We start from the raw sequence: 288358 nt of genomic DNA, 5'->3' as shown, positions 1-288358 counted from the left end.
GGGTAGAAACAAGGTTGTCCCACATGGGACTCACCGTCTTAATCCCCATTTTACACACGAGTTACCTGAGGCACAGAGAACTTAAGTGACTTACCCAAAGTCACACAGCTGATAAGCGGTGGAGCCGAGATTAAAACCCAAGACCTCTGACTACCAAAACCATGCTCTTTCCACTGAGCCACGCTGCTTCCCGATATCTACCCCAGCTCTTAGAACAGTGATTGACACATAGTCAGCACTTAACAAATACCATTATTATTATTAAAATTATTATAAACAATTAACAAATACCATTACTAGTATTATCCTGGTGATGGTGATGATGATTTTGTCTGTGCCGCCTGTTAAATTGTAAATTTCAGAGCAGGGAATGAGTATCTTACTACCGTGTGTCTTAGAACAGAGCCTAGCTCTCAGTAGGCATTTAATCAAAGTCATGTGTGGACCGACTGATGAGTCAAAGACATAGTCTGCTACCAGTAGGAAGAGCTAAACACCTCTGGAAATTTCTAGGCAGGACACTGATCATTAGATTACTGAAGATGCAGCAATATGGTCAGGGGTATATTGCTCACAACAAATGGGAAAGAGGAATAGAAAACGAGTCCTTAAAAATAGCAACTGACATTAAGGGTAACAAAACACAGTGCTCTAAAGAACTCTCTTTCTATGTGGGCAGGGAAAGTGTCCCTGACTCTGTACTTTTCCAAGCACTTAGAACTCTGTATAAAATAAGTGCTCAATAAATACCACTGATGAAGAAGATGATGTGTACAGAATGGAAGACACTCCAACTCAGCTTGGTCTGCTCAGACATCCCTATTCGCGTGGATAAAATCTTGCCTTTGATAATTGGCAGGCTCAAACCCAAGAGACAACCTGTTTCCACTGTCTCAAAGGCTGAGTGGTTTCTGCACTCTGATAAATCCCTTGTTCAAATGAGGTTGAACAAGCCTGACCTCCAGAGGAGAGAATGGGAGGACAGAGGGAGATGGCATTTATCAGTTAGGGGCCTGGTGTGGGGGCGGTTTCTAAGTGGAAGCAATTACGAGGCTTGGTTAGGGACAACCAAGAAATCTCTCAGCCTCCATAGGGGGTTCCCTGGTCCCCACCCCCCAGCCCTGGAGTGCGTGCAGCTTGGATCAGACCCCACCCCGACACACTGCTCTAACCCCAAAGGACTCCAAGTGCCCAAGGCTGGGAGAACCAGGCAGTTCTACTCCTAGCAGGACAGCAAGGTTGCTACAGAGTTGGTCTCTGGAACCTGAGCAAGGCCCCTGGTATGGTAGACATAGCCTCAGTGGGGACTCAAAGAAGGAAGAAAGGAGAGCCAGCTTATCCCTGGGGTCCCCTGGGAGAAATGCCACCTGCTCCTCATCTTCCTCCTTTTCCTCTTCCTCCTCCTTCCTCTTCCTCCTCCTCCTCTTCCTTCACCTCTTCCTCCTCCTCCTCTTTCTCCTATTCCTTCTCATCCTTCTCCTCCTTTTTCTCCTCTACGCCTCCTCCTCTTTCTACTCCTTTTTCTCCTACTCCTCCTCCTTCTCCTTATCTTCTTCCTCCTCGCCTTCCTCCTCCTTTTCTTCTTTCTGCTCCTCTTTCTCCTCCTTCTCCTCTTCCTCCTCCTCCTCCTTCTCCACTTCTCCTCCTCCTCATCTTCTTCTTCCTTCTCTCCCTCCTCCTCCTTTTCCACTCCCTCCTCCTTTTTCTCCTTCTCCTCTTCCTCCTCCTTCTTCTCTTCCTCCTTTTTCTCCTTCTCCTTCTCCTACTCCTCTTCTTTCTCCTTCTCCTCTTCTTCCTCCTCTCCCTGCTCCTTTTCCTCTTCCTCCTCTTTCTCCTCCTCTTCCTCCTCCTCCTCCTTCGCCTCCTCATCTTCTTCCTCCTCTCCCTCCTCCTCTTTTCTCCTCCTCCTCCTCTTCCTCCTCCTTCTCCACCTCCTCCTCCTTCTTGTCCTCTTCATCTTCTTCCTCCTCACCCTCCTCCTTTTTTTCTTTCTGCATCTTTCTCCTCTTCCTCTTCTTTCTGCTCCTCTTTCTCTTTCTGCTCCTCTTTCTCCTCCCCCTCCTCTTTCCCCTCCTCCTTCTTCTCCTCCTCATCTTCTTCTTTCTTCTTCCCCTCCTCCTCTTCCTCTTCCTCCTCCTTTTTCTCCTCCTCCTCCTCTTCCTCCTCCTTCTTCTCTTCCTCCTTTTTCTCCTTTCTCCTACTCCTCTTCTTTCTTCTCCTCTTCCTCATCTTCCTCCTTCTCTCCACCCTCCTCTTTTTCCTCCTCCTCCTCCTCCCCCTCCTCCTCATTCTCCTCTTCCATGTACCGTGGACCACAGCTGACAGGTCAGATATTCCCTCCCTCCACCCCACCTTGTGGGGTCCCTCTACCTTTCCCACCCCGCTTCCCAAATGATTCACTCTGAGCTGAGCTCCTGGGCCACTGCATGACCAGGAGAGGAGTTATATGCTTCCCTCTGCAGATCCTTTCCATCCTTCTCCCTTCTTTGCCCCCTCTTCTTTCCTTATGCCCTTCCTCTTTTCCTGCCTTCCTCTTCCCTATTTCAACCCCCCCTTCTCCCTCTTTTCCCTCCTCTTTCCCTCTCTCCTTCCTGAGTCTGTCCTTCTCTCCCTCCTTTTCCCACTCCTTCCCTCTCTTCCTAACCCTCCTACCTCTTCAACCCTACACCCTGCACCCCTCCTCTCCTCTCGACTTTAGCACTTTTTCCTCATGTCCTAGTCAGTTTGGCCAAGGCTGGGGTGGGCAGGGTGCTGAGGCGGTAATGCTTCCCCTAATGGTTCTCCCTCCTCCAGTGCCTGGGGTTTGCACCCCTGTTTGCTGGACACTTGGTATTTTCTATCTGTGCACCACATATATGGCACAATAGTTGCCTGCTTTACTCTCTTAAATTTTACCAAGTCAGGTCAGAAGGAAATTTGGAAGTCAATCATTTTCATCCATCATTCTCAGTAGTTGGCAACCCTGCCAGTGCCCACACAACTAGGAGAGGCCAAGCTATAGCACCCCTTTTTGGACTACCATCCTTGCCCAGTGAACAGCCAGGAGGTGAGAGGCCACCCAGGAGTCTTGGCCATACAGTGCTCTCTCCTGTCTCCTCGGGGCACTGCCTAGGCTCAGCATCAGCAGATGAGGAACTCCTCACCAAATCAGGACTGCTTTTTGTATTTGTCCAGTGGGTCTTGAGTGTGAGTCTTTGTGTTTTCCCCCTATCCTGCCCTGGGTCTTTGACCACAGGTCCATGAACCTGGCCCTATGTGTGTGTTTGTGTGTATGTGTTTGTGGATCTGTGTGTGTCTGTGTTTGCACATATTCATCTCTCTGGCCCTGGGTGACTTATGTCTCTCATTTTCCCCTAGTTGTTCTCCAGGTACCACAAATTTGCACCCACACTCCAAATGGAAAATATGCAAAAGGCTAACCAGTCAGTCAATTGTATTTATTGAGAGCTTAGTGTGCACAGAACACTGTACTAACCACTTGGGAGAGTGCAACACAACAATAAACAGACATGTTCCTGTTCCACAATGAGCTCACAGTGTAGAGGAGGAGACGCACATTAATATAAATAAACAAATTACAGATACGTACAGAAGTGCTGTTGGGCTGGAAAGGGGGTTGAATAAAGGAAGAAAATCAGGGTGATGCAAAAGGGAGTGGGAGAAGAAAGGAGAGGTTAGGGAAGGTCTCTTGGAGGAAGTGTGCCTTCAATAAGGTTTTGAAGGGAGGGAGAGGAATTGTTTGTCTGATTTGAAGTGGGATGATGGACATGGAAGATAGAACTCTGGAGGGAACTGGAAATCTGGTTTAATATAATTATATAACCAGATTGATTTATTCAACCCTAGCTTAAAATTCCACTGGAAGAAGTAGCCTAGGGCACTGGTCACTTGGTTACTGGCACAGCAGCAGCACCATTCAGTGGTACCCAGGTGTTTATGACCCAAGAACACATAAAATTTAGTGTAAGCTGCTTCACTAAATCTGCCAGGCCTTAGGTTTAGATGTAGGTGTGGACAATAAGTCAATACCAGAGAAGCATACTTTCAGTCAGAATTTATATTGGGCATCCAGAACTAAAAGCTATCACTGAATTATGTTATGGAAAATAATAAAAATAGCAATTATGGTATTTGTTAAGTGCTTACTATATGCCAAGCACTGTAATAATAATAAATAATGATAGTGACAGCAATTCTTAAGGACTTACTATGTGCCAAGCACCGTTCTAAGCGCTGGATTGTACTGAGAGCTGCGCTAGATACAAGATAATCAGGTCTCACATGGGACTCACAGTCTAAATAGAAGGGAAAACAAGACTTCCACCTTCAGTTCAATGAATAGTTATGGATGATTTCAATGACAGAGGTGGCTGTCATCAGTCCACAGAGAAGTGGCAAACTCAACAGCAACAGCTTTCTTTTGTTCAGCTGAAGGCGCCAAACACCCCCTCACAGTGGAAAACACTTCGACGTGCCTGCCAAACTGGAAAATAAAAAAAATAAAAAACACCGAGATGCATCTCCAGTCCGGTGACATTTTATTAATTACATCACAGTGAGGCAGAGAGACCGTAAAGATGCTCAGACCACATCTGACTTACAAGTAGCAGAATGTTAGATGGTCACTGTCTCAACCACTCCCAACTCGTACTCTTCTTAGAACCACTGCATTAAAAACTGGACTCCAAAACATCAAAACATCACTTAGATTTTGAGTCCATCAGGGGCCGAGTCCAGTTTGATTTTCTTCTATCTACTGCCATTTTGGGCCACAGTAAGTGCTTAAAAACACCACATTATTATTATTGTTACTATGTTTTAAATTGTGAGCCCTGAGGGCCAGGGATCGTGACTAATTCCCATCTGGGTATTCTTTCCCAGAGCTTAGCACAGGCTCTACACACAATAAGCACTTAATAAATATTATAACTACTGCTATCAAAGCATATAACTATAAAGCTCCAGCAGAATGAAGATACCTCCAAGGAATGATGCAGCAAAAGCCTGGCAGCCCTGTTGAAAAAAAAAGAAAATCATACTGTAGTTACCTCCATGGACAGTGACTGAGCATTTCTTTGGAATGCTTTATTCCAGGTAGCTGCCAATATGTCGGATTCAGATAAGAAAAGACTCCAGGATGGGTTTGAACTAATTGACTCGGAAATAAAAGACAACGTGCCACAAAACAATACACGAGCTACGTCTTGCGACAACTGAGAAACGTGAGCCCCTACTTGAAAATCAAATTAAGGAACATGTGCAGCAGGTGATGGGATGCCAGAGCAGATGAGATCTAGGGCTAGGTAGACCCCAAAAAAACCCAAATCCTCTACTCTTCCCTAAAGATATTATATAGCCCTGTATCATATAACTCTAGCTCAGAAGAATGAAAATGCCTCCAGTCTCGTCACAGACAAGGAGGAGGTGGGCAGGGAATGTGTCTGTTCATAGTTGTATTGCTCTCTCCCTAGTGTTTAGTACAGTGTTCTGCACACAGTAAGTGCTCAATAAATACAATTTGATAGAATGAATGGCTCCTAGAAAGATGGCAAGAACACTTCCACAGCTTTCTCAACACAGCTTCCTCTATTGAAAATAAGACTCTGCAGCTGTGCTCGAGCTGTAGAACGCTGCTGGTAGAAATCCGGACACCACACTGACCCCATCCATCCCAACTTCATCCTTACCTGCTTTAACTCTGCCCTCTCCTCTTCCTGGCAACATTTCTTCTCCATCCTCATTGACTCCCATGCCTGTTATTCACAGTAGCTGTTTAAGATATTTGATTCCCTTCTCAAACCTCTTGTCCCCAGTCCCGTTACCTCTGCCCCTTGTCAGCTGTGTGACTGTAGGCAAGTCACTTCACTTCTCTGTGCCTCAATTCCCTCATCTGTAAAATGGGGGTGAAGACTGTGAGCCTCACGTGGGACAACCTCATTCCCCTGTATCCACCCCAGCTCTTAGAACAGTGCTCTGCACGTAGTAAGCACTTAACAAATACCAACATTAATGGCCTGGCCACATCCCTTGTTGGAAAAATTGAAAGCATCAGGCATGATCTCCCTAAAATCTCCCCTGTTCCTCTGTGGTTCCTCCATCCTCCTCTTCAACTCTCCCCCTTTTCCCAGTAGTATCTCAAGACCCTATTGCCCACCTCCCCTCCTCCTGATCATCCAACCCAATCCCTTCTTCCCTCACTGACAGCCATCTTCAACGATTCGTTTTCAAATGGTTCCTTCCCCACTGTTTTTAAACATGCTCATGTATTCTCTGTTCCATGTATTCTTGATCCCATGACTCTCTCTAGTTTTCACCCCATCTCCCTCCTACCAATCCTTTCCAAATTCCTTGAGTGAGTTATCTACACTGTTACCACTTCTGCGGTGGTCTGCCGTCTTCCAACAGTCCACTGCTGGTTCCCAGGGTTTGAAAGCCATCATTTGAACCTGGTGGTAGCAGGGACCCCTTGATTTCCATCCAGCATTATCCCTTTCCCCTTCGCATGGATTACTCCAGGCTCTGAAATTTGGCAGTGGCAGAAAGAGTTCCACAAGAGGGCAGCAACCACTTAGACGTCGAAATCCCAGAGCCCAGCAGGAAAAACCGCGACTTAAAAGAAATGAGTGAGTCAGGGAAGGTCTTGAAGGGAGCGATCTGTTTACATGTCTCCTGAATTTTAAGAGAAGTCTGTACTGGTTTCACATTTAACCCCCGAACTGAGACCCAAATACGTGGGAAGAGCTGAAAACCTGGAGCCAGAGGCCGTGGCCAGAATTCTTTCTCAGCATCCAGAGAGAAGGGAGATGAGTTGTTTGTGAAAATCCAGGATTGACAGCATCGTGTCTCTTGGACTTCTTAGATGCATTTGACTTGGCTCCCAATTGTATTTACTGACAGACCTCATTCAAGTAAGACTTGAAAGGGAAGAAGAAATCAGAAACAATCTCTCGGCTATGTGCTTCGGTGACTAGGAGGGTATTGGTGTTGATTGGAAGGGAGGGAGGGAGGATGTTGTTGTCATTTGGATTTGAGAGGAAAGACAAGTAGTAGCTTAGGGTGAGGTATGCTGAACAGATCCAGAGAGAGGTGGCAGGGAGTATCCCCCCATGACAGTGGCAGGCAGATCTCCCCAGGTGATGAGAGTACCTGCTTCCACCCTTGCCCCAATCCCAGTCCTGGGGGGAGGTGGAGCCCTCCCAAGTCTGTGAGCAGCGGGGAAGTCAGGCCCCGCCTGGAGCAGCGTGGCCTAACTGATAAAGTACAGGCCTGGGAGTCAGAAGGACCTAGGTTCTAATCCCAGATCTGCCTCTCGTCCACTTATATGACCTTGAGCAAGTCACTTCACTTCTCTGAGCCTCAGTTACCTCATCTGTAAAATGAGGATTAAGACTGTGAACACCATGTGCGACAGGGACTGTGTCCAAACTGACATCTGTATTAGTATGGTGCCTGGCACATAGTAAGCACTTAACAAATACCACAATACCCACCCCTGCCCCACTCCACCTCTGCACCACGGGAGCTCCACTGCTTGGGATCCTGAGCTCTGCCTGGCAGTGTGGCCATCTTGACTCTGGGGAAGGGTCATAGGGCATCCTCACCATCATGCTGGGGGTCACCCCAGAAGAAACAATCTGACTCCCACTGGGACCTGGAGAGCAATGAAAGAGGAGGTAGGCAGAGAGCATATATGACTTGTATGGCAGAGACCACTTGGTAGTAATAGTGTCTGTTAAGCACTTGCTGTGAACTGGGAGAAAAAACCCAGATGGGAATTAAACACTGTCTCTATCCCTTATGGGGCTCCCATTCTAAAGTTTAAGGAGGAAGAAGGAATTGGAGACAGACACGGCAGGAGTGATGAAGTATTAAACACAACACAAATAAATAGACAAAATAGACTCTAAATCTCGGCGGCGATGGAGGAGTCTGGGAGTCAGTCAGTTGTATTTACTGAGGGCTTGCTCTGTGCAGAGCACTGCACTAAACGCCTGGGAGTGTACAATATAACAATATAACAGACATATTCCCTGCCCCCAATGTGCTCACAGTATAGAGGACTTACTAGAGGCTTACTCCCAAGAGCAAGTGGGAGCTGGCCTTGGTGGCAAGAGTAAAGTCGACAGTTTGGCGGGGCTTTTTTGGTGGTGAAGGAAGAGTCCAAGGGCATGTGGGCGCAGCTTTTATCCAGAAGGGAAGGTTCAACGTGTCCTAAACAGAACTCCTCTTCTTCCTATCCAAACCCTGTCCTCCCCATTACTTTCCCATCACTGTAGATGGCACCACTGTCCTTCCTGTCTTCCAAGCCCATAATCTTGGCATTATCCTTGACTCCTCTCTTTCATTCAACCCACTTATTCAATCCATCCCTATATCCTGTCGGTTCCACCTTCACAGCATCACAAAAATACACCCTTTCCTCGCCATCCAAACCGCTATCAGGTTAATACAATCACTTATCGCATCCAGACTCAATTATTGTATCAGCCTCCTTGCTGACCTTCCTGACTCCTGTCTCTCCCAACTCCAGTCCATATATCACTCTGCTGCCTGGATCATTTTTTCTACAAAAACATTCAGGACATATTGCCCTACTCCTCAAGAAACTCCATCAGTCACCCATTCACTTCTACATCAAACGAAAATTCCTCACCATTGGCTTCAAGGCACTCAATTAGCTTGCCCCCTCCTACCTCACCTTGCTATTGTCTTATTACAAACCAGCCCGCACACTTCACTCCTCCACTGCTAGCCTTCTCATTCTTCCTCCATCCCGCCTATCTTGCCACCAAACATTTGCCCACATCCTGTCTCTGGCCTGGAACGTCCTCCCTCCTCAAATCCAATAATTATTCTTCCCAACTTCAAAGGCTTATTACATCGCCTCCAAGAGACCTTCCCTGACTAAGCCCTCACTTCCTCTTTTCCCACTCCCTTCTGTGTCACCCTGATTTGTGCCTTCTGTGCATCCCCCAGCTCAGCCCCACAGTACATACCCATAATTTATTTATTTATATTAATATCTGTCTACCCCTCTAGACTGTAAACTCGTGTGGGCGGGGAATATGTCTACCAACTCTGTCATATTGTACTCTTTCCAGCACTTAATCCCATGCTCTGCACGGAGTAAGGGCTTAATAAATACAACTGGTTGATTGATTGATTGACTGATCACTGACTTGTGGCCAAAAGAATGAGATATGAGCTGGCACCATCGTGGCATGTACAGTGTAAGCCATCTGCCAGGGAACTCATTGTGTGAGACCCGTCTCTGGCTCCCAAGCACTGTGTGTGTTAGCCAACAGAATGCATCAGCTCTTGACTCATTCACAGATTTCAACAGCACAGCTCTTGAGACAGAATTTCAAGGACACCTATGCAACACGTTGGCAGACATTTGGGGCTTTCCCCAAAGAATCCACTACTACTGAGTCAACAGAAATAACAGCGAGACACTGCTGGAGACCATGAATAGTCACCACTGAGTATACACCAAAAAGAGGAAAGTCTGCTGAAAAAGAATGGGCTTCAAGCAGAATCAGGCAGTTGGCAAGAGTCAACTTCTCCAGATAGTACTAGCTATAATAGTTGTATGTTTTGAGCACCCACTTGATGCAGGCCACTGTACTAAGCACTTGGGAAGTACAGAATAACAAAGTGACACATTCCCTGACCACAAGGAACTTACACTCTTAGGGGGGGACAAACAAAAATATTTATAACTCAAATGGTCAAAAAAAAAATTGAGCAGATTGCGAAGCCATGTGGCCCAGTGAATAGGGCAAGGGCCTGGGCATCAGAAGGACATGAGTTCTAAACCCAGCTCTGCCACTTGTCAGCTGTGTGACCTTGGGCAAGTCATTTCACTTCTCTGGGCCTCAGTTCACTCATCTGTAAAATGGAAATTAATGCTGTGAGCCCCATGTGGGACATGGACTGTGTCCAACCTGATTAGCTTTTATCTACCCTAGCGCTTAGAACCATGCCTGGCACCTAGTAAGTGCTTAACAAATACCATCATTATCACATGAACACGAGTGAGGTTAGAGGTTGTAAATAAGTTCATAGGTGCTAAAGATGACTGAAAGAATGATAGGGTTCAGGGTCCTGGGAACCCACTGGGAAAAGCTTGTTGGAAGAGGTGTGATTTACGGAAGGCTTTGAAAATGCAGACAGAGCTGTAGTATGTCTGATATGAGAAGGGAAGGAGGGTGGAATTCCAAGGAGGAAGAACAGCACAAGAGAGGGAACACAGAAAGGAGAGTTGAGAGTAAGGTGTAGCTAAGAGGTTGGTTTGGGAGGAATAAAAAAAGCAAGTTGAAGAAAAACGTGGCCTAGTGGATAGAGCACCCACATGGGAGTCAGAAAGACCTGGGTTCTGATTCTGGCCCCGCCACTTTTCTGCAGTGTGAACTTGAGCAAGTCACTTCACTTCTCTGTGCCTCAGTTACCTTGTCTGTAAAAGGGGGATTAAGACATGGGACATGGACTGTGTCCAACCTGATTAGCTTGTCTCTACCCCAGCACTTTCCCCTCTCAGGGTCACACCTGGAGAGTTTCCAGTGCTCTACCAGTATCGGCTTTGGGCGGGAGAGTCAGGCAGAGGCCTACCCTTTCCATTCCTAGCTTGGCCAGTGGCTAGTGAGTGGAAGGCAATCTGCTACAAGTCGAGATTCACCCACGTTGGGCAGCAATGGCACAGGAGAGAGTCGAAGGCGGAGACTCGAGTTTGCTGCATGGAAGGAGGCAATGGTAAACCACTTCCATATTTTTACCAAGAAAACTCTATTGTTCGATTGCCGATGGAGAGCCGGGTATTCTGGGAGAGATGTGTCCGTGGTATCGCTATGGGTCGAAAACGACTCGACAACATAAGACATGACAAGACCTCAATGCTCAGTACAGTGCCTGACACATAGTAAGTACTTAACAAATACCATAAAAAGGGAGGATAAAAGGAGCAAAAAGTAAGGAGAAGTCAGATGGGGAGAGCCGTGAATTTTGATTCTGATTCATTTTTGTTGTATGTAAAAAGACACAGGGAGCCAGGTATGGGGGCAGGGACGGAGGGAGGATGGCTAAGGAGAGATTTGTGATGCTTCAGGAAAATGATCTGTGCCTAGATTGAAAGAGGGAGGAGGGGTGAGGGTGAAGAAGCTGGAGTGTGGAACACTAATGCAATAGTCTAGCTACGGCAAAACCAGACCTTATATCATTGTCATAGCAGTTTGGATGGAGGTAGATCTGGGAAACACTGTGCCAAAAAAGTCAGAAGAATTTGACAGCAGCAGTGAGAGTTGAAAAACAGCGAAGGGCCGAGGGTGACACAGATTGAGGGCCTCTGTGACAGGGAGGAGGGAGGGATTGTCAAATGAACTGGAAAGTCAGGAGGAGAAGTGGGTTTGGGAGGGCAGATGAGGAGTTCCATTTTGGACACGTTGAATTTGAAATGCCAGTAAGACATCCAAGTGGAGATATCCTGGAAGCAAGGTGGTTCATCACAGTCGTATCCTCAGGAGCCCAGCTGAGAGAATTCCGACCAGGGTCTTGCTGGCAGTGGAAAGCAAGAAGTTAGTCCAGTAGTATCTAGTCAGAGAGGGTGACCCTGGTGACAACTTTCTGAGTCTTGAGCTACTTTTCAATATTTCATCTGGTGGGGTAGAGCTCATGTTGACGTCTTAGGTTCCCTCCCTTCTTGTAACACTGAAGGAATCCTATCAGATCTAGGTGCTCAATGATTTTTCATGGAGTTGACTGCAGAAACCACTTCCACTAAAGTTGAACCAACGCTATCCCTTCACATTACACCCAGTAAGATTCAAAGGACCTCCTTCTCAATTTTGGAGACTTGTTCCGAAGATCACCGCAAGATGCTTGCCAACTGTATAAAATTGTCTCTGATTCTCTGATGAAGAGAGTTCCCATTAGTTCTCTTCAGCAGTATCGTGGTAGCACGTTAGGGGCCTCAAAGCTTCTTTAGTGATGGATCAAGTCTCAGTTTTGTGGCTCTCAAACTATCCCTCCATCTCTCCAGCTTTGGCATCCTTTGAAGTATCATGTAGGTTCTTCACTTTGTATGGCGTGCTCTGTTGCAACTTGTTGTAGTCCTCTTTTGGGGGGTTGTTTGATTTTTTTAAGTTCAGGAGATGATCAAGAGATGTTGTTGATGGATTTCTATTTTTGCCGCAAGGAGGTTTTTAATCTCCAGTTCAACCATTTATCACACACAACCCATCACCTACTACGTCTTCACCTCTTAAGTTGCCTCTCCAGATTTCTCAAGAAAAAATAGCAGATTTATCAAGAAAAAATAAATTCACTTTCACATTTGAAGAAGAGCTTTTAAGGAGGATGGTTCATTCAATAAATTCAACATACACACTGTGTCGTGGTTTTATGAGATGCAGCTGCTAACTCAGAGTAGTTCACCAATGAATCTATCATATATGATATAATTGTTCCCCATAGGCCTTAAAGTGCTAGCAACCCAGTCATTTTCAACTTTAAGCAAATCAAAATTGCTTCCAAGTATTTAAAACTCTACTTGCCTACTTGAATTTAATTATTTTTCAAGTCACATTTTTCTCCCGAGTTATTTTGAAGATGGTAGGATTTCAACTGGAAATAGAATTTTTCTCACACGCGAGAGTTGTTTCACAGGAAGTGAAATACGTTATATATATGAAAGCTAATCCAGTTTCTCCATTTGAGTGTTGAAAGCCCAAATATGTTCACAGGCACTGTTATTAACATTCTTACCAGTCTGCCAGGCAACTGGTATTATCATAACTATGGTCTTTTCACAAATACCATGCATGCAGTGGGTGGGTATAATGGAAAGAACACGGCAATCCTGTTTCTGAAAGTAAGAGTCTCTTGGTTGGGCTTTGCTCTCAGCAGAGATGATCTCTTTTGTTCTGAACTCTTCCAGTTGCTTAGTAAGTTTTCTGCATACAGTAGCCCTCAACAAATATGATTGATTGATTGATGGATTGATTGATTGAAAAACCACTTAGGAGTCTCCACAGATTCAGCAGACCCAGAAGGAATCCCAAAAAATACTTGGCTAACGTGGGTGGTGAAGAGAGCAGAGGCTACCAAGGCAACAGCTTTGCCGGATCAGGGTGCTAAGATACAGAGGTGGCAATGATTAGACTGTAAGCCCGTCAAACAGCAGGGACTGTCTCTATCTGTTGCCGACTTGTTCATTCCAAGCGCTTAGTACAGTGCTCTGCACGTAGTAAGCGCTCAATAAATACTATTGAATGAATGAATGACTTGGGCTGTGAAAGGGTTCTGCATGGAAAAAAAACAAAACACTTTGGGTGGATTTATTTCATAACTCTGCCACATCCCTATCCACCCATTTGCTTGTCACACTCCCTGCCCCAGCAGTGACACAATTCTCAGGGGTGAGCCCCCACTAAGAGCAATGTACTGTACTAAGTGATTAATACAGTGTTTGGTATATAGGAAGTGCTTAACAAATATCATCATCATTATTATTATTAAGCACGTGGGAAGTACAACGAAAGCACAAGACACTTTCCCTTCCCAAGAGAACCATCTACTCTAACGAGGGAGACAGAGTTAACTGATTAAACAGGTATTCTCTTGATACTGTTGTTAAACTGATTCAGTTGTATCCACCCAGCACTTAGAAAAATACCATCATTAGGTACAGATTTGTAATTTATTTATAGTAATGTCACCTTCTCTAGACTGCAAGCTCCTTTTGGACAGAAAATGTGTCTACTGATTCTGTCCTACTGTACTCTCCCAGTCATTTACTACAGTACTCTGCACACAGTAAGCGCTCAATATAGTTGAGGGAGTGATTTGAGCTCAAGCGGATGGAGCAATAGGGGAGGGTGTGCTTAAAGGGAGACTGTAGGTTAGGACTTGTAGGAGTTGTGAGAGGATGGTGGACGTGGAAGAAAATGGGACTTGTAGAAAAAGGTAATAAGAAAAGAGAAGGTTCTAATTGGTGGGTCTGGGTTCCTTAATAGCCACAGCAGTGGTGAGACCAGAGCCTGCAGGTTTTGGGTCTGGCACTGGGGCTATGGGATCAATGGTTATAAAAACACCTGTGCAATTCTATTGCATACCATCATGTTAGAAGATGTGATGAGGTCCACCCTGGGAGCTGATTTCACTTCTGTTCGAACGAGCAACTCTTCAGACTTTGAACATGATCAGGAAAATCCAAGGAGATACTTCTTCAACAAAGGTAGGGGAAGTTATACCGAACTACTAGTAGACCCAAGAGGAGTTTGAAGAAACGTATGCAGATTCATAATGGGTCATAAGAGGGAAAGGCCCTGGTGCTGGGATGGATTTTAAGTAGGTCAGCCATCACAGTATTCCATCAAACTTTCTGACACTGTCAAAGACAGACTACCAGACTGTGGAGACTAGTCAGATCCCTTGGCGGTAGTTTTTTACGCTCTTATCTTCTTCTGGACATCTCTGAAGCGGTCTCGCCCAAAGTGCTGGAAGATAATGACCATTCTCTGGAAAGCCTTGCATAAGAACACCTGCAGTTGACTATGAACCACTGGACAGATTCAGTCCAATGTTGCACACTGACAATAGGCCTAAAGAAAACTGAGTTGAAGTTCCCACCCGGAAATTTGCATACCTAACACAGATTTTCACTGATAACACAAAACATGCTTTTTTATTCTTATCACTATTATTATTCTTATCAATCAATTGTATTTATAAGCACTTACTATGTGCAGAGCACTATACTAAACACTTGGGAGAATACAATACAAAGGAATCAATAGACATGTTCCTTTATTATATTTGTGAATTGTTTACTATATGTCAACCACTGTTCTAAGCTCTGTAACTTAATATTACTTCCAGTGATGCATGGATAGTAAAAGTAAAAAAACTGAATCACGACTTTCATGTACTGGGGGAACCTGGCAAACTTAGGTTAGCGACAGTGAGGCATCACGCTTCATATTAAACTCAAGGCTGGAGGTCAGCTCATCAGCACTGAGGTGTAGAAAATAAAGGAATTTATCAAGTGTCCACTGGGTGCAATACACTGTACTGAGTGTTTAGGAAAGTATAACAGAAGCATGAGAAGCTCAGAGAAGCAGAGTGGCTCAGTGGAAAGAGCCCGGGCTTGGGAGTCAGAGGTCATGAGTTCAAATCCCAGCTCTGTCACTTGCCAGCTGTGTGACTGTGGGCAAGTCACTTAACTTCTCTGTGCCTCAGTTACCTCATCTGGAAAATGGGGATTAACTGTGAGCCTCATGTGGGACAACCTGATTACCCTGAATCTACCCCAGCGCTGAGAACAGTGCTCTGCACATAGTAATCGCTTAACAAATACCAACATTATTATTATTATTACTCTCTAACAGGGGAGAAACAGCAAATATTTACCAATAAGGAAATTGGAATAAATGAATTGACTATAAAATCATAAAAGCTGAAGTGCTGAGGAAGTGTATAAAATAAATATGTAGGTGCTAGAGGTGGCCACTGATAAGACTCTGGAATTGATAAGACTCTGGAAAGAGCATGGGAAGCAGCATAGCAAAGTGGATACTGCATGGGCCTTGGAATCCCAAGGTCACAGGTTCTAATCTCTGCTCTGCCACTTGTCTGCCGTGTGGCCTTGTCCAAGTCACTTTGCTTCTCTGTGCCTCAGTTACCTCATCTGCAAAATGGGGATTGAGACCGTCAGCCCCACGTGGGACAGGGACTGTGTCCAACCCAATTTGCGTGTATCCACCCAGTGCTTAGTACAGTGCCTGGCACATAGTAAGTGCTCAACAAATACCACAATTATTGTCGGAGTTAACTGGGGAAGGTTTGTAGGAGAAAGTGGGATTTTAGCTTTGAATATGAGGAGGGTTGTGATTTGTCAAATTATCAATCCATCAGATAATCGATGGTATTTATTTAGCACTTGCTGTGTAAAGAGCATTGAGAGGGAATTCAATACAATAAAATTGGTAGACAAGATCCCTGCCTACAAGGAGCTTACAGACTAGGGAGGGAGACAGAATTAAAATAAATTACAGATAGGTAAAATAGTAATAATAATCATCATGGTACTTGAAATAATAATAATAATGTTGGTATTTGTTAAGCGCTTACTATGTGCAGAGCACTGTTCTAAGCAGTGGGGTAGATACAGGGTAATCAGGTTGTTCCAAGTGAGGCTCACAGTCTTAATCCCCATTTTACAGATGAGGGAACTGAGGCACAGAGAAGTTAAGTGACTTGCCCACAGTCACACAGCTGACAAGTGGCAGAGCTGAGATTCGAACCCATGACCTCTGACTCCCAAGCCCAGGCTCTTTCCACTGAGCTACGCTGAAAGCACTTACTAGGTGCCCAGCACTGTTCTAAGTGCTGGCGTAGATACAAGATAATCAGGTTGGACCTAATCCCTGCCCCACATGGGGCTCACAGTCTAAGTAGGAGGAGAAGGATTTAATCCTGACTTTTTAGATGGAGTAACTAAGGCACAGAGAAGTTAAGTAACTAGCCATAGGTCACACAGCAGACAGCAGAGTTGTGGAAGAGCCTTGAAGCCAACTGGGAAAAGGTTTTGTTTGACCCAGATGGAAACAGGTAGGCTTTGAAGTGAAGAGAGATGGGAGATGCATTTTAATGCTTCAGTACTTCAAGATGATGATCCCTGCAGCAGCATGTAGTGTAGATTGGAGGGTGAAGAGAAGTGGGGAAGTGGCATGGAGCCCATTGAAGAAGCTGATAAATAGTCGAGCCATGATATGATAAAAACCCAAACCAAGATGGTAGCAGTCTAGGTGACAAGACAAGGGCAAATGCAAGAAATGCATAGGAGGAAACTGCAGGATTTAGCAGCAGCTTGAATTAGAGTTGAAAGACGTTGAAGAGTTGAGTTTGACGTCATGGATGGACTTTGGAGAATGGGAGGATATTGGTGTCAGTGACAGAGGTGGGAAGATTGGAGGAGGAATGGGTTTATAGGAGGGAAGATGACAAGTTCTGTTTTAGACGTGTTGAGTTTAAGGTGTCAGTGGGACATCCAAGTGGAGGTGTCCTGGAGGTCAGAGGAGATGCAGGATGGCGCCGGAGTCCATACTTGGGACCAGCGCCAGGCTCTTCTGGAAGGAATAATAATAATAATAACAGTATTTGTAAAGTGCTCACTACGTGCCAGGCGCTAAACTAAGTGCTGGGGTGCATCCAAGTAAATCAGGTTGGACATAGTCCCTGTCTCCCATTCTAGATTATAAATTCCTATAGGGCAAGGGATCATGCCTACTGATTCCATTGACTTTCCTAAAAATTTAGTACAGTATGCTGTACAGAGTAGGAAATTAATATATACTATTGACTGATTGGCCAGGAGCAGGGCTTGAACTCAGAGACATCCCGAGGGTGGTGGTAGCCCCTAAGCCCCAGGGCAGTATCTACCTGCATCGCCAAGCCCTCCATAGCAGTGACTGAAGGCTTATTGTTTTACTGTCCCAATCAATGGACAAGTTTGGAAGGGGAAAATGGTGGTTGAGGAGAATCTGGAGCCTAGAGCAGCACTTCACAGAGATAAAAACTGAGGTATTTATTAAACTTTTGCCAAGTACTGAACTAAATGTTGGAGTTGGTAGAAAATAATTAGACCAGACATAGTCTCTATCCCACATGGAGCATCCTAAGTCTAAGCACTTAGAACAGTGCCTGGCACATAGTAAGGGCTTAACAAATATGAACGTTATTAAGGTGGAGGGAGAACAGGTATGGAATCCCCATGCTACAGGTGAAGAAACTGAGGTAGAGAGAAGTTAGGTGACTTGTTCAAGGCTGCCCAGCAGGCGAGTGGAAAAGCCAGGATGAGAACTCAGGTCTTCCGACCCCCAGGCCCACGCAATTTCCACTAGGTCATGCTGCTTCCGCACCAGTTTCAAGCAGAGGCCTACCCATTTCATTCCTAGCTTGGGCAGTGGCTAGAGAATGGAAGGAAATCTGCTAAAAGTCAAAACTCACCCGTGCTGGGCAGCAGTGGCATGGAAGAGGGTAGAGGGAGGAGACTTGAGTTTAGTGCGCAGAAGATGGCAGTGGTAAACCACTTTCGTATTTTTACCAAGAAAACTCTATGGTTACACTACCAGAATGATTGCAGAAGGAGAGCAGGGCATACCGGAAGAGATGTGTCCGTGGTGTTGCTATGGCTGGGAAATTACTTGACAGCATAAGACAAAGGATAGTACTTATTTTGTGCTTTCTGGGTGCAGGGCACTGTACTGAGCACTGAAAAAGAATACATCGATGGGAGTTAGATCATGGAAACGCCGAGGTTATTCCTAACCTCCAACCTACCAGTTGGCCTGGGGCCTGACTAGTCTTGGGCATAGCATCTCTCAGCCCCCTCTTTCTCTAGTTCCAGTTGGCCTTATGGCCTTTCTAAATTTCAAAAGTATCATATTACACATAGGAGAAATTTATAAAGACCGTAAGACTACATTATAGTGAGTTAATTACTCCACATCTCATTTCAGTGGATTGATTTCTCTCTTTAGATTCTAGTTTCCAGAAATTCAAAGATTTTGAAGATGGCAAGATGGTTTATTGTTATTCACATCTCACTAATTATCATAACTCGGCTGGTGCTAATTAGGAACCCTCGCCATAATTTTCCATTTGAAGTAAAAGTAAAGTCGATTTGACTAATTTTATAAAAACTATTTAGAACACAGCAACTTCTAACATTTATTAGCAATTTCAGAATATTCTTGGAAAAGTGCATTAAAAAGAGAAAAATGAATTTGCACACAAATGAGACAGTAGAAAGTGAGAGATTATCTTTAGGGAGTCAATCACAGTTATCATTAGTTTTATTGTTTTGGAAACCAAGGCACTATTTCTTGCCATGGATATAAAATTTCAGAGATAGCCCCGGGCCTTCAGAGAGCTCGGAGTCTTAAAAGTTGGGGAATCTTAAAAATGGGAACTTTAGATAGATGCAATGAAAAAGACACAATAAATCACCCAATAACCATAGAAACAGCATCCATCACTGATGGGGGAAACAGTTCTCGATCCTCCACCCCTGCCTGGCTAAGACCATCCTCGGTCCAGGATTTGCAACCTTCCCAATGTTCTAACAATTTTTACAAGCTTTTCTTGTAAACACCCCTCTCTACAGGGACTGGTCTTCTACCTCAGTAGGGTTGGACAGAGAAGGTGGTATTAATAATGATGTTATTTCTTAAGCGCTTACTGTGTCCAAGCACTGTTCAGAGCTCTGGGGTAGATATAAAGTGATCAGGTTGTCCCACGTGGTGCTCAGTCTTAATCCCCATTTTACAGATGAGGTAACTGAGGTAACTTGCTCAAGGTCACACAGCAGACAAGTGGCAGGAGCCGGAATTAGAATCCACATCCTCTGACTCCCAAGCCTGTGCACTTTCCACAGAGCCACACTGCTTCTCTTTACCCCAATGTTCCCCTTGACGCTGTTTAGTACCATTGTTCTTGTCTGTCCGTCTCCCCCGATTAGACTGTAAGCCCGTCAAACGGCAGGGACTGTCTCTATCTGTTGCCGACTTGTTCATCCCAAGCGCTTAGTACAGTGCTCTGCACATAGTAAGCGCTCAATAAATACTATTGAATGAATGAATGAATGAATGAATACCCCAAAGAGTCCAAAGCCTCCATGGACGGGGAACTCTTAGCCCCAAGGCTGAATCCCAACTCAAAGTGTTAACCGGCTGCCTCAAGTCTCATGTTCAGGAAGTGCTGCTTTACGATAGATTCAAAGAGCACCTGTCTTTGAACTTTCCCTGGGGACAAGCAACCAATCATTCGCTAGCTTTCATAGAATAAGAGTTTAGTCCAGTGCTCGGCACATAGTAAGAGGTCAATAAAAATCCTTGATTGGCTGAATACCTACCTGGTGCTGAGCACCTGAATTAAGTGCTTGAGAGCCTTCTCTCTGACCTCCCTTCCTCCTCTCTCGCCCCGCTCCGGTCTATTCTTCACTCCGCTGCCCGGCTCATCTTCCTGCAGAAACGATCTGGGCATGTCACTCCCCTTCTTAAACAACTCCAGTGGTTGCCTATCTACCTCCGCTCCAAACAAAAACTCCTCACTCTAGGCTTCAAGGCTCTCCATCACCTTGCCCCTTCCTACCTCTCCTCCCTTCTCTCTTTCTACCGCCCACCCCGCACGCTCCGCTCCTCTGCCACCCACCTCCTCGCCGTCCCTCGGTCTCGCCTATCCCGCCGTCGACCCCTGGGTCACGTCCTCCCGCGGTCCTGGAACGCCCTCCCTCCTCACCTCCGCCAAACTGATTCTCTTTCCCTCTTCAAAACCTTACTTAAAAATCACCTCCTCCAAGAGGCCTTCCCAGACTGAGCTCCTCTTCCCCCTCTACTCCCTCTGCCATCCCCCCTTTACCTCTCCGCAGCTAAAGCCTCATTTTCCCCTTTTCCCTCTGCTCCTCCACCTCTCCCTTCCCATCCCCACAGCACTGTACCCGTCCACTCAACTATATATATTTTCGTTACCCTATTTATTTTGTTAATGAATTGTACATCGCCTTGATTCTATTTAGTTGCCATTGTTTTTACGAGATGTTCTTCCCCTTGACGCTGTTTAGTGCCATTGTTCTTGTCTGTCCGTCTCCCCCGATTAGACTGTAAGCCCGTCAAACGGCAGGGACTGTCTCTATCTGTTGCCGACTTGTTCATCCCAAGCGCTTAGTACAGTGCTCTGCACATAGTAAGCGCTCAATAAATACTATTGAATGAATGAATGAATGAGAGGGTACAATAGAGTTAATAGACAGGGCCCTTGCTCTCAGAGCATTTAGAATCCAGATGGGGAGAACAGCTGTAAAATAAACAACTGATGAGTTTGTTGTCAAGTCATAGAATACGCCAGAGAGATATTTGAATTTACATCTCTCTCCTTTCCTGAAATTTCTTATTTCCTCCTGCCATCAGGACAACTCTACCTGGTTGCCCCGCTGACTCTTCAAACCCAACATATCCAAACCGGAATGCCTTATCTTCCCACCCAAACCCTGTCCTCCCCCATCTTTCCTATAAATGTAGTCAATACCACTATCCCTACCCAACAAGCCCATACCTTTGGCATTGTCCTTGCCTCATCTCTCTTATTCCACCCACATATTCAATCTGTCACCAAATCCTGTCAGTTCTAACTTCGCAAAATTGCTAAAATCTGCCCTTTCCTCTCTATCCAAACTGCTACGATGCTGATCCAAGCACTTATCCTATTCCACCTGGACTACTGCAACTGTCTCCTCTCTGACCTTCCGGCCTCCTGTCTCTCCCCACTCCAATCCATATTTTACTCTGCTGTATGGATCATTTTTCAACAAAAACATCAGTACAGGGCTCCTTACTCCTCAAAAATCTCCAATGGATGCCCATCCACCTTTGCATCAAACAGAAACTCTTTGCCTTCAGCTTTAAAGCATGCAATCAGCTCTTTCTCTCCTATCTCACCTCACTGACCTCCTACTACAACCAGGCTGCACCCTCCGCTCCTCACTGTGCACCAAACTTGTCTATCTTTCTTTTCCCATATCCACCCCCTAGCCTGGAGCACCCTCTCCCTCCACATTTGCCAGGCCACCATTCTCCTCGCCTTCAAAACATTATTACACATTTCCTCCAAGAGGCCTTTCCCTATAAAGCCCTCTTTTCCCCGGCTCGCTCTCTCTGCTGCATTGTCTATGCTCTTGGATCTGTGACCTTTGGCCATTTGATAGTCGCCCTGCCCCCTACCCCACAATACTTATGTACATATCTTTAAATTATATATGAAAAATTACTTATTTATTTATAGGAGTGTCTCTCCCCCTCTAGACTGTAAACTCGTTATGGGCAGGGAATGTGACTGCTAACTCAATTATATTGTACTCTCCCAAGCACTTAGTTCATGCTCTGCACATGGTAATAAATTCAATAAATCCCTTTGATTGATTGATGATTGAAGTGCTGTAAGAAGTTTGAGTACTTAAGTGAATACGCAGTGCCGAGTCCCCAGGAGAATGAATGTAGAGTGAAAAGAGAAGGGTACTCAACCCAGAGCTTGTGGGACCCCCACAGTTAAGGGGTAAGGGGAGAATGGAAACTGGCAAAGGAGACTGAGAGGTATGAAGGGAACCAGGAGCTGGATGGCAAACTCGTAGGGAGATGGGAATGTGTCTCTACTCTACTGTATTCTCCTAAGTGCTTAATACCGTACCTTGCACACAAAAAGTGCTCGGTAGAGTATACCATTGCAAACAGTATAACAACAACAACAAGAGTTGAAAACTACTTGTTTTTAAGTAATACCTTTTCAAGAAATACCCTCGTCATCATGATTATTATCATGACCATCATGACGGTTATTCTTTATTTTTGACTCCATCTGTCCCCCATCTAGGTTTGGGGCTTGGATCCTACTTCTCTCCAGGGTTTCCTCGGCAACAATGGAAGACAGAGCCGGTCCGGGGAGTGGGCCTCAATCCGTAGGACCCCTTTCCCCTTTCTAATCTCCCCACCCCGGCCCCAGAGACGCGGCCAGAAAGGAGTCACCTTCCATTTCAAGATAGAGCATAATAGATCACAGATTCAAAAGCAGACTCGAGTGCTTATTCATTTTTCCACTCCCATCCAATCCTACCCCGGTCGAACTTGAACCCAGAATGTGTCCAAAGATTTGCTTCAATTCTCCCAACTGCTCCTTCTTACTGGCCCCAACCTGATTATCCTAGGACAAATTCCATCCATCCATTCATTCATTCAATCATATTTATTGAGTGCTTACTGTGCACGAAGCACTTGGGAGAGTAAAATATAACAACAAAAAGACATATTCCCTGGCCACAAGGACCTCCTCCGCCTCTGGCTCTTTGTCCAATGGGAATTCGTTCTTTTTCCAATGGGAATTGTTGCCGGAAGCCCTTTGGCCCACCTTTCTGTATGCTGGTTCTATAAGGGAGCTGTTTTTCAGACCCTGAACAGAAGTATGGAGGTGGGGCAATAGCTGGAGGATGCTGGTGCTCTAGTTTTCAATTCTAGCTGTTGTTATTAATATTTGCTAAGCACTTACAAGGTAATCAGGTTGGAAACGGTCCATGTCCCTTATGGGGTTCATAGTCTTAATCCCCATCATGAGACACAGAGATGTTAAGTGACTTGCCCAAGGTCACACAGCTGGTAAGTGGCAGAGCTAGAATTAGAACCTAGGTCCTCCGACTCCCAGGCCCATGCTTTTTCCACTAGGCCATGTGCCCTACAACTGTTTTTAGCATGGGAGCAATACGAGTGTGTTTGAGGCTGAGACAAACAAGTCAGTGGGTCTCAGAGAATGTCGGGAATTTCCAGTTGTCAACCCAGGGCATACATTAATGGAGATTTGTTTTATAAGCCCTATGGGAGATGGCCTGGCCAGTTCAGCCCCCATGAGATCAGACTACCCAAATGGGCAAGGACTCTCCAGAACGTCAGTGACCAGGGCGAGTCTTTCCAGGGAGAAGCAGAGTCCCAGAGTCCCTTGGGGGAGGTTGTTCCCTGAGCCCCCATCAAAGCCTACTTTTATCCAATTGTTCATCCTCATTACATCTCACCCCATCACAGGTCATCCATCCTTCAGTCCCATCTGTTTCCCCTGTGCCCCTCCTCTCTGGAAGGGGGGACCCTCCACCCTCTTTAGGCATGGAGGTATCAGCTCCTACGGCTCTTAGGGAAGGGTTTGGCTTGGTCCTGTGACCCCCTCTTCTTTCTGATTTGGTTGTTCTGTTTCTGATCTCAGTGCTGCTGGTTCTCACTGATCCATATTAGCCCCCCGAGCTGTGAGCCACTTCTCCAGTATCCTCCATTTTGCATGGCACCTTCTCTTACATTAATGATGTCACACGGCCCTCTGGAAAGTTGAGGAGGCCAACACAGCCTAAAGTGTTTCCCTGGAAGATCTTCTGACACCCACCGCCACCCCCTCATACTCATACATATATACACGCACTCCTCACACACGTGCACCCACACACTTGATCTTCCTACCCAGATCTCTCTAAACCCACACACAGAGTGGCACTCACACACCCTGTCCCTCAGAGGACCACGGCAACTTGAGCTGGCGAAGGGTCCGACTCCCCGTATTGTAAATTCCTTTCCTGAAGGGCAAACCAAGTTAAAAAGTTTAATGTACACCTGGAGCAACATCGACTAAAGTAAGGAATCCCTTAAGCCTCAAGTCCTCGTGTTAAAAAGTATTTAGAAGTAAATTTAGTACTGATACTTCTTACACTGGGATTTCAAACTATCACTGGCGTGACTGACATTAAGGTTGGGGGATATGACCTGTTATATCTACCTATAGGTAGATAGACAGATCAATAGATAGATAGATACAAAGTTCGGGGAACTAAAATGTATGTGTGCTGTGGGGGGATAGCAGAAGGAACAGCAGGACAGGGTGGGGCAGATACCAGCACGATGCAGGAGTGAAAGAAGCACAGAGACAGGTGAGAAAGTTATCGAGGAAGTCACCTCAGCAGCCAAAGCCAAGAAAAATAGCAAAGCAACTGGACCAAATGGCATACCCACTTAGAACAATAATCTAATTCCGGTTCTGCCTGCTATGTGACCTTGAACAGGTCACTTAACTTCTCTGTGCTTCGGTTACCTCATTTTAAAAATGGGAATTAAGACTATGAGCCATAGGTGGGACAGCAACTGTGTCCAAACCAATTACCTTTTATCTACCCCAGTATTTAGTACAGTGTCTGGCACATAATAATACTAATAATGGTGGTATTTGTTAAGTACTTACTATGTGCAGAGCACTGTTCTAAGCACGGATAGATACAGGATAATCAGGTTGTTCCACGTGAGGCACACAGTTAATCCCCATTTTACAGATGAGGTAACTGAGGCACAGAGAAGTTAAGTGACTTGCCCGCGGTCACACAGCTGACAAGTGGCAGAGACAGGACTCGAACCCATGATTTCTGACTCCCAAGCCCGGGCTCTTTCCACTGAGCCACACTGCTTCTCTAGTAAGAGCTTTACGATTACCATGGGAAAAAAATAACTACAAGCATAAAAGGGTCACCCTGCTAAAACACTTACTGAAGTCTTTCCTCAACATGTGGAATTTTGAGGAATCAGTATAAAATTTCAAGATGCTACAGTCATCAAAAATAAAAGTTCAAATTGAGGCGATGACCACAATAATAAGAATAATTGTAACTGTGGTATTTGTGGTATTTTTTAAGTGCTTATTATGTACCAATCACCGTAGTAAGTGTTGGGGAAGATACTTGATAGTAGGGTCAGGCACAGTCCCTGGCCCACGCAGAATTCACAATTTAAGTAGAAGGGAGAACTGACAGGTTTTGAATCCCCATTTTACAGATGAGGAAACTGAGGCACAGATAAGTTAGGCAACTTGCCCAAAGTCACCCAGCAGTAAGTTACAGATCCGGGGTTAGGACCTGCATCCTCTGACTTGCAGACCTGGGTTCTTCCCACTCGGATCAACCTTCTTGTTAGGCGCCAGTGCCAACCGGATCTCCGCCAGAATGCTCCAGGATCAGCTATTGAAGAGTGCTCTTAGACTAACAGTGTGGTTTCATGTTGCAGCCTGGCACAGTAAAACTGCACCAAGACATATTTATGGCTTTCATCCATCTGAGGAAAGCACTTGACACCCACTGCAGATCCGAATTCTGGAAAATGCTTAGGAGATTTGCCTTCCCTGAAAAGTTCATGAGACTACTGGTTGGCCGGGGCGGGAGCGGGGGGCTGTCTAATCCATTCCCCATTAAACAGTGGGGTTCACAGAAATGTACAGAGTGAACAGCCCTGTTCCCTTTGGACTATGCAGCCATGCTGGAAAATAAAACAGGAGACTATGCAGATGTACGACTACACTTCTGCACCTCAAGGAAACTCTCCTAACTCAACAGACTTCAAAAATCCTAGAGGTGTTCCTTCCAGAACAGCTGGACTCACATGACAGACAGACAGACAGACAGACAACCAGACATGTAAATGATTATAAACCGCTTTGCCAAATCAGACAGAGGTTAAGGACTGATGATTAGTCTAAAGAAAATCAAGGCAATGGATTAATCTGAACCAGAAAGCCATTAAGTACAGCTAGAAATCCAAAGTGACAACTTGGGGCTAAATGCTGTTACAGAATGATTTTATCTGCCATGCCAGGAAGTAGAAAATTGAATCAAGATCAGCATATCCTTTGGGAGACTTTCAGAGCACAGCAGAAGCATGAAACTAAGGCTCCAGACTAAACCGAAGGTCTACAAAGCTGTGGTTGCTATCCAAACTTTTTTCCTTCTTCTTTAGTGATCTTAAAATCCTTAGGTTGGTCGTGATCAGCAATCAAATAATCAATATCTCTAGATCTCTTCAGTTTTGGTGTTTGGCCACCAGTCTCATTTGTCTTATAACTTGATATATGGTGCTTAAGTGCTTAGAACAGTGTTTTGCACACAGTAAGCACTCCATAAATACAAATGAATGAGTATATATACCCCGTAATAGGTTCGCTGAGCCTTTGTCTTGATATTATCATGAGGGCTGTAAGGGGATGTTGACACATTTCCTGTTTGGTGCACGTTTTTCCATCCCCATAGTCTTGAAGGTAAACTCTGGGAAATTCCCACTCGATATTCACCTCATCACACGTTGCTGGGATTTCTCATTCCAAAGCAAGTGCTTGCAGGCCTCCTTATCTCCTGAGAGCTTGATATTTAGCTTCTTGTTGGTCTGGTTGTCCTTCTTTTGCATTGGTTGTAGAGATATCACAAGTATAGAGCACGTGAGCTAATGACATGCGCATTTAGGGCGGCGCTAAACACAGTGACGGTGGATGTAGAAGCAGTGTGGCTTAGTGGATAGAGCACTGCCCAGGGAGTCAGAAGGACCTGGGTTCTAAATCCAGCTTTGCCGCTTGTCTGTAGCCTGACCTTGGGCAAATCACTTAATTTCTCGGCGCCTCAGTTACCTCAGCTGTAAAATGGGGATTAAGATAGTGAGCCCCGTTGTGGGACCTGGACTGTGTCCAACCCGATTAGCTTAAATATTAGCAAATACCACAATTATTGATTTTTTGATTTTTTTGATTTCGAGGCAGGTATAGGGTCATAATAATAATGGTGGAATTTGTTAAGCTCCTACTTTGAACCAAGCACTGTGCTAGATACAAGATAATCCACTTGAACTAAGTCTCTGTGCCACATGGATCTCAGAGACTAAGAGGGAGGGAGAACAGTATTCTCTGAGGCACAGAGAAGCTAAGCAACTTGCCTATTGTCACACAGCAGACAAAAGACGGAGCCAGGATTAGAACCCTAGGAAGTTCTGTGTCCTTTCCTCTAGGTCACCTGAGGATGGTCTGGCTCTGAAGAGGAGAGGACCTGTGGAATTTCAGTTTGGACACACTGAATTTGAGGGAGCAGCAGGACAACCAAGTAGAGATGTTCTGGAGGCAACAGATATAGGATTACAGGTCAGAGAAGTCAGAAGGCAGGGGGGACAGACTTGGGAGTCATCCACGTAGAGGTGGTAGATGAAACCATGTGATAGAATAAGCTAACCAAGAGAGCAAGTTAGAAGGAGTGAAGAGGATCTAGATCAGAGCCCAAGTAAGTGGTTGAGAGGCAGAGGGAGAAGTCAGCGCATAAAACTGAGGAGCAGTCCGAGAGGTAGGAGGAAAACCAGATTATTACCGGACCAGCAGAATCATGTCCTGATTGTGTTTCAGGGAGGAGAGAGTGGTCCACACTGGCAGAAGAAGCAGAGAAATGGAAGAGTATTGTCCTAAGGGCAATAAGGAGGTCACTGGGGATGTTGACAAGTGCAGTCTCAGTGAAAAGAAAGGGTGCATAGCCAGTCAGTAGAGGGCCAAGAAAAAAATTGGTGGAGTTGGGAGTTGGGGTGTCTGACTAGGATAGAAATAGAAGTAAGGAGTATGGAGCTGGGGTGACAGCTAGAGAGGACCATAGGACTGAGTGAGGGTGTTTTAAAACAAGGAAGATAAGAATTATAATGGTAGAGAAGCAGCGTGGTTCAGTGGAAAGAGCCCGGATTTGGGAGTCACAGGTCATGCGTTTGAATCCCATCTCTGCCACTTGTCAGCTGTGTGACTGTGGGCAAGTCACTTCACTTCTCTGTGCCTCAGTGACCTCATCTGTAAAATGGGGACAACCCGATCACCTTGTATCTCCCCCAGCACTTAGAACAGTGCTATGCACATAGTAAGCACTTAACAAATACCAACATTATTATTACTTAACTACTTACTATGTGTCAAGCACTGTTTTAAGCTCTGGGGTAGGTACAAGTAATCAGGTTGTCCCACTTGGGGCTCATTGTCTTAATCCCCATTTTAGAGATGAGATAACTGAGGCACGGAGAAGTGAAGTAACTTGCCCAAGGTCATATAGCAAAGTGGCAGAGCCGGGATTAGAACCCATAACTTTCTGACTCCCAGGCCCGTGTTCTATCCACTATGCCAAGCTGCTTCTCCTTGAGTGCTTAATGTTCACAAGGCACTGTAGTAAGTGTTTGAGGTAGAACAATACAATAAGGTCGGCAGACACTGCCCACCAGGAGCTTACCATTTGCTGCTTAGCTGTAAAGCATTTCTGGATAAATTAGTTTAAATATGATCCAATTATTTTTAGCGTGTCACCTGCATACCTGAGTTGAACACAAATTAAAAAACCAACCCTAATCCTAATGTTAGCCCTTAATCTGACCCTTACCGCAACTCAAACTCAAGCTAAAGCTTTAACCCTAACCCTAACCTAGGCACTATGACAAAAGCCTGACCCCAAAGTGAACCCTAGCCCTAACCATTGCAATACTCCATAATCCTAACCCTACCCCTGAAAGGACCCTCGATGATGGTACTCCTAATATCAAACAATCAATCACAGTCAATCTATAGTATTTATAATAATAATGAGGATGGTGTTTGTTAAGCACTGTATATGGCTGGGGTAGATACAAGCAAATTCAGTTGGATAGAGTTCTTCTCCATGTGGGGCTCACAGTCTCAATCCCCATTTTTACAGATGAGGTAACTGAGGCACAGAGAAGTGAGGTGAAGCCAGAGTGGCAGCGGGCTGGAGGGAAGTGGGGCAGGGCGACTCAGTAGCCACGGGGGAAGGGTAGTCCTCAGGGAAAGCAGGAGTCGGGAGGGTACATAACCTTCTCTATGGCTTGATCTTCTGAAAGTAAAAGTGGCTTCACAGTAGGGAGATGAGGGATGGGGGGAGAGGGGTGATGTGGAGTCCTCTTCCTTCCCCTCAGTACTAGTGATGCCCCCGCAGGAGAATGGCCCCGATGAGTAAATACACATATGGGGAATACACAAGGGCCACCTCTGCTCCGGGGAGACTTCTGACCCTCCGCCTAATCCCTGAATGACCTCAACAATTTCCCCTCCCAAGTCACTATCTGCTAAATGGCTTCCCTCAACCCAATGACACCACATGATCCCTCCAGTGGATATCAGCTCTCCTACCCCTCTTCACTCATTTTCCACTGTAGCCCAGCCCACAACAGTTTGCTCCCGACCCCGCAAGTGGGCTAAGTGGAAGGGGGGGGAAAGGACTGAGGCCAAGAAGTTTTTAAAGGAACAGTCCCTACTCCCACCTGGGGTGAACTCTGGGCCACATAGGTTCCTGTCTTGTGCTGCCTATTCTCTTCAATGTAAAGGGCAGCATTCCCTTTATGAGAATACACCAGAAAAGCCTACTTTACGGTGGCCATTTTGAGAAGGAATTCACCATGATATCCCAAACACCAGGTATGTTGGTAAAGTCAAGGAGTCGCGATTTAGGGAGTCGGTTGAGCTCCTCATAATCCTGAGATTCTTGGCTTAAACTCGGTTAGCCCCTGCATTAGTCTGACTATGAACCCTTAGGCCCAATCCACACTCTATCATAATGCTAGCCACTAACCATTAAAGCCCTTACTCATCCCCACGGCATTAGCCCAAATGCTAACCTTAACCTTACCTCTAACCCCTACTTTAGACCTAACCCAAAATTTAACTCCTACCTTAGACTTAATCCTAATCCTATCCCCTTACTTTCCTTTAAGAGCCTTGTCTTGTCTTATGCTGTCGAATTGTTTCCGAGCCATAGCGACACCACGGACACAGCTCTCCCAGAACACCCCACCTCCATCTGCAAGCATTCTGGTAGCGTATCCATGAGTTTTCTTGGTAAAAATACCAAAGTGGTTTACTATTGCCTCCTCCTATGCAGTAAACTTGAGTCTCCGCCCTCGACTCTCTCCCATGCCGCTGCTGCCCAACATGAGTGAGTTTTAACTCGTAGCAGAATGTCTTCCACTCACTAGCCACTGGCCAAGTTAGGAATGGAATGGATATGTCTCTGCTTGACTCTCTCTCCCATGTGAAACCGTTATTGGGCAGGGATTGTCTCTATCTGTTGCCGAATTGTACATTCCAAGCACTTAGTGCAGTGCTCTGCACATAGTTCGCATTCAATAAATACTATTGAATGAAGAGCCGAGACTGATGGAGTACGGGAAACTCTCCAGGTGCGATCCTGAGAGGGGACCTTTAAGAATATCTGACTCTTATAAAGAGTGCTGCCCTTTATATTGCAGAGAATGCACAGTACAAGAGAGAAGACTTAATCCTTGCCCCTCATCTAACCCTAATCCTAATTTTAAATGTAACTTTAAACTTCATCCTACCCTTAGTGCTAACCTTAGTTTAATTCTTAACACAAGCCTTGAGCCTATCTCCAACCCACCCAACCCTAACCCCAGCCCCAGTCAAAATCCTAACCATGCCCCAGTCAAAATCCTAACCATACCCCAAACCAAACCCTAACCCTAACCCTTACCCTAATCCATAAAACTAATCCTCTCACTTACCCTCATTATTATTATCAAGTGCCGTCGAGTCGTTTCCGATTCATAGTGATTCATAGCTACTCTATGGGTATATTTTCTCCAGAATGTCCCGTTTTCCGCCCTTCTGAAAGTCTCCTTAATAAATGCTATTAGTATTATACCTGTTATTACTACTATTACTAAACAATAATAATAATGATGGTGTTTGTTAAGCACTTACTATGTGCCAAGCACTCTTCTAAGCGCTGGGGTAGGTACAAGAAGATCATGTTGCCCCATGGAGTCTTCATCCCCATTTGACAGATGCGGTAACTGAGGCCCAGAGAAGTTAAGTGGCTTAGCCAAAGTCACCCAGTGGACAAGTGGCGGAGCCGGGATTAGAACTCACGTCCTCTGACTCCCAAGGCTGGGCTTGTTCCCCTAAGCCACGCTGTTTCTTCTAGTAATAGCAGCTGCTATTACTTAATCCTAAACTTAACCCTATTACGAATCCGAAATTGAATACCATCCCGCATCCTAATCTTACCCCGACACCAAAACTAACCCATACTTGGCGTTCAGTAAAAGTAATACCAGTCCTTTAGTGATCCTGGGGGTTCTTTAGACTTTTGGAAGGCAAAAACTGTAGGAGGAAACTCAACGTCATATGTAAGTGAGATATCACAATCTGCCACTGGTGGGCAGAAGAAGATAATGTTTTGAAACCAAAAAAGCGGCTCAGAGGGAGTGAATTTGAAAGTCAAAGAGAAAATGTTTAATTAATTAATCAGTCAATCAATCAATGGTACTTATTGAGTGCTGCTTCTGTGCAGAGCACTGTAGTAAGCTCTTAAGAGAGTATAACCCAACACAGTTGGTAGACACGGTCCCTGCCCACAAGGACCTGTGCAATTGTTTGCCTGTTTACTTGTTTTGATGTCTCTCCCCCCTTCTAGACTGTGAGCCTGTTGTGGGCAGGGATTGTCTCTATTTGTTGCTGAATTGTAATTCTCAAACACTTAGTACAGTTCTCTGCACATAGTAAGCGCTCAGTAAATATGAATGAATGAATGAATGAATGAATGAATGAAGGAGCTTACCATCCAGTGGGGGGGACAGATATTAAAATTAATTGAGGATAAGTGCTGTGGGGCTGAAGGTGAGGTGAGTATCAATAATTTTAAAAGTACAGATCCAAGTAGATCACAGAAGGGAGATGAGAAGGGGAAGGCCTCTCGGAGATGTGATTTTAATAAGGCTTTAAAGGAGGGAAGAGTAGTGGTCTGTCATAAACTAAGGGGATGGGGCAGGAGTCCCAGGTCAGAGTGAGGATGTTGGCAGGAGATAAGTAGCAGGACAGATAATAATAATGTTGGTATTTGTTAAGCGCTTACTATGTGCAGAGCACTGTTCTAAGCACTGAGGTAGATGCAGGGTAATCAGGTTGTCCCACGTGAGGCTCACAGTTAATCCCTATTTTACAGATGAGGGAACTGAGGCACAGAGAAGTTAAGTGACTTGCCCACAGTCACACAGCTGACAAGTGGCAGAGCCGGGAGTCAAACTCATGACCTCTGACTCCGAAGCCCAGGCTCTTTCCACTGAGCCACGATCGAGGTACAGTGAATAGAAGAGGGAATTATTAGAAGAGTGAAGTGTGTGGGCTCGGTTGTAGTAGGGAATCAGCAGACTAGGATAAGAGGGGGAGAGGTAATTGAGTGCTTTAAAGCACTCAGTCAAGAGGGGGAGACAGACATTTAAAGAAATTTTAAACAGGTGCATAAGTGCTATGGGGCCGAGGGCGGGTTGGATATTGAGTGCCTAAATGATCAAATGAAAGTGCCTAGGTGACTGAGAAGAGGCAGGGAGTTTGGGTCAGTGGAGCAATTCGGACCCATCCTTGTTGAATTGTACTACCCAAGCGTTTAGTACAGTGCACTACACACAGTAAGCGCTCAATAAATATGAATGAATGAATGAAGTGTCCATATGCTTCTGAGTTCTGCTTTGTTAGTTAGGGCAGTCATGAGATAACAATAATAATAATAATAATAATGCTATTTATTAAGTGCTTACTATGTGCCAAGGACTGTACTAAGCGCTGGGGTGCATACAAGCAAATCGGGTTGGACACAGTCCCTGTTCCTCGTAGGGCTCACAGTCTCAATCCCCATTTTATAGATGAGGTAACTGAGGCACAGAGAAGTGAAGTGACTTGCCCAAGGTTACCCAGTAGACAAGTGGCAGAGCTGTGATTAGAACCCATGACATTCTGACTCCCAGGCCCAGGCTCTATACTCCTCGCCCAGCTAATAGCATTCAACCTTGAGATGGAGGTGCCCCAGTTCACCTTGATATACAGCATGGCACCCCAGAGAAGACTATGATGACCCGGAGGCAGGAGGAAATGCATGATTTCAAATGGAGAAGGGGTCCTTGCTAGTGAGGTAGATTTGAGGGTAATAGTTGGAGCCATGGGAGCTAATGGGCTTCCCAAGGGAGGGAGTGTAAAGTGAGAAGAGAAGGGAACCCTAAAAAGAGCCATAGGGAAGATACAAGGTTAGGGGGTGGGAGGCAGAGAAAGACCTGTGAAGAAGACTATGAAAGATTGACTAGAGAAGTAAAAGGGGAACCAGGAGAAACTGTGCCGATAAAATCCAAAGTTAGATCAAATCTCCAGGAGGTGGGAGTGGACCACAGTGTTGAGGGCAGACAAGGAGTAGAGGAGCATTAGGGCGGCAGAGGGTCCGTTAGATTTAGAATAAAAGAAGGTCACTGGTGACTTGGGTGAGACTGGTCTCAGGGGAACTGAAAAGGAAACTGGACTCTAGGCGTGAAGAAGATTGCTGGAAAACAGGAAGGGAAGGCAGCGGGGGTATACAACCTGATTGAAGAGTTTGGACTAAACTAAAACTCTAATTAGACTAAGTGTACAGTATATCTGCTCCACTGCTTAATGCAAAGCTTGGCACAGATGATACCAAACTGATATTTGATTACCAAACTGATATTAGTAATAATCACTCATTGTTATTATTATTATTATTACTATTATCATTATTATCTATGGGGCAAGGCCACCCTGGGGAAATAGCTCTTCTTCCAGAGGATCAGCAATGGTGAACCGGTCCTTTCCTTGAAGAAGGGGCCTTCAAGCTTCCTCCAGAAACAGGGAAGAGTAGGTGCCCAAGACAGGAGGGAGGGTCCTTGGAGAACCATACCCAACACTACATCTAACCAACATTGAAATCCAGATTGATCTAGACCAAGACAGATTGGGCAGTAGCCAGGGAATACCAGACTACAAATGCCAGACCTGATAGATGCAAGATCTTGAGAGCACGGCATCACAAAAAAGATTAGGAACTTGGGGCTCTTATGGGATCACATTAATTTTCTTGCCAGAAATGTGGATTTTTTTTTTTACTATTACATCTTGGTTAGGAGAAATGTCTGGGGACATTTCACCATTGGGTCGATGTGTCGGGATCAGGTTGGTATAATAGAAGCAAGAGAATGCTTATTTAGGGATCAGGATCTAGTGTCCTTGAGTTTGAACCCTGCAGAGAGCATGATTGTGGACAAACCATTCTTCACTTGGAAAAAAAAAGGAGGGGAAGTTTGACCATCCATTTAAGCCAGGCCAGAGTTGGAGTCAGTCAGCCATTCGGGGTGAGTGAAAATGCATCTATAGAAGGGGCCAATCACTTATATAGTGACAAGACCTGGATCAAAGCCAATCAAAGGGAGAATCAGAGAAAAGGAGGAGTGGAATCACTAAACCGCAGAATCCATGAGTCTTCAGTCCATCTTTTTTCCATTGCCCCTGGCTACTTTGTCTATTAAAAAACTCTCCATACAAAGATTCCCTTCCTTTACTCCTTGGTCAATCCTGGATTGCCCCCATTCCCTTAATCTTTGGGAGACTGCTCTGCCCTCCCACTGCTCTGTCTTCACAGGACAGAGCTCTCCCACCTTTTCCCCACCTGCGGAAGGTGTCCTTGCAAACTTCTAAGCCGACTCTGCCTCTCTTTCTGCCTTCTCCATTTTAAAATGCATGAAAATTAATCCATAAAACTCATCTGAGTTTCACATGCCATCATCCCCATCTTCCACTTAGGGACTTGTAATTTCTCCTTTAATAATGTCTACCCCATAGCCCACAGGATGTGGGAAAAGGTCTTAAACAGTTGCACTGAAAGAGTTCTGGATATGAACAAGTCATGACTCAGATATAAAAGCATCGCGACTAAAAGCTGCCCAATTAATTTCACTCTGTTGTGCATCCTTGACTTCCACATTTCCCACGGCTTCTTCTCTTCCAGCTTTCCTCTCGAGATCTCTTTGGCATGATAATCGAACAGGAGTATTTACTAAGCACTCAGTGTGCAGAGCGCTACGCTAAGCACTTGGGTGAGTACAAAGCAGTCAGTAATGGTGGTCTCTGCCTTCATGGACCCCACACTTTAGTGGGGGAGAAAGAGATAAGCACCAGAGTACAGCAACGCGTACATAAGTGGTCTGTGAGGGGGGTGATTATCGAAGTGCTAGGGGGGTACGAACACGACTGCATAGCAAATACAGAGGAAGAATAGAGTGAGATTAGTCAGGAAAGGCTTTTTGGAGGAGATGTGATTTTACTAAGGCTTTGATGGGAGAGAGAGTGATGGTTTGTCAGATATGAAAGGGGAAGGAGTTCCAGGCAAGAGGGAGGATGTTAGCAAATAATCAGCTGAGAGAGATGAGATAGAGTTGCTCAGGTAATAGATTGGTGTAAGAAGAGCCAAGTGTGTAGATTGGGCTGTAGCGGAAGGATAGGTAAGACATCCTTGTAATGGAAAGATTGGTAAAAGAGGGAAAGCTTCAGCTTTAAAATCTTAGCTCACTTTAGTTTTTACTGTAGAAGGAGCATGGTGTAGTGGATTAGAGCCCGGGCCTGGGAGTTGGAAGGTCATGGGCTCTAATCCCAACTCCACCACTTGTCTGCTGTGTGACCTTCACTTCTCTGGGCCTCAGTTACCTCATCTGCAAAATGGGAATTAAGACTGCACAACCCATGTGGGACAAGGATTGTGTCCAACCCTAATTGCATGTATCTGCCCCCGCGCTTAGTAAAATGCCTGCACATAGTAATCACTTAACAAATGCCATCATATCATATATATATATGTATATGTATATACCCCTTTGAACTCTTTCATGGTGACTGCCCAGCTCAACCTTGGGCTTTGCAAGTCTCTCCCTTCAGTCCTGCCCCTTAAATTCTCACATCTTCTTCAGTGTCTGAAAGTGATGCCCTCCTGTTCCTCCACTAGCAACATTTCATTCATTCATTCAATCGATTTACTGAGCGCTTACTGTGTGCAGAGCCCTATACTAAGTGCTTGGAAAGTACAATATGGCAATAAAGAGAGACAATCCCTGCCCACGATGGGCTCACAGCTGGGGCGGGGGTGGGGGGAAAGGTAGATATAAGAGGGACAACTTTCCAAAATGATGCTCCGGCAACTCCCCTTGCAGAAGAGGCACTTGGTTCAGGCCTCAAGCACAGATCTCTCTAGCCACCCACCAGGGTTAATAATAATTATGGTATGTATTAAGCACTTACTATGTGCCAGGCACTGTACTCAGCATTGGGGTGGTTACAAGCAAATCAGGTTGGACACAGTCCTTGTCCCACACGGGGCTCACAGTCTCATCCCTCATTTTAATGATGATGAAACTGAGGCACAGAGAAGAGAAGTGACTTGCTCAAGGTCACACAGCAGACCAGTGGCAGGGCAGGATTAGAACTCATGACCCTTTGATTCCAGGCCCTTGGTCTATCCACTACATCATGCTGATCTACTCCGGTTAGGTCCGCCACATGCAGCTCAACTCTAACTACCCTGCCTTTGACAAATCCGTTCGAGCATTTCACTTCCCCTTCTCCTCCACACCTTATCTCACCTTGGCTTCACGGACTCCGTCCTCTCCCGGTTCTCCTCTTATCTTTCTGGCAATTCATTCTCGGTCTCCTTCGCAGGCTCCTCCTCCCCCTCCCATCCTCTAACAGGGGGTTCCTCAAGGGTCAGTTCTTGGCCCTCTTCTGTTCTCCATCTAAACCCACTCCCTTGGTGAACTCATTCGCTCTCACGGCTTCAACTATCATCTCTATGCTGATGACACACAGATCTACATCTCTCACCCTGTCCTCTCCCCCTCCCTTCAGGCTCGTATCTCCTTCTGCCCCCAGGACGTCTCTACCTGGATGTCTGCCCGCCACCTATAACTCAACATGTCCAAAACTGAGCTCCTTATCTTCCCTCCCAAGCCCTGTCCCCTTCCTGACTTCCCTATCACTGTGGATGGTACGACCATCCTTCCCGTCTCTCAGGCCCACAACATCCGTCACAAAGACCTGCCGGTCTCACCTTTATAATATCGCCAAGATCCTCCCTTTCCTCTCCACCCAAACAGCTATCTTACCGGTACAGGCTGGATTATTGTGTCAGCCTTCTCTCTGATCTCCCTTCCTCTTGTCTCTCCCCACTCCAGTCTATTCTTCATTCCGCTGCCCGGCTCATCTTCCTGCAGAAACGTTCCGGGCATGTCACTACCCTTCTTAAAAACCTTCAGTGGTTGCCTACCAACCTCCGCATGAAACAAAAACTTCTCACTCTAGGCCACACGGCTCTCCATCACCTTGCCCCCTCCTACCTCTCCTCCCTTCTCTCTTTCTACTGCCCACTCCACATGCTCTGCTCCTCTGCCACCCACCTCCTCACCGTCCCCCGTTCTCGCCTATCCCACCATCGACCCCTGGGCCACATCCTCCCACTGTCCTGGAATGCCCTCCCTCCTCACCTCCGCCAAATTCTCTTCCCCTCTTCAAAGCCCTACTTAGGGCTCACCTCCTCCAAGAGGTCTTTTCAGACTGAGCTCCCCTTTTCCCTCTGCTCCCTCTGCTGCCCCTCTAACCCCCCTTCACCTCCCCTCAGCTAAACCCCCTTTTCCCCCCTTTCCCTCTGCTCCTCCCCCCTCCTTTTCCCTCCCCTCAGCACTGTGCCCGTCCGCTCATTTGTATATATTTTTTATTTCCTTATTTATTTTGCTGAGATGTACATCACCTTGATTCTATTTATTGCTATTTTTTTAATAAGATGTACATCCCCTTGATTCTATTAATTGCTATTGTTTTTGTCTGTCTGTCTCCACCGATTAGACTGTAAGACTGTCATTGGGCAGGGACTGTATCTGTTGCCGATTTGTACATTCCAAGCGCTTGGTACAGTGCTCTGCACATAGTAAGCACTCAATAAATACTATTGAATGAATGAACTTCTGAAAGCGATCTGTGGGTGCAAACAGACAGTTTTCCATCTTGCCGAAGTGGAACGGCAAATTCTCAGCATCCCATTGAAGAGAAGTAAGTGCAGTCAAACTTTCCAAACTGGTGTTATTGCATCTTCTTTTGCAGAGCAGGCAGAATGTTCAGGCACGGAGGTAAACATCTTTGGGCACCAAGGCTGTGCAGGGAATAGCTTATCCAGGTGCAGCTACTCACTTGAATGTGCAGTGTAGTAAATCCTAACTAGAATTGGAATAACCCTCTCAGGATCACACTTTCCCTCCCACAGCTGAGACTGGTAGAGTATTGGAAACCCTCTCAGGATCACACCTGGAGGATTTCCAATACTCTACCAGTCTCAGCTGTGGGAGAAAAAGTCAAGCAGAAATATATCCATTCAATTCCTAGCTTGGACATTGGCTAAAGAGTGGAAGGCCATCTGCTACAAGACCAAACTCAGCTGTGCTGGGCGGCAGCAGTAGCGCGGGAGAGAATCGAGGACAGAGACTCAAGTTGACTGCACAGAAGAAAGCAATGGTAAACCACTTCCATGTTTTTACTAAGAAAACTCTATGGATACACTACCAGAACGATTGCAGTTGGAGGTGGGGTGTTCAGGGAAAGATGTGTCCATGGACTCACTGTGGGTCGGAAATGACTCGACAGCATAGGCCAAGACAAGAATTGGAAGAGTTTTCAAATCGGTTCCCTTATCTCACTTCTGAACATGATTTATAGGTGGGAAAAAGAGAAAGTTTCCAATACTATAGATGGGGACAGAGAACAAGAACACTGAACGCCTCATCTCCCTTCTAAATATTCTCTTATTTTTCATTTCCTTATTTTTCTATCATTGTAGACAACACCACCATTCTCCCAATCTCTGAATCCATGGTGTTATTCTTGACCCCTCCCTTCCTTTTCACTGAGAAGCAGCATGGCATAGTGGATAGAGTGTAGACCTGGGTGTCAGAAGGTCATGGGTTGCAATCCTGGCTCTGCCACTTGTCTGCTCTGTGGCCTTGAGCGAGTCACTTCACTTTCTCCGTGCCTCAGTTACCTCATCTGTAAAATAGGGATTGATACTGTTAGCCCCACTTGGGACAGGGACTGAAGCCAACCCGATTTGCTTGTAACCAAAGCAGTGCCTGGTACAGTTCCTAGCACATTATAAACACTTAACAAATTCCAAAGTTGCCATTATCATTATTACTATTATTTCAGTAATAATGATGGTATTTGTTAAGCGCTTATTATGTGCCAACCACTGTTATTTCAATGCCCCCTACACAGTCTAACATCAAATCCTGTCAGTTCTTCCTCCACAACCTTTTCAGAATCCTGGCCTTCTTCTCCATGCAAACAGCTATCATGCTGGTCCATTCACTCATTCATTCATTCAACAGTATTTATTGAGCACTTACTGTGTGCAGAGCACTGTACTAAGCGCTTAGCACTGGTCCAGACACTAGTTGTACCCTGCCTTGACTACTGCATCAGCCTCCTCACTGATCTTTCCGACTCCCATCTCTCCTCTTTCCAGTCCATACTTCACTCCACCGCCCAGATTATTTTTCTAAAAAATAGTTTGGCACCTGTCTTCCCACTCCTCAAATAGTCCAACCCATTTCTCTGTACATCAAGAAGAAATTACTGTCTATTGGCTTTAAGACACTCAGTTAGCTCTCTTCCATCTACCTAGTCAGTTTCTTTTCCGACTACACCCCAGATCGTAATCATCGTTCCTCTCGAGCTAACCTACTCTCTGTGCTGCAATCTTCTCTTAATTTCCTCCAACCCCTTGCTCATGTCCTCTCCTCGACCGAATCTCCCTTCTCCCTTCATATCCACCAGACCACTGCTCTCCCCATCTTCTAAGCCTTATAAAATCATATCTCCTCCAGAAGGCTTTGTACAATTAATTTCTAAGCTCCCCACTTTATATTTCCCACATATTACTTCACCCCTTCTGCTGCCTAAGTACTTGAGTAACCACAACTCCTGTAGTATTTATATACTTAAATGTAAGTATATAATGAATTATATCCCTGATCTACAGTTGAAGTGTCTGTCTCCTCTCCCACCCCACTGGCCCCAAACTAAAAGCTCCTTGAGGACAGAGATTGTGTCTCATAACTCTTCTGTACTCTCCTAAGGGTTCAATACAGTGATCTGCATACAATAGTAACTCAATAAATGATAGAAATAGTAATAATGGTTTTTAAATGCTTACCACATGCAGAGAATTAGAAGCGGTCCCTGGCCACCAAGTGGAGGGTGCTCATCACTGGAGAATAAGAGGGGGAGAGGAGACTGGTAACAAACATACAAAGAGAGATGAGACAATGGAAACATGAAACAACATAAAAGATAAGCCAAATTCAGAAAATGAAAACAGAGCAGAAAGGGAGCAGGTTCTGCACAGCCTAGAATCCCAAAGTCACAGCCGCAAGCAAACGACTCTAGCTACAGCTCAGAAGCCGCCACGGTCTTCCATAGGAAGGCCGTGGAGGCCTCGGGTTGACCTGTTGGAGCTCTTCCCGCCACAGCATTGATTGATTGATTGATTGGGTCCCAAGAGAAACGGTTAAGCGTCTCACAGGCAACTTTCCAAAATGCTGCTCTCGCATCTCCTATTTCTGAAAAGGCAGAATGTTCAAGCCCCAGAGACAAACTTCTCTCGTAAGCACTGAGGAACCACTCTTAAATAAATGCAGCTAGAGCTTGAATGCAGTGTTTTAACTACCTTATTGAAATAACACCATCTGCCAAATAGGTTCCCATCTTTCACTTCTGAAAGTGATCTGGGCACGCAAATTAAATGGTTTCCTATAGTGTGAAAGTGGGACAGAGAAATCCCCTAGTGCGGTCCACACAAAACAGAGTTAAATGCAGAATATACAACTTTCCAAAATGCCACTCTCAGAGCTCCCTTTCCGAAAGGAAAGCTGTTGCCTCTTCAGTTCCTCTGAGAAGGTATTAAAAATAACTTCCGCTACCGGAGAAAAATCATTTTCTACTACTCCAGAAACAAAGAGGTCAAGGGCATTCCCCTCTTTTTGTGGAGAGAGTCGGGCGAGGGGAGCAATTCCAACTATTAAATAGAGATAGATCCTTGATGAGTTCCAAAGCTGGAGTGATTTCCGGAATATGATTGGGTTTAGATCCAGAGTCTCCCCTGTTGTTTCTCTCGGCGAGGTCTTAATGAGGGGAGTTAGTTAGTGGCTTGTCCTGGGAATTTACAATCATGTCCCTTCTTTTGTCCGACCGACCTGGTATATTCTCAAGTTCTCTGCTCATGATGTTGATTGTGCTGCTGACTGAAGATGGTTTCCTCTTCATTTTTATCAAAAAGTCTGTGGGAAAGTGAGAGATTTTTGGAAGTGGAGCCAAAACACCTGGCTTTTCTTTACACCCAAAGGTGGTAATACCACATTAGGCCCCACTATGATTTCCTCGTGTTTTATCCACTTCTAACGCAGCTTTTAATATGTTTTAGAACAACCAGTCAGATGTTTGAACAGCAGAGTTCCAGTTGGACATTCCTGATTAGACCTTTGTTAGCAACTCATCTCACCGCAACAGAAGCATAAGACCAAACTGGCAAGTTAGGAATGTTTAATTCATTTTCTTCATGGCAACCTCCCTCACTTTTCACTAACTTTTCTGGGGTCTTGAATTCGGATAGCCTGCCTGACAGCTTGCTGCCAGAATTGGATTGACTTTTCTAACTAAGGTACTCACCGAGCTCATCAGGCCTACTCAAACTAGGGGCATTGTTAGGGAAGATGGGATTTATCATCATTGTCAGCACCATCACCATCATCAATGGATTTATTGACCTTTTACTATATGCAGAGCACTGTACTACGCACTTGGGAGAGTATGATACAACAAGAGTTGGCATATACATTTTCTGTCCACAAGGATTTGTTTCTCTGTGATAGACATACTTTTCTTGGTGACAACATAGATAAGCCACCAAAGTCATCTTTATACAATTTTCCAGATATTTCTTCAAATGGTGCATCTTTTTTGCCCTGAAAAGGTGATGGGCCTGTTCTGTGGCTTCTTCTACCCAAGAGGACTCTTCTAAACTGTTGATGCTTTGATCCCTGTGTATATCATATTTGTTCACACCACAGTCTTTCAGAATTTCTTTTCTTCTGAAGATTTTATATGGATACATTAAGGCAATTCTTTGAGCATTTTGAGTATTTTCAATGTCCAAATCAATAATCGATGATAAGACGTAGGTCGGCTTAAAAAAAAATTACTCTGGCACCCAACATTCAAACATCTTTTCTGTCTCCATTTCTCTAGATAACCCATTCCTTAACGACAACTTTCTTGCAAAGCAAAAATAAAGACTCAATTCACAGCATTGTGAAGAACAATAAAAACAAATTCTAAGGCATTTTGCAATATAAAAATTCAAAATGTAACGACAGTGACAGAAAAACCTCTATCCATTGTTTCTGGCTAAGTTTCCCTTATTAAGCCTGAGTCTAATTGACATAGTAGAAAACAGTAATCATAAGTATGATATTTGTTAAGCATTATCTGCCAAGCACTGATCAAGTACTGGGGTAAATACCACCTAATCAGATCCGATGCAGCGCTTTTCCCACTTGGGGCTCATGGTCTCGGTGTGGAGGAGTAAGGTATTTCATTTCCATTTTACAGATAAGGAAAGGAAGGCACAAGGGAAGTTAAGTGGCAAGCAAGTGATAGTAAGCGCTCAATAAATACCATTGAATATTATTATTGTTATTATTTTTCCATTTCCACACCAACATGGAAGTTGTTCATTTTTAACCCCAGAAATCAAAAGGAGTCTAATCATACAGCCTTAGAAACCAAGCCAAAATACTTTAAAACTTTCACTTTTTCTAGATCCTATATACATCAAAGAAAATCCAAACAGATAAACAGCCAGCCCTACTATGGGTTCACCTTTTATCATGCATGTTAAAATAATATTCTACAAGGCAGAAGATACTGGCCTGCTTATTTTTGCGGCTTGTTTGTGTCTTCTAGAGATTCAGTAAATATTTTTCTCTGAGAGCTGGACAAATAAGAACTTTCTGAGCTTAAAAACGTATCAAAGCATTGTGTAATCTAGTTCCCTACATAAGGAAAGTCTACATCTAAACCATTCAGGGAAGATGAGGTATATTTCTTTTTAAGATCTCCACAACTGAAGTTTTCAATACTTCTAATCACCTTTGTAGTCAGGAAATTCTTTGAGGTGCCTAATTAAAATCTCTTTTACAAATTTAGCCGGAGAAGCAGCGTGGCTCAGTGGAAAGAGCATGGGCTTTGGAGTCAGGGCTCATGAGTTCGAATCCCAGCTCTGCCACTTGTCGGCTGTGTGACTGTGGGCAAGTCACTTAACTTCTCTGTGCCTCAGTTCCCTCATCTGTAAAATGGGGATTAAGACTGTGAGCCCCACGAGGGACAACCTGATTCCCCTATGTCTACCCCAGCGCTTAGAACAGTGCTCGGCACATAGTAAGCGCTTAACAAATACCAACATTATTATTATTATTATTATTACTCAGTATTCTACAGAATGATGGAAAACCCTTGAACATCCTTACAGGTTGTTATTGGCCACCCACCGCTTCACTTTTTCAGGATAAACCACCCCAATTAATTTCATATTTCTTTTCACAAGAGCTATTATCCAATCTCTAGAAGCATTTTGCTTGCTCTTCTATGGATTCTCTCCTGCTTCACTATTTCCCTCTTTAAATGGGAGATTAAAAGCTGAGCACAAATTCTAAGGACCTGATCAATCCCAAATTATTCCTGATTGTAAATCCCAATGTCATTTTAGCCTTTTTAATAATGTTACATTGTACATTATACTGAATAATATTGCATAACAATTATTCATTCATTCATTCAATAGTATTTATTGAGCGCTTACTATGTGCAGAGCACTGTACTAAGCGCTTGGGATGAACAAGTCGGCAACAGATAGAGATAGTCCCTGCCGTTTGACAGGCTTACAGTCTAATCGGGGGAGACGGACAGACAAGAACAATGGCAATAAACAGCGTCAATTATATTCCCTTAGAGTAGACGTAATGTAAAATATCACATCCTACTGTATTGCGTAATACAATATATACATTATAGAATATATAATGTTGCCTTATCCATTATAAAGAGAAAGCTTTTGACCCTCTTCAGGAACTAGGTCGCTTTCTGCCATCCAGGCCTTTATTTACCTAATTACTTTCCTAACTTGTTTGGGGTAGTTGATTTTATATTCCTAACGAACTTCATCCTGGTTTTCATATATTATTTCCATCATTTGTTCATTTCCCTTTGAATTTTATTCCTATCATTACTAAATCTGATCAATTTATCATCTACAAATTCATTGAGCAATCTTGATGGATTATCCCACTCTGGTCACTGCTAAACTATTAAATAATTTAAACTCCAGGACATGCCTCCCTTCACCCCCCTCCCCGCCCCCCAACCACCCAACTCTCCTGGGACTGCAATAGACAAATAGTAATGATTATAATAATAATAATACTTAAGTGCTTACTATGGGCCATCACTGTTCTAAGAGCTGGAGTAGATATAAGGTAATTGGCTTGGACACATTCCCTGTCCCACATGGGGCTCACACTCTTAATCTTACAAGCAGCATAGCTCAGTGGAAAGGGCCCGGGGTTTGGGAGTCAGAGGTCGTGGGTTCTAATCCCAGCTCTGCCACTTATCAGCTGTATGACCTTGGGCAAGTCACTTAACTTCTCTGTGCCTCAGTTACCTCATCTGGAAAATGGGGATTAAGACTGTGAGCCCCATGTGGAACAAGCTGATTACCTTTTATCTCCCCAGTGCTTAGAACAGTGCTTGGCACATAGTAAGCGCTTAACAAATACCAAAATTAATATTAATCCCATTTTACAGATGAGCTGCCCGAGGTCCAGAGAAGTGAAGTGACTTGCCCAAGGTCATGCAGCAGACATGTGGCAGAGCCGAGATTAAAACCCCTGGATCAAACTGCAGGCATAGATAGTACAACTAAGAAACAGGTGCCTCAACTGAACCTTTTCGACCTGACACCAACTTCCCGGGGTAGAGAATCTGTACCTGCACAGAATGACAGCAACTGCATCATTTTGCAGAAGCGGGTCTCCCAGCCACTGCCAGATAGACCCCGTCCTGCCGGCGGCCATCCATCAGGTCGGCCCAGACCGCCGGCTGGGGTCAGGGAGTGGGAGCAACGGGGCACGAACAGGGCCCCTCCCGCTCCTGTCCCGTCCGGCGTCAACTCGACCCCAAATCGGCCCAAACCACCAGCACCAGTAGAGTCCCCTCAGAACAAAGCTACCCATAACATGCAACCCCTATCCAGCTGAGGCCTCCAAGGATATATTTGAGTCAGATGGGCTCCTCTTGCTCCCACCCAATCCAAGCAGGCCCTGTGCCTCTGTGGGCAATGATTTCTTCCGCTATTTCATCTTCGTGAGGTAGTTAAGAATGAAATTCAGATAAAAAAAGAAAATATTGGAGGGATTTGTTAAATACTTATTATGTGTCAAATACTATACCAAGTGCCTGCTTTGATAAAAGAAAATCAGGTTGGACACAGTCCCTGCCCCACATGGGGCTCACAATTTAAGTAGGAAGGAGAGCAGGTATAGCATCTCCATTTTACGGATGAGGAAACTGAGGTACAAAGAAGTTCAGCGACCTGCCCCAGGTCACACAGCAGGCGAGTGGCAGAAGTAGGATTAAAACCCAGGTCCTCTAACTCCCTGGCCCATGCTTTTTCCACTAGGCCACACTGCTTAATGATTGTGGCATTTGTTAAGCATTTATTATTCCACCTTCGCAACACCACTAAAATCCGCCCTTCCCTCTTTGTCCAAACTGTTACCCCATTAATACATTCAATCATCCTATCCCGCCTGGATTACCGCATCAGCTTCCTCGCTGACCTCCCAGCCTCCTGTCTCTCCCCATTCAAGTCCATACTTCTCTCTGCTGTCCAGATCATTTTTCTACAAAAAAGTTCAGAAAACATCACCCCACTCCTCAAAAGACTCCAGTGGTCGCCATCCATCCTCCTCCGCATCAAACAAAAACTCCTCACCATTGGTTCTAAAGCACTAATTGCTGGGAATAAATACTAGATTGAAAATCAGACATGGCTTCTGATCCCCAAGGGGTTCATTATCTAAGAATAAGTGAAGGGTGTGCAGAGAGGGGACTTGTGACAAGATAAAACAGAACAAAACAAAAAAGAACAATAAATACAAAAGAGTAATAGGGCACTTCGGCTTCTGGAGCAGAGCTTTTGAATTTCTGGAGAGATGGCATTAATACAACTTCTCTCGTACCTGAAAAGTCTGAGGCTGAAGCTTCTTCAGAAAGCAGTGTCATATGTGAGAATCCGTTTCTCACCTGGAAGTGGCTGTTTGGGTTTTTTTTTTTTGAAGAGGCCAGGGAAGAGATGGAATCCCACCTGTGGATTTAGACTCCTGCAGGCTGAAGAACAAAATAAAACAGAAAAACACAGCATCACGCACACAGACACACACAGACACACACATTCACGCATAGACACCCACCTTGAGCTCTGTATTTCAAGGAGAAAGGAGGAACCCGGTGTATGAATGCAACCAGCTGAAAACACCAATATACCAGTTTGCTGTAGGAAAACGCCAACAATATGCAGTCGTTCAGTGATTCGTTCACTGTGTATTCTAATTCTGGACTATAACTTACTTTCCTCTGAGGTTTCCTGACTTTAAAATATGGTTCTATCCCATATTTTTGCTATAATTTGCAACCTCTCAAATGAATCCTTGAGATTTACACGCGGCCATGTTTCTACCAGCTCTGAGCACGGGCCTGAGAGTCAGAAGGACCTGGGTCCCAATTCCTGCTCAACCACATGTCTGCTGTGTGACCTTGGACAAGTCACTTAACTCTCTGGGCCTCGGTTACCTCATCTGTAAAATGGGTATTAAGAGTGTGAGCCCCATACGGGACAGGGACTGTGTCCAACCTGATTAACTTGTATCTACCCCAGTGCTTAAAACAGTGCTTGGCACATAGTAAGCACTTAACAAGTACCATTATTATTATTACTGTTTTTAAGTACACAGTACAGTGTTCTGCACATGGGAAGCACTCAATAAATACCATTGATTGACTGCTTAATTTTATGAGACTCCGATTAGAAGTCGAAGTCTTTTCATACGTTCCCCAACCATTTTTTTGCTTAGAGCCAAGAGAAATTTGAACACAATTTCTGTACTGGAGAAAGCACAAACACTGTCACAAATGGGTGCCAGGAGTCCTCTGTCGCCCCAGCAGCTCATTTTGGACCAATACTTCTACTAATACTGAGAATAATAATAGCATTTGTTAAGCACTTACTATACGTCAGGCACTGTACTAGGTGCTGGGGGGGATACAAGCAAATCAGGTTAGACACAGTCCCTGTCCCACAGTGGCCACCCATCAGGGGCTCACATGGGGCTCATGGTCTTTATCCCCATTTTACGGTTTAGGGAACTGAGGTACAGTGAAGTTAAATGACTTGCCCAAGGTCACAGAACAGACATGTGGCAGAGCTGGGATTAGAACGCTGGTCCTTCTGACTACCAGGCCCATGCTCTATCCACTCGCCCATGCTGCTGCTGTTTATCACTGCTTCCCTGTCTGTATCCCTATCAGAACCTGCCTTGTATTCCCAAATCCCTACATCCCTATCCCTACCACCATCCCCCATCTCAATCCAAGATGCCTCCTCGCAGGTGAGGGGGTGATCAGGGATCCCCTCCGCCTTCTGCCCCCTCCCCCTTCCCCCCTTCACCTCCCCTCAGCTAAGCCCCCTTTCCCTCTGCTCCTCCCCCTCTCTCTTCCCCTCCCCTCAGCACTGTGCTCATTTGTATATATTTGTATATATTTTTATTACTCTATTTTGTTAATGAGGTGTACATTTACCGTGATTGTGTTGTCTTATTTTTGTCCGTCCGTCTCCCCCGATTAGACTGTGAGCCCGTCATTGGGCAGGGATTGTCTCTATCTGTTACCGAATTGTCCATTCTAAGTGCTAGTACAGTGCTCTGCACATAGTAAGCACTCAATAAAATACGAATGAATGAATGAATGAATGAATGAATGAATGAATGGCTCAGGGATTTGCCTATCACGGTCCTGGTGCTGCCTACAGAAAGCTCACAGAGAAAGTCCTTACAACCCACTTCCAGTGGCTTTCTAGGTCCAAACATCTCCTTGGCACCTGGAGGTTCTCCAGCCCCACCGCCGGCAGACATTGAGATCGGAGGTCTCAGCAACCTTTGATGGTATTCTTGCAGGTATTCTCACTCAGGTAACAGAATTCTGATTTTTGTATTTTGTTTTTAATGGCATTAGTTAAAGTGCTTACTATGTGTCAAATACTGTTCTAAACAATGGGAAAGGGACAAGTTAATCAAGTTAGACACAGTCCCTGTCCCACTCATAGTCTAGGTAGGAGAGGAAACAGGGATTTAATCCCCATTTCACAACTGAGAAAACTGAGGCACAAAGAAGTGAAGTGACTTGCTCAAGATCGTACAGCAAGCATTTGGCAGAGCCGGGATTAGAACTCAGGTCCTCTGACTCCCAGGCCTGTGTTCATTCCACTAGGCCATGTTGCATCTTAAATTGCCTTTCCTTCAATCTAATGCTTTTCAGCCCAGGACCCTGAGACTGGGCTCATGTTCCACAGGTCCTTTCTCCCCTGCAGGGGCAGGAGACTTGCTCCTGTGGAGTCCTAACTTCTGGACTCTGCCCCTTCAGGATAGCAGCATGGCGGAGTGGGTAGAGCACGGGCCTGGGAGTCAGAAGGTCATGGGTTCTAATCTCAGCTCTGCCACTTGTCCGCTGTGTGACTTGGGCAAATCATTTAACTTCCTTGTGCCTCAGTTTCCTCATCTGTTAAATGGGGACTGAGATTACGAGCTCCACATGGGACATTGACTGTGTCCAACCCGATTTGCTTGTATCTACCCTAGTGCTTGGCACATAGTAAGCGCTTAAATACAATTGTTATTATTATTATTATTATTAATCCTCATCCAGAATCACCTCCCATCTCCTTGTGACCTTTTCAGGGTCACGGCTCTGAGGCTTTCCTTGGTCCCATTCTCCCAGGAACTCCACTCCCAACTGCTCACCTCAAAATGACCAAGGGTCTTTTTCTCCAACCGCCGGCTCCCCAGATCCTTCCCACCCCTTCCCTTTGACCGGCTCAGTTAAAAGTACTTTCACACAAGGCAAAATTTAATTTCCCTCAGGAAGGACAGCCCGGAGTGAATGCCCTAGGTTCCACTTTCCCCTCCTATGCAAGCTAGTTATTCTGACTGCCACGGTGTATAAATCTCCACCTACCTGCCTGGCCCCTGGTTTCAAAGATGAGGGTCCGGACTGTGAAAGTTTATCAGTACATGCAGGTGTGGATGATAAGACCGGTGCCTGACTTCTTTCCACAGAGCAGGAGTGTGAAAATCACCCCTCGTAGAAGCGGTTACCCCATTTCTAAGCACTGTTCACCTGTTGAACTCTCGTCTCTGACGGTCTCCTAATGGCCCTCCTCTACGACTGTGTCCTGGGAGAGAGGCTGTCAGGCAGCTTCTATCGTTATCACAGCCGTGGCAAACTGGAGGGTGGAGGAGGCAGGTTTGAAGGCTGGAAGGTATTAAAGAAGTGTTCTTCCAGAACTAATCCTTCTGATGATGGAGGTGAGGGGCTCAAGCTCCAGCTGGCCCCAGCAAAAATTTCATAATTTACGATCTACTCAGAGTGAAAGCGTAAACTTCTGTGGTTCGTTCCTGACTCTGAGCTCGTCTCTGGACTGTAAACCCTGCAAACTGCCACCACGTCAGTACAGTCTCTCATCCTATCCCGACTCGATTACTGCATCAGCCTCCTTTCTGATCTCCCAACCTCTTGCCTCTCCCAGCTCCGGTCCATCCTTCACTCCACTGCCTGGATTATCTTTCTACAGAAATGTTCAGGCCATAACACCCCCCTCCTCAAAAATCTCCAGGCGTTGCCTATCAACTTCTGAACCAATCAAAAACTCCTCAATGTTGGCTTTAAAAGCCTACATCACCTTGCCCCTTCTTACTTCACCACCCTTCCCGCCTTCTACATCCCAGCCCGCACTCTTGGCTCCTCTGGCCCTAACCTTCTCACCGTGCCTCCATCTCGCCTGTCTCACCGCTGTCCCCCGGTCCACATCCTACCTCTGGCCTGGAACACCTTCCTTCCTCAAATCCGCCAAATAATCACTCTTCCCCCTTCAAAGCCCTGCTGAAGGCACACCTCCTCTGAGAGGCCTTCCCAAACTAAGCCCCCTTTCCCTCAACTCCCCCTCCCTACTGCGTCACCTCGACTCGCTCCTTTTGCTCTTTCCCTCCTCTCCCTGCCCCACAGCACTTATGCATATACGTATATATCTATACCGCTACCTATTTATATTGATGCCTGTTTACTTGTTTGGACGTTTGTCTCCCCACCGCACCACCACCATCGGACTGTAAACCTGTTGTGGGCTGGGATTGTCTCTCTTTATTGCTGTACTGTACATTCCAAGCGCTTAGTACAGTGCTCTGCACACAGTAAGTGCTCAATAAATACGACTGAATGAATGAATAGAACACGTCTACCAACTCTGTTTTACTGTACTCTCCCAAGCACTTACGTCAGTACTCTGGACACATTAAATGCTCAGTAAATACCACTGGTAGGTTAATTAATGAGGCTTAATTTTCACTTTACTTGTAATGTAAAAAAAAGCCCTGCTTTATCATTCTTATTTCCCTCTTTTCTTTCTCCCAAGCACTTCATACAGTGGTCTGCACACAGCTAGTGCTCAATAAAGGCTATGCATTGATTAAAAGGCAAGTATGTATCTGGAGACGGCTTCAGAAACTGCGGGAGATAGAAAGGGCTTCAGGAAGCAGTGGGACAAAGAAGAGGGTGTGACACCTTCACCAAGATGAGAAAGGCAAAAGCTACATGTCCCTCTGCCAATCCAAATTAAGATTTGTTTCTTGTTTATTACATTTAAATTAATTTTTTTTCCAAACCTTCAGGGAACCACAACCCAAATGACAGCCTTGTGCAAAAATACCTTCCAGATGGCTAATTTCCATTAGCAAATCTTACTCTCTTCTCCTTAGACTCTGTTTCCCATGGGGGATAGGGTCTCTATCCAAACTGACTATCTTGTATCTCCTCCAGATCTTAGGATAGTGCTTTTTGCATAGCAGAGCTTAATAAATACCATAATTAAAAATGTTGGCATTTGTTAAGTGCTTACAATGTACCACGCACTGTTCTAAGCTCTGGGGTAGATACAAGGTAATCAAGCTGTCCCAAGTAGGGCTTGCAGTCTTCATCCTCATTTTACAGATGAGGGAACTGAGGCACAGAGAAGCTAAGTGACTTGCACAAGGTCACACAGCTGACAAGTGGTGGAGCCGGGATTAGAACCCATGACCTCTGACTTCCAAGCCCGGCTCCACGCTTGCTAGACACCTGAAGATGAATCTGAAGATAAAATTTTTAGACCTTGCCATTTCATTAATTACATCATTACTTCTAGAAATGGAAAAATGACTACTTCTACTCTACTTATTTAGTCTATTTATATTCAAATTCAATCGATTAATCTATGGCATTTATTGAGTGCTTGCTGGGTGCAGAGCACTTTGGAAAATACAACAGAATTGGTAGACACCTTTCCCGCTCACAAGAAGTTTACTTTTCAGAGGGGAATACAGGCATCAGTTTAAATAAAGAAACATATTAATAGAAATAAATAAATGCAATTTAAGGAATTCCACTGATTAATTGAATAGTTAGTTTTATATATTTTACACAGTGGCAACTCAGTACATGCTACTAGTATACTAAGCCCCCCTTTTCCTCTAGCTCCCCCTCCCCTCCCCATCACTCCCACTCGCTCCCTCTGTTCTACCCCCCTCCCCACCCCACAGCACTTGTGTGTATATATGTACATATTTATAATTCTATTTATTTTATTAATGATGTATATAATGTGCATCTCTAATTCTATTTATTTATATTGATGCTATTGATACCCCTTCACTGGTTCTGATGTCTATCTTCCCCCTCCTAGTCTGTGAACCCGTTCTGGGCAGGGATTGTCTCTATTTATTGCTGCATTGTACTGTCTAAGCACTTAGTACAGTGCTCTGCACAGAGTAAGCACTCAATAAATAAGATTGAATGAATAATTTAACAGTAATTTACATTCACCCTCTTGGAAAACTCATCCACTCCCAAGGCTTCAACTACTACTGAATTGTATATTCCAAGCGCTTAAGTACAGTGCTCTGCACATAGTAAGCGCTCAATAAATGCTATTGACTACCTCTCCGGCACCGACCTCTTCCCTTCTTTGCAGTTTCACATTTCCCCCTTCCTTAAGGACATCTCTACTTGGGTGTCCCACTGACACCTCTAACTTAACGTGTCCAAAACAGAACTCATCTTCCCACCTAAACCCTATCCTCCCCATGCCTTTCCCACCAATACCAAACAATCACTCCATCAGCTAATGTTATTACTGAGCACTTGATGTGGAGGGGCTGAGGGTGGGATGAATCTCAAGTGCTTAAAGGGTACAAATCCCAATGTAAGGGCAGAGGGAGAGGGAGCAGAGGAAATGGGGGCTTAGTTGGGGAAGGCTACTTGGAGGAGATGTGATTTTAATAAGGCTAGGAAGATGGGGAGAGTGGTGGTCGGTCAGATTTGAAGGGGGAGGGAGTTCCCGGTCACAGGGAGAATGTAGGCAAAGGGTTGGCAGCGAGACAGAAAAGATCAAGATACAGTGAATAGGTTGGAGCTGAAGGAACAAAGTAAATGGGCTGGGTTGAAGTAGGAAATCAGTGAGATAAGATAAGGAGGGGCAAACTGATTGAGTGATTTGAAGCCTATGGTATGGAGTTTCTGTTTGACGTGAAGGCAGATGGACAACCACTGGAGGCTTTTGAGGGGTGGGAAAACATGGACTGAACTTTTTCTAGATAAATGACCAGGGCAACAGAATAAACTAAGGACTGCAGTGGGGAGAGACAGGAGCCAGGGAGGTCAGCGAGGAGGCCGACGGAGTAGTCAAGGTGGGATATAAGGACGCGCAACTTTGTAGCACCTGTTGGAATGGAAAGAAAAGGGTGGATTTTACCGATGTGAACGTAGAAGCATAGGATTTGGCAAAGGACTGAATAGGTGAGTTGAATGAGAGAGAGGAGTCGAGGATAATGCCGAAGTTCCGGGCTCGTGAGGCAGGGAGGACGGGGGCTCTCTCTAGTGACACAGTGAAAGGACAGGATTTAGGTGGGAAGATGCGGAGTTCTGTTTTGGACGTGTTCAGTTTGAGGCGGGAAATCCAAGTAGAAATGTCCCGAAGGCAAGAGGTAATGCTAGACTGCAGAGGAGGAGAGAAGTTAGGGCTGGAGAGGTAGATCTGTTAATCATCCATGTAGAGATGGTAAATGAAACTGGTGGAGCCAATATGGTTGTAGATGGAGAACAGACGGGGACCCAGAACTGAGCCTTGAGAGATTCCCACAATTAGAGGGTGAGAGGCAAAGGAGGGAGGAGACTGTCAAAGAGAGTAAAAAAGAGTGGCCAGAGAGATAAAAGGAGAACCAGGAGAGGACGGTGTAAGTAACCACCCCCATCCTTCCTTTCTCACAAGCCCAATCAATCTATCAATTGTATATATTGAGCACTTACTGTGTGCAGAGCACTTTACTAAGTATTTGCAACTCATCTCATCTCCCTCATTCAACCCACAGAGTCATTCAATCAAATTTATTGAGTGCTTACTGTGTGCAGAACATTGTACTAAGCACTCGGGAAAGTACGACAATAAACAGACACATTCCCTGCCCGCAATGAGCTTACAGTCGAGACTCTTACGGTCTATTCAGTCTGTCACCAAATCCTTTTGGTTCAGCCTTCACAACCTTGCTAAAATCCACCTTTTCCTTTCCATCCAAACCACTACCATGTTGATCCAAGCACTTACCATATCCTGCCTTGTACTGCATCAGCCTTCTCGCTGACCTCCATACTTCCTGCTTCTCCCCACTCCAGTCCTTTCTTCACTCTGCTTCCCAGATCATTCTTCTAAAAAGTCACTCAGTATATAATAATAATTATGATGGTATTGGTTAAGCGTTAACATGTCCAACACTGAGCAACATGTCCAAAACTGAGCTCCTTATCTTCCCTCCCAAACCCTGTCTTCTTCCTGACTTCCCTGTCACTGTGGACGGCATGACCATCCTTCCCGTCTCACAGGCTCGCAACCTTGGTGTCATCCTTGACTCAGCTCTCTCATTCACCCCACACAACCAATCCGTCACCAACGCCTGCCTGTCTCATCTTTACAATATTGCCCAGATCCACCCTTTCCTCTCCATCCAAACTGCTATCATGCTGGTACAAGCTCTCATAATATCCCAGCTGGATTATTGTGTCAGCCTCCTCTCTGATCTCCCCTCCTCCTGTCTCTCCCTGCTCCAGTCTATTCTTCATTCCGCTGCCGGGATCATCTTCCTACAGAAACGCTCTGGGTGTGTGACTCCCCTCCTTAAAAACCTCCAGTGGTTGCCTATCAACCTCCACACTAAATAAAAACTTCTCACTCTTGGCTTCAAAGCTCTCAGTCACCGTGCCCCCTCCTTCCTCACCTCCCTTCTCTCTTTCTACTGCCCACCCCGTACACTCCGCTCCTCTGCCGCTCACCTGCTAACTGTCCCCCATTCACACCTGTCCCGCCATCGGCCCCGGCCCACATCCTACCGTTGTTCTGGAATGCCCTCCCTCCTCACCTCCGCCAAACTAACTCTCTTTCCCTCTTCAAAGCTCTACTGAGAGCTCACCTCCTCCAAGAGGCCTTCCCGGACTGAACTACCTCTTTTTCCCTCTGCTCCCCCTACACCCTCTGCTCCTCCCCCATCCCCCTTCACCTCCCGTCAGCTGAGTCCCCTTTCCCTCTGCTCCTCCCCCTCTCCATTCCCCTTCCCCTGCACTGTGCTCATTTATATATATATTATTTATTACCCTATTTATTTTGTTAATGAGGTGTACATTCCCTTGATTCTATTTATCGTGATAACGTTGTCTTGTTTTTGTTTCGTTCTTTTTTGCTCTGCCGTCTGTCTCCCCTGATTAGACTGTGAGCTCGTCATTGGGCAGGGATGGTCTCCATCTGTGTCAAATTGTACATTCCAAGCGCTTAGTACAGTGCTCTGCACATAATAAGTGCTCAATAAATACTATTGATGAATGAATGAATGCTTACTATGTGCTAGGCATTGTACTAAGCGCTGGGGTGGATACAAACAAATTGGGTGGGACACAGTCCCTGTCCCAATGTTTCCCCACTCCTCAAGAACCTCTGGTGGTTGCCCATCCACCCATGCATTGAATCAGTACTCTTTAAGCACTTGATATTCACCCCACCCTCAGTCTCTCAGCATTTATGTACATATCCGTTATTCATTTTAATGCCTTTCTCCCCCTTAAACTGTAATCTCCGTGTGGGCAGGGATCACATCTACCAACTCTGTTGTACTGTACTCACTCAAGCATTTAATGCAGCGCTTTGAACATAGTAAGCACTTGATAACTGTCGATTGATTAATTAAGTGCTCAGTACAGTGTTCTGCCCACAGTAGACAGTCAATAAATACTCTTGATTGATTGATCTACTGTTGAATATCCTTTCTGGATGACTGCCGGTTTCTTTCCATTTTGTTCATGCAGGCACTTCTTGGATTTATGCCGGTTGTTTCCTGAAAAGTGTATTGTAGTGGAAACATAAATTGGAATTTTTTTCATTGGAACAGCATTATAAATTGGCCTCTTGTACTTGTGTATTTATTTATTTACATCCAACCTCAGCATTTGGTGTATATACGTGTATTTGATATTTCCATGCCTGTTCACCCAGCTGTGATGGAAGCCAGGAACCGGTTTTAGGCTTCTTGATCTATCTCCGAAGCACTTAGCCCAGTGTATTGCACTCTGCAGGAGCTCAATCGTTACCGTTATCAACATTAGTTCCTGAATATGAATCGGGGGCCTTATTTGTCCAAAATTACCCCAAGCTGAACAATTGACTAATTATAGATGAGTAATAAAGCTATCCCCTCTCAGGATTACAACTGGAGAGTTTCCAGTGCTCTACCAGGCTCAGCTACGGGAGGGAGAGTCAAGGAGAGGCCTACCCGTTCCATCCCTAGCTTGGGCAGTGGCCAGAGAGTGGAGGGCAATCTGCTACAATTCAAAACTCACCAGCAGCGGCACGGGAGAGAGTCGAGGGTGGAGACTCAAGTTTACTGCACGGAAAGAGGCGACGGTAAACCACGGCTGTATTGTTACCAAGAAAACTCTGTGGATCCACTACCAGAATGATTGCAGGTGGAGATGGGGCATTCTGGGAGAGATGTTCAGGGAGTCACTATGGATCAGGGACAACTCAACAGCGTAAGATAAAAAAATACAGGTATATTAATACTTTCACATTGAGTTAAAATATACTTGGACTGTGAGCCCCCTGTGAGACAGGGATTGTGTCTGACCTGATTAACTTTTATCTACATCAGCCCTCAGAACCGTGCTTGACATCCTTTAACAAATGCCAACACTAATTATTTCAGAGTTCCACAGGAGACTAACCAACTCTCCCTTCACTGGAAGTAAAATGGGCCAGTTGACCCTCCCTCATGATTTGCACCTGGTGGTCAGGTAACTACTCAACTTTCACCCGTTCTTTAAACTTACCCCATATGCCCCCTCACTCAATCACTCAATCAAGCAACGGCATTTATCGAGCACTTACTGTATGCGGACCACTGTACTAAGTTCTTGGGAGGGTGCAATATAGCAGAGTCGAAGGACATGTTAGTACAGTGCTTGGCATAGAATAAGTGCTTAACAAACACCACAATTATTATTCCCTGTCCACAGCAAGTTTACCGTCTAGAGGGGGAGATAGACTAATAAAATCTGTGGGGCCGAGAGAGAGAGAGGGCTATCAACAAAGGATGAAAATCCAAGGGCCGAGTCTGTTTCTTCATTCCCTGAGATTCCCACATCTTCCCTCCCACTACCAGCACTCAGAGCTAGTATCATAAAGGAGGTTAGTGTTCCAAAGTCAATACCAACATGTCGCAGTGTCATTTGTCTTAACTCGAAACATCTCTGATCGAGGACTGACTATGCAGCGTTCCTCCTGTCCAACTTGGAATGACTTGTGTGAAAAACGTGTACACCCGTGAGGGTCTGACAAGGTATTGCCCTCAGCCTGTTACGGGCCCTAAGGACAGAGTTCAAAATACCGTCCCCAGTTTGACAAGTGGCACCTGCAGAGCACAGTGAGATGACTTCCTGCGTTGGGCGTTTGGTGTTGTTATCCAACGGCTGTGCCAGGGCCAGCCCCGCCAAATTCTACCCCCTGGCCTGGGTTACCAGAATCTCCTACAGCCCTGGGGACCCCGAGCCATGGCTCGGGTGTCCCGGGAGCTTGGATGAGCAGGGCTTGCTGCCTCAGGCCGCAGGGCAAGCAGCATTCACTGCTCTGGGCCCCAGAGCAAGTAAGCAGATCTCACCACCTCAGGCTCCGAAGTCGAGGACTCAAGTGGTGCTTGCTGATCTAGGCTCCAAAGCAAGGGGCTTCCACTGCCCCGGGCTTCAGGGCAACAGCTCCTGGGACCCCAGGAAGTAGAAGGGGATGGGGAGACCGAAAGAGGAATCAGTTATCTCATAATTCGCTGATGTTTAGAGAAACAAAGGGGTTTTTTTCGGGTTCTTTTATGCTGTCTGTTATGGCCTTAGTATGTGCTAAGCGCTGGGGGAGATACAAGATTGGACACAGTCCATGCCCCACGTGGGGCTCCCAGCTTTAAATCCCATTTTACAGATGAGGTAACTGAGGCCCAGAGAAGTGAAGCGGCTTGCCCAAGGTCACAGAGCAGACAAGGGGCGGAACGGGGATTAGAACCCAGGTCCCCTGACTCTCGGACCCGTGCTCTTTGCGGTAGGCCCCGCTGCTTCTCACAGGCAGATTGGCTGAAGCATCTTTTGAGGTTTGTATTTGCAGGAGACAGCGGGAGGGGCTGCTCTAGGGGAGGGTGGGAAAGTAGAAATTACTGTGGAAATGAAACCTTGAAAAGATTCATTCATTATTCAATAGTATTTATTGAGCGCTTACTATGTTTCAGACCACTGTACTAAGCACTTGGAATGGACAATTCAGTAACAGACAGAGACCATCCCTGCCCAATGAGGGGCTCACAGTCTAATCGGGGGAAACAGACTGACAAAAACCAGACAAAGTACTCACGATAAATAGAATCAAGGGGATGCAAACCTCATTAACCAAATAAAAGTTGTGTTAAGTGAAGGGACCATCTTTGCAAGATTTCACTTTTCAGCAATCATCTGCTTCTCCACCTTTCCCTGTCATCACCACCTGCTCCTCCCCAAAATGGGCACCTCAGAGGAGGTTTCTGATCTAATTTATTTACATATTCATAGATTTAGGCACCAGGGAGCTGCACCATCATGGATGTCTCCCAGACTTCCCTATCACCGTGGATGGTACGACCATCCTTCCTGTCTCTCAGGCCCGCAACCTCGGTGTCATCTTTGACTCGGCTCTCTCGTTCACCCCACACATCCGATCCGTTACTAAGACCTACCAGTCTCACCTTTATAAAACAGCCAAGATCCGCCCTTTTCTCTCCACCCAAATGGCTACCTTACTGCTACGGGCTCTTGTTATATCCCTGCTAGACTACTGTGTCGGCCTTCTCTCTGATCTCCCTTCCTCCTCTCTCGCCCCTCTCCAGTCTATTCTTCACTCTGCTGCCCGGCTCATCTTCCTGCAGAAACGTTCTGGGCATGTCACTCCCCTTATTAAACACCTCCAGTGGTTGCCTATCAACCTCCGCTCAAAACAAAAACTCCTCACTCTAGGTTTCAAGGCTCTCCATCACCTTGCCCCTTCCTACCTCTCCCCCCTTCTCTCTTTCTACCGCCCACCCCGCACGCTCCGCTCCTCTGCCGCCCACCTCCTCACCCTCCCTCGGTCTCGCCTATCCTGCCATCGACCCCTGGGCCACGTCCTCCTGCGGTCCTGGAATGCCCTCCCTCCTCACCTCCAACAATCTCATTCTCTTCCCCTCTTCAAATCCCTACTTAAAGCTCACCTCCTCCAAGAGGTCTTCCCAGACTGAGCTCCCCCCTTTTTCCCTCTGCTCCCTCTACCCCCCCTTCACCTCTCCGCAGCTAAACCCTCTTCTCCCCCCTTTCCCTCTCCTCCCCCTCTCCCGTCCCACCCCCTCAGCATTGTACTCATCCACTCAACTGTATATATCTTCATCACCCTATTTATTTTGTTTATTTTGATGAGATGTACATCATCCTGATTCTATTTATTTGCCATTGTTTTTATGAGATGTTCTTCCCCTTGACTCTATTTATTGCCATTGTTCTTGTCTGCCTGTCTCCCCTAATTAGACTGTAAACCCATCAAAGGGCAGGGACTGTTTCTATCTGTTGCCGACTTGTATATTCCAAGCGCTTAGTACAGTGGTCTGCACATAGTAAGCGCTCAATAAATACTATTGAATGTCCCCCTCCTCTCCCCTCTTCCCCCATTTTTCCCCCACCCCCGGAACCTGCAAATTCTACTCCTTGAGATCATGGGAGCCTCCGCCATGAAGTCTAAGGCTGCAGATCCAGAGCACGTGAGCCACTAGTCTGGGACTGCTTGAGTCCCAGGTTAGAGGTTAGGGTTATCGGGGCTGACTGGAAAACGTTCATTCATTCATTCATTCATTCATTCATTCAATCATTTACTGGGAGCTTACTGTGTGCAAAGCACTTTAATAAGCACTTGGGAGAATACAATGTAACAATAAACAGACACATTCCCTGCCCACCACGAGCTTACATACTAGAGGGGGAGGCAGACATTAATATAAATAAATACATAAATACCATATATGATAAATTACCGATATTACAGACCCAATATTATAAATATTACCGAGCAAATCTGCCTAAAATAGCCATTTAACAACATCACTCTGTCTATGGCCTTCGAGCTTTTCGTCAGTCTTCTTGGATCTCTGATCTCTGGCCTTTTGATATTCTCCCCGCTCTCAATCCCACGGCACTTATGTACATATCTATAAATTATATATTGTAAATCATTTATTTATAGCGATGTCTGTTTCCTCCTCCAGACCGCAAACTTGTCGTGGGCAGGGAACATCTACCAACTCTGTTGAATGGTACTCTCCCAAGGGAGGCAGGGATTGTCTCTATCTGTTACCGAATTGTCCATTCCAAGCGCTTAATACAGTGCTTTGCACATAGTAAGCGCTCACTAAATACTATTGAATGAATGAATGAATGAATCTTTTCAAGTTTTCATTTCTACAGTAATTTTCTACTTTCCCACCCTCCCCTAAAAAACTCCTGTTCATATGCGAAAGGCAAAGATAAAAATATTTACGGATAGAGTAATCAGAATAAATAACTGAATACACAATGGAATGTTCATGTACACGTAAAGTCCTGAGGAGGAGTATAGGTCGGTACCTAAGTACTATCGATAACTGTTGGGTTTATACCACTTGGGGTTCTGGAAGTTAATAATAGTAATGTAAGACCAATAATAATGTTCTGCACAGAGTAAGCGCTCGGTCAATACCACGGACCGATCGATTGATCGATAGATGCCATACCAAGACCTCATCACGCCACATTTGCATACATCATGATGGGCTGCATCGTGGGTTTCGTGGGGATGGTACTTGGAATTGTCACAGACTGACTGAAGCTGGCCTTGACCAGCCTTTGCCTTAAAGAGCCCCCGAGCAGAGCAGATTTCAAAGTAAATTCACTGTGTAATCAATTTTACAATTACTTACAATTGTGTCATTGTAAAGGCTGGCTTTTCATCCCACTTCTGCTGCTTACCCTGGGTAGGTCACATAAATTCTCTGTCCCTCAATTTTCCCATTTGTAAAATGGGGATTTAATACCTGTTCTCCCTCCTACTTAGACTGAGGGGGATTATGATCTTGTATCCTAGGGCTTAGTAGAGCGCTTGGACAGAGTAGATGCTTAACAGATGTTTCTGTTATTATTCTTAATTTCCTAAAATGAAGGGATGGGAAGGAGCTTAGTGACTGAGAGGCAAAAATGACCAGTTCAAGTCCCCCTTGTGGGCAGAGATCGTCTCTTTTTGTTGCTGGATTGTACTTCCTGACTGCTTAGCACAGTGCTCTGCACCCAGTAAGCGCTCAATAAATACACCCGAATGAATGACTATTAGTAGTAAGAGCAGCATTTACTGAACCCCCACTGCAAGAAAAGAAGAAATAAGTGACTCATTCCTTGCTCACAAAAAAACCCACGTTCATATGCGGAAGGCAAAGATAAAAATATTTACGAATAGGGTAATCAAAACAAATAACTGAATGCACAATGGAATGTTCACGTACACGTAAAGTACTGAGGAGGAGTATAGATCAGTACCTAAGTACTATCGATAACTGTTGGGTTTATATCACTTGGGGTTCTGGAAGTTAATAATAGTAACATAAGACCAATAATAATTGGGGTCTTTTTTTAGTATTTACTTTGGGCCAAGCGCTGTGCTAAGGGAAATACAGTTTAATCGGATTAGATCGTTCCTTGTCCTCACTGGGGCTCCCAGCCCACAGGGAGGAAGGGTTGTGGATAAAGGTGGAACTTCAGGATGGTTTTGGACCTGGGGAGGGTTGGCGTCTGTTGGATTTGGGGACAAATCTGTCAAGGGGAAAAGGGAGACTCTGGGGAGTGGGTTAGGAATGGGAGCTGGCACTCCTGGAAATTCCCGGGAGCCAGTCCGGGATGCTTTAAACTGGCCTGCCAGGGCGGGCCTGGAGGTTAGCCCTGACCTTCCGGGTGAACACATGGACTGTCGCTTCAACTGCCAACGAATGACCCCTCCGTTTAGCCAGAGGACGTCAAGTAAGCATCATTCCTTCCTAGCCTTCCCCTGCACCCCCATCCTACTCCCCTGGTCTCCATCGCAACTCATATATTAATGTCTGTCTCCCCCCCTAGACTGTAAGCTCGTTGTGGGCAGGGAAGGTGTCTGTTATATTGTTGTGTTGTATTCTCCCAAGCGCTTAAAACAGTGCCCTGCACACAGTAAGCACTCAATAAATACCATGGATTGATTGATTGATCTAGTCGCATCCCATCCTGTTCCCGGGTTTCTCTCGTCCTCCTTCCCTGTTCCTGATGGTCCCACCTTCCCTCCCTCCCCGTCACCAAGTCCCCACAGTCCACTGACCTGTGTTGTCCTCCTCCTCCTCCCCCAGCTTTCCCTCCACCACACATCCTTTCCTTGACTTGTTCCTCTCCCGAGTCCTTTCATTCAATAGTATTCTCTGAGCGCCTACTATGCGCAGAGCACTGTACTAAGCCCTGACCCCCCAAACACACACATACACACTCACTGCTCCTTCTATCCCAGCTCACACTACCCACCCACTCTCACTGCCCTGTAACCTCATGGGGGCCAAGATGCCCGAAACAGAGCTGGTCCAGAACAGACATGAGGGTCCAGGCCAGGTGTGAGGGGGTAGGGCAGGTGAGAGAGAGAGCAGGACAAGCATGAGGGTCAGGTCAGAGGTAATGGGAAGAGGCAGATTTATTCATCCAATCGTTTTTATTGAACACTTTCTCTGTGCAGAGCATTGGAAAGTACAATTCAGCAACAAAGAGAGACGATCCCTGTCCACAGCGGGCTCACAGTCTAGGAGGGGGGAGACAGACATCAAAGCAAGTAAGCAGGCATCAATAACATCGATATAAATAAATAGAATTACAGATATATACACATCATTAAGGAAATAAATAGAATAATAAATATGTACATATATACGCAAGTGCTGTGGGGCAAGGAGTGGGGTAGAGCAGAGAGAGGGAGTAGGGGTGATGGGGAGGGAAGGGGGAGCAGAGGAAAAGGGGGGCGGGAGCAGAGGAAAAGGGGGGCTTAGTCCAGGAATGCCTCCTGGTGGAGGTGAGCTTTCAGTAGGATGTGAGGGGATGGGGTAGATGGGAGAGGATAGGGAACATCCGAGAGCCTGGAGCGGGTGTGAGAGAGCCAGGAAAGGCATGAGGGTGATGGAAGGCGAAAAGGTTGGAGCAAATGTGAGGGTTGGGACAGGTGTGAGGGGTCGGGGCAGGCATGAATTTCCAGGGCGGGGATGAGGACCGAGGCAGGAGTAAGGGCCAGGCCAGGTCTTTGGTCCCAGAGCAGGTGTGAGGAGCTGGGGCAGGCAGAGTCCAGGGGCTGGAGAAAGTGGAAAGAGCCAAGGTAGAACTGATATGAGGGTTTGGAGCATGCTTAGGGGCCAGAGACAGGTATGAGGGGATAGGACAGGTGTGAGGGGATGGGACAAGTGTAAGGCAGCAGGGCAGAGGTAAGAGGATGGATGGTGTGAGGGGTTGGGGCAGGTGTGAGGGCAGGTAGGGACAGAGACATGGGACAGGTGGGAGGTGGCAGGGCAGAAGTGAGAGGATGGATGGTGTGAGGGATTGGGACAGGTATGAGGGTTGGGGCAGGTGTCAGGGGATGGAACAGGTGTGAGGGGACGGGACAGGTGTGAGGGGTCAGGGCAGGTGTGAGGGGATGAGGTAGGTGTGAGGGGACAGGGCAGGTGCAAGGGGACTGGACAGGTGTGAGGGGATGGGGCAGGTGTGAGGGGACGGGACAGGTGTGAGGGAACGGGCAGGTGTGGGGGAATGGGGCAGGTGTGAGGAGATGGGACACATATGAGGTGATGGGACACGTGTGAGGGGACGGGCAGTTGTGAGGGGATGAGAAGGTGTGTGAGGACGCGGCAGGTGCGAGGAGGTCGGGGGCTGCCACATTCATTCATTAGTACTTATTGGGCGCTTACTACGTGCAGAGCACTGGACTAAGCGCTTGGAGTGGACAATTCGGCAACAGCCCGCCCACCCCGCCGAGAAGCAGCGTGGCTCGGGGTCAAGAGCCCGGGCTGCGGAGTTCGAGGTCGTGGGTTCTAATCCCGCTCCCCCCGTTGTCAGCCGGGAGACCACGAGGCCAGTCCCTCGACTCCTCGGAGCCTCAGTTCCCCCGTCTGGAAAGGGGGACGAAGTCGGAGAGCCCCAGGCGGGGCACCCTGATCCCCCGTTAACCCCTCAGCGTCGGGAACCCAGAGGAAGCGCTTAACAAATGGCATCGTCGCCGGGCCGGGCCGGGCCGGGCCGGGTCGGGGCCGGGGAGGGGCAGGGGGAGGCCCGGGCGAGGCCGCCGCCCCGTCAGGCCCCGTCAGCCCGGCGTGGGACGTTGGGGATGATTGACGGGCCGCGCCCAGGCCACGCCCCCCGCCCGCGCGCCCCCCACCCCGCCCGCGCGCCCCCCCCCGCCGCCCGCGCGCCCGCCCGCCGGCGCTGGCAGGCAGCGAAGGAAGGAGGCGGAACGTGAGGGCCCCCGGCGGGCGGGGGGGAGGGGGAGGGGGAGGGAGGACGGTCCCTCCGATTGGCTGGGCCCGGTCAGCTGACGGCGGGCGGCGCTCTGATTGGAGGGCAGTCCGGGCCCCGCCGCTCGGGCCGTTTCATCCGGGAGAGCGAGCGACGGAGGAGAGGAGAGGAAAGGAGAGGGAGCGTGAGGGAAAGGAGAGGGAGAGGGGAGCCGCTGCCCCGCCGCCCGCCCTCACCGCCCGCCCTCACCGCCCTTTAAATGAGCCCGGCCCCGGGCGGGCCGCCGTCGGTCGGAGCCCGGTTGTGGGCTGCGGGGCGGGGATGTGCCTCGGGGCCCGGGCCTAGCCCCCGGCCCTGCCCCCGGGGCGGCCGTCAGCTCCCGCTCCCGCTCCCGCTCCCGGCGCCGCTGCCGCCATGGGGAACACGGTGACCTGTTGCGTGTCCCCGGCCGCCAGCCCCAAGCTGAGCCGGGGCCCGGGGGCGGCGGGAGCGGCGGGAGCGGCGGCGGCGGCGGCGGCGGCGGGGGTCCCCGGGGCCCGGGCCGCCGGGAGGACGGGCGCGCGGAGGCCGGCCTGGAGGCGGAGGCCGGCGGCGGCGGCGGCGGCGGCGACCGGCCGGGGCCCCACCTGCAGCACATCAGCGACCGCGAGTTCCCGGACGGTAAGGCCGCCTCCCCCCTCGGGAGCCCCTTCTCTCATCCATTCAATCTCCTGAGCCCTTTCGCTGCACTGAGCGCTTGGGATGGACAAATCGGCAACGGATAGAGCCGGTCCCTGCCCACTGACGGGCTCACAGCCGAATCGGCGGAGACGGACGGACAAAAACAAGACTCACAGTATTGACACGTGTGGAGCTGCTGCTGCTGCTGCTGATGATGATGAGAGTGGTAGCGGCTGATCGATCTCTCCCCGCTGAGCGCTGTGCTAAGCGCTGGGCGCCCCCTCCTCCCCCCGTGCGGATGAGGTCACTGAGGCCCGGGGAGGGGACTCGGCGCCCGGTGACGCGGCGGGGTCGGCACGGGCGGAATCGTAACCAGGGCCTCCGTTAAGCGATGTGCCAAGCGCTGCTCTGAGCGCTGGGGAGGAGGCAAGGTGATGGGGTGGTCCTCACTGGGGCGCCCAGCCGTCATCCCCCTCTCCCCTCGACCCAGAGGAGCGAAGCGACTGGCCCAGGCTCACTCGGCAGACCGGCGGGATTGGAACCCAGGACCTTCCGACCGGGCTGCGCCGCCTGGCCGAACACCCCCGGGGGTGGGGGAGGAAGAGGAAGGGGGTCCCCAACCCCCCCAAGCCTTGGGAAGCCCCGTGGAGGGAGGGGAAACGCAACCTTGCCATGGAAAACCACCTCCTTGCCAAGCGGCGGGGCCTAGTAGAAGGAGCCCAGCCCCGGGAATCGCGTGGATCTGGGTTCTAATCCTGACTCTGTGACCCTGGGCGAGTCACTTCACTCCCCTGAGCCTCTCTTAACCACATCTGGAACATAGACATTAAGACCAGGAGCCCCATGTGGGGCATGGACTCTGTCCAAACCCATTAGCTTGTGTCCTCCCCCAGCGCCCGGCCTACGGAAGGTGCTCAACAAGTGCCGTCAGAAACAAAAATCCCCTTTCGGGGGCTGTGTTCCTTTGTATTTATTTTGATCACCCTATTTATTTTGTTAATGAGGTGTACATCCCCTTGATTCTATTTATCGTGATTGTGTTGTTTTTGTCCGTCCGTCTCCCCCGACGAGACTGTGAGCCCGTCATTGGGCAGGGATGGGCTCTATCTGTTGCCGAATTGTCCATTCCAGGCGCTTAGTGCTCTGCGCAGAGTAAGCGCTCCATAAAGATGATTGAGTAAATGAATGATTGAAATGCTGGGCAGAAAGGCCAATGCGTGGGTAGAAACGGGGTAGGGCGTCCGTGCGACCAAGGGCAGGCTTAAGAGACCTGAGGAAAACGAATCCAAGTTTCAACCAGATAAAGGCCTCTAAAACTCTCACAACTCAGGAGACAGAGAGCAGGAGTCCCGTTGACTGTGTTCTTTTAAAAGTCCCCTCTCAGTGTTGAATAGGCTACCAAAAGGTGACTTACTTCTTTGCCACCGGAGAAAACACCGATTCACCCAAATCTGAAACGTTGGGTTCGGTTCTTGTTAGCGCACACCGTTGGAAGAGTGTCATCAGGTAGAGAGAAAAGTCGCCTGAAAACGATAGGACTCCTGCAGCCTGAGAAAGGAACATGTCATCCTGAAGGCTGGGGACAGGGTGTTTTTCACCTAATTTCGTATTTGGTCTTGTAATGCCAGACTGAGGGGACAAGCAGAAATGAAGTCGGTAGGTTTAAAACCAACCAAAGAAAGCCCTCCTTCCTGCAGCAGTTAGGAAGTAGAATTCGTTACAGCAAGAAGTCGGGCAGGCCCCCAAAAAAGTAGTCTCGAAGAGTTTGGCGGCATTCTGGAATAGGAGGTCAAAGTGGGTTACTAGAGGGAAAATTGGGGATGCGGAGAGGGAAAAATTAGGGATGTGGGGGTGGTACAACCGTAAATATTAGTTGCCTGTCAAGAAAGACCCACCGGCTAGTGTTCTCGTGCCTCAGTCAGAGACGGGATTCAGATCCGAGTGGGCCACGGCTCCAGTTCAGCTGAGGTGGTCCTCAGTGATGCACTACCCAGTTACGTTCTTACAGACCTCCAGGTTATCAAGAGTCATGCTCTCCCTCGCTGATTCTGAGGAGAAAAGGGGTTAAGGGGAAGACGGTTCACAAACTACTGAAATAATCCTGAGCTTCTGTTGCATCTGGTGAAATCCAAGAAGATGGTAGAAAATGAAAAAGCTGATTTCAAGCAGTTTATATCGTCTGGGGATCTAACCTTTTATTTGTACCTATTAACACCACCTAGGTAACCAATTTAACAGTCTTTTGACAGCTTAAAATTCACCCATCACTCTTTCCGGTGAACATTGGAGTGAGTTTGAAAACAGTTGCAGATTTTTTTGTAAACCGAGAATAGGGTGTGTCCCTTCTGGTGCGATCTGCGAGTCACTCAGTGCAGGCCCTAAACTCAGTAGTTTCTCGATAAATACCTTTCGATTGTCCATCCTGTATTCATGACCTATTTGGTTCAAATTTTGTGATGCAGTTCGGTGATTCCGATAGAAGTAGTCTATAAATAGCATTCCTGCACAGAGCCACATGATGCCATAATCAATTCCGTGGCTAGAGAGTGGTTACTTTGTCCAATCAATAGTATATAAGGCTCTTCTGAGTTCAGAGTACTGTACTAAGTTCTTGGGAGAGCATAATACAGAAGGCATGATCTATGACCATGTAAAAAGGAGTTTACAATCTAGCATGAGACAGGCATAAAATAATTTACAGACAGGAAGTTCTCAAATAGAGTATGAAGAATGATGGATACGAAAGTGTAATGGGGTCCAAAATGCCATCTATGATGGTGCAGAAAGGCAGTGACAGCGCAAAGGACGTAACCTAGGAACTAGATAAATTGATCCGAGAAATCCTTTTCTAGATGGGATTTTGAAGTTAGGGAAATCTGGCACCTGGCAGGTTTGAGGGGAAGAAAGTTCCAAACGAGGGAAAGGATGTGAGCACTTTGAGGGGAGTGTCAGGGAGGAGGCCCCGTGAGATTGTGAGAAACAGTGTGAATGGACTGCCTGGAAGCTAATGGTCAGTTTGTCTTTGATGTAGAGATGAGTGGGTAGCCTTTGGAAGTTTTTGGCAAGTGGAGATGTATCAATTTTATTTATTGAATGCTCACCATGTGCAGAACACCATACTAAGTGCTCGGGAGAGTACAGTAACACAGAGTCAGTAGACACGTTCCCCGCCCATGAGGAGTTTAAGACTCTAGAGGGGAAGTCGGAGGTTAAAATATACGGATGTGTCCACGAGTACTGTGGGGTCGAGGGTGGGGCGAATATCAAATGCTTAAAGGGTCCAGAACCAAGGGCAGAGTGAATCGGTAATAATAATGACTGTGGCATTTGTTAGTAGGTGCTAGGCACTGTACTAAGCGTTGGGGTGGAGACAGCAAATGGGAATGGACACTGTCCCTGTCCCACGTGGGGCTCGCAGACTCAATCCCCGTTTTAGAGATGAGGTTACTGAGACCCAAAGAAGTGAAGAGACTTGCCCAAAGGCACATAGCAGGCACATGGTAGAGCCGAAACTGGAACTCGTGACCTTCCGACTCCCAGGCCCGAGCTCTATCCACTAGGCCACCCTGCTCCTCTTGCCGGCCTAGAAATGTGATCCGAGTGGCAGAACCAAGGCGTAGGCTGGAGAGGGGAGAGGCTGGAGGCGGGGAGACCGGTGAGGAGGCCGACACGGTCAGGCTGGGATTTGACAAATGTCTGGAACAAGGTGGTGGCTGTCTGGAGGGGAAAGGAGGTTCCGGAAGTGTAGAGGGAAAAGCCAACAGGATTTAGCAGCAGATTGGATTTGAGATTGAGGATTCAAGAAGAATACCAAGGTCGCGGGCTTCGTTCGGAAAGGGAGGGGATGGTGGTATTGGGGCGCGGGAGACTTAGTTGAAGCAGAGGATTTAAGGTGCTGAGTTGAGTTCAGCCCTCTGTTACGTTGCAGTCTATCTCAATGGCATCCGTGTCCTACCGGGAATGCCTATTTTGGCAATTCTTAGGGGTGCACAGCCCAGTTCCAGGCACTTAGAGGAAACACCATGAAGTATAAAACATAGTTCGTGCCTTTGAGGGATTTATAATGGGAAAGAGATGACATAGAGACAGTCGTTTATAAGGCGAGCAGCTATTAAATATGTGAATTTAAGAATCTGTAACAGTTAAATGCCTGGGTGTTCTGAGGTGGCTGATGGGATGGCATAATTTGGGGGAGTGAATCCTAGAATGCCTCCTGAAGGAAAGCCTTGGAGGAGGGTAATGAGGGGGTAGAGTGTGAGGAAGCTAAAGTGGGGGGCTGTTTTTCGGGTAGTTGGGGGAAGGGGCCCTGGGGGAGGGAGCCTTTTCTGCAAGGAGCTCCTCCTCCCCACTCTTCCCCCACCCTCTGGGCCTACCCTTTCCTTCCTCCTACCCTGTCAGTCTTTCCTTTCTTCTCCACGTGGAGAGTCCCGGGATAGTTCCCTCTCCCTCTCTTCTCCTCCCCTCTTCCCCCCACCCTTGGGATGCAGGAATTTTGCCCTTTCTAGGATTCCCCACCCCCAACTCCCCCATAGAGTTTGAGCCTTGTGCCCTTCAGGAGAGAACCACGGCTTTGCCAAGAATCCGGGACTTCTCCGTAGTCCCACCAGGCGTAGAGCGGTAGTGACCGCCCAGAGGAACTCTTCAGTTCTCCGAGAGGTTTGTCTCGAAAATGTTGATTTCGAGCTGTCGCAATACAGCAGGACCGAGGAGTCAAATAAGATGTCTGGACTCCAACGGTGAAGTCATGATTTACTCCATAATAGGTTCCATTGATCAAAGCTAGGTCTTTCTAATCTCTGCTAACACTGAAGGAAGGAAGGAAGGAAAAGGTGGGGTGTCGCAGAACGAAACGATTGTACGAATTGAATCGAGCCAACCCATCGCTGGGCCAAAGCAATTTACAGTAAAGGAAACTTGCAGAGGAAATTCATCACACTTGAAATTCCCACTTTCATAGTGTTCTATCCCTGTCGCTTCCTGTTCAGTAGTCCTTCATTAGATCACGGTCACAAAACGTTTCCTTTTAACCATAGGAATTCAGAACTTCTAGGACTGTATAATTACTTCGGCAAGATCTGCTTCCACTGGTCTCTTGTGAAATCTGCTCAGAACCTGTCTACTTTTGTTGTTGTTACAGGTGTGGAGGGTGGATCTCACTTAAGTTTAAACCTTGGTAACTGCGAGAAATTTTAAAACTCTTTCTCCCTCCTCCCCTATAGCAGTATTTCCTGCACTGCAATCTTTAGGCTTAAAAATGCTGAAACAATATAAACGTCAGTTATTCCTTTTGCTTTTGGAAAGGGTGATTTATTTATACACTACATCGTTTTCATTTGCAGAGAAGTAAAAGTAATTAAGACTGTCACCCTACTCTTGAATAAATCTGTCTAGCTTCTCAAATTCCTATGGACAGCAGCATTTCAATAAGGAAAATTCTAACCAACGCTTCAAGCTTCGAAATAGGGTAGGCAACTTCTGGGTTACAGTGCTTTCTAAATGACTTTTTGAGACTCGGCCCCTCTAGAATCGTAAAACCTTATCTCTCTAAGCTTCTCGGTTGAGTCTCACTTCACCTTCGCTAAAGGCTAATTACTAAACTTAGTTTTAAAAATATTGAGTAGTAGAATTCACCCAAATGTTAGAACTGGTTTACGGGTCCTAGTCGTAACCGCGTTACGCACTTAATGTGTGCAGAGCACTGTGCCTGGGACAGGGAAAATTACTCTGGTAAGCGTCAGATACAGGTTCCTTGTCCTTCGTGGGGAAGTGGCGACAGACCAGATAGAAGAGATTGAATAATAGAAATACGAGACAGCATACAAGTCCGGTGATTAAAGGGGACCTGGAGACACTTTCCTCTACTTAAACCCCCCAAAATCCCATTTGCTCAAGGCAGCCCGGGAGCAGAGGACCCGGATTTTTCAATAAGGAGACAGGGTTCCTTGGGTGGGGTGGAGGAAGAGGGGGGCCAGCTGGTGGAGAGAGAGACTTACGGTCTGTTCTGTGTGTTTTCATTGCGCTAAAACCTGTTGAATGAGAGACGATGCCTGTCTCGACAGAGTGCAGTGTGTTGTTGGAAGAAACAGGTGTGTGGCTGAGGTGTCGGGCAAGATATGTGACACACGATTTTTCCTTTACGGGAGGAGGGACTTTGGGAGTACAGCTCCCGCATCGGAGAACTGACTGTCATTTCTGGGGGATAGAATAAAAATAGTAAAAGGATAAATGACCGGCGCCTTCTGGACTCGTGTCATAAATGGTGCCCAGAAACTACATCTAGAGTCAGAATCATTTTCTCATAGGAACACCATTATCCCTGGTTCTGGGATCAAGGCATACCTTGTTTTTTACCAAAATTACTCAGGAATGTGCACTCAATCTATGACATTAATGTATCGTCTTGATATAAGTCACATAGTAAGAAAGACGTAAGCTGTTGTGGGAAGCGAACGTGTCTTCACTCTCCCCAGTGCTTAATACAGTGTAGTTACCTCTCAATAAATACCATTGATGATTATAATAAAGTATGGTACAATGTCTGTTATCCCTGCGTATAAATGATCTCTGATTTTTAAAGCAAAAAATATGTTCATGGGTGAGATTTCCTCTCCTTCCTTTATATTGTTTCACTGCCAGTCTGACCCCTTCCCCAGTCATAGCATCTCGGGTGGGGAAGGGGGTTGTCACGTTCTCTCTTTTCCCCCTCAGCCGCCCCCCCCCCCCCAGTCCCCTACTTGCAGCGCCCGGAACCACCATCTATCCGGGGACCCGGTCATAGAGAGGACGATGGCACTAGCAGTTTCTTTCCAGGCCTCTTTCCTCTCCTGCCTCAGTATTCCCAGCGGTGGAGTCTCAGGACTGCAAGCGGGGATGCGAAGAGGGGGACTCCTGCTTGGGACAGTGGAGAAGGGGTCAGCTTGACTGGGTGCAAAAAAGAACTGGGCACCAGCTGAGTTTAGTGGGTGGGCGGGGGGGGACAGTGGTGACGGGAGTGGATTTGGAGGGGATACACAAAAGCCAGTGATTGAGGAAACACTTTTCGGGTAGAAGGGGAACGAGAGATCCTATTGCTAGGTGAAGACACCAGGAAGCGTCGACACCTCCGTCTTCCCTCTGGTGAAAGGCCATAGTCAGATAAGTGGATTTGGTGCCCTAAGAGGCAGCGTGGCTCGGTGGAAAGAGCCCGGGCTCGGGAGTTAGAGGTCACGGGTTCTAATCCCGGCTCCGCCGCTTGTCAGTTTATGACTTTGGGCAAGTCACTTCACTTCTCTGGGCCTCAGTGACTTCAGTTGGAAAATGGGGATGAAGACTTTGAGCCCCACGTGGGACAGCCTGATCACCCTGTATGCCCCCCAGCGCTTAGAACAGTGCTTTGCACGCAGCAAAGCTAACAAATACACCATTATTATTACTAGTTCTGTACACTTGGTCCCGATGGATAAAGCTCAAACGCTCACTTTAGAAACGTCGGCAGTAACACTCATCTGAACTCGAAAACTCTTAAGTCGAGGACTGCCTGTTGAGTAGTGAGGACTGGTATATGATTGTAGGCATCCCAAAGAAAGAGTTTATTATAAAAAGATAGTTTCTTGGTCTGTTTGAAGTCTTCGGGAACTTAAAAATGATCACCTTTGCATCCTATCCTGATGTTAGATGCCCGCTTGATCCCAGCAGGTGAGGACTGTGAAATCAGAGGAGAGAGGATGCCGGGGAGTGCTTATTATGTCTTGTGGGGGAGTGTTGAATCTTGGCTGAAATACTGAAATAAAGTTAGCGGTTTGGGTCCTGAAGAGACTGAGCCTCACTCAGTTGCAAAGTATTTGCTGAGCCCCGTGGAGGGGCAAAGCACTGAACTAGATATCTGCCCCACCCTCGACCCCTTAGCACCTAGGTATTATAAATGACTTATTTATATTAATATCTGTCTCTTCTTTCAGAGTGTAAACTCGTTGTGGGGAGGGATTGTGTCTCCTAACTGTTGCATTGTACTCTCCCAAGCTCTTAACACCTTGCTCTAAATGTTCAATACATGCTAAAAAAAACTAGATGTTTGAGCTATATATTAAACAGTTAGCATTCCTTCTCCTGTGGGACAGGGACTGTGTCAGATCTGATTATCTTGTATCTACCTGGGGATTTACCAAAGTATTCATAACAAAGTAACTTTCCCAGATTGCCCCATTGTATTGGGCTTGGAGGCAGATAAGGTGGTGGTGCCGTCTGTGGAAGTGGAGCTCTAGGGTGGTTAAGAAAGTTAGACTTCATCATTTTGAGCTCCAGGGGATGGTGGAAGTAGCCGTAATAGCAGAATCAGCCTGGCCTAGTGGAAAGAGCACAGGCCTGGGAAGAAAAAGACCTGGGTTCTAATCCCATCTTTGCCGTTTGCTTGCAGAGTGAGCTGGGGCAAGTTATTTCACTTCTCTGGGCCTCAGTTTCCTGATTGGTAAAATGGGGATTCAGTCCCTGCTCTCCTCTAACTTTGGCTGGGAGCCCCATGTGGGACAGGGTCTGTGATCCAATTATCCGGTGTCAACCCCACCGTTTAATACAGTTCTTGGCACGTCATAAGTGCCTTAACATGGGTATTTATTACGTGTCCACGTGGTGCCGTACACTGTATTAAGCCCTTGGGAGATACAGAATGAAGAAGTGGCCCACGTTTCGTGTGCTTTCAAGGAGCTTACAGTTCATTCCATCATTTTGGGTGCTCATCGGGTGTGGAGCACTGTACCAAGCACTTGGGAGTGCTTTCCCCTCCCCTCCCCATCCCGCCCAGCCCCTGTGGGCCGGGGAGGATGATGGTGGTGGTGTCTACTAAAGTGCGAAAGTTAGCGGCAAGTGTGGATTTATGGGGAAAAGAGTGACTTTTTTTATGGTACTTATTTTTAATGGTATTTATTAAGCCCTTCCTTGTGCCAGGTAGTAAGCACTGGGATAGATACAAGCTAATCGGGTTAGACACAGTTCAGGTCCCACATGGGGCCCACAATCTTAATCCCCATTTACAGATGACGGCACTGAGGCACAGAGAAGTTAAGTTGACTTATGCAAGGTCACACAGCACCCAGATCCTTCCGACTCCCAGACCCGTGCTGTATCTACTAGGCCACGCTGCCGTCCTAGACGTTGTCTACTGAAGTGGGAAAGTTAGTTGGAATAATGAGTTTATGACAAAAGAAGAGGAGTTTGAGATGTTGGCAGGACATCCAAGTGGAAATGTTCTGGAGCCAAGAGGAGATGTGAGATTGCTGGTCAGATGACAGATCAGGGCTGGAGAGAGATTTAGAAGCCAGCTGCAGAGAGATGGTAGTTTAAGGCGTGTGAGCGGATGAATTCCACAAATATAAAGTAGAAGGGTTGGGAGCAGAGCCTTGTAGGGTGCCACAGTAAGAGGATGAGAGACAGAAGAACTGTCTAAACTGAGGAGCAAATAAGAGGAAGAAAGAGAAGAGTGGCATAGTTTGACAGCAAAACTGAAGCTCCTCCTACTTATGTACTTATCTATTAATTCTGTATTATTAAATCATTCTTTATAATAATGCCTGTCTACCTCTCTAGGCCTGTAAGCTCATTGTGGTCAGGGAGCATGTTTAATCAGCTCTGGTACTGTACTCCCTCAAGAGCTTAGTTCAGTGTTCTGGCAAACAGTAAGCTCTCAGTAAATACCATTGATTGGCTGATGGGATTTCAAGGAGGAGGGAGCGGCCCACAGTGCTGAAGCCAACCAAGGGATCAGAGAGGATCAGGATGGAGAATAACCCTTTGGACTGTAGGCACTAATGAGAACCCCCAACCAAAAAAATTTCCTGAAGTCATACTGGCCTAGGGAATTCATCTTTCCAATCATCTCCTGAATATGTCAGAAGTAGTCGAGCGGTTGGAAACAGAATTTTTTGCTAATAGTTTCACCTGGCAGTCACCTTTGAAGACGTGGGACGAGTCTGAGGCCAGTCACGGAGACTCTGGGACCGAGACCTTGAGAGAAGGAATGGATTTTAAATGCGAGAGATTTGCGCAGCACTAGTTGCTAAGTTATGGTTACTTAGTAACCATACTAAGTACCATAACCTAGTGCCTGATAGGCTCGAACACGCTAGGGCATTAAGAAGTTGCACGGGGAGCCACCTTGGTGGCCACTGTGGTTTCATTGCCCACATCGCGCCGGTTGTTTTCAAGGATTCCCGTGAAGCTCGTCCATTGTGGGAGCCGCCTTTTGGTCAGGCTCAGTCGATCACCAGTGTCCGCTGAGCACTGTCCTTTTGCAGAGCATTGTACCAAGCACGTAGAGTAAAGAGGCAGAAGACGTGAGCCCTGTCAGGGTTTCACAGTCTGACTGGGACGACCAATTCAAGATAATGGACAGATGGAGGGAGAAGAGGTTGGGAGCCCTGTGTGGGATATGGACCGTGTTTGACATGGTTCTCTTCTACAAAGTCTGGGACTTCTGCACATAGGGAACCCTTAACAAATATTATTATTATTTTGTGACTAAGTGAATATTTGAATAGAGAGGAATAGTGGGTTTACAGTTGATACTTTGCAGTGTGGAGACTTTAGGCCAAAGCCTTTTTACAGTCTCTCAATGTGTCCAAAACAGAACTGATAATCATATTTATTAAGCGCTTAATGGTAAGCAGAGCCCTGTACTAAGTGCTTGGGAGAATACACTCTAACAGTTGGTAGACACATTCCCTGCCCACAGGGAGCGCAGTCTAGAGGGGAAGATGGTCATTAAAGTAAATAAATTATGGCTTTGTACATAAGTGGTGTGGGGCTGAGGGAGGGGTGAATAAAGTGCAAATCCTGGTGCAAGTCCTCATCTTCCCACCAAAATGCTCCCCATCTTTCCCATCACCGTAGACAGCGTAAATGTCTTCCCTGTCACACAAGTCCATAAGTTTGGCGTTATCCTCGACTCTTCTAATTTAATCTACGTATTGAATCTGTCACTAAATCCTGTCAGTTACACTTTTGCAACATCGCCAAAATTCGTTTCTTTCTCCATCCAAACTACTGCCGCGCCAACCCAAGCATTTAGCGTTTCCATCTCGACTCAGCCGCCTCTCTGACCTCCCTGCCTCTGTCTCTCTCCACTTGGTTCCTCGCTTCGCTCACGTGCTCAGATCATTTCTCTCAAAAAAAAGTTCAGTTCACATCTCTCCACTGCTCACAAGCCTCCAGTGACTGCCCATCCACTTCCACGAGAAACAGAAATTCCTTTTTGTTGGCTTTAAAAGTACTCAAACAAGCTGATTTCCTACTACCACCAACAGCCCACTTGCTTCCCTCTCCAAAGCCAACCTGCTCACTGTACCTCAATCTCAACCTGTCTCACTGCTGACCCTTTCCCCATATCATTCCTTCTGGCCTAGAACTCCCTCCCCCTTTAAATATGTCTGATCACCCCTCTCCCTGCCTTCAAATACTTATTAAAAGCACATCTCCAAGAGGCCTTCCTCACCTAAGCACTCATTTTCCCCTTCTCCCTCTCCCCTCTGTGTAGCCTCTGTGCTTGGATCTGTACCCTTTATACACTGGATATTCTCCCCACGCCCAGCACTTATGTAATGTCCGTCTTCCCCTCTAGATTGAATGATCCCTGTGGGCAGGGAACATATTTACCAACCCGGTGACCCCTCTGCCACCCACCTTCTATCACTCCTCAACTCCACAGACCGTCTGCTCCACCCCACCCCCCCCACACCCACCAACTTGGACACACACTCGATCTCATCATCTCAAACCACTGCACAATCTCTATCCTCACCAACGCTGAAATCCCTCTCTCTGACCACAACCCACTCACTCGCCTCCTCTCCCACACTCCTCCTCATAAATCTGTACTTTTCCCCCACAGAGGCCTCCAATCTCTCGACCCTCATCCTTCTCTCTCAGCACATCACTCCCCACCTAGCCTCCATACAATGTCTGTCCACTCATGATGACCAAATAGATGCTGTCAGCACCACCCTCTCTGCTCAATTCAACTCACTCGCTCCCCTATCCCTACATTGCTCTCGCGCCCGGATCACCTGCACTGTCCTCCTCCTTCGCTGTTACACTCGAGCCGCTGAACGCTGCTGGACAGAAATCTAAACATCAGGCCTTCCTTGTCCATTTCACGTTTGTCCTTTTTGGCCTTCAGATTCGGTTCTTGGTCCCCTTCTATTCTCCATCCACCCTCACTCCCTTGGAGAGCTTGTTTGCTCCCTCGGCTTCAACTACCCTGTCTTTGTGGATGATACCCAAATCCACATCTCCTCCCCTGTTCGTTCTCTCTCTCTCCCTTTCTCTCTCTCTCCCTCTCTCCCTTCCTCCCTCTCTCCCTCTCTGTCTCTCTCTGACTCTCTCTCTCTCTCTCTCTCTCCTCGCATCTCCTCCTGCTTTTAGGACATCTCTAGTTGGATGTCCTCCCACCACTTCAAATTCAACATGTCCAAAACAGAGCTCTCTATCTCCCCTCCTTAACCCTGTCCTCTCCTGACCTCTCCCGACACTGTAGACGGCACAACCAGCCTTCCCATTTTACAAGCCTGTAATCCTGGAGTCATCCTAGACTCCAGTCTCATTCAGCCCACATATCCAATCCATCACCAAATCCTGTCACTCTCACCTTCACAACATCGCCAAGATCCTCCCTTTCCTCTCCATCCAAACCGCTACCACGTTAGTGCAGTCACTCATCCTATCCCGCCTAAATTACTGCATCAGGCTCCTTTCTGACCTGCCAACCCCGTGCCTCTCCCCACTTCAGTCCAAAACTCACTCCGTTGCCCGGGTTATCTTTCTACAGAAACATTCAGGGCATGAAACCCCGTGCCTCAAAAATCTCCAGTGGTTGCCTTTCCACCTCCATATCGAACAAAAACTCCTCAGTATTGGCTTTAAAGCTGTCTATCACCTCGCCCCCTCCTACCTCACCTCCCTTCTCTCCTTCTACATTCCCAGCCCGCACACTTGGCTCCTCTGGTGCTAGCCTTCTCACCGTGCCTCGATCTCATCTGTCCCGCCACCGACGCCTGGCCCACGTCCTGCCTCTGGCCTGGACGCCCTCCCTCCTCAAATCCGCCAGATAATTGCTCATCTCCCTCCCCTCCCCCCAAGCCCTCCTGAAGGCACACCTCCTCCAAGAGGCCTTCCCAGACTAAGCCCCGCTTTTCCTCTTCTCCCACTCCCTTCCACATCACCCTGACTCGTTCCCTTTGCTTTTCCCCCCCCTCCCTGCCCTACAGCACTTAAGTGTATATCTATAGATCTATAATTCTATTTATATTTATATGCCTGTTTATTTGTATTGCTGTCTATCTTCCCCCCTCTAGATTGTGAGCCAGTTGTGGGAGGGGATTGTCTCTCTTTATTGCTGTATTATACTTTCCAAGCGATTAGTATAGTGTACTGCACACAGTAAGCGCTCAATAAATGCTATTGAATGAATGAGTGAACTCTGCTTAGTACAGATGTTCAGTACAGTCCATGCAGTAAGTGCTCAATAATACCTGTTCTCCCTCCTACTTAGACTGCGAGCCCCACATGGGACTTAATTTTGTCGTATCTACCCCAGTGCTTAGTATAGTGTTTGGCTCAATGATAAGAGCTGAAAAAATATTACTCCTATAATTAGTATTAGGATTACTCTTATAATTCAATTAGTATTACTCTTATAATTCATATGTCAATTCTGTGGGCCCTGCTGATGGTTCAGTATGAAGAGCACTGCTCTGAGAATCAAAAGACCTGCTTTTTAAAATTGGTATTTATTGAGGACTCACTCTGTGCAGAGCACTACTAAACTCCAGGGAGAGTACAGTTCAACAGAGTTGATGGACACATTTCCTGCCCACAAGTAACTTGCAGTCCAAATGGGGAGACCGGCACTGATATAAATAAATTATTCATTCAATAGTATTTATTCATTCAATAGTATTTATTGAGCACTTACTTCCACTTCACTCTGCACTTACAGTGCAGAGCACTGTATTAGCACTTGGAATGAACAAGTCGGTAACAGATAGAGACAGTCCCTGCCGTTTGATGGGCTTACAGTCTAATCGGAGGAGACAGACAGACAAGAACAATGGCAATAAAAGAACAATGGCAATAAAATTACAGATATGTACAGAAATACCGAGTGATGGGGTGACTATCAAATGCACATAGGCGACGCAGGAGGGAGAGAGAGAGAGAGTCGGAGAGATGGGGGCTTCTTTGTCCGGGTCTGCTTGTGAACGTGGACAGAAACCACCTGCTCCTTTTGCACCCTTTCCTCTTCGCAGGTTCTTGGTCCCAAAGTCTCGGGACGAGGTCCACCCATCATTCCCGGCGGGAGATTCCGTCTATTACTAAAGCCATTTCATTCCTAATTCTAGATGAACCAGATTCAATATCAGTCATTGTGGTATTGAAATGCTTTCTACCCACGGCACATTAGTAAGTGCTAAGGCGGGTCAGGCCTAGCCCTGTCGCCCGTGGGAAATTGGAAGGAAAACAGGTACTGAATCGCCATTTTACATACTAGGGAACTGGGGCGTGGAGAAGTGATTGCCCAAGGTCACACAGCAAGTAAGTGCCGGAGCTGGAATTAGAACCCAGGTCTTCTGACTCCCAGGCCAATGTTCTTCACACTAGGCCACGCTGCTTCTCAGTTCTATTTTACTTTTATTGACCGTCCCGTTTTAGTAGGGGAGTTTGTATCCCTGTACTTGAGCCTTTGCTATAAAACATGTGCAGAGTGAAAGAGATTGTCTAATTCTGGGAGTTTTCCCCATGCTGTCAAAGAGCAAATAATATTCAAGTGGTCGGACCGTATTGGGGCGGGAATGCTTGTGTGACAAGAAGGGGACCCAAGAGCACATCCCATCTTTCCCTTCCTCCCCTACTTCATCCCGATGACCGTGGCCTCCGCTCTGGTCATTGCTGAGATGGAAGTTCAAACCAAGGAAGGAAGTGCTGGTCAACAGGGGCATTTGGTGGTAGGGGAACGAGAAGACGGAGGCGGTGGGGAAGGGACAAGTTTGGGAGCGGGAAAGCAGCTAGGGTCAAGAACAAGAAAAAGGGATGAGGCCTTTACGGTGGAAGCTGTACCTGTAGGGTTCGGCTTTAAATATTGGAGCTGGCACCTAATTAATTGCCTGTGAGTCTGAGAAAATGTAACCCACGGTACGGCCATTCCCGCTTCAGCCACTCTGTCAAGGTCTTGAAGGTATAAGAGAAGCAGCACAGCTCAGTGGAAAGAGCCCAGGCTTGGGAGTCAGAGGTCGTGGGTTCTAATCCCGGCTCCACCACTTGTCAGCTGCGTGACTTGGGGCAAGGCGCTTGACTTCTCTGTGCCTCATTTACCTCGTCTGTAAAATGGGTATGAAGACGGTGAGCTCCACGTGGGACCACCTGATCATCTTGTATCTCCCCCAGCGCTTAGAACAGTGCTTGGCACATAGTAAGCGTTTAACAGATACCATCATTATTATTATTATTATTACGTGGCTCTATCAAGTAAGGAGTAGCTCTTTTTTTTAGACCAGCTTAGCGGGGATCATGAGACAGAGGCAAAAGGGACAACTGCCCGGCATCCCAAGCAACCAAAGTGGCAGCACAACGTGGCCCGTGCGTCTGCTTGCACAGGCAAGTTCTCTCAATCTACCAATTAGTCATATCAAACTACCCCAATATTGGAACAGCTGCTAGAGTTCTGCTGTCCCTGTGCCATCTACGTGTGCTCGCTTCCACCAGGTCGGTCTTCCCCCCGGCCGGTGGCTGGTATGGGGGTGTGGGCGGCCTCCCTCTGCTCCACCCGCGGCTGCGGTGGAGGGGGGAGGAGGCCACGAGGCTGGAAGTCCGTCCGGGGATCACGGGCAGGGAACAGTCAGTTGGCACAAAGTCATGGCATCTACCACCGTTTTCACTAAGGTCTCCAGCTTCAGTTCCTCATTTCTAAGCAGTAAATGACAAATTTATCCTACAGATGAAAACTTAGCATAGGAGAAGTCTAATTGCATTCCAGAAGCCTCCGGACAGGTCGGCCAAGAGCAGGGCTGGCTGAAATGCAGCTCCTCTTCTCTCGCCTTGAGCTCATCCATTATATGCAGAGCACCATTCTGAGCGCTTGAATCAGTGGCGTGTATTGAGCACTTACCATGCGCAGAGCACTCTACTAAGTGCTTGAGAGAGTACAATACCAAAGTTAGACCAATACCAAAGTTAGACCCGTTCCCTGCTCACAACGAGCTTAAGCAACCCCTATAGACCTTACACTCCAGAGTGGGAGGAGAAACAAAATAATTTACATGTAGGAGATAGAAATACTGAAATCATAAGAGTCTGTAAAATGTGTACCATTCTACATGTCGTTCCTCTGTAGAGTGAGAGTCCTGTGTGGGACAGGGACCGTGGCCAACTTGATTGTCTTGTTTCTACCCTAACCTTTAGTATAATGTTTGGCACATAATAATAATGATAGTGTTTAAGTGATTATTATTGTTACCACCGAAGGGCAATGAGAAGTAGCAAGTTGAAAAGTGCTGAGATGATAGTAGGGAAGATGGAACTAGGAGAGAAATATTTTATGTGGGAAAGTCTCTTGGAAGAGGTGGGCTTCCTGAAAGGCTTTTTTCCAGTGAATTTTGAAGAGAAAGGGAGTTCCGGGCAGGAGGAAGGACGTGAGCCAGGGGTCAAAGGTGGGAGGTGTAGAATAGGGCCTGGTGAGAAGGTGATTCTGGTAGGAACGGAGCATGCAAGCAGGAATATACTAGGAGAAGAGAGGGTAGAAAGGTGATGAGAGAGCCCCTGGAGCGCCATGAAGCCAATGGTCGGTAGTTTTAGTTTGCACGCGTATCCTCTGGAGGTTTTAGTGAAGAGGAGAGACCTGTGCAGAATGTTCTGAAAAGATGACCCGAGCAGCAGACTGAAATGTGACCAGGAGAGGGTGGAGTCCGGGAGCCCAGGGTGGAGGCTGATAGAGTAATTAAACCAGGATATGATGGTGGCCTAGATTAGGGTGGTGGCTTTTGGAGGGAGAGGAATGGGTGGGTCTGGGAAATGTGGTGGTGGAAAAAGTGACAGGATCTAACAGACTGGCTGTGAGAAGTGAAAGAGAATGAAGAGTCCGAGTTGTGAGCTTTAGAAACAGGGAGGATGGTGGTGTCATCCTTGGGCATGTCTCTTAACTTCTCTGGGCCTCAGTTTGCTCATCTGGAAAGCGGGAATTCAATGCCTCTTCTCTTTCACACTTAGACATAGAGCCCCATGTTGGGGAGAGACGTTATTTGACTTGATTATCTTGTGCTTGACTCATAGTAAGGGCTTAAGGAATACTACTATTATTATTTTATTATTACTATTATTAGATTTAAGTGTTGTTCAACCGGGATGGGCCAGCTAGGTGGCGGGGAGCATTTAGAAGGGAAGATACGGTGTTTGGTTTGACATCCAGAGAAACACAGGATTATGAAAGTTATTTCCAGGAGGGGCGGCTAAATACTTATAGTAAACACTACCAAAAAATGGATTGTCAAAATGCATTGTGTTAAGATGAGTTTTTTTAAAAAAGCAAATGCCTCTATATTTAGTAGTTAAGTGGGAAAAAACCTTCTAATCATATACCATGAGGTAATATAGTCATTGCTTCCACACAATGAGGTGTTTTGCAACTCCAGTTTGACTTTTTGGGAAAAACTAGGTTGAAGGTGGGGTTAGCATTCTCTCACACACACTCACTCACACTCTCTCTCATTTTTTGAAAAAAAAGTACATTTAAAAATCAGGACTAAATTCTAACGTGGTTTGGCACTCAAATTCTTTAATCAAAAGCTGCCCGTTCTCCTCAAATCAAAATACTATTAACTCAGATTTACAGGGCAAGTTTCATGCAGATTTACCATCCAGTTTACTTGTCAAACTTTAGTCATCACCTCTCCCTATGTGGCCTTCTCTGAGAGAAATTTCAGTTACTGTCAGCAAATGGACAAGGGTCTCAGGAGGGAAGTAAAGAACCTTCTCCCCTTTCAGACCAGATTTTAAAGTTTTAAAGTGTGCGTGGCAGTCATCAAGTTGACCTCAGCTCTCAAGCTGTGTCCTAAAGAAAAAATGAAACCTTGAAGGAAAGAATGGACCTAAACCCCTGCCGACTTTGGCTAGTGGGGCGATTCCTTCACAAAATAGGGTCTGTATGTTCTTGAGGACGAGTGCTTGGGTGGGGGGGAAGTTGGGAATTTCCAGATAGTTCTCTAGCCTCTTGGTTACCCCTCCAGAAGACTGTTTTCTCCATCGAGGTGTTTCCTGGCTGGCTCTTGACGCTCTCCTGAGCATATAGGACCTAATAATAATGAAATTATTAGAATGTGTCTGTTTGCCGCTCCTCTCTCCCACTTTTCATTCTTAGATTGTGAGTCCCATGGGGGACAGAGCTGTGTCTGATCCCCCGTGTGTCTTCTTTCCCAGTGCTTAGAACAGGGCTCTGCGCACAGTTTGTGTTAGAAGTACAATAATTATTAATCTCAACACTCCCGTTTTTCACGGCCCCCTCTGGGGAAATAGCTGAGGTTTGAAAAATGGCATGGCTACCCACTTTCTCTCCCCACCCTCTAGAGTTGCCCTGAAAAGAGTTTTACCCTGCCCCCCAAAAATCCTGGACCGACAGATCTGAGGGCTACTGCTCTAACTCCCAGAAGCCGGGAAGTGAGGTTGGGAAATGGGACCTCTGCGTTTCCCAGGCGGCTCCGCATTCAGACCGTTCCAGGAACAACACTCCAGGATCCAGATAAGAGTCCGGATAAGAGGAAGGAAAGGAGCCAGGAAGAGAGTAGGGGCAGGGGCAGAAAGTCAAACAGTCAGCAAGAGGAGGCATCCAACGTCTCCTCTTCACCGACTGTTCAAGTACTCTCCAGGTCACCGAGCTGGAGATCTCTTCTTATTTGCTATGGTTCCCTCTCAATGTTTTATTAAAGTGGGTGACTCCTGATAATGCATGTGGGGAAAATAGAATTAATAATGTCGCCCCTAGTCTCTCAAGACAAATTTCAACTTTAAAATTTGAAAGCTCGTTTAGCAATACTCTTTTTTTTTAATCCTTCCCAATTCTGGCATATTGATTCCTATGGAGTAAGGGGTAACCCAGGGGGATTTTAAAGCCCGGGTTTAGGCCAGTATGGCCATCAGTTTGGAGACAGGAGGGGGAGGGGTGCTGCGGGACTGTGGGTTTTTTTTTTCAATTAATTTTTTTTTTTTGGTGTTATCCGTTCCCACCGATGTGCTTCAGGTAGGCTGGGGACAGTGAGAAGATTTTGAAGGAGGGCCTGGTCACTGTGGAGAAAGGAGGAACCTTGAGATTCCAGGGATACAGCTTAAAAAATTGAAACCCCCAATTTGAAGGAATTACATCCTGGGGAATGTGACTGGCAGGGCATAAAAATGTAGCCTGTTGCAGAGGAGCTAGCAATTTAATTCTAGCAGCTCTTTAAATCAATTCTTTGTAGCTTTAGCTGCTTCCAGCCCATTCTTTCTCACAAATGAATGAAGAAATGAAGGCAGCGTACCCAATGATCACTCTGTTGACTCATCTGGGAAAAAAATAGATGCAAAGGTTGACTTTTATGACTGAATGATGTAAATATCCCCCTCTCTACTGATAGTGAGAATATATGCCATGGCGCAGCTGACGGTACCCTAGGAGACAATAGAAATACTTTTTTATAGACGCGAAGGAAATCATGTTTTAACTCTTGCCTGTGAGAAAATGCACTTGTTGAAGTGGTCAGTTTGTTATGGCAGATTGCGGTCGAGAGGAAGTTGACTCTCTCCTCCAGCCCATATACAGTTTTAAATTTTAGAAGTGGCCAAAGGCCTCCTCAAACAGTGAGGAGGAACTCCCTGGCGGAGGGGAACCTGGCCGAATGGCTCCATCGCCCCTACTCATCCCGCTCCGATCAATGTTCGTTCTCCCCGACCTTGGGGCCCTGAAAAGTACCTGGCCCTTGAAACGTCCCATGCCCAAACAACAGCATTTCTCAGGACCACGCGCTAGTCTTGCTGCTGAATTAACGTAGGGGGCCGACGAGATCAGAGAGAAACCCAGAGGCCTGCAAAGTTTCCCACTGATAATAGTCACTGCTCTTCACTTGTCCTTTGGGTAGTTGTCTGTTCAAGGGCCATTTGCAAGTCGAGGTCTTGGGGGAAGTTGAAGTGTCTTTTACCTGTAATATTCGTCCACTGAGGTCTTTCGTTGAAGGTAGAGACCATGACTCTACGTGACGGATTTTCCTAATGACCTGGTTGAAAGCTCCGCACCCAGAAAATGCCCGATAAATGACAGTAAATTTCTAGCATAATTTACCAAGCGCTCTTCACACAGTACTGTGTTCTCTGCATGCCGTAAGCGCTTAATAAATGCGATCGAATGAGTACAGCGTCCTGCACATAGTAAGCTCTCCGTAGCACTTCAGTGACTGACACTTGTTCTCTTTGTTTCTGGACCCCCTTTCTTTTACACTTCTGAAAAATGCTTGCTCCCCTCCTCTTCCCCTCTCTTACTGCTTGCTATCTTTAATCACGTATTCTTCTCTGGCTCCTTCCTCTCTGCTGCAGACATACCCCAAAACCATTACTGGAGCCCATCACACCCTCTTTATCTCAGCTCCTGCCCTTCAGGAATTTCCAGCTTTTCCTCCTTTTGTTTGTTCTCTTAAGGGCCTGACTTGGCGCTCTGAGCCCAGGTGCTCAGTTAATAGCGAGAAGCAGCAGCAGAAGGAGCCCAGGCTTGGGAGTCAGAGGACATGAGTTCTAATCCCGGCTCCACAACTAGTCTGCCGTGTGCTTGGGAGTCAGAGGTCATGGATTCAAATCCCGGCTCCGCCGCTTGTCAGCTGCGTGACTTTGGGCAAGTCACTTCACTTCTCTGGGCCTCAGTTACCTCATCTGCAAAATGGGGATGAAGACCATGAGCCCCACGTGAGACAACCTGATCACCTTGTATCCTCCCCAGCGCTTAGACCAGTGCTTTGCACATAGTAAGCGCTAAACAAATGCCATCATCATCATCATCTTGAGCAAGCCACTTCAACTCTCTGTCCTTCAGTTACCACATCTGTAAAATGGGGATTAAGACTATGAACCCCACGTGGGACAACCTGATTACCCCAGCACTTTAGAACAGTGCTTGGCACGTAGTAAGCGCTTAACAAATACCATCGTTATTATTATTACTGCATTGATACATACCGTACCCTTATTCAGTCTCGAGATAGCCGCACTGAGGTAACACTGGCATTTCAAAAGGAAATGATAAAGGATTTCCCTTAACCAACATTAATCTCAGAAGTTCCCTAATGAACCTTCTTAAATCTGGTGCATTTTTAGGTGGATTTGGGAGGCTAATTTTTTATTTCTCTATCCCTCCAAAAGTTGTACATCCATTTGGCTCTGTTTTCTTCTGATGGGTAGTCGCTAAGCTTTATCTTGGCAGATGGCTACTGCCCAAAAAAAATAAGGTCAGTCTCAAAATGTAATATTAGTCCTTTGCGACTCTCCTTTTGTTATTCTCACTTGATGCTGTGGGTGGAAGAAAATTCCATCCTTATAATTATTGTGGAAGGAGTGGATATGCATATTTTCTATTTTAAGCAATATTTGCACATTCTTCTTTAGTAGCCAGACAGAACAAAAATGTTCTGTAGCTGCTTTGAAATACCAAACCGTTTTGCACAGTGCTCTGCGCACAGTCACCACTCAGAAAACAGCAGATTGTTATAGGTCCTAGATTAATATACTATATTTAAGATGGTTTGGTTTTTCCTTCAGAATATCAATTTCCTAAAACTCATGGATGAACACCCCACAACGAGTCACGAGAGGAAAAGTTAAAAGTTGAAAAGGATACTAGTTGGCCCGTTTCAGTCATGGACGCCGGGCAGCCTGGTGGACGACCATCCCTGCTGACAGGGTCTTGGTCTGGGTGGACTAGGCTTTTGGCCTAACCTACTCATGACACTTGAAGCAGTCTGGGCAAGTGGAAAGAGCATGGGCTCGGGAGTCAGAGGACCTGGGTTCTAATCCTGGCTCTGCCACGTGCCTGCTATGTGACCTTAGGCAAGTCATTTCCACCTCTCTCCCTCTTTCCTCATCTGTAAAATAGGGATTTCCCTCTCAGGGTCGCACCCGGTGAGTTTCCAGTCCTCTACCAGTCTCGGCTAAGGGAGGGAGAGTCAAGCGGAGGCCTGTCCATTCCATTTCTAGCTCGGGCAGTGGCTAGCGAGTGGAAGGCCATCTGCTACAAGTCAAAACTCAGTCACGCTGGGCAGCAGCGGCACGGGGGAGAGTCGAGGGAGGAGTTCTCTGGATCCACTCTCCAAGAAAACTCTCTGGATCCACTATCAGAATGATTGCAGGTGGAGAGCGGGGCGTTTTGGGAGAGATGTGTCTGTGATGTCGCTGCGGGTCGGAAATGACTCGGCGGCATAAGGCAAGACAAAATAGGTATTAAATCCTGCTTCCTCCTACTTATACTGAGAGCCCCAGATAGGACAGGGACTGTGCCCAAATCAGTTATGCCCTTAGTAAAGTGCTTGGCGTTATTATGCGTTTGTTTTGGTTGGATAGTACTTTTGGCTTTGGAAGAGCAGGGGTTGATTTAGTGATGAAAAAGTGCTCAGACCTTGTCGGTGGTCCCTTTAGCTGGCCAGTGGAGAGGTGAGCCTTCTAAAAGGCTGTGTGACCTTGGGTAAGTCATTTCAATAATAATAATAATAATGTTGGTATTTGTTAAGCGCTTACTATGTGCCGAGCACCGTTCTAAGCGCTGGGGTAGACATAGGGGAATCAGGTTGTCCCACGTGGGGCTCACAGTCTTCATCCCCATTTTACAGATGAGGGAACTGAGGCCCAGAGAAGTTAAGTGACTCGCCCACAGTCACACAGCCGACAAGTGGCATAGCCGGGATTCGAACTCATGAGCCCTGACTCCAAAGCCCATGCTCTTTCCACTGAGCCACGCTGCTTCTCCGGGCCTCAGTAACCTCATCTGTAAAATGGCGGTTGAGACTGTGAGCTCCATGTGGGACAACCTAATTGCACTGTATCTACCCCAGCACTTAGAGCAATGCTCGGCACATAGTAGGCGCTTAACAAATACCATCATCATCATTATTATTATTATTATTAAGGTTGGAATATGACAAGCGAGGAATCACCTGGCTGCCCCATCTACATTTGCTGCTGTTAATATTTTGTGGGGCTTCTCCAAAGTAAAATAAAAATAAAATGACTGGGGGTTCGGGGAAGAGTGGCCCTCTGAAAGATCTCTTGGAGAGATATCCTTTGGGCCTTGTGGCTTCAATGTCCAGGAGTCCAACCAGGTTGTATAATAATTGTGGTGTTTAAGGGTTTATTATGTGCCAGGCACTGTACTAAGCACTGAGGTAGCTACAAGATGATGGAGTTGGACACAGCCCCTGCTCCATGTGGGGCTCACAGTCTTAATCCCCATTTTACAGATAAGGAATCTGAGGCAGGAGTAGCTAAGTGATATACCCAAGGTCACACAGCAGATAAGTGATGGTCAGGGTTAGAACTCAGGTCCTCTGACTCCCAGGCCCCTGCTCTTTGCACTAGGGCACACTGCCTCCAGGTACTTAATTTCTTCATCGTGGGCCTCTTGTCAAAGAGTGACCAGGCAATATAGATCCAGGTGGTTTTAAAATGCAGTCACCAGTAGTCACCTACCTGCTACGAGAAAGCCATCCCCGCCCCTGAGCTAGTAGTGGGACTGCAGCAGGCGATTCATGAAGGGAGCAGTGAAGTGTAGGCTGGCCTCAATTTAGTAAGAAGCACAGACCTGGGAGTCAGGAGATCTGGGTTCTGTTCCCAACTCTGCCACTCGTCTGCTGTATGGCCCGGGGTAAGTCACCTCACTTCTCTGTGCCGAAATTAGCTCGTCCGTAAAATGGGGATTAAAACCGTGACCCCGCTTGGGATGTGGACTGTGTCCAACCTGATTAGCAAGTATCCATCCCAGTGCTAAGTTCACTGTCTGAGTCACAATGCTCATTTAACAAATACCATAGAAATAAAATGACGTTTGGCGTTGAGTCAGACAGCATTTAAAATATTTGTCGATTTACTCGCTGTTTCAAGTTTGCAGCTGTTTCAAGTTGTCAGCTTCAACTTTTGCAGCATAGCCTCCTTACGGCTCTAGTTCACTGGCAGCAGGAGCGAGGTGGGCAGTTTAGTAACAGGGAGGAGCTGGGAGGGGAACGGGGAGTGCTGGAAAGGTAAGGGGTGGGGTACCCGAGTGCCGGGGAGAGTTACTGGGGGTGATCAGTGCGTCCTCTTTATTTCCATGAAAGTACAAGTTGGCTTTTCTATTGTAGAACCTTTCTGACACCACAGTGTAGATACATTACATCTAGAGTTGAGTGAGCTATTCTGGGTAACTTTGGTAAGATTAGGATATGTGACCTTGATTCAGGAACCAATTCCCTGTGTGTAGCCTCATTCTTAGGAGAAAATCCATTCTGACTTGCAGCACTTTGGACCCCCCGAGCAAGTGAGCGTTTAGGAAAAGCGTATGGGAACACCGAAGGTCTCCTAAGGCAACAACTGTTAAGGGGATGAGAGATAGATGAAGAGGTGGCGAATGAGACGTCAGTGACTGAGCATGTGACGTGGGAGCCATATGGGACGGCGGTTATTGCGTCTAGCCCAGAGCGTCGTAGATCCCGTGGGTACCCAGGGGCTCCCTGCATAGACAGTAACGTGGGTGGGGTCCCAGAAGCAGCCCCCCAGTCGAGGCCTCGCCCTCATAAGCCCAACTCCTGTCCCTCTCCTGACGCTCTTTCTTTTATTATTGTGGGGTGTTTTTTATGGTATTTAAGCTCTGGGGTTGGTATGAACTATCAAGTCAGACACCGTCCCTCTCCCATATGCGGTCACAGTCTAAATCCCCATTTTACAGATGAGGGAACGGAGCCACGGGGAAGTTAAACGACTTGCCCAAGGTCACACAGAAGGCAAGGGGCAGAGCTGGGATGTTTTCCTCAGATGATTTATGGTCTCAAATTGAAGGTTCTCAGGGCGTGACTTCATGAACGTTGAGCCTATAAATATGCCATTCAAAACTCCAAATGAGTTTTGGGCCCTCTGAGTCCCAGACCGTGCTTTATCTACTAGGCCACATTGCTTCCTGCCCCGTGAGATGCTGTAATTATAGTTTCAGTTCTGCCATAATGCCTGTTTTCATTCAGTCAGTCATATTTATTGAGCACTTAGCGCAGAGCACTGTATTAAGCGCTTGGGAGGGTACAGTCTAACAATGGACAGATCCAGTCCTATTTTCCTTACACAGTCTGGAAGTAGGACATGTTCTTCCCACAGCACGAGTGTGTTCTGGGTCTGCAACACGATCCACCAAGCTGGAGTAAAGCGGGAAGTACGAGAGTCTCCGGCAAACGTAGCCCAGCTGGGAAATAACAGGAGAATGCTAGATAAGATGGGTATACATTCAAAGATGATTTATGTTCTTAAATTGAAGGTTCTCAGGGCATGACTTCATGAATGTTGAGCCTATAAATATGCTATTCAGAACTCCAGATGAAGGCAGAAAATGCTGCCGAGAGCATTCGTTCCGGTTCCCCCCTAACTTGAGCGGTAGGTAAGCTGTTAGGGCGCTTTCCTGACCTGGGCTTCAGTTCCAGGGTAAGGAAGGGAGTCGCGGCTGGCTAGGCCCTGCTTCAAGCAGTGTGGCTTAGCGGAAAGAGCCAGGGCTTGGGAGCCCGAGGACATGGGTTCTAATCCCGGCTCCTCCGCTTGTCTGCTGTGTGACCTTGGGCAAGGCACTCAACTTCTCTGGGCCTCAGTTACCTCATTTACAGAATGGGGATTAAGGCCACGAGCCCCACGTGGGACAACCTTACTACCTTGTGTCTACTCCAGCGCTTAGAACAGTGCTTGGCACATAGTAAGCTCTTAACAACTGCCATTATTATCACTATTATTCAAGTGGGGGAACCGGCTCTGGATGGCAGTAGTTTCCTTTTGGACTTCAGAGAGCCCTCTGTAGTTAGGCTGGGGTGGTGGAGTGGGCAGGTTAGGTCACCTTCCCTTCCAAAGGGATGTCTGGAGAACACGAGAGTGATCTAAGGTAATCATCTTCCCCGTCCAGTCCGGTCCGTTTCATCAGTGCAGGCGCTAGACGATTGGCTTCGCCCTCTGACCGGCAGCCGATCGGTCATCTATCGGGGGCAGGAGAGCAGGGGCTGGGGTTTGGTTCCCCGAAGCCACCTTTGTACTCCCCCCAGCCTCACAACGCTATGTAAATATTCTTCAACTTTCTGATTTCTCTTTTCCTGAAGCGCTTAGTCCAGTTTATTGATTCACCGCCCACTCCCCATAAGTAAGGGTTGGCTCAAGACCGCCACTGGGGCGTGGAGCAAGCCTTGGATGAGCTCACTGGGGCGAGGAAAAGGGCGGGGGTCACGGGAATCCTCTGGCAGATGGCAGAAAAAGCCAATGGCAATGGAGACTAGCCCAGCGATGTCTCATGGTTAGTGGTATGAGCTGCCCGTCACTTGAAGGTGCCTAAAACTGGCTAGCAAGCAGGAATTACAGGAACGCCTGGGAATAATGGGGTCATCGGGACAGTCTGGTGATAAAGCCCTAAAGCCCGTGGGGGAAGGCTGGCTTGCATTTGCTCTGTTGCTTTTTGCAGCTGCAGTGGAGAATTGGAATATGGTGACTGTTTCCACTGTTGTTGCTTAGTAAGTGGGACTCATTTATATCATTTGCTTTTGGTCATTTGATACTAACACAGATTGTGAGCAAGTAGATTCAGTGTAGGAAGAATTGGTTTTGCATAACATTGGGTAGGATATGTTGCAGCTGTGTCCCCTTTGACTCTACGTCTCCCTCCATTTATCGCCCCAACTCCCTCCTGCCATTCCTCTCCAAACTCGGTGAGCGGCTTGTGTGTGCCCAGTCTCCACTTCCTCTCTTCCAATTCCCTCTCTGAACCCCTCCGATCTGGCTTCCACCCCATCCACCCCAAAGAAACCGGCCTGTCACCAGTGACCACCTCCTCTGGCCACATCCAGTGACTATTACTCTGTCGCAGTCCTCCTTGACGTTTCTGTTGCCGTGGACGCTGTGTACCACCCCCTCCTGGAAACACGATCCAACCTTGGCTTCACTGACACCATCTTCTCCTGGTTCTCCTGTCTCCCTGGCAGCTCCTTCTCCATCCCTTCCTCTGCCTCCCACCCACTAAATGTGGCGGGGGGGGGGGAAGGGGGTGTTCCTCGAGGCTCAGTTCTGGATCTCCTCCTATTCTCTGTCTACACCCACTCCCTTGAAGAACTCATTTGCTCCCTTGGCTTCAGCTACCATCTCTCTGTGATGATTCCCATATCTACATCTCCAGCCCTTAGCTCTCTTTCTCTGCAGTCCTGCATCTCCTCCTGACTTCAGGACGTCTCTACTTGGATGTCCCGCTGATATCTCGAACTAAACAAGTCCAGAACAGAGCTCCTTATCTTCCCACCTGAACCCTGTCTTCCCATGGACTTTCCCATCCATGTAGGCACCCCTGCCATCCTCCCTGTCTCCCAAGCCCATAATTTCGGTATTATTTTCAGCTCATCTCTCATTCAACCCAAACACTGTCACCAAATCCTGTCCGTTCAGCCTTCACGGCATCGCTAAAATCCACCCTCTTCTCTCCATCTAAAGTACTACTCTGATAATGCAGGCACTTATTCTGTCCCACCATGATTACTGCATCAGCTTCCTTGCCTGCCTCCCGTCTCTCCCCACTCCAGTCCATTTGTCATTCTGCGGCCCCTGTCGTTTTTTTGCAAAACAGTTCGGGTTTCCCTATCCCTTGAGAACCTCCAGTGGTTGCCCATCCACCTCCGCATCCAAAAGCAAACTCCTTACCTCGTGCTTTCTGAATACAACCCAGCCCTGTTATGACTTCTCTCCTCTAATACCAGCCTATTCACCGTACCTCTGTCTCGCCTATCTCACCACCGACCACTTTCCCACATCCTGCCTGTGGCCTGGAATGCCTTCCCTTTTCATATCCAACAGTCACTCTCCCCAACTTCGTATCCTTATTCAAAGCACATCTTCGAGGGACCTTCCCCACCTAAGGCCTGATCTCCTCTTCTTCCATTCCCATCTACATCTCCCTTGGGCTTGATTTTGCACCCTTTATCCACCCTCCTCTCTGCCCCGCAGCACTTATATACATATCCTTAATATCCTTAATTCGATTTATATTAATGTCTGTCTTCTCCTCTGAATGATAAGCTTCTTATTAGAGAAGCAGCGTGGCTCAGTGGAAAGAGCCCGGGCTTTGGAGTCAGAGGTCATGAGTTCAAATCCCGGCTCTGCCACTTGCCAGCTGTGTGACTGTGGGCAAGTCGCTTCACTTCTCTGTGCCTCAGTTACCTCATCTGTAAAATGGGGATGAAGTCTGTGAGCCCTACGTGGGACAACCTGATTCCCCTGTGTCTACCCCAGCGCTTAGAACAGTGCTCTGCACATAGTAAGCGCTTAACAAGTACAAGTACCATCATTATTATTTTGGACAGGAAAAGTGTCTACCAGCTCTGCTCTATTGCACTCTCCTGAGTGCTTCATATAATGCTCTGCACACAGTAAGCGCTCAATAAATGCAATTGATCGATACGCTTCCAAACCTCTGCCCAGCCTAATTTCTGCACTTCAAAGTTCTTGGTGCTCTTGTAGTTTGATATAATTTAAAATAGTGAGAGAAAAATGAGTGTCCAGGATGTAAAACACCTGCTAGTAGTGACATAAGCAACGATTCGGAAGTCTTCTGGAGAAGCAGCGTGGCCTAGTGGATAGTCAGAAGGACCTGATTTCTAATCCCAACTCACCCCTTGTGTGCCGTGTGACCTTGGACGAGTCGCTTCACTTCTCTGATCCCTCAGTTACCTCATTGGTAAAAGGGGGATGAAAACTGAGCCCTGTGTGGGACATGGACTGTGTCCAACCTATCTTGTATCTACCCCAGTGCTCAGTACAGGGCCTGGTACACTTAACAAGGCCATTAAAAAAAAAAAAAGTGTCAGTCATGGTAAAATCTTCAGACCATCTCTCCTCTGATCCATTGAATTAGTGATATACTATAACGTGATTTTTTCCATAACCCAGAGTTTACCGACTTATGACTCACCAGCCACGTATGAGCCAGTCCGCATACATGCACACCCACGTACTTGACACCAAGATGACAAAGCTGTTATTCATTCTGTTGTAATTTTGGAGCACTTACTGTGTGCAGAGCACTGTATTAAGCGCTTGGGAGAGTACAATACAACAATAAACATACATTCTCTGCCCACAACGAAGTCACAGTCTAGGCAGGAGGGGACAGACATAAATTACGGATATGTACGTAAATGCTGTGGGGCTGGAAGGGCGGGATGAACAACAGGAGCAAGTCATGGTGATGCAGAAGGGAGTGGGGCAAGAGGAAAGGGGGGCCGTAGTCAGGAAAGGCCTCTTGGAGGAGATGTGCCTTCAATAAGGCTTTGAATGGGAGGGGAAGGTAATTGTCGGTTTTGAGGAGGGAGGGCGTTTCAGGCCAGAGGCAGGATATGGGCAAAGGGTCGACGTCAAGATAAGCGAGACTGTGGCACAGTGAGAAGGTTGGCATTAGAGGAGTGAAGTGAGAGGCCTGGGTTGTAGTAGGAGAATAGTAAGGTGAGGTAGGAGAGGGCAAAGTGATTGCTTTAAAGTCAATGGTGAGGAGTTTTTGTTTGATGTGAAGATGGATGGGCAACCACTAGAATTTTTTGAGAAGAGAAGAAGCATGTCCCGATTGTTTCTGTAGAAAAATGATCCGGGCAACAGAGTGGAAGTATGGGCTGGAGTTGGGAGAGACAGCAGTCTGGGTGGTCAGCAAGAAGGCTGGTGCAGTAATCCAAGCGGGATAGAATGAGTGGTTTTATTAATGTGATAACAGTTTTGGATGGAGAGGAAAGGGTAGATTTTAGCAGTTCATTCAGTAGTATTTATTGAGCGCTTACTTTGTGCAGAGCCCAGCATGGCTTAGTGGAAAGGGCCCGGGCTTGGGAGTCAGAGGTCCTGGGTTCTACTCCCGGCTCTGCCGCTTGTCAGCTGGGTGACTATGGGCAAGTCACTTCACTTCTCTGGGCCTCAGTTATCTCATCTGTAAAATGGGGATGAAGACTGTGAGCCCTACTTGGGATAACCTGATTACCTTGTATCTATCCCAGTGCTTAGAACAGTACTTGGCACGTAGTAAGCGCTTAAATACTAACATTATTATTATTACTAAGCACTTGGAATGTACAATTTGGCAGCAGATAGAGACAATCCCTGCCCAATAATGGGCTCTCAGTCTAAATGGGGGAGACGGACAGCAAAGCAAAACAGATCAAAACAAAAGGAAACCACATCATCAAGATAAATAGAATTGTGGTGATATACACCTCATTAACAAAATAAATAGAGTAATAAATAATATATACAAATATGCACAGTGCTGAGGGGAGGGGAAGGGGGAAGATCAGAGGATGCGGGGGAGGGGAGGAGGAGCAGAGGGAAAGGGAGGGCTCAGTCTATGTTATATAATTCTATTTATATTGAAGCCTCTTTACTTGTATTGATGTGTCTCCCCACCACTAGACTGAACACGTTGTGGGCAGGGATTGTCCCTCTCTCTATTGCTGTATGGACTTTCCAATCGCGTAGCACAGTGCTCTGCACACAGCGAGCGTTCAATAAATATGAATAAATGAATAATTTTATTCATGCAATATCTCCTCTTCTAGACTGTAAGTTTGTTGCGGGCAGGAAATGTCTGTTTATTGTTTTATTGTACTCTACCAAGTGCTTAGTACAGCGTGCTGCACACAGTAAGCGCTCAATAAATACGGTTGATTGATTCCTGTCCTCAAGGAGCTTATGGTTTAGCAGAGGAGGCAGGCATTAAAATCAGTACCCAACCTTAACTTTGTACCATGCCCCAAACACAGTAAGTGCCCACTAGTGCTCAGATAGGTCATGCATGAACTTGATGGCAGAATTTCAGAATATTCGTCCAATAACATGAGCCAGTCTGGATGCAGAGCAACATCGTGTCAGAAGAAACAGTTCTGCACAGGGACTCCGTGTCAGGTGAAATGAATATTAAAACCCAGGTTTTCCTAATTGAGCGTTCTTTAAGGACTCTAATTTCACTTTATAGGAATATTGTGTACGTTGCTGATGTGAATGCCAAAAGAGGTGGAAAGGCTTGGTTTTCTGTTCTGCTGTCACCCCTATCCTTTTCCTAACTACGGAAGATCCAAAGTTCCATTGTTGGTTCCCAAAGATTGGTATTCCTTCAGTGGTCTGTGAATCTAGCACCCGTAAACCAGTGCATTATTTCTGATTTCTTCTGTCCATTTCTGGTGGAGTTTCTGTGGAAGGGGTATTGGGAGGACACTAGATTCCTGGTCCAGTCCTAGTTTACAGTGCTGCAGGTTTTCTCCTGGTTCCCATTGAATGAAATGAAATGGCGAAGCAGTAGAAATGAAACTAAAACAGAATTCCCAGTAACTTTTGGGTTGCTCCAAGATTTTTCGATCCCAGCCCAGCTTGAGAACGTTGGATATTTCCTCTCATCTCTTAGACCAGAGTTCCTGCACTCTGAGCTTCTCCATCTCTGCCACCCACCTCCCCCTCAGGTGGTAACTTGCAGTCACACAAACGTCCCTTGAGGGTGTTAGAGTTAGGTTGGAAGTGTTCCCTGTCTCCCACGGAGCTCAGCGGGACGGGACGCTTAATGCTCATCAGCTTTGGGGTTCCCAGCTAGAATCTAACAGTCTGAAGCTGTGTTAGTTATCCTGTTGGCTGACTGGATTCTTCCACATAGAAATTCCTTTCCAACCAAACAAAATGGTAATGGGAAAGAAAGAACAGACTGGCTCTTCTTTCCTTTTTCTAGGTGGGGCCTTGGGAAAGGGGCAGGGAGATGTCTGGGCTCAGAGGGAGTTTTCGGATCTAGAAAATAGCTTAAAAATCAAATGATTTTTGTTCCACTCTCCGTTCAGCTCATTGTTGAGGATCACTGTTTATGCTTTTTAAAAGATTTGTTTTCCTCAAAGAAGCTGCGTTTTTTAAGAAAAATGTCCCGCAACTTTGCTTGATCCACTGAACTATGAAACTCTTGTTTGACTTTTTATTTTCTATTTTTTTGCCTCAGATTTAACTGTGGAGTCGAATCCATCTGACCACCCCAGAGCAAGCACAATTTTCTTGAGCAAGTCCCAGACTGATGGTAAGCCTCCACACTTCCATTTCAAAGATCAGAACATCAGAAACTTGTAAGTGGGTACCTATACGCCCTCAATTACCCAGTGAGAGTTCACTTAAAAATCTTTTGAGACGATCTTTGACCAATGCCATGGTAACACTCGGGATGATATTGGGAAGTTCCCTACCTATTTCTGTTTTCATTTGCATTATTGCCTCTCAGGGCAAACTTCTGATGTGGCAAAGCTCCGCTTTTCACTTAAACAAGTATTCTGTGGTCAGTATCTGTTCAGTAAATTGATGGTGAAGATGGAATGGGGGAGGACACAGTTTGGTGTTTGGGGCGATAAGCAAGGTATGGAGTTTAGTGGGAATCCTTTTGCCTCCTACTCCCTGGAACTTTTCCCCAGAAGGTGACTGTGCTCTGCTTTTCAACGTTTTGTTTTTGTTTGTTTTGCAAAAAAAGAACTCTCCATGAGCCATGGTTTTCTGAGGCAAGGACCATCATAGGCATCCTCAGGAGTAGTATTCATTAAGCACTTACTGCATGTAAAACCCTGTACTAAGCCATGGGGAAGAATTAGGCCCTGTCCCTGGCCCTCAAGGGACTCGGTGAGCTAAGAACATGAGGGGACTGATGGCAAAGAATTGTATGAGATGCATTGTCAGACTTGGTGCAGAGCACCAGGAGAACCCTTTAGATCCGATTTTAGCACCATTTAGATGATGATATCAATAAAATAACTGTAGTATTAAGTGCTTACTGTGTGCCAGACACTGTACGGAGCACTGGGTTGAATCCAAGCAAATCGGGATGGACACAGCCCCCGTCCACATGGGCCTCACAATTCCCATTTTACAGATGAGGTAAGTGAGGCACAGAAAAGTGAAGGGACTTGCCCAAGATCACACGGCAGATGGAAGAAAAATAGGTTCTTTTACTTCCAAAAAGGGAATGTCTGTCAAGACTGTTTTATTGTACTTTCCCAAGCATTTAGTACAGTGCTCTGCGGTTAGGGCTCAGTAAATATTGATCCATTTAAAACAGGTTGGGTGCCTTTCAACCTCCGGGTAAATTGTTTAACTTCACTGTATTGTGCCCCAAACTACTGAAAGATTTGGGGTTGGCTGTTGTCATATCCCCCTCAGAGTCGCTGACAGAAGGCTCGGTCTTCTCATGTGGGACGAGAGTGGAAGAAGAAATCAAAGGAGAAGTGTCGTTTCTTGCATCATCCATTTTGGCATGATAGTAATATTTGATAAGTGCTTCCTGTATGCTAAACGCTGGGATAAAGGAAAATGAGATTGGATACAGTCCCTACTCCAAAGGAAGCTCATAATCTAATGGGGAATAATTACGGCCTATAAACTATGTGCTAAGCACAGGGGAAGGTGCCAGGTTAGAAGATTGGACCCGCTTCCTCTTGGTCCTGGGAAACACGATTTTTCTCATCCCCATTATCGGATCGGGAAGCTGGTTGCCAAGGAAGGCAAGGTTACATCCAGGGTCACCCAATAGGCCAGTGGCAGAGCTAGGAGCCGAAACCAGGTGTCCGTGACTCCCAGCCCCAGGATCTTTCTACTAGTCAATGGTGCCTCCCAAGCTTCTGTGAATGGGAGCAGATGACATGGAAGGCACTTTCGCCTGAGAACAGCACGTGTTTCAGAATTACTGGGCTTACTGTTTTCCTTTTGGGTAAAGTGGAGTCTCTTCAGTCCTAACGCATTGATGTAATTTTTAATAAATGACTTGGAAGCTGTTGTAAAACAGTCGGTCTGGCTAGAAATTGGTTGTTGGACCCAGGAAGAAGGTCTGCTTAGGAATGGGGGACATGGCAGAATAATGAATTGGGAAAAGTTTAAAAATTAAAGAAAAAAAAGCTTACCTCATTCTGCTGATCGCCCTTCTGCCCTTTGCCCCTCACCAGTAGTTTCTGCTGATTGCCCATCTGTGGAGGGGCTTTTTTTAAAAAAAAAAAACCAAAAACAAGTTTTTATAGGTTTCACTTCACTTTCTAGTCCCTTTCTGCAAGTGGAAAATATTATCCTCCGTGGTAATTTTAAAATTATTGATGTTTTGGAAACTACAAAATGTAAAGGCTCCTCTTTCTTTTATGAATTACTTGTTTATCTTGAGTCTGTCAAAAGTGAATGGTTAAGGTTACTTTTTATGACACTACTTGTCAAAATTATTCACAACTTTGTTTTTCATTCTAGTGAGAGAGAAGAGGAAGAGCAACCATATAAATCATGTAAGTAAAAATTAAGCTAAAAAATAGAATTATTTTGAAAGACAAAACGTACTCAAAAGCAGCTAGCCTGTTTGTATGGGAGTATTAACTAATAGACATGATTTTATGGCAGTTTTTTTTAGCATAAGGAAAAAACCAAAAAATAATTCTCACAGAATAGCCAACAAATTCATTTGAAAATCATTTTTGACCCTATCTGTAATAACTTTTTAGGAAGTGAAATTCGTTAACATCTAAGAGTAAAATCTAGGTTGACTGGCTAACCGCCTCACAACATTTCCACAGTTACGATGAAAAATAATTGGTTTGTGACTTCTTTTAGGCGAAAAGCATTTTGTATTTATCTACTAAAACCTCAGGTGAAGTTTCTTCTTTTCCGCTACAAGATGTGTAGCCTGTTCTGTAATCTATTTGCTACATATTCAGCAGTTGTAAGGAGACCAGAGATGTTGGCCCCTGTTTTGCCCCCTACCAGAGCCTTGCAGAATCTTTCTTTCTAGAAGCCCATCCCAGGGCAAACAGCAGTGACAGAGAAATGCCACCTGCATTATCTAGAAATCTGGTCAAGGTTTGTAGGTGGCCTGTGGGTTTTTCAGAAATTGCCAGAACAATCAAAATTTTGAATTGTTAATGAATTCATTCACCTAAATGTTCTGTGCCTTTGTTTTCCCCATCTGTAAAGTAGCGATAACGAAGCCTATCTTGCAAGGATGTTGAAGCAGAAATGAGTAAAAATGTGGAGTCATACTTAAGATATAGCCAGTTCATAAGTGATCTCAAAAGCCAATTCTCTTTTCCATCTAAAACAGAATTATGTAATTCACTTTCATTCTTGCTTAATATTCCTGGGCTAGTTAGCAAAATTTGACTGTATCGTAATAAAGAGTGTGACAACTGAAATGAAGTATGCATGTAACAGAATGGCTTTAGCCGTCTTCATTAGTCACACAGAACTGAGCTGTGGTGATGTTCGTTTTTTTGTTTGGGTTTTATTAGTCTTTTTTGGCACCCAAGTGAAGTAATAATTGACTGATTCCTTAAATCCAAACAAATAATTGTCTCTCACTTTTCAGTCTTTCCGTCAACTGCGTACTGTCATACATACCTAGTCTTACCGGTTAGTGGTAACCCATCCCGTCCTTAAGTGAAGTTAGTGAAGCGCAATAACTTACCTTTGGTTCAGGGACTAAGGGAACAGAAAATCCCTCTTTAAGCTAAATTTGTTTTTCTTTCTCCACTTCTCCCTTTCTCCCCAACCCATTTTCAGATTTCTCCAGGGCAGCTTACTAAAAAATATAGCTCGTGCTCCACAATTTTTATAGATGACAGTACGGTCAGCCAGCCCAATCTTAGAAGCACAATAAAATGGTAAGTACATCTAGCTTGCCACAGGGCAGGCTGGGCAGCGTCAGACACTTCTCTTGATGGTGGCAGAAGATAGAAAGAAAAACCTTGTATATGTACGCCCTACAATGTTTAGTACAGTAATCTGTACGTGCTCAGTAAATACCACTGACTGATAGATGTCAGTTAATAAAACACCCTTTTAAAATTTACTGTGAAAAGTTGACCGCCCGTACTTCACAGTAATATTACTAATTTTATCAGAGGCTGAAGCATGTATTTCATATGTGATCCCACCGGCCTCTACACTAGAGGAGTACCTCCATACAAATCGATGTTTTCCATACCAATTACCCCCAAATAATTTGGATTCATTAAGCAGATGTTTTTACTTGCTAAGTAGTTACAGAAGGAGGTAGGGAAAGGATAGCTATTTTCAGGATTTACCGTGGAATCTTCAAACAAAAAGAGATCGACTAAAACAGAAAAAAATTAAGTTGCAAAGGAAGACGTTATGTTAAAAACCTAATGAGTAATTAAGAGCTGTTAATTGATAGAAAATAAAGTATCATTTCTGTCTTAGATAATAGAAACCTATTATCTCTACAGTACTCTTGAAATTTTTATCATACTGAAATTCATAAAGGAGGAAAATGCTGTAGTTAAGAAAGCTAATGAAATGTATTCTAAGATATAAAATAATATGTCTTTCCCTCCACAGTGTGACATTAGCAATATACTACCACATAAAGAACAGGTGAGCATTTTAAAGCTATAGTTGTTCCAACTTTCTAGTACATTGCATGTATTTAGTTTTAGACTAATGTTTGAGGAAAGCCCAAAAGTTAGTTGTCCAGTGAGGGTTTAAATTTCTACAGAGTCATCTTGTTGCAGAATTGAAAAATGTCTCATTCCTCTGCTTTTGGTGGTAGATTCTTATATGAAAAGTTAACAGTGTTGGTTCTGTTACAGTAAGCACAGTGTCTTGACTTTTCTATGACTTGCTTTTTATTCCCTGCCAGGAATACGCATATGCGGAATAAAAGCAGTGCTCTAAATTTACCACAAAAGTCGTATAATTTAGTATTTCAACACTAGCTTTGAGGTTAGGTAAGTTAGCCGTTGTTCATGAATATTATAAGTTCAAAGTTTCGAGGAGCCCATTATTTTGGAGCCCGAGATTGGAAAAACCTTTGAATGTCAAGGTTCTGCTTTTAAAAACAAATTGCTTTCTGTCTTGGAAAGCTATTTGGTTTTTCCTGAATTGTGTTGAGAGATAGGAGGATCAGGTATAACTGGAACACAGGGGAACAGAACATTCCTTGATCACTCACTAGCGGCATTCCATCGACAATAATCTCTGTGCTGTAAAAGTTTATGCAAATCATCGACCACTACAGTATCACTAAACCGGCTGGTAGCAAAATAGCTGTGTAAACCCATATTTGGCTATTCCCTATCAAGGTGCACGTAAAGATTTTTGGCAGAGTTTGAGACTACACTGGCTTTCCAGAAAGAGTTCTTGTATATAAATGTTGTTTGTTGAGAACATGGGTAGATGAAGTCACTGCTTCCTCTTGAAAAGGGCTAATGCCCAGGCTGAGGTAGCCAATCTCTTGGTACATCAGCTTTAATCTGAACAGAGGTGTTGTGTTCCCCAAGCCACAAGAACTATGATGCCAGAAACCAAAAAAATTAATTTTGAAGATTTGTCTGTATTATCCCTTATTAAAGGTTGACCCTTTTTTTTCCAGTGGCAAATATTTTACTCAGGTGTAAATATCTTAAATTAGTAAAATTTTATACTTTTGTTTTATAGAGATTCAGATAGATCCTTGGATATCTTTGATGAGAGATCACATCCACTCACAGTAAGTGTCTTTGTTTTCTTAAGAGGTTTTTTTTGTGTGTGTGTGTCTATAATCTTCTTTTGTGTCTTCTGAGTTTACGTAAATTCAATAGAAAGGACACCGCTTTAGTAAAGTGAATCCTCTCCCTCCACATCAGACTTCTTAGTAATGAACCTACAAGAAGATGAGGTGTGTGAAAGGAAGAATTGAGGATAGAGCTTCAGGTAACCTAGAACCAAAGCCAAATACTTAATGCCCCAAATCAAAAATGCCAGTACAGCGTTAATCATGTTTTTAGATGCGTTCATAGAGTTGATTCTAATATTTAGGGCAGTAGAATAAAGTCTCTTTAAGGATGAGAAGCAGCATGGCCTAGGGGAAAGAGCAAAGGCCTGGGAGTCAAAAGGACCTGGGTTCTAATCCCAGCTCTGCCACTTGTCTGCTGTGGGACCTTGGGCAAGTCACTTCACATCGCCCCAGTTCCCTCATCTGTAAAATGGAGATTGAGACTATTAGCCCCATGTGGGGCAAGGACTGTCTCCAACCCAATATGCTCGTATCCACCCTAGTGCTTAGTACAGTGTCTGGCACAGAGTAAGCACTTAACACATACCACTTTTATTATTGATTGCCCAGTTCTACAGCAAATCAAGGGAACTTGCAAATGAGGCTTCATTTCAGGGGGTTTAGATTTCAAAGAAAAATATATAAAGGATCTGTAAAAATAGAAATCTTTAAATGCATGACTTTTCATAAAAAGGACAGCCCAATAGGGAAGCAGCCTGGCCTCGTGGATAATAAGGCACAGGCCTGGGAATCAGAAGAACCTAGGTTATAATCCTGGCTCTGCCACTTGTCTGCTGCTGCAGTGTGCAAGTCACTTCACTTCTCTGTGCCTCAGTTACCTCATCTGTGCAATGGGATTAAGACTGTGAGCCCCATGTGGGCCAATCTGATTGGTTTAGGACAGTGCTCAATACATAGTAAGCATTTAAGAAATACCATCACTGTTAATAGAAAATTGTATCTCTTTTATGGTATTGGTTTACGTTTACAGGAACTGAACTGAGCACAGGATAGATATAAGGTAATTGGGTTTGACACAGTCCCTGTCCCATATGGGGCTCACAATCTAAGGATCATTGAAATATCACTGAGTTTACATTGCAATTAAGTAGTTCAGAACATTGAGCAGTTTATTTAACGTCATGTGGCTGATCCAGGATCAAACATAAATGAGAAGAATTTGCCTATTTTCCCTACTTGCCATTTCATGAACGTGAATAAATAATCCATCTTGAATTGAAGATTTATCTGAGGTAAATATAATAGTGGAAATCAAAACTAAGAGAAATCGTTTCTGGTGGATATTTGTCTTTGATTAGACTGAAAACACTGGTTTTGTGAGTATCATCAGAGGCTTATGGATTGTGCAGTTTAGATTTTTGGAATACATCCCAATCCAAAATATAAGTAGAGGCGAAATTAATCGTAGCATTAAGGAAAAGGAGAGAGATAGTTGTTCTTCAGAGACCGTGATAAAGGGAAGCGTCCATTAATAGTAATAGGATTTATCAAGCACCCACTGGATGCCCTGCACCCTATTAAGTGCTTCTGATAGAACACTGCAAAGAGGAAGTATCCTCCCAGCCCATAAGAAGCTTTCCCTTTGGCGGGGAAGACAGGCATAAAAATATTGACAGGATGTAGAGTAATCAAAATAAATAATCAAGGCTTCAGTGGCATAAACTTAGGTACCCCAGGGCTGACAGTGGCCAGAGCGTCAAAGGCAGCCAAAAGGTCGAGGAGGATTAGGATGGAATAGAGTCGGTTGGATTTGGCAAGATGACTGGTGACCTTTGCTAGGGTGGTTTCTGTGGAGTGAAGAGGGCAAAAACCTGATTGGAGGGGGGTCATGGAGAGAATCGAAGGAGAGGAACTGGAGGCAATGGGTAGAGAAATCCCACGCTGTGGATTTTAGGCAGTAAGGACAGGAGTCAGCCATTCTAGGCACGTGGACCAGACATCAGCTGGTACTGGCTATCTGGAGTAGGAGTCCACGGGTTTAGAATCATTGAGGTAGGTTCTTTTCGCAAAATCTGCTTAAATGAGTCTAGACTGTAAGCCCTTTGCAGGTAAGGAACGTGTCTACCAACTTTGTATTATGCAGCTGGGAGAGTATAATATACTGTTCTGCTCACAGTAAGTGCTCAATAAATACCCTTGATTGATCGATTGATTGATTGATTGAGTCCCCTTGAAGAGTATATAAGGGCTATTGGATTGACCTGCCATTGTTCCTGCCCACAATCCCCTCCACCCCTCCTTCCCTCGGTTCCTTCCTGTTCAGGCCCAGGGGCACCACCCCTCCACCCAGGGAGGGGGAGCGTCTGAGGGGGTGGGGACGCCCCAGTCCGCAGGCCGCCAGGTGGTTGTGGGAACGGCCTGGCCCCGGCCCCCTGGATAGACTTCCAGTTGCCTACTCCCTGGCCCACAGGCAACACAGAGACAGACGGACAACCCTGGTAGTGGGCCATCCCTCAGCCCGTGACCCCCGGGGACGGTTTGAAACACCCCCTTCCAACAACCCGCCGCGGCTGGAGAACGACACTGGGTTCCGGAATGGCAGGCGGCGGATCCCTGCAGTAGGACGGGACACGGGTTTTCTGTGCCCAGCACTGGACTGGGTCCCATATCATCAGAACAGTCGAAGGCCCTGTGCCGTACGGGCCTCACGGTCTAAGGGGTCAGGAGGGCGGGCATTCGGGTGGCCTTGTGGAAAGAGCGTGGGCCGGGGAGTCAGAGGACCTAATCAATCGAGCGCTTACCATGTGCCGAGCACCGGGCTAAGGGCTTAGGAGAGTACTGCACATCAGAGTTGGTAGACACATTCCCTGCCCACAACAAGCCTATACACTTAAGGGACCTGGGTTCTAATCCCAGCTCTGACACTTGTCTGCTGTGTGACCTTGGCAAGTCATTTAACTTCTCTGGGCCTCAGTTTTCTCATCGGTAAAAGTAGGTATTCGGCACTTGTTTACCATTCCCCCTTAGACAGTGAGCCCTAGGTGAAACAGGGACCGTGTCCAACCCGATCATCTCCTATCTCCCCCACTGCCTAGGACAGGGCCAGGCCCATAGGAAGGACATATCAAGTACCACAGAAATCAAAAACTATCCTTCCAACAGGACTGCACCTGGATTTCTCTGCTCCCACCTATCTTCTCCTTTCCCATTCAGCGAGTATTTCTGAGGGAAGTTTGGATCTAGAAAAGCCTCCAGAAGCACAGTGAAATGTGTGGCCAATAAGCCTTGGGTTTCCACGTGTTTCAGCTGTACTTGGACTGAAGCTGTTGTAATGTGAATTACTAAGGCTTTATCTGGCTAAGTGGGCCTGCTGTCAATTTAATAGCTGAAAACTGCTTTATCGTCCCATGTAGCCTACTGTTGTTTTCCAAGTTTCAAAAATGGTTACAAATTGAAGATTTGATAAGAAATGCCACCTTCACTCCTGTCCACCTGAGTTTTACATTGTGGATATTAGCATAATTTTAAGTCAGATTAATAGAGGATATTTTGCATTTTCTTTCTTGGGGATTACTGGTTTTTCCTTCAATTCAGACCCAATAAACAGTATCTGGTAAAGATTAGAGGGAATAAAACTAGCAAATGCGTGCCCTCAAAAACATCAAGTCTGCAGTTTCTTGGTGGTAAAAACCTAGTCAATGTGAACAGGCTGGCTGCCTGCCTGCCTGCCTTAATGCTGGCTTAGCTTTATGCAGGCTCTGTCAACGATCTTGGTAATGGTATTTATCGAGCGCCCTGCTGGGTACAATCACTCTACTAAGTACTTGGAGAGAGTACAACAGAAGCCCAAATAGGATCATTAGAATAAATTACTGATGGTACATCTGATTCTACTCATGGGCAGAAATTCAAGGGGAAGGTTTGTCGGTTCTGGTTGACTCAGGGTGTTGGCAGTTGATTGGGGAATGCCTTGTGGAGACGGTGGGACCTTAGGACTTGACAGTGGGGAGAGCCGTGGACCGTTGCGTTAGGGTGGAGGTCGGGCGGGGGAATGGCACAAGCAAAGGGCTAGAGGTGAGAGCGAGATTCAGCTAGAAGGTTAGCCGATGGCAGTGAAGAGAGCAAGCCGCTGTATAGCCGGGGAAAGACAGCGGAGATGCCCAGACCAGTCCCGAGGAGTTCTGCCTCTGCTGTGGCCAGGGAGAGGCAGAGGGGAGCCGGACTGTTAGTAATGCCTGGAAAAAGTGATCTGCGTAGCCATCTATAGTAGCAAGGGGAGAGGGTGGAGACAGGGAGACCAAAGAAAAGGCTGATAGAATGTTTGTTTGGTACTGGCCAAGTGCTTACTGTGTGTCAAACACTGTTCTAACCACTGGGGTGGGCATAAGTCAATTAGGTCGGACAAAGTCCTTGTCCCACCTGGGGCTCACAGACTTCAGGAGGAAGAACAGGTATTGAATCCCCGCTTTACAAGTGAGGAAACTGAGGCACAGAGCAGCGAAGTGACTTGCCCAAGGGCTCACAGCAGTTGGCAGAGCCAGGAATAGAACCCAGCTCCCCCGACTCCTAGTCCCATGCTCTTTCCACTTGGCTACGCTGCTTCCCCATGGTTAATTCGCAATCCGACAAGAGCTTGGACCAAGGTGGAGGCGGTCTGGACGGATGAGGGAAATGCCAGGTAATGAGATCTGGCAGAACTCAGCAGTAGGGCGAATGTACGCACTTGAAGTTCAGTGGTCTGCGCACAGTAAGTGCTCAGTAAGGACGACTGAATGAAAGTGAACGATAGCAAAACCGGGCTAAAACTGAAACCGCCTGGGAAGCTGGGGAGAGGTGGCGTCCCATACCTCCTTCACCAGGTCAGTAAATGGGGACAGTGGTGTCTGGGCTGGGGCCATCCCCCCTCCCACCCAGAGATTGGGGCTGCGAGGAACTACGGTGGCTTTGGACCCATTTTGGGTATCGAGGAAGGGCCAAGCCATGCTCTCACTGGAAATGGGACCCGGGTGTTATCACGGCCGTCTGTGTGACATGGGAGTGCAGAGCTTGGGGGCTTGCTTAAGTTTGTCTCGCACCTAATGAGCGAGCTGGAAGTGGCCCAGGATATGCCTGGGTCCTGAAAGGTCCAAGGGGTGGGATTGGCGAGAGCAAAGGGAGAAAAAAAAATGTAGCAGGCAGGGAAAGAGACACAGCCAGAGTGCAGAAGGCCAAGAGCAGAGAGGAATGATGGACAAAAGGAAGGAAGAGGTGTTCAGATAAAACATTGGTTGACAAAGGAGGAAGAAATTGAGGAGGAGATTACCAGAAGAAAAATCTACCTTATTATAGGGCTAAAGAAGAGAGAGTTTTCTATGAATGATTATATAAACTGATAAAGCGCAGAGCTTTTCTGGGTGTTTTTATTTTGTGATGAGAGATCATCATCCAAAGCATTTATTATTATGTGCAGAACATTGTGCCCGGGAACATAGAACAGAAATAGCACCCTGTCTCCAAATCCTGCAGCCATGGTAATATCCCTTTTTATTTTCTGTTTCGGGGTTTATTTTGTTATTATTGTTGTATGTAAAGCCTTACTATGCTTCAAGCACTGTTCTAAATGCTGGATTTGAGCGCTTATTATGTGTCAGTCACTGTTCTGTGTGTCAGAATAAATACAAATCAATCGGGGCAGACCCTTTCCCACATGGGGCTCACAGTCTAAGTGGGAGAGAGAACAGGAATTGAATCCCAGTTTCACAGTTGAGGAAACTGAGGCACGGTGAAGTTGTGACTTGCCCGAGGCCACACAGCAGGCAAGTGGCAGAACCGGGATTGGAACCCAGGTCCTCTGACTTCCAGGCCCATGCTGCATTTTGGCTTTTTCATTTTGTTTTTTGTTCAGGGGGAGTGGTTCTTGTTTTTTAAGATGGTATTTAAACGCTTATTATGTGCCAGGCACTGTACTAAGCATCGGGGTAGATGCAAGCGAATCATGTTGGACACAGTCCATGTCCCACCAGGGGCTTCACAGTCTTAATCCCCGTTTTTACAGATGGGATAGCTGAGGCTAAAGAAGTTGTGACTTACCCAAAAGTGACCCGGCAAGCCAGTAGCGAAGCTGGGATTACAACCCAGGTCCTTCAGATTCCCGGGCCTTTGCTCTTTCCATTAGGCCTTGTTGCTTCTCCTTGACTGCTTGATCCTCTAGACTCTGAGCTTGTTGTGGGCAGGGAACATGTCTGATGTTACCTTGTACTCTTCTGAGGGTTTAGTACAGGGCTTTGCTCATAGCAAGTGCTCAATAAATACGATTAATAATAATGATAATCTCTTGTAACTTTCACTTTGATGCTAAAACCTGGCCACCTTTCTCCCCCGTCATCCCCTGATTCACCCCTTTACTCATCATATGCTAGGTAGGCTACCGTATCAGCCTCCTCATCGATGACCCTGCTTCCAGTGTCTCCCCTCTCCAGTCCCTACCTTCCCGACGCAGGGAGGAACGGGGAGTCGTTGAAGACTTTTCCGAGAGCAGCAGCACGATGTTTTAGAAAAACGACCTGGGCGGCCCTCAGAAACTCCTGACCATTGGCTTTAAGGCTGCCTCCCTCTTACCTCCGTGGTTGGTCCAGGGGCAAGAGCTTTCTCAGAAAATCAGAAGGCCTGAGTTGTAAAGCCGGTCCTTAGTACTGTCGCTGGTTACCGTGGCCGAAAATCGCATGTGCACTCTGCAAGGGACTGCTCTGCCTACTCGCTCACTAGTGGGAACAGAATTGACAGGGGCTGAAAGAGCACAATGCACGAGCTGTGAACACTGTCATCAGGGGGTTCTCGGGCCCGAAGCCTCAGAATAATAATAAAAATAATAACGGTGTGATCTGTTAGCACTTACTACGTGCCGAGTGCTGTACTAAGTTGGCTTGGTCCCTGTTCCACGCGGGGCTCGCCGTCTTAATTCCCACTTTATAGACGAGGTCACTGAGGCACAGAAGTGAGGTGACTTGCCCAGGGTCACGCAGCAGACAGATGGCAGAGCTGGGCTTAGAACCCAGGTCCTGCTGCCTCCCAGGCCCATGGTCTTGCCATTTGCCGCTTCTCAGAACCAAGCCTTATGCATTGTTCCTCATAGGAAAAGTCCATTTAGCCATCTGACCTATTCACTCTCTTCTCCCACGCCCCGCTCAGTCTCCGTTCCCCCCCAAGCCCACCTCTCTAAGCCTGGTTCTCCACTCCCCCCTCTGACCCCGACTCCTTCCCCCTTCATATTCACCAGAACGTAGCTTTACCCATCTTTAGAACCCTTGTGAAATCCATCCCCCTTCCAGGAATCTTTTCCCAATTCATTTTTTTCTCAGGTTAGATCTTCCCAACTTTCCTGTAGGCAATTTTGCACTCAACCTTAGAGCGGTTCTTAGGACTGAGCTGAATATCACATTTATCCCCTTCCGTAGTCCTTTTTCTACACAGCAGTTTACAGTTTACGAGATGTTCTTCCCCTTGACGCTGTTTAGTGCCATTGTTCTTGTCTGTCCGTCTCCCCCGATTAGACTGTAAGCCCGTCAAACGGCAGGGACTGTCTCTATCTGTTGCCGACTTGTTCATCCCAAGCGCTTAGTACAGTGCTCTGCACATAGTAAGCGCTCAATAAATACTATTGAATGAATGAATGAATGAATAATAACAATGAGCCTGTTGTGGGGTAGGGATTGTCTCTATTAGTGGCTGAACTGTACTTTCCAAGCACCCAGTACAGTGTTCTGCACAGAGTAAGTGTTCAATAAATAGGATTGGATGAATGAATGGTACTTGGTAAGCACTCACTATGTGCCCAGCACCGTTCTAAGCACTGGGGTAGAGAGAAAGTAGTCAGGTTGGACCCAGTCGGAATTATTATTCATCCCCCTTCCGTGGCACTTTTCGACTTCTCAGTTGACATCTTGTTATTGATCACTTCTTCCTCCTATATGTAAATTAGCATATGTGTCTCTTCCCTGTGGGATTGTGAGCGCCTTGAAAACGGGACTTGCATTTCCTACGTCTAGTGGACTCCCCTCAGTACGGCGCTGTACCCACAGGCACTCCAAGAATCCCGCCAGTGGATCGTGGAGGTCGGTGTGGTTTCTGGGTTGGCGCACAAGGGCAGCGATCCAGGGCTGGGAAGTGGCTGGGTGAAAACAATGGAGGGCCCAGGGTGTGCATGGCGCTCAGCAGGCCCTCAGCAAAACCGTTACAACTACCAACGGAGAGAGCACAGCTTGCGGGAGTACGGGACAGGCAGAAAAGGTTGGGCTTGGTCAGGGGGTGCAGAGCCTGGAGGTCTGAGGCGCAGAGGACACTTGGGTTAGAAAGCTGGCAGAAACTGCTGATCCACACTAGAACCCTGCAGTTTACCCACCCTGCAAAGTTGTGGGTCCGATTGTTAGTATTAGGAGGTGGGAGTAGGACGGGCGGGGAGAGGGTCCCCTGACAGCTAATGCCGTCAGAGATCCCAGAGATCTGCAGCCCTCCCAGAGGGCACGGACCCCCTCACTCTGCGGGGAAGTAAATATGAAGTTCTAAGGTTGCCCACAGAATCAATTGCCTCTGTCTCCTGGCCTCCTCCAGACGGGATTTGGTAAACCGGGTCCCAGCTCACCCAGTTTGGATAAAAAGGAAGGATGCATTATTGTTGTTATAATTAATATTATTAATAATAATAGTGGTATTTTGCAAGCTCTGTCTTTCCTAGATGTTTCGTTTGACTTAGAATTGCAGTCCAGTGATCCCGTCCCTTGTTGTAAGATCTAAACATGTCTCGTCTTCGCCAACATTGAACCTAAAGTCTCTCCACCTTTCAGCGGGAAGATCTACCAGATGATTACTTCAAGCATGACCCCGATCACAAACATATTTACCGTTTTGTCCGGACGCTCTTTAGCGCTGCGCAGTTAACGGCAGAATGTGCAATAGTGACTCTGGTAAGGCATCCAAGGGAGTTTGTGGGGTGTTTTTCTGTTGATGTTCTTGTTTTTGCTTTTCTACTGAATTACCACCTAACGTGTATGTTCCATTTCCTTTGATTTATAGTTCTTTTTTTGGAAGTCTTCAGTTATCTGGTCGTGTTGATTACATGCATATTACATGATTTTAAAAAAAAAACTACCAACATGCAGAAATTGCAGGTGTGCTCAGGTTTCCAGCAGGGGATCTGCAAAAAGAAAGCAGGTGGTCCCAGTCCCTATCGAGCCCGGGCTTGGGAGTCAGAGTTCATGGGTTCGAATCCCGGCTCCACCGCTTGCCAGCTGTATGACTTTGGGCAAGTCACTCAACTTCTCTGTGCCTCAGTTACCTCATCTGTAAAATGGGGATTAAAACTGTGAGCCCCACGTGGGACAACCTGATCACCTTGTATCTCCCAGCGCTTAGAACAGTGCTCGGCACATAGTAAGCGCTTAACAAATACCAACATTATTATTATTTTATCACCCAGTCCGACTGGCTATCGGAACCATCAGCAGATGGTTCCTTTCCCCACCCCTACGTAGGTTGAATGCACATTGGAAATTAGCTGTCCTGATCTGTATGGGAGGATCTTAATTATTATTGTCATCTTTTTTTTTTTTAAGGGAATTCACATCCCTGGTATCAGGCTGGCACAACTTTTTTTTCCAATATAATGAAGTGACATTGGAGAGCTAGAGACGTGAGCCCGTTGTTGGGCAGGGAGTGTCTTATCTGTTGCCGAACTTAGTACAGGGCTCTGCACACAGCAGGCGCTCCGTAAATGCCATCGAATGAATAATTTCCCGATTCCCAGGGATTGTTGGCGACGACAAGGGTGCAGCATAATTTTGGTCCGGTCTTTGGTCTGGGGGAAGGGATAAGGAAATCGTAGTGAGAAAGAGATCCGCTGAGCAACTCCCAAGTAGAGGAGGTGTTATAATTGAGCAGAAAGGCTTGGGATTCGGTTTATTTGCTGAACATTCATTCGGACGGTGCTTTCCTCCTTAAATATACACCTCCAATCCCGCCACAGAGTACTCGGGGTTTTGATGGTCTACTGCAGTGTCGCCACGAGGGGGCGCCATTGGCCACCAGTTTTCACACCCAGACCTCGAGCCAAATCCCAAACCTGAGGCCCAGTTTTCATCCCCGAGGTGGAGACGGATGAAGTTTCCCCTCCCTTTCGACCTATTTTCCCCCCGATTTAAAAGCCCAGTTCAACAGAACCAAATCAAATCCGGCCACCAAAGGCTCACGGTCTTAATCCCCGTTTTACAGGTAGGGAACTGAGGCCCAGAGAAGCGATGTGATTTGCCCCAGGTCACACAGCAGACAAGCTTGCCCAGCGTCCCACAAGTGGCAGAGCTGGGATTGCAACCCAGGTCCTTCTGACTTCCAGGCCCGGGCTCTTTCCGCTAGGCCGGCCACCCTGGTTTTCTGAGTTCTTCTGATCCCCTCGAGCTTCAAAGAGAAACAGGAGACTCTCCCAGTGTCACGTCGCAGCCTTTTTTCCAACTCTGGCCGACTGTGAGCCTGTCATTGAGCAGGGATCGTCTCTATCTGTTGCCAAATTGTACACTCCAAGCGCTTAGCACAGTGCTCTGCACACAGTAAACGCTCAATACATACAATTGATTGGAAAGTAGCTCTGATTCAAACTTGGATACCTGATGTAAATTTGGAGGAATGCTCGTGGGTGGCTAGTAAGACTTGGGCCTAGATGTATCGTAATCCACAAAACAGATTTGATGTTTGAACATGCCATGGCATTTCACTGGCATGAGAACTAACTGATCTCTGTTTTTTTCAGGTGTACTTAGAAAGACTTTTAACTTACGCTGAGATTGACATCTGCCCCAGTAACTGGAAAAGAATTGTTTTGGGAGCTATTCTTCTGGCTTCTAAGGTTTGGGATGATCAGGCTGTGTGGAATGTGGATTACTGCCAGATCCTGAAAGATATCACAGTTGAGGACATGTAAGTGTACAAGGTTCGGGTGGACTTTCTGCCCTTTTTTTTCCAGAAACGTAATAACCATAAAAGATGTATTTTGCCTAGGCCATAGAACGCTGAGCCACAGGGCAGAGAGCTGAGGAACTCGTAACTGGACCGACCCCCTGCCTTTCCCAGTTTGGAACAACTGCTGGTATTTAATCAGTGACTGATATTGAGTGACCCAAACCCTCAACTTTTTTTTTTTAATTGCTTTTGCTAAGCGCTTGCTACGTGTCAATCACTGTACTCAACACTGGGGTAGATCCAGGCTAATCAGGTAGGACACAGCCCCTGTCCCACTTGGGGATCGCAGTCTCAATCCCCATTTTACAAATGCGGTAACTGAGGCACCCAAAAGTTAAGTGACTAGCCCAGGGCCGCAGAGCAGACAAGCGGCTGAGCCGGGATTAGAACCCAGGTCCTTCTGACTCCCAGGCCCATGCTCTATCCTCTAGGAACCGCTGCTTCATCACCGTCTGCCTCCACCTCAGAGGTAGTGACTCAATAAAAGCTGCCCCCAAATACCACATTTTACAAACTTACTACCCTGGCTACACAGTCTTTTTCCTTAAAATGCTTCTCAACCTACCAAGTGGCAGTCACTCTCTCCCTCATTTCAGAGTGTTAACAGTGGGATGTCATTCTGCTCTGGCCTGGTTGGAGCCTGCGTCAAGCACCTCTGGGGGGATTGGGTGGGCAAAAGAGCCAGATTTGCACGTGAGCACCCCTCTAGACCACACCTGGCTGCTCTAGGCTAGATGGGTTGTGGGAAGAGCCGGGAGTTGACTCCTATTTGAGATTTCCACTCCCCTCTCCCCATTAGATCATCACCTTGAAAGGCAAAGATTATGTCAATTATCATACCGTCCCACGTCCCCAATGGAGTGTTCTATACATAGGAAGTTTTACGAATCGGGCCCGGAAACACCTGTATTTCTTTCACAGGACTCCCGGGCAGCTGTGTATTTGCCATTAGTGAACCTTTCTTCATCTAAGTGTATCTGTTCACATGTCACAACAGTTTCTGCACCTGGCATTTATGGAAGAGAACCGGGGTGGACAATAGATAAATCAGTTGCATGTTCCTTTGGGCACTGGTGATGGCCAAACGTCTTATAACACTGTTATAATAATAGCATGTGAGCATCAGCCGAGCGTGTGGACTCTGCTAAGCGCTTGGAAATCATCTGATGGTATTTGTTGAGTGCTTAGTTTATGCAGAGCCCAATACTAAGCATTTGGGAGAATTGTTAGACCTATTCCCTACTCACGCCAAGTTTACAGTCTAGAGGGCAGCTTACAGTCTACGGGGGAGCGCACAGACCCGCGACGCAGTCTCTGCCCAAAGGCACTTACTCGAATCAAAGTAATTGAACGTACTCTAAAAATGCCGAGGTTGGTGCGGATAAGTACCCGAGTGCTAAAGGTGGTTAGGGGGTTTGTAAGACATGGGGTAGGGGAAACGTAAGTAGGAAAGCTTGCTGGAGGAGACTGGCTTTCAGTGCTGGGAGAGCGCACGACAACAGTCTGTAGCAAGCTAGTCAAGATAACTACTCCCAGTGCCCAACCCAGCTTTTTTCGAGAGATCCAGAATTTTTTTAACTGTTGAATTAAAGACAGTGAAATGAAAAACCCCCCCAGCCCAGCTCTCCCCCCAAAATTAGTAACTTCACTGTTAGAACCATTGAAAGTCCTCGCATAGTTCTGCGAGTACTTGGTGTTTTAGCAGCCGAGTGAAGGGAGGGGAAGCTTTACTACTTGAGGGGGTGGTCGGAGGAAGAGTTCTGCCGCTCTGCATTGACCTCTTCGAATTGGACAACAATTTCATGGACAGTAATAATATCCTGCTTAGCAGCATACTACCCAGGCTAAGCATTTGGTCCGATAAGAGATTTTATCCCTTTTTCTTGGTCGTCGTTGCTTTGTCGGGCCTTTGGGGCCTTGACTGGGAAGCAGCAGGCCTAGCGGGTAGAGCACAGGCCTGGGAGTCAGAAGGTCATGGGTTCTGATCCCCCTCCGTCTCTTGTCTGTTGTGTGATGGTGGGCAAGTCACTTAACTTCTCTGGGCCTCAATTCCCTCATCTGTAAAATTGGGGTTAAGACTGGGAGCCCTGTGTAGGTCTGTGTCCAACCTAACTCCCTTGTATCTGCCCCAGCACTTAGAGTGCCTGGCACATAATAAATGCTTAATAAACACCATTATTATTATTATCGGTTTAAACTATTTCCTATTTTGAAGTCTACACTTTAACCTGAGTCCTAATCATTAGTTTTGAGTTAGACTCCTGAGCGTGCCCTTCGCTTTTTACTAGACCTCCATTAGAAATTCTTTCTATTTTTATTAGAATAAATCACCCCAACCCTTTGTGACCTTGGGCAAGTCGCTTCACTTTTCTGGGCCTCAGTTCCCTCGTCTGTAAAATGGGGATGAAGACTGTGAGCCCCACGTGGGACAACCCGATTCCCTTGTGTCTACCCCAGCACTTAGAACAGTGCTCGGCACATAGTAAGCACTTAAGAAATACCAGCATTATTATTCTGAGCCACTGCTGATCAAGAATGTTTTCCCATGTGGGTGAGGGCCCAGCAGCGTCGGCTCTTCTGTTCCCTGACCGCAGACACCGTCCTCCCTACCAGCCAGCTCAATCGATCGATCAGTAAGTCAGTGGTATTTGAGGGCTCACTGTGTGCAGAGAACCATACTAAGCGCTTGGGAGAATACATTGCGACAGTTGGGAGACACGTTCCCTGCCCACAACGAGCTGCCAGTCTAGAGTGGGGAGACCGTTCTGGGCAAACTGTCATCATGACTTCAAAATCATTCATTCATTCAATAGTATTTATTGAGCGCTTACTATGTGCAGAGCACTGTACTAAGCGCTTGGAATATACAAATCAGTAACGGATAGAGACAGTCCCTGCCCTTTGAATGGCTTCCAGTCTAATCGGGGGAGACGGACAGACAAGAAAATTAGCAATAAATAGAATCAAGGGGATGAACATCTCATTAAAACAATAGCAAATAAATGAAATCAAGGCGATGTACATTTCATTAACAAAATAAATAGGGTAATGAAGATATATACAGTTGAGCGGACGAGTACAGTGCTGAGGGGATGGGAAGGGAGGGGGGAGGAGCAGAGGGAAGTGGGGGGAAAAGAGGGTTGGGGAAAAGAGGGTTAAGCTGCGGAGAGGTGAAGAGGGGGTGGTAGAGGGAGTAGAGGGAAAAGGGGAGCTCAGTCTGGGAAGGCCTCTTGGAGGAGATGAGCTTTAAGTAGGGTTTTGAAGAGGGGAAGAGAATTAGTTTGGTGGAGGTGAGGGAGGGCGTTCCAGGACCGCGGGAGGACGTGGCCCAGGGGTCGACGGCGGGATAGGCGAGAACGGGGGATGGTGAGGAGGTGGGCGGCAGAGGAGCGGAGCGTGCGGGGTGGGCAGTGGAAAGAGAGAAGGGAGGAGAGGTAGGAGGAGGCAAGGTGATGGAGAGCCTCGAAGCCTAGAGTGAGAAGTTTTTGTTTCGTGTGGAGGTTGATAGGCAACCACTGGAGGTTTTTAAGAAGGGGAGCAACATGCCCAGTACGTTTCTGCAGGAAGATGAGCCGGGCAGTGGAGTGAAAAATAGACTGGAGCGGGGAGAGAGAGGAGGAAGGGAGATCAGAGAGCAGGCTGACACAGTAATCTAGCCGGGATATTACGAGAGCCCGTAACAGTAAGATAGCCGTTTGGGTGGAGAGGAAAGGGTGGATCTTGGCTGTATTATAAAGGTGAGACCAGCAGGTTTCGGTGACAGATCGGATGTGTGGGGTGAACGAGAGAGCCGGGTCAAAGATGACACCAAGGTTGTGGGCCTGAGAGATGGGAAGGATGGTCATACCATCCATAGTGATAGGGAAGTCAGGGAGAGGACAGGGCTTGGGAGGGAAGATGAGGAGCTCAGTTTTGGTCATGTTGAGTTTTAGGTGGCGTGCAGACATCCAGGTAGAGACGTCCCGGAGGCTGGAGGAGATACGAGCCTGAAGGGAGGGGGAGAGGACAGGGGCAGAGATGTAGATCTGTGTGTAATCTGCATAGAGATGATAGTTGAAGCCGTGAGAGCGAATGAGTGCACCGAGGGAGTGAGTGTAGATGGAGAACAGAAGAGGGCCAAGAATTGACCCTTGGGGAACCCCAACAGTTAGAGGATGGGAGGGGGAGGAGGAGCCTGCGAAGGAGACCAAGAATGACCGGCCAGAGAGAGAAGAGGAGAATCGGGAGAGGAAGGAATCTGTGAAGCCCAGGTGAGATAAGGTGTGGAGGAGAAGGGGATGGTCAACAGTGTCAAAGGCAGCTGAGAGGTCAAGGAGGATTAGAATAGAGTAGGAGCCATTGGATTTGGCAAGAAGGAGGTCTTGGGTGACTTTAGAGCAGTCTCGGTAGAGTGGAGGGGGCGGAAGCCAGATTGGAGGGGGTCCAGGAGAGAATGGGAGTTAAGGAATTCTAAGCAGCAGGTGTAGACGACTCGTTCTAGGATCTTGGAAAGGAAGGGTAGTAGGGAGATAGGGCGGTAACCGGTGATACGTGTCCTGCTGATTGTAACTCACTTCTTTTCCCCTCTTAACCGTGAGCGTGTGGTCAGTACATATCCCGAATGGCCCAGGGTCAGCAAAAGTGCCCTACTTTTATTTTCCTGGGCACGGGGTTTGAGAGACTCTCTCAGTGGATCATTCATCCCAGTGAGTTCAGCCTCCCCATCAACGACATCGTCTTCGAGTTGAACGATGTCTCTGTTGGTGTGGGCCCCGCTCACTCCCTAACGATCGTAATGCCCTGGTCCGGTCTTGAAGACTTGAGGACCTGAGTGAAGGAATGGATCATAATGCTAGTTTATGGAGCGCCACTCTTTCATCGCTGCCTGTAATTTTCTGCTAGGAGAGTGGGTGCAGCATGTGAGAAGGTACGCTGGGCAAATTCTTGCAGGCAGTTTACAAGGTTCAACCCAAACCTTCCCAGAAATTAGGCTGCCAGGGCTAGTCCATCAGGTGTGAAGAGCCCCTTTGGTGGTTCTGCAGGAATCCTAAAAACAGTTGGCTGATGTGGGTGATGGAGATCCCAGCAGCTGCGAAAGCAGCTAGCCTGGCAACAGCCCAGGCTGTAGATTCCCCTTCCCTAACACAACCGCGGGCAGGAGAGGGCAGGCCGGGGCCTAGGGGCAAGCCCAGGGCAGTGCGCGTTGGCATCGCTGACCGCTCCCTTGCATCGAGGCCTCCGGTTGCCCCAAGCCACTGCGGCCGGACGGATCTACACGAAGTCCCGGAGCGGCAGGGACTCGAATGGCAAGGGGCGCACGGAAATCGGCTTTAGAACCGCGCCAGCCGCCGAGCTCCCAAATCACCACCAGCCCAGGCCCTTCCTGAGCCTGCCTTAAAGCTTTGTCCCTCTCCTCCTTTCCCACCCTCTTCCAGAGCAGTCGTAGAGTAATGGCGGATGGAACCGAGGGAGTATCAGAGGAGCAGACTGATGGGGGAAGAAGGAATGGTGGTGAGGCCCAGGCAGAGACGAAGGAGGAGCCCTACTTCCTTCTGCCCTGCCTGCGAGGCCCCCTCTTCTGCCTGGGGCCGGTGGCGTCCTTGCGGGACGTGGCTCATAAGGAGCCAGGCCATCCGAGAACATCTCGGGCCCTTCGGTTTCCTACCTCCCGCGTCGGAGCTGTTTCCAGCAGCTTGTGAAACGAAGACATGAAACAGAGAATTCGAGTGCCGTTAGATTTGGGGGTGTCACTTTGCCAAAACCTCTCTCTTTCCCCTGCACCTTGGAGGAGCGTTTGGCTTTCAAAAGAAGAACAGACGGAGCCACTGCCAATCCATGAGCGGAATGGGCACGTAAATGGAGGCTATTCATTCTTTCGGCCCGGTTCTTTGTAAATAAAATGAGGAAAGCTCGGGCTAGAGGTGTAATGCTTTGCTTCAGTGATTAAAATACTATTAATAGCCTTTTTAATCCTATGAAGTACTATATTTCAGCACCATTAAAATATATTAGCGCAACGGATAGAAAAGAAGTTGTAAAGGGCATTTATTCATGGGGTAAATGAAGCCCTGATCATCTGATGATTAAAACATTATCTGATTTACATTTCTATAGGCTTATGACTGTAAGAACAGGAAATTAATTTGGGCAGTCGGTTTAAAAAGATTCCAGCTTGTTGAATGACAAAACAGTAAAGCCCCGATCACATCAGAACAGCCCTCCGCATCTGCACCGATCCTCCGGACGGTCTGCTCTGAGTAATACAAATCGGCCTTAAGAGAAAATCCATTTTAATGATCTTTGAACTCAGCCATCCAACTCCATATAGGTTGGTTTGGGTTCTCACCCCCACCGCCTTTCTAAGGACAGCACTAGCTCCCTCACTGGGCTCCCGCTCCGGTTTTGCGTTAGGCTGAATATCCGTTGGCCCGTGCAGGCCAAGCGTCCCCCTGTGCGACTCCTTCTGTGTCGAGGCATTCCCCTGCTGCCGCTTCCACCGTCCCCTCGTTTGGGAGTCTTGGGCGGATGGAGTTCCTTAAGCGTCTTCAGCCGGGACGGAGAATGGTCTGCCCCGTGGCGTTGTGCCCGTCCACAGCCTAAGGTCATAGCCTGCCGGGGGCTCCTTCGGTAAACCAGCCTGGGTCCATCTCAGAGAGATTTTTTACCTCTCCTCTTGGGTCTCTCCACTGTTGAAGGGAGACTCTCCTTGTGGACGGTGGACGGCTTCTTGGACAGAGCGGGTGGCAAGTGCTAAGATTAGCCAAAACTCACGTGGGGCCCTCGTGCTGTAGCCCCTCGCTTTCCTCGGGGAGAATTCCTTCTCCCACCCAATGCTGCTTATTTATCTATTTGCTGGAGATGAATCCTTTTTGCCTCAAGAGGATTTTTCCCCCCCCTCAGATAATAGCAGCAGCTCTTCATAGATCCATTTGTTGCCGTGGTGACATGCTTCCTCCTTTTGTTGGGCCGTCTCTACTTCAATAAGCCCCTTCCTGTTATCGGCCCGGTGAAAATGTCTGCAAGTTCTTCAGAGCTAATAAACAGCATACATCATTCCTTTCATCTGATCACTGTAGTGGGCCCGTAGCGGAGAGGGAGAGTGGCACAGGAATTGTACAGCTGCACTAATGGAACCGTGAAGAATGATCCTCTAAGTCGGCAGCAGGAGCGCACAGCCGGGCCGTAACCTTTTCCCCCCGCCCAGACGGAAAGTGCCGGGAGTCGGAAAGGACCCCGAAGAGCCGGACCTCGCTGGGCCATTAGCGTCGTGCCCCAGCCCGGGGGGAGCCCGTATCCACTTCCAGACCGAATTCACGACTGTCCCGGCCCCGGAGGCTGGCGTTTTCTGAAAGTGCTGGGCCGGATTGCCTCGAGTTATTCAACCTATTTTGTTTCTACCCCTGTCTCTTCTAGGAACGAGATGGAAAGACACTTCCTGGAGCTACTGCAGTTTAATATTAACGTTCCCGCCAGCGTGTATGCCAAATACTATTTTGATCTCCGCTCTTTAGCGGATGACAACAATATGAGCTTTCTGCTGGAGCCCCTCAGCAAAGAGCGTGCGCAGAAGTTAGAGGTAACGAATGGTCTGAGGTGCGGGGGATTGGGTTTTCCGTAGTCTCTCGAGCGGACGCCTGATGCTGCTCGCATTAAGCAACTCGGCAAAACTCAGAGCTTTTCGGGGAGCACGTCGAAGTGTGTATTTCCCTGACCGTGGCTCCTTCGAAGCCAGGGGAACAGGAGGATGGCTTGAGAGTGGAAGTACGGGGAGGGTGGGAGTGGGCTTCAGGTGAGCCCATTTTGTCACCAAAATGGAACGCGCGTGTTTTTTTTTTTTTAAAAACCTTCCGCCCACTCGTGCAGGTTTTCTCTCTCGTTTTTCTCAAGATTCAGTCTCTTACTAAGCCCAGACACTTGTAGAGGTTTCCCTCTTCAGGAGCCCCTTCAGTGCTGTCTCCAGACTCTCTTCTTCTGAAGAGGGCTTCTCAAAACTGAGCGTGGCCTAGCAGAACCCAGTGCTTAGCTAAAGATGCAGTCTTAACGTCTGAGCGCTTTGCTAAGTCTTCCCTTCTTGTCTGTTGGAACCAGGCTATCTCCAGACTGTGCGAAGACAAATACAAAGACTTGTCGAAAGCTGCCATGAGACGATCTTTCAGTGCCGATAATTTAGTTGGTATTCGCCATTCTAATGCCATCCTCTCCTGAGAAGAGTTGAGGCGGCCGGGCGGCCTGAAGCGAGCAACGGGAAAGAAGCGAGATACCTCACCACTTCCTGCCTGCGAGCCAGCAGGTAGGGAAGACCGCGAGAGGAGAGAGGTCACTTCCCAAGGACTCCCCCTCTCCCCCCCTCCGGATCCAAGGAAAACTCCGCAGGAAAGCTGGGACCTGTCAAAGCGGCAGTCACTCCTCTCCTTTTTGATGTATCCAGAAGGGCAGACACAACTTACAGATGGAACCTGAGGCTCACACACCCACCCCACCCCGGCTCCCACACACACACAGATGTTTGCTTACTGTGTAGGCCTATAGCTGTGAACTGTGAGTTTTTTAAATTAACAGTTTTAAACCTTAGAAAGGAAACACTAACCACGTGACTCTAGTTCAGATGTTCTCCCTCCCACTCTCCTGGCTGCCTAAAGCCTGCGGTGTGTCTTTTCCAAGTCAGCGCGGTGTTTGATATTAAAGCCGGGACTCCCCCAAAGCCCCTCTGGAGTAGACGCTGGACCACCGGTGAACGTCGAAGGGTTTTCTTCCCCATTTTGTTGCAGATAGAGCTGCTGTCGACTAGGGGCAATCAGCTTAAATTAAGGAGCCGCCAGGTCTGGTGTTCGGCCGTTAGCACTCCGGGGAATCGGGTCGGCCCAGTTTGGAGTTTCAGTCTATCTTGGACTGGAAGCAGAGGTGAACTAGGTTATATTGATTGATTTGTCCTTTTTTTTAGAGTGGGTCCATACTACATTTCTTTTTGAACGATGGTGCTTCTGACTTTGGGATTATTTTTTGTTGTTGTCGTTCCCGCTCTGAGAGAAATGCAGCCCGCTAGATTTTCCTGATCCGTTCACAAGCAGGGAGGAAGTCATTTCAGCAGCCCCAACCGACACGGTTACGTTCCTCCGTGTACTGAGGCTCCTGGGAACACTCGTACCGAAGAGCCGTTAGGCTTTACCCGATGGAGTTAAATTGGCAGTAGAGTGCTCTGCTTTGGTTCTCTGGACTTCCTGCTACTTCTGGTCCTTGGGAAAAGTGGATTGGGGGTGGGGGTGGAGAAAGGGGTGGGGGGTGGGGGAGAAACAAATGGATTCCTGATTATCCTGTAAAGAATTGGAAGATCTGAAAGTTAGCGATAGTGGCAGATCATTCCGATCTAAGTAGACTTTTCAAGAGACTGAAAAATGTATGTGGAGCTTAGGTCCTGGAGTTATGTTTTTGGGTTTTTTTGGTTTTTGTTTTTTTGGTTTTTTTTTCATTACACAGCCCCATGTCAAGTTCTTGATACTGGGAGAGGGGACCTGTAAAATCCCTAGAGCGGCTGGAGTTTTCAGACTTTGTCAGATGGGAGGGCCTAGGGGTTCTGGAGGTTGGCTTCCACACCAGCTGAATTTTAAATAGGAAAAATGACCATTGGACAATGTTCCGGGGCCCGTCTCTTCTCCGAGCCCTTCCGTCCCGTGCTGGTCCTCGGCACTTTTTCCTATGTGCAAAGCCCCCTCTGGCCCGGTAGTCTGAGGGACCCTCTCTTCCAACCTAGTAATGTTTCAGAGTAAACTCGCAAATAAATGGTGTAGGCTCTGTTGATTTTTTCTTTTCTTTTTTACTCAGAAGCCTGCTATTGACAGAGGAAAAGTGTTATATAAATGATAAATAATGGTATTTTAAATTTCACACTGTCAGCTCCAGGAACCTAGTTTATGGAGTTCGGCCCTTCAGGTATTGATTGCAGTTTCACTTAGAAAAGAATGCTATAACTTCAGGTGGTTTTTCTTTCTGATGTTTATATTAAAAGAAAAGCTAATAAACTCTATTTTAATTAAAATGTGGTGAGTGTGTTCTGTGGCCTTTATCGGTCATTTCATGTATTCCCACTTCGTCATTCCCTGAGCTGTACGGTGATAGAGCACGGGCCTGGGAATCAGAAGGACCTGGGTCCCAGGTCCGCTAAATGTCTGCTACGTGACCTTGAGCGAGTTACTTCCCTTCTCTGGGCCTCAGTGACCTCATCTGTAAAATGGGGATTAAGATTGTGAGTGTCAGGTGGGACAGGGATTAGGTCCAACCTGATTTGCTGATACCTACCCCAGGCCTTAGAACAGCGCTTGACACATAGTACTTAACAAATACCATCGTTGTCATCTTTTCTTCCTAGACTTACACGTGAATAAGCTTAAACCCCAAAAGGGAATATTATTGAGGCTTCTTTCTTTAGAAACATTTCAAATGCTTCACTGTCCTCACAACCAGTAAGTTTAAATTCTGTATTCATTGAGAGTGTGAACATTGAAATTGAAACATTTTGAGGACCAAACTTCTGATCTCAATTCTTTATTTTGAATCAGACCGTTTGCCAAGACTGCCTCTGTCTCTCGAGTAGCTTTCTCTGTGTTCTAAAACATCTTATTTCCCCAGACCGCTGCTCTATCATCCTCGCTTGCAAGGCACTCAGATGTTTCGGTTTTGCGTGGGGTTGACTGGAAAAAGTGGAGGTGCTCATATACTCAGAAAATCCAGTTACTGAAACCACTGTGAAGCTCTACAGCTGGGCCAGTTATAAATAGCCATTATTTTCATAAGACCCGGTCACTCTGTTCTTCAAAGTCATTATTGGGCTTCATTATCACGGACATTAGCAGAAAACTCCTAACCAGAGTTAACGGGAAGCAATCATTAGTGGAATATTTGTACTGTTTCATGGGCTCCATGGTATTTATGGAGATCACCCTGTGAGCCGGGCACCTCACTAAGCACTTGAGAGGGCAAAGGAGAATTGATGGATGCAATCCCTACCCTCGAGGAGCTGACAGCTAGGAAAGGCACACTGAAATGATATATCGTTAGAAGGGAGAAGTGGATACGTTACATCCGAGTCAGCACTGAGAGTATGGCGGGCAGATCCACACGCAAACACAGACGGAGGCAATTTGGGTAGTTGGGTGCCCAGGAGCCCGACTGGTTGTCATGGAGTTGGCGGAAAGGAATTTAGGGACTGTTTCCTGGAGATGGGATTTCAGGATGATTTTGGAAATGAGGGAGGCTGTGGCATGGCAGGTTTGATCGAAGGGGAGGGAATTTCAGGCTAGGGCCTGAGGAGAGGAGATGAGAGCGAGGCAGAATGAGCAGGTTACCTAGAGCGGAACTAAGTGGACTAGCTGCGGAGTGGCTTGGTGTAGAAGAAGATGGATAAGTAGGAGAGGGAGAGCTGATTGAGCACCCTATTGTTATGTCGTACTCCCCCAAGCGCTTAGTACAGAGCTCTGCACACAGTAAGCACTCAATGAATACGATTGACCCCAAAACCGGAGGTAAGGGGTTTGATGTGGAGGTGGTTGGGCAACCGTTGAAAGCTTTTGAGGAGTAGAGAGATGTGGACTGAATGGATTTTCAGAAAAATGGTACTGGCAACAGGGTGAAGCGTGGAGGGGAGAGACTGGAGGCTGTGGTGGCTGATCAGGAAGCTGAAGGATCCAGAAAGGGGTTTTTTTTGCTTGTTTTAGGAGAAAGGGCAGATGAGTATGTTTGAATTGAAGGCAGACGGGAAGGACCCATCAGAGGCTGAGATGGCAGACAGTGGGGTGCGAGTGTTTTTCGAAGGAGAGAAGGGATTGGGTCAGAGACAGAGGGGGTAGATTTTGAAATTTTTAATTTGATTTGATTTTTGATTTTGAAACAAAAACTCCTCACTCTAGGCTTCAAGGCTCTACATCACCTTGCCCCTTCCTACCTCTCCTCCCTTCTCTCTTTCTACCTCCCACCCCGCACGCTCCGCTCCTCTGCCGCCCACCACCTCACCGTCCCTCGGTCTCGCCTATCCCACCGTCGACCCCTGGGCCCCGTCCTCCCGCGGTCCTGGAATGCCCTCCCTCCTCACCTCCGCCAAACTGATTCTCTTCCCCTCTTCAAAACCCTACTTAAAACTCACCTCCTCCAAGAGGCCTTCCCAGACTGAGCTCCTCTTCTCCCTCTACTCTCTCTACCACCCCCCCTTTACCTCTCCGCAGCTTAACCCTCTTTTCCCCCCATTTCCTTCTGCTCCTCCCCCTCTCCCTTCCCATCCCCTCAGCACTGTACTCGTCTGCTCAACTGTTTATATTTTCATTACCCTATTTATTTTGTTAATGAAATGTACATCGCCTTGATTCTATTTAGTTGCCATTGTTTTTACGAGATGTTCTTCCCCTCGACTCTATATTTATTGCCATTGTTCTCGTCTGTCTGCCTCCCCCAATTAGACTGTAAGCCGTCAAAGGGCAGGGACTGTCTCTATCTGTTGCCGACTTGTTCATTCCAAGCGCTTAGTACAGTGCTCTGCACATAGTAAGCGCTCAATAAATACTATTGAATGAATGAATAAATGAAATCATGTAGGATGTCTCTGAAAAGAGCTAAGGATGAGAGAGTGGATGTGGGGGGTGGGAGGAAATCGGAGAGCTCATTATTGATGGTTTTAGTTTTTGTTGACAAAAGTGCTTGATGAGGTCAATCCATCAATGCTATTTATTGAGCGCTTACCCCGCAGAACACCATACTAAACCAGAGAACAGTAAAGAATAAGTAGACAGTGATCCCTGCACTCAAGGAGCTTTGGGATCTTGCTAGAGAGATGGACAAAAAGTAAATTGCAGGTAGGGAAAGCCACATGCTGGTGTGGGAGGATTGGGAAAGTTACTGCCTAAGGGTAGGGATCCAAGTGCGTAGGTGACTCAAAGGGGAATAAAACCAAGCGGGGAGATGAGAGATTGGTCAGAGAAGATTTCCTGGAAGTAAAGTGGTTTTAGTAGAACATCAAACATGGGGAGAGTGGCGATCTGATCCTGTCTCTCCCCACTCCAGTCCATACTTAACTCTGCTGCCCAGATCGTCTTTCTGTAAAAACGTTCAGGAAGTGTCACCCCCTTCCTCAAAAATCTCCAGGAGTTGCCCATCCACCTCCGGGTCAGACAAAAACTCCTCACCATTGGCTTTAAAGTACTCCCATCACCTTTCCCCTCCTACCTTACCTCGCTTCTCTCCTTCTACAACCCAGCCCGCACACTTCGTTCCTCTAGTGCTAACCTTCTCACTGTGCCTCCATCTCGCCTGTCCCACCGAGCCCTGACCCGCATCCTACCTCTGTCCCGGCCCGCCGTCCCTCCTCAAATCTGCCAGACAATTACTCTTCCCCCCGCTTCAAAGCCTTATTGAGGGCCCATCTCCTTCAAGAAGCCTTCCTGACTAAGCCCCATTTTTCCTCATCTCCCACTTCCTTCTGCATCGCCCTGACTTGCTCCCTTTGCTCTCCTCCCCCCGCTTCCAGCCCCACAGCACTTATATATATCTGTAATTTAATTTATTTGTATTGATGCCTGTCTCCCCCAATCTAGATTGTGAGCTCGTTGTGGGTAGGGAATGTCACTGTTTGGTGTTAATAATAATAATAATAATGGTATTTCTTAAGTGCTTACTATGTGCCAAGCACTTTTAATCCCCTTTTTACAGATAAGGTAACAGACACAGAGAGGTTAAGTGACTTGCCCAAAGTCACAGCGTGGCTTAGTGAAAAGAGTCCAGGCTTGGGAGTCAGAGGTCGTGGGTTCTAATCCCGCTTCTGCCACTTGTCAGCTGGGTGGCTTCGGGCAAGTCACTTCACTTCACTTCTCTGGGCCTCAGTTCCCTCATCTGTTAAATGGGGATGAAGTCTGTGAGCCCTATGTGGGACACTGATTACCGTGTGTGTACCCCACTGCTTAGAACCGTGCTTTGCACATAGTACGTGCTTAAATGCCATCATTATTAGTAGCAGTACTTTCCCGAGGACTTAGCACAGTGCTCTGCACATAGTAAGAGCTTAATAATTACAATTGAATGAGTGGTTGAAAGAATGAATATGGAGGAGAGAGTTCCAGGCAGAAGGAAGCATGTGGGCAAGGGATTGATGGCGAGACACAGACTGGAGTGACGCATCGAGGTATTAGAAGAGCGACGTGCGCGGGCCGGGTGGTAGCTGGGGAAGAACAGATGTAGCAGGTAGAGAGCTGAGTGAGTGCCCCAAAGTCAAGGGCGAGGAGTTTCCGCTTGACGGGGAGATGAATGGGTAGCCATTTGGGGGTTCCGAGGAGCGGAGAGATTCATACAGAGCTAGTTTTTAGGAGAAAATATTCTGGGCAGAGAGGGAAGTCTTGACTAGAGTGGGGAAAGACTGGAGGCAGGAATTGAGGCAGAATAAGACAAGTGCTTCAACTAACATGGTGATAGTTGGAATGGAGAAGAAAGGGTAGATTCTGGACATGTGAAAGATGAGCAGGCAAGTTTTGGTGAACCGACCGACTGAATAGTTCATCTGGAGGAGGGGAGAAGTTGGAGCGTTGGAGGTCCCAGGAGAAAGTTAAAGGTCTGGAAGTGGGCACGGGAGTTGGTTGGGGAGAAGTAATATTGGTGTTGGCTGAGGGTGCAGAGTTGGCTTTAAAGCACTCCATCACTTTTCCCCCTCCTACCTCATCTCGCTTCTCTCCTCCTCCAACCCAGCCTTGCGTACTTTGCTCCTGTAGTGCTCACCTGCTCACTGTGCCTCCATCTCGCCTGTCTCGCCGCCGACCCCTGACCCATTTCCTGCCTCTGGTCTGGAACCCCCTCCCTTCTCAAATCTGCCAGACAATTACTCTTCCCCCCGCTTCAAAGCCTTATTGAAGGCACATCTCCTCCAAGAGGCCTTCCCCAACCTAGGCCCCACTCTTCCTCATCTCCCACTCCCTTCTGCGTCGCCCTGACTTGCTCTCTTTGCTCTTCCTCCCCTCTTCCAGCCCCACAGCACTTATATATACATCTGTAATTTTATTTATTTAATATGAGAAGCAGCGTGGCGCAGTGGAAAGAGCACAGGCTTTGGAGTCAGGGCTCATGAGTTCGAATCCCAGCTCTGCCATTTGTCAGCTATGTGACTGTGGGCGAGTCACTTAACTTCTCTGTGCCTCAGGTCCCTCATCTGTAAAATGGGGATTAAGACTGTGAGCCCCACGTGGGACAACCTGATTCCCCTGTGTCTACCCCAGCGCTTAGAACAGTGCTCTGCACATAGTAAGGCTTAACGAATACCAACATTAACATTATTAATATGTCTCCCCACTTCTAGACGGTGAGTTCATTCTGGGCAGGGAATGTCACTGTTTATTATTGTATCGTACTTTCCCAAGCGCTTAGCATAGTGATCCGCACACAGTAAACGATAAATACGAGTGAGAGAGAAGAGCAAGTAATGGTGAATTGGGGGTGACCAAAGTCAGCCTGGTGCCTGGATTTCTGGATTGGGAACATGAATGTAGATATTGGGGCTCTCGAAGTTCCCTGCCGGGGAGGAGGAAAGAAGGAAGGTGGTAAAAGCATCAAAATTGTACTGTGAAGCGGGTGGTCGGGCCACGAGGGAACCAGTCTATCAGTCGTATTTTTTTAGTGATTACCATATGCAGAGCACAGTCCTGAGCACTTGGGGAGAGTACAGAACAACAGAGTTGATAGATACGTTCCCTGCCCACAATGAGCTTAGAGTGTAGAGGAGGGAACAGACATTTAATATAAAGAAATTATGAATATGTACCTTAAGTACCTTAGGCTGAGGGTGAGGTAATAAGGGATACAGGTGGAAGTGCCAGATTGATGCAGAAGGGAGTTGGAGAAGAGGAAATGAGGATTTAATTGGCGAGGTTTAATTGGAGAAAACTTGGTTTTTAATAAGGCTTTTAATAAGGCTCTGAAGGTGAGGAGAATGATCATCGGTCAAATATGAAGGGGAAGTATGAGGCCAGAGGCCCGACGTGGGTGAGTGGTCGGCAGTGGGATACACGTGATCAAGGTACGGTGAGTAGGTTAGCATTGGAGGAGCCAAGTGTGAGGGCTGGGTTATAGTAGGAAATCAGTGCTCTGCACGTAGTAAGCACTCAATAAATAAGATTGAATGAACGAATGAATGAAATCACGGAGGTGAGATGGGAGGGGACAAGGTGATTGAGTGCTTTGAAGCCTGCGGCAAGGAGTTTTGTTGGTTGTAGAAGTCAATGGGCAACCACTGGAGAAACATGGACTGAACGGTTTTGTAGGAAATTGATCCAGGCAGCAGAGTGAAATATGGACCAGAGTGGGGAGAGACAGGAAGCAGGGAGACCAGCAAGGAGGCTGATGCAGTAATCAAGGTGAGATAGGAAAAGTGCTTGGATTAACGTGGTAGGAGTTTGGATGGAGAGGGAAGAGTGGATTTTAGCCACGTGAAAGTAGAACCAGCAGAATTTGGTGTCAGATTGAATGTGTGTGTTGAATGAGAGAGTAGAAAATAATGCCAAGTTTATGGGCTTGTGGGATGCGGAGGGTGGTGATGCTGTCTACGGGAGAAGCAGAGTGGCTTAGTGTCAGAGTCAGAAGGACCTGGATTGTAATCCTGGCTCCATCACATGACTCTGTGTGGCCTTGGGCAAGTCACTTCACTTCTCTGGGCCTCGGTGACCTATCTGTAAAATGGTGATTGAGTGTGAGCCGCATGTGGGACAGGGACTGTGTCCAACACAATTAACTTGTTTCTACCCCGATCTTAGAACCATGCTTGACTCATAGTTAAGTGCTTAATGAGTACCATCGTTATTATTATTATTATTAATTATTATCACGACAAGGACAAGGTTTAGGTGGAAAGATCAGGAGTTTTGTTTTGGATATGTCAAATTTGAGGTATCAGCAGGACATCCAAATAAGAGACGTCCTGAAGGCAGGAGGAAATACTGCAGAGGAGGAGAGCTCAGGCCTGGAGATGAAGATATGGGAATCATCAGCATGGAGATGATAGTTGAAGCCGAGGGAGCGAAGGATGGTAAGATGTCAGTCGCTGATAACTGTAGTATGTGGTAGACATGGGCAACGTGGACTTCAAAGGGAATATGGAGGGAGGTGGGGTGGCACAGTCGGTCAGTGGGGGGCAAGGAGCAGGCAGACTCCTTTCCCTGTGACTCTGAGGGAATGGGAAGGGAGGTCTCCTCATCCCCTCAGCAGAGAGCAACGGGGGAGATGGTGTCACCTGGAGCGAGCCGGATCTCCTTGACGGCAAGGCGGAGCGGTGACTCAGCCGGGAAGACGTTGAGGCTGGAGGGGCGTCTGCCCGTGATGGAGTGAGGGTTCCACAATCCACGTTTAGATGGTGGAGCAGAGTTGGGGATTGGTGAGGGGATGGCGAAAGAGGTGTGGATGGGTTGGATCTGAGCTAGCCGGGGGGGGGGGGGGGGGGGGGCGGGCGGGGGGGTGTCTAATGCAGTCAGTGGTATTTGAGTGCTTCCAGTGTGCACTTGGCAGAGTTGGAAGACCTCTATCCTGCCTACAAGGGGCTCCCACTCTAGACATGGGTGCAGTTTGAGTTTCCAGGTGTAAAGGCAGACTCTGGCCCAGTCAGAGACTGCATGAACAGCTGGCTGCAGTGGAAAGTCTGAGCTTGGAGGATTGTTAAACAAAGATCCCCTTACTGCTGACTGACATTTCACTTTTGGTCAATTAAGCTTTGCCAGCCTTTTTGGACCCTCACTCCTATTTTTACTAGTCCATTTTGAATTTCAGCCTTTCGCAGAACTGTTTTCCTAACTCGTGGGTTGCTTTAAGTGTTGTTGGGATTTAGTAAAGTCCTCCCTGTTTGCCAAACACAGTGCTAAGCCGAAGGACTGATGCAAGGTAATCAGATCAGACACGGTCCCAGTCCCACAGAAAGCTCACACGGTCTGAGAGAAAAGAAAAGCAGATATCCCCATTGTACAGATGAGGAAACTGGGGCACAGAGAATGTTAAGTGACTTGCCCAAGGCCACACGGCAGGCCAGTGGCAGAGCTGAGATTAGAACCTTGGTCTCCTGACTCCCAGCCCCGTGCTCTTTGCACTAGACCACGCTTCCTGTCGCTTGAACTTTTTATTCCTGTTTTCCAAATCTTAGTAACATAAAGCCCAAGTTGTCAACGTGGCTCAGTGGAAAGAGCCCGGGCTAGGGAGTCCGAGGCCATGGGTTCGAATCCTGACTCTGCCACTGGTCAACTGTGTGACCTTGGGCAAGTCACTTAACTTCTCTGGGCCTCAGTTACCTCATCTGTAAAATGAGGATTAACTGTGAGCCTCACGTGGGACCTGATTACCCTGTATCTACCCCAGCGCTTAGAACGGTGCTCTGCACCAAGTAAGTGCTTAACAAATACCAACATTATTATTATTCATCCAGATCACTGGAACCTGGAAGCCGTAGGAACTCGGCCGCGATAGAAGGCAAAGTCCTGGAGCAGGACTGCGGCCACCTCCCAGCCTTATGTCCCGATCTGTAATTGATTTATATTCACCTCCGTCTCCTCCGCCAAACTGTGAGCTGCTTGTGGGCAGGGAACGCGTCTGTTTAATATTGCATTGGACTCTCCCGAGCGCTCAGTATAATGCTCTGCACACAGTAAGCGCTCAGTAAATGCAGTTGACTGAGGCGGCATGGGGAGTGGTCCAAGGGGTAGGGGAGAGGCCACCCTGTGGGCTAGCCACACCCCAAACCCCCGGCCCCACTCACGGAAGCCAGCTTGCCCCTGGAGCACCCTCTGCCTTTCCTCTGAGTAAACTGCTCCACTTTCAGCACGCTGAAGAGCCAGCGGGCTCAACACTGGCTTGTTAAGACCCAAATGGCACGGAAGAAGGGATACCCTGCTGCAAAGACATCCAATCTTCAGCCTCTGGAAGTCTCCCCTCTCCATGCCTCGTCCACCCAGCCAGCAATACTAATAACTGTGACATTTGTGAAGTGCTTACTATGTGCCAGGCACTGTTCTTAAGCACTGGGGTGGATACCTGCAAATGGGGTTGGACCCAATCCCTGCCCCACCTGGGTCTCACAATCCCAATCCCCATTTTACAGGTGAGGTGCCTGAGGCCCAGAGAAGGGAAGTGACCTGTCCAAGGTCACACAGCAAAGTGACTGCTTGGTGTAGGGCATTAGGGGGCCAGGGGAGATGGCAGGGCACATGACCACCTCTACTTGTAAAGGGGAGAGAATATATACCTCGTCCCCTCCCTCCCTCTTACTGATCAGATGGCTTCACACCTACCCCAGTGCACAGCACAGTGCTTGGCTCACGGGACTTAGGCTATGCACCATCAACAGCAGTAGGAGCAACAGAAACTCTGCTCTCACCCAAGTCTGCGGTATTTCCCCTCTAAACAGTAAGCTCCTCGTGGATAGGGAATGTGTCTCCCACCTCTATTATAGTGTACTCTCCCAAGTGCTCAGTACAGTGCTCTGCACACAGGAAGCGCTCAATAAATGATTCATTCTGGCTCAGAGGTTTGCCTTTGGCAAGGGGAGACCGTTCCAGGGGGCAGGTTTTACACCATTGTTTCTGAAACTTACCCTGGGTGAGCTGGCCCTTCTGGAAACAAGGAAACCCCTCTTTTAATAGCATGTGGTAAGTGCTTATTATTGTCAAGCACTGTTCTAAGCACTGGGGTAGATACAAGTCGATACATTTCACTGCATTTTCTCATTTCTCCATTTATTATTTTGTTCTACATTAACCAGCACCCAGGCAACAAAAATAGACATTTTCTTTTTCTCATAAATAACTAATCTCCATCTTTAAAATTAAAAAAAAGGCCATTTCACCTTTCTCTCTCTCTCTCTCACACACACACACACAAAAATACATACAAAACTTCTCAACCACGGTTACACCCTGTTTCTGAAGAGGAACGACACACATCCAACTGTGGCTAGCGAACGGAGGGGTCCCAGGTCACTGTCCACACCAACCTTCTTGGGGGGGGGGGGACGGGGACTCGATCACATCCCCCATGTTTATAGCACACATATTTTGCTGAAGCCCGTGTTTTCTTGAGCCCGGCTGCATCCAAAACCGTGTCCCTTTGCCTCCTCCCACTGCCCCGGCAGTTGGTCCTGAAAACTAACACTTCCCTCCCCCAGCCATCCCTCTTCCCTCTCCCCAAACCCCAGCCCGGCTGTGCCTCCCCAGAGCCCCGTTTGGTTTCTTCCTCCCTCGGCTCTGACCGCAGAGGGTGATCAGTTCCCTGTCTCGCCCCTTCCGCCCTCCGTGTCTGTGCCGGATGGCTCCTGCCCTGCTGCGTTTTCAACTGATCGCTGAGCTCATCTCTTCAATCCCCGGGTACCCGGGGCGAGATCTGAGGGCAGAGGCTGGGCCAACTCTTAGGGCCTGGTCCCCCTGGGGCCCACCACCCCACCCAGCCACCCTCCCCTGCCTGCGGGATAGCGGGCCAGGCCTGAGGGTGTCTGTGCCTACAGCGCTGGCAGGTGCCATCTCTAGAAGCAGCCAGCAAGAGACCCTGAGGGATATGTCACTAGGGTAGAAACTGGGCATACAGTTGTGGCCCTCTGCCTAAACGGGGAGGACAGAAGCCACGGAAGAAATAGGCCAGACTCCCTTTCTTTGACATGACACGTCCCCCGGGGCCTGCTCCCCCCGCCTGCTGCTAGTGGGTTAGGGGTGCTCGGAGGCGGGAGGGGCACCGATGCACAAGTAGAAAGCCGGACTCCTGGACCTCCCCAGACTCGGACCGGGCGGGAGGCGGTGCGAGCTTTGGTCGCTGTGCCAGCAAGAACCGAAAGTCCAAAGAGCTGGAAGCCGGCAGCCCGTCTGCTCTGAGGGGATTCGGGAACCCCCCACCCCATCTCCCACCCCACAGTCCACTGAACAGATTAAAGGCCTCAGAAGCACTCGGGTCTTGACCTGAACCTAAGTCTAAACTCACTATCTCGCCCATCATCCGAACCTTCCGGAGCCTGGGTCAGACCCCCGCCACCCTCACCTCCTCCTCCAGCGCCGGGGTCAGGCGCCAGTCAGGCCGGGCACAGGCTCGCCCAAAGCCCCGGGCTCAGGCCCGGGACGGGCACTCGCAGTCACCGCCCTCATTTCAAAGACCCATTCGGCCAGAAGACCGGTCCAACCGGATGACCAGACCAGGGGCCGTGGGTCCTGACCCTGGGCCGAGGATGTCGAATAGCTGGAGCCTGGTGGATTCCCATTCCCGAGTATAAGCCGGGGCCGGGCGGAGGTTGGGGGGCGGTCAGGCGGGGAAGGTGAGGGAAGAGACGACCGTCCTCTCTGCTGCCCCTGCTACCTCGGCCCCGGACGAAGCCAGGGGATCCAGCCGAGGGCAGCTAGAAAGTTGATTTTGTAAAGCACTCCATCACCTGAGGAGGGAAAAATCCACTCTAGGTGCAAGTCGCAGGGAGAAAAATGTAGGCTCCACTCCCTCTCTGACTTTTCGCCCCCGGCACCCCGTCCCCGGGGCCAGTTACATGCTCTCCCTTCTGCCCTTCCCTCGCTCCTGTCAGTCAATCGGTGGTATTTATCGAGTGCTTTCTATATGCAGAGTACCGTCCACTCTCCCTTCCCCAGCCTTTCGGAAGGACGGCTTGCCCACGTATAGAGTGCCCCGGGCCAGCCAGCAAACGGAGGCACACGTCCTCCCCCCGATTCCCACGTCAGCCGGGGGGCTCACAGGCAGGACTCTGGCCTGCTCAGAAACAGTGACAGCACACCCAGGGTTCCTCTCTGAGGCACACCTCAGACCTGCCTGCGTGGGCGGTGGGGCCTCTCAGCTCCCACCCCCTTTGCCCACGCTGGGCACCCACCCCCCAAACTCATTCACGCAACGCCCCAGGGCATCCACAGCCCCAGAAGCTCAACAGGCCGGGGGTTCTGGAGGCGTGTGAACCACGGGAAGACCCGGGTCCCAGGCAGTCGGAGGGGGTTGGGGAGGGAAGGGGACCCGCATCTAAACCATTGGGCAGCGTCGGGAAGCTCAGTCCCCAGAGCCCCGCCCAGAGGTTCGCTTCCGTGGCCACCCCCCATTCCCCACGAAGCCCCCTACTCCCCGCTCATGGTCTCGTGGCTTGTGGCCTGCTCCTCTGCGGCCACTTTGATGGCACTCCAACTAAAGCGCACGGACCGCCGCCCACCTCAGGGGAAGATTGACTATGAGGGCGTCTCTCCCCGAAACCGGACCGACCGCACGTGTCTCGTTGAGCGGTGACCGCTTTCGAGGAGAGGCCCGGTCAGAAGGAGCAGATCTCCCAGGAGGGGAGGGGTGGGAAGCAACGCATAGAACGAAGGGGAAGACTCGGGCGGCTGGGGGTTGGCGGTGCCTCAGGAAGCTCAGGTAGCAGTGAAGTGACTCGGGCTAAATGCAAAAGTCAATGGCACTTCCTCTTCCTTATTGCCCTGTGTTTGCTTCCAAACGCCCTGTCGCTCCCGTTCCTTTTTGGCGGTTCCCTGTGGGGGAGGGGCGGAGGGTGGAGAGAGACTTTGCTCTTTTTCTAAGATCCGGGGCCAGCAGGGGGACGGTGAATAATGGGGCCGCTGGCGAGGAGCTTGAGAGCCCCATTCGAGGTAAAGGGCCCTGTGAACCATTCCCATTTCCAGGGCGGGGCAAGCAACCGGCCCCGCAGCCTCCCGGGGGACCGCCGCCAAGTCCTTAACCGAATCTGGGAGCTGGGGAATCAGAGCTCCCGAATGCCAGGCCAGAGCGGGGTGCCGGCCCCGGGGAGCGGCTCACCGGGCAGAAGCTTCCGCCTGCGCCCGGGCCCCTGGGGAGCCCCTGCCAAGAGCTGCACACTGCCTTCCGCCCCAGTGTCCCCAGCCCCATTCCCGCTGCCACGAGCCAGGTCCAAGCACACGGGCACTTTAAAGACCAACCTGCCTCGACCACGGGCCGCAGACTCAGCCTGGTCTCTTGTGTACCTGTACGCGTGCACACACACACTCATGCACGCACGCACACGCGGATCCCGGGGATCTCACCTCCGCCCCCTGACACGACACTAAACACAGGTTCCATAAACGGCTCCCAGCGTCCAGTTAAGCGCCCCAGTTAAGCGCCCCTCCTCTTCGCCCCGGCACAACCCGAGGCCGGGGCCTTCGGAGAGGGAGAGGCCGCCGGGGCTCCCGAGCGGGAGAACGAAGCCCGGGCCAGTTCCCGCCTCCGCTCCCCGGAGAGGGAGGGCGGCGAGGTTCGGTCACGGCCGGCTGGGAGACCCGGGGCGCCGCCCCCGGCCCGCGTGGGCCTCTTCCCCGACCTGAGCAACCGGCTCCGACGGGGGCCGACGACCGCCCCGCCCCCACCCCCGCGGGGCCCCCCTCGGGGCCTCTCACCCAGCGGCGGCCCGGGCCCCGGGCCCCCCCGGCCCCCGGCAGCGGGCGGGCCGGGCTCACACATGCGACAGGGGCGCCTGCTTGTGGTAGGCGGCCCCAGGCGGGCCAGCCACCCCGCCACCACCCGCCAGCGGGGCCCGGGCCTCGGCGCCCTCCGCCGCCACCGCCGCCACCGCGGCGGGGCCGGCGGCCTTGGGGCCGGGCCGGGGGCGGCAGCGCCAGCGGCCGGCGAAGCGTCGCCACGACTCCACCGTCTTGCCCGACCAGATCCAGACGCCCGAGGTGATGCCCACCACAAGACACATGAAGTACTTGAGCATGAAGACGGCGTAGTCGGGCTTGGTGCGCGGCGGGCCCGAGCAGGCGCAGGCGAGGGCCCGCTCCCAGCCCTCGCGCTGGTGCTGCTCATAGAGGTAGCAGGCCACCACCGCGCCCGCCGGCACCGTGTAGAGCACCGTGAAGACCCCGATGCGGATCATCAGCTTCTCCAGCTTGTCCGTCTTGGTGCCCCCCTGCTTGATGACGCTGCGGATGCGGAAGAGCGAGACGAAGCCGGCCAGCAGGAAGAGGGTGCCCGTCAGCAGGTAGACCACCAGCGGGGCCAGCACGAAGCCCCGCAGGTAGTCCAGGTTCTGGTTGCCCACGTAGCAGATGCCGGCCACCGGGTCCCCGTCCACGGCGCTCAGGGCCAGCACGGCGACCGACTGGACGCCGGGGATGAGCCAGGCCGCCAGGTGGAAGTACTGGGAGTAGCCGGCGATGGCCTCGTTGCCCCACTTCATGCCGGCCGCCAGGAACCAGGTGAGCGAGAGGATGACCCACCAGATGGAGCTGGCCATGCCGAAGAAGTAGACCAGCAGGAAGACCGCGGTGCACAGGGCCGGGCCCGTCGTCTCATAGCGGACGTGGCCGTGGTCACGGCTGCAGGCCACGCTGGCGTGGCCGGCGGCCAGCCGGACCAGGAAGCCCAGGGAGACGAAGAGGTAGCAGGCGGCCAGGAAGACGATGGGGCGCTCGGGGTAGCGGAAGCGGTCCGTGTCGATGAGGAAGGTGGCCACGGTGGTGGCCGTGGAGAAGAAGCAGAGCACGGACCAGAGCCCCAGCCAGAAGCTGGTGAAGGCGCGCTCGTCGGGGCCGAAGGCGGGCTGGTGGCAGGGCACGGCGCAGTTGGGGACCCGCCCGGTGCGCACCTTGTTGAACAGGGGGTGGGACTCCCGGTCGATGGGCACGAAGGGCTCGCGGCAGCGGCAGGCCCCGCAGGGGCCCCGGCCGGGCGGCGGGCCGCGGGGGCCGGGCCGCGGGCCGCGGGGGCCGGCGGGGCGGCCGTGGCCTCGCTGCGGTTGTAGTCCATGCACAGGCCGTCGCCGGCGCCCGCCACGGGCAGCCGCTCGCAGCTCATCCGCTCGGGCCAGGCGAAGCCGTACTGCCGCATGAGGGGCGAGCAGCCGGCCTGGGCGCGCTGGCACACGGCCCGGCAGGGCGGCAGGGGCTTGGCGTAGTCGGGCAGGCAGATGGGCGTGTACATGCTGCACAGAAAGAAGCGCAGGTCCGGGGAGCACTGGATCTCCACCAGGGGCCAGAACTGGTGCACCTCCAGCCCGGCCTCGTCCTGGGTGTCGTGGTTGAACTGGTTGGGCATGTGCGTCAGGTTGTAGCCCACGCCGCGGCACATGGGCACGGTGATCTCCTGGCACGCCCGGGCCTTGGCGTCGCCGGCCGCCCGCCCGGCCTCCGGCAGCGGGGGCCGCACCAGCAGCAGCAGCAGCAGCGGCAGCGCGAACGGGATCGGCGGCCGCCCGGGGGGGGCCATCGCCCTGGGTGGGGCCTCCGCCGGCCCGGCCCCGAAGGGCTTCCGGAGCCTTCCGGCCTCCGCCTCCTCTTCGGCCTCGACGCCTTGGCCGCTCGCTGCTCCTCGTGGGGTTTTCTTCCTCCTCGGCGGCCCTGGTCCGGTCTGGGACCCAGACCTGGCACGGGGAGAGGAGGGGGGCAGCCCGGTGAAGCACAGCGGACCCTGGAGAGATGGAGGCAGGGGAGCAGGAGGAAGAAGGGGAGGAAGAAGGGGAAGAGGAGAGGAGGGAAGGAAGAGGAGGAAAGAAGGAAGAGAAGGAGGAGAGGAGGAGACAAGGAGGAAGAGGAGGAGAGAAGGAGGAAGAGAGGAGGAGGAAGAGGAGGAGAAAGAGGAGGAGAAAGAGAAGGAAAAAGAGGAGGAGGACGAGAAAGAGGAGGAGGACGAGGAGTGGAGGAAGACAAGGGGAGGAGGGCGAGGAGAGGAGAAGGAGGAAGAGCAAGAAGAGGAGGAAGAGAGGAGAAGAGGAAGAAGTGGAGAGGAGGAGAGGAGGAGGAAGAAGAGGACGGAGAGAAGAGGAAGAAGAGAGAAGGAGGAGGAGAAAGAGGAAGAAGAGGAGGAGGAGGAGGAGGAGAGGAGGAAGAGGAAGAGAGGAGGAGGAGGAGGAAGAGGAGGAGAGGAGGAGGAAAAAGGACGAAGAGAGGAGAAGCGGAGAGGAGGAAGAGAGAAGAGGAAGAAGAGAGGAGGAGGAAGAGGAGGAGGAGAAGGAGAGAAGGAGGAAAGGAGGAGGGGAGGAAGAGGAAAGGGGGAGGGGAGCAAGAGGAGGAGGAAGAAGAGGAGGAGAAGGAGGAGGAGGGAGGAGAGGAGAGGAAGAGGCGGAGGGGGGAGGGACCCGGGGACGTGGTGGAGTCCCGGGAGTTGCGGACGGGGCTCTGAGGGCTCTGAGGAGTCGGGCCGGGCAGGGCAGGACCGGCCCCCGGGCCGCCGGCCGACCCGACTGTCCTTTCCGAGCGCTTAGGCCAGCGCTCCGCACACAGGAAGCGCTCCAGAAATACGCTTGAACGGATGGCCGACCGGCGAGCGAGCGGCCGGCGGAGGGTCTCTGCGCCCGGGCGGGGAGGCTGGGGCCCTCGGCCCGCCCCCTGCCCCCGGCCCCCTGCCCGGGCAGACCCTCAGCTCGCCCCCTGCCCCCCGCCCCCTGCCCGGGCAGAGCCTCAGCCCCCTGCCCCCCGCCCCCTGCCCGGGCAGACCCTCAGCCCGCCCCCTGCCCCCCGCCCCCTGCCCGGGCAGACCCTCAGCCCGCCCCCCGCCTCACCTGCAGCAGCAGCAGCAGCAGCAGCAGCAGCAGCAGCAGCAGTGGCGCGCACACACACTGGCACTCAGGCCGGCGCTGCCAGCGCCGCGGGGCCCGGCCCGGCCTCAACTCCGAGCGTCCGTCCGAGCCCGCCTCCGAGCCCGCCTCCGAGCCCGCCTCCGCCGCTCGGCCCGCCGGGGAGGCACATCCTCCGCCCGCACCGCCCGATGCCGCTGCGGGGCCGGGTGGGGTCCGGGCCCGGGGAGGACTGGCCGCGCCCCCCGCCCAGACACCTGCTTCTAGGGGGCGGCGCGCCCAGACCCCGCCCCCGGGCCCGACCCCCCGGGCCCGACCTCCAATCGGGGCCCGCGGCCCGGGGGCTCCCGCCCAATCCCCCGCCCCCGTGCTAATCAGCTCCTCCGCTCGCGGGGCGGGAAAGCCCCGGGGCCCCGGGGACGGAGGAGGCGGCGAGCGGGCCCAGCGCCCCCCCTCCCCCACGTTGTCCCCCGGCCGGGCACAGGCACCCCCGCATCCCCCTCCCCCTCCCGCTCCCTCTCCTCCCCGCCGGACGGCCGCTGCCCCCGACCCAGCGCTGCCCACGGGACGGGACGGGACGGGACGGGACGGCCGAGGGCGGACACGAGGGCCACCTCCCGAGGCCCTGCCAGCTTTTGGCCGGGACAGGGCCGGCCGGGCACCCACCCGCCCGCTGACCGACCGACGGGGACAGAGGGGGACAGGGGCAGGAGGACGAGGAGGAGGGACAGGAGCAGGAGGGACAGGGTGGGTGAGGGGCAGGAGCAGGAGGGACAGGGTGAGGGGCAGGAGGGAATGGGGTGAGGACTAAGAGCAAAAGGGACAGGGTGAGGGGCCAGAGCTGGAGGGGCAGGGACAGGGACAGGGTGAAGGGCCAGAGCTGGAGGGGCAGGGACAGGGACAGGGTGAAGGGCAGGAGGGAGGGAGGTGAGGAGCAGGAGGGGGAAAGACAGGGTAAGGGACAGGAGCGGGCAGGTCCAGGGTGAGAGGCAGGAGCGGGCAGGGCCGGGGTGAGGGGCAGGAGCGGGCAGGGATGGGGTGAGAGGCAGGAGCGGGCAGGGATGGGGTAGAGGAGAAAATGGGGAGGGGCGGAAGTCAGGGCAAGAGGGAAGAACAGTGTGAGGCAAGGAGACGCCCTCAACGCCACCTCCCTCTCTCTATCGAACTCGACCCTCTCCTCTCCCCTGGCCCTTCGTCCATCTCGGTCCGCTAACCCACAGCCCTGGATCACCTCCACAGTCCGCCTGCCTTCAAGGAGGTTAGCGTCTACCTGTACATGGGGATGAGAGACTGGCTGTTCCCAACCCTTAGGTTGTGAGCCCCAGTTAGGACAGGGACCTGGGGGACCTATGGTAGAGATTATGATGATAATAATTAACAACTATAGTTTAAGCACTTACTGTAAGCCAAGCACTGTAGTAAGTCCCAGGGTAGATGAAATATAAACAAATGAGACAGTCTTGGGGGAGGGAGGACAGGTAACTTAGCCCCATTTTTACTGGCGAGGAAAGGTAAAAGTCACAATCCTGGCCTTCTAGTAGTTTACAGTCTAACGAGGGAAACGATAAATTATTTACAGATAGAAAAAGGGAATGGAAAAGTGGATAAATAAATACTTAAATAATAGAGGATGAAAATCAATCTGCACATAAATGCTATGAATGGCTATGATGACATAATCTTGAGGTGGGAGTTAAAGACTATGTATGACCTGGGAAGAGGAAAATGAATCAGGAGGAGCTGAGACTTCAGGAGGGCACTGAAGATGCCACTTAATAAGTGCTATCATTATCGTTATTTAACCCACTGCGGCTCTTACCGCTATTGTGGTTTTTGCTGATTTATTAGGAAATCGCCTTCATCCCGTCCTCCTTCCGCTCCTTGGCCTGTGCTCCAGAGAGGGCACCTCAACCCTGCAACGCTACCGCCCCAGTCCAGGCGGCTCGGCTCGGCTCAGCTCTCGTTCCGTCCCCTGCACACACCCCCAAAAAACCACTTGCATTATTCAAGGGGGGCCTGCCCACCTTCTACCCATGCTCCATTTGCAGCCATGCTGTGGGTGGGGCGAGTGAAAGGAAAGGATGGGGACACGTGGAAGAACTGGCGAGACTGAGCGGCACAAGGAATGTCACAGGTGAAGGAAAAAAGAGTCATAGGCGATTATGGTATCTGTTAAGTGCTTACTATGTGCCTTTCGTTGTTCTAAACGCTGGAGTAGATAAGAGGTCATCAGTTCGGACAAGTCCCTGTCCCACATGGGGCTTGCAGTCTAGGAAAGAAGCAGTAGGATTGAATCTCCCTGTTTACAGATGAGGGAAATGAGGCACCGAGAAGTCGAGTGAATGCCCCTTGTCTGTTGTGTGACTGTGAGCAAGAGTTGGGATTAGAACCTGGGACTTCTGGCTCCCAGGCCCGTGATCTTTTCGCTAGATCATACTGCTTCTCTGACACTGTGAAGGATGGTGACAGTGTCAGTGGAGCGAAGAAGGTTTGGCCATATGAGTTTAGGATGCCCGCAGGTCACCTAGATGGAGATGTTCTGAAGACGGGAAAGATGTCCTTGAAGAGCTTGTGACATCAGGGCTGGTTGGACGTACAGGTTTGGGAGCCAACCGCCTAGATGTGGTTGTTGACGAGCTCCCCAAGAGAATCCAGGTGAAGAAGAGTGGAGTAGCCCAAGAGTGTCCCGAGGACATTGAACCTCTCTTTGCCCTCTCTCGTTGCCGGTCCCTGTCAGGGAGTGAGTCCCAGCCTGAGATCTCTCTGGGATTCCCCGGCCCTGGTGGAGCTCATGAGGGCCTGCCCTGTCCTGCGGGTGGGGAGAAGCTTGTCCGGGAGAAGCTCCACTGTGTATGCTGAGGTCTCACCAGACTCTTGGGAGAGCAGGTTGTGTTCTGTCACCTGCCCAGTCTGGTGAGTGGGTGGGGATTCAAGGCCGCCGTAGTGAAGCAAAACATCCTGTTGCCCAGGCGAATGTGCCTGCAGGAGGGTTCCCAACTCTACCGTCGGTCCTCTCCATCTTCCCCGTGGGTCCTCTCCATCTTCCCCGGGATTACTGAAATCAGGCTGCTGTGCCCGTCACAGTTAGAGTCCCAGCCGGGGAGCATTGCTCTGAACTCAGTGAGGAAGTGTGAGGGGTCAGTACAGGCTGCGGGCAGACTCAAACACATCCGAGGGACTCCGGGAAATCTTCCAATAGACCACTTCCTCTCACATTTCTCACCGACTCAGTTGAAATCTCCAGAACGGCAATTCAAAAAGCACAAGCATTTGCTATTTAAGAAGGAACTGGTGATATTTTGAACGTCTCTGCCGAGGGAATTTTGTCTGACTCGGTAAAGTTCTTCATCGACTCAAGTCTCCACGCCGCCTTAAACTGTGAGCATTTAGGCCCTTGGTATCCACCTCAACCTCAGCCCCCACAGCACTTTTTTACTACAACACAGCCCACGTTGCTCCTCTACACTGTGCTTGCTCTTGTCTGTCCCTGTCCCGCTCCTCTACCCCTTCGTCCCTCTCCCTTGGCCTGCCTCTGGCCTGGGATTCCCTCCCCCTTCATGATCACTCTCCCTGACCCTCAAAGCCTTATCAAAAGCACATCTCCCAATTTAACCCCTCATTTCCTCTTCTTCCAATCCCTTCTGCTTCACCCTGGCATTTAGATTTGGACCCTTTATTCAACATCCTGCCCAGCCCCACAGCTTTAGGTACATATCCGTGATTTTTATTACCCTATTTTTTTGTTAATGAGATGTACATCCCTTGATTCTACTTATTGCTATTGTTTTTGTCTGTCTCCCCCGATTAGACTGTAAGCCCGTCAATGGGCAGGGATCGTCTCTATCTGTTGCCAGATGGTACATTCCAAGCGCTTTGTTCAGTGCTCTGCACATAGTAAGCGCTCAGTAAATACTATTGAATGAATGAATGAACTTATACTGATGTCTTACTCTCCCTCTAGCCGGCAAACTGCTTGGGAGCAGGGAAATGGGTCTACTAACTCCGTACAGTAGGTGCTCGATAAATACCATTGATTGATGAATTGATTGAGCCCCTTAAGGGACAGGGACTCTGTCTAATTCCCACCTGTGCATTCTCTCCTAGCATGAAGTGCAGTGCTCTGCACATAACAAGTGCTTAATAAATACTATTACTACTTGTCAGTTCAACTCCTGGAGTTTCATCAAATTCATGTCATCAAAAATCTGCAGAGGGAGAAACACAAAATGTAAAAGGTGATGTATAAAAGAGTGATAATAGCTATTAGAGAGATTGATCTGATATGGATATGGGATAAGGAATGAGTTGACGTGGTATACTTTCAGTGGAAAATCTCAATCAGATGGCTTCTGGGCATTTATTTTACCTACAGTCTTATTTTTAAACGTTCTGAAAAATATTTTTATAGATGCCAATAAACTCTACTGTGTTCATATACACATATATCTATGTATATAACTGTAAATTATTTATTTATATTATTGTCTGTCTCCCCCTCATTCATTCATTGTCATATTTATTGAGCACTTACTGTTTGCAGAGCACTGTACTAAGCTCTTGGAAAGTACAATTCAGCAACAAATAGAGACAATCCCTGTCCACAACGGGTTCACAGTCTAGAAGGGGGAAGACAGACATCAAAACAAGTGAACAGGCATCGGTAGCATCAAAATAAATAAAATAGAATTATAGATATATACACATCATTAATAAAATAAAAGGTATTATAAATAGTACATATATACATACAAAAGGGCAGGGACCATCTCTATCTGTTACCAATTTATACATTCCAAGCACTTATTACAGTGCTCTGCACATAGTAAGTGCTCAATAAATACTATTGAATGATGAATGAATGAAAGTGCTGTGGGGCGGGGAGGGGGGTAGAGCAGAGGGAGCGAGTGGGGGTGGATGGGGAGGGGAGGGGGAGCAGAAAAAAAGGGGGGCTTAGTCCAGGAAGGCCTCCTGGAGGAGGTGAGCTTTGAGTAGGGCTTTGAAGGGGAGAAGAGAGTTAGTTTGGCGGATGTGAGGAGGGAGGCTGTTCCAGACCAGAGGTAGGACGTGGGCCAGGGGTCGACGGCGGGACAAGCGAGAACGAGGCCCAGTGAGGAGGTGAGCGGCAGCAGAGGAGCGGAGCGTGCGGGCTGGGCTGCAGAAGGAGAGAAGGGAGGTGAGATAGGAGGGGGCGAGGGGATGGACAGCTTTGAAGCAGGTAGTGAGACTGTGAGCTCTCTGTGGGCTTCTAATTGTTATATTGTACTCTCCCAATTGTTTAGTTCAGTGCTTTGCAAGCGGTAAGTACTCAATAAATACAATGGAATGAATGAATGAATGAATGAATGAATGAATGAATGAATGAATGATATTCTCCCAAGCAGGCAGGAGGGAAGGGGTTGTTCAGTGAATGTTCTCCATGAATGAATGAATGAAGGGGTACAGCCCAGGGCACAAAGTGCCCCTGGGTCGTTTGACCTGCACGATGCTTTAAAGTGATCACAGTATGGTTGGTTCCAGTGCTGGCCTGGTAAGGGAATACCAGAAAACTAATAATAAGAATAATAATAAGAATAATAATGTTGGTATTTCTTAAGCGCTTACTAAGTGCAGCACTGTTCTAAGCGCTGGGGGTAGATACAGGGTAATCAGGTTGTCCGACGTGAGGCTCACAGTTAATCCCCATTTTACAGATGAGGTAACTGAGGCCCAGAGAAGTGAAGTGACTTGCCCACAGTCACACAGCTGACGAGTGGCAGAGCTGGGATTCGAACCCATGACCTCTGATTCCCAAGCCCGGGCTCTTTCCACTGACCCACGCTGCCTCTCATTCCCTAGTGGTTAGAGCACGGGCCTGGGAGTCAGAAGAAACTAGGTTCTAATCCTGACTCCACCACCTCTCTGCTGTGTGACCTTGAGCACATAACTTAACTTCTCTGTGCCCAACCTGATTACTTTGTATCTACCCCAGCGCTTAGAACTGGACCTGGTACATAGTAAGGACTTAAGAAATACCATCAAAAAAAAGAAAAAAAGACGGTGCAGCGGGTCAGCGGCTGATGACTGCTTCGATCTCTGTTGTCCACGCCAGCCAGCCGCTTTGGGGGATTCCTGCTGGACCTGTTTATTTCCCCGAATATCCCAGGTGGTTCTTTGGTCAGCAACGTTCACCTCTGATGGAGCAGCCCTGGAGGCAGGACCAGAACCACCTCTTTTCCAGGGCAGTCCTCTCGCTCTAGCTGTTCTTAGGGCTCCCACATGACACTCCGAACATTGACACTCTATCCATGTGTACGAGTGGGATTGGCAGATGTCCTGGGAAGGTGGGGGCGGGCCAACGCAAAGTTGAAAAGCTCGAGATCCCTTTCTTTCTTTTCTTCCCCGCTCGGGGGCCACACAGGGGCGGGGGCCACTTGGGCAGCTTCTTCGGCTTCTTCGGGTACAACCGCTTGGCCCAGGGTCCGCCTCCTCAGCTTGCTCCAAAAAAATGGTGATTGTAATATTTGTTAAGCACTGACAATTTGCCAAGCACTGAACTACGTCCTGAGATCGATCACACAGGGAGGCAAGCAACGGAATTGGCATTAGGCCCCAGGTCTCCTGACTCCAAGTCCCACAGCACACTCTTTCCACTAGGCAGCATGGCCTCGTGGAAGGAGTATGGGCCCGGGAATCAGAGGACCTGGATTCTAATCCCGGCTCCACCCCTTCTCTGCTGTGTGACCTTGGGCAAGTCATTTAACTTCTCTGTGCCTCAATTTCCTCATCTGTAAAATGAGGATTAAATCCTATTCCCTCTTACTTAAACTGTGAGTCCCTCCCGCTCCCCCCCGTGGGATGGGGACTATGTCCAACCTGATTATCTTATATCTACCCCAGCACTTAGTACGGTGCTTGGTACATAATAAGCACTTAAACGGTATCGGAATTATTATTATTATTGGGTCACACTGTTTGTCAAGGTCTACATTGCCCCTTGCTAAATGTGGCCTAGTACTGGTGCTGTTTTCACTTCTCCCTTCGGATGTCTCAATCTTCCTAAAGCTCGGCTTCAAGAGAATCAGCCCATTTCTGAACGCTGCCCACCGGGCTCGTCTCCCTTCTGCCGCTTTCTTCCATCTGTCTCACTGCCCTGTCGCAGCATTTGAGGTTCTTTTTCATTAAAGTCTCTCTTTCGCCTACCTCGTTTGTTTTCTCCATGTAAGCCCACCAAAGAGCAGCTATTTGGGCATCCTACCATCGCTCATCCCCCCTCGTCCATCCCTCTCATATGTCCTCTCCCCCACCACCTGGGGAGGGGTGAGGTGACGGTCCGATTGTGAGCCATCCTGACCTGCTCCTTGATGTTAAGTGAGAAGCAGCTTGGCCTAGTGGGTAGAGCCACAGGCCTGGGAGCTCCACCACTTGTCTCTTGTGATCTTGGGCAAGTCACTTACCTTCTCTGTGCCTCAGTTACCTCATCTGTAAAATGAGGATTAAGATTGTGAACCCTATATGGAACAGAGACTGTGTCCGATCGGATTAACTCGTATCTACCTCAGTGTTCAGTACAATGCCTGGCACATCAATCAGTGGTATTTATTGAGCACTGACTAGGTGCAGAGCACTGTACTAAGCACTTGGGAGAGTACAGTCCAACAGAGTTAGCAGACACATTCCCTGCCCACAGTGAGTTTAGAGGGGGAGACAGACATTGATATATAATTAATTTATCATTTAAAGTTATGTACACAAACGCTGTGGGGTTGAGGGTGGGGCCAATATCAAATGACCAAAGGTCACAGATCCAAGTGCAGAGTTGACACAGAAGGGAGAGGGAGCCAGGGAAAAGAGGGCTTCATCAGGGAAGGCTTAGTGGGGAAGACGTGATCTTGATAATGCTTCGAAGGTGGGGAGAGTGGTGGTCTGGCATATACGGAGGGGGAGGGAGTTCCAGGCCAGGGGAGAAGACATGGGAAAGGGGTCGGTGGCGAGATTGGGGCACAGCGAGTAATGAGGTGTGGTAATAATAATAATGTGTGGTATCTGTGAAGAGCTTACTATCTGCCAGCCACTGTACTAAGCACTGGGGTAGATGCAAGCAAATTGGGTTGGACACAGTCCCTGACCTGCATGGGGCTCACGATCTCCATCCCCATTTTGCAAATGAGGTAACTGAAGTGCAGAGAGGTGAAGTGACTTGCCTCAGGTCACACAGCAGACAAGTGGTGGAGCTGGAATTAGAACGCAGGACCTTCTGACTCCCAGGCCCATGCTTCTTCCTCACTGGACTTATGCTTGTATCATTTTTTGTACTCTAATATTTGAGCACTTTGTCCTCCTATTTGTTCATTACTTTATCTTCCCCATTAGATTGTAAGCTTGCAGTGGTCAGGGATAGTATCGTCCTTGGCCAATCTATCAATAGTATTTATCGAGTGCTTACTGAGGTTGGAGCACTAAACTGAGCACTTGAGAGAAGACCACGTATGGGAGGTAGGAGATACAATCCCTGCCCAGAAAGAGCTTACAATCTAGTGGGGGAGACAGATATTTAAAAGAAGTTACAGGCAGGGGAAGCAACAGAATATAATTTCTTCTCTTCCCTCTCTCGGCCATACTTCACCCTCCTCCCCGCTACATTTTGCTAAAAAGTTATTCTGTACATATTTCCCCATTCCTCATAACCTCCAGTGGTTGCCCAGTCCTCTCTACACCAGACAGAAACTCCTGACCGCTGGATTCAAGTCCCTCTCCAAGGGCTCGCTCCCTCTAATAAATCCACTCTCTTCTCCCACTACACCCCTGCTTGCACTCTTTGTTCCTCTCAAGCTAATCTTCTCACTTTACCTCATTCTCATCTCTCGTCTCCTATCCCTTATTCACCACACCTTTCTTCCTGCCTGGACCACCTTCCTCCTTCAAATTCACCAACTACTGCTCTCCCCATCTTCAAAGCCCCTTTCACTTTCTTACTTTTTATGGCATCCATTTACCACTTATTAGGATCCTAAAGTTGGGGAAATAGCTGGAGCTGACACAGGCCCTGTTCTTCACAGGGCTGACAGAGGGAAGGGGAACAGTATTTCATCCACCAAGTAGACTGTGAGCTCGTCGTGGGCAGGGAATGCGTCTGTTTGTTGCTATGTTATACTCTCCCAAGCGCTTAGTACAGTGCTTTGCACGCAGTAAGTGCTCGATACACAAGATTGAATGAGTGGATGTATAGATGAGGAACAGAGAAGGTAATCTGTTTTCACAAGATCACACAGGAGGCGAGTGGCGGAGCCGGGATTAGAATCCAGGTCCCCTGATTCTCAGGTCCATGTTGATTTTACTAGGTTATGTTCTAACATGGTTAAGGAGACTGGGTGCCTGCTGGGAGGATCCCTAGTCCAAGCCTGTGATGACCAAGAATATTTTTCAGTAGCAATTAGGGAGGAGCGATGTGCAGGAGAAAATGGGAGATCGACCGCTCTCTCGGAAAAAGGGAGGGAGGGAGAGAATTTGGGGACTTGGAAACTCTTCAGGTCCCCGGGAACAAACCTGGGGGCATTCCGTTGGCTCGCGCGGGAGTTGGCCCGGCCCATCCAATTCCCACAATCCCATCACAGGGCCTTAACGTTCCTACGGAGCAATCAATCCCACATCACAGGGGAGACGGCTCTCTCCTTCAGCCTGGCCCAGTCGGCGATCAACCGATGCACTGAAACTTGAAGACCGATGTCACTTTCATCCCGCTCACTTTTATCTTAGCAAGTTTAGCTGTTGATGATATATGCATGTGAAATGTCTAATCTTTTTAAACATAAATCTCAGCCATTGATCTTAATATCCAGCTGCAGTGAGTTCCACAGGTCAATTGAGCCCGGTAGAAAAAAGTACCTCCCTTTATCCACTTTAAACACTCTGCTTTTCCATTTGATCTCGGGCTCTTGTTCTTGCGCAAGTGGCTGAGCGTGGCTGCTGCTACTTTGGCCATAAATTGGTTCTGCGGGCCAAGTTCCGGGGTGCCCTTGGCTGTGGGCTACAGGCCCTCCCACCTGCCAGTTAGCTTGCTGTCCCTTACTCTGCCCCCCTGACTCCAGGGGGAACTCGATTGGCAGGCTGAGAGCGCAGGCGGCAGCATCGCTTCCCTCCTGAGGTTCTCGGTCCCACGAGGGGCTCTGTCTTCCAGGCAGGGAGAATGGAGTTGAGACAATGATCTTCCCCCAGGGCTCAATCAATCAATCAATCGTATTTATTCATTCATTCAATAGTATTTATTGAGCGCTTACTACGTGCAGAGCACTCCACAAAGTGCTTGGAATGTACAGTTTGGCAACAGATAGAGCCAATCCCTGCACAATGACGGACAACAAACAAAGCAAAACAGAACGAAACAAAACAAGACAACATCATTAAGATAAATAGAATCAAGGAGATATACACCTCATTAACAAAATAAATAGGGTAATAAATAATATATACAAATGAGCACAGTGCTGAAGGGAGAGGAAGGGGGAAGAGCAGAGGGTGGGGGGGAAGGGGAGGGAAGGAGGAGCAGAGGGGAAAGGAGGGCTAAGTCTGGGAAGGCCTCCTGGAGGAGGTGAGCTCTCAGTAGGGCTTTGAAGAGGGGAAGAAAGTTAGTTTGGCAGATGTGAGAAGGGAAGCCATTCCAGGGATTGAGCGCTTACTGTGCTTAGCGCTTGGGAGAGCACAATATAAAGTATAACAGACACATTCCTTGCCTTGAAACAAGTTTACAGTCTAGAGGGGGACACAGACATTAACAGAGATAAATAAATAATGGATATGTTCATAATTGCTGTGGGCCCTCACTGTGGGGCTGGGAGGGGGGATGAATAAAGGGAGGAAGTCAGGGTGATGCGGAAGAGAACCGAAGAAAAGGAAAAGAAGCTTAGTCAGGGAAGGCCTCCTGGAGGAGATGTGCCTTTAATAAGGTTTTGAAGTCAGGGAGAGTGATTGTCGGATATGAGGGTGTTATAGGCCAGAGGTAGGATGGGGGCGAGAGATCAGTGGCAGGGCTGAGATAGACGAGATCAAGGTACAGTGAGTAGATGGGCATTAGAGGAGTGAAATCCGCTTGTAGTAGGTGAGTAGCCAGGTGAGGTAGGAGGGGGCAAGGGGATTGAGTGCTTTAAAGCCCACGGTGAGGAGCTTCTGTTTGATGCGGAGGTGGATGGGCAACCACTGGAGGATCGTGAGGAATGGGGAAACATGGACTCAACGTTTTTGTAGCAAAAATGATCCGGGCAACACAGGACTTCATGCATAATAAGCGCTTAACAAATACCAGGACCCTGTAAACTGTAAGGTCCTCTGGCAGACTGTCACTTCCTTATGGGCAGGGATGGTGTCTACCAACTCTGTTGTACTGTACTTTCCCAAGCGCTTAGTACAGTACTCTGCGCACTGTAAGTGCTCGATAAATCCCACTGATTGATCAGTCAATCCATCGGTGGTATTTATCGAGCACTCGCTGTATGAGCACTGTAATTAAGCGGTGGGGAGAGTAGAATACAACAGAATTAGCAGGTACATTCCCCCGAAACCGAAGATGGGAGGGGGATGGGTGCCCCTTGGGCCTAAGACCTAGGGCTTCGGGACCAAGAACCTGCCCAGAGGAATTGCTTCTAGTGCTTGTGGCTTGCTCCACTGACACGCCCCTCATCTCCATTCATTCATTCAGTAGTATTTATTGAGCACTGACTGTGTGCAGAGCACTGTACTAAGTGCTCTTAAAGTACAATTTGGCAACAGATACCAAGTCAGGATGTTCCATGTAGGCAGGTAGGGCGGTAGCGTGGTGCAAAGTGGGCCCTCTGTCTTCACCTCTGTTAGCCAGGTGTGGGCAGAACCGGGCCCGGGACCAAGGTTTCCCAGTGCCCAGAGCCGGGATCTTTCCACCCGACCAGCAGCGGGAGCACGGAGGGATGGGCGGTAGCTGATGGGCTAGCAGGGGGTAGGGCAGGAACCCCGACAGGACAACTGGGTGGTCCTGCGTTCCTGTCGGCCCCGTGGACCGGGGTCCAGTCTTCCATCTCTGTGCTGGTTGTGGGCGGGGACCGCGTCTCCCAAATCTGTTATATTGTAATAATAACAATGATGATGATGATGGTGGTATTAGTTAAGCGCTTACCACGTGCCAAGCACCGTTCTACTTGGGGTAGATATAAGGTGATCAGGTTGTCCCACATGGGGCTCATTTTACAGCTGAGGTAACTGAGGCACAAAGAAGTGACTTGCCCAAAGTCACACAGCTGATAAGTGGCAGAGCAGGGTTAGAACCCACGACCTGTGACTCCCAACGCCGCAATCTTTCCACTAGCTCTCCCAACCCCTTAATCACAGTGCTCTGCATACAGCCGGCTCTTGATAAATACCAATGATTGATTTTTCTCTCCCTGGTGCTTAGTTCCATGTCAGTGTTCAGGAGGCACTCGATAAATTCTCTTAAGTGAGCGAGTCTCACCCTCCTTATCTGTTTCATGTAGCTTGGTTTTTCTTGTTTAACTTGGTAGAAGTTGATTGATTGTTTTTTAAGGCCCGAACAAAGACGTTCATTGCAAATGCTAAAGAGTGCAAGTGGAGTTTGGGGCCTTTGTGAAATCTGCAGCAATATAACCAGTATAGCCATGGTACTTACTGAGTGCTTACTCTGTGCGGAGCCCCGAGCTCAGCTTGTAGAATTGTACAGTAGAGAGGAAGATCCGCTCCCCGCCCACAGTGAGTTTACAGCAGACAGACATTAAGCCTAGAGGGGAAACTGACAGTGTGCAGATAATAATTGTGCTGTCCGTTAAGCGCTTTCTTTGTGCCGGGCACTGTACTAAATGCTGGGGTGGATACGAGACATTCGGGTTGAACACAGAATCTAGTCCCACACAGGGCTCACAGTCTTAATCCCCATTTTACAGATGAGGGAACCGTGGCTCAGAGAAGTGAAGTGAGTTGCCCAACGACGCACAGCAGACAGATGGTGGAGCCGGGATTAGAACCCGTGACCTTTTGACTCCCAGGCCTGTGCTCTATCCACTACGCCTTGCTGATGTGTTCTAGACGGGTGACACACAACTTCCTAACAGGTAGTGAAAACAGAAGAGAGGCAGGACAGAGTATAGCATTTGGGGCTCCAAAAAAGCTAAAGCACATTCTAACAAGAGATTGTGCCACGCTCCTGCAGAGTCTCTGGGCTGGGATTCCTTCAGCCCCACATGGATAGAAGGTGGAGCTGAGGAAGCAACCTGGGGAGAAGAGAGGGGTGGGGCCGAGGGAAAATGACCCCCACCCACCACTGTTCTCTGTGCCTCAGTTGCCTCATCTGTAAAACGGGGATTAACATAAATTCCAGGGAGGGGACAGCGATACAGGACAAAGATAAGTTTATATATCCCGTTTAGACTGCGAGCCCGTTATTGGGCAGGGATTGTCTCTGTTGCCGAATTGTACATTTCAAGTGCTTAGTACAGTGCTCTGCACATAGTAAGTGCTCAATAAATACGATTGAATGAATGAATGAATAGGGGAGAAGAGCGTTAGACCCAAGTGCTTGGGTGATGGGGTAGTGCAGAAATAGCAGTAAGTAGGTTGGGGAGATGTGAGGTTAATCAGGGAAGGCTTCCCAGAGGATAACCGAGTTCAGAAGCAGCATGGCAGAGTGGATAGACCTGAGCTTGGGAGTCAGAAGGTCCTGGGTTCTAATCCGGATCCTCCCCTTGTCTGCTGTGTGAACTTAGGCAAGTCACGTCACTTCTCTGGGCCTCAGTTACCTCATCTGTAAAATGGGGATGAAGGCTGTGAGCCCCATGCGGGACAGGGACTGTGTCCAACCCGATTTTCTTGTAATCATTCCAGTGCTTAGAACAGTGCCTGGCACACAGTAAACGCTGAACAAAAACCATCTTCATCGTCGCTATTATTATTATTAGATGGGCCTAGAAGATGAAGAGACCAGAGGTCCTCTGGATGAGTCGGGGAAGGGAGTTCCAAGCAGGAGGGAGGACGTGAGGAAGGGGGACAAGATATTGCGAGAGATGAGACTAAGGCCCAGTGAGTAGATTGGCTTGAAAGGACTGAAATGCGTGAGTTGGGGTGCGGGGAAAGGAGTGAGGACGGGAGAGAGCCGAATGAGGGTCTTAAAGCCATCCGTCAGGAGTTGATGTTTGATGCGGAGAGGAATGGACAATCATTGGAGGTTTTTGAGGAATGGGGAGACGCATGCAAAATGACCAGGAATGGCCTTGGTGGGGGTGGGGGGTGAAGGCCAGGCCTGCACAGGGGAGATAGAGCCCCAGCCCTGAACCCCAATATCACTCTAACCCTCCCACTGGGTTTCCTCTAAGACTTGGCCAGCTGGTTCCAAATAAGATCAGCGAGGCGCTCACTTGCTCTCCCGGTGCTGTTGGAAATCTGCCCCGAACACTTCACCCCTGGAAATGATTCATCCTGCACAGGCTGGGCCACGGTGGGGGGCTCGGGAGATGGGAGACTGTGAAGATGCTGCTGGACACTGAACTGTTTCCCAAGCCCCCACCCTCACCCCACCCCTGCCCAAGGCCGGGGCCAGGGGAAGCAGGCCGCTCCGCTCTGACAGACCAGACCCTTTCCGAGACCCAATGGCCACAGAGTCAGAGGCGCTGCTCAATCTCCTAACTTTTCTCTGGAGGCAGGAATTGGAGATTTTCTTTCTTTCTCTGCCCTCTGGATGGATCGCTTTCAAGGATACCTTTATTCTGGACAATTTTATGCTAATGGTGCTCCTTAGATGTCAAAACGCCAGTGATTTCACCGAAGCCCCAAAGCAATGGCCCCAGGAATTTCTGGCCCGAGTCCAACCAATAGAAATGAAAACGTTTGGTTGCTCTCTGAGCCCGTGTACTGTACATCTGCCTGGCTGGCCTCCCAGCCGCCACGCGTAGATCTTCCCTGACTAAGCCCTCCTTTCCTCTCCTCCAAGAGATCTTTCCTGACTGAAGCCCCCCTTTCCTCTTCTCCCACTCCCTTCTGCGTTATCCTTTATTCATCTCCCTCCCATCCCCACAGCATATATGTCCATATCTGTAATTTACTTATTTATATTAATGTCTCTCCCTCTCTAGACTGTAAACTCACAGCGGGCAGGGAATGTGTCTGTTTATCGTTGTGCAGTACTCTCCCAAGCACTTAGTATAGTGTTCTGAACACAGTAAGTGCTCAATAAACTGAATGGATGAATGGGGCAAGGGCATGCCCCAGGAAGGACTGCCTCCCCGTCCCTGCTTTTCATTCCATAAACCTGAGCTGTGCCTGGTTTGTGTAAGAACAAGCAAGCCTTAAAATCTACTGCAGCTCTCCCAAGGGCAGGCTGGGGCCTGGTCGGTCTGGGTGGGAGAGAGAGAGCGAGCCGGCGCCCAGGACAGAGCGATGGGGAGGGAGAGGAAAGGCCCAGGAGCAACCCCCATCCCACCCCCAGCAATCTGAGCACAGCTAACTCTTTGCTGCCTGAACTCAAACTCAGGGCTGTGGCTGCCCCAGGCCCGCAAGCAGTCCGGCTCCCACCCGCCCAGTGAGGGGAGGGGGGACTTGTCAGGCCCCCCTGAGAAGGATCAAGGGGCAGCACGGGGGGAGTGGGGAGACAGGGAGAGAGGGAGAAAGGGAGCCAGAGAGGGAGAAAGGGGGGAGGAAGGGAAGATGGAGGGAGGAAGGGAAGGGAGAGAGGGAGGGAAGGATGGAGAGAGGGAGGGAGAGAGGGGGGAAGGAAGGGTAGAGACAAAACGGTGACTTTGACTCTGTGGGACTCACTCCAAGGAGCAGGCCTGGCCCCAAGCGTCTTCTCCAGTCAGCTCAGCCTGGGGTCCATCTCCGAGGGTCGCCTCTAGCCCCCAAGCCCAGTCGGGACGGGAGTTGTGTCTGTGAAGGAGCCATGGGCACCTGGAAGGTGGGGGGCAGGACCACCCCAAGTGTCCCTACCCAGCTTGGGGCCCTGAGCGGGGCACTTCTCCCAAGCAGATGTCCTGTGGGGCTGGGCGTTTGGGAGCCAAAGACCCCGGGTCAGACCCAGATGTCCAGCTGGGCTGGGACAACCCAGCCCTGCCTCAGAGCTCCCGGCCTTCCGCCAGCCAGGACAGACAGATGGGGCCAGGGCAGGAGCCTAGGGACAGAGGTGGAAAGGGACCCAAACTTACAATGGTCTGGGAAGACATATCAATAATAATAATAATAAATTCAATATTTATTGAGCACTTACTGTGTGCAAAGCACGGTACTAAACACTTGGGAGAGTGCAGCATAACAACAGACACAGTTTAGAGGATAATAATAATAGTAATAATTGGTAAGCGCTTACTATGTGCCAAGCACTGTTCTAAGAACCGGGGTAGACACGAGTTAATCAAGTTGGACAAAGTCCCTGTCCCACAATGGGCTCACGCTCTTCATCCCCGCTTTTGGCAGGTGAGGTAAGTGAGGCTCAGAGTAGTGAAGTGACTTGCCCAAGGTCACACAGCAGACATGTGGCGGAGTCAGGATTAGAACCCAGGTCCTTCTGACTCCCGTGCTCTCGCCACTAAGCCATGCCGCTTCTCCAGGACACCTGCTACACACTCTGCAGTTTACCTTTTCCAAGGAGTCAGAGTCGGGGTGACAGCACTCCAATCCCTGGGGCGGAGGACCTGTTCTGTTCCCGGCCGGGCCTGATAGGCCCCTCCTCCCTCCTTTTGGGGAGCAGTGGGAGGGTGGGGGAGGACACCTCCTTCCCACCTGGTCCAGGCCTGGCGCCGGAGAACTTGCGGGACGGCATGGAAAATCTCCCAGGTCTCAGCCCTCCACCTTCCGACACAGAACACAGGCCTGGGAGTCTAATCCTGGGTTCTAATCCTGCCCCCACCCCATGTCTGCTGTGTGACCTTGGGGAAGTCACTTAATAATCATAATAACGGTATTTGTTAAGTGCTTACTACGTGCCAAGTACTGTTCTAAGGGCTGGGGTAGATACAAGGTCGTCAGGTTGTCCCACCTGGGGTTCACGGCCTTCATCCCCATTTTACAGATGAGGTAACTGAGGCACTGAGAAGTGAAGGGACTGGACCCACGTCACACAGCTGGCAAGTGGCGGAGCCGGGATTAGAACCCGTGACCTCTGACTTCCAAGCCCGGGCTCTTTCCGCTAAGCCACGCTTCTCTGGGCCTCAGTGCTCTCATCTGTAACATGGGGATTCAGACTGTGAGCCCTATGTGGGGCAGGGACTTTGTCAAGCTATCTTGTATCCACCCCAGTGTTTAGTACAGTGCCTGGAACCAAGTAAGCACTTAGCAAATGCCATCATTATTATTATTAAAACAGGAATTAAGACCGTGAGCCTTACGTGGGACAGGGACTGTGTCCCACCTAACTTCTATCTACCCCAGTGCTTAGTACAGCGACTGGCACAGAGATAGCCCTTAACCAATAACATGAAAAAAAAGAAACCCATATGAGACACCCCTTCTTCCTCTTCCCTTAGAGAAGCAGCGTGGTTCAGTGGAAAGAGCCCGGGCTTGGGAGTCGGAAGTCATGGGTTCGAATCCCTGCTCTGCCACTTATCGACTGTGGACAAGTCACTTCACTTCTCTGTGCCTCGGTGACCTCCTCTGGAAAATGGGGATGAAGACCGGGAGCCTCATGTGGGACAACATGACGACCCTGTACCTACCCCAGCGCTTAGAAGAGAAGCAGCGTGGCTCAGTGGAAAGAGCACGGGCTTTGGAGTCAGGGCTCATGAGTTCGAATCCCAGCTCTGCCACTTGTCAGCTGTGTGACTGTGGGCGAGTCACTTAACTTCTCTGTGCCTCAGTTCCCTCATCTGTAAAATGGGGATTAAGACTGTGAGCCCCACCTGGGACAACCTGATTCCCCTATGTCTACCCCAGCGCTTAGAACAGTGCTCGGCACATAGTAAGCGTTTAACAAATACCAACATCATTATTATTATTATTATTATTGCTCTGCACATGGTAAGCGGTTAAGAGTGGCTCAGTGGAAAGAGCACGGGCTTGAGAGTCAGAGGTCATGGGTTCGAATCCCGGCTCCGCCACTTGTCAGCTGTGTGACTGTGGGCAAATCACTTCACTTCTCTGTGCCGCAGTGACCTCATCTGTAAAATGGAGATTAACTGTGAGCCTCAAGTGGAACCACCTGATTACCCTGCATCTACCCCGGCGCTTAGAACAGTGCTCTGCACATAGTAAGGGCTTAACAAACACCAACATTATTATTATTATTAAGAAATACCAACATTAGTATTATTCCCCCTCTCCTCTCCTCCCCTTCTCTGTCCCCACCCCCTTCCCTCTTCCTCCCTCCGGGTTTGCAATCAAATGAGGTGTTAATTTCAGGCCTTTGTCCGGGGAAACAGGCCAAGCCGGGGGAAATGGGAATGCCCACAGCTTTCCTAATGGCGCATTAAGGTCCCAAAGGCCGCGGGCACGGGCGCGACCGGGCTGAGGGACGAAGGGCCCCGCCGTCCCGGGCTCGGCTTGGGGGGCTCCGACCGGGGAACCCATCTCTTCCCCGCCCCCAGCCCGGCCCGGCCGGAACTGTTACTGCGGTCGTCATGCCCTTGATCGGCCGGGTGACCGTTTGGGAGCTGTAAACTCGTGGGAAAATCGATTATCTGCAAGGAGGGTTGGAATATGAAAGGCCTTCGGCCGGCAGAGGCTTCTGTGGTTCAGGGTCAAGAGGCCTAAGGAGAAGCCGGCTCCTCCCCACCCCCTGCACCCTCCCCTGCCCTCCCCTCTTTCCCCTTCCCCCTCCAGCCCACCCGACCCTCTCCCTTCCACCCCCACCCACCCCTCCGCCCCCCCTTTCTAACCCTTCCCCTTCCATCCCACCCTGGCCCTCTTTGTTCTACCTCCCTTTGACCCTCCCCTCCCCCACAGAGCCCGGGCCTGGGAGTCAGGAGGGCATGGATTCGAATTCCGCCTCTGCCACTTGTCTGCAGTGTGACCCTGGGCAAGTCATTTCGCTTCTCGTTTCGCTTGTAAGCCCGTCAAACGGCAGGGACTGTCCCTATCTGTTGCCGACTTGTTCATTCCAAGCGCTTAGTACAGTGCTCTGTACATAGTAAGCGCTCAGTAAATACTATTGAATTCCCTGGCCTCAGTTCCCTCAGCTGGAAAATGGGGATTCAGACTAATAATAATAATAATGTTGGTGTTTGTTAAGTGCTTACTATGTGCAGGGCACTGTTCTAAGCGCTGGGGTAGATACGGGGTAATCAGGTTGTCCCACACGAGGCTCACAGTTAATCCCCATTTTACAGATGAGGTCACGGAGGCACAGAGAAGTGAAGCGACCTGCCCACAGTCACACAGCTGACAAGTGGCGGAGCCGGGATTCGAACCCATGACATCGGACTCCCAAGCCCGGGTTCTTTCCACCGAGCTGCACTGAAGACTACGAGCCCCACGTGGGATAGGGATTGCGTCCAAGCAATTTGCTCGTATCCACCCCAGCACTTAGTACAGTATCTGGCACATAGTAAGTGCTTAACAAATACCATTATTATTCATTCATTCATTCATTCATTCATCCAATAGTATTTATTGAGCCCTTACTATGTGCGGAACACTGTACTAAGCGCTTGGGAATGTACAATTCGGTAACAGATAGAGACAATCCCTGACCAGTGACGGGCTCACAGTCTAAATAGGGGAGATGGACAGCAAAGCAAAATAGAACAAAACAAAAACAAGACATCATCAAGATAAATGGAATCAATGGGATGTACACCTCATTAACAAAATAAATAGGGTAATAAATAATATATACAAATATGCACAGTGCTGAGGGGAAGGGAGAAGAGCAGAGGGTGGGGGGGAGCAGAGGGGGAGAAGAGGGAAAGGGGGGCTCAGTCTGGGAAGGTCTCCTGGAGAAGTGAGCTCTCAGGAGGGCTTTGAAGAGGGCAAGAGAGTTAGTTTGGCAGATGTGAGGAGGGAGGGCATTCCGGGACAGCGGGAGGATGTGGGCTAGGGGTTGACAGCAGGATAGGCAAGAACGGGGGACAGTGAGGAGGTGGGAGGCAGAGGAGCGGAGTGTACGGGGTGGGCAGTTGAAAGAGAGAAGGGAGGTGAGATAGGAGGGGGCACGGTGATGGAGAGCTCTGAAGCCAAGAGTGAGGAGTTTTTGTTTCGTGTGAAGGTTATCATTATTATTATCATCTGGAAATCCCTCCAAGCCGGACAAGGAGTGCAAGACGCATCAATCTTTGCTTCTACTTCATCGGGGGGCTGGGGGGTTGGGGGAGTTGGTGGATCCACAAGTGGGTCGCTCCAGGGTGGGATGGGTGGAGGTGATCTTGGGCCCCTTCTTCTCCTCTAATCTGCCCACCCACTTGGCCTTCTCCTGGCCAGGGACCCTGACTGGTCCTGACAGGTGTCCAGACTGGGCAGGCTCCAGGAATGAGGGAGACGGAATCTCTCTTCCTGTCCGTGTCATTACACTAATACTAATCGGGGAATTTGATAAGTGCTTACTATGTGCCAAGCACAGATACAAGATAAGCAGGTTGGACTCAGTCCCTGTCCCACGTGGGGCTCACAGTCTAAGTAGGAAGGAGAACGGGTACTGAATCCCCATTTTACTGGTGAGGAAACTGGGGCACTGAGAAGTGAAGTGACTTGGCCAAGGTCACACAGCAGACGAGCGGTGGAGCCGGGATTAGAGGCCAGGTTTTCTGCCTTCCAGCCCTGTTTCCCTCTCTGGACTGTAAGATCCTTGTGGGCAGGGAATATGTCTACCAACTCTGTTGTATTGAATCCTCCAAGTACTTAATAGAGTGCTCTGCATACCCCAAGTGCTCAATAAGTACTATTGATTGACTTCCACTAGGCCACACTGCCATCACTGAGTACTATTGAAGGGAAGGGAGGATGTGATCAAGGACTCCGAGGTAGGAGAGATGAGCCTGAGGCCCTGTGAGGAGGTTAGCTGGAACCTCCCTGGGGAATTGGAGGGAGAGGGGAGAGAGTTGATGAAGTGTCCTAAGGTCAGAGATCAGGGCTTCCAGCTTGATGCCAAGGGGAATGGGCCACCACCGGAGGAGATTTGCACAGAACGATACTGAAATATCACGGAAAATGATCCAGGCAGCAGAGTAAATACAGGTTGGGAAGGGGACAGAGTGAAGACGGGGAGAGCAGTGAGGTGGCTGAAGGAGCAGTCAAACCAGGAGAGGACACGGGTCAGGATCAGTTGGAGGGCCATTCCCTCGGAGAGGAAAAGGATGCAACTAAGAACTATTGTGGAGGAAAAACCGACAGGATTTAACATCAGACCGAAGAGGAAAGAGTGGGTGGAGTCGACAATCGTTCAGAGGTGGGGAGGATGGTGGTGGGAGGGGGAAAGTAAAGAAGATTTGGGAGGGAAGATGAAGAATTCAGTTTTTGACTTATTAAACCTAAAGCACTGACAAGACATTCATGAAGAGATGCCCTGGAATCCAAAGGAAATGCAACATTGTGGAGGTGGAAAGGTCAGTCAATCAATCAATCGATCATATTGACTGAGCACTTACTGTGTGCAGAGCATTGAACTAAGTAAGCAGTTGGGAGAGTCCATTATAACAGACGGATTCCTTGGCCACAACGAGTATACAATCCAGAGGGGGAGACTGACATTAAATAAAATTACAGATACGTACAGAAGTGCTGTGGGGCCGGGAAGGGAGATGAATAAAGGGAGCAAGTCAGGGCGACGCAGAAGGGAGTGGGTGAGAGGAATAGAGGGTTTAGTCAGGGACGGTCTCTTGGAGGAGATGTGCCTTCAGTAAGGCTTTGAATGGGGAGAGAGTAATTGCTTGTGGGGTGTGAAGAGGGAGGGAGTTCCAGGCCAGAGACAGGACATGGGTGAGAGGTCAGTGGTGAGAGAGAGATGAGATCGAGGCACAGGGAGAAGGTTAGCTTCAGGAGAGAGAAATATGCGTAGGTTGTAGTAGGAGGGGATGAGTTATTAAGTGTTTTAAAGTCGATGGTAGCAAGAAAGATTTGGGAGGCATCCACATAGATGTGGTCATTTGGTCCTTAAAGCCACGGGAGCAGATGAGGCTCCCAGACAGAGTGTGAAGTGAGAAGAGAAGGGAGACCTACCTTCACCCACCCACCTTGAGATACACCCACAGGGGAGGAGGAACAGGAGGAGGAGGAGGAAGAAGAGCCAGCCAAAGAGACTGAGAAGGTGCAGCCAAAGAGGTTAGACGAGAACCAGGAGAGGACGGTGTGGGTAAGTCCAGGAGAGAGTGGTTCTGGTCCCCAGGGTCCAGGGCGGCTGGTAAACTTGGAGACGGTTGTCTCCTGAAGGGAAGCAGCGTGACCTAGTGGACAGAGCACAGGCCGGAGTCAGAAGGATCTGGGTTTTAATTCTGGCTCTGTCGCTTGTCTGCTGGGTGACCTTGGGCAAATCGCTTCACTTTCCGGGGCCTCAGTTACCTCATCTGGAAAATGGGGAGGAAGACTGTGAGCCCCATGTGGGAGGCAGACTGCGTCCAACCTGATTAATTGGTATCTACCCCAGCACTTAAAAGAGTGTCTGGCACATAATAAGCGCTTGACAAATACCATTAAAAAAAAAAAGGGAGGAAACCAGGTTATAAAGACTCAGAGGAGAGAAAACAGAGGCAGGATGTCTACTTGTGGCAGAATTTAAGGCCTGTCGGAGGAGATGTGATTTTAATAAGGCTTTGAAGGTGGGGAGAGTGGTGGTCTGTTGGATATAGAGGGGGAGGGAGTTCCTGTTCGGAAGAAGGACGTGGACAAGGGGTCGGTGACGAGATAGACAAGTAGTAGGTCAGATAAGGTAGGAGCAGTAAGTTAATTGGGTGCTTTAAAGCTGTTGGTAAGGAGTTTCCATTTGCACGTAAAGGACTGGAGATGGACACATCAGGAATGAAGAAACAGTGAAACACAACCCAAATGCACAAAACTAAAACAAAATCATAAGGAGCTGTGGCTAGGGGAACAGAATTTCAGGCTCCTCAGGGCTCAGAGTTCAGGGCACACCTCCGCCGCCAGTCTTCCGGGGGGTTTGTGGAGGCCTCAGGCTGCTGTAGTGCACGGCAGCAGCTTTTATCCTTGGCCCGGTGGACCTGGGACACGCTGGGAGCAGGGCCCCTCCGAGGGAGGCCGGGACAAAAAAGTCTGGACTAGCGACGGAGGCGTAGGAGGTGAGCCAGCTGATTACCTTATCAGTTTAAAGCCCAATCTGACTGCATTCCAAAAAGGAGGGAACGTTCAACAGTGTCAAAGTGACCAAGAGGTCAGGGAGGTTTGGACAAGAGAGTGTCCAGTGGACTTGACTTGGTGGTGGTCACGGGTGATTGTGGAGACTGTCGTCTCATTGAAGGGGAGTGAAATTCTGACGGTCGGAGAACGAGAAGAGAGTTGGTGGAGAGAAAGCGTAGGCTGTCCATTTGAGGGGAAGGGAAGAGACAGACAGAGTGGTGGGATCCAGAGAAGGGAGGAGCTGAGGGAGGAGAGCCTGCTGAAAGGGAAAGGTTAGAAGAAAGCTGTAAGGAGGGGAAGGCGTTGGGGGTAAGGACCTTTAAGAGATAAGAGGGTCAGAAGTGCAGGTAGAATGGGTAGAGTCAGACAGCAGGTGAGCTCTCTCTTCCTATCAATCAGTGGTATTTATTGAGCGCTTACTGTTTGCAGAATACTATACTAAGTGCTTGAAGGTTACAGCAAAAAGAGTAGCCTCTTTCCCTGCCCACAAGGACAACTTGGAAGGAACAACGTGGAAGGAAGAGAGGGTGGTGGAATGTGGGAAAGATCAAGAAGATCTTGGTGCAGTGGAAAGAGCACGGGCTTTGGAGTCAGGGCTCATGAGTTCGAATCCCAGCTCTGCCACTTGTCAGCTGTGTGACTGTGGGCAAGTCACTTAACTTCTCTGTGCCTCAGTTCCCTTATCTGTAAAATGGGGATTAAGACTGTGAGCCCCACGTGGGACAACCTGATTCCCCTGTGTTTACCCCAGCGCTTAGAACAGTGCTCTGCACATAGTAAGCGCTTAACAAATACCAACATTATTATTATTATTATCAAAGAGAGCCTTTGGGAAGTTCAAGACTGATGGTTTTTACGTTCCCAACAAAATCTTTGGCATGGTTATCGTACGTGAGGGAACAGTGGGAGGTACTGGCGAGCCTCGGGTTGGAGCTAAAACTCTGATCTGGCAGCGTGGCTCAGTGGAAAGAGCCTGGGCTTCGGAGTCAGAGGTCATGGGTTCGACTCCCGGCTCTGCCACTTGTCAGCTGTGTGACTGTGGGCAAGTGCAGCGTGGCTTAGTGGGAAGAGCACGGGCTTTGGAGTCAGAGGTCATGGGTTCGAATCCCAGCTCTGCCACTTGTCAGCTGTGTGACTGTGGGCAAGTCACTTGACTTCTCTGTGCCTCTGTTACCTCATCCGTAAAATGGGGATTAAGACTGTGAGCCCCACGTGGGACAACCTGATTCCCCTGTGTCTACCCCAGCGCTTAGAACAGTGCTCTGCACATAGTAAGCGCTTAACAAACACCAACGTTATTATTATTATTCTCTGTGCCTCAGTTACCTCATCTGTAAAATGGGGATTAACTGTGAGGCTCACGTGGGACAACCTGATTACCCTGTATCTACCCCAGCACTTAGAACAGTGCTCTGCACATAGTAAGCGCTTAACAAATACCAACATTATTATTAGCAGGGTCCTTGGGCATGGGAGTAGACAAGGGAGGAATAGGGTAGTTTTGTCAAGCAGGGGAAAGCTGAATTACCACCTGGATTTTCACCAGCAGGGCTCAGCTGCACAGGCTTAGGAGCAGAGGAAGCTGATTTTGGGGAGATCCAAGGTCAGGGGACAGATGGCAATGAGTCTGGTGCCCAGGGGGGTACTGAGGGGGTGGATGGGAGGGAAGGGTGGCTAGTCTGGGATATACTGTGGGGGGGAGTTCAGAGGTCAAGGAGGCAGGACTTGGGGGGCTGTGGAGGATGGAGCGGTTCAGAGACCGTGGCTCCTTAGTGAGAGATGAGCATTATTCGGGAGTGACGGGGCTTTCCTGTCTCCCCTTCAGTCACAAACAGGTTTGCCTTCTGCAGACCCTGGACCCCCCAGGTCACCCACCTGGCCAGCCCGGCTCCAGGACCCACTCCGACTGGTTCTCCTCCCATTCCATCCCCGAGAAGCAGCGGCCCTCACCAGCCCCAGGGCCCTTCTGGCCCGCTGTGCCCACTGTCGCCCTTGAAACTCGTAACATTCTAATCGACCGATCAATTAATCAATCAATCAACTGATACAAATTATTGAGCACTTACCATATGCAGACCACTGTACTAAGGTCTTGGAAGGGTATGACACAATAGAGTTGGTAGATCCGATCCTCCCCCTACCAGCTTACAACCTACTCGAGGAGACAGACGTTAAAAAAGTTATATACGGGGGACGTGGCAGAGTAAAAGGATGTGTATCTACCTGATGTGGAGGTGGGATGAGTGGCAAAATGCTTAGGGGTTTAGTCTCAAGGGAGGCAGAAGGAAGGGTGGGGAGATGGGAGGCTAATCAGGGAAGGCTTCCTGGGGATGTGATTGTAGTAGAACCGTGAAGACGGGGAGGCTAGTGATCCACGGGCTATGAACAGGAGGCTTGTTGGCCCCTCTGCCTGCCCTGTTCTTCCCAGCCCGCAGGGCCAGCCAGTTCCTGCTGCCTCGGCTGCAGGAGGGGGCACGGTCTCCTGGGCCGGAGTTGCAGGTGGAGGAGTCTGGGAAGCTCGAGCCGGGGCTGTGTAACGCAGAACCGTGGCCCTGGGGACCCTGCCCCCCTGCTCCTTTTCCCCAGCCCCAGGGGGTCCTGACCACCACCCGCCTGGGAGCCCTCCCACTTCTCCCCTCCAGGATACCTCACTCCTAAAGGCACCTCCCCGGCCCAGAAATACCGGCTCCCCCCACTCAAGGCCCGGCTCCAGCGGAGCAATGGCTCTGTTTTATCGCGTCACACTGAAAAGCGCCGGGGGAAGTATGATGGAAGACACCGGACTCGCTCCCTGCCTAGAGAAGCTGACAATCTCCTGGCTGGGGTCAGGCAAACACACAGACAGACAGATGTTTACAAAGAGTGTGGACAGAAGGAAGAGCAAAGATCAGAAAGGGAGTCAAATGTCCATACCAGGGTAAAAGAGCTGTGCAAAGCATCGAATGAACCACTGAATAAATCCATAAACATAAACGAGGAGGATGGTTATAAATAGTAGTCATGGTATTTATTGAGCGCCTACCGGGTGCAATGCATGGTACTAAGCACTTGGGAAAGTACAACAGAAGTCCAAGACACATCCCCTGCCCACAAGCAGCTTACACTCTATGAGGGGGAGACAAACCTAAACGTATGTATAATCGCTGACATCAGAATAAATACATCAACCTCTCAATCGAACATACCTATATACATAAGGGCAGGGGAGGGATGCAAATAAATAAATACATAGATACGTACGTACTCAAGGCGGCTAATGGACTGATACAAGTCAGGTGCCGATAATTAGTTGAGCCGATGAGCCTGAAGACGTCGAGGATCTGAGTTGGGGAAGGGAGTGGGACCAGGAGGGAGAACTGGGCTCCAAAGTCTGTCAGAAATGCAGCAGGGAGGTGAGACGGGCGGGCGGGTGGCGACCTGGAGGTGTTGCCAAAGAGGTTGGGAGAATTTGGCTATGTGAGATTCGAATCAATAGAAGAAGAGGGGGACAGGGAGAGGGACAGAAGTTAGGAGAGAGAGGGAAAGCGAGCGAGAGACGGAGACAGACATGCAGTGAGCTAATGAAAGAGACCCTCTGGGGGTGACCCATCCCCTTCTCAAATCAGGCCCTGCAACTGCAGAGACAAAAATCCCTCTGCAGCAAGGAGTTTGGGGGCCCCAAATCCCCGCGTTCGGTGCCTATGAACTGGAGGGAGGCAGAACCACCGAAAACCCACGGGGCCTGAGGGAAAGTCACTGTTCTCTGAGCTCCGGCTCCGGGTCCTGCAGATACCATCCCCTAACCCAGCTCCGCTGCCGGGGAGCCCCGAGGCCAAACTTGAAGAAGGCTGGGAAGGCTGGGGCCACTGGACTCTGGAGGGGCCTGGACACTGCTCCTTTACCATAATGAGCTGCAGCTCACACAGTCTCTACCGGTGTCCTGGTTTTCTTCTGTCCCTCTGCCTCTTTACCACCCTCAATCTTTCCTTGTACATCTGGGCCGGCCTTCCTCTTCTCCCTTAGGCTCGAGTCCCCGGTGGGCCCAGGATCGTCCCTGAATGATCCTCCTTGCTTCTTTCCCCTGGGTGCGGTAATAATACTAATTATAATAATAATGGCATTTGTTAAGCGCTTACTATGTGCCAGGCACTGTGCTAAATAGATACAAGTTAATTAGGTTGGCCACAGTCCCTGTCCCTGGGGGGGGGAGTCATAGTCTCAAACCCCATTTTAGAGATGAGGTAACTGACGCACAGAGAAGTGAAGTAACTTGCCCAAGGTCACCCAACAGACGAGTGGCAGAGCCGGGATCGGAACCCATGACCGCACAGTGTACGGCAGTACAATGCTTCGCCCAAAGTGGTTGTTCAGTACAGTGCTCTGCAGGGAGTAGGCACCCAATACAGCCTCTCCACGAAGTAGACCGGTGTCCTTGTCCGCTCACACGGACTCAGCACAGTGTGCCTCCCAAAGTGCTTCATCCACGTCCGTGGCCTTTTATTCTCATCAGTGGTACCTATTGAGCGCTTTCAATGTGCAACGATGTACTCCACACTTGGGAAAGAGAGTTGGCAGCCACATTCCCTGCCCACATTGAGCTTACAGCCTAGGGGGATGGTTGTCCTTTTCCTTCGATCATTTCTCTTTTTCCTTGCGTGTCCATCACCAACCCTCCTTCATTTATGGCATTTGGTCAAAGTGCTTCCTAGGTGCCAGTCACTGTACTAAGCACTGGGATAGATACAAGCTAATCAGGTTGGACATAGTCCCTGTCCCACATGGGGCTCACAGTCTTCATCCCCATTTTACAGATGAGGTAACTGAGGCACAGAGAAGTGAAGTGACTCACCCAAGGTCACAAAGCGGACAAGAGGCAGAGCCGGGATTAGAAGCCAAGTCCTCCTCCTCCTCCTCCTCCTCTTCTTAAAATTGCGCGATTGTGCGCCGGGGACCGAGTCTAACTCTCATCCGTGTATCTTTTCCCAACACTCAGTACAGTGCTTTGCACACAGTAGGTGCTCAGCAAGTAGTACCGAATGAGTGAATGCAGGCACTCAGTACTGCACTCTGCACCTAGCAAGTGCACAAGAAATACTATTTTTTTCTACACCCACTTGGGCTTTGACAGCCGATCCACTGCTGACAGTGCTGAATTCCTGAGTCTCATTCACTAAAGACAAGACAGACTACGAACACACATTTCACGGTCTCGGCCCCTTCCATTTTTCCCGGCAAACCGGTCAGAGACGGCCGGGAGACAGAGCTCGCCCCTGCAGCGTCCGACAACGCGATTCCGACTAGAATCTCCGGACTCGGTGAAGGTGGGGCTCTGAGGGCCGTCCTGTGGCCGGGGCCCGCGACAGGCACCTACGATTTAGGCACGGGATCCGGTGGGTTCAAGTCATTGCCTTGAGAGCGCCCGGCTGACCCATGGATCAGCTTCTTCGGGGAGGACTTGGAAGCACGGGCAAGAAAAAATGAGCGCCAGTTTGGCGAGGCGCTAGAAGGGGACCAGGGCCCGCCCTCTCACACCCCGGCTCCAGACAGACGTGCCTTTTATCCCCCTCCACGAGAGGTCCTGGGAAGCAACTGTCCATTACCACCCAGACTTCCCATCCACCTGGGTGGCTAACAGCTCCTCTCCATCTCCTCCCTGGACAGTTTTAAGACTGCCCAAGAGCTGGAGTCCCCGGGGAAGCCCGGGCCGCGGAGCTCACACGCTATTTTGTGATGCGTAATAAAATGGGGCCAGCTCCTAGGCTCTTGTTTCTGTCATCTGTTTTGGACCCGGGGTTCTGCCCTCACTTCTACAACAGAGCTCACGCCAAGGTCTTCTGAGCTCAATCCAGCGGGGGAATACGGCCACTACTGGAAGTCCTGGGCAATGAGTGGCCAGCTAGAGTCCGAACTCTATACTCTGTTAAGGACAAATCTAATCACTTGGGTTTAGGGGCGATCAAAGTGGGATGGGGAGAAGCCTCCAGGGGGTCATGGTGGACACGCAAGCGAGTGGAAGTGCACGTAACGGAGACACACAGCACGTGCATCCACGCACGCACACACAGCCTTCGCCAGGAATGGGGAGGAAGGAGGAAGAGGAGAAGGGAGCACAAGAAGAAAGAAGAGGTGCCGGGCAGCCTCTCTGTGCCTCCGCCACCCCTCCCGCCACGGCAGCGATGCGTCTGCCAAGGAGGCTGTGGGGCAGAGTGCAATCCCAACTCCGGGACTGTCGTGCCTCACGACGACCGTCCAGGGCCGGGCGAAGGATGTGCGAACCGTGGCCTCTCCCGCAACCCGGCAGACGTTGTCAAGGGGGGCCGGTCGGGGTCCCGGGACCCCTATAGGACCCTCTCCCGCTAGGCCAGAGTTCCCCGGCCTGGTAACCGGTCCCTGAATTAAACCTCCTGACCGGTGAAAATGAACCACGCCAAGGAGGGAAATTTCATTTTTGGCTGCCCATAACATTCTGGAATTTCCCTTCCTCACTGCTTGGGTTTATTTCAGAAATAGGTACAGTGAGCTCAGCTATATGGAGAAAGGAAGAGCGAAAGCGATTAGCTAGAAAAAGAGAACTGCCTACATTTTCTTTTCTGTTCCAAGTTATCTGACCCCAGATTAAAAGTGGGGTGAACTGATTTAAGATTCTGGAAGGAGCTAGCTGTTTCATTTAAGCACTCTAAATAATAATCATAATCGGAATATTCGCTAAGTGCTTGCTACATGCCAACCACTGTACTAAACACTGGGGTAGATACAAGATTATCAGGGTGGACCCCGTCCCCGTCCCACCTGGGTCAGACTCTAAAGCCGTGAGGACTTGTTTCCTCTGGGCGGGCACATCGCCAAAGCTGGGGATTCCACTGTCTCGTAACTCGGGCTCCCAAAGACCTCTCCGGGTTCTGGGAACCTAAGCCGAGTCCCCGGGTTTGAAATTGAGTTCTCAAAGTCAACTGCTTTTGCCCGGTTCTGAAATTCGATTGTACCTCTGTTAAATCGGTGTGGTAATATTCCCCGCCGCCCCTCCTCCCACCGACATGCAACCCGCTGGGCCCGTGAACTCTGAGGGAGGTTTCAGTGAGCAGCCGGTGAGCTGAAAGCCCGGGGACTGAGGAGATATTTTCAGGGTGCAGAAAAGGGAAGCCCCAGCCGCTGGAGAAGGAGAGCTAGAACCTCGGTGGGTGGCAGGACTGGGCATGGCGCTCGTTCTGCCTATCTAGAAAGGGGCAAGACCTGGGAGCGGATCGTGAGACGGAGAGGCAGAAGCCAAAGTGGCACCAGGCCCCCAAACTGCAAATGTGAGCGCGTAACACAGGACCGTCTGCGTAGGTGGTCCCACCCGAGGCCTCTTCAGTCCCCCGAGCACCTGCATCTAGTGACTCTGTATGGAGCAGGTGAAGCCGTTTGCTCTTTGGACCGGGGAAGGAGCCGGAAATGGGGCCAAGAGGTGGGTTTTATTGGTTGCCCTGCCGGCAGGCCACGGACCCCTTTTCTTCTAGGGTTCCTCCCCCCTCACTGGCTTCTGGGGTCCCCTGGGGGCAGCGGAGCCGTCACTCCCCAGCTGGACTGCACCCGTTTCCACACTGATCCCTTTCCTCGTCCATCCTCTCCACATTCTGCCCCCGCCAGAAACCTCCACTGCCCCCTCGTAACAGTGCCCAACTTTGCCCCCGCATTTGAAAATAAAGAGGTGGCCCCCGGCCCACAGAGAACAACTCTGCGAGTATCATCATCTTCAAGTCCAGAGGACACCAACTTTGAGCGAATTTAGAGAGCTATATCTATACCGCCTGTACTCGCTAAACGTTCAAGGTGGTAGGACAAGGTTTTCTAGAATTGTGCAGTGGGGGAAATAAGGAATTCCCAGTATATCCCCTGCAGGGAGGGTCAGATTGCCTGCTGGATATCAGAGGCTTCCAGTTGCATCGAATCCAGTCGACAGAAGAAGGTGATTCCCTTTTTTTGGGGGGAGGGCGGGGGAGGAAGACACAGAGTATTAGAGACAGAACAGCTCTCCTCTCTGAAGAGAGGGTCACAAGTCAGCATTCAATACACACAAAAATGTCTTTGATACTGTCCCCGTAAAGGACAGTGAGACCAAGAAGCCAAACATTTTATCCAGTGATTTGCCTACCAAATCACTCTTCCCCTGGGGTGGCTGGGCTTGGAAAGGAGAGTGCTCCCATCCCAGAGGGGTGGAGTTTTGACTCTACTATGTTCCGTCTGTCCAGGGACACACCAGATTGATCTTTAAGGCAGAACTTGTCTGCTGCTAGTCTAAGATCACCTCTACTTCATGGATGGGTGGGTGGGTTTGAAGGGGGGAGCAACAGGAACTGTAGAGAAAATCATTTTCAAAACTGAGATGGGCGGGGGGAGGTGGAGAGAAGGAAAAAGCTTAAAATCGGGGGAGGGCATTGTCTCATCACCAGCTGGAGTCACCAGCAAGGGCCGACACCATCGGCTACCCTAGCACGCAACCTCTCTGACTCCGTACTAACCCAGGTATCTTGCTGTACTTCTGGTCTATAATTGACTGAGGAGGTAGTTCTGGGTAATTTTGGTAAAAATAGGTTTGTGAATCCATCCCCCATATATAATGTTGTGCCCAAGGGAAAACCGGCTCCAATTTACACTGTTTCGACTTAAGATGCCGTTTGGGGGAGCCGACTATATTCCACATCTAAGGACTGTGTGTTTTCATGTCCAGATGAGGAGGAAACATGGGGCAGGAGGGAGAGGAGGCCATGACCACGGACACTACGAGAAAGGGACCGAGTCCGATCTGTCTGTATTTATCGCTGCCCTGCTTCATACGGTGCTTAACCAATACCATAACTCTCCGTCTCATTACACACCCTGCTTGGCTGCGTTTGCCTTGGCTGAAACCAAGAGTCAGAGGAGGGCCAAAGGAAGAAATGCACTTTGGGTGTAATGTGATTTGGAAGCTGGATGCTCCAGTTCCCTGGCATTATTCACCAGCTACAGGAACTCCCAGGGCTGCCACCTCTATACCAGCCTGCTTCGGCAGTGAAAGACCCATTGGCCCGGTAGCCCTGTCTGAATGTCCAGCCAAAAAGATGGAGGGGGACTGATGGACATGGCGGAAGATGGCCAAGGGTCACGGGGGTCGGAAAGGAAAGGGGGAGGCCTTGGACATCCTCTTAGCAAGGCTCTTCCAAGCGGGAAACAGTGTAAACTAGGGGCGGGGCCATCTCCTCTGGGGCTCCCTGGACTCAGGATTCAGGAAGAAACGCTGGGCTTAGAACTGGCCCGGCTTCCTGAAGCACTGGCTCCCAGACGCTCCTCCAGATGTGGCGGAGGCCGACAGCGAGGGGCAGGGATTGGAGAGAGGAAGGCGATTGGGAAGATGGAGACGGAGAGGAAATCTGACCCCCGGGATGGGCGCTTCTTTGGGGAAAGTCTCTGTTCTGCTCCCCTCTCGGGGACGGGAGGATCGCCACACACTTCCACAATGGAAGAAGATCCAATTACCTGCTTCTTTGGGGGTGTTTTTCCCCTCTTTTCTTTTGGGTGTACCATTTGCTTCCACTCCTCAGCCAGGTGTCCCTGCCCTACCTCACTCACGAAAGGCACCCGATTTATCTCTCGCCTCGCCGGGATGACCAGACTGGAACTTCTCAAGCTCTCAGCTGCTGTGTCTTCCCAGCCAGCTTGCGGGGCGGGATGCTGCCCCATCCATGAACCTGCGGGAAGGTCTCAGGAGCGATGTCCCAACCCGTCCCTTCGGGGGAGAGATGCGATGACCCCGAGGTGGGGGGAGGGAAATCTGGGGACCCCCCCCAACTGCAGCGAAAAGGGGATGGGGCAGAGGGGGTAAAGGCATCAACGCACTGTGGACGGGGCCCCAGCTACACCATCTAATGGGAATTTTGCTCCAGGGTAGATGGGTTTAGCCAGCGTAGGAACAGTGAGCCCACACAACAGCCGGAAGCCTGCTGGTGGGCCCCCCGCTACCGGCCGACCTGGCCCTCTGGACAGGCTACGCTGGCTCTTCCAACGACCCCGCGGTGGGAAACCCATCTTAGGAGCCGGTGGCAAAGTGCTTCATCCGTTTGTTTTATTCCCTTTATTTTCACAAACAGCTTTGCTTCCCTAACTTAGTTGTTTTTCCATCCCTATCTTGGAAAATCCTGCACTGAGGCTGTTCGACTAGGCTCTCACTCTCTCTACTGTGAAGGAGGCTCGCTCACAAATTTTCTCTTCCCCAAACGCGAAAGCGGAATAGATTTGATCTGCCGGATGACCGAAGCGGAGGCTGACTGCGGCCAACGTTCCTCGCCTGACATCGAGAGAGAGCACGCTCCAGAGAAAGCGGCCGGGTCGGCCGATCCTCCTGGAAGAAATTGTCTTAGTACAGCCTACGCTCCTGGGGCAACGCGTTATTAGCCAGGCTATTAGATGCAGCGGGGAGTAAAATGCGGATACTTCCTCCCAGGTCAGGACTAATCTGATTAGAAGTAGTACACCTGCTTTTAAGACCCAGGCACTTTGAAAACCACACTTCCCACGGAAAAAGACTCTAAAATTACATTACCATACAGAGCCCCCGTCCCTGTGGGATACTCTTGAGGAAAAGGACCTGAAAACAGTTTTTTACGGAAATCTCTTCCATTCTCAGTGACAAAGTCTCCGCTGTTGTTTTGAGAAAGGTGTCTGCTGCTCTTCCCGCTAGGCCTTGAGGCAGAAGACCCGCTCTGCTGGCAGGCCTAGCGAGTGGGACCAAGGCCTCACTGAATGGGATATGCCATCAGGGTGACGGCCCCTTCGGTGGGGACCCGGCGAGGCCACTGAAAGAGGACCAGAGAGGCTGACCTGGAAATGGGGCGGGAGAGAATCCCGGGAGAGCCTAGGACAAGCCCGGAATTTGGGGGACTGCCCAGGAAATTCCAGGACGGGGACCCCCGCCTCGACCCCCGGGCCCCCCGTCCGGCCGCGGGGGCAGGTTACGGATAGATGACAGAGATGTTCTGCTGCAAAGCTCCTCTCCGCCAAAGGGAAACAAAAACCCGCATAAACGACCCCTTCGGCAGGGAAAGTTTCTGCCTGAAGGGTGGCCGATGGGGGGCTGGGGGAGGGGACCTAAAGAAATCCAGGAGCTGAAAAGCAGCTGTATGTAAACATTTTGCTTGAGACGGCGCAGCTGAGCATCTGGGCCAAACGTGTTGGACTCCTGGCGGTTTTCAAGCCCCTCCAGCTGTCGGACGAGATCGGCGGAGCCCAAGACGTCCTCTTCCTAAAGCGTCCGTCCGGTTGGCTAAGAAGCAATTGGAAAGCGATTCGCTCAGTGGGCGGCTCCCTCCGCCGCCTCGGCCGACCGCCAGTCATGTGTTGGCATAGGACAGCTCAAACATGTTGCAGGATTCCTCGAAAGCGTCGTCCATGTTCAGCCTCCTCCAGAAAGACTTCTGCTTCTTCTGCAGCTCTCGGCGGACACATCGAGGGCAGGGGACGGATTTCACCTTGCACTCGGCGTGGAAGACGGCGCCGCAGCTTTCACACCTGCAAGACCCAACGGAGGAGACCGAGTCATTCATTCATTCAATCGCATCTATTAAGGGCTTACTGGGTGCAAATCGCTTGGGAGAGCACAGATGAACAAGATGCTCGGCAATGTACCTGGCACATTGTGGCTTAACAGATACCACAATTATCAGTTACTATTATTATTAGTTTCCCAAGTACACAGCACAGAACTCTGCACCCAGTAAGCACTCAATAAACACCACTAACTGATTGACTGATTAATCGTCGCGTGACCGGAGGCGGGACGTTAGTTCTAGCTCGAGACTAGACTGTAAGCTCATTAAGAAGCAGCTTGGCATAGCAGATACAACCCGGGCCTGGGAGTCAGAAAGTCATGGGTTCCGGTCCCGGCTCCACCACTTGCCCGTTGTGTGACCTTGGGCAAATCACTTCTCTTCTCTGTGCCTCATTTACCTCATCTGTAAAATGGGGATTGAGACCATGAGCCCCACATGGGACAGGGATTGGGTCCAACTCGATTTGCCTGATTTGCCTAGGGCTTAGTAGAGTGCCTGGCACATAGGAAGCGCTTAACGAATGCTATCATCATTATTATGGGCAGGGAATCTGTTATATTGTTATACTGTACTCTCCCAGGGGCTTAGCACAGTGCTCTGCACAGTAAGTGCTCAATAAACACTTGGCCCGACTTGGAGAGACTGGGGAGGATTCCCTGCTTTTGTATCCTAAGACCCAAGTTCAGAGACCCTAGGGGAAAAGGGCTATTTCATTCAGGGCAGCTTGTGGATACCGATTTTCCCCTCAGGGAATTGTAGGAAACTGGAAGTCTTCATTCCTTCATCCGTAGAACAGGAAATCACTGCTTTCTACTTGTAAGGAAAATAGTCCCAAAACAAAAAAAAAGCTGGGAAAGTACTCTGTATGGAGAAATTTCTTTTTTCCTCTCTTATTCTTCCTCTCGGAGAAGAGAAGCTGAGATGAGCTGCAAGGGCAGAGTGGGAATCAAAGGGTGGGAGGGCTTGGTGGTAGGGCTGTGATCAGGGCTGTATCCTGACCTTGGGCAGGATAATTGTAATAATAATAGTGGTATTTGTTAAGCACTTACTACGTGCCGGGGTGGATACACGCAAATCGGGTTGGAAACAGTCCTGGTCCCACGTGGGGCTCACAGTCTCAATCTCCATTTTAGACAGGTCACCGAGACACAGAGCGGTGAAGTGACTCGCCCCAGGCCACAAAGCGCACAAGTGGAGGAGCCGACATTAGAACCCATGACCATCACGTGTTTATTGAGCACTTACTGTGCAGAGCACTGTACTAAGCCCTTGGGAGAGTACAGTATAACAATATAACAGATTCCCTGCCCATAAAAATGATGATGGCATTCGTTAAGCGCTTCCTATGTGCCAGTTCTGACTCTGACTCAGACCTGTGCTCTCTCTGCTCCGCCATGCTGCTTGTTGTGTTCTCCTATGTGCTCAGTACAGTGCTCTGCACAAGGTTGTTACTCAATAAATGCCACTGATTGATTGACCCCTGCTGGGTGGGCCAAGGGACTTAAGGTGGGGAGGGGCCTGGGCCTGGAGTCCGGCTGGGGGTGAGGTGGGCAGAGAGGGAGGGAGTAGGGGGTGAGAGGAGAGCGGGGCAAGCCCAGCTTGGGCATACAAACTTCTGACACCGTCAAGGAATCTTATCAAATTCCCTCCTTCCCCTTGCCCCCTTCCTTCCCTGTTAGTCAGTGATTACCCACCTGCAAAGCACCAGAGGTCAGCGACTGTTAATGAGGGTAATTCGGTGGGGCCACTCCCTATCTGCACTGATAGCCAGGGCCAGGGCCAGGGCCAGGCAGAAGGGGGAGAAGGGGCTGGGCCCGGATTTATGGAAACCAACACCCGCAGGGCCACCAAAGTGCACCTGTTCCTGCCAGGCAAAGGTCAGTAACTGAGAAATGGAGGAGATAAAGAGAAAGATTTCACACCACAACCAAATCCCATTTTCGGGCCGTTTGTAACCTAGGATAAAACGCGGAGACCCAGTGATGCAAAAACGAGCCTCTGCTCCTCTGAGGATCTGTGGCTATTTCCTCCTCCTAGATGGGTAAAAAGAGCAAGGGGGAAGGGAGGGACGGAGGAAGGAAGAAGATGGACATTGTTCTCCTGAAGCGGGATGGGCTCCGCTGGAAATCACAATGCAATATAAAGAAAGATGGGTAGCAGTGTGGCCTAGTGGAAAGGGCCCAGGCCCGGGAGTCAGAGGACCTGGGTTAAAATAAATAAAATGGTGATATTTGTTAAGCACTTACTATGTGCAAAGCACTGTTCTAAGCGCTGGGGGATACAAGGTGATCAGGTTGTCCCACGTGGGGCTCACAGTTTTAATCCCCATTTCACAGATGAGGTAACTGAGGCACAGAGAAGTTAAGTGACTTCTAATCCTGCCTCTGCCACTTGCTTGCCGTCTGACCTTGGGCAAAGCACCTAACTTCTCCGGGCCTCAGGTTGCTCACCTGTAAGATGGGGAAGCAATACCTACCCTCCCTCCTGCTTAGACTGTGAGCCTCATGGGGGACAGGGACTACGTCCCATCTGATTAACTTGTACCCACCTCAGTCCTTAGAACACTGCTTGGCACATAGTGAGCGCTTAACAAATACCATGATGAATATTATTATTATACCTCTTGCCCCAGAAAACCTGAAACGGAATGGAATGACGCTGCGACTATTAGGCTGATTCCATGCTGAATTTCACCCCGGTAGTTATAGCAGGGCTGGCGATACCTCCCCTTGTGTGGCAAATTTCTGTTTTACTTTCCTATCCCCCAAGAGCGGAAACACTGTCATACCAATATTACTGCAGAATGTCTGTTCTAGAGTCCTGATATTAATATTGGAAACCACGCTAAACCAACTCGGTTTGGAATTTTGAAGGAAAGACACAAAATACTGTCCAGTTGATTAGATTAGTGAATTCCTTTACACAGAATAATTTTTTTAAATGACAGAGGTAAATGGAGTGATTCTCTAAATGGGATGTAAAAACTTAGAAGCCAGGAAGAAGAACCTTCATCTGATTACCATAAACAATTTGTGAAACCAGGGAAACCTTATCAAGGCGTCAGTCAACCGCTCAATCGGATTTACGGAGTGCTTGCTGTGCGCAGTGCAAAGAGGCTTGCAAGACCTGGCCACACCAGAGCACGTCCCAAGATCGATGAGGAAATCGAGAAAGAAGAGGGATGCTCTAGAGTATTGGATGCCATAGCTGGATCCGATTAACAGTCGACCCAGTCCGACGGTTACTCTCCGGAACCGTGGACTAACCTGAGTTTTGTCTTGTTACCGGTAGTTTTCCTCTCTCGTAACCCACTGTGGATTGCTCATCCAGAGATTTATCCAGTGAACGGGAGTTATCAAGGACGGACTACCAATCAAGTAATCGGTGGCATTTACTGCACCATTACTTTGTGCAGAGCACTGTGATGAGCGTTTGGGAGAGTATAATACAATAGAGATCACAGACACAACCCCTGCCTTCAAAGTTTTACAGTTCAGTGCGGGATGACAACCACGGAAACAAATTCCAGATAGGAGAAACGGCGGAATATAGGATATGAAAATCCGTGGCCCGTACAGGGATCCAACCCGTGACTTCGACAGTTTGCTCTAATCCACTGAGCTCCCCGGCAGATACCAAGGAAGTGGGTTGGCTTAGTGGAAAGAGCCTGGGCTTGGGATTCAAAGGGCCTGGGTTCTAATCCTGGCTCCACCAACTCCTTGCTGTGCTCCGTTGCCTCAGTTTCCCAAACGTTAAATGAAGATTCAGCACCTGTTCCCCTTGCTACTTAGGCTGTGAGCCCCAGGTGGGACAGGGACTGTATCCAACCTGATTAACATGTACCTACCCCAGGGCTTGACGCACAGTAATCGCTTAAAAAAACAAAAATGAAGGGTGAGGTTTGGTCCTGGGACTTCAGAACCCAGACCCTGCACAGAGGAGTTGATTCTAGCGCTAGTGGCTTGGGCCACACCATTCGCCCTCTCTGGTCCCTGCCGGTCGCATGCCCACCGGAGAACGAAGAGCACTGAGCGAGCGGGTGGCGACGGATGGAGGGCCCATTGCAGGGGCACTCTTTGCCAGCTACAGGCAGAAAGGGGATCAGAACCCAGGTCTCCTGATTCCCAGAGCAGCGCTCTTTCCAAACCCCTCTTGGACCTGCCGACGTGTTTCTCCTCTACGAGGGGGTATGGAAGAGAGCCCGATTCGCGCTATCTACTGAGCGCTTATTCTGCGCAGAGTACTGCGGTGAGCGCTTGGGAGAGGGCAGTAGAGTTAGTAGACACACGCCCTGCTCTCGTGGAGCGAGCACTGAGTCTGTCCTTCCTTGCAGGGAGCCCAGCAACCAGTAAGGCGGAGAGCTGACTGACCCCTCGGGATCGCTACTTCCACGGTTTTTCCCCACGTCCCCCCGCCGGGCCATCCTAGGGAGGTGAGGCAAAGGTCAGGCCAACGGCAGAGGGAAGAAGGGAAGGCTGAAGGGAGGAGGGGGGGTGGGGGAGGGACGGGGAAGCTTTTATAGCCCTCTGTCTAGTTAGCATCTGCACTCTGCCATCCACCTTGCCCACGCCGACAGGACTGCTCTGCGGGCTCAGTGGGTGAGTGGGTGGGTTGAAAGATGGACCCCCTTCCCTTTCCCCCTCTAACCTCCTTTTGCCTTTCAAGGTCAGCGGGTGGCAGACCTCGAAAGGTGATCTGTCCAGCCGTGGACCCTGCTCTCCGACCATCTATATCCCGGCCTTTAGGGATCTAAACGCTCTGGGGATTTGAATGTTCCGCCACTAATAAAAACGGATTTAATTCTTGGCTCTTTACTGGATGACGATACAAAAATCCTAAAATGAAAGCAGCGAAAGGGGCTCTGTCGTCACTTAAAAATAGACTGGGACTTGGGTTTGGAAAAAGGAAAGGAGAAAAAGATACAGCCTTTTCAAGTCGTTTTTCTAAGCACCGAAGCAGAGAGAAACGTTGAAACATTTTTAAGTTCTAGTAAGAACTGGCCAATAGGAACAGCTGCTGAAAAACACCCACCCTTTGGTAAGAAGATCGATCCCTTACCTGTGTAAACAAGTTAAACACAACAGATATGACTTCCTCAAACTACACGGGCTGAGAAAAGATCAATGAAAAACAATGCCACACTTGTGAGGGCATAATTTATCAGTAGAACACCACCAAGTACATGCAAATTGCATCCCATTCATAGAAGGGAAGTTTTGATGCGGAAGTGAAGAGCCATAAATCCCTAAGATGTCTTCATAAAGTTCTATATATCTTTCCTATCTTGGACTGAATAACAGTAATAATAATAATGATGGAATCTGTTAAACCCTGGTGCTTCCCCTACCTGTGATTTCCTTTAATTATTTGTCAAGTACGCACTACGTGCCAGGCACTGAACTAATCGGGTCGGACACAGTCCACGTCCCACAGGGGCTCACGGTCCCGATCCCCGTTTTACAGACGAGATAACTGAGGCTCAGAGAATTTAAGTGTCTTGCTCAAGGTCACCCAGAAGACAAGTGGTGGACTCGGAATTAGAACCCAGGTCCTTCTGATTCTCAGGCCTCTTTCCACCAGGCCAAGCTGCTTCTCAATCAATCAATCACATTTATTGGGCATTCACTGTGTGCAGAGCACTGTATTAAGCACTTAGGAAAGTACGGTATAACAGAAAGTACGGTAGACACGTTCCCTGCCCATTGACTCCACTGTGGCCTGGCTCCCTTCCCCCACTGCTGCAGCCCCCACCAGCTCCCTTTTCCCATTCATTCAATCGTATTTACTGAGCGCTTACCATATGCAGACCACTGTATTAAACCCTTGGGAGAGTGCAGCACAACCACAAACAGTGACATCCCCTGTCCACAACGAGCTTACAGTCTAGAACGGGGGACGGATGGACATCAATACATATAAATGACAGATATGAACATAAGCGCTGGGGCTGGAGTGGGAGAAGAGCTAAGGGAGGAAGTCAGAGCAAACCATCCCCCCTCCTCTGGCTCGGGCAGCTTGCCAGGTGGCGTTCGGGGGGGCCTAGGTAGGAGGAACCTTCCTGTTAGAAAGATGTGTGGTTGACCTTTGGGCACGGGAGGGATGGGAGGGAATCTGCCCTGCCAGAGTGGGGCTGGGGCTTCGGCAGCTTTTCCGGGAGCAGCAGTGGGCTGCTCTGAGCCATCTAGACACTCCTTTTTTTTTATGCCATTTATTAGGTCCTTACTGCGTGCCGGGCACTGTACCAACGGCTGGGGTAGATACAAGCTGATCGGTTGGACGCAGCCCCTGCCCCACCCAGGGCAGCAATCTTAATCCCCATTTTACAGAGAAGGGACCTGAGGAACAGAGAAGCCAGGTGACTTCCCCTAGGTCACACAGCAGACAAGTGGAGGAGCCGGGGTTAGGAGCCAACGTCCCTCTGACTCCGGCCTGTGCTCTGCCCATTGGGCCACTCCGTTTCCCATGCTGCTTCTTGGCTGGTAGCCCAAGGGGGCTGGCGACTGTCCCTCCCCTCTCAGCCCCTCAGCACTTATGTCCATATCTGTAATTTATTTATTTCGATTAATGTCTGTCTCCCACCCTCCCAGACTGTAAGCTTGTTGGGGGCAGGGAATGTGTCTGTTTATAGTCATATCGCACTCTCCCAAACGCTTAGTACAGTGCTCTGCAAGCGCTCAATAGATATGACCGACCGACTGATTGGATGGAGAAGTAGGTGCAGCCTTGGGACCAATCGATTCACAGTGATTTATGGAGTGGGATGTAGTGCGTTGACTGAGTGCTTGGGAGACTCCAATCCAACAGAGATGAAAGACACGGCCCCCAGCCCGCACGGAGCAGACACAGTTGGGACCTTCATTCGGCTCCGCCCCGGTCAGAAATAGTTGTCTATTCTCCTTTCTCCAGGAACTGGGCTCCGGTTCAGCGATAAGAACGGAAAATATGCAGTTTCCCTCCACCCGGGCTTAGACGGGCCAAGGTTGGATGGCGGGGAGCGTGGCCTCGGGGAGAGAGCCCAGGGCTGGGACTCGTGAGACGTGGGGTTCGAGACCCAGCTCTGCCACAGATCTGCTGTGTGACTTTTGGGCAAGTCAAAAACAAATTGACGGTGCTTACGGTGTGCACAGCACAGCTCTCTGGGCCTCAGTTTCCTCATCTATAAAAAGGGGTTGAGAGGGAATGGGAGCTCCCGCGTGGTTATCTTGTTATTCACCCAACCCTTACCAGAGTAAGTGCTTTGTGAAAGCAATAACGACTAGGACGTGAGACTGGACTACTTCATTCTGCCAGAACGATAATAACAATAATAAAAAGAAGAAGAAGAAGAAGAATGGTATTTGCAAGTAATGGTACAGCACTTATTACGTGCCAGTCACCGCGCTAAGGGACAGCGCTAGCTACGCCTGGAGAGATGTCCGCCTACCAAATCCGGCCCGGCCGGATGAACCCGGGAAGCGAGTGATGTCATTTCCCGGCCTCGGTCCCAGGGCAGCGGGGATAATAATAATAATAATAATGTTGGTATTTGTTAAGCGCTTACTATGTGCAGAGCACTCTTCTAAGCGCTGGGGTAGACACAGGGGAGTCTGGTTGTCCCACGAGGGGATCACAGTCTTAATGCCCATTTTACAGATGAGGTAAATGGGGCACAGAGAAGTGAAGTGACTTCCCCAAGGTCACACAGCAGACAAGTGGCAGAGCTGGGATTCGAACTCATGACCTCTGACTCCAAAGCCCGGGCTCTTTCCACTGAGCGCCGAAGCAGCCAGGCGTGGAGCCAACTGCTGCCGCACTGACCGTCGATCTCCTGCTGCTCTCTCAACTCACTCGGACAAGTTACGCCACTGAAAAGGGGGCCTCCGAACCACGCAGGCGGTTCGCCGTCGGGCTCCCGGAGGATGAAGACGTCTGCAAGCATGTCTGCAGGAGACGTCAGTGTAACAGGGAGCCCCGTCTACGTACTGCAGTGAAGAAACTGATCTATGGGAGATCATCACACTCGCCACCTTTAAAACTTTATTAAAAGCACATTTCCTCCAAGAGGCTTTCCCTAACCAAGCCCTCGCTTCCTCTTCTCCCACTCCCTTCGGTGTCACCTTTGCACTCCCTTCATTCAGCCCTCCCTCACCCCCACAGCACCTACGCACATATCCGTAATTTATTTATTTACAGTGCCGTCTGTCTTCCCGTCTAGACTGCCAGCTCGTTGCGGGCAAGGAACGGGCCCACCGATGCTGTTATACTGTACTCCCTCAAGCGCTTAGTACAGTGCTCTGCGCACAGTAAGCACTCAATAAATATAACTGACTGACAGATTCGCCAGCTGAGCACCGTGTACAGAGCACTGGACTAAGCGTTCAGAGCCGGTAGACGCATTCGCTGTCGACAAGGAGCTTACCCCTCTCCCGTTAGACTTCCCAGGTCCCAATGGCTCAGTCGCCATTTGCCAATCTCTCCATTGATGGCATTTACTTAGCGCTTACTGCGTGCAGAATACCGCAATAATATAGAAGACGCTTCCTCTTCCAACGGTTCAAACACATCTCCCTCTCCACTAAGACCGCAAGAGGCCATACAGAGATTTTTCTCTTTCATTCTCGGGATAGCACTTAAGACTGCAGAATGCACAGACCTTTACAATGCAAAACGTTCTTTGTGCCTCCTTGTTATTCAAAAGTGGGCACATCTATTTCTAGGAAGTTTACGAGGGATCTAAAGACTGAATAGCCAAGAAAACCTTCATGAAAACACAGCGGGACAGGGAAGCAGACGCATTCCTTGTGCCAATGTGATTTTTAAAAAGATCATTTTTACCCAATATGCTAATTATATTTCCAGTGCTTTCTTCGTACTCCCGTCATCAATACAGGCCGCCAAAAATCAGGTTAAAGATGTTAACTGTAGGCAAAATGACCTTCGGAGGACCCTGTATATTCTCCATTTCTACGAACGAGAGCCGCAAGCCGAGTGGTTAATGGCTAGCAGGCGACCGTTCATCGATACTCTCGGATACCGAGATGAGCAAATAGTTGAAGCTGGATCCATCTTAAAAAAATAGAATAAAGATAAAATTAAACCAAAGCGGTCCAAAAGGAAATTCATTTCTAACTCGCAAGCCCACCGAAATGGTGGGAGTTGCTCAGGAGTGAGCCCGAGTGCATTCAGAGCAGACGGGGGATTCCAGCAAGGCAGCCTCAGGATGCCTGAACCTGTGTAGCCATTTTCCCTGCCATTTTACAGTCCGTCATCAGGCAGTGACTGTTCTGTTTATCCTTGGCGTTTCACCCTATTCTCACTCTGTCAAGGTAGGTCCGTGCGCGCTTGGAATCCGTGACCGAAGGCCTGAAAATGGAAAAATGCATGGCGGCCTTCCAGAGAGAGGGATTCTGGCTACCTGCGGTCACGGGGCCAGGGCAGTGGCAGCAGGGGGGAGGCAACAGGGCAGCGAAGGGCACCGGCGACTCGGACTCTGAGAGAGACACGCTCTTCGACTACTTCCAGTGATACGGCTCTACCGAGACCTGCTCCCGGAAAGAAGGCTCTCTCAAAGCCAGAAAACCAAAGGTCCGGAAAACCAGAAAAAGAGCTCCTTCAGGACCAGGTGAAGAAAGAGCCTGGAGATGTCCCATCTCCCCTTTTCCCAATTCTACAACACAAAACAATTCATTTCAGAACATACTGCTCAGTTTGAAAAGTCAACACTTTTTGTATGGAAAGGTAAATACTCTTTCTCTTCCCCATTGTGTAATCAAGTTACTTATTTACAGTCCCACGGGGTAAAAACACACACCCAAAGATGACCTAAAAGATGTCATAATAATTACATTATTAGGGTACTTAGTGCCGGGAAAGCCTGAATTCGGGACACAATGAGAAGCAAAAGGTTAACAGGAATGGACTGAGCGATCCCGAAACTGAAGGAGGGTCTGGAAGAGCCACTCGGGAGGCTCGGCCCTAGGACGCGGCTGGGACAACTTGAACTCGAGGTGAAGGCTATGCAGGAGACTTGTACTTCCCTCCATTCTCCCATCCAAGCCAAACGGCCTCAGACACGCCACAGACCAGGAAAACAAGACCCAGCACGTAATGGTGCAGGCCCAGGTCTGGAAACGTGGTTCCGGCTTCCCAGGGGGCTCCTTTCAAACTTACAAGGTCAGAATCTTTGGACCGGGTTTTCACCAGCCCTCATCAGCCCAGCTGTTTTGCCCAAGAATTCCAAATTTAAGGAAAGCTCCACGTGTAAGAGAAGCAACGTGGCTTAGTGGAAAGAGCAAGGGCTTGGGAGTCAGAGGTCGTGGGTTCTAATCCCGGCTCTGCCACTTATCAGCTGTGTGACTTTAGGCAGGTTACTTCACTTCTCTGGACCTCAGTTACCTCATCTGTGAAATGGGGATTAAGACTGTGAGTCCCATGTGGGACAACCGGATTACCTTGCAATAATGATAATGATAATGCTGGTATTTGTTAAGTACTTACTATGTGCCAAGCACGGTTCTAAGCGCTGGGGTAGATATGAAGTAATCAGGTTGTCCCACATGGGGCTCACAATCTTAATCCCCATTTTGCAGATGAGGTAACTGAGGCACAGAGAAGTTAAGTGACTTGCCCAAAGTCACACAGCTGACAAGTGGCGGAGCTGGGATTAGAACCCATGACCTCTGACCCCAAAGCCCGTACTGTCTCCGCTAAGCCACGCTGCTTAGAAGGGTGCTGGACACATAGTAAGCACTTAAAAAATACCATCATTATTATTATTGTTATAAAATTGCCCACGTAAACAATGCTGCTCCCAGCTGGTCACTCAAGGCTAACCAACTTGTTCACCTTTTGAAAGTGGGATACTTAACCCTGAACTCTCCACCCCTGCTTAAGAAGGGGGGATTTTAGAAGAGTATAACAATAACAACAAAACCCAACAAGACCACAGATTGGCCATCTAAAATTCGAGGAAGGTTTCAAAACCAGAGTTTGGGGACTTGAGAGGGTTTTGTTTTTCTTTTCTTGAATTAGCCTAAAGAATATTTAAACCCAGCAGGAGACACAGGGGTGCTCACCACCCCCTGCCCCGCCCCGCCCAACTCTTCCACGACCCGCCTGACCTAAAAGCTCTCCTGCTCCTACCCCCAGCCCAGGCCTCAAGTGGTGAACCGGGTCTCCTCTAAGTCTAGACTCCTTTCCCTCTGTCCCTCTGGCTCCATATGAGTCTGCCCATCTCCTTCGACAGCCCGGATGTGTCTGTCCATCCCTTCGGTGCTGCGGGTGTTTCTGTCAACATCTCTCACTACTTCCCCGGTCCCACCTCCGGCGCCCTGCTCTGCAATAATAATTATGGTGTGGGTTAAGCGCTTATTATGTACCAGGCACCGTTCTAAGCGCGGGGGTGGATATGAGCAAACCGGGACGGACACGGTCCCCGTCCCACGTTAGGTTCACAATCTCAATCCCCATTTTACAGGTGAGGGAACTGAGGCCCAGAGGAAGTGAAATGACTTACCCAAGGTCACACAGCAGATAAGTGGCGGAGCTGGGATTAGAACCCGAGACCTTCTAACTCCCAGACCCTTGCTCTATCCACTACGTCATGATGCTCCCGCCCATTCTCCAAGTTCAGCCCCTTTCCCTGAATGAAAGCCCCCTTGCTTATCCTCCATCGATAACATCCAAATACCCTAGAAACAACAGCTTTAGAGAGCCATGACATTCAGGTAAGAGAGTTCAATGTCACGCTCCTTCCCTTCTTGGCTGGCAAATCGCACGACAGATCAGGGCAGCTGAGAAGTTGGGGCAAACCAACTGTGTTCAGACATTCTGAAAAGCTTCGACACGTGACTCAATCAGTGGTATTTACTGAAATCTTCCTGTGTACAGAGTGAACGATAAAACAGAGTTGGTGATGTGTTCCCTGCCCACAGTGAGCTTACAGTCTAGAGAGGGCTAGTGACCCATTGGGCCAAATTAATTCTCTATGTGCCGGATTCACACTTCAAGAGTGAGACTGCAAAGTTTTACCCAAGCATGGGGCACCTGCTATAATGGGCAAGTTTCTAGCCACGATCCTGTCAAGGCCCAGAGTGCTCAGAGAATATTCACGTTGTTCATCTCCCTTTTAAGGCCTCATTTCCTCCACTGCCACTCCCTTCAAAGTCACCCTTGCCTTTTACTCACACCTCCCTTAGCACCGCAGCACTTAGGTACACATCTGTAATTTCTTTAGATCAACGTCAAGCAATCAATCATATTTACTGAGTGCTTACTGGGCGCAGGGCACCGGACCATGCATTTGGGAGAGTGCAATATGACTGAGTTGGTAGACAAGTTCCCTGCCGACGGTGAGCTTACAGGCTAGAGGGGGAGATGGATGTTAACGTAAGTCAATAAATTATGGATATGTACTGTTGTGGGGCTGAGGGAGGGGTGAAGAAAGGGGTGCCAATCCAAGTGCCAGGGCGAGGCAGAGGGGAGAGGGAGAAGAGCAAAGCAGGGCTTAGTCGGGGAAGGCCTCTTGGAGGAGATGGGCCTTCAGTAAGGTTTTGAAGGTGGGGGAAGCGATCGTCTGTCATTCAATTCAATAGTATTTATTGAGTGCTTACTATGTGCACAGCACTGTACCAAGCGCTTGGAATGAACAAGTCGGCAACAGATAGAGACAGTCCCTGCCGTTTGACGGGCTTACAGCCTAATCGGGGGAGACAGACAAGAACAATGGCAATAAATAGAGTCAAGGGGAAGAACATCTCGTAAAAACAATGGCAACTAAATAGAATGTCTGTCGGATATGAAGAGGGAGGGCGTTCCAGGCCAGAGTTGGGATGTGGGCCGGAGGTCGGCGGCGAGATAGACAAGATCTAACCCCTTCTAGGCTGCAAGTTCCCTGTGGGCTTGGAACAATGACTACCAACTCTGTTCTGCTGCACACTCCTAAGCACTTAGTACAGGGTTCAGCACACAGTAAGTACTCAACGCCCGTTCCCTTGAAAGAAGTCTTGGCGTGAGGGTAGGTGCCCTCAAACCCTGGTCCCTGGTCCCTAGGGGGCAACCCGGGCATTTGGACGGTGCTGGCCAGGGCCACAGACCTGCTAATTAAGTGCACTGATTGTGTTTGCTCTGGAATTCTTTCCTCAGGAGGAATGTGCCCGCCGCCCCCGCCAGCGCCCAAGTGTGCTCGGCCCAGGCCGCTGCTTCCTGCAGCCTTCGCTCTGTTTGCACAAGGGTTGACCGAAATCGGGCCCGTGCAAACACTGCCGTGGCCCCCACGGCCTTCCTCTCCCCGCCTGCCGCCTCCACTTGCGGCCCCCCGAATTCCCCTGCGGGACCCTCGGCCCACCTTCCCCTCGCCCTTCCTGAGCATGGCTCCCGGGGGGCCCAGCCCTTTGGAGGGGTCGCTGCCCGCTCGGGCTCGGCCTTGGCCGAGGACCGAAGCAGGAGGGGCACGCTCCTGGGGGGCAGGGGCATGGGGGGCTGCCCTCCTCCTCCTCCTCCCCCAGGTCCTCCTCCTGCCTTGGCTTTCTTCCTCCTCCTCCTGCCTCTCCTTCCGCCACCCATCTTCTTCCCTTCTGCCCTCCTCCTTCTTCTGCCCCAGCCCTGCTCCCTGTCCCCCAAGCCCTCTGCCCGACTGTTCTGTCTCTTTTGAGCTCTCCTCTTCCTCCTGCCCCAGTCCCTCCTCCCTCAGGCCTTCTTCCTCCTCCTCCTCCTTCCCTGGGGCCCTCCTCCTTCCTCCCCTCCCATCCTCCCTCCCTGCCTGGCTGCTGCCCGACCTTGGCTCATCCCCAAAGTGGGCAGGACCCCACGGGCACTGACGGCAGGCCCCCATGGACCCCATCCAGGCAAGGCTGGGCCAGTGTCCTCCGCTTTCCAGGAGGTTTTCCCCTTCAGCTATTCCTGGGGCTCCTCCGCCTCTACCGGTGGCCCGCTTACCCCAGTATTCACTCTCTACATCCGAATGGGGCTTCACAAGGGCCACCGGAGGCCCCCCCCAAAAGGGCAAGGTCCCCATCCTTATCTGTGGGGTGGGGTAGGATCCCCTTCTAATCCAGAAAAGCAGCGTGGCTTAGTGGAAAGAGCCTGGGCTTGGGAGTCGGAGGTCATGGGTTCTAATCCCGGCTCTGCCACTGATCAGCCGTGTGACTCTGGGCAAGTCACTTGCCTTCTCTGGCCTCAGTGACCTCATCTGTAAAATGCGGATTAAGACTGTGAGCCCCATGTGGGACAACCTGATTACCCAGTATCTACTCCAGCGCTTAGAACAGTGCTCGACACATAGTAAACCATATTATTAATATTATTTATTATTCCAGGGGTGGGGCAGAGGTCTCCAGCTATACCCCAGCAGTAGGGAGGGCTGTCAACTATTTCTATCCTGGGGTTAGGGCAGGGGTCCCCTTCTTTAGCCTACAGATGGGGGAGAGATATCTCATCTCCTCTATCCCGGGGGTGGGGTGGGACGGACAGCAAGGTAAACGACAATGGGATTTGGTCAAACTAAGGTTATATGAAATTTCCTTGGAACCGGCAGGAGTTTCTGTAGATTTCTGAGCCGCGAGCAGGGTGGAGGAAGAGGGGGGGAGGGAGGAGCCTTCTCGATCTATTTTACAGTAAAACCTCACAGAGCTCAGTACTCATACTCATGAAATTGTTAGGTGGGAATCTTTGAGAAATTCGGAGCTAAGCTTATTCAACTGAAGATTTTTCATAATTAGTCCAGAGTATACATCACGCAAAGGGAATGAGAGCAGTTACTGTCTTCTCCTGGGCAATCTCCGTGTCCTGATCGCCAATCGGTCTCTGATCTCTTGGCTCATACTTCATTCGGCCCAAATCAATTTTCTAAATGATGTTCCACACGGATCTCCCCACTCCTCAAAAACCATGGGAGAATGGTCATTCGTTCCTCTCCATATGAAGCAGAAATTCCCGACCATTGGCTCTAAGCCACTTAGACACCTCTCTTCCTCCTATTTATCCATTTTCTTTCACTACACTCCCTACTCTTCTCGTTCCTTCCAGCCAACCTGCTCATTATGACTCTCCCACTGTCTCTTACTCACGGCCTCACATCCCTCACTCCCCCCACCCAGCTTTCCCCAACCTCACATCTCTTCACCAATTCAACTCACATCTCCCCACTTGATACCACCTCACTTCAGCCTTTCCATGCCGCTTAGGTGGTCTATAACTTCCTCCTAAACTGTAATTCATTTAAGGGTCCGTGACTTCCTTCTAATCTCCTTTAGACCGTAAGGATTTCCCTGCCTCCTCCATCCTCCCCCCCACAGACTGTAAGCTCCTTGTGGGCAGGGAATGTGTCTGTTTACTGTTGTATTGTCCTCTCCCAAAGGCTTAATAGGGTGCTCTGCACACAGTAAGTGTTCAATAAGTAAGTGAATGACAGAATCATGTCTGTTTATTCTATTGTGCTCTCCCAAGTGCTGAGGACTGAGCTCCTGGACATTCAAAAACTGGAACTCCCTCTCCCTTCGTAGCCAAAAGCCCCTCTATAAAGTCTTTCTGAAATCACATCTCCTCCACAAAGCCTTCCCGGAATAACTGCTAATTTCCTCACGTTACATTCCCCCAACTTCAGCACTCATCCCCTCCCACTGTACTTTAAAGTATATTTCCTGCAGACTGTAAACTCCTTTCACCTGAGCTCTGCACCTAGTAAATGCTCAGTAAATACCCCTGACTGATCTCTTACATGCTCTATTACTTCCTTCATACGTCATTTATTTAAGTATCTATCTCTGTGGGAGAGTAAGATCTATCACATATACTAATCCTATTAAATGTTCCCCGATGGTTAGCACTTTGTTCTTCACAGGGAGGGTGCTCAGTAAATACCACTGTTTAATAAATTGATTGAGATATTGATTCAACTCTTGCTTGCTCGCAAGTAACTGCTTCCTCGCTAGAAACAGTGTTCATTTTCATGGAGCCCTTCGTTCATTCAGCACTACCAATCTGGATTTGGCTGTCGGACTGAGCATTTGGTATTTGCGTTCCATACGGGCTGTTGGGTTATTGCCCCAGAGCACTCTGCAGTTGTCTTCGTTTTTCCGGGAGTGAAGCAGGTAATCTTGACCCTGGGTGATGATTTCTGACGCAACGGAATGTAACTTTTGACTGAGGGGCAGTCCAACATTAGAGCGCCGCACGGCTGCCATCAATCAATCGATGATATATCTATTGACTGCTTACTGTACTACACTGTAAACTGGCTATGGCCAGGGAACGTATCTACTATATTGTTACACTGTACTCTCCCAAGCGCTTGCTACAGTCCTCTGCACACAGTAAGCGTTCAATAAATACGACTGACCGACTGACTGTACTATGTACTTGGGAAAGTACAATACAATAGAGTTGGTAAACACGATCCCTTCTCACCAGGACTTTACAGTCTTCTGTGGGAGACATATAAAAAAAATAGGAGAGTATAATAATAATAATTATTATTGAGATATTCGGTAAGTGCTTGCTAGGTACCAGGCACTACTAAGTTCTGAGGTAGATACAAGCAAATCGGGTTGGACACAGTCTCAATCCCCATTTTACAGATGAGGTAACTGAGGCAAAGAGGAATGAAGTGATTTGTCCAAGGTCGCAGAGTAGTACTTTGGTAGTGAGGGGTCTTTCCCGACTAAGACCTGTAAAGCACTCAGCCAGCTTGCTCCATCCTACCTCACCTCACTCATCACCTACTTTACACACTCTATTTCTCCAACGCCAGCTTACGCAGCTCCAATCTCGCCTATCTCCCCTTCCCCACGTCCTCCCCCTAGTCTGGAACTCTCTCCCCCTCCATATTCGCCAGGCCACCGCTCTCCCTCTTCAAAGCATTAGAGCTCACATCTTCTCCAAGAGATCTTCCCCATTTAAGCCCTCTTTCCTCCAGCTCCCTCTCCCTTCTGCGTCTAGGCAGTCGGATCTGTGACTCATGGACATCTGATATTGGAAGCAGCGTGGCTCAGTGGAAAGAGCCTGGGCTTCGGAGTCAGAGGTCATGGGTTCGCCTCCCGGCTCTGCCACTTGTCAGCTGTGTGACTGTGGGCAAGTCACTTAACTTCTCTGTGCCTCCGTTACCTCATCTGTAAAATGGGGATTAACTGCGAGCCTCACGTGGGACGACCTGATTACCCTGTATCTACCCCAGCGGTTAGAACAGTGCTCTGCACACAGTAAATGCTTAACAAATACCAAAGCTATTATTCGCCCCACCCTACAGCACGTATGTACTTAACTTTAAATTATATATTACAAATTACTTATTGATTCATATTGATGTCTGTCTCCCCTTCTAGACTGTAAGCTCATTATGGGCAAGGAACGTGTCTGCTAATTCTGGTGTTCTGTACTCTTCCAAATGGAGTCAGAGGTCATGGGTTCGAATCCTGCCTCTGCCACTTGTCAGCTGTGTGACTGTGGGCAAGTCACTTCACTTCTCTGGGCCTCAGTGACCTCATCTGTATAATGGGGATGAAGATTGTGAGCCTCATGTGGGACAACCTCATTACCCTATATCTTCCCCAGCGCTTAGAACAGTGCTCTGCACATAGTAAGTGCTTAACAAATACCAACATTATTATTATTATCACAGGGCTCTGCATATATATTATTATTATTACAGAGCTCTGCATATAGTGAGCAGTCAATAAATATGATTGTTTGACTGACTTTAATTAACACTTTATTTCCCCTGCTTGTCTCCCTTCTATGTCACCAATGCATTTAGTTGTGTACCCTTTAGGCACTTCGATACTCACCACTTGGGTACATATAACCCTACACTCTACTATTTCTCCCAACTGTAATATATTTTACAATCTGTCTCCACCTCTAGATTGTATGCTCCTTGAGGGCAGAGACTGCATTTACCCACTCTGTTGTACTGTACTCTCCCAAATGCCCAGAACAGTGCTCAGCTCAATAAAGAATAGCAGTGATATTATCTCTGGCATTTGTTAAGAGCTTTTTATGTGTTAGGCAAGCTCCCCTAGACCGTAAGCTCCTTATGAGCAGGGAGCATGTCTGCTACTTCTGTTGTATTTTACTCTCCCAAGCGTTCAGTGCAATTCTCTGTAATAATAATAATAATAATGTTGGTATTTGTTAAGCACTTATTATGTGCAGAGCACTGTTCTAAGCGCCGGGGTAGATACAGGTTAATCAGGTTGTCCCACGTGAGGCTCACAGTTAATCCCCATTTTACAGATGAGGTAACTGAGGCACAGAGAAGTTAAGTGACTTGCCCACAGTCACACAGCTGACAAGTGGCAGAGCCGGGAGTTGAACCCACGACCTCTGACTCTGAAGCCCAGGCTCTTTCCACTGAGCCACTGCACCCTGACTACCTTTATTCATCCCTCCTCCCAGCCCCATAGCATTTATGTATATATCTGTAATTTATTTCTAATAATGTCTGTCTCCCCCTCTAGACTGTAAGCTCATTGTGGGCATGGAATGTGTCTGTTTATTGTCATGTTGTACTTTCCCCAGCGCTGAGTACAATGCCCTGCACGCAGCAGGCACTCAATAAATACGACTGAATGAGTGACTACTAAGTGCTGGGGCAGATACAAGATAATCAGGTAGGACACAGTCCCTGCCCCATTTGGGGTCCCATTCTAAGTAGGAGGGAGAAGAGGCACTGAATCCCCATTTTCTAGATGAGCAGACAGAGGCACAGAAGTTAAGTGACTTGCTCAAGGTCACGCAGCAGGCAAGTAGTGGAGCTGGGGTTGGAAGCCTGGTCCTCCGACTCCCAGGCCAGTGCTCTTTCCACTAGGCCAGACTGCTTCTCTACCACTGACTGATTGATTGATGGACCGATCAGCAAGAAGGGCCGGGGGTTGAGAGTGGCCCCAAGACCGGGCGCTGAGCTGTGCTCACTGGCGAGGTGGAGCCGGGTGGCCCAAAGCCAGGGAAGCCTCATGGTGTGAGGGTGGAGGTCAGTTCAGCTCCATGCGTCCTTACCGCGGTCCCCGGGGGTGCTCGAAAAGAGAGAACTGCTCCTGAAGTGAGGACCAGGTCCAGGGCAGCTGAGTGGAGGCAGGCAGAGGAGGAGGAAGAGGAGAAGGAGAAAGAGGGCAGGTATGGCCGCATGACCCTTTGGGAAGAACCTGGCAGTCAGGGGCCTGGCTTCTAATCCCAGTCTGCTAACTTGCTGCTGCGTGACCTTTTCTGTAAAAGTAAGTCACTTTTCTGCTCTGTGCCTCAGTTACCTCATCTGTAAAATGGGGATTCAGTAACCCGGTCTCCCTCCCGTTTGGACTGTGAGCCCCACGTGAGGCAGGGACTGTTTCTGACCTGATTATCTTGCATTTACCTCAACACTTAATACAGTGCTTGGCACATAATAAGTGCTGATGATGGGAGCAAATAAAGTCTCCAACAAATCAACCTGAGGGCATAATTTATTTCCTCTAGAGTCGAAACGATCCTTCAGACGGTCATTAACGATAAAGTCCGACATACTGCAAAACGGACATTCGGAGTGCTAAACTCCTGGAAAAGATCTCCCCCGCATTTCCCTTCTCCCTTATCTCACTACTCGTGGGGATTCCAGGGAGAGGTACAGATGTGCGGTTTGAGAAGTCAAGGACCCCTCCTCTCCTCCCCAAGCACACACACACTCCTCCATCCCCCACGGGGCAGGGCTAGGCCTGGATTACCCTCACTGTTCCTTCCCCAGAACTGAGCACAGGGCTCTGCACACAGTATACCCCAGAGGGTTACGACTGAGTGAACAAATGAAGTAAACCACACCTCCGAGCTGTTAAGCTTCCTCCCTACCCCGTCCTGTATCCCCCACCTCCTTTCCTTCCTCCCTGACCATCTGTACCACTGCAGAGTGCTGTTTCGGTTCCATCTCCCCGTGTGGCACTGACCCCCTTTTAAGGACACCCCCGTCTATTTAGTGTACTTACAGCACGCTCTGGGGAACGAAAGGCAAGATGGTAAGGGTTATTAGAGGATTTGGGAAAAACAGCATCAAGAGCACAGCACTGGGGGGTGAGGGGAGGGAACCGTCATGGCACCTTGGGCAAGACCGTTTATTGGGAGATGCAGGGCCAGAAGCAGCTCACTGGTTAACGGCAGAACCACTGGATGGAGGGTGTGTGTTTGTGTGTACGCGTGCGTGCGGGATGGGGGGAGGCGTCCAGTTGGCTAGGGAAGTGGAGAGAGCTCCCACCTCCTCTCACGGTGCCAGTTTGTTGGGAGGGAAGCGGGTCTTGTGCGCCATGGAGGGCCCTGTCTCTGTACAGTGCTACCCCAGACATGACCTTGATTCAGAAACTACACCGTCGCAGCCGCATCAACTTCCTTTCCAAGCTGAATGCGTACGGCAGCTGTACTGTTCGTTCCGGCCACGGCTCTGCTTTGCATGAATGGCCCGGAGGGGCAGAAACTCCCCTATTTAGGGGGCTGCCGTCTCAGGCCCTGCACTGTTCCTTCTCAGCTGGGGGGACAGCTGAGCTGTGTACAGTCGGAGAAATCCCTCTGGACGGGACTAAGGCGAGACTATCCCGGGATGGCTCTCTTCCCTTTCTGTGAGGTTCTGGGGCTCTGAGGAAGGGCGCTGCGACTCTGGCTCAGCAGTCTGGTCGTGGTGCCCCGAACTGCCGGGGCCAGTACAAATGAAACCTGGCTTCTTCCATACTCACGGGAAGCAGCATGGCCTAGTGGACAGAGCCCGGGCCTGGGAGTCAGGAGGACCTGGGTTCTAATTCCGGCTCTTCCACTTGCCTGCTGGGTGACCTTGGGCAGATCGCTTCACTTCTCTGTGTTACAGTTACCTCAGCTATAAAACGGGTATGAAGACTGAGCCCCATGTGGGACGTGGACTGTGTCCAACCTGATTAGCTTGTATCTACCCCAGCGGTTAGGACAGTGCTTAATGAATATCATTATTTTTCTTTATTATTATTACTTTCCTTCTTCCCATTTGAATCCCTTACTTCTCGTTGTTGCGGACCCTAGAGAATCCCTTAGCCCTCCTCCCGGCATATCTGAAGGTGGAGGGAGTTACAGGCAGGAGGGATGGTGTCAGCAATGGGGGGCGGAGGGGGCAAGGCAGGAGAGGAGGATGAGACCTAGTGAGGTGAGCTCGAGAGGAAGCAACAGTGGGAGTCAAGGTACAGTGCGAGAAGAAACAGACGGGCAAGAGAGGACGGAGTGTCACAAAACCAGTGGTCAGGCATTTCTGTTGGATGTGAAGACGAATGGGTAACCACTGGAGGCTTTCCAAGAGCAGAGAGATGTGTGCAGAACCTCCTTTTCAAAAGAGGATCTGGGCTGCCGAGTCAAGTATGATCTGGAAAGGGGAGAAGATGTTCGCAGAGACCAGAGAGGAGGCTGATGGGGAGCACCAAGCTTGTGCCCAGACAGGCTTCTGTTTTTAGCAACACAGGGAGGAAGGTGGTGCTGTCAACTATGATGACCAAGTTTGACGGAGGAGTCGTTATGGAAAGAGCTTAGTACAGTGCTCTGCACATAGTAAGCGCTCATGGAATAGGATTGAATGAATGAATAAATGAAAGGAAGAAGAATTCAACTTTATACATCCTTTGCTTGGGGAATCATAGGCCAGGGGACACAAACCGGCGGGACCAGCGACCGACCGTCGCCCGGGATAGAGACCTGCCCGAGGATGCCGAGATCTCTACTCCGAGGGGCCTTAGCTTGACTAGGTCATCAGCCATCGGAATCCCTGCCTACCCTGTGCTCGCCCACCAGGACTATAGGATACTTCATGCCCCGAACCGCAGCCGAGAAACGCATTTTCTTCACCTTCTCTCTTTCCCTGCAGTCGGATCAGGGTGTGGTGGCCTAACCCCCAGATGACAAAGGCCCGGATTCCCTCTTCACTTCCAGACAATTCAACCATCTCCTCAGGGTTCCCCTAAACACTGGACTCTTCACTCTCAAGGCAATCGACAATTAACTCCCAAAGGACAATTCAACCATCTCTCCTAGTCCCTGGTCTCTTCACTCTCAAGGACCCAAGGACAATTCAACCATCTCCTCTGGGCCTCACCGGATTAAGTTGTTATTGTTGTCGTTTAACTCACAGAACCCACCAGGACCCTTCAATCCCCCTCCACCTTCACTCCTGTCAGCCTATCCCGGTCCTCCCCTCCCGTCGCACCACTCCCACCCATCTTCCCCTCCCCACCTCCCTTCCTGGAATCCTGTCTCAGAGCCATCCGTCAACCCACTCCCATCCAAACCCCCTGTCCCCGCCCCGACGACCACCCCCGGCACACCTTCAGCCAAGAGTGGCCTGCTCCATCATGGGGAAGCTTCCCTTCATTCTTGATCTGTTCCTGAATCAGCCACTCCTCCTCGCCATTGCTGGAACTTGGCTCTGACCTGTTCCTGACTCAGCCGCTCCTCCTCCTCGCCATCACTGAAACTTGGCTCTCCTCAGATGATAGAGCCTCCCCTTCTGTTCTGTCCAGAGGGGGTCTCATCTTCTCCCATTCCCCTAGACTCACTGGGAAAGGAGGAGGTATCGGCCCCAAGGTTGCTTTTGCACCATTCCACCTCCCACATCCCTTTCTTTCCCTTCCTTTGAAGCCCATATCATCCGCTTCTACCACCCACTCCATATTCTAGTCACTGTCATCTACTGCCCCCCAGGTCCCACCTCCAACTTCTTTAACCATTTTGATCCCTTTCTCACATTCCTTCTCTCTCTATGCCCGCATTGATCCTTGGGAACTTCAATAACCACATAGATGTTCCTAATGACCTTCCTGCTGACTGCCTACTATCACTCCTCAACTCCGCTGACCTCCTGCTGCACCCCAACTCACCCACTCATCAACTTGGACACACACTCCATCTTACCATCTCTCATCATTTCTACCCACAATCTCCTGCACAATCTCTACCCTCACCAACTCTGAAATCCCTCTATCTGATCACAATCTCCTCACCTGCCTCCTCTCCCCTACACCTCCTCCCGGTAAATCTGTTGTATTCCCCCACAAAGACTTCCGATCTTTTGACCCCATCCGATTTTCTCAACTCATCATGCCTCCATACACAAACAACCCTCCCTTGATGACAAAATAGTCGCTCTCAACACCACCCTCACTACTGAACTCAACTCACTCGCTTCCCTACCCCTTCGATCTCGTACTACTAACCCCCAGCCTTGGATCACCTACACGGTCCGCCTCCTTTGTTCTTGGGCTTGAGCCGCACAGCGTTGCTGTTGGAAATCTAAACATCGGGCCGATTTGGTCCACCTCAAGCGCGTGCTTTAGCTCTGCCCTTGTCCTCTGCTCCCTGACCCCATCTTCCCAACTCGCTCCCATGGCACTTTCTCCCCACCGGCAGCACTTGTGTATATATGCACATATTTATAATTCTATTTATTTATATTAATGGTGTGTGTATATCCATTATTCTATTTATTTATATCAATGCTACTGATGCCTGTTTACTTGTTTTGATGCCTGTCTCTCCCCTTCTAGACTGTGAGTCCGCCGTGGGCAGGGATTGTCTCTATTTGTTGCTGTATTGTCCTTTCCAAGGGCTTAGTACAGTGCTCTGCACCCAATAAATGCTCAATAAATAAGAATGACTGACTGACTGAATGAATGTGGAGATGTCCTGGAGGCAAGAGGAAATGTGAGATTGCAGAGGAATTGAGGGGTCAGGGCTAGCAAGATACTGCTGTGAGAGAGCTGGCAGATAAATCTATAGGAGTCACAGAGCCCTCAAGGGAGGGAGTGTAAAGTGAGAATGGGGATGGGGAGGTGGGAGAACAGAAATGACCCCGTCAAGGGAGTGACTGTTGACCATTTCCATCCTATTGTGTAGTATCAATCTATTGAGCGCTTACTAGGGTGCAGAGAACTGTACTGAGTGCTTGGGAGAGTAGGATACAAGAGAATTAGCAGACACATTCTCCGCCCATTCTGATCTTACAGTCTAGAGGGAGCTTACAATCTAGTACTCTGACCTTCCACTGACACCTTGGGTATTTTCTCAATATTTTTTCCGTTACAAGTTCTGAGCAGTCGTAGTCTACTGATGAGGCAATTTCTGTAAAAAGCACCATTATCCTCCCAGCCGGCCACGTTCCCTGAGAACAGCTATCCATATGATGGGACCTTCCTTTTGAGACTGTTTAGGACCAAGGATCATTCTTCTTGGGTCCATCCATGAAGCTGCTCACCAAATACTACTGGGCAAAAAAATGATATTACCCAATCACCCATCCATCCTCCTACCAGGTGGAAAGGGCCAATCGGGCTACTCTACCTGCCCTGAGAAAATCGCACTCAGGCAACTCCCCAGGATACCCAGATTAGACCCAGGGGTATGTTCCATTCCGAGGCTCAGTCCAGCTAGGAAATCCAGATGCCAGAACGTTGGCTGGGACTCCTACGAGATCTAGAGGATGTGTCAGAGTCCACTATGGCCAAGAAACAGGGGACCCGGCAGAACGACTGGTTGCAGGTTTCCAGGAGAAGATGGACAAGAATACGGAACAGAAGGAATGGATCATTAGGGACAGGGTCACAGGGTGCCTTGTCCCCCCATCTTTCCCATCCTCTGTCCCTAATGGCCTTGCCACCTATTTTTCCGATAGAACTGAAACCTTTAGGAGTGATCTCCTTAAAATTTCCCTTGCAGTTCTCCAGTCCCACCCCCTCTCCATCCTTCCCAGCAGGATTTCATGCGATGAACTGCCTCTCCTGGCCCCACAGCTCCCTCCAGTTATCATGCCATCTCTCTCCATCTCCTGCCAACTTTTCCTGTCCAAACTCCTACAGTGTGTGGTTTACACTTCTCCACTCATTCTCTCCCTGCCATCTGGCTTCTGCCCCCTCAACTCCATGGAAACAGCCCTCAACTCCATCCTAATTCTCCCCCTCTATCTCTTAGATGCCTTCGACACTGTGGACCACCCCCCTTTTTTGGGAAACATCATCTAACCTTGGTTTTACCAACACCCTCTTCTAGTTTTCCAACTATCTCTCTGGTCGTTGCCTCTTCTCGGTGTCGTTCGATGGCTCCTTTTCTGCCTCCCACCTTCTAACTGGGAGAATACCCAGGCTCGATTCCGGGTCCCTTTTCTATTCTCCAACTACACCCACTTCCTTGACATAATCTGTCACCAAAACTGATCAATTTTACTTTGACTGCACCTCTAGAATCCACCCATTCTTCTCCCAAGGGCTACCACGCTGATCCAAGTACTTATCGTATCGCGCCGACCACGCTGACCTCCTCACTGCCCTCCCTTCCTCCTATCTCTTATATCCAGACTACGCTTCACTCTGCTGCCTGGATCATTTTTCTAGTTCAGTCCACAGCCCCTTACTCCTCAAAAGCCTTCTCTGGATGACCATCCATCTCCCCATCATGGAAACTCCTTACCACCGGCTTAAGGCACTCCATCAGCCACTGCTCTCCTACTACAACCCAGCCCTCCATGTTTTGCTCCTCCAAGGCCAACCTACTCACGGTAACTTGACCTCATCAGTTTCACCACCTACCCCTTGCCCACATCCTCACTTCCTTCCCTTTCCCATCTGACAGAGCACCAATCTCCTTACACTCAAAGCCCTGCTAAGATCACATCTCCTCCAACAGACCTTCCCCGACTAACTCCTCACTTGCCCACCCTATTCGCCCTCCCCTCTGCATCATCTATGGATTTGGGGGTGCACCCTTCAAGTACTCTTAGTCCTCACCCCCCGACCAGCCCCAATGAATTTATGTACTTATCCTTGTAGTCCGCCATTTTCTCCATTTGTAATTTATATTATTGTCTGTCTTGCCCTCTAGACTGTAAGCTCCTTGTGGGCAGTGATTGTATCCACCAACTCTATCGTGAAGTACTCTCCAAGTGCTTAGTGTGATGCTCTGCACACAAGTGCTTAGTAAATACCACTGACTGATCGAGTGACTGATCGATTGACTTACGTCTACTCTACAAGAGCATTCTTTCCAACAATAACAGAATAAACATTTTGATATTCTTTAAAGACTTGCTAGGCACTACAGAGCAGGGGTAGACATAATATGAGATCAGCCATAATCACTATGCCACATGGGGCCACTGTAGAGAGAGAACAGATCATTTTATCTCCATTTTACAATTAAGGAAACTGAGGTAAAGAAGAGTTCAGTGACTTGTCTGAGGCTACACAGCAGGTAACTCGTCAGGGTGGTATTAGAACCCAGGTCTCCTAATTGTTTTTTGGATTTTTTTTTAGATGGTATTTGTTGAGCACTTACTCTTTGCCGAATACTTTTTTAGGTGCTGGGATAGGGACAAGTTAACTAGGTCAGACGTAGTCCCTGATGATGATGATGATGGTGTTTCTTAAGCGCTTATTATGTGCTAAGCACTGTCCTGCTTGAAGCTCACAGTCTGAGTAGGAAGGAGTTCGTTGTGGGTATGGATTGTCACTCTTTACTGTTGTATTGTACTCTCTTAGTACAGTGCTCTGCACACAATAAGCATTTAAACAGGACTGAATGAATGAAAGGATCCTCATTCACAGTTGAGGAAACTGAGGCACAGAAAAGTTAAGTTCATGAGCTCAAGTTCATACAGCTTGCAACTGGCAGAGGCGGGATTAGAACCCAGGTCCTTCTCACCCCTGGCCTGTGCTCTCTCCACTAGGCCATGCTAGTCCTTCTGTTCTTTCCACTAGGCCACACTGCCTCCCACAGTTTCAGCCATTCAGATGACTTTTCTCTATTACCAACCGCTACAATTCCGGTGAGTGTTCACTCCAGCTAAATGGCAGCCCAAAGGGCTTCACATTCACCAGCTGGAGCTGCTTAGGAGAGTGGCTTTCTGGTCCCCAGGAAGGAAGAGATCGTCCCCTACAAGGTGTCTTGGAAAGAACTGGATAGTGATACCAGCTGCCTCCCGAACTGGGCCTTGAGGACACCCACCCTGGAGCAGCTCCACCAGCCCCCTGCAGCTCTCCCACCAAAATGACTGGAAAATGAGTCGGGTGATTGGCTGGTTGTGGCCAGCTGATGCTTCTGATTTTGTTTGAGGTTGGTTTCTTATTATGTTTGTGTTTGGCTTTCCCCGTAGGGTATCCCGAGGCCCCATTGTTTCCGACTTAAACCTAAGCTCTCCTGGGAGCAAAAGGTGTCTAGAGTCAGCTGAGAAGAAAATGACGGTGCATCACCTCTCCCTTCCCATCCCATTTTCTAGGAATTTGGAGCAAAGCAGCCAGCTGTGTGATTTCATCTCCATGCTTCAGTCCACATTACTCGATACCCAGGTCGGCAGCTGAGTCCCAGCAGACTATGCTGAATGCCCCATGGGCCACCCCACATTCTGGCATCAGAAAACTCATCTATATTATTACCCTGGGACCTGGCCTTAGTGCTTCGTACAATGGTTTGCATACACTAAGCGGTTAAAAATAACCAGAAATCACAATAACGATGTTGTGGCTCTCAGTCCAACAGATCCAGCTCTTGGGAAACAAAGTCCTTACATATCGTACTCTCCCAGAGCGCTTAGTACGGTGTCTGTCCACGGCAAGCACTCAATAAATGGTCATTTTTCTGGCTTGAGTCTGTCCAACAGCAGACTCCCTGTTACTGCAGGCCTCTCACTGGGGCCTGGAAAGATTGGGACTTTCTTTTCATTACTCCAAAGTGGTCAGGTGACCTTCTGTTTTCTAAAAGCCAGAGCTCTGGCTCCTTATTCTGGATGGAGCCTTGGAGGACTGAGAATGAATAACAGTGATGGTATTTGTTAAGCGCTTGCTATGTGTCAATCACTGTTCTAAGCACTGGGGCAGATACAAGCTAATCAGGTTGGACACAGTCCCGGTCCCACATTGGGCTCACGGTCTCCCCATTTTACAGATGAGGTGACTGAATGCCCAGAGAAATGAGGTGACTTGCCCAAGATCACACAGCAGACAAGCAGTGAAGCCGGGATTAGAACCCATGACCTCCCGACTCCTAGGCCTGCGCTTTATCCACCAAGCCATTCAGAAGTTGGAGCTGAACTCCAAAATCCAAGGTGGAATGGCAATTTTACTTAAGCTAAAAGCAGTGTATCAGTCTCCCGTCTACATCGTGCTCACTTGCCCATTATGTCTCTGGGAATCTCGCCGTCCCAGGGAAATGGGATTGACTGTGATCTGAAACATGTGGCCGTCGCTTTAGGAGACAAAGTATTCCGTACCTGCTTGTAGAAATATCTTCAAAGGGGTAGAGGATCTCTCCGTTGTTACAGATCTCACAGATGAATCCTTTTTGGCTACAGAGGCTGCAGCTATACACGTGGGAGGTGGCAAATTTAATGACCTTCCCCAAGAAAGGAGCCAGTTTTCCTTCTATCACCTGAAAGAAGAGAGAGGGGGACGGTGATGAGTAGAGAATGATCTCATTGTAAAATCAGGGGAGATGACAGCAATTTAGATGTACTGCCTAATCTACTTACGAACTCCTCTCTCTATAGTTCTAAGAAGCAGAAGGAACTTTTCTGAGAGTACCTTCTTATAAGGCTAGAGTGATGATGACGATAATAATAACAGTGGTATTTCTTAAGGGCTTAGTATATAGCTACCCTGGCATGGATACAATACAATAAATTCAGACCCAGTCCCTGCCCTATATGGGCCTCACAGTCTAAGGGGGAGGGAGAACAGGTATTTTATCCTCATTTTATAGGATGAGGGATCTGAGGTAAAGAGAAGTGAAGTGACTTGCCTAGGTCTCACAGCAGGCAGGTGGTAGAGCTGGGATTAGAACCCGGGTCTCCTTTGTGTTCTCTACTAGGCCCTGCTGCTTCTCAAATAGCCACAGTGGAATTTAAAACAGCTATCAAATTAACATAAATTCAAAATTCAAGGATCGTTTGTTTGTCAACATTCACAGTCAACTTACAGTCCATGTACAAAATAACTTCAGTACCACCTGGTTCCCAATTACAGGACAAGTTGAAAAATTTAATTAAACTCCAATTTAACCTGTCCCTTTTCTTCAGTGCCGCTAATTCCCCCCCCCCCCCCCCCATGGTATTTGTTACGCGGCACTGCGCAGTGGATAGAGCACAAGCCTGGGAGTAAGATGATCATAGGTTCTAATCCCAGCTCCACCACTTGTCTGCTGTATGACCTTGGGTAAGTCACTTTACTTCTCTTTAACCTCAGTTACCTCGTCTGTAAAACGGAGGTTGAGACTGTGAGCTCCACATAGGACAATTTGCTTGTAACCACCCAGCACTTGGTACAGTGCCTGGCACATAGTAAGTGCTTAACAAATAACAATTATTACTATAATAATAATAATAATAATGTTGGTATTTGTTAAGCACTTACTATGTGCAGAGCACTGTTCTAAGCACTGGGGGAGATACAGGGTAATCAGGCTGTCCCACGTGAGGCTCACAGTTAATCCCCATTTTACAGATGAGGTAACTGAAGCACAGAGAAGTTAAGTGACTTGCCTTCAGTCACACAGCTGACAAGTGGCAGAGCCAGGAGTCGAACCCATGACCTCTGACTTTGAAGCCCAGGCTCTTTCCACTGAGCCACGCTGCTTCCCATAATATTATTATTATGATGTGCCAAGCACTGTACTAAGCACTGGGGTAGATGCAAGCTAATCAGGTTGGACACAGTCCCTGTCCCATGTAGGGCTCACAATCTTACTCCTCATTTTACAGATGAGGTAACTTAGCACAGTGGGCCCTAGGTCGCAGAGCAGACATGTGGCAGAGCCGGGATTAGAACCCAAGTTTTCCTGACCCCCAGGCACGTGCTCTATCCTCTAGGCCATACTGCTTCTTTAGATTCAGGGTGATGATTTGAGCACCTACTGGCTAATAATCAGACTTTAATAATAATAATAATGTTGGTATTTGTTAAGCGCTTACTATGTGCAGAGCACTGTTCTAAGCGCTGGGGTAGATACAGGGTAATCAGGTCATCCCACGTGAGGCTCACAGTTAATCCCCATTTTACAGATGAGGTAACTGAGGCACAGAGAAGTTAAGTGACTTGTCCACAGTCACACAGCTGCCAAGTGGCAGAGCCGGGATTCAAACCCATGACCTCTGACTTCCAAGCCCGGGCTCCTTCCACTGAGCTACACTGCTTCTCTATAATAATGTTGGTATTTGTTAAGCGCTTACTATGTGCAGAGCACTGTTCTAAGCGCTGGGGTAGACACAGGGGAATAAGGTTGTCCCACGTGGGGCTCACAGTCTTAATTCCCATTTTACAGATGAGGTAACTGAAGGCTCAGAGAAGGGAAGTGACTTGCCCACAGTCACACAGCTGCCAAGTGGCAGAGCTAGGATTCGAACCCATGACCTCTGACTCCAAAGCCCGTGCTCTTTCCACTGAGTACTTACCACCAAATTCAATATTTCACATCTTTAATAAAATAGCCTCTACTTGGTATTCACCACAAAAGCATAATGATTGGTTGCTCAAAGGGAAAAAAAATGTAAGAACTGATTCTAATTTCATTCCTTTTATAGATTAAATACACGGACATATGTCACAGCAGAACAACTGCTGCCCAACTTTTCTACAAAGAAAACATGAGATGTGTGATTTCGACCAGATTAAAATAAGTTAGATCCTGAACATTTGGCCACCAAAAGCAGTAAATGGCAGCCCAAGAGAATCCAACCTTCCCTCTGGAAACTAGCTGGCAACCATGTAGTGGTTAACAGGTGGGGGTACATTTTTCTGTTGAGGAGATCTTTTGTCAGGCAAAGAATAGTTCTCCTTCATTCACTAGTTCTGCATTCCCTCCCTTTCTCTTTTGTGAGCTGCAGAACCTCTCATTTATGGCTGGAAGAAGGAGCAGGCCACTCTCTAAAGCACATAAAAATGCAGTTACTAAGAAACAGTCCTTCAATCCCTGCAAATCACATTCCTCATCCAGAGTAAATGGCTTTCTGATGGGCGCATTGTTACTCTAAAGTACGATCAATAAATCTTCAGAAGAGTTGGCTTTCTCATCTAAATTGCACAGTCCTTGAGGGCAGGGTGGTGATGGTGCCTACTAACTGTCCTCTCCCAAGTACAGAGTATGGTGCTCTCCAAACAGAGGGCCCTCAAAAAATGCTACTGAGTGACCGAATGGTTTGACTGATGTCCTATTTTCCCTCCTGCCCCGGGTGACGGAACCTTCCCCTTCTTGTTCGATCAAATGGAACCTGGGGGGAATTTCTAACTCTCTGGGAGGGAAATCAAATCACCTATGCAAGTCACCTTGCCGACGATTATTAACTGAAACTCTGATGCTTAGAAGATCCCAAGTTTTTATCACCGCGTCACCTGACTTCAATCAATCAAATTTAGCGGACGCGTATTCAGAGCACTGTACTGGGCACTTGGGAGAGTAGAACAGAGTTCAAACACCGGGAAGGGGAAGCGCTTCCTATAATGACGTGCTTGGGGGGCTCGGGTGAGTCGGGGGAAGCTAAGTGCTTAGGGGGTGAAGACCCCAGTGCATAAGGAACGAGAAGGTGAGGAAATCGGGTGGGGAGAGGAGGTATCAGGCAGGGAAAATGGGAGATGCGATCCTAGTAGGGATTTGAAGAAGGGGAGAATCTACTGGCTGTGAAGGGGGAACTACTAGATTTCTGATGAAAAATATCATTTTCAAGATATGGTTCATCCAAGGATCTCACAGTCCTTAATGTAGAATTTTCATTAAGCCCTTTTTCAGGAGAAAGATTAGCCCTCTAGTCTGTAAATTCCTTCTGGGCAGGGATTTTGTTTACCTACTCTACTGTATTCTCCCAAGCACCTATTTCAGTGCTTTGCACAAAGTAAGTGCTCAATAAATACCACCAATTGGTTGATATCCAGAGGAGTGGAGGGTGTTTCCCACTATCACAACTTGGAGTCAAGACTAGAAACCAGGCATCCGGAATCCCAGGCCAGGAGTTCCATGCACCAAGAAAGGGGGGACGAGATGACTCTCCTGTTCAAGAAAGGGCTCTGCCCCTCTCTTTTCGGTCCCGCTGCAGGGTGGCTGACGACAGCTCTCTGGGATAATCGAGGGTGATGAGACTGGGGCATTTCAGAGTCTTTTTACCCCTGCCTAAAGGGACCAGGAGGAGGAAGGAGCCAGGGGGAGAAGAGGAAAAATCTTCAACACCCCAGCTTCCTTCTTTCCGGCCCATGTTTATATGCTTGTGCGTGTGTTCTTTCTTTCTCTCTCTCCCCTCCAGCCCCCCACGGCTCATGGTCTAAGTTTTGAATCTATTATCCTCCTTCTTCATAACCGACAGTCACTCTCCCCACCCTAAAGCCTTATTAAAAGGACGTCCCCTCCAAGTGGCCGACTAAGACCTCATTCTCTCTTATTCCTCTCCCTTCTGGATCACTTAGATTTGCACCCTTTATTCCCCTCTCCCTCAACCCATCTGTACACAACCATGATTTATTTTTATTGATATCTTTCTCCAGGTCTACACTGTAAGCTCACTGTGGGCAGGGAGTGTACCTACAAACCCATTATATTGTATTTTCCCAAGAGTCTGGTACAGTGTTCCGCACACAGCAAGTACATACAATTGAGTTCCTATTTTATAGCTGACGAAATTGAGACACAGAAAAATGACTTATCCAAGGTCATAGGGCAGGTAAGTGGAAGAGTCGGGATCAGAACCCAGCTGACTTCTAGACTTATGCTTTTTCCAACAGGTCATGCTCCTTGCACATGTGTGCTCTCTCTTTCTCTCTCCCCTCCATTCCTGTCTGTATCTCTCTCCTTCAATCAATCAGTGGCATTTTTTTAAATGTTTACTTGTTAGCAGAGAACTCTACTAAGAGCTTGGGAGAGTAAACACCTCTTCCCTCTTTTTTCCTCCCCAACAGAAGTTCCATCGACCAGGATTGTATCTGCATATGAACAAGAGATCAACGATCCCGTCACTCACAAAAATGGTCCACACACAGGCCAGGGGTATGACATGCTTAGTCCCCCTAGACTGTAAGCTCGTTACGGGCAGGGAACATGTCTACCAACTCGATTATACTGCCCTCTTCCAAGTGCTCAGTACAGTGCTCTGCACACAGTGAGCGCTCAATAAATACCACTAAAGAGCACCAAACTTGGAGGAAGACTTGTCCAACTCAAAACATTTAGCTGCAGCAAGTAATAAACTCCACAAGGTGACCAGCATATCTCTCTTAAAACTGACCTCCTGCGGAAAACCTGAATTTCCCTCCCACTGCACTTCTAAAATCAGCACCAAGCCAGAGCAGCGTGGTCTAGTGGAAAGAGCCCGGGCCTGGGAGTTGGGAGGACCTGGGCCCTAATCCCGACTCGGCCACTTGTCTGAAGTGGGACCTTGTTATCTCTGTGCCTCAGTTATCTCACCTGTAAAATGGGGATTAAGACTGAGATCCCTATGTGAGACAGGGACCGTGTCCAACCTGATTAGTTTGTATCTATCCCAGCACCTAGTACAGTGCCTGGCACAAAATCAGCGCTTAACAAATACCATTTTAAAAAATTCAAATCAAGCAATCGAATGATCGGAAGATTCCAGGGGAGTCAGTGAGGCCCCCAGAGCCTGATTAAAGGGTTACGGGGACAGACCTCTGAGAAATGCATCGGATTTTACTTTCATATGATGCTCCGCTGATTGTGTCCTTTGCTTTCTTTTTCAAAAATAGAATGCAAACGTGATAAAAACCAAAAACCATGACAAGATGACCAGTGGAAAACCACGCAGCCCCTCGCACTCTCCAGGTCTAGCCAATTTCTTTGAGGAAACGCAGATGACCAAAATGGAGGAAACCATTTGCTTCTGTTTTCCATTAAAATGAACTTCTTGTGCTAATAACAAGCCCTGGGCTTACTTATTTCCTTTGCAGGTGTGCACATTCAATTTTAGAGGCACAGCGGAGAGCTGGTCTTCAAAGACATACGCATGTCCATTTGTAATGCGAATTATCTGTCATTTTACGGCACTGGGAGAAGGGGACAAAATGCAACATCAAACTCCTGTTTTCCTGCAGATTTTGCTATCTTCACCGTTTTCGGTCTCTCTGAAAATTCCCTTTGGGCTGCCATTTCGCTGCCTGAAGGTGTTACTGGACACTGTTTTTCACGATGATCTGATCCCCGGGGGCTTGGGGCTCACCCCGGAAAACCAATCTGCTTTGGTTTCCTACGGGGAATTCGGCTCCTACAGCTGTCCCGCCCGACCTGCGGTGGATGGGCACGGCAGACGCGGGCTCGCTGTGGTTCGGAAGGCAGTGGGCAGCCCCGGAATTTGATGCTAACGGCCTTCCTGCGGGCTTAAACAACAGACCTCACTGACCTGCTTCTTGTAAAAAAAAAAAAAAGAGCGAGGACGACAGCAAAAAACCAACCCAAGATGACACTGAAGGTCTGCAGTGGGGGGTGGGGGAGTTCTGGAAGAGGCAGGGGAGGTTAGGAACCGGTCTCCCCCAGATAAGCGGGAGGCTGAAAGATGGTTTCGGCCTCTGGCATGGGGGAAGGGCAGATCCCCCCTCAAGGATGGGTCCCAAGACCACCGGGCCCTGTCTGGGCAAGGGAGGGGCTCTTTCCAGGTGAGTGTGGAGGACCACCTCCTCCCGCTTCTATCGCGAGAGAAGTCAGGGTGGGATGGCAATATTGCCTGGGCCGGGCCCAGTAGCTGGCCTGAAGGCGGGAGTCCAAACTCCCCTGGGGAGCATTTATGGCCCGGACCCCTGCAACGGGAGAGAGCTGGTGGGTGGTCCCAGGGGTCCTGCAGTCAGACTTTGGGTGGATTCTAAACAGTAAAAAATCCCCCAAAACTCTTTACTTTCAGGCGGTGGTGAGCACATAAAATTCATGGCTGCAGAAAGCTGTTCAGACAGGATGAGGTGAGGATTAGTGATAATGATGATTTTGAGATCCGTTAAGTGCTTACTATATGCCAGGCACTATACTAAGCGCTGGGATGGACACAAGGAAATCGAGTTGGACACAGTCCCTGTCCCACCTGGTGGGGGGGATGCTCTCGGTCTCAATCCTCATTTTACAGATGAGGTCACTGAGGCCCAGAGAAGTGAAGTGACTTGTCCAAGGTCACACAGCAGACAAGTGGCGGATAATGATAGGAGTAATGGCTTCTCGTAGGAGCGAGAAGCAGCGTGGCTCAATGGAAAGAGCAGGGGCTTGGGAGTCAGAGGTCATGGGTTCTAATCCTGGCTCTGCCACGTGTCAGCTGTGTGACTTTGGGCAAGTCACTTAACTTTTCTGGGCCGCAGCTCCCTCATCTGTAAAAGAGGGATGAAGACTGGGAGCCCCACGTGGGACAACTTGATTACCCTGTAGTCCCACCAGGGCTTAGAACAGTGCTTGGCACATAGTAAGTTCTTAATAAATACCATCATTTGTATTATTACTGCTACTAGTCGTTTTCTGCTGCTGTGCAGAGAACTGTACTAAGCACTAGGAGAGAATACACAGATGGGGGAATTAGACCCGCTCGCCGGTCCTCAGGGAGCTCCCAATCTTAGAGTTTCGGTGGGGAAAAGGGACCGGGGCCAGACCCGTCAGGAGTGACGAACAATTAAAACGCAACGCAAATTCACAAAATAGGCTCAGAGTCTCGGGGGCGACGGAGGAGTCCGAGAGCACGTGCGAGCGAGTTTCATCTTTTGCACCGACTGCAATACAACAGAGTCCCTGCCCACGAGAAGCTTACGGGATAGGTGGGGAGATGGATATGAATATAAATAACTAAATTACGGCTATGCACGTAAGGGCTGTGGGGCTGAGGGTGGGGTGAAGATCAAGCACCTAACGGGTATGGATCCATGGGTATAAGTGATTGTAACAGGGAGAGGGAGTTGGGGAAACGAGGGCTTAGCCAGGAAAGGTGACTTGGAGGAGATGTACAGGGTGGGGGGAAGAATGAAGGATAGGCAAGAAGAGATGGAATGTGTCTGGGAAAGAGATCCATGGAAACAGCAAATACAGGGAGAAGGAAGGTCAGAACAGAAGAAGGGAACTGGGAGGGAGGAGACTGGTCTTAGTTACGATGCTGCATGCATTCAGTTGTATTTATTGAGCGCTTACTGGGCGCAGAAGACTTTACTAAGCACTTGGAAAGTACAATTCGGCAAGAATGAGAGACAATCCCCACCCACAGTAGACTCACAGTCTACAGCATGAGACCTAAATGCAGTGATGACATTCCTGTGTTAGAACAAAGGAGCAGTCATTCATTCATTCATCCATTCAATCGTATTTATTGAGTGCTTACTGTGCAGAGCACTGTACTAAGCACTTGGAAAATATAATTCAGCAATAGAGACAATCCCTGCCCACACCGGGTTTACAGTCTAGAAGCGAGGAGAGCAGCGTGGCTCAGTGGAAAGAGCACGGGCTTTGGAGTCAGGGCTCATGAGTTCGAATCCCAGCTCTGCCACTTGTCGGCTGTGTGACTGTGGGCAAGTCACTTAACTTCTCTGTGCCTCAGTTCCCTCATCTGTAAAATGGGGATTAAGACTGTGAGCCCCACGTGGGACAAGCTGATTCCCCTATGTCTACCCCAGCGCTTAGAACAGTGCTCGGCACATAGTAAGCGCTTAACAAATACCAACATTATTATTATTATTATCAAAACAAGTAAACAGGCATCAGTATAAATAAGCAGAATTATAGATATTTATATAACAAAACAGGTAAACTGGCATCAATATAAATAAGCAAAATTATAGATATATACACATATAAGTAAGTACTGTGGGGCCGGGGGGGGAGAGCCAAAGGAGCCAGTCAAGGTGATGCAGAGGGGAGGGGGAGCTGAGGAAAAAAGGAATATGTAATCTGGGAAGGCCTCTTGGAGGAGGGGAGCCTTCAGGAGGGCTTTGAAGGGAGGAAGAAGGATTGTACATCACTCTCCTTGACACAGACGCTCACGGTTACAGTCGGACCATCCCCAAATTAAAAGCAGACCTACCACTAGTTGGATGATTCTCCTTTTTTTATTTTAAAATCCCTAGGAGGAAGAACTTTAGGAGAGGCCTATGGACACTCTAAATATATTAAACTTCCTTTTTTTTCTCTTTCACGTTTTGTTTTGTTTTTAAATGGCATTTGTTAGGTGCTTACTTTGTGTCAAGCACTGTTCTAAGTGCTGGGGTAGATACAAGTTTAATAGGTTGGACACGGTCCCTGTCTCACATGTGGCTTACCGTCTAAATTGGAGGGAGGAGGATTTAATCCCCATTTTACAGATGAGGTATCCAAGACAAAGAGAAGCTAAGTGACTTGCCCAAGGTAACACATATCCCCTTGATTCTATTTATTTTGATTAAGTTGTCCTGTTTTTGTCCATCTGTCTCCCCTGATTAGACTGTAAGCCCATCAATGGGCAGGGACTGTCTCTAACTGTTGCCGAATTGTACATTCCAAGCGCTTAGTACAGTGCTCTGCACATAGTAAGCGCTCAATAAATACTATTGAATGAATGAATGCAATGTCAGAGCCAGAATTAGAATGCAGGTCCTCTGACTCCCAGGCTTGTTCTCTTTCCACTAGGCCACGTCGCTTCTCACTTATAACCTCTTAAAAGAATTCCTGAGTTCTCCTTCCTCGGGCAAGCCTTCCATTTTATAAAAGTGTCTCCCCTTTCCAGACTGTAAGCTCCTTGGGGGCAAGATCATATCTACCAACTCTTTTACACTGCTAGTGCTTAATACAGTGCTCTGCACCCAGTAAGCGCTCAATAAATATCACTGATGTTTCTTTCCCCTCTGGTGACCTCTTTTACTTCATCCGTAAGCCCGATGGGCTTCTAACTGGTCCCCCGCCGGGCAGATTTTACCCGGGCCTCTAAAATGGCATTATTAACCAGCCCCACGGCTTTCTTATGCTCTGCTGGTTTTTCCAGTTCCCGTTTCCTAACCAAGGCCTGACGGTTCCCCTTTCTAACACCTTCTGTCCCTGGTTTGCTTTTTGATGGGCAGGGAGAACTTTCTCTACACATCGAGGACGTTCCGTTGTGTCGACTTGGGGCACGATGGCGGAGAGCCATTGCTACATGGTCTCAGTTCTGCCATAAAGCGTGTCTTTCCCCGGGTGAAAGCAGGAGCTATTCCTGTGACAACTTGAGCCTCCGTCTAGATGCAGCGTGCTGCAGTCTCCGAAGAAGCCGTTCTGCTTATGTGCAGCGTTAGACACGGATGAGCGTACCATCCTTGTTTTGCAAAGATACCTTACGGTCGAAGCAGAATAGTTACTGGGGCATTTGTTAAGCGCTTACTATGTGCCAGGCCGAGTACTATGACATGGGACAGAATCAAGATGATCTGGTCAGACACAGCCCCTATCTCACATGGGGCTCACAGTCTAAGAGGGAGGGAGCACAGGGATTGAATCCCCATTTTATAGATAAGGAAACTGAGGCATTGAGAAGTTAAGTGACTTGCCAAGGGTCACGGAACAGGAGACAGAGTGGAGAAGGAGCATGGACTAGTGGAAAGAACACGGGCCTGGGAGTCAGAGGACCTGGGTTCTAATCCTGGCTCCCCCACTTGTCTGTGATGTGACCTCGGGCAAGTCGCTTAACTTCCCTGTCCCTCAGTTCCCCCACCCGCAAAATGGGGATTCGATACCTGTGCTCTCTCCCGCTTCGACCGTGAGCCCCATGATACTTGATCATTCATTCATTCAGTCATATTTATCGAGCGCTTACAGTGCAGAGCACTGTACTAAGCCCCTGGGAGAGTACAACCACACGATACGACGGACACGATCCCTGCCCACAACGAGCTCAGCATCTAGAGGACTGCCGGTAGACGGGTCGGCCCCGGCCGGTGTCCCCGGCCCCAGTTGCCAGCCTGTGGTGAATGGTGAATGTCCCCCCCGTCACCAGGTGTTCCGAGACGAATATCCGCCATTAGGGGTGTGATCCCTGGTCACGGAACGGAATATCTCTTGGTGCTTTCGAGTCAGACACTGACTTGCTGAGGTCTGCTCAGTAGATGTGCACCTCTGCTTATATCTGTATGAGTGTACGAAAGCATATATACATGTATATATGTGTGTGGATGTGCGTGTGCACATGTATGCACAAATGTGTGTGTGTCTACACACTTTATAATAATAATAAAATTTGGTATTTGTTATGTGCTAACTAGATGCCTAGAACCGTACCAAGCACTGGGGTAGACCTGACGTAAACTGGACAAAGTCTCTGTCTTACGCTGGGGTTCACAGTCTAAGTAGGAGGGAGAGCAGGTATCGAAACCCCATCTTAGAAATGAGCAAACCGAGGCCCAGAGAAGTTAAATGACTTGCCCGAGATCACCCGGCTGGCAAGTGGCAGAGCCGGAATTAGAACCCAGGTCCTCCAACTCCAAGACCCGTTCCCTTCCCTCTAGACCACGCTGCTTCGCCGAGAAAGGAAACTGCCTCTGGCCCGGGTGATGGCCGCGGACCCGGCCTACGTGAAGGTCTAAGAGGAGAGTCTTCGTCTCTCACACGAGAAAAGATGCCCATCAAGCCTGTGGCTGCCGGCTAAACCACCGCCGGACTACTTGGAAAGGCGCCTCGACAGGGATCGGGCGGCTTTCCCGTCGGTCCCGTGGAATAAAATGGATCGCAGCGTCGGTACGTTATGTGCCTGCTGAGAGCTCTCTGAACATCAAGCGCCATTTTTAATGTGCTGCATGTAAAAACCCCACTGGCTGGCCAAAAAGGCTGTTATCGCTTCAACCGTTTCACAAGGTTCTGATCTCCCCATCTCCTCTTTCCTCAATTATAACTGCGTGGCCGTTTCACTCTTTTGATCCATGGATGCACATATTCGATGGGGAGAAAAGACCACTCTTTGCCCAGGTTCTCGGCTCCCCCGCCTCCCTCTCCCCGCCCCTACCCGGGCTCCCGATCTTCCCCCGCCTCCCTAGCTGTCAGCTCGTTCGGACTGTTCTCCAGCATCCGATCCGCCCTCTCGGATCCCAACCAATACCTCTGTCTCCCCCGAACGACTCTCCTTCCTCCAACCTCCAAATCCCCAAATCTCCGAGACGAGGTCCAGCCTTCTCGGCCATCAGCACCCGGGGACCGTCTCTTCTCCAACTGGAAGTTTGGGAGCAGCGACCAGGCCGGCGGCCAGGTCTACTCCTTAGAGCTCCCCGTCTGCGCCCTCAGTGTAAATAGCTCGTCCGAAGAAACAGCCGTGCAGAAAGAAATCGGTCGGTAAGCTACTCTCTACTGGTCAATCCTGGTTCCAGTTCTACTCACGGCACCTAAAAATGATTGTGGAGAAACCGGGAAGGGTCTAGAGGAGAGTCGCAAAAATGTTGGGAAATGGCTCCTACCTGGAATTGGGATCCTTTATTAATAATAATAATAATAATAATATTGTTGATATTTGTTAAGCGCTTACTATGTGCAGAGCACTGTTCTAAGCGCTGGTGTAAATACAGGGTAATCAGGTTGTCCCACGTGAGGCTCACAGTCTTAATTCCCATTTTACAGATGAGGGAACTGAGGCACAGAGAAGTAAAGTGACTTGCCCACAGTCACACACAGCCCCCAAGTGGCAGAGTCGGGATTCAAACCCACGACCTCTGACTCCCAACCCGGGCTCTTTCCACTGAGCCACGCTGCTTCCTGGCTCTTTACCCTGGAGGAGAGAAAGCTGGGAAGGAAATGGTAATAATAATCATAACGATGATGATGGTGGTACTTGTTAAGCGCTTACTACGTGCCAAACACTGTCCTAAACACGGGGGTAGATACAAGGTAATCGGGTTGGATACAGACCCTGTCCCTCATGGGGCTCACAGTCTTGAACCTCATTTTACAGATGAGGTGACTGAGGCACAGAGAAGTGAAGTGGCCTGCTCAAGGTCACACAGCAGACCGGTGGCGGAGCCGAGATTAGGACCCACGTCCTCTGACTCCCAAGGCCGGGGTCTTTCCACTAAGCCACGCAATATTTCCTAATCAACCAATTCCTAATCAACCAATCAAAAGTTTTTACTGAGCACCCGCTGTGTCACTGGGACCGCCCGACAAAATTAGTAGATGTGATCCCTGCTCACTGCTCAATGGGGGCAGGGGATTTGTCTAACTCTTCTAAGTGTGTGCTCTGCATATATTGAGAGCTCAACAAATGCCATTGATTGATTTATCCCTTCCTGACCGTCAATGGACTAAAACTAGGGAGGAATCTCCCAAGGAAGGGTGTGCGGCCCTGGATGGATCAGCCGTTCATTTCCCGGAGGGGGGAGACTGGACTAGATGACCTTTCAAGGTCCCATCAGGCTCTGGGATTCCAAGGTTCCCGGGTCACCCGGGTGACGGGCGGGGCCACTGAGAATAGGCCCACTTGCTCTTCACGCTCCCTCTTGTTGTTACGAGTTATGGTCGGGCTCTTCCAGAGACCCCCATGGGCTCGTGTGACCCCCAGGGGTCCGACATTTAGCCTTCTCTGTGGACTGGACGCCACTCTTTGACTGACAAATTGTACCGTGGAGCAGGCGAACCGCCGGCGAGCCCAGTCCTCGGCCCTCTGTTACGGCTAGATCTTTCACGTTCTCCGCTAACTGCTGCAATTATCTTCGTCACGAGATGCATCCGGCCCGAGACATGAAAAGGAGACAAAAAAGATATTCTTCAAATCTACGGGCGAAAGAGGAGGACCGGAGAAAAGTCACCCCCCTGGAAGACAGGGAAAGGCAGCGGCTTTGAAGATTTTTTCCCTTTGCTTCACAAAAAAGATCAGAAATGAACAGTTGATCGGGGCACGCCCCACTTCTAATGGAAGGTCAGAAAGTCAAACTAGAATAGGGAAGGAACAGTTAAAGGTGATTGAAAGAAACGGGACGGATTTAAATAAGCAGGGCCAGGAGCCCGTGCGTCCCGGGACCCATCCGGGATGGTGGAGACGTCCACGGAGTCGCCAGCCATTATTCTGAGGAGCCGGTGGACGCCGGGAGAGATTCCCAAGATTTGGAAAAACGCCGACGACGCGACGGGCTTTGAAAAGGAGGAAAAGAGGAATCTGGCCTCCACCCTCCCCTCACCTACTGCTCTTGGCTGGGAACCCCTTTAAGCACTTTGATATCCCATCCGTAGAACACTAAATATCCCTCTACTCTACTACTTCCCCTATCGGTAATTTATTTTCACGTCTGCCTCCCCCTGTAGACTGTAAGCACTTTGCGGGCAAGGCAGGGATCGTGCCTTTCGACTGTATTATATCGTACTTTCCCAAGCACCAAGTACAGTGTTCTGCACGCAGTAAGCATTCAATCAATACCATTGATTGATTATAGACCACCACCATCATCATCGCCGACAGAGGTTTCAGTTCAACGCTCACTGGATGCCCAGCCCCCGTACTAAGTGCCTGGACGACATACAAAAGAAGTGAAGGACCGGAGCTCTACCCTCTAGGAACTTGAGATATAACGGGGGCGACGAGAGGACACAAGTCATCGAACATTCGTTAAAGAGTAAGAAACTAAGTACAAATGCTAAAAAAAAGGAATCAAATAACAACAACAATAATAATTATGGTATTTGTTAAGCACTTACTATGTGCCAGGCACTGTTCTAAGCGCTGGGGTAATCAGATTGTCCCATGTGGGGCTCACAGTCTAAATCCCCATTTTACAGATGAGTTAACTGAGACCCGGGGAAGTGAAGTGACTTGCCCAAAGTCACACGGCTGACAAGTGGTGGAGCCGGGATTAGAACCCACAACCTCTGACTCCCAAGCCCAGGCTCTTTCCACTAAACCAAGCTACTTCTCAGACAGACAGACACCAGAGAGCCCCAGTGGGAAAGAACTATTAGAAAGTCCCGATTAGACTGTGAGCCCATCATTGGGCAGGGACTGTCTCTATCTGTTGCCTAATTGTGCATTCCAAGCGCTTAGTACAGTGCTCTGCACACAGTAAGCGCTCAATAAATACTACTGAATGAATGAATGAAAGAACTAGCAGGAATGTGGCGCTTAAGTCAGGAAATGGGAATCTCTAGACTGTAAACCCAGTGTGGGCAGGGATTGTCTCTCTTGATTGCTGAATTCTACTTTCCATGCGCTTCGTACAGTGCTCTGTACAGAGTAAGTGCTCAATAAATGCCATTGAATGAACGACAGAATGAATGAAAGGAGTTTTTCCAAATTTGAAGGGGAGACAGACAGGATTATAAATAAATAAATTATGGCAATGTGCATAAGTTCCACGGGGCTGAGGGTGGGGGAAATAAAGATTGCAAACCCAAGTGCCAGACTGACAGAGAAGGGAGAGGGAGCAGAGAACTTACCCTGTTATCTACCCCAGCACTTAGAACAGTGCTCGACACATAGGAAGCGCTTAACAAATACCAACATTATTATTATTATTATTAACTAATGCAGGGCATTTTCTATGGAGGCCTCACCTTTGGAATCCCAGCTTTCTGAGTAAAAAGAGAATAGGCCAAAGCCTTTTTTATTTAGGCTAATCCTGTGTAGCTCTGAAGGTGTGGGGGGTGGGTGGGTACAGTGTGTGCAGCGAGGAGGAGTTCAAACAAGAGAAAGGGGTGAGCAGTGGGTCAAAGATGGAAGAGTGAAGAGAAAGATCCAGTTAGAAGGTGGGTTTGTGACGAGAAATGAGTGCTAAATGGGGGGTTAGAAGTCTCAGAGAGTGGCTAGGTAAGGGGAAGATAACAGACAGAGAACCCTGAAGCCAAGGGAGGGTTTGAAAAGGGGAAAGATGCACTGGAATGGCCATTTAGAAATACGATTTGGAGAGCACTGCGGAGTTGAGACTGGAGAGAGGAGGTACTTGAGGAGGGGAGACTGACACTAGAACAAACGACACAAAAAAGCAGTGGGCAAACAATTCAGAAGAGCCTAAGACATCCAGAAGCGACGGGTGGGGCCTGGAGAAGACCAAAGTGGACAGACGGACTCCGTCGCTTGGAGTGAGGATTCCTTCCCGCCCCACTTCTTCACGGAGAAGCGGGGCCCACCTGGCCTTGACCATGCTCCTGGTGGCTGGGAGTCCAGCGGGCTTGAGAGTCGACTGGACTCGAGCCCTTTTAGTAATGGCTGGGATGGGGGACCGGGAGAAGGCACTTCTCTGTGCCTCGGTTTCCTCAAATGAGGATTCAAAACCTGCTTGGTGCTTTTTTAATGGCATTTGGTAAACCCTTACTATGCACCAGGCACTCTTCCAAGCACGGGAGTAGATGCACGCTAATCAGATTGGACACAGTCCTTGTCCCAGATGGGGCTCACAGTCTTAATCCCCATTTTACAGATGAAAGGGCTGAGGCACAGAGAAGTGACTGTGTGCCCGTTGTGGGCAGGGATTGTCTCTATCTGTTGCTGAATTGTACTTTCCAAGCGCTTAGTACTGTGCTCTGCACACACTAAGCGCTCAATCGGTACGATCGAACAAACGAATGGAAGTGAAGTGACTTGCCAAAGGGCATGCAGCAGACATGTGGTGGAGCTGGGATTAGAACCCAGGTCCTCTGACGCCAAGGCCCAGGATATATCCATTAGGTCCCGTTGCTTCTTCCTGTTCTCCCTCCTCCTCAGACTGGGAGCTCCATGCAGAACAGTGCCTGGGTCTGACCCGATCACCTTGTATCTCACCTCAGTGCTCAACACATACCGTGATAATAATACATAATAATAGTAATAAATATAAAGGAGTCGGGCAGCGGGCTTCCACTACTCCCTGCTGGTCAGATCCTCTTTAGAGTTTCAGGTCCAGTCCTGGGCGTGACACCTCGACAAAAATGTGGAGGGTCTAGAGGAGAGCAATGGAAATGACGGGAAATGGATCCTACCCAGAATTGAGATTCTTTAGCCTGGAGGAGAGAAATCTGAGAAAAGGGTGATCAATGTCTCGAGTCTCTAAAGGGTTTTATGAGAAGGAGGAGATGGGGGAAGAGGAGGGCCATCAGTCGGTCAGTCCACTGAGGACAAAATAAATAGGCAAGACTTTGGTTGGTCATTCGGAAACACTCCCTACTCAATCCATCAATCAATCAGAAGTTCTTACTGAACTCCCACCACTGTGGGCAGATCACTGTCCTAAGCCCTTGAGGGAGGACAACAGAAAGAACGGACCTGATCCTAGAATGAACATATTCCTAGAGTGAACAGAATGATCACGATATGATCACTATCCCACGATCCCTTCCTGGCCGCCGATGAGGCAGAGGAATCTCCCCAGGAAAGCCGTGCAGCCCTGGATGGTTCAGCCATTTATTTTCTGTAGGCAGGAACCTGGGCCAGATGACCGCTCTGGGATTCCAAGGCTTCTTCTGTGCCATCCCCTGCCGAATCCTTGCTGGGGAACCTCTCAAGACCAGTCTCTGGTCTTCCCGACACGTTTAACTTTATGTAACTGTCCCCTTGCGGTCTGCCGTCTCTCCTCAGGAAATCCTATTTCTAGTCCGTTTGTTCTTTCTTCCTGCCATAAGATTCTCTTTGCATGACCATCCCCTCCCAGGGACCAAATTTCCCCTCCTTTGTTCCTACAGCTTTCGGGACTTCCTCCTTGAATCCTCCAGCAACTACCTGGAGATGAGAATCTCTCCTGCCTCCATTTCTTCTCTGTTGCAGTTCAGATTTCCCACAAACAAATATCCCCGAGAAACCTTTCTCCTCATTAGTCCTGCCACTGTAGAAGGAAAACCCCTGCCAGGCAGGGTTATCAATCCATCAGTCAGTGGTAATTATTGAGCGATTACCGTGTGCACAGCTCTGTATTAAGCGCTCGGGAGAGTAAAATACAACAGAGTTGACCGTGGTCGCGATCTCCACCCTCAAGGAGTTTCCACGGTCTACAGCGGGGGTTTGCTGCCGTCAGCCTTCGGCAAAAGCCACCCATCGGGGCAGAGGAGAGCCGTGAATCAATCAGTGGCATTGAGTGCGCACTCTGCGCAGAGCAGTGTACTAAGCATTTAGGAGAGAGCCATGTCCACGCGCTCTGGCCCCTCACCACTCTGGCTTCTTGGCACCAGGGAGTTTCATGTCAGGACAATTATTTACATTATTTGCGTAACGCTTGCTTTATAAAGCGTCTCCAGGCTATGCCATTCCCAGGTGGAGTCCTGAATATTATTCTTCGACGTTGACTCCCGTCGGGATCCGAGCTTAAATTGATCTGCTCATGAGTTCGTCAACAGCAACTAAAAATTTCTAGCCAGTTAATCCTCTTAAGAGTCACTAGCCCAGTTCCCCTCAGTGAACTGGATCTAAGTGTTTTTAATGATATCTGTTAAGCACGTGCTACGTGCCAGGCACTGTTCTAAGCACTGGGGGTAGATACAAAGTCATCGTATTAGACACAGTCTGTGTCCCACACGTGGCCTAGGGGAAAGAGCACGGACCTGGGAGTTCAAAGGATCTGGGTTCCAATCCCTGGTCCGCCACTTGTCTGCTGTGTGATCTTGGGCAAGTCACTTCACTTCTCAGTTACCTCATCTGTACAATGAGGATTGAGCCCCACGTGGGACAGGGCCTGTGTCCAACCCAATCTGTCTGTAATCACCCCGGTGCTCAGTACAGTGCCTGGCATGCGGTAAGCAGTTAAATACCACAATTATTATTATTATTACATGGAGCGCATAGTCTTAATCCCCATTTTATAGATGAAGTAACTGAGGCACAGAGAAATGAAGTGACTTACTTGCCCAAGGTCACACAGCAGATGAGTAGTACAGTTAGGATTAGAACCCAGGTCCTTAATAGTAATAATAACTATTATAATAATTGTGGTATTTGTTAAGCGCTTACTATGTACCAAGCACTGTTCTAAGCGCTGGGGTAGATACAGGTAAACAGGTTAGTCACGGTCCACACCTCCCCTCAAGGGATCACAATTTTGATCCTCATTTTACAGACGAGGTAACTGAGGCACAGAAGTTAAGTGAATTGCCCAAGGTCATGCGGAAGACACGTGGTAGAGCTGGGATTAGAATGCACAATCTCTGACTCCAAGATCTGTGCTCTTTCCCCTAGGCCACGCTATTTCTCTAAAAGCTGGGAAACCCACGGGGCTGCCTCTAGGGATCATACCTAGAGAACACCGGTCCTTTGCTCCAGGATCTTAGATATCCCCATCCTCATCCCTGCCTTATATTCCCTCGATTTCCATTTGACCACTTCCCTGCCACCTAAACACTTAAGTTCTCACGACTGCCAGGATTCCTCGGGTACCTATCCCATTTACTCTATCGCTTCTTCCTCTCTGTAACTTCTTTTAGGGACAGTTTTCCCGGCTCAACTGCGAGCTCCTCCAGGGTGGGAAAAATATGTCTATTCATTCTACAGCACTATCCCAAGCGGTCAGTACAATGTTTATTTATACTAGTGATCGATAATAAGCTGAAATTCAATGGAGGCCTGGTTTTGCCCTTCTGGCAACAGCTGCAGTAGGTAGCAAAAGAGGGTGTGAACAGGTGTCTGCTATCACGGTTACATCAGCTTCTGAAAATAAAAACGCTCGACTCCTATTCAAGTTGAGAAAAATTTCATTTTAAAACACGTCATCTCTCTAACTTTCTTACAAGAGCTACGCGGATGAGAAATGGAGACTTTTTTTTTCCCGCCACAAGGCCCGTTCTTCTCCGGTTCCGATCCCCCCCGACAGAGCTTTAATTGAGCCCAAGAATTTACCGAGCTGCCCTTCCTTTATACAAGATTCAACAGTGTTAATTCCAAAAGGAAAAAGCTCTTTAGTCCCTCGCCCTCTGTCTTTAAAGAGAGCCAGCCGGTCAGCCAGCCAGCCGGAGCAAAGGAAGCTAGAAAGCCAATTCCACGAACAGCAGGGGATTCTACTCTCCTGGAAGAGGAAATGGATTGCAAATCCTGTGTGTGCTTTGCAAGTTGGAAAACAGGATTGGGGTGTGGCGGGGGAAGGAGAGAAAAATCGTTCAGGCCGCGGAGAAGCTCCCCCTCCCTCGCTCGATGGTACTGATATCGATGGAGCACTTACAAAGTGCAGAGCACTGTACTAAGCACTGGGCGAGAATGTTCATGTGGGAATTAGACAGGGTCCCTGTCCCTCATGGGGCTCACAGTCTAAGAGTTCAAGTGGGGAGGGAAGGTCGGAGGCAGACAAACCAGGAGTGAGGAAACAATAAACATCACAAACAAACAAAATAGGCTCCAAGATTCAGTGGGGGTCAAGGAGTCCGCAAGTTTGGGGGAGAGGAGACTCCCAATGGTGGGAAGGAAGGCGGCGTTGGAAGAGTCCGAGAGAGTCCGGGAGCCGCGTTCATCCCCAGCCCGGAGCACACAGAGTCTGGCGGGAACAGGGACCCTCGGTGGCGGGAGGGAAGAGGCCGATACAAAAAGAGTAGATGTAGACATTTCCTGCCCACACGGAGCTTACAGATTAGAGGGGGAAGCAGACATTAAAATAAATTAAAATAAATTCCGGATGGATTATCTGTATATAAGAGTTGTGGAGCAGGGAAAGGGGTGACTATCTACATGCTTAAGGAGAACAGATGCAAATGCTAGGACGGGAAAGGGAGGGCCTAGTTGGGGAAGGCCTCTTGGAGGAGAGGGGATTTTAGTGGGGCTTTGAAGCGGGAGAGAGTGGTGGTCTGTCCAATATTTAGCAGGGAGGGAGTTCCAAGCCAGAGGGAAGACATGGGAAAAGGGTTAGGGGTTAGAGGATCAAATCATGCCAGTTGGGTTATAGTAGGAGATCAGCAAGGTAAGACAGGAGGGGGAGCGTTGATGAGTTCTCCAAGGGAGGGGGTGTAAATGGAGGGATTCAGAACCAAGCCCTGAAGAGCTCCCGTAGTTAAGGAAGTGACTAAGGCAAAGGGGTGGAAGGCAGAGGACGAGCCCACGAAAAAGACTGAGACGGAGTGGCCACAGAGATGGGAAGAAAACCGGGAGCGGTCACTGTCAGTGAAGCCGAAGTTAGATAACATTTCCAGGAAAAGACAACTGTCCACATATCCATAACATCCAAGGCAGCGGAGACGTCAAGGAGGATCAGAATGGAGCGGAGGCCACTGGATTTGGCCACGGGGAGGTAATCAGCGACATTCGCGAGGGCAGTTTCTGGGGAGCGGAGGGGGCGGAAGTCAGATTGCGGGCGGTTAAGGAGAGAATGGAGGTAAAGGAAATAGGAACAGCAGGTGTAAACAATGTGCTCAAGGTGTTTGGAAAGGAAGGATAGGAGGGAGATGGGTTGATAATTGGAGCTGTGGGGTCACTGTCATGAATAAAGCACTTTAGCAAGGGAAAAATGCAAGCTGAAGAGTCACCCGTCATCTGGGAGGAAGACGCTGCGCTTACTGCATTTTGAGAAGTCAATCAAAGAAAGTCAGGTTTTGTTCCACCTGCATTTATCTGAACCCTAACGATGGGTCTGAGTAATCGCAGAGTGGAATTCCTGAGGGCTTCTGTGATCTCTTGGCTTTTTTATTTTTATGATATTAAGCGCTTCCTATGTGTCAGGCACTGAACTAAACACAGGGGTAGATACAAGCGCTTTATCGGGTCGGACAGAGTCCTTGTCCCGCTTGAGGCTCACGGTCTTCATTCCCATTTTACAGATGAGCTGAGGCCCAGAGAAGTGAAGTGACCTGCCCGAGGTCACACAGCAGACAGATGGTGGAGTCGGGATGAGAACCCGACTCAACATGAGCAAGACTGAGCTCCTCATCTTCCCTCCCAAGCCCAGTCCTCTCCCAGACTTCCCTATCACCGTGGATGGTACGACCAACCTTCCCGTCTCTCGGGCCCGCAATCTCGGTGTCATCTTTGACTCGTCTCTCTCGTTCACCCCACACACCCAATCCGTTACCAAGACCTGCCGGTCTCACCTTTACAATATCGCCAAGATCCGCCCTTTCCTCTCCCCCAAATGGCTACCTTACTGCTAAAGGCTCTCGTTATATCCCGGCTAGACTACTGTGTCAGCCTTCTCTCTGATCTCCCTTCCTCCTTTCTCGCCCCTCTCCAGTCTATTCTTCACTCCGCTGCCCGGCTCATCTTCCTGCAGAAACCATCTGGGCATGTCACTCCCCTACTTAAACACCTCCACTGGTGGCCTATCAACCGCGGCTCCAAACAAAAACTCCTCACTATAGGCTTCAAGGCTCTCCATCACCTTGCCCCTTCCTACCTCTCCTCCCTTCTCTCTTTCCACCGCCCACCCCGCACGCTCCGCTCCTCTGCCGCCCACCTCCTCACCGTCCCTCGGTCTCGCCCATCCCGCCGTCGACCCCCGGGCCACGTCCTCCCGCGGTCCCGGAATGCCCTCCCTCCTCACCTCCGACAATCTAATTCTCTTCCCCTCTTCAAATCCCTACTTAAAGCTCACCTCCTCCAAGAGGCCTTCCCAGACTGAGCTCCCCCCTTTTTCCCTCTGCTCCCTCTACCCCCCCTCACCTCTCCACAGCTAAACCCTCTTCTCCCCCCTTTCCCGCTCCTCCTCCCCCCCTCCCGTCCCACCCCCTCAGCACTGTACTCGTCCGCTCTACTGTATATATCTTTATCACCCTATTTATTTTGCTTTTTTTTTTTAATGAGATGTACATCACCCTGATTCTATTTAGTTGCCATTGTTTTTATGAGATGTTCTTCCCCTTGACTCTATTTATTGCCACTATTCTTGTCTGCCTATCTCCCCCGATTAGACTGTAAGCCCATCAAACGGCAGGGACTGTCTCTGTTGCCGACTTGTACATTCCAAACGTTTAGTAAAGTGCTCTGCACATAGTAAGCGCTCAATAAATACTATTGAATGAATGAATGAATGAACCCAGGTCCTTCTGAGTCCCAGCCCCCTGCTCTATCCACTAGGCCACACTGCTTCTTTTGGCTGTGGATTTTCTGCCAAGGTGGTAGAGAACCAGCCTTCTGGTTACCCTCAGCCCTGGCGGCAGGCCAATGTCCCGGTGCTTAATACAGTGCTTGGCACAGATTAGGTGTTCAGCAAGTGTCATGACAATCGTTCCCACGGCAAGGTCATGATATGCGCTCGGCTCGTTGTGGGTGGCGAATGTGTCTGCTAATTCTGCTGCAGAGAGCCTATAATGGGCAGGGAATGTCACTATGTATTGTTGTATTGTACAGTGCTCTGCACACACTAAACATTCAATAAACCCGACTGGATGAATGAATGAACACTGCACTGGACTCTCCCAAGCGCCCAGTAAATACCATAGATTGACTGCTGTTTGAAAGCAGCGGGGAAGGAGCCATTGGAGAGTGAGTGGCTTAAGATGGAGGTCAGAAAGGGGAGAAAAAAGGGGACTGGAGTTTTAATACAGTTCAGAAGGATTTTTTTACAGTATTCAATAATAACAATAACAATAATGGTGTTTGTTAAGTGCTCACTACGGGCCAGGCACTGTACTAGGGCTAGATACAAACTAATCAGGTTGGAGAGAGTCCAACTCCCACGGGGGATCACGGTCTCAACCCCCATTTTCCAGATGAGGGAACTGAGGCCCAGAGAAGTGAAGTGACTTACCCAAGGTCACACAACAGACAAGTAGCCGAGCTGGGATTAGGATCCAGGTCCTTCCGCCTCCCAAGGCCACGCTCCATCCACTAGGCCACGCTGCCCCTCTCCGTTGGGAAGCTGCCCTGGCAGGGTCGGGGAGGGGAGGAGGATGGCCTGGCAGCCGGAAGGAGACGTTGTCTAACTCTACAATGTCGTGGCTCCCGTTGCTCCCAGCCACCCCCTCCTCCTCACCCCCCGCTCAAACGGTCACTTGCGGACCCCCGCTGAGAGTTTCTCGCCCAGCCATCCGGGGGCTTCTAGCTTTGACCAGTGGGGAAACTGAGGAAAAGAGCGAAGATATGCTTTGGGTCTTGGCACATCTAATCCGAGACGGGGCCGTGAATTCCTTATAGCTGGGCTTCCCGGGAAGATCCCACTGAGCTGAGGCCCGGGGGGGCTGCCCCGGGCCGGGCCCGCAGGGGACGGAGTGTGGGCACCTTGTGGGCTCTGGATGGAGGGGCACCGATACGGCAGCTGAAAGTACAGGCTCAGGAGAAGCGGCAAGTCTTAGTAGACAGAGCCCGGGGCCTGGGAGCCAGGAGGTCCCGGGTTCTAGTACAGGCTCCGCCACGTGTCCGCCGTGTGACCGTGGGCAAGTCACTTCACCTCTCTATGCCTCAGTTTCCTCATCTGGAAAATGAGGATTGAGGCTGTGAGCCCCACGTGGGACAGGGACCCTGTCCAACCCGATTTGCCTGTAGCCACACCAGGGCTTAGAACAGTCCCTGGCACATAGTAAGCGCTTAGCACATACCACAGTTATTCCTATTTCCTGCCGGGGAAAGCGGAGGCGGTCCCTTCTCCGAACAACCCTCGGAGGGGCAGGGACTGTTTTTAATTCCCTCCTGGGGTTCTTTCCCAGTGCTCGGTACCGGACTCTGAATACCATAAAGCGCTTAATAATTATATTATTACGCTGGGCCTGGTCCATCCCCGGGCATTCATCAGCCGTTGACCAGACCAAACTCCCTTTCCGGGGCCGAGAACTGCGGGCCAGGAGATTGCCAAACTGTCAGGCCGGCCTATCGCGGAGGGCAGGGGGGAATGTGCTGCCCTTCTTCGCTCCTCTCCCTTCCCGGACATTCCGGCGGCAACGAGGGCCCCGGCCCCCGCGGACAGAGGGGCCTCGGCCCATGCCGGAGCCCACTACCCTCCCGGATGAGAAACCGGGGAGGGAGAAGAGAAGAAAAAACCGAAACAATATGAGTTTCTTTTTAAAGCTGCATTCGGGAGCCCCGTCTCCACCCACCTCTCCAATTCCCCTCGGCTCTCGTGACTAACTCGTTAATTAGTCGGAATAGCCCCGAATAAAGTAGCTAAAGGATATTTAGTGATGTTTTAAATAGCAGCCTCATTCCCGGAGAGAGCTTTCTGAAAGCAGCGAGGCTGCGGGAGACACAATCACAGCTCCCAGAGCGGAGCGGACAAGCTGTCAAGCTTTGTTTTTCTGCTTGTTAAATCTGAATGCTTCTAATTAGTTATCTTGCCTGCTAATGCCCCCGGTGAACAATGAGGGGGGATGGGGGTTGGGGGGTGTTGAGGCTCCGATGGAGCTCTGGGTTCAGAGATTTCTCCACCCGGGGAAGGCGGCCCTTGTGGGCTGACCCGCGAAAGGTCACCCATCCTCCGGGCTTCTTGGGTTAAAGGGCAAAGGGCAACTCGGTTGGCGAGGCAACAGTCCGCACATGTCGGGGATCGGAGGGCCGGGGGAGAGGGACGTTTCCCCATTACGGCTTCGGTTGGCAGGCGAGCCCATTCCGACGGTTTCTAGAGCGGAAGCGGTCACAGAGAAGCCCGTTTCGGAGAAAGTAGCCTTAAAATGCACTAAACGCCCCTTCGCTTCTCAGCTCGCCCTGTGCAGAAAACACACAAACGCTCTTACTCATTCCGGTCAGGTTAAGGTCACGATAATAATAATAATTACATTGTGGGTGATGCGCTCACTATGTGCCAGGCACTGTACTAAGCGCTACGGTAGATACAAGCAAACTGGGATGGGCGCGGTCCCCGTCCCACGTGGGGCTCGCGCTCTAAGTCCTCATTTTCCAGATGAGGAAACTGAGGCATAGAGAAGTGAAGTGAGTTGCCCAGGGTCACACAGCGGAAACATGGCAGAGCCTGGACTGGAACCCAGGACCTGCTGACTCCCGGGCCCGTGCTCTATCCGCTAAGCCGTGCTGCATGCAAGTTCTTCATCGTTATCACCATCCTCAGCATCATGGGGAAGCAGCGCGGCTTAGGAGAAGGAGCCCCGGCTTGGGAGCCAGAGGTCGTGGGTTCTAATCCCAGCTCCGCTACTTGTCAGCTGTGTGACTTTGGGCAAGTCACTTCACTTCTCTGTGCCTCACTTACCTCTTCTGTAAAATGGGGATTAAGACCGTGAGCCCCCCCGGGACAACCTGAATACCTTGTATCTACCCCGAGAGAGCTTGGCACATAGTAAGGGCTTTATAAATACTATTATCATCATCGTCGTCATCAACTGTCCACCAGGCTTTGTTGGGAGGAATCCTCAGACATAAGGAGAGCCAGCTGAGGGTAGCTCTGCGTCTAAAAACTAAGACTCCCAGACTGAGCCCCCCTTTTCCTCTCCTCCCCCTCCCCATCACCCCAACTCACTCCCTTTGCTCTATCTCCCTCCCCGCCCCACAGCACTTGTCTATATAGGTACATATTTATAATTCTATTTATTTTTAATTAATGATAATAATAATAATGGCATTTGGTAAGCGCTTACTATGTGCCAAGCACTGTTCTAAGTGCTGGGATAGATACAAGGTCATCAGGTTGTCCCAGGTGGGGCTCACAGTCTTCATCCCCATTTGCCAGATGAGGGAACTGAGGCGCAGAGAAGTGAAGTGACTGGCCAGTCACACGGCTGATAAGTGGCAGAGCCGGGATTAGAACCCATGACCTCCGACTCCCAAGCCCGGGCTCCTTCCACTGAGCCACGCTGCTTCTCCTGTTTACTCTTATGCTGTACTCTCCAAGCTCTTAGTGTGGTGTGCTGCACACGGTAAGCACTCGAGAAATACGACTGAATAGCACCCGTGTTGGCTCTAGGTTTTATTTTCTTCTTTCCCGCTCCTTCACTACCTACCCCGGTCACTGACCTCTTCTGATTGCCACCCGGCTGCCACGCTTCTGACAACGCTCGCCGAAAGCCCCCAAAATTGGACGACGGTGCCGCAAGCGGCCATCTGATGAGGAGGGCGAGGGGCGAGAGATTCTCCAGAGATCGCTGTTGGCTTCCCCTACCGATCCTCAAAGTAGACAAGCGTCCCCCTCGCTCAACCGCAGGGCGGGAAGCGGAGAGAGGCACGCCGGCCTCCGCCGCTGAGGAGCTTCCCGACGGAGGCTGCCCCCAGCGTACCCTACCCGACCTCGTCCCCGGGGGATCGACCGGACCCAAGAATTCCAGCACGTGCCCGATCCCCGGTGGGAGAGCTCTGCGGGAAAATGACGCCGGGTAGGGCAGGAGCAGATGAGAGGCCACCACTTGAAACGATCTCTCTCCCCAGGGTTTGAGAAGCAGAGTGGCCTCGTGGAAAGAACACGGGCCCGGGAGTCGGACGGCCTGGCTTCTAATCCTGGCTTCGCCATTTGCTGTGACCTTGGGCGAGTCATTTGACTTCCTCAGGGATTTAGTTTCCTCATCGGTAAAACGGGGATTAAACCCTACTCCCTCCTACTTACACTGTGAGATTATAATAATAATATTATTATTATACGATCTGTTATAATCAGATAACAACTTGATTATCTTGTACCTACCCCAGCGCTCAGGACAGTGCTTGGCACACAGTACCGAGTACCAGTAACAAGTACCAGAATGATAATAACAATAACAACAATAATAAAGATAATAATAATAATACATAAAAAGTGTCTGCGCCAGGAAGAGGGCTCTGGGCACACCGTTCAGCCCAGCGCTTAGAACAGTGCCTGGCACATAGTAAACGCTTAACGAATACTATTGTTATTATTACTCCTAGGGGAATCTCACCCCCCGGGGCTGTCGACTCTGACCCTGCAGGGCCGCTCTTCGGTTACATATATTTCGAGTAAGGGGAGAGCTGGGCGGGGTTGAAGCCCAATTTCCCAAAAGCACTTTCTTTCGAGAAAATAAAGCCCCAAATTCATGGTCTTTTTTTCTTCCCTTCATGTTCATTTTCATTTCTTCAAGGTTTGTTTGATGTCTCGTCCTCTTTTATTTCCGGTCTGGAGTTTTAACTTTTCCATCAGCTTCGGCACGGAAACGGCAGAGACCCCGCAGCCTTTTCGAAAACCAACCTGACCGCCCCGCGCGATTGAGTCCAAGAGGACTGGGCAACAGCCCGCTGGCCGCGAAGCCTTACGGGGATGACCTTCAACCACGGACTGCCCTTGCAGTGCCAGCTGCTAGGTAGAAAAGGGGAGAGGGGGAGCGACGCAGAGAGAGCGGGGACCGTCCCGAGCAAACCACCACCGCTAATGTGAAAGCCGACGCAGCACGTGGCGGTTTCACGCTACGGAAAACACTCAACGGCTCCTTGCGCGGCCGAGCGACCTTACTGGGGGTTGCAATACTCGACCCTCATGGCCGGGAAATTACGTCCTGCTTTATTTACAGCGTGCAAGAGATGAACTCCAAGTCACACACACAGCTCCGGATAAACTCTTCCCATTGGTGAGGTCCTCCACAGACCAAGGAAAGGTAGATTTATATAGTGTTGTGTCCCAACGAGCACTTCGTCTTACCCAAGCCTCGTGCCCCTCCTTTCCCAAGTGGGGCTCTGAATCCCTGCATCTGTTTCTGCCCTGGAAGCAGACCGTGTCATTTAGCTCCCAGGAATACGGCGAAGATCACCGAGAACGTGTTTGTCAAGTCCTTTGCGCTTCAGCACTTTGAATCCCCGTACGTCGGGGAAAATGTTTCTGGGTTATTAAGGTACTTGCCAACTCTGCTGTGAAGTGCTCTCCTAAGCCCTTAGTAAAGTGCTCTGCCTATAGTAAATGCTCAGTAAATATCACTGATCGCTTCATCTAGAGATGGGCTTTTTGGGTGCTGGCATTCCATTTTTTTTTTTTTAATTAATGGTATCTGTTAAGCGCTTACTACGTACCAGGCACTGTACTAAGCACTGGGGAGGATACAAGCAAATCGGTTTGGACACAGTCCCTGCCCCTCATGGGACTCACGGTCTCAATCCCCATTTTACCGATGAGGGAACTGAGGCACAGAGACGGGAAGCGACTTGCCCAAGGTCACCCAGCAGCCAAGTGGCAGAGTCGTAATTAGAACTCATGCTCTTCTGACTCCCAGGCCCGTGCTCTATCCGCTCGACCACACTGCCTTCACGCTGATTTGGATTTGAGAATCTTACTCTGCTTAAGCAGCAAAGGAAGGCACCTTCTCTCTCCTAGTTGGAATCCACGTCTTTCCTTCATTCCTTCACTCAGCCATTATTCTCCTGTTTGCCCACCTGAGGCATTATTCCCTGAGCCATTGCTAAAACCAGCCACGCTTTGACAGCAGGGTCTCGGGGGGGGGGGGGGGGGGGGGGGGGCAAACAATCCCTCCGTGGGAAGTCAGGGAGGACAAGATTGGAGGATTAATAACGAGATAAGAAGCAGCCAATGGACAAAACCACAGGAAAGCCCGAGGACTGTAAAATCCTCGTTGGGCAGGGGTCGTCTCGACCAACTCTGTTGTCCCGGACATTCCCAGGGACTTAATGAAGTGCTCGAAACCAGTAAGTGCTCGATAAATACCCGTGATTGACTGAAGCCACTGGAGACTGGCAAGAAAGCAAGGTAGAAGGTAGAACCATTAACCGAAGCCATGAAGCAAGAGAGTCAAGAGGTCAAGGCATATAACACCGAGGTCTCTCTTTACGACGGGCATTTTGGGCAGTGATGTAGTTCTAATGGTTCAATTAATTCCCTTATTTCTTTCTCTCAGTCCCTCCAGCAGGCTCCCCCTTCAGCGACACAGATGATCTAATTACTCAGGAGTCGAAAAAACAAAAAGAAAATTCTCCCCCCAGATACGCCATTCGGTGCTGATAACCAGCTCCAAATCCAATTCCACCCACCTCGCCAGAAAGAGTAATTGAATCCGACTCCCTCCAAATGGGATAAGTTTAGGGGTCTGGCAGAGACAGGCATAAGGCTCCAGGTCGGAGCGTGCTCTTAAAGACAACAGACACTGAGCCCTTCTTTTCGTCTTCTCCCGCACGGTGCCTGTGTCTCCAATGAACACCTCTTTGCTCCCAGCAGTAATAACAATGTTAATTGTGGAATTCGTTAACTGCTTACTATGCGCCAAGCATTGAATTAAGCACTGGGGTATAGTACAGTATAATATAATATAGGAAAATCACTGGGCCTCAAACTCGCCTGTCTCACCACCGACCCCTAGCCCACATCCTGTCTCTGGCCTGCAACGCCCTCCCTCCTCAAATCCGACAATTACCCTCCCCCGTCTTTAAAGCCTTACTGAAGGCCCATCTCCTCCAAGAGGCCTTCCCAGACTAAGCCCCACTTTTCCTCATCTCTCACTCCCTTTTGCTTTTCCCCTGTCCTAGCCCCACAGCTCTTATGTATACATATATATATATATATATATATATATGTATATATATGTCATTTTACTTATTTGTATTGATGTCTGATTCCCCCCGCCTAGATCGTAAGCTTGTTGTGGGCAGGGAATGTCACTGTTTATTGTCGTTCTCTCCCAAGCGCTTAGTATAGCGCTCTGCACACAATAGGTGTTCAATAAATTCGACTGAATGAATGCAAAGGTCCCACACTGGGCTCACGGTAGAAGGGGGGGACAAGAAATGGATCCCCATTTTGCAAATAAGGGAACTGAGGCCCGGAGAAGTGAAGTGACTTGACCTAGGTCACAGAGCAAACAAGTGGCGGAGCTGGGATGAGAACCCAGGTCCTCTGACTCTTAGGCCCGGGCTCTTTCCACTAGACCATGCTGCTTCAGAGTAGCTTGCGGGGCACTGGGGACACAATCGTTCCCGCCTCAAGCCACGGGTCTGACATAAAGGAGAGACGGCAGCCCGGGTCGAATCGTTCGGTCGGTGGTGGATTCACTGAACCTAATGACTGGGCACCTGCCAATTTTTTGAGCGATATGGAATTGTTTTCCAACTTCCCCGCATACCAAAACGATTCGCCTGGTGGATCTGCTCCCGGAATCTTGGCCTGATATTGCATTCCATCTGTGCTGGACTCTCCCAAGCGCTTACTCCAGTGCTCTGCACACACAGTGGACAGAGCCCGGGCCTGGGAGTCAGAAGGTCATGGGTTCTAATCCCGGCTCCGCCACTTGTCTGCTGCGTGACCTTGGGCAAGTCGGTTCACTTCTCCGGGCCTCAGTTACCTCATCTGTAATGTGGAGATCGAGACTGTGAGCCCCACGTGGAACAGGGATGTGTCCATCCTGATTTTCCTGTATCCACCCCAGTGCTTAGTACAGTGCCTGGCACCTAGTAAGCGGTTAACAAATACCATACTATTACTACAGCTCAGCCCACCCACTTTGCTTCTCTAAGGCCAACCTACTTACCGTACCTCCATCTCGTTTACCGAACCCCTGACCCTTGGCCTTCCACCTCCTCCTACCTGGAACTCCCTCCCCCATCATATGCGACAGACCACCTAAAATCACATCTCCCTCAAGAGGCCTTGCCTAAGTCCTCCTGTCTGCATCTCCTACATGCTTGGATCTGTACTCCCTAAACACATTACATTCATCTCGCCCCCTCACCCCCTGCTCCACGACACTTAAATCCATATTGTGACACTCTGCCATTTCTCCTCCGTGTAATTTATTTCAATATCTGTCTCCCCCTCTAGACTCTAAGGTACGAAGCGCTGGGGTAGATTCAAGTTAAGCAGGTCCCGCTTAGGGCCGACGGTCCAAATAGGAGGGAGGACAGGGACTGTGTGCAACCAGAGTAACATGTATCTACCCCAGCGCTTAGAAAAGTGTCTCACACATAGTATGCACTTAGAAAAAAATCATTAAAAGAAAAAAAAAGGTCCTGAATCCCCATTTTGCAGATGAAAGAACTGAGGCCCAGAAATATTAAGTGACTGACCCAGGGTCAGGCAGCAGGTACGTGGCGGAGCCGGGATTAGAACCCCGGTCTTCTGACTCCCAGGCCCGTGCTGCTGTTTCCCCACTGCTTCTCTACGTAGGTCTACGCAGCTGGGGTGGTGCGGGGCCTGTCTTCCGTGAGCCTTGAGCCCCACAGTTCACACATCTGAATCTGAGCCAGCGCCCAGTTAGCGCCGCCATCACAAGGCAGGACAAGACCACAGACGGAGATCCTGCCCCCAGACTCGCCAGCCCGGAGGCAGTGCTCTGAATCCCAGAGCTCTGCGGGGGCGGGGGAAAGGAAGGGACTGGAGCCGGTTCCTCGACCGGTGGCTGAAAGGACACGGGTGCAATCGAGGGGACACGAAAGAAATGTGTAAAAGTCGCCATGAAGCCCCAGCTCCAGCAAGAGGCTGCTGGGAGAGGATAATGGTAAAAAGACCAGTCGGGACAGTAAAAAGAGCTCAGGAAGATCAGGGGACCGAGAGGCGGATTTGCCGGCAGAAGCAGCGTGGATCAGTGGAAAGAGCATGGGGCCTGGGAGTCAGAAGGACCTGGGTTCAAATTCCGGCTCCGCCACTTGTCTGCTGTGTGACTCTGGGCAAGTCCCTTCATGTCTCTGGCCCTCAGTTCCCCCATCTGTAAAATGGGGATTAAGACTATGAGCCCCTTATGGGACAAGGACCGTCTTCAGCCTGATTACTTTGTATTTACTCCAGCTCTTCGAACAGTGCCTGGCACACAGTAAGTGCTTAACAAATGACATTAAAAGAGAAAAAAGTAAAAAGCAGGCGGCCCACACACCGCCCAAGAGGGCCGTCTTTACACACTCACAGCTTAGAACAAAGCACTGGTCCCGTGTAAGCTTCGTAAGCTAAACTCCTAAATGATGCCCAATAAAGCTTAGAAATAACCCAGTCGAGAGAATGAAACTGCTAGGAGCCCAGTCACTTTTCAAAAAGACCCCGCTCTCCCTCCTGACCTGAAGTAAACCGAACCTGGAGGTCCCTTACCTGTTGTAGGTCAGCAAGGGAGTACAGATGGATCTGCTGGAAGAGGTATTCTCTAGGGAAGACTCTGAAAATAAGAGCAGAGAAAGTTGACTGGATGCCGGGGCGGCCATCACACCTAATGTACTCGTCCTATTCCGTCTTGGGGAACCTCAAATAGAGCCCTTTCTCTTCAGAATCATTTTCAAACAACCGAGAGAAATACTGAATTTTTCACACGCAGTGGGATGGAAAAGCCCGGTAAAAGTAGGTTCGGGGGCGGGCGTGGAGGACAAACGCAGGTGGGAAAGGGAGACTGACATTCGGGAAGAATGTATTCCTAGACGACGGGCCTGGGATCTACAGAGCTTGAATAGGATGTGGCACTTCCTCGTACCGAACGTGGCCCTCAAGCACAGGAGCCAAATCCACGGGAGGTCAGAAGACAGACTTGGCCTCGGGAGGGTGTCGCCACTTGCCATGCTTCGCTTGCAAAAAAAAAAAAAAAAAAACTACACGGGAAGTAGCTGGAACGCCCCGTCGCTCTGAGCCAGAAAGGGGCCGAGGAGGAGGCAAGATGGCGGCCCCACTGCTCGGCAGATGTTAGAGTGAGCGGGAGCTGTGTTCAGGTCCTCCCCGATACCCGTCGGCCACAGGCCTCACGCAAGGGTTGCCAGCGGCAGCGCTGAGGCAGTCGGCCGAGCCAGGCATGGAGAGAGTCCTCTCCTCTTTCACGTGCGCTTAGGAAAGGCACGGCCCCAGTATTGGGTGCCAGGAATTGTCCTGTACTGATCATGGCGAAGGGCTGGGCTGTGAGCACTTCATGAGGGCCCTCCACGGAGGGGAAGAAACTTCAGGCCACTTGGAAATAGGCCTCGGCCACTGCTCTCTTTTTGGTTAGCTTTGGAACTGCGTGCCCTTGTAAGAAGGGAATCACGTGCATCTTCAGATATTTCACACAATCCATCGCACTTATTGAGTGCTTACAGCAAAATTAAAAGGGCAGAAAGAGCTGGATGGAGTTCCTGGGTCTCCTGGACGGGTGGGGTGCTGAACACTGGTGATAAGTGGGCCTGAATTTTAACCCAATTTTAACCCAGAAGGCAGAATGACATATTCTGTCTTAGGCTGGGTCAGACGCAACAGATTCCTCCACCCTGCATCCTTTGAGCAAACTGTGCCTTAGTTTCTATCATTCCCAGGCAATTAAGAAGAGAAAAAGGATCATTCAGGGCACAGGGACTTTTACTAGTCACTAGATTTTAGGGGCAGAATTTATTATCGGGAGAATGAAGAGGAGGAGGAGGAAAAGGAGAATGAGGAGGAGGACGAGGACAAGGAGGTAAACCATAGGGCCTAATAGGTAGAGGACTAACGGCTCTCACCGCCTGCGTAGGTCTTCGGCCACGGTGGCTCGGCAGCTGAACAGATAGGCTCGGAGAGATTTCAGCTGTTGCCTCAGGCGGACGACGGTGGCCAGAGGTTCCACGTGTGTGTACAGCATCGGGTTCTCCTGTTGGACGTCAATCAGGGGCTCCTCAAACACATACTCCAGAAACTCTTTGGCCTGTTTCGATACCTGGAAAAACCAAGTATTCGTCTGAGCTGGACTTCCCTCCCCTAGTCGCCTTGGACCCAGACTCATCTTTTCCTGGCGTGGCACACAATTAAAATCACTTTCTTTAGGATTTGATGGACCAGATCATCGACAGTAAAGCCACTGAAATCCAATCTTCTAAAGCCCAGATGATTTAACCCTCCAGGGTTCCACAAGAGAAAAGGATAAGGAGATTTTTCAACCAGGTACTCCATTTGCTTAAGACAAGAACTGGTTTTTTAATTTAGCTGATTTCAATTTCTTGGTTTTATTTTTGCTGGGATTTTTTCCAAGATTGGCTTTTGGATGCTACGACTGGAGTTGTTATCAACCGAACGATCCGCTGCTAGGCCAAGACGATCCCTTGGTATTTCCTGGGTCAATACACCAGATTCCACTAATCCAATATTAAAGTCTAATTGTACCCAAACTGTCCTCTATCAGAAAGTGAATTTAATTTTGGTTCTCTAGCTCACTTTTGGACAGAGCTATGCTGTTGAAAAAAATCACTGTTTTAATCCCACAGTCATTCAGAGAAGCGAGTTAAAGTCCTTCTAACAAAATCAACTGGCTAATTTCACGCAATGGTGTTTTGCCACTTTGGCTTTAGAGTCCACCAGATGAATAAAGTAACTCAGAAACTGCAAGTGGGCTATTGGCTTCATTAGGGACGTGAAATCTCCTTCCCGCAAAAAGCAGCAGGCAGGGAGAAAACGGGCCCCCCGGGGTCCCAAATCCCAACAGAATTGACTTCTTGAACCAAAGACCCCCAACCAGTGACAGACCAACCTCCCCCGGCCCACTGTGAGAAGCAGCATGGTGGAGTGGATAGTGCACTGGTCTGGGAGTCAGAAGGTCATGGGTTCTAATCCCGACTCCACCACTTGTCTGCCGTGTGACCTTGGGCAGGTGACTTCACTTCTCTGGGCCTCAGTTACCTCATCTGAAAATGGGAATGGAGACCGTGAGTCCCACATGGGACAGGGACTGTGCCCAACCTGATTTGCTTGTATCCACCCTAGTGTTTAGTACCGTTCCTGGAACATAGTAAGCACTTAAACACCATTATTATTATTATTATCATTATTATTTCCACAAAGAGCAGTGGACAGGGAGAAACCGGGCCCCACAGGGTCCAGAGTCCCAAAAGAACTGAGTGCTTGAACCAGAGAAGCCCAAACAATTACAGATCAACCTCCCCCGGCCCAGTCATCCCACTCGAGAGACGGGCCAGGAGGGGGGCCCGCCTCCCCATTATGGCCCAGGGGAGTAGTAGGGGGACTGAAGACTACGCCCCCCTCCAGCCACTCTTTGAGCTGCACATTTCATGCTTTTACTATAGATGGTTTCATTTAAATTTACACAGAGAAGCAGTGTGGCTCAGTGGAAAGGGCATAGGCTTGGGAGTCCGAAGTCATGGGTTCAAATCCCGGCTCAGCCACTTGTCAGCTGTGTGACCTTGGGCAAGTCACTTAACTTCTCTGTGCCTCAGTTACCCCATCTGTAAAATGGGGATTAAGACTGTGAGCCCCACGTGGGACAACCTGATCACCTGTATTCACCCCACCGGTTAGAACGGCACATAGTAAGCGTTTACCAAATGCCATCATTATTATTATTATTGTTACGCATGGCGTCTGGTTTTTTTTTGTTTTTTTTTTTAACTAACTCTTGTCCATCGCGTGAATGTACTCTCACTGGTCTATGAATCTGTCTTACTTTTCTTAGTGCGGTCTAATAGAAGAAACCTGAGCCTGGGAAGGCAGGAGACCCGATTTCTATGCCTGGTTCCATCAGATACCTTCTGCAGGACTTCAGCCAAGTCACTTAACTTCCGTTTCCTCTTTGGGATAAAATATCTGCTCGCCTTCTCTCTTAGACTGCGAGCCCCACTTGGAAGAGAAACCACCTAAACCTTTAATCTTATATCATCGGTCATCATCAGTGGCATTTATTAAGCGCTTACTATGTGCAGAGCACTGAATCAAGCAATTGGGAGGGCACAATATAAGAGTCGGCAGACATAACGAGCTTACATTCAGCCAGGATTTAGACTGTGGACTTTAGACTGTATGCTTGCTGTGGGCAGAGTATGTCTTTACCAACCCTGTGACACTGCACTCTCCCAAGCCCTTATTTACGGTGCTCTGCACAGAGTAAGCGCTCAAAAAATATGACTGATGAATTTAGCTCAGCCCAGAAGAACCATACGATCAATACAATAATAATAATCATCAATCAACAGTATTTACTGAGCACCTCTGGAGTGCGGAGAGAGATAACTGTACACTTGGGAAAGAACAAAAGAATTAGTAGACAAAACCCTGCCCACAAGGAGCTGACAATGTGGTGGAGGAATCAGACACTACAAGAGATTATAGAGAGGATGCACAGAGTACGAAGCTACGTATATAAGTGCTCCAGTGGGTAGGTTGGTTGTGAATTCTTAAATGCTAATGTGACACCTAAGTATATCCGCTGGGAATTGAAAGTGGGGACAGTAGAGATGTGATTTCAGGAGGACTCTGAAAAGGGGGAGGACAGCGGTCTGCCAGATGTGAAGGGGGAGAAAGCCCAAGGAGAAGGGAGGGTGGGAGCAAGAGGTCGGCAGCGACGGAAGAGACGAAGAGACTGAGGCAGAGTGAGCAGGTCAGCTGGCCAGAAATGAAATGTGCGAGCTGGGGTGTAGTGTGAGAAGAGAGCTGGTAAGTTAGAGGGATGGGGAGGAGGGAGAGAGCTGATCTGAGTGCCTTGAAGCCGGTAATCAGGAGTTCTTGCTTCACGTGAAGAGGAATAATAATGATGACAGTAATAATAATAATGACGGTATTAATTAAGGGCTTACTCTGTGTCAGGCATTATTCTAAGTTCTGGGAAAGATTCAAGTTAATCAGGTCGGACACGGTCCCGTGTCCCACGTGGTGCTCACGGTCTAAGTAGGAGGTTGAATAGGCAACAATTGGAGGATTTTGAGGAATGGAGAGATGTGCACAGACTAATGTGGTAGAAAAATGATCTGGTCAGCCAAGTGAAGTATGGCCTGGAGAAGGAGGAAAGGGAAGACAGGCGAGGTCTATGAGGAGGCCGAGACAGCAGTGAAGCTGGATGAGGACTCGCACCCGGACCCCACGATAGAGTCTTTTGGGTGAAGAGGAGGGGGCAGACTGAGGAAAGGCCTTTGGGGAGGAAACGACAGGAATCGCTGACCGACTGAAGATGGGGGTTGAACGAGAAGGAGGAGTCCAGGATGACGGCACGGTTACGGGCTGGTGAGGCGGGGAGGATGGCAGTATTATCGACTGTGATGGGAAAGAGAGGTGGAGGAGAGGATTCGGGAGGGAAGACGAATAGTCCGATTTGAACCTGGTGAGCTTTAGGTGCCAGCGGGTTTTCCAGGAACAGACAGATGCCCTGGAGGCCGGAGGAAAGGCTAGATTTTAGCGGCCAAAGCAGAGTGCTTGTGAGGAAATAATAACATGGTGATGGAATGGACCCTTACTGTACTGACAACTTTAAAGGTAGTCCCCCTCGAGACTGCAAGTCCATCGTGAGCACTGAACGTGTCTGCCAACTCTGTGGTACGGAACTCTCCCAAGCACTCAGTATAGCATTTTGCACAGACTAAGCGCAAGATAAATAACACCAGTTGGAGAATCAGCACGGTTTAACGGAAAGAAAACGGGCCTGGGAATCAGGGGTCCCGGTTTCTTAGCCCGGCTCCATCTCTTGCCTTGGGCAAGTTACTTCACTTCTCTGTGCTTCAGTTTCCTTCTCCGTAAAATGGGCATTCAATACATGCTCTTTCATTTATTCATTCAATCGCATTTATTGAGTGTTTACGGTGTGCAGAGCACTGTACTAAGCGCTTGGAAAGTACAATTTGGCAACAATTCTCCCTATTTAGATAGAGGGACAGGGACTGGGTCCAAACTGCTGATCTTGTACCCACCCCAGTGCTTAGAACAGTGCTTGACACGCTTTTTAATAATAATAATAATAATAATAACGATGGTATTTGTTAAGCACTTACCATGTGCAGAGCACTGTTCTAAGTACTGGGGGTAGAGACAGGGTAATCAGATTGTCCTACATGGGGCTCACATTTTTAAATCCCCATTTTTACAGATGAGGTAACTGAGGCACTGAGAAGTGAAGTGACTAGCCCAAGGTCACACAGCAGGCGAGTGGCGGAGCTGGGATTAGAACTCACGACCTCTGACTCCCAAGCCCGGGCTCTTTCCACTGAGCCACGCTGCTTCTCAAATACCACTAGCATTACTATAATTGTTATTTCTTAGAGGGGTATCAGCAAACTCACTTAAATTGTCGTCTCTGGAAATTAGAGTCCAAGGGGAAGTCACATCAGAGATGTGCAGTGAAAATTGTTATTTTTTTTCCTGAGAGGCTAAATAGGAAGATTAATCTCTGAAAAAACATCCATGAACAGAAAGGTTAGTCTCTCAAAAAAACTATTTCCCTGCCTATCTCTGCTGTGTATTCTTCTCGTGGTTTTTTAATCAGATCCAGGTTTCCCAAGAATAGGCTAATGGTGAGGAACTGAAGGGAAAATAAAAATCTGCCTCTTGGCAAGCATTGGAGAGTCTCCGGTAACCCGCAAGACTCTCTCAAAACATTTCCATCGACTGCCCCCTGGAAGACTGGAATAAGTTTTCAAGAGTTCAGGCAAAAAATCTGAGGCTATTACTTCTGAGATCTGCTTTCATTGCCAAGTGACCCCCTTTCTCTTCCCCCCACGATACAGGGCCGATAGGATGCGCTATGGACCACATCCCTTCCCCTTCTCCCTCCCCCTGGCATTGCTGGCCAATTTTGAGGAGGCCGCTGGAAACAGAGATGGAAAGGGTACGGACACAAAGGATATAAATGAAAGACGACTAAACAAACAAATAAGCAAGTATCCATTATGTCTTTGGGAGGCAGCGGCTTTTTCAGGTGGGCTCTGAATATGGGAACTGACGCCGTTTGGTGGATTGAATAATAAACGTCGTATTCGTTAAGCTCTCACTATGTACCAAACACTGTATTAAGAGCTGGGATCGCTTCTCTACAATCAGACCCAGCAGTCCCTGTCCCACAAGGGGCTCTGAGGGAGGGAAAACAGGTACCTTATCCCCATTTTACAGATGAGGTGACTGAGGCTGATCAAGATCATTGGGTCACCAGGGAGAAAATCAGCCAATCAGGGGAAAAAATGGAGTCCAGTCTACTCAACTCTTCCTCTACCTTCAAATATGTTTGCAGACCTCCTTGGCACTCTAACACCTTCAGTGCCCTTGGCACTAGAGTAATAATAATAATAATGTTGGTATTTGTTAAGCGCTTACTATGTGCCGAGCACTGTTCCAAGCGCTGGGGTAGATACAGGGTAATCAGGTTGTCCCACGTGAGGCTCAGTCTTCATCCCCATTTTACAGATGAGGTCACTGAGGCACCGAGAAGTGAAGTGACTTGCCCAAGGTCACAAAGCTGACAGGCGGCAGAGCCGGGATTACAGTACTCAACTGCCAACCAGAATGTTCATTCAATCATATTTATCGAGCGCTTACTGCGTGCAGAACATTGTACTAAGCGCTTGGAGAGTACGATACAGCAATAAAGAGAACAATCCCTGTCCACAAAGGGATGTGATCGTTTTGGTCACGTGCCCACACTGACAGTCAGCAGACATGTGGTAGCTGTTATCACAAGTCCCGCTCCGTTTGCTGGCTGTGGAACTTTGGGGATCCTGGGCCTCAGTTTCCTCTTCTGTAAATTGGGAATGAAATACATGCTCTCCCTCCCTCTCAGACTGTGAGCCCTCTGTGGATCAGGGACTGTGTGTGACTTGATGATCATGAATCTACCCCAGTAAACTCATAATAATAAAAATTATTATATTATATATTTTATTATATTATAATTATATAATAATTATTTGAAGTTCTCGACTACCACTGAGAAGCAGCATGGCGCAGTGGATAGAGCACGGGCCTGGGAGTCAGAAGGCTATCGGTTCTAATCCCGGCTCCGCTTGCCTGCTGTGTGACCTTCTCTGCGCCTCAGTTACCTCATCTGTAAAATGGGGATTGAGTCTGGGAACCCCACGTGGGACAGGGGCTGTGTCCAACACGATTTGCTTATAACCACCCCAGCACTTAGCAGTGCCTGGCACGTGATAAGCACTTAAACAGCACACATTATTATTATTATTACCTTGGCATCGCCCCTCCACATACCCGTTCTCCCGCTGAACCCGCCCTCCGTCCTCACCAGGATCGTCCATCTCCCGGCCCTCTGCATCTGTCCCAAATGATTCTGCTTGCCCGGCCCACCTTCCCTCGATTCAAAACCGTCCAGACTGGCACTCTTGAAGTGCCCCCGCCCCCTTGTCTTTCTGCCACTCTTGTCTTGCCAGTCTCTGGCCCCGGACCCTTCCACAGCCAGCCTTCCTCACACCCACAGTCCCTCCGGGAGGAATAATAATAATTACACTACTTATGTGCTTACTATGAGCCAAGCCCTCTCAAAGGTCACCAATGACCTCCTTCTCGCCAAATCCAAAGGCTCCTACTCTATCCTAATCCCCTTCAACCTTTCAGCTGCCTTCGACACCGTCGACCATCCCCTTCTCCTCAACACATTATCCAACCTTGGCTTTACAGACGCCTGGCAACTTCCTTCTAGCTTCCTTCCCCGCCAACCTGGACTGCTCTCATTTCTCCATCTTTGGCGTTGAAAGGGATGAAAAGGATGAGAAACGATAATCATAGAAAAGTGCTCTCTCTACCACGCACATCTTCTTTTTACATCAGCCAGCAACTATCTGATGCTCACCAGAGAACAGCTCTACCTGGAAATATAATCCTTCGCAAGAGCAATTCTCCCACTGAAGTCAATTGAAATATCGTGAGAATTCTGACTTAGTAAGGTTCTGATGCCTCAATGGGAACTTTCTGTCTAACTGATAAATACTGAGCTGCCTTTTAGTGGTCTTGGTCATTTTTTTTATCTGTTTGGCATTTTTTAAGCGCTTACTATGCATCAAGGACTGTTCTAAGCCCTGAGGTAGATATACGTTTATCAGGTGGGACACAGTCCCAGTCCCACACGGGGCTCACCGCCTAAGTAGCGAGGGGACGGGTTGTGTTCCTTTTCACAGTTGAGGAAGCCCAGAGAAGTGACTTCCCCAGGTCACAGAGCAGGCAAGAGGCAGAGCCGGGATCAGAACCCAGGCCCTCTGACTCCCAGGCCGGCGGTCCTTCCACGAGGCCGGGCGGAGCGGCCGGCGAGAGCTCCGCCAACTCGGAGCTAGGGGTGGGTACAGACGGCTCGCTGTAACCGCTACCTTATACTTGGAAGTGTCCCAGTTGTGGACTATGCGGGCCGGGATGAGGAAGCTGTCGTCCGCGTGACAATTGTTACAGTAGTACCATCCGCTGTAACTGCACACCTTGGCTCTTCCGCAGGACAGGCCGATGGGTCGTTGACAACCTGTCGAAACGACAAGAGGCAAACGCTGACACCACGGAAGCGAGGAAAAACTTGGCGACGGCTAGAAATTCCCCACTTTCAACTGGAAAGGAATGCACTTGCTCGCGCGGTCCTTTACTCGGACGCTCCGTGTCGGCCGAGCGCACGACCTGGAAATCACTCGCTCATCAGGGGGCTATCTGGCAACCATGCGGCTACGCCGAGCTGTTCCCGACGCACCAAGGCAGATTCTCCCCCATGTGGCTTCCGAGCGAGCCTCAAAATGTTCCCCTAAACAAACTGAGGAAGCCCCCAAGCCGGTCACATGTAGGTCAGTGAATCTTTTTGTAAAATCCCAACTGAACATGGCAGGGGGACGATGATTTCTGCTACATCAGACAAGGAAGGAATCCTGAGGAGATGCGGCAATGACACTGGATTTTTTCTGAACACACCTTCTAGCAAAGATAAAATCATTCCAGGCCAGCACGTCAGGTTATAGGGAGCTAACACATCCTTAGCGGTGTTACCTGAGCACGACGACAACAATAATAATAATAATACCCACAATAACGATAACGGTATTTAAGTCCTTGCTATCAAATCAATTGTATTTATTGAGGGCTTAGTCAGGGAAGGCCTCTTGGAGGAGATGTGCTTTTAAGGGCTTTGAAGGTGGGGGAGACTGAGGTACAGTGAGTAGGTTGGCATTCGGGGAGCCAAGTGGATGGGCTGAATTGGGGTAGGAAATTGGGGGGTAGGGTAGGAGGGGCCAAGGTGATTGAGGGCTTTAAAGTTGCTGGGAAAAAGTCTCTGATGCTGAGGTGGATGAGCAAAGGTTCTTGAGGAGTGGGGAAACGGGCACTGAACAGTTTAGTAAGAAAGTGATCTGGGCGGCAGAGTGAAGTATGACGTAGGGAGAAACAGGAGGCCGATGCGCTAATTGTGAGGAAAGGGAGGATTTTAGCGATATTGGGAAGGTTGCGCCAAGCACTGTAATAAGCACTAGGTCAGATACAAGATATTTAGCTTGGTCACGGTCCCTGCCCCACACAGGGCTCATAGACTAAGCAGCTTTACAGGCCTTACGACGGCCTCTATTCCATTCTGAATCCTCCTCGACCCCTCTGTTGCTTTTGACACTCTCACCCCCTTCTTCTGGAAGCATTATCCAACCTTGGATTCACTGACACTGTCTTCTCCTACTTCTCCTCCTAGCTCTCCGGACGCTCATCCAGTCTCTTCCATGGGCCTCTCCTCTGCCTCCCACCCCCTAACTGTGGGGGTCCCTCAAGGCTCAGTTATAGGTCCCCTTCTATTCTCCGTCAGTACCCTTCTCCCTTGGAGAACTCATTCACTCCCATGTCTTCAACTACTGCCTCTGCAAGGACGATTCCCAAATCTACATCTCCAGCCCTGATCTCTCCTTCTCTGCAATCTTGCATTTCCTGCCTGCCTAGATGTCTCACCGAAGCCTCGAACTTTACCTGTCCGCAACAAAACTCCTCTTCTTCCAACCCAAACCGTCTCCCCGCTTGACTTTCCCATTCCCGTAGACAGCACCACCGTCTTGACTGAATCATAAGCCCGGAATCTTGGCGTTATCTTCGACCCGGCTCTCTCTCGTTCAACTCATATATTCAGTCTGTCGCCAAATCCTTTCCACCCTACCTTCACGACGTTGCTAAAATCTGCCTTTTCCCTTCCACCCAAATCGCTACCATGTTGATTCAAGCACTTACCCCATCCCGCCTTGATTACTACATCAGTCTCCTCTCTGTCTTCTCTTTCTCCCCATTGCCAGCCATACTTCATTCTGCCACCCGGATCATTTTTCTAAAGGACCATTCATCTTTCTCCGCTCCTCAAGAAGCTCCAAGTGGTTGCCCATCCATCTCTGTACCTAACCTTTGGATTTAAAGCACCCAATAACTTTGCCCTCTCCTAATTTAGCTCTCTCATTTCCTACTACAGCCCAGCCCGTACGTGTCGCTCCTCTGATGCCAACCTACTCCCTGTACCAGTCTATCTTGCTGCTAACCCCTCTTACAAATACTGCCTCTAGCTTCAAAACCTTATTCAAAACACAGCTCCGCCAAGAGGCCTTCCCTGAGGAAGTCCTTTATTGCCTTTCCTCCCACTCCCTTTTGCATCATCCTTGCTCTTGGATTTGTACCCTTGATTGACCCTTCCCTAAGGCTCACAACACTTATGTACAAATCCATAGTTTCTTTATTCATAGTAATGTATTTCTTCCCCTCTAGACAGTAAGCTCCTTGTGGGAAGGGAACATGTCTGTTCTATTCTATTCTCCCAAGTGCTTAGTAACGCTGTACTTGGTAAGCACTCAACAAATATAATTGAGTGCTGCCACGGTTGCCAAAAGGGCAAGACAGTTCATTAATTAGAAGTGGCATGGCCTAGTGGAAAGACCACCGGCCTGAGAGTCAGAGGGCCTGGGTATTAATCCCAGATCTGCCACGTCCTGCTGTGTGACCTTGAGCAAGTCACTTCTCTGTACGCCAGTTTCCTCGTCGGCAAAAATGGGGATTCAATACCTGTTGGTTCTCCTACTTGGCCCGTGAGCCCCAAGTGGGACTTGATTATCTTGTTCCTACACCAGTGTTCAGTATAATGCTTGGCACATAGTAAGTGCTGAACAAATACTACAATTAATATTATTATTATTGTAATAGTGCTATTAAGCGCTTGTTGTGTACTAAGTCCTGGAAAAGAATATGCAGTTGGGAATTCGACACAGTCCCTGGCAGTGGCTACTGGAAACAAACGAGTGAAAGATGGGCAAATGCACATGCAGGGGGAGACAAGAAACGACAAAGTGTCTACATACAGTCCTCTAGACTGTGAGCCAATGGTGGGCTGGGACCAGGTCTACCAACTCTGTTGTAGAGAATCGCGTGGCTTAGTGGATAGAGCAAGGGTCTGGGGCCTGGGAGGCAGAAGGACCCGGGTTCTAATTCTGGGTCCACCACATGTCTGCTGTGTGACCTTGGGTAAATCACTTAATAATAATAATAATAATGTTGGTATTTGTTAAGCACTTACTATGTGCAGAGCACTGTTCTAAGCGCTGGGGTAGACATAGGGGAATCAGGTTGTCCCACATGGGGCTCACAGTCTTAATCCCCATGTTACAGATGAGGTAACGGAGGCCCAGAGAAGTTAAGTGACTTGCCCACAGTCACAGCTGAGAAGTGGCAGAGCTGGGATTCGAACTCATGACCTCTGACTCCAAAGCCCGTGCTCTTTCCACTGAGCCACGCTGCTTCTCTAACTTCTGCTGCTTCTGCTGCTTCTCTAACGCTGCTTCACTTAACTTCTCTGGGCCTCAGTTCCCTCATCTGTAAAAATGGGGATTAAGAGAGTGAGCCCAATGTGGGACAGGGCCTGTGTCCAACTTGATTAACTTCTATCTGCCCCAGTGCTACCCTCTCGAGTTCACACCTGGAGAGTTTCCAGTACTCTACCAGTCTCGACTATAGGAGGAAGAGTCAGGCAGAGGCCTGCCCATTCCATTCCTAGCTTGGGCAGTGGCTAGCGAGTGGAAGACAACCTGGTACAACTCAAAACTCACCTGTGCTGGGCAGCACAGGCACAGGAGAGAGTTGAGGGCAGAGACTCACTTACTGCACGGAAGGAGTCAGTATTCTGACCAAGAAAAGTCTATGGATCCACTACCAGAACGACTGCAGATGAAAGTGGGGCATTCTGGGAGAGATGTGTCCATGCCATCGCTATGGATTGGACACAACACGACAGCAGAAGACAACAACAAACCCCAGCACTCAGAACAGTGCTTGGCACACAGTAAGTGCTTACCAAGTACCATAACTATTATTATTATTATTATAATACCTTCCCAAGTGCTCAGTACAGTGCTCGGCACACAGCAAGCGTTCAAAAAATACCTCTGACGACACAGTGGGAAAGAGGAGAACCAACTGATTAAAAGAGAGTAGGTTCTCTCGCTATATAAACTATAAAAGTGTGGAACTTTTATTTATAGTATAAATAATCCAATGCACACACAATTGAGATGGATGGCTGATGGATGGGGCGTGACTGGGCGAGATGGAGAAAAGCTCCGGAATTCCTCCTTGATGAGGAGATTAGAGACGGTCCGGCCAACGTGGACAAATTTCCACACAGGTTGAAAGAGACCAGCACCGAGTCCAAGATAAGAGAGCTAAGAGCACGGTACAGTTAGAAAGTTAGTTTGTGAGCAGCGGAGAGTGCAATCCGGAGTGAGGTGGGCATTCGAGAAGTGGAATGCTGCGGCGTTCCGAAGAACACTACGGGAAGTGGTTCCGGCCAGCTGAGTATAGGACAGACGTGGAGACAAGCAAGGAGGTCGCTGGAGGAGTCTGGCCGGGAGTCGATGAGACCTCGAACCAGGCTAGAAATTTGGTAATGATAATAATAATTGCGGTATTGCTTACTAAACGCTGGTGTGGGTACGAGCAAATCAGGTTGGACACGATCCCCCTCCCACATGGGGCTCACAGCCTCAATCCCCATTTTACAGATGTGGTAACTAAGGCCCAGAGAAGTCAAGCGACTCGCCCAAGGTCACGCAGCAGACATGTGGCGGAGCCAGGATTAGAGCCTGCTGACTCCCAGGCCCGTGCTCTATCCACTGTTTCTCTGGTAGTTACTACAGTCGATCTCTCGCCTTTCCCCATGGAGAGGATGTTGACAAGTGGTCGTTCTGAGGTCCTGTGACATTCCCCACTTAAATCCCCGTCTCCCCCAGTGCACTGTAAGCTCCTCGAGGGAAGGGATGACGTCTACTCCAAGAGCTTAACGCAGTGCTCGGCATCCAGTCAACTGATCGATCGACTGCGACTGGGGATCGACCGAGCGAGGGACAGGGGATCACCTCGGGTCTCCTCCGTCAAGCTCGGCCGGGCCAGTTTGCTCCCGCCCTGGCTCACGGCCGCCTCCGCCCCGCTATGTGACAGAGTGTTCTGCACAGGAAAACCTGGCCATCACTTTTAGATGCGCCCATCTGCCACACCTCAAGCCCAGCTGACCTTCATCTCTGTGCTGTCCGAACAGTAATCTTCTGTGTCATTTATCTCTGCCTTGGACAGTCACCTGAATACCATGAGATGCTTCAGACCTGAACTTTACACCACCGACCGGCCAGGAATTTTGGTTTGAAAATGAAAGCAAATACCCAAAAGGTTAATCCTGATTAGAACACTCACTCTTCAAACACAAACACACACTCATTTACACACGGACAGAGAGAGAGAGAGAGAGAGAGAGAGAGAGAGAGAGAGAGAGAGAGAGCAAGCAACTGAAAAGACACTCAGAAGAAAACAGTTCCGGTCTGGCTGAGACACTCTTAAACGGTGCTCTTGGCTGTTGCCATGACATCCATGTTTATAGCTATAAAACAGAGATAAACGGGTCCTCTATGAAAAGAAAATACCCTGAATAACCCTCCTGAGGCTGCTAGGGACATGCCTTTCCGCACAAGAGAATACACAGCGCTAGTCACCCGACAGGTATGATTGCATTTGATGCCCAAAATTGATAAGTCTTGACCCTCTCGAAGGAGGCAGGATTAATTTCTTTAAATCTGATCCTCCAACGGTAGCCTCAGAATGTCAGGTCCTAATACGAGCAACGTCACTTCGATGTCCTTGTCAGCTCCCGCGCCTTCGGGACTGAGGACGAAGCTCGGCGAAACACCGAAAACCTTCCATCCTGCATTCATTCAATTGTCTTTCATTCAATCGTATGCATTGAGCACTTCCTGCGTGCAGAGGACTGTACTAAGCACTAGCCCCTGTCCCGCCTATCGAGGAACTCACTGCGTGATCAGAGCCCAGAGAAATAGCAAAAGTGGCTGAACTCCACGGCAGAGCCAATGAGACCTATGAGCACGGAAGGGGCGGTTTCTTAAACCGTCCTCCACACAGGGGACCCCAAAGAGCATCCACGGAGTCTCCAAAATGTCACCGTCATCTTCAAGAGGGAAGGCAAAAGATCACACGGTGGTAACTATGGAGGCATCCCGGGCCTGCTAATTCTGTTGTATTGTACTCTCCCGAGCGCTTAGAATAGTGCTCTGCACACAGTAAGCGCTCAATAAATACGATCGATTCTGCTATTCCCAATTGCCAGCACGAGCCTAGTGAGTCTTCCCAGGCCTGATTCTTCACCCATATTGTCTCCTGGAACCAGAACGTGGCATCAGACCACACGACCGGAGACGGACGCAATAATGATGACGACAATAGTAATAATAATAATAACGGTGACGTTTATTAACCACCTCCAACTTGCCCGGCGTTGTACGAAGCATTAGGGTAGATGCAAGATAATAAGGTTCCATTTGGGGCTCATGGATTAAGTAGGAGGGAGAACAGGTATCGAATGACCATTCTGCAGAGAACGGAACTGAGGCACAGATGAGTGAAATGACTTGCTCAAGATCGCACAGCCAGCAAGTGGTAGAGCCGGGATTAGAACCCAGGTCCTCTGACTCTCAGGTCCGTGCTCGACTGTATGCTCGAGGTGGCCTGGAACGTGTCTACCAACCCTGTTGCCTTGTATGCCTCCAAGCACTCAGTACAGTCCTCTGCACGCATTAAGCATTCAGTAAACACCAGTGATTGATGGATTGTAGGTGTTTTCAGAGACCTTAAGAGAGCATCTGACCCCAGCAGTCTCTCTAAAAGAACTCTGGAAGTCGCTTAGTAAGTCGGGGACCCCCTGAAATGTCCTGTGAGACTTCGGAGGCTGCTTAGGGACGGATGACCTGCCCGGCTGCATCAGGGCCAGGGCGTTCCGTCCGATCCGTGCCCCAGTACCATGTGGGTAAACCAACGGGATGTACGGAAGGCCAGCCCTGTCCAATTTCTGCTCTGAGGCCGGGCTGGAAGATATTCCCGGAGCCCTGGATGTGCGTGTCGGAAGACACTTCTGCCTTTCTGGAAGACTCCTCTAACTCAACAGATTTTGAGCATCATCCAAAGCCTTAGAGACATTCGTTGAAGTTTTGCCAAACGTAGATGACTACCCTGGTGATCCACCCCCAAGAGGGTCACGCAAATGCTTGTAAGCCGCTTCCCTGAATCAATCAACTGTATTTACTGAGGGCTTACTGCGTGCAGAGAACCGTGCTGAGTGCTTGGGAGAGTACAATATCACAGTCACATCTCCCTAGCCCCCTAGGTCTGCCATGATTAAACAATGAATCGGCTAGATATCTGGCCTGACGGTAAGACGAAAGTGAACCAAGGTGACGTTATCAGTCTGCCCCAAGAAAGCTGTAGACACCAGCAAAAGACTATTTCGGCAATATAGAGCTAAACGAGATCATACATTTCTGTGAACTATAAAACACACCGACCGACACCGCAGTGATAGACGGGAAACTAGAAAATCCAGTCCACGAGGCCAGTACACTCGTGTGTTGACTCTCAAAATGATTCATTCATTCATTCATTCAATAGTATTTATTGAGTGCTTACTATGTGCAGAGCACTGTACTAAGCGCTTGGAATGAACAAGTCGGCAACAGATAGAGACAGTCTCTGCCGTTTGACGGGCTTACAGTCTAATGGGATCATGGGATGAGGCTCTGGAGCAAACTAGAGGCCTATAAAACCAGAGTCAATCGTATTTATCGAGAGCCGGGTGCAGAGCACTGTACTGAGCACATGAAAGAATACAATACAGCAGAGTTGGTAGACTTGTTCCCTGACCATGAGGAGCTTACAGTGTTGACTAGTTGCCCATGTTTCCTCCCTCCTCAAAACCACTCCAATAACAATAATAATAATGATGATAATAATACTTATGGTATTTGTCAAGCGCCAGGCACTGTTCTAAGAGCCGGGGTAGGTACAAGATAATTGGGTTGGACACGGTCCCTGACCCACGTAAGACTCACAGTCTGAATCCCCATTTTAGGATGAGGGAACTGAGCCACAGAGAAGTGAAGCGACTTGCCCAAGGCCACACAGTAGACACGTTGCGGAGCTGGGACTAGAACCCACGACCTTCTGACTCCCAGGCCTGGACTCTATCCACTAGGCCATGCTGCTATCCGTTATGGCTATCTGTTCCTCTCTCTATCAAGCGCCATTGACTTCAAGGAACTCAATCAGTTATCTCCCTCCCTTCCTCCCTATCCTCGCTCCTCTCCCACTACACCCCAGCTTGCAAGATTCACTCCCTAAGCTTCATTCTCAACTCGCCACCTACTCCTTGCTCGCGCCCTCCCGTCTGCCTGGAACTTCCTCCCTCTTCTCCTCCCGAAGACCACTGCTCTCCTTATCTTCAAAGTCTTCGAAAATCCCATCTCCTCCAAGTGGCCTTCCCTGATTAACTCTCATCTCCCCATTCCCTTCTGCCACTTTTTCAATTCCAGACCTCCTACACATGGGGGTCCTCAAACCCTAAGCTCTTGGATACTTCCCCAGAACCACTTATCAAGCAGCGTTGGCTTCGTGGAAAAAGCCCGAGCTCGGGAGTCAGATGTCGTGCGTTCTAATGCCGCTCCGCCACTTGTCAGCTGCGTGACTCTGGGCAAGTCACCTCGCTTCTCTGTGCCTCAGTTCCCTCATCTGGAAAATGGGGATTAAGACTGGGAGCCCCATGTGCGACAACCTGATTATTCTGTATCTACCCCAGCGCTTAGAACAGAGCTTGGCACATAGTGAGTGCTTAATACATATTACTGTTATCATCATCTTTCAGGTCTGTTGCTTTCCTTTACTTGTAATTTCGCTACGTTTCCCCCGCTAGACTGGAAGCTCCTCGAGGGCAGATCCACGAAAGCAATCGCGTTCTTCCAGACACTCAGTACAGTCCTCGTCACCAAGTGAGTGTTCACCAAGACCGCTACACATCTGGGGGAGGGTACTGGGTTCCCCAGCAGACCGTACCTTGTTTGATCAGCATGACTCACGGCCTCTACTCTCAACGTCAGATGAGAGTCAAACGGTCGATCGATCGTATCTGTTGAGCACTTACTATGTGCACAGCGCTGTACTAAGTGCTTGGGAGAGTATGATACTGAAGTTGTTTTCCCCTCGACCCGGCCGTGGGTGACGGGACATGTGGGGAGAGCGGAAGAGTGGCCACTATGTGGTGACTTCAAACTGGGAAACCAAAAGCAAGGAGAACGGGGCCAACATTTTAAGGGCACAGTGAAACAAGGCCTCAGATAATGCTCCCTCTCGGCTGAAAACTGGGAGTTGACGCAGCAGACAGAGACTGGAGCGTTACAATGGAGAAGGAGCGCCGCTTTTTCAAGCAGAAGCTTCCCAAGGATTGTGGGGGGGGCACAAAGTCGAAGCGAAACAGCACCAGGTACTGCAACAACCAATACGAGAGCACGGAAAGGACAATATTTGTGTGCACCCGATACGGTAAGGACCCTGATTCCGGCACTGACCTTCCCAGCCACGCCCCTGCCCACTCTCCCTGTTCTTTACTGCGGATGGGATCACCGACATCTCTAGAGATGAGTAAAAATCCTAAACTTGGGGGCGTTCGATATTTCGAAACATCCCCTGGCTTGCTTCAGCTTTGGTGTCCCGCTCCTGGTCACTCGTGAGTCACAGCTTGAGCTATGAGTCTCGTGGCAGCTTTTTGAAAGCTTTTCTTCTGCTGGATTGGAAGCTCCTTTAGGGGAAGGATATTGTTTTATTGTTTGTCCTCTCCCGAGAGTTTAATCCGGTGCTCTGTCCAGAGTAAACGTGCCGTAATAATAATAATAATAATAATGATGATAATAATTGTGGTATTTGTCAAGCAGAGTATTAGGCGCTGGGGAAGAGGCGAGATAATCGGGTCCCACACGGGGCTCTCATTCTACACTGAAGAGAGCATGGGTATTTTTTTCTTAAGTGATATTTGTTAAGCACTTGCTCTATTCCAGGCACTGTACTAACCGCTGGGGTAGATACAAGATAATCAAGTCCCACATAGGACTCATATTCTATTTAGGAGGGACACAGGTACTTTTTTTCCTGTAGGTATTTGTTAAATGCTTACTATAAGCCAGGCACTGTACTAAACACTGGGGTAGACACAAGCTAATCGGCCTGAACACAGTCTCTGTTCCCCATAGGGCTCACAGTCTTAATCCCCCCTTTACAGACGATGTAACTGAGGCCCAGAGAAGTGAGGTGACTCACCCAAGGTCACACAGCGGACAAGTGGCGGAGACGGAATCAGAACCCAGGTCCTCTGACTCCCATGGCAAATATCACTGATTGAGTTTACTAATGGCAAGCTGCAAGATGTTGTTTTGCGGCAGGTAGCTTTTTAACCTAGGAAGCTCATCAAGCCAGCCTTGATGTGGTTTCTTTACCACATACACAGGTTGTGTGGCTTCTCAGAGACCAACACATGCACTGTGCTAAAATTTCTTAATCTGAGAGATAAATGATGATGGAGGCTCTGAGGTTAGGTTTAATCTCTCCTTTATAAATACAAAAATACACACACGTACCCACCCACCCACACCCAGACACAGTTTGTACTCAAAGATGACAATATTTAATTTCTTTCTTTAACGATGATAAATTTTGGTATTTGCCAGACCTTAAAAGTCAGACCAAGGGTTATGCTAAAGATTTTGTCAATTCAGGAACAGAGGGTATTTCACCCCGAAGCACCTGATTTCCAAAGTTGGACAGATCTTCCTCCCTTGATTGTTAGTCGACTGTGTCGGGTGAGTTGCAGATGCGATATTGTGCGAACACCAGCCGCTGGTCTAATTCTGCGTACAACCTGGAGAGAATGTTTCCAGGACCTCTGCTTTTCAACTGGTAGGGCTTTCTTTCCCATAAGAATGCAAAGGCTTGGCAGTTCTAGTGCCTCTGATAATGGAGGCACAGCACGGTAGGTGCTCAGAGAACAAAGAGGAGGGTAAAAAGGGAGAAAACCGCTAGTTTTGGTAAAACAGAGTGGAGGGAGGGGTTTTTATGAAGAAGCCCTCCCCCCCCCAACAGCTGTTGAGAAAACTCAGCTCTGTCCTCCAGCACCCAAAAGGCCTGAGTCCTGGAACCACGGAGCAGCAGGTCAGTGTTGTGGGACTTTTTGGATAAAAGAGAGAGCGACAGATGACCTAAACCAAGGAAAATACAGTAACATATTCCCTAGTACATCATCAGGACACTGGAAAATCAATCTTCACTTTTTTCTGCTGCCTTTCTCCCCCTTTGGTTAGACTCTCCCAGTCTCTTCAGGAGAACTTCAGAGCGCCAACCCTCTGAATGAGAAAAGAGGGGAGGAGGAAAAGGGGTGGAGGGGAGGGGAGAGGAGGGGGAAGGTGGGGGGGAGGGGATGGGATGATGGAAGGGGAGGGAGGGGAGGAAGGAGGAAAGAAAAGGGGAGGAGAAGGTAGAGAAGAGGAGAGAAGGAAGAGGAGAGAAGGAAGAGGAGAGGAAAGAAGAGAAGAGGAGAAGGAAGAGGGGAGGAAAAGGAAGAGGAGAGGAAGAAAAGGGAAAGGGGAGAGGAGAGGAGAAGGGAGAAAGAGGAGAAGAAAAAGGGGAGGAGAAGGAAGAGGGGAGAAGGGAGAGGGGAGGAGTAGGGGGAGGGGAGAAGGAGGAGGGGAGGAGAAGGGGGAGGAGAGGAGAAGGGGGAGGAGAAAAGGAAGAGGGGAGAAGGAAAGGAGAGGAGAAGAGGAGAGGAGCCTTCTCTTACTGTACGCAGAGCACTATACTAAGCGCTTGGACAGTACAATTCAGCATCAGCCTCCTTGCTGACGTCCTAGCCTCCTGTCACTTCCCACTCCAGTCCATACTTCACTCTGCTGCATGGATCATTTTTCTACAAAAAGTTTCTTCCGGACGTGTGACCACTCTCCTCAGAAGACTCCACTTGTTGCCCATCCACCTCCACATCAAACAAAAACCCCTCACCACTGGGTTAAAGCGGCCAACCACCTTGCCCCCTCTTACTTCACCTCACTCTTCTACTAAAATCCAGCCTGCACGCTTCCCTCCTCTAATGCTAACTTTTTCACTGTCCCTCGATCTCGCCTATCTCACCCCCATGCACAGCCTCTGGCCTGGGGCACCCTCCCTCTTCAAATCTGACAATTACTCTCCCCCCTTCAAAGCCTTACTGAAGGCCCATCTCCTCCAAGAGGCCTTCCCTGACTAGGCCCCACTTTTCCTCATCTCCCACTCCCTTCTGCGTCGCCCCGTCTCGCTCCCTCTGCTCTTCCCCTTCCCAGCCCCACAGCACTTACGTACGTTTCTGTAATTTTATTTATTTGCATTGATGCCCTCCTCCCCTTATCTAGACTGTAAGCTTGTTTTGGGCAGGGAATCTGTCTATTATTGTAGTATACTCTCCTCAGTGCTTAGTACAGTGTCCTGCACACGGTAAGCGCTCAAAAAACACGATCGAATGAATAGCAGTTAAACAGCATCACTGACTAGTTTCATGCCAGAGGAAGAGCAAGTGAGAGGGAACGAAGGCGGCAGGAGAGTGAAGGGTGAAGGCTGAAGCTAATGGAGTGGCTCAAAAGGAATGAAGAGAGCAAGCTGGGAATATCAGGTGAAGAGAGCTGACAGGTAATTTGGAGAGAGTTAGGGAAGTCAATCGTGAGGGGTTCTGCTTAATGGGGAGGGAAATTGGAAGCCGCTGAAAGGTTGTGAGGAAACAAGACGATGTGACAAGAGCGACTCAAGGAAATGATCCGAATACACGATCTGTGTAACAGCGTGTAGTAGAGAGTCGAGTGGGGAGAGGCGGAAGGCAGAAAGATCAGGAGAGGTGGAAAAGCAACACGGTCTAGTGTAAAGAGCAGATGGCCGTCGGCAGTCAGGTGGCCTGGGTTCTAATCCCGGCTTTGCCATTTGCCCACTGTGTGACCTCGGGCAAGTCACTTAACTTCTCCATGTCTCAGTTCCCGCATCTCCCCTTGGGACCGTGAGCCCTACGTGGGACAGGGACTGGGTCCGCCCTGATTATCTCGTACCTACCCTAGTGTTTAACATATAGTAGGTGCTTAATATCACAATTATTGTTTTATTATGATTACGAGAGTTACAGGACAAGCCCGGAACTTCTCTTGGAAGTATATTATTGCCACCCTTTCCGATCCACCCTGACATTCCTTTCCCTCTAGCCTGTATGCTCGGTATGGGCTGGGAACCTGTGTACCGATCCTGTTATATTGTACTCTCCCAAGTGTACAGCACTCTGCCCACAATGAGCACTCCATAAATACGATTGAATTCCCAGCAGTTTCTTAGCAGCAGCAATTATTGAGCATGCACCGATCCTGAATTTGGGAGCACATACTTCAAGGGGAGATGGTCTTGCCTTCAAAAAGTTTACAATTTAAAGGTGAAGGCGGGCAGACCGGCAGAGATTGAAAAGGCAAGTGAAAATGGGAATAAATGGAATAATCAGTGTTACAGGTAAGGGAAGGATCTCATCAAGGATAAGGGGTTAATCTCGGGGAGGGATTCCTAAAAGCAAATCTTGCTACCTAATGGAGAAGGCTGGGGAGTTGTCTGGGAGAAAAAAAAAATGACGGATCCTATTTTAGGATTCATTTTAGGATTCGGGCTGGAAGGGAGCGTGTGATGAGAAAATGTTAACCAAAAAGGAAACCACAGATAAAGGAACGAGAACCTTCCAGACCAAAGAACAGCAACAAAGACTAGGAGAAATGAACCAAGAACAGCTAAAAAAAAAAAAAAAAAAGCAGCACAGCTCTTGCCTATGAAGTTCAGGGAGGTCTATCAAAAGACCTGTGTCTTCTGAGATTCAAAATGGCTTTGCTTCTTCTGAACAGTATCAAAGAACAACATTTGACTTCTGTGATGAGAATATCAGAAATGAATCAGAAAATCAAATGAAACGCTTTGAAGAGATGCCTGAATTTGAGAGTCTAATAAATGTCTGAGCATCTTTCTAGGTTTCTGGAGGTAATGGTTTCCTGCACAGGGTGGAGGCGAGCCAAATGCTAGTTGGGCAAGCTCCAGCTCCTCTTGCTTGTCCGAGGGCAGGGGAGGGGTGGGGGGGTGGGGGTGGCCCCAGGCCAGGTGTTGACCCATCTTCCCCTGCCGCTCAGGAATTGTGGGGGAGGGCCAGGTCTCAGGGAAAGCCCCCCTAAGGGGCAGGTCTCTGCTAACGCGCCGATCCGACTCAAGGTCCAGCAGAGAGAGTCAGGACCTGGGAGTCAGAGGTTCTAATCCCGGCTCCGCCATCTGTCTGCTGGGTGTCCGTGGGCAGGTCACTTCACTTTAGAGAAGCAGCGTGGATCAGTGGAAAGAGCCCGGGCTTGGGAGTCAGAGGTCATGGGTTCGAATTCCGGCTCTGCCACTCGTCAGCTGTGTGACTGTGGGCAAGTCACTTCACTTCTCTGGGCTTCAGTTACCTCATCTGTCAAATGGGGATTAAGACTGTGAGCCTCACGTGGGACAACCTGATTACCCTGTATCTACCCCAGTGCTTAGAACAGTGCTCTGCAAATAGTAAGCGCTTAATAAATACCAAGATTATTATTCTCTGTCCCTCGGTTTCTTCATCTGTAAAATGGGGATCCGATGCCAACTCTCCCGCCCCTTCAGACTGTGAGCCCCAGGCACGACAAGGAGTGTGTCGGACCCGATTATCTGGCAGCCAGGGCAGTGTTTAGGAGAGTGCTTACCAAAATTATAGAGGAGTGTGCAGCGCAGGAGAGAGCCGGGGTCCGCCTGCTCTTCCCTTTCTTTCCCAAGGCAGCGCGGGAATTAGCCCAAGAATGGGTAAGGGCCTACAGCGAAAACAATGAATCCTGCAGGTCTCTTGCCCCTACTGACCTGGCTGAGTTCTTTACTGAGAAAACTGAAACCATCAGGTGCGAGAGATCTTCCTAAAATCTCCCCCGCTCCTCTCCAGTCCCTCCCTCCCTCCCTCCTCCCCCTTCTTTCCCAGCAGTATCTCCCGCCTCCTTTCAAAATCCACCCCCTCCATCTGCACCTCCGACCCCATCCTGTAGCATCTTATCCAAGTGCTTACCCCGTCCCTTCTTCCCTCTGACTGCCATTTTCAGCTGTTTGTTTTCCCGTGGCTTTTCCCCAACTGCTTTCAAACACGCTCACGTCTCCCCAATCCTAAAAGAAAAACCCTTCCCACGGCTTCTTCCAGTTATCGCCCCAACTCCCTCTTATGATTCCACTCCAAACTCCTTGAGGGAGTTGTCTACACCCGCTCTCTCCACTACCTCTCCTCGATCCCCTGCCATCCGGCTTCCACCCCCTCACTCCACAGAAACCTCCCTCTCAAAGATCACAAATGATCTACTTCTTGTCGAATCCAACAGGCTCTACTCCATCCACATCCAAAGGCTTTAAAGCTCTCAATCACCTGGCGTCACCTACCTCACCCGACCGCTCTCCTACTAAAAACCCACCCGTCCATTTAATGCCAACCTACTCGCCGTACCTCCACCTCATCTATCTCGCCGCCGACCTCTCGCCCACATCCTGCCTCAAGCCCGGAACGCCTTCTTCCTTCCCATCCGACAGACGATCACTCTTCCCACCTTCAAAACCTCAGAGCCCTCATTTCCCCTTTCGTTTTTCTAAATGGTATTTGTTAAGTGCTTACTATGTGCCAAGCACTGTTCTAAGCGCTGGGGGAGTTACAAGGTAATCAGGTTGCCCCACGCGGGGCTCACAGTCTTCATCCCCATTTTACAGATGAGGTAACTGAGGCCCAGAGAAGTGAAGTGACTTGCCCAAAGTCACACAGTTGACAAGGCCTCCCTCAAGCCCACGGCACTTAAGTGCATATCTGTAATTTATTTTTATTAATATCTGTCACCCTCTAGACCGAGAAGCAGCGTGGCGCAGTGGACAGAGCACGGGCCTGGGAGTCAGGAGGTCATGGGTTCTAATCCTGGCTCTGCCGCTTGTCCGCTATGTGACCCTGGGCAAGTCACTTCACTTCTCTGGGTCTCAGGTACCTCATCTGTAAAATGGGGACTGAGATGGTGAGTCCCACGTGGGACAGGGACTGGGTCCATCCTGATTACCTTATATCCACCTAGTGCTTAGAACAGTGCTTGGCTCATAGTAAGTGCTTAACAAATGCCGTTACTATTATTATTATTATTATTATTAGACAGTAGGCAGGGAATGGGCTCCGTCGACTGTAAGTGCTCAACAAATACAATGACTGATTGAGTGAACAATCAGTTCAATCAGTTGAATGACAACTGACTGAGTGAATCAACCATTCAAGAAGAGCACTCAACTAGGCTTCTGGGAGTATTCACTCAAAGTACTCTTGAACGGTCCCTGCCTGCCAGGGGCTTTCAAGATAATAATAATAATGATGGCATTTGTTAACTGCTTACTATGTGCCAAGCACTGTTCTAAATGCTGGGGGGCGGGAGATACAACGTAATCAGGTTGTCCCACGTGGGGCTCACAGTCTTAATCCCCATTTTACAGATGAGGTACCTGAAGCCCAGAGAAGTGAAGTGACTTACCCAAAGTCACACAGCTGACAAGTGGCGGAGTCAGGATTAGAACCCATGACCTCTGACTCCCAAGCCCAGGTTCTTTCCACTGGGCTGCACTGCTTCTCATCCAAGTTTGGGATCACTCCAAACTCTTCCTCTGTCCTTTCCATAAGTAAATAACAATATCAACAACAACAACAACAACAGTGATATCTGTTAAGCACTTACAATGTGAGAAGCTCTGCGCTGTGAGAAGTCTGACTCCCAGGGCTGTGCTCTTTTCACTAGTCCACATTCCTTCTCAATCGATCAACCAATCAACGATATTTACTGAGTGCTTAATCCTGTCCAGAGCACACTGTATTAGTCAGTCAATCGTATTTATCGAGCGCTTACCATGTGCGGAGCATTGCACTAAGCACTTGGGAGAGGAGATTACAATATACCAGGCACGTTAGGGCGCTTGGGGGAGTTATTAAGTGGGTAGACGGGATCCCGCCCCACCAGGGGCATTGAAATCTGCCGTCCCTGTGGGCCCTCATTCAATTCCCTGCTGTTCACGTTGTGGCTTGTATGGATAGAGGTGTCAGCAAGTCACTCCCACCGGAAATAAAAAAGGGTCCGGGCCTTCCGAATCCCTGGAACCCACCTGGATGGAACCTTCCCAGCCCAGAGCCCTCAGGCGTTTCGGGAGGGAGCCCCTCCAGTCAACTCTTTGGCCAGGGACACACAAAGAGCTTCAGTTTTCCACTCTCTTGACAGTGCCCCTGGGCTGCCTTCCCGCTTCCCGAAGCCTGACTGGCTGGCTCTCCCAAGCCCTCGCCAGTCTCCATTCCCTCCTTCCCGCTAGGAAATCTTACATTGCACTAGGAAAGGAGTTTAAGTTTGGGGACTCTGTCATCGTGAGCTCTTCAATTCGAAACCAATATTCTGAAAACTGACTCTGTTCAAGTGTTGCCCCGGATTGCGGCACCCCAGCTTCAGCTCCTGCAGATGGTCCAGCCAGGGCCCAACGAGGCCTGGGAATCAATCCAAAGAAGAACCGGGAGAGCTCACAGCTCCCTGGTTTTACATCATTCTTCTCCAGCTTATCCTTTGCGGTCACTGACATTCACTCTTTTCCTTTGTGGATTTTGGAAGAAGCTTTTCAGGGGCCACCTGACCTCACGACTTGAGGTGGCCAAAGGCCTTAAAGGTGCCCTTAAAGCATATCATCTTGTCCCAAGTTGCCAGCAAGCGCTCTAGACCGGAAGCTGGTTGTGGGCAAGGAACAGGTCTACCAACTCTGTTATACTCTACTCTCCCAAGTGCTTAGTTTAGTGCTCCACACACAGTAAGCGCTCAATAAATACGATTGACTTGTAGAGACGCTGAGGGATGAGAGGAGCTACCAGCCTGACCCCAGAGTCCAAGGAGGATGACAGAAAACCACTGGGCTCTAGACCTCAGCCTACCCATATGGGGCAGAAGTTGAACTTCACGGATTGGCTCCACTCGAAACTCTCTCGGGTGGCCAAGGGGTTGGAGCAAAAGGTGAGGGCCACCTGTATTGGCCTCTTCCGCCTTGCTCCATCCTGCCCAGAGAGCTGTGGGAGAGGGTGAGGAGAAGGTCAAGCAAATACCTACTTTGAGAAGCGGCGTGGCCTGGTGGAAAAAGCACGGGTTTGGGAGCCTGATTCGCATTTATTGAGCACTTACTGGGTGAAGAGCACTGTACTAAACCGGATGACCTGGGTTCTAATCTGGACCCATCACTTACCTGCTGGGTGACCTTGGACAAGTCACTTCACTTTTTAAGCTTTTTTTTTAAATGGTGACTGTGTGCCAGACATCGTACTAAGTGCTGGGATAGATACAAATGAATCAGATTGGACGCGGTCCCTGTCCCACATGGGGCTCACAGTCTTAATCTTGGGAAGCAGCGTGGCTGAGTGGCAAGAACCCGGGCTCGGGAGTCAGACGTCGTGGGTTCTAATCCTGGCTTCGCCACTCATCAGCTGTGTGGATTTGGGCAAGTCATTTAACTTCTCTGGGCCTCAATGACCTCATCTGTAAACTGGGGATTAGTCCGTGAGACCTACGTGGGACAACCCGATTACCTTTCAACTACCCCAGCGCTTAGAACACTGCTTGGCACCTAGTAAGTACTTAACAAATATCATCATTATTATTATATTATTATTAATCCCCATTTTACAGACGAGGGAACTGAGGCCCAGAGAAGTGAAGTGACTTGCCCGAGGTCACACAGCAGACAAGTGGAGGAGCTGGGATTAGAACCCAGAGCCTTCTAACTCCCGGGCCCGGGCTCCCACTTTGTGGGGGTGAGATCCTTGTTTTTGCTTTTATTTAGATGGCGAGACCCATTTGGAAAAAGGACTGTGTCTGACCAATCTTGAATCCATACAGTGCTAAAGCTTAACAAATACCCCAATTATCCTTGCTGATATTATGCTGTCTAATACCTCTATCCCTGTAACACTCACCCCCATCAACCCCATTGAGCCGGTTCTCCTCTGCCAAGCCCGATTCTCCTCTCAGGGACCGAGCCTTGCCCAGACCCCGCTGAAGGAAGATATACGGGATCTCGCCACCCCGGCTCTGTCACTGGGAATGTCAGGGTTCCTATGAAAGGTGAGGCCAAAACACTTCTTCCATGGAACAAGTCACTCAGTTACTGGTTCTCACCAGCAGAAAGTGTTTTCCTCCCCCGCCCCTACCCTTTTTTTAAATGGTATTTGTTAAGCGCTTACTATGTGCCAGGCACCGTTCTAAGCGCTGGGTTAGATCCGAGGTAATCAGGTGGGACATAGTCTGTGTCCCATATGGGGTTCACCGTCTTCATCCCCATTTTACAGATGAGGTAACTGAGGCCCAGAAAAGTGAAGTGACTTGCCCGAGGTCACCCAGCAGATAGGTAGCAGAGTGGGGATTAAAACCGGGGGCCTTCTGACTCCCAGGCCCATGCTCCATCCGTTAGGCCACACTCCTTCTCCTCGCAGCCCTGCACCTCTTTCCTACTGTCTTCCCGACCTGATGGGAAGGCCATTTGCCAGGCCACCACGACCAGAACCCACCACCAACCAAAAACTGTGGCAACAGGCCGGTGACTAGTGGGGTGATTTTCTGAGAAGGGGAGGGATCACTGGGTCTTCCCAGAGGGGGTCAAGGCAGGACTAGGGTGTGCTGTCTAACCTCACGTCTAACCCACGTATCCAATCCATCACTAAATCCTGTGGGTTCCACGTTCACGACGTTGCTAAAATCCGCCCTTTTCTCTCCATCCAAAGTACTTCCACGTTAATCCAGTCGCTTATCCTAACCGGCCTTGATTACTGAATCGGTCTCCTTGCTGACCTCCCTGCCTCCTGTCTCTCCTCACTCTAGTCCATACTTGACTCTGCTGCCCGAATCATTTTTCTAAAAAACACTCAGGCCGGGTTTCCCCGCTCCTCAAGAAATTCCGGTGGTTGCCGACCCACCTCCGCATCAAATAAAGACTCCTCACCACTGGCTTTAAAACATTCAATCACCTCATCCCCTTCTACTTCACCTTGCTGTTCTCCTACTCCAATCCAGCCCACACACTTCGCTCCTCTAATGCCAACCTTCTCACTGTACCTCCATCTCATCGATCTCGCCACCGACCTATCGCCTGGAACGCCCTCTTCCTCAGAACTGACAATTACTCTCCCCACTTTCAAAGGCTTATTACAGGCCCATCTCCTCCAAGCGGCCTTCCCTGACAGAGCCCTCCTTTCCTCTTCTCCCACTCCCTTCTGCATCGCCCTGACTTGCTGTCTTTATTAATTTCCCCCTCCCAGCCTCACAGCACTTACGCACATATCTGTAATTTATTTATGTATATTAATGCCTGTCTCTCCTGTCTCCAGACTATAAGCTCATTGTGGGCATGGAATGTGTCTGTTTACTGTTATACCGTACTCTCCTAAGCCCTTGCTACAGTGCTCTGCACACAGTAAGCGCTCAATAAATACGAGCGACTGACCGGTAAACCTTCAATTTATGAGATACACGGCTCCGAAGTCAGCCCAGGCTAGCCCACTGGATGCGATGGTACACGCCGTTCCAGCGGCCGGGGCCCTGTTGGGATCAGCGGGGCGGGAGAACACGACACCCATTGGGCAACTGCTGGGGAGTGGGCGGCAGGGCCTCCGAAGACCTTGGCCGCCTCCCATCTCCACCCCCGACCAACGCCTGTTCCAGGGAAGACAGGACACTACTTTGGGTTTGGGGGGGGGGGGGGGGGGGGGGGGGCGGTCCGTCATGTCCTTTATTTGAAAATCCAGCGCGTGCCACGACCCTATCCGGTTGACACTCGGGCCTCTCCCTCCCTCCGGCACATCTCCCGCTGCTCCCGTCCCCCTCAGACCAGTCTAGGGCGGGCAGGTGGGCAGGACGGGGACAATTTATTAAAAAGCGGCACGACACAATTCGAATTCCAAGTTCCCTGCTTGTGAATGTTCCCCGAAAGGCTTTGGGAAAAGACGGAAGGAAGGAGGGATGGGAAGGAGAGGGTAAGAAGAGGGAGGAGGCTGGGCCCAGTCACACAGTCCAACTCAAACACAAATGAAATAAAGCATACAGATACACACACACACACAAAGCCACTCACACACACTCTCTCTCACAAAGGAAAGAAAAAGCGGCTTTGGCCAGGTCCTCCCAACAGACTTCTTTATCTTTGTCAATCAATTAGCGGAGGCAACAGGGGTCTGCAGGGCGAGGAGGTGGACAGCAAGGGGAACAATGGGTCAGCCTGTTGTATTACTATTTAATCACTTTTACTAAATAAATAGAGCAGCCCCGAGGTGCTGTCACGTCAAGGGAATTTATAAGCAAAAAAAAAAAAAAAAACCCAAAACTTCATTTTCCATTGGTCATTCCTCTCTATCCCAGAGGACAAGGGAGGGTTATTACTGTAGCCTTAAGTTCTATCTTTGTGTTTCTGCCTTTGATTCCCACTCAGACCCTGCCACTTTCTGGCACTAATTTGTCAGGCCGAACAAAGAGGGGATTTGTACCTCCTGTAAGGTCTCAATTAGGAATGGCTTCTGCTGGATTATGTGCCATTCAGATGGAACACAATGACAGTAATTACAGGAATTTGCACTAAATGGCTGAAGAATTCACAGCAAAATTCCCCTCCCTTCTCTCCCCCCACCAGCTCCGCTTCGGTTTACCCTTCCCCACGGTTAGCTGAAGTGGGGGAGAGTTAAAAAAAAGCCCCAGAGGGCTAAACCACTAGCAGCAGGCTTGGGGTGAACCTGCAGAAGCCACCTGGCCTTAACAGTGATAGGGGCCATCGAGCGGTGGTATTTACTGAGCGCTTACTATGTGCAGAGCACTGTTCTAAGCGCTTGGGAGAGTACAATTCAACAGAATTGGGAGACACGTTCCCTGCCCATAATGAGCTTACAGTCTAGAGGGGGTGAGAGGCAGTAATGTGAATAAACAGGTGATTTTTAATAAATAATTTAAAGATATGTACCTAAGGCCTATGGGGCAAATATCAGACGTCCGAAGGTCACAGATCCAAATGTGTAGTCGATGACATCCCCCGCCGCCTCTCCCGGCAGGGACCGTTCCACCTCCATCTCGAAAATGGAAGAGGCCGCCCCGCCAGCTGAAAACCTGGGGCACCTCTCAAGTCCGGGGACGCGGCCTTCGAGGACTCTGCACCCCATCTCTGATCAAACCCATCTCGTGACGGGGCCTCGTGACTTTTAGGAAGTTCCAGAAACAGATATTTCTGGACCGCTGACAACTCAAGTGCTCACATCTTCTCTAGGCATTCTCCCCATTGGTGGCAGGTAGTCAGTAGGAACATTTATCGAGCTCCCACTTGGTTCGGTGGACCGTACTAGGTGCTTGGAACGTACAGAATGGTGACGCGACACGTTCCCTGCCCACCAGGAGCTTGCACTCTACCGGGTGCCGAGCACTGTTTTTGATACAAGAGAAATCCATAGAGCACACGATCAACTTATCCCCTCTTACCTCACCTCGCTGCTCTCCTACTACGTTCCAGCCCACACAGCTCGCTCCTCTAATGCCAACCTACTTACTATACCTCGATCTCGTCTATCTCGCCACCGACCTCTCGCCCACGTCCTGCCTCTGGCCTGGAATGTCCTCCCTCTTCAGATCCGACAGACCCACCTTTAAAGCCTTCCTGAAGGCACATCTCCTCTAAGAGCCCTTCCCAGACTGAGCCCCCCCTTTTCTTCTTCTCCCTTCCGTGTAACCGCTCGCACTTGAATTTGCCCCCTTTATTCACCCCTCTCCACAGCACTTATGTGCAGATCCCTAATGTATTTATTCTTATTAATGTCCTGTCTCCCCCTTTTGACTACAAACTCGTTGTAAGGAGGGAACATGTCTATGAATTCTGCTGTGCTGTCCAACATACGCTCTGCATACGGTAAGCGTTCAATTCTATAACTGATCGACAATCCGATCGGACACAATTCCTGCACCACATACGAAGTAGGGAGAGGAGGGATCATATCCTCATATTATGGGTGAGGAAAGGGAGGATCAGAGGGGTTAGGTGACTTGCCCCACATCACCCAGCGGGGAAGGGTAGGACCTGGGCTAGGCCCCATTGCCTCTCCATTACCCAGACGGTTTCAAAGGCCAGCAAAGATGATGCACAAATCAAATGCAGCGCATCCCAGCCAGGGTGCCAGGGAAGCCCCGTGGCGAGGTGGGGTTGGCACACACATCATCAGGGGCACAGGGCCCAGAACACGGGTGTGCAAGAAATTCTAAGCACCTCATCATAAGCACCCAGAGACCAATGGCAGCAGAAGAAGAAATGGACAATCGGGCTGAATGTTTTCAAACCGGAATTCTGGGGCAACCGGCCGGCACGAATTCAGGAAGAGATATTCGAAAAGGAATAAGAAAACTTTCAACCATTTCCCCGCTTCCCCCCTCTTCAATGGAGGGGAAACAAGCCCCTAAACCAACAAGCCTTCTGACACTTCCCGGAACCCCGGTATAGGAAAAGGACGTCCCCACGGAACCCGACCGGCTGAAATAGAATTTAACATTTCACATGACGGAGAAAAGGAGGGGAAAATGGTAAAAAAACAAGAAACAACAGTTTAGAGGACACAGGGCAAAAGCTGGTGTTGGGGCAATTCAGACACTCAGCTAACGCACCTGATCGCTCTTGTCTCCAAAGCATCGGGGAGTGGGGACTTCGTATTAACAAGTCCAAACAACGACTAAAATTTCACGGTCAACAGAGAGTGAACGACGGGGGAAGAAGGGAAGAGTCGGCCGATTTGCCAAGTTCTTTTGGCTATTCTAATCTTTGCCGTAGCTTCAAAAGTTACGGCTTCCCTGGGATGCCATCCTTTAAAGCGGATAAATTCCCTTTTGCCTGTCTGCCCCCTGCAGGAGAGAGCCCGGCCCTGGCTGCTCTAGGAAACGGATCCAGAGTAGCAGAGCTGAGGGAAGTGCAGAGGGGGTGAGAGACAGTAATATGAATAAACGGGTGATTTATAATAAATAATTTAAAGATATGTACCTAAGGGCTGTAAGGTGTAGATCTCAATGATTCTATTTATCTGGACGATGTTGTCTTGTTCTGTTTTGCTTTGCCGTCCGTCTCCCCCGTTTAGACTGCGAGCCCATCTTTGGGCAGGGATTGCCTCTATCTGTTGCCGAATTGTACATTCCAAGCGCTTAGTACAGTGCTCTGCACAGAGTAAGTGCTCAATAAATACTATTGAATGAATGAATGGCTCCTGGGCCCGCCCACTCTTGGAAACCAGCCCTTTCCTCCAGGAAAAGGGTCTCTCTTCCTCCCTTCAGGCCACTCGAATAATTAATTCATCCATTAATTAGTTGGCAGTTTTTGATTCAATTGGAAATCGACCCCTTAACCTGCCGGCATGGCTCTTCAACAGGAAATAGAGTGAGCAGACCTGTTGAGCCCACTTTTGACTCTCCGGGATCCTCTTCCTCTCCCGGATCCCGCCGGGACCAATTCTGAGAGGAAATGGGGCATCCAGCCGGGCAGTGCCTGCCCCGCCGGAAGGGTGAATCCCCGGCACAGGGCTTTGGTGGCCTTCGGGGTCTCACCAGCCCTTCTTCCTACCTCCTCCTTCCCTCCATTCCCTCTCATTAGCTAGAAGACGGCAGGGTCACTGGCTGAGATCCTACAGAGGGCCTCGTTCTACAAGGTTTGGTTTGCCTCACCTGCCCTGTCGACGCTCCGAGGTGTGGACTGGGGGGGGAACCGGTGAATTGGGAGAAACACCAGGTAGACAAAATGCCCCTAGACCGATGTAAAAGGGGCAACCCGAACAACTCCGAAGTTTGGCTCTTCCCCAGACCCAAGGAAAACTGATCACAATGATCCGCTGCACGGATCATCCTTCTACAAAAACATTCAGGACGTTACCCCCGTCCTTAATCTCCAGTGGTGGTCCATCCACCTCCATTTCAGACAAAAATTCCTCACCATTGGCTTTAAAGCCCTCCATCACCTTGCCCCCTCCTACCTCACCTTGCTTCTCTCCTTCTACAACCCAACCCACACGCTTTGCTCCTCTATTGCCAATCTTCTCACTGTGTCCCAATCTCACCTATCTCACCAACGACCCCGGCCCACATCCTGCCCCTGGCCTGGAACGCCCTCCCCTCCTCAAATCCCACAGATGATTACTCTCCTCCCCTTCAAAGTCTTATCGAAGGCACATCTCCTCCAAGAGGCTTTTCCTGGCTAAGCCCCACTTTTCCTCATCTCCCACTCCCCTCTACGTCGCCCTGACTTACTCCCTTCGCTCTCCCCCGTCCCAGCCCCACAGCACCTATGTACATTTCTGTAATTTTCTTTATTTGTATTGATGTCTATCTACCCCGCTCTAGATTGTGAGCTCGTCACGGGCAGGGAACGTCACTACTTATTTTTGTATTGTATTTTCCCAAGAGCTTAGTATGACTGAATGAATGAATGAACGAATGGCGGTGAAAATCTGTTTCCCACCTCCTCCGGGACGGAAACCTAACTAAAAGAACTCGTCCTCACCCCACCCGCTTTCTTCATCAATGAACCGAAGTGAATAATAATAATTGTGGAACTTAAGCGTTTACTATGTGCCAGGCACTCTTCTAAGCGCTGGGATGGATACGAGCAAATAGGGTCAGACACAGTCCCCGTCCCTACGTGGGGCTCACTGTCCCAATCCCCATTTTACAGATCAGGTAACTGAGACACAGAGAAGTGAAGTGACTTGCCCACGGTCACACAGCAGACAAGTGGCGGAGCCGGGAGCTGGGTCTCCACCTCCGTTTCGGGTAGCCCTTGGACGGTCTAAGATTTTCCGGGTCCCGGTCCTAGCTGTGACTCAGTTTCCCTGCCCCGGGAAAAGGAGCAGATCCCGCCTTGCATCTTCCCGGGGAGGGCCGACCCATCTGCCACCCTCTGAGCCGCTCGGAGGACGGTCCCGCCGGAACGGGAGGTTCCCGCCATTCCGCCACCGGCCCCGCTTCCCACCCGGCCTCTGCCGTCCCCGGGGTTGGAGCGGGAGCCCCGCCCAAGGTCCCCGCCGCTCACCGGCACATTTGAAGCTCTGGGCGGTGAGTCCTCGTTCCAGAGACAGCGTGGTCAGGATGCTGAGGAAGCTGGTGGTCACCGACTCCCGCTTGCTCTTCCTCAGCCCGGGCCCGTCCGGCTGCTCTCGGGGCCGGTTCCGGAGCGTCACCTGGAAGTCCGGGCCCGAGCCCCGGGCGGCGTTGGCGGCGGCTTTCAGGGCCTCCGTCCACTCGTGCGCCCGCTGGCGCGTCTCCGCCCGCAGGCGGAGGACGTCTCGGGGGAAGACCGCCCGGAAGCAGGAGTCCCGGTCGTCCAGGGGGTCCGGGTGCACGGCCAGGCAGGCGGAGACGCTGTAGCTCAGCAGCGGGGCCTCGTCCAGCCCGCCGGGCCGAAACGCCAGGAGGTGCGTCCCGCTCAGCACGAACGCGGACGCCTGCCAGTTGTTCTGGTCCGTCAGCCGGTACAGCGTCCCCGACTTGAGGACGTCCCGGAGCTCTCGCCAGCTGCCCGAGGGGGCCGGGGGCCGCAGGAGATCGGAGCCGGTCCCAGGAGCCCTCGGGATCCAGACGGCGGGGTCGCCATTCCGGAGGAACGCCGACGAGTTCTCCAGCCCGTCCGGCCGGTCCCCGTAGGCCGGGCCGGCCCCGCGGGCTCCCGCCCAGAGCTTCTGGCCCCAGTCCAGGGCCTCGCCCGGGGACTCGGCCCGCAACTGCAGCTGGGAATCGTCAGCCAGGACCGTGTCCACCACCCGCGTCTCCAGGTGGCCCCAGACCGTGACGCTCTGGAAATGGGCCAGCGGGTAGGTGGCGGAGGGATTCTGGTTGCCGCCGCGGTCGAGGCGGTACAAGGACAGCTGGAACGGGGAGAGTTCGGCGTAACAGCTCTGCCAGTAACTGTCATGGTCTTTTCGGACTTCCAGGTAACCTTTCTTCAGGATGTTGGGGAACGTGTCTTTGTGTTCTGGAAGAGATGGAACGAGAGAGTCACTGCCTCTGAAAGGAGGGGGCGGGGGGAGGATGAGGCTGGCCACGCTTCACTTCCTCCTGGTCCCACACCGGGAGCAGAGGAGTGGAGCGACCCCGTCCCCCTAACCGGGCCGGGGGAAGTCTCGGCTCCACGGAGGACGAAGTCTTTCACGATCGGCGGCGGGGAAGGGGGAGGCCCGGCAGCAGCTCACCGTCCGGCGTCCCGAGGGGTTCGGGAAGACCGCGCTCCGGACGGGGAGGGCACCGGCTAAAAATGCACCTCTCCAACCCCCAGGGGCCCCATGAAACCAAAGCCAACTGGGGTGTTTGAGTCAGCGAGGTGTGGGCACCCATCCCCACCCTCAGCTCCCCCAGCACTTATATTCACATCTGAAATTCAGGAGAGAAGAATGGTAAGTTTAAGGTGTCACTGGGTCATCCAAGTGGAGATGTCCTGGAGGCAAGAGGGAAGCTAGGTTAGTCCGAGGGTCAGGGCAGGAGAGGGAGATTTGAGGAGTGTCCGCAGAGAGGTAACGACTGAAGCCATGTGAAGAGATGAGCTCAATCCAACACACTCTGAGGCAAAAATAATAACGATGGACTTTGTTAAGCGCTTAATACTACTACTACTACTACTAATAATGTTGGTATTTGTTAAGCGCTTTACTATGTGCGAGCACTGTTCTAAGCGCTGGGTAGACGCAGGGGAATCAGGTTGTCCCCACGTGGGGCTCACAGTCTTAAATCCCCATTTTACAGATGAGGGAACTGAGGCACCGAGAAGTTAAGTGACTTGCCCAAAGTCACACAGCTGGCAAGTGGCAGAGCTGGGGTTCGAACCCATGACCTCTGACTCCCAAGCCTGGACTCTTTCCACTGACCCACGCTGCTTCTCAATAACACTCGTCAAGCCAAGGAAGGTGAAAAGGCTTTCGGCGAACATTCTTAATAAGATTTATGAGAAAGATGTCAAGGCTTTGGGACGGTTTAACTGTCCTAAAACGTTGCACCCCCGTGATCTCCAAGTTTCAGCGGATGTATCTGTGGTGGAAATTCCTTCGCATGGAGGATCCTCCTGACTTCTCCTCTCCCCTCCACTGGAGCCAGAGGGAAAGGAAAAGAGCAACCGTGATTTAAGGGGATGAGAAAATTGCAAATGTCATTTGGGGCACGGACTGTGTCTGCTAATTCTGTTGTACTGCACTCTCCCAAGAGCTTAGCAGAGTACTCTGCGTGTACTAAGCGCTCAGGAAATACCATCGATTGATTAAGAACTACCTCATGAACCTCTCTTGCTTGTTCCCAAAGCAATGAGAAGCAGCATGGCTTGGTGTAAAAAGCACGGGGTTGGGAGTCAGAGGCCGCGGGTTCTAATCCTGGCTCCACTAGTCAGCTGAGTGACTTTGGGCAAGTCAGTCCCTTAATTTCTCGGTGCCTCAGTTACCTCATCTGTAAAACGGGGGATTAAGACTGTGAGTCCCACGTGGGACATCCTGATTACCTTATATCTACCCCAGCGCTTAGAACAGTTCTTGGCACACTAGTAAGAGTCTAACAAATACCATCGTCGTCATCATCATCGTGGTCTAGGGGATAGAGCCCGGGCCAGGGAGTCAGAAGGACCTGGGTTCTAATCCCAACTCTGCCACCTAACTGCTGGGTGACCTTGGGCAAGTCACTTCACTTCTCTGTGCCTCAGTTCCCTCACCTCTAAAATGGGGATGAAGACCGTGAGCCCCAAGTGGGACACAAGGGAAACAGAAAACGGAGAAGTAGCTTTGTAATGCAGCACGCCAAACCAAAAGGGAAAAAGAATGAAAGGAAGTGAGAGAAAAACCCATTTTATTCGCTCGACAGCTCTGGACCTGACATCCAGCAGTATTTCGGGCCTAATTCAAAAGCCATTAATTTCTCTGCTGACCACTGTGTTTACCTTCCTTTTCTATTAATCCAACAAGAGAAGCAGCAAGGAGGCAGGCCTAACCACCTCGTCTCCCGCTTCCTCCGTCCAGGACCGGTGTGGGGAGAGACTGTGATGCTGGAAGGGGTTTTAAGTGGCCGCAATGACTACAAGGCTTGGTGGACAAAGCCCGGGCCTGGGCGTCAGAAGGACCTGAGTTCTACTCCCAGCTCCGCCACTTGTCTGCTGTGCGATCTTAGGCAAGTCACTTAACTTCCCCGTGCGCCTCAGTTACTTCATCTGGAAAATGGGGATTAAGACTGTAAAGCCCCATGTGGAACAGGGACTGTGTCCACCCTGATTAGCTTATGTCTACCCTAGTGCTTAGAACGGTGTTTGATGCATACTAAGAGCGTAACAAATATTGTTATTGCTAATAATAATAATAATAAATGATTTAAAAACAAAGAAAAATCCTAAAGAAAGAATGTGCCGAGAGGGAGCAAGAGAGTTCTCTGAGCAGCAAGGGTCAGGGGGAGAACTCCCAAAAGGTGAACGGTGAGGGCGAATTCCTTCGTCGGAAAGTGACTGCAACGAGCGCTTAGGTCAGTGTCTAGCATATAGTATGCGTTTAACAGATTACACACACATGCCAAAAAAACACACCAGGCTGTTGTGGAACAGAAGAGAAGCAGCGTGGCTCAGTGGAAAGAGCAGGGGCTAGGGAGTCAGAGATCATGGGTTCGAATCCTGGCTCTGCCACTTGTCAGCTGTGTGACTGTGGGCAAGTCACTTCACTTCTCTGTGCCTCAATTACCTCATCTGTAAAATGGGGATTAAGACTGTGAGCCACACTTGGACAACCTGATTACCCTGTATCTACGCCAGCGCTTAGAACAGTGCCCGGCAACATAGTAAGTGCTTAACCAATATCAAACATTAACTAAGTCAGGGAGTCAAAAATGACTACTAATTGGTGTGGAACTCCAAGCTCCTCTATTAGAATCTAAGCTACTTGGGGGCAGGGATCGTGCCTGCCAAATGCACCGGACGCTCCCAAACTCTCAGTAAAGTGCCCTGCACAGGGGAAGCGCTCGATAAATGCCATCGATGGATGGAGGCACTAAACCCCTACATGGAGCCCATTTCCACGCAGGCAGGTGGTGGAAAAGATGATCAACGAGAAGCTCCATCTCCACCTTACTGTTTGAAAGGGAATTTGCAGAATGAAAGCTGAGGTGAGAGGAGGCTGGGGGTTTGGATGTGAGGAATAATAATAATAATAATGTTGGTATTTGTTAAGCACTTACTATGTGCAGAGCACTGTTCTGAGAGAGCTGACAAGTGGCAGAGCCGGCATTCGAACCCATGACCTCTGACTCCCAAGCCCGTGCTTTTTCCACTGAGCCACCCTGAAGGGTGTAGGTGTGAGTGTCTGCGTGAATGGGAATTATAAGGGAAGGACCACCTCGGGAAGAGGGGGAGAAATCGGTTAATCGTCACAGCCGAGAGGCGGTGTCTGTTTTTCGATGGGAAATGGAGCCGGGGCATGGGTCAGGAAAGGGGTTTTCGGGTGCTCATCCTCTTGATCCTTTGCTCGGTGGTGGAAACGGGACTGGGGGAGAAGGGGCTGGGGCCTCGAGGGGGAAGTCAACCAAGGTCAATCCAGGGGGGAGTTTTGGGCCAGCTGGTGGAGGAAAGTTCCCGACGCGTCCGACGAGAAGGAACGTCACGCCAGCACGTACCGGTATTTCCCTGGGCGTCCTCTCTCTTCTTCAGCGACGGAGGGAAGAACGGTGACCTGTTGGCGGGAGCCCCCTGATTATACGGCCACTGCTGGGGCGTCTCTCTGAGGATCCCGCCCCAGTCCACCTGGGTGATGTCGGACCGTGAGCGGACGTGTCCCGGTTTGAAAGGGACCGGTTCCTCCCCGGTCATCAGCACGTCGTTCACCGACCGAGGTCTGTCCTTCCGGCGCTGACCGATGCTGAAAAAGTTGAAGGTGGGCGTTTCCTTCCGCTCCATCCAGGAGAGGGGATCTGGCGCTGTTCCCCTGGGGACTCCCGGCTGTTCTTTGGCCGGGAAAGCGTTCTGCGTTTTGCTTTCGAAGAGTCCGTTCTTGCGGGGTTCCCAGACGAGGCCTCTCTGGCCCCAGGTGACAGGGGTCCCGACAGGTCCGTCCCCGCCCGCTATCCCGTTGAGTCCGCCCTGCCCGACCAACTCCGGGACTTCCTGAATTCCATACACCGCTCCCTGCTGCACGGCTTTTTCGAGCTTCGTCTCAAAACAACTGAAGAAGTCCTCCGTGACTTCCAAGGCCGGGCTGATGTCGTCCACTTCCAAGGCTTCCATCTCGCCCGTCGCCAAGAGCCCCGGGCTCCCGAGCCGAGAGAGGAAGGAGCCCGGCGGACGTCCACGAGCCGGGGGCCGCTCGGGAAAGGGAGGTTCCGAGCTCGCCGGGGCTGGGAGGGAGCTCCCAGTGGCCAAATCCCTTCCCGACGCGGAAGAGGCGAATCGCTGCCGGGTGACGACTCTTCGTCACATCTCTTGGAAAGTGTGACCGAAGGCTTCAGTTTCTCATCGGAGCGATGCCACGTGGGCCCTGGTTTCCTGGAAGAGAATCAACGGTATTTTGTCATTTTTCATTTGCCAAAATGCCGCCGGGGGGGGGCCCCGCTCAACTGCTCTCCACTTTCCCCCACCAAAATTAAAAGCGGCCTAGACGTCACTTCTCCTTCCTCCCCATCCCCTCCCCGGCACCCCCACCCACCTCCCGCTCAAAGGGGAACGGGGGCCGAGAGGCCGTCTATCGTCTGGGGGACCTGCGGCTCTCTCCGGAACCTGGCCGGAGCAGGGCGAGCCCGAGCTTGTTGTGGGCAGGAAATGTGTCCGTTTCTTGTTATATTGTACTCTTTCAAGTGCTTAATTCAGTGCTCTGCATCCAGTAAGCATTCAATAAATACAACTGAAGGAAGGGAAGCGGTCAGCCAAGGAAAGAGCGTGAGCGCTAGAGAGAGAAGAGTGGTGGGCCGGGTTTGGCTCGTGCACCACCGCCATCCAAACAGAGTCAGAACCGGTGACTGAGACCAGGCCTGAGGAAGCCCAGAGGCCAAAGAATCAGGAAGCATTCCCCAGACCTCAGGACCTTCTGTTCAGCCGAGGGCCCCGGGGTGGGCCATCAACTCCGAGGGGATTCCGGACGGCCCTACTGAGACCGAACCTCCAGGGACTCGGGTGCTACTGGCCTCGGGACTCCCGGGCACCTTCTTGGGAAGGGCGAGAGGGTTTTCAGATCTCAAATGAACCAGAGGCTGAAGTACCTGAGGCAGAAGGAATGACAAGCTCGTTGTAATTTCAACCCTAAGAGAGAAGGGGGGGGAAACAAAGTTCTCGTGGCCTTAGGGTTTGCAACCGAAAGCCAAAAACCTCTAGGCCTCTGCAATTCTCTCGGGAGCTCCCACTGCCCGTCAGTTAGAAGAGCAGCTGGAGAACCCAGGACGAGCGCACCGGGTCATTACGTCAACTTCAGAGGGGAGCCCGTGGAGTTCTGCGCTCTTTGAAAATGAGGCCACGGGCCGTGAAGCTTCCCTGCGGGAACCCCGCCTTGATTCCCCCACTCGGGGGCTCACCCTCCAATAAACCCCATCCTCAGCTCCTGTGAGGGCTAGGGAGAGCCGCGACCCCTTGTGCTGACGGAATAACCACCGAATCACCACATGTGACTCTGGGCACGGACAGGGAAGCACACGACCACACAACTGAGAGAGTGGGCCCAGGCAGCCACCCCAGAATCCCAAGCAAACAGAGCCATATGGAAATTGACAGGCAACCTCCTTTCCTCTCGCCCTATTTACGCGCTTTCATTTCTTTTCACTTAAGATGGTTCACTTTGGCTACAGGGTTTTTCTGGAATTAGGGAGCACTAGTTCAACAAGACAGGTCATCATGCCTTCCAACTGTTATTGCATTGTACTCTCCCAAGTGCTTAGAACAGTGCTCTCCACACAGTAAGCACTCAGTAAATACCAGACTGACTGATGAGCCTGCCTCGAGAGGGAGCATATCCAGCGTCAGGAGGAAGTTTCTGCCCACAAAGTTGGACCCTGTGACCCCTAAAACCTACATTCTCCTTAATATGGAGTTCATCAAGAAACCAACCCTAGCTAATGCTACAGGCTGTACTGTTTTCCCTTCCCAGGCACACAAGGGGTCGAGTTCTGAATGTAATAATGATTATGGTACTGGTTAAGCGCTTACCATGTGCCAAGCACTGTTCTAAGCACTGGGTAAGATACGAGCTAATCAGGTTGTACCCCATCTCTATCCTGCATGGGGCTCACACTCTTAATTCCCAGTTTACTGATGAGGTAACCGAGGCCCGGAGGTGTTAAGTGACGTGCCTAAGGTCACAGAGAGTTGGAATTAGAACCCAGGTCCTTCTGATTCCCAGGCCCATGCTCCATCCACTAATGATAACTAATCCACTAATCACTTCACTTCTCTGGGCCTTGGTTACCTCATCTGTAAAATGGGGATTAACACCGTGCGCCCCACGTGGGATGTGAACCGTGTGCGACTTTATTAGCTTGTATCCACCCCAGAGCTTCGTACAGTAGTGTCCGGCAAACAGCAAACTAAAACTAAAAACTAAAAAGCTTAAAAAGCTTGCTCCAGAGTGAAAATCAAGAGGATGTGTGACCCTCTCCGAGCCCTGCTAAAAGGAAAAAAAAAGGCATTCCAAAATCGATTAATATACTATTCGAGTTACAAGGAAAATCGCATTAACAGTTCCTCTACATATAGAGAATCGGCTTTGAATCAAAGGGCAAGTCGACAGTGAATATGTCAAAATAAAAACAGAGGACTTGTACAATCTGCGGTACCAGAAGCTCTGTGCTAGGTACGTGGGACTCCGCCCATGAGATGTTCTAGTCAATCGCGGGGCCGGCGAGTGATGGACTGTGTGAAGGGCCGGAAGGGACGGGTGGCGAGATGCCCGGCCATGGGGAAGTTTCAGTTACTCAAAGTGGTCTGAAAAATGGTGGTCGACAAGAGAAGCACCGGGGCCCAGTAGACGGGGTACGGGTCTGGGAGTCAGAAGGACCTAGGTTCTAAACCCGGCTCTGCCTCTTGTCAGCTGTGTGGCGCCTTGGGCAAGTCGCTTCACTTCTCTGTGCCTCTGCTACCTCATATGTAAAATGGGGATCAAGACGGTGAGCCCCACGTGTGTCATGGAATGTGTCCAACCTGGTTGTCTTGTACCTACCCCAACACTTAGAACATTGTTATGAACGTTATATATGGTATTTGGTAACAAATGCTTTAGGGAGAAAAAAAAGGGAATCCTTTATCTTTCATTGCCATTATCCATGAAGAAACACTACAGGTCTTTCTTCTTCCTGCTTCTCCTTGGTTTTATGGCTTGTTTGCATTCCATTTTCTTGGATCTCAGGGGTTGGCGAGAAAACTGGAAAATCCCCACCTTCAGAATTCAGGATTTTAGTGGACCCGAGACCAAATGCCCAGAGCCCCAGGCCGAGGCTGGGCCAGTGTCCCAGAGTGACAGACATCTCGGGCGCTTTGCCTGACGGGGAAAGAAATGGGAAGCCACTGGAGGGTTAGAGAAAAGGGGAGATGTGAGAAAAGGGGTCAAGAAGATGATCCACGTAGCAGTGTATCGTAGAGGCTGATAATAATAATGATAATTATGGTACTTGTTAAACACTTACTATGTTCCAGGCACCATACTAAGCCCCGGGGTGGACACGAGCAAATCAGGTTGGACGCCGTCCCTGTTCCACACAGGACTTACAGTCTCAATCCCCATTTTTACAGATGAGGTAACGCAAGTACAGAGAAGTGGCTTGCCCAAGGTCATAGAGCAGACGAATGACAATGCCAGGATTAGAAGCCAGGTCCTTCTGATTCCCAGGCCTGTCCTCTACCCACCACACTACGCTGCTTCTCTAACCACTGACTGTCGCTTGACTGATTGACTGCGTATTCACTTCAAATCGGAGCCTAGTAGACAAAGCCCGGGCCAGGGGGTTGGAAGGGCTCCACCGCTTGTCTGCTGTGTGACCGTGGGCAAGTCACTTCACTTCTCTGGGCCTCGGTTACCTCATCTGTAAAATGGGGATTTAGACCGTGAGCCCCACGTGGGACAACCTGATTACCCTGTATCTACTCCAGCGCTTAGAACAGTGCTCTGCACATAGTAAGCGCTTAACCAATACCAACATTATTATTATTATCCACCCCAGAGCTTCGTATAGTAGTGTCTGGCAAACAGCAAGCGCTTAACAAATACTGTATAAAAGAAATATTCTTCCAATCCAAGGAAGAACCATGAGCTGTGACATGGCCATGAGCCCACTAGGGATTGCCCTGTCCAAGAAAGCCTGGTCTCCTTCGGTCAGGACAGGATTTCTGCCCCCGAAGAATTTTCCAAGCGAAGCTCCAGTGTCCCGGTGAGGCTTTCCCCGTGTTTAGCCAGGGCGTCTCTCCTAGGAATTGACGCCTTATCATGGCAGGAGAGTTTGGGTGCGCTGACGAAGCTTAGAGCTATGCCGATAAAAGGCTACCCATAAGGGAAAGGTCTAAGCCGAAGCATCGGACGACGATTCACCTGTGCTGGGCAGCAGCGCCATGGGAAAGAGTCAAAGGAGGATGATCAAGGGATCAAAACATTGATCGGACACAACGGCAGACTCAGGTTTTTTACACCGTCCTTTCCTGGTTCTCCTCTTATCTCTCTGCCATTCATTCTCAGTCTCCTTCACGGGATCCTTCTTCCCCTCCCATCCCCTAACTGTAGGGGTTCCTCAAGGGTCAGTTCTTGGTCCCCTTCTGTTTTCCATCTACACTCACTCCCTTGATGAACTTATTCGCTCCCCCGGCTTCAACTATCATCTCTACGCAGATGACACCCAAATCTACATCTCGTCCCGTTCTCTCTCCCTCTCTCCAGGCTCGTATCTCCTCCTGCCCTCAGGACGTCTCCACCTGGATGTCTGCCCGCCACCTAAAACTCAACATGTCCAAGACCAAGCTCTTTATCTTCCCCTCCAAACCCTGTCCTCTCCCTGACTTTCCCATCACTGTGGGTTGCACCACCACCCTTCCCGTCTCACAAGCCCGCAACCTTGGGTAATCCTTGACTCCGCCCTCTCATTCACCCCAAGCATCCGAACTGTCACCAAAATCTGCCGGTCTCACCTTTATAAAATCACCAAGATCCGCCCTCCACTCCTCTGCTGCTCATCTCCTCACTGTGCCTCGTTCCCGCCTGTCCCGCCGTCGAGCCCTGGCCCACATCCTACCTCTGGCCTGGAATGCCCTCCCTCTCCCCCTCCCCCAATCACCCCTACTTCCTCCCTCTGCTCTATCGCCCTCCCTGCCCCACAGCACTTGTGTATATATGTACATATTTATTATTCTATTTATTTTATTAATGATGTGTATGTATCTATAATTCCATTTATTTACATTGACGCTATCGATGCTTGTCCACTTGCTTTGTTTTGTTGTCTGTCTCCCCCCTTCTAGTCTATGAGCCCGTCTTTAGGTAGGGATTGCCTCTATTTGTTGCCAAACTGTACTTTCCAAGCGCTTAGTACAGTGCTCTGCACACAGTACGCGCTGAATAAATACGATTGAATGAATGAAGGCAAGGGTACACCACTTCCGCATCTTTACCAAGAAAATGCTACGGATAAACATACCAAAATGACTTTATTATTAATAATATAATTATTGTTATTATGGTATTTGTTAAGCGCTTACTGTGGGCCAAGCACTGTTCTAAGCGCTGGTGTAGATGCAAGGTTATCAGGTTGTCCCACGTGGGGCTCACAGTCTTAATCCCCCTTTTACAGATGAGGGAACTGAGGCACAGAGAAGTGAAGCGACTAGCTCGAAGTCACACAGCTGACATGTACTGACATCTGGAGGCAGTGAAAAAGCCTTCCAGGGGCCGATACTTAATACGTTAATTATCCGAGGCTGCACCGGTGAGTGGGCGGGGATGCCTTGGGAAGAAAAAAAAAAAATCCATTCACCTTTAGCAAAATTTATCTAGCAGTTATATGCACGATGGAGCTGGCACACTGATTCACAGATGAGATGTGGAAAGAAGCAAAAATATCTCGTTCACTGTCTTAATTTGGCCCAGTAATCCGAAAAACAACCCTTCCATTCATTGCATTTAGATTTGCATCCTTTAATCCACCCACCCGCAGCCCCACAGAGCCTCTGTGCATATCTGTAATTTACTGAGCTATCTTCACGCCTGTCTTCCCTTCTAATAATAATAATAATAATGATAATGTTGGTATTTGTTAAGCGCTTACTATGTGCAGAGCACTATTCTAAGCGCTGGGGTAGATACAGAGTCATCAGGTTGTCCCACGTGAGGCTCACAGTCTTAATACCCATTTTACAGATGAGGGAACTGAGGCACAGAGAAGTGAAGTGACTTGCCCACAGTCACACAGCTGACAAGTGGCAGAGCTGGGATTCGAACCCATGACCTCTGACTCCCAAGCCCGGGCTCTTTCCACTGAGCCACGCTGCTTCTCTAGGCTGTGAGCTCCTTGTGGGCAGGGAACGTGTCCAGCAACTCCGCTCTAATGTACTCTCCCAAGGTCTTAGTACAGTGCTCAGCACAAAGTGAATGCCACCGACTGATTACATCCACCCTTGGCATGTCCCCACCTCATGCTTATCCTCGGCATGTGTGCACATTGACTTGTGTGTGTGTATCTAAATATATATACAGATATATATAATATAAATATATATGCATATATATATATTCAGTGTATGCGGCTATCTCTTCCAGGTCTAGAGAAGTAGCGTGGCGTAGTGGATAGAGCCCAGACCTGGGAGTCAGGAGGTCATGGGTTCTAATCCCGGCTGCGCCCCTTGCCTGCTGTGTGACCCTGGGCAAGTCACTTCACTTCTCTGGGCCTCAGTTACCTCATCTGGAAAATGGGGATGAAGACTGCGAGCCCCATGCGGGACAGGGATTGTGTCCAACCCAATTTGCTTGTATCTGCCCCAGGGTTTACTACAGTGCCTGACACATAGTAAGTGCTTAGCAGATATTATTATTACTGTTATTATTAATAACATCCTTATTTTTCCTCTCCTCCTCCAACTGCCCACAGGTAATTTCTGTCTCTTTCCTCAGATAGTAAACTCCTTAAGGGTGGGAAATGGGGTCTGGCTTCTGTCATACTCTCCCAAGCAGTTAGTACAGTGTTTTGTCCCCACATTTTGCTCCTCTAACACCAATCAGTTCCCCGTACCTCCATCTACTAAGCATTTAGTACAGTGCTCTGCCCACAGTAAGCACTCAATAAATGTGACTGAATGAATGCATCTCATCTTGTCTCGCCAACCAACCCCTTGCTCACATCCTCCCTCTGGCCTGGAACTTCCCCTTCATACACATCAGACCACCGTTCTCCCCGCCGTCCAAGCATTAGTAAAATCACATAATAATAATAATAATGTTGGTATTTGTTAAGTGCTTACTATGTGCAGAACACTGTACTAGGCGCTGGGGCAGATACAGGGTCATCAGGTTGCCCCACGTGACGCTCACAGTCTTCATCCCCATTTTCCAGATGAGGTAACTGAGATGAGGCACAGAGAAGTGAGATGAGTGAGAAGTGAGAAGAGAACTGAGATGAGGCACAGAGAAGTGAAGTGACTTGCCCACAGTCACACAGCTGACAAGTGGTAGAGCTGGGATTCGAACCCATGACCTCTGACTCTCAAGCCCGGGCTCTTTCCACTGAGCCACGCTGCTTCCCATCTCCTCCGATGGTCCTCTTCCACGGTATTTGTTAAGCGCTCACTACCCTCCAGAGGCTGCAACTGAGTTAGTTACCCGATGGTCAGGTTGGACACCTGCCCCACACGGTGCTCACTGTCTTAATTGCCATTTTGCAGATGAGGTGACTGAGGAACAGAGAAGTTAAGAGACTTGTCCAAGGTCACACAGCAGACAAATGGCAGAGCCGGGATTAAGCAACAAGTCCTCATTTTCCATTCTCCCTCTCCCTCCTGCATCCTTTATTCGCTCCACCCTCGACCCCACAGCACTCTTGCCCCTATCCAAAATTTATTTTAATATCAATCCCCCCGCAGCTAGACTGTAAAGCTCTACCGTACTGTAGTCTCCCAAGCACTTAGTAAGTGCTCAATAAATACCACTGACTGGTTGATGGATCTGCACTCAATAAGGGGCCAATAAATACCACTGATTGATTGATTGATTGATTACACCACAGATAGTGGGAGGTGCAGGAGGAAACTAGATTTGCCAGCTTCTTTACCATTCTGATTCTATTTGAGACACTGGTCTCCCCGCCCCCGGCTTCTCCCCTCTCTTATCTATACCGTCCACGCGCTGCACGGATCGTTTTCTGCAACATCACTCGGCCCACATCGCTCCTCTCCTCAGAATCGTCCCATCCATCACCGTGTGCAGACCACTCTACTAAGCGCCCGGGGGAAATATGACGCAAAAGAGTTGACAACAGGTCTTCCTTCCGTGCCCGCCGGGAGTTTACAGTCCAGAGGCAGCAGTTCCGTTTGCCTTCCTCAGCCTCGGGCGCTTGACTCTGTGGCATTCATTCATTCAGTTGTATTTATTGCGTGCTTACTGTGCGCAGAGCACTGTACTAAGAGCTTGGAAAGTCCAATTTGGCAACAAACAGAGATAATCCCTACCCAACAACGGGCTCGCAGTGCGGGGAGACAGACAACGAAACAAAACGAGTAATAATAATAATGATAATGTTGGTATTTGTTAAGCACTTACTATGTGCAGAGCACTGTACTAAGCGCTGGGATAGATACAGGGTCATCAGGTTGTCCCACGTGAGGGCTCACAGTCTTCATCCCCATTTACAGATAAGGTAACTGAGGCACAGAGAAGTGAAGTGACTTGCCCACAGTCACACAGCTGACAAGTGGAAGAGCTGTGCTGAGTACACAAGGATCAATAGCATCAATATCAATACATAGAATTATGGATGCATACACACCATTAACAATAAAGATAAGCCCCGGCTACTTCTAATAATAATAAAAATAATTAATAATGACAACATCTGTTAAACGTTTACTAAGTACTAAGTTCACTGTACTGAGCACGGGGTTGGATACAAGCAAATCGGGTTGGACAAAGCCCCTGTCTGCTCACAGTCTAATTTCACAGATGAGGGTAACCGAGGCCCAGAGAAGCCAAGTGATTTCTCCAAGGTCAAACAGAAGAGCTGGGATTAGAACCCATGACCTTCTGACTCCCAAGGCCTGTGCTCTATCCACCGCACTGTGCTGCTTCCCTACTTCTAATAAGGATCCCTGCCCAAAGGGCCTCCGCTGCTGTGGTCCATTTCGCCCCCCTGCTCCTTTCCCTTCCCGGCTCCAAACGGCGGTCCGGGTTGAGGTCCGCCATGGGGCGGGGAGGGAGGTCCGGGCCACCCTGCTGCCCCCGCCGTCCGAGAGGTCCCCGAGCGCACAGAGGGGACTCCGACCTGCTGAAGTCGCCCCATCACCTCTCGCCCCCACCGTCCCGGGCCCCGGCTGCACTGCCCGACAGGTGCCCCTTTCCCAGGCGCCCCTTTCCCACACCCACCACCTGACCCCGAGGGGTCGCGGCGCGTCCCCCAGCCCCGGAGAGCAGCCGCTGCCGCCTCAGGACCCCTCCAACCGCCGCCCCATCATAGCCTGGCATTGATCCCAGCGCACTGGGTTTCCCTCCCCGCCTTGGCATTATGGAAGTGCGCCCGGCTCCTCGCCCCCGCACCAGGCCACGGCTCTCCGAGATGGCAGACGGTGGGGCCACGAGGCCGAGCTCAACCAGCCGTCATAGCGATCCACGGGGACCGAGGAATGCCAAATTCCGGCTGCACCCTGCCGATGGCCCGGCAACGGCCACGTGCTAAACCTCCCGGGAGGGAGTGGGATTAAAGGTGCCCGACTTGACGTGACCTGTTGTCTCCGTTCTCTACGCTACACCTCGCTGGACCCGGGCGCAATGGCTACTAAGATAAATTACAGATATGTGCTTAAGCGTGGGGGCGGGCCTGAGAGTGGGGTATGCATATGCCCTGGATCTGAATCTTCCGCTGGATTCCTGGATCTCCCCGAGACAAACGAAAACCCAAACCCTTGAGGGTTTCTAGGCCCTCCACCCGTTCATTCCTCCTCAACTACACCCGCTGTTCCCCGACTCGCCGTCTTCCTTCCTCTTGAGGCAAGCTTTTAAGCTGGGCCTCCCCTTCAACTCTCCCCAGCACGGCCTGGCTCTCTAGCCCTTCCACCTTAGAGCTCCCTCCCTCCCACCACACAGACTCCAACTCTCCCCGCACCCAAATCCCCCCTAAAACTCCACCTCCTCCCCCAAGCCTTTCCCATCTAACTTCCCAGGACCCTACGCTTCATAATCCACTCCAGCATTTACGAACGTATTTGAACCTTTCCTCAGTACTCTTGCCAAGTCAACTGCATGGACAATTATTTGAACTATTCTACCCGTCAAGATTTTTCCACGGGTCTCCCCCGTTAGAGTGGAAGCTCCTGGTGGGCAGGAAATCGATCGAACACTTTTATTAATAATAATAGTAATTACAGTATTTGTTACGTGCTTACTATGCGCCAATTACTGTTCTAACCGCTGGGGTAGATATCAGGTAATCAGGTTGTCCCACGTGGGGCTCACGGTCTTAATCCCCATTTTCAGATGAGGTAACTGAAGGACAGAGACGTTTAGTGGCTTGTCCAGGGTCACACAGCACACAAGTGGCTCAGTCGGGATGAGAACCCACATTGTAATTATTGACTGGACTAAGAGCTTGGGAGGGCACAGTCCGACAGAATTAGCGGGCTCGTTCCCCTCCCCGCCCATTATACCATAATGAGGTATAAAGACTGAGACCCAGGGAATGCGTCGCTCCTTTATTCTGTATTTCCCAAGCTCTTCGTTCAGTATCCCACACCAAGTGTGCTCAATAAATATAAGTACTATCACGACGAACATCTAATCCAGCATATTTCGCTCCCCTCAATGGGTCCAAAACTGAACTTCTCATCTTCTCTTCCAAACCCTCCTGATTTTTCCCATCACCGTAGACAACATCAACGCCATCCTTCCTGCCTCACGAGCTCAGCATCATCCCGTCCTCGCCTCCCTCCCTCAGACGGGTCACTCTGTGTTGTCAATTTCAGTCTCGGGACACCTCCGGAACTCACTCCTCCCTCTCCACCCAAACTTCCACCTCCCGGGTTCCGGTATCTGGCCCGGGCCGCCTGCGTGACTACGGCGTCGGCCTCCTCGCCCATCTCCCTCCTGTTTTCCGTCCTCCCGCCTCACTTAACCCCAACCCCTGGGCATTCAGACACTCATCAGCACCTCCGTACACCTCTAGACTCTCGGCCGCTCCCCGGGCCTGCAATTTCTTTTGACGTCCGTCTCCCTCCGTAGGCTCCTCGAGGGTAAGGATCGGCAACCACCAACCACATCGGGCTCTCCCAGGCACTTAAATCTGCCCCAGGTAGCCGCCTCTTGATGGATCGATTCACAGAAAACCTAGTCTCACTAACCTGATTTAATCTGGATCCGCTCAAGTCAGCTTTTCCTTCGGCCCTCTTGGAATCAATCTCGGGCCCGCCAGAGCCAGGAAGGAGACTGACGTCATCATCTTGGCGTCCAACTGGACCCGGACCTCTGGAGGGATGTCAAATTCCTCCTGATGAGGTTAGGTCACTTTCTTTACATCTCTTCTCAAAGCTGAACTTACATGCTAAACCCTTCCCTCTCCTTTACCCAGATTCCCGGAATCATCATTTTACGGGTAGAGATGCAGCTTGGCCTCACGGAAAGAGCACAGGCCTCGGAGAGAGGGGACCTGGGTTCTATTGCCGGCTCTATTTGCCTGCTGGGTGACCGTGGAGGAGTCACTTCTCTGTGCCTCGGTTTCCTCAGCTGTAAAATGGGGATTCAGTGCCTGTTCTCCCTTCTAGACTGTGAGTCCCATGTGGGATCTGATCACCTCGCTTCTCTCCTACAACCCAGCCCGCACATTTCACTCCTCTGGTGCTAACCTTCTCACTGGGCCTCGACCTCACCTGTCTCACCAAAGACCCCCGGCCCACGTCCTCCCTCTGGCCTGGAACGCCCTCCGTCCTCAAATCTGCCAGACAATGACTCTACCCGCCAAGAGGCCTTCCCAGACTAAAACCCACGTTTCCTCATCTCCCATTCCCTTCTGTGCCACCCTGACTTACTCCCTTGGTTCTGCCCCCCTCTCCCCACCCCTCAGCACTTATGTATAGATCTGTCACTTATTTACATTAACGTCTCTTTACTTGAATTGATGTCCCCCGTCAAGACTGTGAG

The 288358-nt window shown here is 49.4% G+C and overlaps 3 protein-coding genes and 3 non-coding genes across 6 annotated transcripts; 4 read left to right on the top strand and 2 right to left on the bottom strand.

Annotated features, from left to right (window-relative positions):
• The first annotated feature begins 10530 nt into the window (after positions 1 to 10530).
• LOC114813362 lies at positions 10531 to 10668 on the top strand. Its single transcript, XR_003761084.1, has one exon. It is a non-coding gene; the product is annotated as a small nucleolar RNA SNORA7 (small nucleolar RNA).
• A 54370-nt stretch (positions 10669 to 65038) lies between these two features.
• On the top strand, positions 65039 to 123440 carry CCNYL1 (cyclin Y like 1). Its single transcript, XM_029069257.2, has 11 exons — positions 65039 to 65337; positions 65382 to 65463; positions 97682 to 97756; positions 99949 to 99983; positions 101251 to 101351; positions 102049 to 102084; positions 103147 to 103198; positions 112024 to 112143; positions 113979 to 114145; positions 121580 to 121742; positions 122255 to 123440. Exons 1-11 carry the CDS (start codon positions 65218 to 65220, stop codon positions 122369 to 122371), a joined length of 1068 nt encoding a protein of 355 aa, XP_028925090.1. The 5' UTR covers positions 65039 to 65217; the 3' UTR covers positions 122372 to 123440.
• On the top strand, positions 87589 to 87726 carry LOC114813600. Its single transcript, XR_003761317.1, has one exon. It is a non-coding gene; the product is annotated as a small nucleolar RNA SNORA7 (small nucleolar RNA).
• A 14283-nt stretch (positions 123441 to 137723) lies between the features above and the next one.
• Positions 137724 to 140867, bottom strand: FZD5 (frizzled class receptor 5; the record flags this gene model as incomplete). The annotated part of the gene is given in 3 exon segments (XM_029069315.2): positions 137724 to 138826; positions 138829 to 139493; positions 140631 to 140867. Coding segments are annotated over 2 exon segments (1614 nt in total), but the record flags the coding sequence as incomplete, so codon positions are not given.
• A 31739-nt stretch (positions 140868 to 172606) lies between these two features.
• PLEKHM3 (pleckstrin homology domain containing M3) lies at positions 172607 to 287682 on the bottom strand. Its single transcript, XM_029068936.2, has 8 exons — positions 287563 to 287682; positions 275688 to 276552; positions 271099 to 272037; positions 244914 to 245059; positions 237357 to 237550; positions 235996 to 236059; positions 203586 to 203743; positions 172607 to 175355 (listed from the first exon to the last, which is right to left on the bottom strand). The coding sequence occupies exons 2-8, from the start codon at positions 276292 to 276294 to the stop codon at positions 175178 to 175180; spliced, it is 2286 nt and encodes a 761-aa protein (XP_028924769.1). The 5' UTR covers positions 276295 to 276552; positions 287563 to 287682; the 3' UTR covers positions 172607 to 175177.
• On the top strand, positions 248486 to 248623 carry LOC114813450. Its single transcript, XR_003761170.1, has one exon. It is a non-coding gene; the product is annotated as a small nucleolar RNA SNORA7 (small nucleolar RNA).
• Positions 287683 to 288358: the final 676 nt, after the last annotated feature.

The sequence above is a fragment of the Ornithorhynchus anatinus genome, chromosome 7 (assembly GCF_004115215.2).
Source record: "Ornithorhynchus anatinus isolate Pmale09 chromosome 7, mOrnAna1.pri.v4, whole genome shotgun sequence".
In the NCBI taxonomy this organism is placed as follows: domain Eukaryota; kingdom Metazoa; phylum Chordata; class Mammalia; order Monotremata; family Ornithorhynchidae; genus Ornithorhynchus; species Ornithorhynchus anatinus.
The sequence above is the reverse complement of the archived record's forward strand: the minus strand, read 5'-3'. Positions and strand labels throughout refer to the sequence as shown.

Excerpts from the sequence above, each read along its gene's own strand:
- PLEKHM3 (XM_029068936.2), bottom strand. The coding sequence starts at position 276,294 with ATGGAAGCCTTGGAAGTGGACGACATCAGCCCGGCCTTGGAAGTCACG. Across the intron at positions 237,551-244,913 it reads GGGACACTTCCAAGTATAAG|GTATCGAAACAGGCCAAAGA; the intron begins GTAGCGGTTACA and ends TGGTTTTTCCAG. Across the intron at positions 203,744-235,995 it reads CCCTTGCTGACCTACAACAG|GTGATAGAAGGAAAACTGGC; the intron begins GTAAGGGACCTC and ends CTCTTCTTTCAG.
- CCNYL1 (XM_029069257.2), top strand. The coding sequence starts at position 65,218 with ATGGGGAACACGGTGACCTGTTGCGTGTCCCCGGCCGCCAGCCCCAAG. Across the intron at positions 114,146-121,579 it reads GATATCACAGTTGAGGACAT|GAACGAGATGGAAAGACACT; the intron begins GTAAGTGTACAA and ends TGTCTCTTCTAG. Across the intron at positions 121,743-122,254 it reads AGCGTGCGCAGAAGTTAGAG|GCTATCTCCAGACTGTGCGA; the intron begins GTAACGAATGGT and ends TGTTGGAACCAG.